The following is a 288358-nucleotide window of genomic DNA, read 5'->3' on the forward strand; positions in this document are numbered from 1 at the left end:
CATTTAACTCCCAAAACTTTGAAAGGGAGAAATTGTAAGACATGATCTTTGCTCTCAAGAGCCTTCAAGTCTTGGTTAACTAGCAGATAAAGGTTATATCCAAATACCCATGAAATAAAGTAATTATAATCATTTGCCAGAAGAGAGGTTAAGAGACTGGAGTGATGACTTGGGGAATGAAAGGAAGTTTATTGGTGGAGACCATATTTGAATTGAACATTGAAGGTTGGGTAGGATTTAGTTTCACAAAGAGGTAGGATGACGGAGGATCCAGGTGAAGGAGAGAAGAGAGGAAACAATACCTGTGAGTCATGCACTACTCAGGGGCTAAGCGAAAATCACTTATAATCAAATTTCCTTCCATTTTGCTTCTTGGGTCTAACACAAGGTGCGGTACATGGCTTGACCTTGGGGCCACGTTGCATGAAAAATACGTATCTTTAGACTCTAGATATATGTTCACTGTGGTGAGTGGCTTGAACCATCAGAGGCTGCTCAGATTAAGACCTGCTGAGGGGAGTGCAAGTTGTCCTTTCCAGTCTCGTGCCTAAGTGCACAGAGTGGGATGGCTGGCAAAGCAGCCAGCACTGTTTAACTCGTGGTCATCTCTCTGTCTAGTTATGTTGGGGCGGTGTTGAATTTCAGAGGTTAACTCCACATGGGATTTGACTCTGAAGATTGAGAGGGACCACAACACAGAGTCAAGTGCAATTGAATTATACTGTAAGTGAGTGTGTGTGTGTGTGTGTATGTGTGTGTGTGTATGGTGGTGGTGGTGGAATGTAAGGTGGGGCCAGGCCAGCCTGGCAGGGGCAGCGAGCCAGGGGCAAGAGTTTGGACAGCATTTGGTGTAGGGTTTGGTGACAGTAGGGTATAAGGAAGGGATATGGGGGAGCTCGTTTCAAAAAGGTGGAGCTATTGAATTGCAGCTGGAAAGCAGGATTGTATTCTCTGAAAAATAGTCACCCAAATTCTGCTTTGTCCCATTGCTAGAACTTGTTGAATCTGAGTAGAAGGCAAGTGCCCTTTCAAATGCAGCCCCTGTTCCTGATGGAATGTTGAGGGTCCCCCTGCTGGAGATGAAGTCAGTCAAGCCCCTGGCACGAGGCACTAGGGAGACCACAAAGATGTCTGAGAGAGTTCCTCTCCTGAGGCAGTTCCCGGGCCCGGGATATGGTCATGAGGAGGTGACCAGGAGTACACGGTGAGCCAGGTATGTTCCAGCTCAGTGAATGGCCTAAGATGTTGCTTTAGGTTCCCAGGGCTGATATAACAAAGGACAACAAACTCAGTGGCTTCAAACAACAGAAATTTATTCTTTCACAGTTCTGGAGGCTAGAAGTTCAAAATCAAGGTGTCGGCAGGGCACACCCCTGCTGAAGGCTCCAGGAAGGAGTCCCTCCTTGCCTTTTCTGGCTTCTGATAGTTGCTGGCAATCAATCCTTGGTGATCCTTGGCTTGTGACAGCCTAATTCCAACCTCTGCCTCTGTCCTCAGCTGGCCTTCTTCCCTGAGCCTCCTCTGTGTCTTCAAATCTCTCTCCATATGAGGACACCTGTCGCTAGATTTAAGGCCTGCCCTAATCCAGTCTGAGCTCATCTTAACTTGATCATAGCTTCAGAGACCCTATTCCCAAAGAAGGTCATATTCACAGGTACTTGGGGTTAGGACTTCAGCATATCTTTTTGGGAGACATGAGTCAACCCACCATAGACATCGATGTGTGGGCTGCCTGGAGGAAGGAGAGAAAGACTCTGTGGATTGGGGTGGTTAGGGATGCCATCTTGGCAATGATGGGACTTGAGCTCTTTTTCAAGGATGAATGGTGTTTGGATGGAGAAGTGGAGGGCTGGGCTCCAAGGTGGCTGGAGGGGAAATAGGGAAGAAAGATGTGGCTGGAGTCACAGAAGTTGGCATGTGTGAAGCATATCAGAGGATGGCAAGGAGACCAGCCTGGCAGGAACAGAGGCGTGCTGGGGAGTAATGGGAACTGTGGAGTGATGGAGATTGAAACTGGAGAGAGAAACTGCAGCCAGATTGTGGAACAACCCAAGCATCGTAGAAGAGCTGATGGCTAGGCTGGGACCATATTTCCCATATTCTGGAAAGCTCTGCTCAACAGCCCCAAATACTTTCAGAAGACAGAGACAGGCATGCAGGAGGGATCTCATGCTTAAATTTGCTTCAGAAGTGTATCCCATTTGAGAAAAGCTTATGGTCCACCCAGTGAAGTGCGTGCTGTGGATTTAGCCTGAAGAACTGTCAACTCTGGCAAGAGCGCCGTGAACTTAGCCAATACCTCATCAGCAAGGTGGAGCAGCGAGCAAAAGGCCCAGGTTCTTGACCCTTATTCTCTTTGGGCTGCAATTTTCCCATCGGTGAAGCAATGGCTTTGGCTGTGACACACTGCAGTTCCTTGACTCTCTATAATAGGGTGGTGTAACATATTTGAATAGATTTAAACCGAATTCATCTGTAAATATTGCTTCATTTGGTAGAGCATCTCCATAAGATGGATGTAGCAGAGGTCTTTCTACCCTATTTGGGTTGATGAGGACCTAGACTCAGAGAGAGTTCGTTGACTTGTGGAGACACTTCACTGGTTAATGTCAGAGCCAGAACATAAACACAGGTCTTCCGATCCCCAGTCCAGTGTTTTCCATTCCACATAAATGCCTGCTATATAAACAGAATCTCTGTTCATTCATTCACTCATTCATTCATTCAACATGCAAATATGTATTGAGTGTCTGCTATGGGCCAGGTACTCTGCTAGGCCTGGAGATATGTGAATACTTTAGGTAGAGTCCCTGCCCTCAAGGTGTTCACAGTCTGTTGGTCCAACTTGAGATTTTTTCATAGAGATCAGAATCCAGGTTGGGAGTCCTCCTTGCTCCAAGCCAAGGTCACCATGAGATCAAGGGTCTACTGGGCAACACTCTTGGGCCAGTTTTTTGGGTTTTTTTTTTGTAGTTTATAAACTTGGAGCTGCTACTGAAGGCACATGTGACTTCTCACATAGTTCAGTCAGTACTGACTATCACCAACACTTAATGTTCAACAGAGGGAGGATAATGAAAAGGGGAGCTCCGGAATTGTCAGCTTTACTTCTGAAATAGTAGCTAGTGCAAAAAACCCTCTCAACCCACGATCCCTTATATTTGCCTAGTGTTTCTCCATTGACAAAGTCCTTTAACATGTTATTGGCACTTTGCTAGGAGTCACAATCTGACGCAGCATCTACTTTGGGATCAGGCTGACGTAGACCCTACCACCTCGAGGTGAGTGACCTTCACAACTGCTTAGCACAGCTAACCCTCTGTTTCCTCATTTGCAAAATGAGGAGGGGTGATGATGGCACCAACTTTATTGGGTTTCTGGTAAGAGGATGTGTATGAGATGCTTGGGGCTCCGTAGGCCCTTAGGAAAGGTGAGCTTCTTCCCCCCACATCTCAGTGAATAGCTTCCTGCCCCGAGGGAACTAGCCCAGCACTCTTTGCGCCAGGCTTTGCTTTGTGTGTGTTTTAGACTCTAGGCTGGCCTTTGAGAGAAGAAGACGTAGTTTTCCTGACTCCCATCTCTTCTAAGATTCTCACCTAGTCTTCCGTATAGAAACCAGTGAGGTGGACAAATCAGTGGGTGTAACCTGAGAGACCTCTGATGATTCTACTATCTTTAGTTGCTTTTAATTTGGTCAAATTAGTGTCTGAACACAGACAATGAGATGCCCCAGGTCACAGTTGCTGCTCTTGTGACTCTAAATCCAGAGTTCTTCCCATTAAGCCAGATTTCCAAGATACAGGCCTTAGATGTGGGGACGTTCTCAATGCACAGGAGAAAGGAGATCATTGGGTCCACCAGACTCAGGCGCTACCCTTTCTCAAAGATCAGCCTGGGGGTACCCCAGACTCAGGGGCTACCCTTTCTCAAAGATCAGCCTGGGGGTACCCCAGACTCATGGGCTACCCCTTCTCAAAGATCAGCCTGGGGATACCCCAGACTCAGGGGCTACCCTCTCTCAAAGATCAGCCTGAGGGCGTGGAATGAAACACAGGACTTTGTTTCACAGCTAATATTTTAACTTCATTCATTCTGTTCAGCTTGTCTAAATTCCAGGTTGCTAATGGATAAGGATGGTCGCTCACGTGCTGGTCCCATCTACCAGTGATAAAAGTGATCTAGAAACATGTGGAAACCCCGGGAGCATTTAGGTAGATTCCTTAAAACACAATTCGCCCCCAAATTGCCTTGCTAGGGTTAGAGAGTCACGAGCATAAAAATAAGATTTAGGGCGATGAACAGTTAAAGTCTGAGAAATTGTAAGCAATAGAAGGAGGAATTTTTCATTCTTCCCAGTCCTGGCACTGTGTCCAGTGATTGCTCGCCATCTCATACATGTCTTCAGAAGAAAAAACAACCAGAATTTGCCACTGGGACACAGGCATTCTTTCCTGCGTTGGAGCCGATGGAGCTGTTGGAAACACTCTATAAATCTCGTCTCCTGTACTGTGACCTCCAGCCCTTTGGGGACAACACTCACTTTATGTGCATCCTGCAAACTGCTGTAGATGAGACTCGCGGCCAGACCCGTGGGCTCTGCGTCTGGCCTCTTTGCCAGGTGAACAAAGGGAGAGGAGCTGCCTGGGGCCCAGCTGTTGTTATAAGTTGGGCTCGGTTTTCCCAGGCAGAAATCAAGCTCTCAGTGCAGCCGCCAGAGAACAGCATCGCTCTCAGTGAGGTCACCGTGTTCTGAAGGGGGAAACAATTCTGTGCCTCCCCTCTCACACTTATTACTGTCCATATTTGATTGGGAAGCCTGTAGCATCCTTTTGTCTGCCCCGTCAAGCTCTGTCCTTTACACAATAAACTTCGGTGCAGAAAGGGGCTGAATTTGGAAGAGGGAGCCTCATATTTTATTGGCTATAAGGTAGATACCTTTTGATTTTATTTTTCCATTTAATACAAGGTATGCCTTGAGAAATGCTTATGTCAATTTGAAACAGGAGTAAAACAGTGCCAGGTACCTGTGTGGCAAGGCCTGGTCTGTCTGATGACCCTGGGCACCTGGCCTATCAATTCACACCAGGGCGTAGACCTGATATTGGCACCAGGGTGAGAGGAATCAGAGACATGCTAGGAGTTGTCTGGGTTCATGGGACTGGCATGCCTTGCTTCCCCACCAGGCAGTGTCTGAGACATACTCTCAGACAAAAGATATGAAGGGAGACGTTGCAAAGAGATTTGTAGCAGAAACAACCATCGTCTTGTCATCAGATGGGGAGCAGTGTTGAAGGAACTCAGAGGGGCTCTGGTTAAAATTCTGAACTGCATTATGCACTTCTGGGCGCAGCTCAATCCCCACCTTGTTCGTGACATCTTCCCAGGAGTCACTGCGAGGCTTCCTCTTGTCTCAGAACCGTTTATGTGCTCGGGGTCACTCTGGCACTTAACTGTCTTTAGCTATTGCCCGTGAGTTTTATTGTTTCCTCAGTGACACTGGAGATTCCTTGAGGGCCCCTTGGGAAGGTTCTTGCTCATCTCTCTGACTTTAAGCAGACTGAGACAGGAGAATTAGGCCCATGTCACAGGTCCTCCACCTATCTCCTCCACAGCTGTTTATCCTGGCCCTTTGCTAATAACTCCGCATTCTCAAGGCTAAGAGGACACCACCGAAGAGTGGTCCAAGGCCCAGAGGGAGAAGCACATCCTTTCTGTTCTTTATGCCCCCTGGCAGGACAGTGGAATGGATGAAACAGAGAAGTTTTGGGCCTCTGACTTCACAAGGACCTGGCCAGGCTCCCCGAAGACAGGGTGTCTGCCCTTTTGTCTCAACAGATGTCTTTACCTGGCTACCAGCTCTACTCTTGTCTGCTGGGAGTGACCCTCCTGCCACAGGGCGCCATTGTCTGGGAGACCCCGGCTCTACTATTAGCCACTGCAAACCCACTCTCTGATCTTGAGCTTGACTCAGTGGCTTATCTGTCCAAATTAAGTAATAACATCTCCCCTCGATGCCCCTCATGGTTGATAAGAGGGTCGGGAGATGGGAACGGATGGTGCATTGCACATACAGGAGGTAAGGCAGCCATGAGCTGCATAATAGCGTTTTGGTCACGACGGACCGCGTATACGATGGTGATCCCATAAGATGAGTACCATATAGCCTAGGTGTATATAGGCTATAACATCTGGGTTTCTGTAAGTTCACTCTATGGTGTTCACACAACCTCGAAATCTCCTAATGACACATTTCTCAGGACATAACCCTGTTGTTAAGTGACGCATGACTGTGTCGCAGAGTGGTTACCACACCACATGCACAGCGTCAGGCCACACAGTCAGGAATCCTGGTTCTACCATTTATTGGCGGCATTGTCTACCAAGTGAGTACGATTTCTGAGCCTCAGTTTTCTGACCCGTCAGCGAGCTTATAAGGGTTGTGCTGGGAATCAAGCAAGGCACGTCCAGTAGTGCTTGATGAACTGTGGACACACCAATGTCAGACCCTTCCTAGAGAAGGTGCTGGGGTACTGCGACGATCTTTAGCTCCTCTTCCTAGCATGTCGTACAGCACATATCACATTTTATCAAAGCCACTTGCCCACTTCTTTCCTTTGCTAAGCTTTGACTCCTGGGGGAGAAACCATGTCTTATTCATCTCTGTGTCCCTCAGTGTTCCGTGAACGGTGCCTGGCATAGAGAAGATGCTCGTGTGGAAGAATGTTAGTGGGCGGGTGGGCATCTCTGATGACAGTGGTGCAGCCTGGCAGCATGGAAGCCATATTCGCATCCTAGTTAGGGAGAGCCTGGGCTCTGGAGCCAGGCTGGCTGGCTCTCCTCTCCTCTCTGACCCTTACTCTCTGTGTGACCCTCAATCTCCTTATCTGTAAAAGGGGGAAAATGGAATCTAATGCATGGGGCTGTATAAGGATTAAACTAGACGATACATATAAAGCACTTCGTGTGTCGCTTGTTGTAAGCTGTCAATAAATGTTCGCTGTCATTACTGCTACCATGACAGGTCCTGTGCTGAGCATGATGTATTTTATCCCATCCAATTCTCATGACAGCCCAGGGGTAGATATGGGTAGATACCCATTTCTCAGATGAAGAACCCGAGGGGGAGTGGAGTGAAGATGCATGTCTAGTACGTGGCCCAGCCAAGATCCAATGCCAGACCTGCTGGTTCTGAGGCTGAGCTTTCCCCTGCCTTGAGCTGGAGGGGCGGAGCGGGCAGCTTCTAGCATCCGCTCCTCATGGGGGCACAGAGTAGGGTTGGCAGCTGATACCTCTGGAAGCAGCTACAGATGCATTGCCTGCTGGCTTATCTGGGATGCCTGTGTTCCAGCTCCCTGGGGAGCAGCCCATGTGAGGCGGCACAGAGGCCAAATCGCGTGAGGACAGATGGACACATCTCAGGGCTCACTTCTCAGTGGCCAGCTCCCGGCTCCTGTCCTGGCCTCTGAGGAGCCTCAGTTAGGCTTCCAGAAGCCTTCACTGAGGACCATACTATTCTACGATGAGGTGCTTTTGGGCATCTGCAAATTGTTTGAGTGAGAGTTTCCCCCTGTGTTTTCCTGGGCATACAAGCAGGCCCACTTCCCTGCAAGTTGCAGGGTTAACAGAAAAAAACCAACCAAAATCAAAAACAAACTCAGGCCCTGGCTGGCTGTTTCTCAGTTCTGCCTTCGTTACTACCACTGTCCCGGTTCTTGAGAGCCAGTGCCTCTTTCAGTTTTCTAGAAGCTTCTGAAGCAGCATAGGGTGCAGTTTTGCAGACATGGCGTATCTGTCTAGCTTCTACTCCAGTTTGCCTTCCCTCTTCTCTGACTCCTGTTCCCTCTCCTGGTTTCTAATTTAATGATTTAGGGGCGGAGTCGGGGGGTATAGGGGACAATGGGTTTGCATAAAAACAATGCTAAAAGATCTGTCTCTGGGGTCACCAGATAGTTGCTTTCTCTCAGCAATCGAGGGGGGTTTTGGGATATCCTCAGCAGCCTTTAGGCTTGCTGGGTGTTCATTGTGCTAAGGAAGATAGATTGTTCACATATTATTATTATTGTCTTTCTGGTGATTCAGACAAAATAGTAATGAAATACCATCTAGTGCTTATTAGCTGCTAGAAACTATTCACTCCTTTGATCCTCACAAGGACCCTATAAAGGGGGTGCTATTACCTCCATTTTACAGATAAGGAAATTAGGCTCAGAGAAGCTAAGTAACTTGCCCAAGGTAATGCAGCTCATAAATGATGAAGTCAGAATTGGAATCCTGGTGGACTTATTTTAGGAGTCTTTGCTTTGAGCTCTTCCCTTCTTTTAACTCTTCTAGTATTAAATTCTACTTTCACCTATGGAAAGAAAAGCGTTACAGTGGAGGATTGGGTACCTACTGATTAGAAAAAATGACACAAAACCAAATAAACAGAAACCCACCACCCGCCTCTGACCCCCAAGAAAATCAGAATAACATGGATGTTCATGGAATGAGTCAAGTTGTGGCAGGAGGGGAGGGGAGAACAAAGTTGGAGGGATCCAAGGTCTTCTCTGTGGCCACCCGTTGTCTCATCCTCAGCATTACAAGGACTGGAGGGGCTCATGCTGTCTGCCTTGGGCTGCTGGAAATACACTTCAGTTTTCTCTCTCTCCTTTATCTTGGAGACCAGCTCAGACTTGGTTGAGTTCCTTCAGGTCCTGATCCAGAAAAATGGAACCAAAGTTGGCTCCCTGTCCAATGGCTGGATAATAAACACCCCCAGGACTTGTTCCCAAGTCACCATGACATGAACGTAAATGGGGAATTGGTATAGGAAGCCACTTTGTAGGCTGTAAATGAATAAGCAAATATAAAGGTTTATTATGGCAGGCGTAGTAGGTGTTGGAGATTAGAGTGTTGGGGGTTTCAAAATGAAGGAGACTGTTGTGTTCTCCATTAGAAATATTAGGTAAGTGGCTAGAAATCGTTTTAAATAAGCCACATTTAGAGGCGTCTCTCCAAATTGGAAATTGTGCACCTACAAGCTCGGCCAACTCTGAGTAGGTGTGATGCTTGGGAAAGACATAAAGATGTGAATTATTGGAGGAATGGGAGGAAGGGAGGGGAGAAAAGCGCCTGACATCGTGTGAAAATAAAAACACAGTAAGGAAGTACGGGGCGAGATCAAGAGGAAGAGAGTTCTTGGCAGAGATGGCTTCAGTATTTATCCCAGACCCTTTAATTCCTGACAACGACCCTGGGGAGGAGACTCTCACCTTCCCCTGCCAGCACAATTGGCTGGCACGGAGGTCGTTAACTTGAGAAAATTGCCAGAGATAGTCCTGGGCAACTTCAAAAGTCCACTGTCCTTTTCCATGAGCTGGTTGTGAAAGGGCTTAAACAGAATACTAATAAGAGCTAAAGAGCTAGCTGCAGGTGGCTGTCCAATTCCAATCAAAATAATTTCCCCCCAGTCTTAGTGGATAAAGGAGGGCAGAATTAAAAAGGGACCCAAGAGTAATTTCTGGCACGGGCACCAAGTCTGTTGTGGAGGAACTATTGGTGTTGGCAGTGTGCTGTTGGGGCTTTTTCCCAGCGACAAATTCCCTCTCCCCTTGGTGGCTTGGAAGGTCTGTACACAAATACCTTTGTGTCAGTTGTACACTGCTGCACCCACCATGTGATACTTGCTTAGTTAACGATGGAGGGAGGGTGGGTTGTTGCGTTTTGAAAAATCAGAATTATTATAAACAAATATGTCGCGCCCTTTTCTAGAAGTTTCCATGCTGACTTGAAAATATTCTCTGTGAGGATTACAGACTTGACGTCATCAGAGTTGCTTTCTCAGTGGCAGTTGATGCTCAATCAATGTTCTACCGGAGTTTTCAAGACTGTGTTCCTCGATAAGGAATGTTACTTGAGTAAAAGTTTCGGTCATCAAATAAAATCACCAAATGCTAGGTTAAACAAAATTTGACAAGTATCTTTACTGCAGGACTTTCCAGAGCCTTGAATATGCAAATTTGTTTTGAATCACCTAGAGAGGGATAGACTTTTACTCCCCAAGTTATCTGACCCTTTGCTTCACAGATGCATGCTGGGAAGTACTGCTTTCTCTAAAACGGCAGGAGTGGCCCCCAGGAGGAGCAGCGGGAGCAGGCATGTCCCTAGCTCTCCCTGGTGAGGAGGCCTGAGTCAGGTGTCAGACGCAGCATGTGTGGCACATGGCGTTGGTTTTGGTGTGTGGGCGCATCTGGGCTGGCGGTTGGAACAGGGACACTAGAAAGGGGAAGGTGGAAGAAGAGAAGCGAATCTCCCCTCTCCCCTCGGGAACACCCAGGCTGATGGATTTCCTGCAGGACTCTTTCTTCCTAGGCCTCAAATGCCAGAGCCTAGTCATGGGTGGAATTGTTGTAAAAGCTTTTCCCAAGTGGCTCGGTATTTATAGCTTGTCATTGACGAAAGCAGATTTCTGGAGCTGAAAATAGTGACATCCAGTCATTTGGGCCAATTTGTGAATTTTCCTCAGGGACGTGTGGTCAGGGAAGTAATTTTATGGCAAGAAGAAAGTTGGTGGCAGTGGTGGTTTCCCTGAGCAGTTCTGTCCTCTTATTTACCCTGAAAAAGGAGACAGGACTTTTCAGATGGCCCCAGTCCACGCCCTCTCATACAGTAGGTGCGCAGTCCTCTGGCCAATGAAGTCTCTTGGGGTTGGTTATTTTGCCAGAACTCTTTCATTGTGGTCTAAAAGGGTTGGAATTCGGGAGGTTTCGGGATGCGTGAAAGCTTCCACATTTTCCAACCAAATCATTTTTGTCTCACTCGACTGCCAGGGGAAAACCACACCAGAAGGCGCACACACCTCTGTCTGTTCCTTCCAGACCACACGGGCAAACGCAGAGGAGCGTGGCAGAGCCAGGAAAGCCCGACAGATGCACATTTTGAAAAAACAATCTGGAAACAGAGGTTAAAGAAGTTTTTTCTAAGCCCCGACCATGCCAAGTGGATTCTCTTTGAGTAATTTAATAATTAAAGAAGAAAGCCCATTCCCCAAGCACTGAAGACGGCAGCTATAGCAGGTCCAAGGCCCTTCTTGCTTATTAATCCTGTAGTTACCTCTTTCCTAGGGAAACCCCAATCGTCTGCCTTCTGCAGGTTACCATTACTTTCAAACCAGCTCTGTTGGCTATTTATTTATTTAAGATATTTGGCTTGTTTGGAAATTAAACAGCTTCTCGGATTTCATCTGTTTGCGCCCATGGCAGACCTGCCGGAGGTGATCCTAAGAGGATACACTGATAGTAGCCTTAATAGGGTGGCGCACCGGGAACAGGCCGACATGAATTAGCTTGCTGTGACATGGCTAACATCATTGCGTTTATAGATGTTTCATTAAGCGGGGGCTTGACAGCTTTATGAGGAAGCAGTGGGTTTGCAATGGAGGGAGGTTCCATAACCCTGCCAAAGCCGATCGCGGCCTGTGTCATGCAGGCTCTTAATGGAATAATATTTGCGCAGTGAAAATGTCATTTTAAATGACTGGTTTGATAATCCCTTAATCTTTTAAATGATCTGCAAAGTCTGGAAACTCTCCCCCAGTGTTGAAAATTGATGGGCACGTTAATGAACGCAAACAGTAAAAGATGGTCCCCAGCTTTGTTTCCTGAGTCAGACATCGCTGACTGGGGTTTCTTTCCTTTTGTCTCGCCCGCTTTTTCTGCAAAATGAGTGTGTTCGCTCTGCAGCTGTGGAAGGCCTTCGCTGCAGGAATGGTTTTGGGGAGGGAGAGCTGAGCCTGTGGGGGGACCTGGAGTTACCAGGGTTGCTGCTAGCAGGAAGTTCTTTCCTGCAGAGTAGAAAAGGCGCTGGGAGGGAGCTTGCAGAAAGGGCCCCCTCTGGGCTGAGCAATTAGCAAAGGGCTTGCTTCTCTCCAGCTGGTCTTAGCTCCGTGAAAGCACAGAGTAGGAGGGATTTAGGCCCCCTGTAGCCCCCTCAGTGCATGTCCTGCACAACCATATGCAGGCAGCATCCCTGGTGAGGTCTATCTTGTTTTGCTCAAACCCCCTTTGGTCCCGGATATCAGCCCTCCTCTCCCCAACAAATATCCTGTGCTATATGAGATTCTGGGATTCCCCCTCCTTCCTCCCTTCAAGGACTCTGGAACAGGAGAGGAAGGCTGATGTCGAGATTGCCTTCTCCTGGACCGAGCAACACGATGCAAGGCTTGGCAAACTATAGCCTGGGGGCCAAATCTGGCCTGCTGCCTGTTTTTATAAATAAAGTTTTATTGGAACACAGTCATGCCCATTCATTGATTGTCTATGACTGCTTTCCTTTTACAATGGCAGAGTTGTATAGTCGTGATGGAGACTGTGTGGTCCACAAAACTTAAAATATTTGCTATCTGGCCCATTAAAGTCTGTGAACCCCTGCCCAGAACACTAAGCAAAATGTAGTAGAATTCTTGGCTTGAATCCTAGTACTGCTAATTCCTGTGTGTCCTTGGACAAGTTACTTAATATCTCTGTTCCTTGGTTTCCTCATAAGTAACATGGGGATGCTATTTCTGCCCCACCCACTCCACACTGCTGTTGCAAGGATTAAATGATTGAACACAAAGGAAGGTGCAGCACCCGCGTGAATTGTTGTCCATCTGAGGTCTGTCAGGGTCCAGCTGCGGGACCTGGGGAAGGCCCCTTGACGTCTCTAGAGCTGTTTCCTCATCCGTACAACAAGAGGGGTGCTCTAGATCAGCACTTCTCAAACTTTAATGCGCCCACAGTCACCTGGGGAGTTTGGCAAGATGCGGATTCTGATTCAGCAGGTCTGGCGTGGGGGCTGAAATTCTGCCCTTCTAACTAGTTCCCATGGGATGCTGTTACTGCCGCTGCTGCACTGGGGACAGCACATGGAGTAGCAAGGGGCCAGGCGGTTTTGCTGACATTCCCTGGTGGTGTGGTCAATGAGCTGCCTTGCAAACGCTGCTGTAACCATCCAGGGATGGTGCCTTTCCCAGGCACCCCTCTCCCCCAACTGCCCCCCGTAGACCCTGGCCGAGGGCTCCTGCATTTATTTGTCTGTAGCCAGACTCTGCATCTGTTGCAGGGCACTGGTGAGATGAGACGGGTATTTCCCCCTTCTTGAGAGCTCTGGCCAAACCCTTCTTCTGGCAGCCAGGTGGCTTGACAGAAGCAACCGGTGGCAGGCTGGACACTCCCTGGCTGGCCTCAAGTCGGCCTGAGCACAGCTGAACCTAGGACTGATGGAGCACCTGGAGGCGCCCCGTCTCCCTGCTTTCTGCCCCGGGCAACAAACTAGTCAGTTACACCTCTGCACGTGGCCGTTGCAGAAGTCGAATCCTTCCGCGCAGAAGTGAAGGGCCTTCTGTGCTCCACCAGGCTGCCCGCGCAACCCAGGAATTCTCTTGGGTTTTTGTTCCTGAGCACATTTTCCACAGGCCTCCCCTGTTGATCTCCGTTGCCACCTGAAGCCACTCACTGAGCTTTTTAGGAGGGGCTTGTCCTGCAGCTGGAGCCAGAGCCGGGGTCCCGCCCCAATAGGGAAGGGCAGGTGGGAGAGCAGGGAGCAGAGAATATGAGTCTGGGATGGTGGGGGAGCATGGTAGAGGAACACACTAGGGAGATTGTTCATCGATGTTGCCCATTAGGTCCGCGTCCTAGGTTAGTCCCCAGATACACTAGGGGCGGTGCCAGTGTTAGGATGTAAAAGCACGTTTTTAGGTTCAAATGGGTTCAAACCCCACCTTCGCTTTTTTCCAGGGCTGCTTGGGCAAGATTCTTAACCTCGCTGAACATCAGCTTTCTCATTGACTTGCTGTGAAAAGGAAATGAAATGATCCACGGTTCCTGGTTCCTAATCCTCCGGAGATCCCTGTGCGCCTCTCATCAGCTCCGAATGCCCTCTGAATGGATCCCGGATCCTACCTTGCTCTGTCTCTGGTGGAACAGAAGTTCAGCAAAACTTCAGCCAATGAAAACTGGGCCACGAAGACTCTACATACAAGATATTTTTACAAAGGAAAATAAAGTGACTTAAGCACCCATTTGGTCAATTGACAACATTTTAGTCCCTCTGCTCTGCTGGAGATGGGGAACCTCTAGCAAGTTCCTTAACTTGTTTGGGTCTCAGTTTCCTCGCCCGTGACAGGAGGGTAAGAGCTGGGCTTGTTTGTTGGGATCGTTGAGGGGATCATATGAAATAATGCAGTAAAGCTTTAGCGCGGCCCCAGCGCCCCGTGAACACCCGCTAGCTCTTAGCCCTTCTCGTGGTTATCATTTCAAGCTCCCCAGGTGTACTTGCTTGTGATGAAAAGATGCTGCAACGCTGCGAGTGCGGATTCCCTGCACAATGAGGGCCTTTAAGGGGCTTTAAAAACTGGTGGGGGCATCAGGACAAACGCCCTGGAGACTGCTGCTTCCCGAAACGTTAGGAGAGAAAGAGGGCAGACCTGACCCATGTTCAAGTCTAACGGGCTCTGGACTCTTCTTGCCCAGCGCATTCTCCACGGTGGCAGTTCTGGGCTTCATCGCTTGTTTCTGGAAGTCATCTCTGATGCCCTTTTCTGTACTGCCTGTGTCTCGTCTCTCGGCGGGACCCTTGATTCTTCCTCCACCGTCGTCCTCAGGTCTGGCCGTTCCTCCCCGTTTCTATCCACCTCAGCTTGCCTTGGCCTGCTCCCCCTCCCCTCTCTGACCTACTGCAAGAGATTGAGGCCCACGTTTCAACCCTGACTGCACCAAAGTCACCCGGCGAAGCTTTAAAAAGAAAATACAGTCCTGACGCGCCAAGCCCCCCGATGCTGACGCAGCTAGTCAGGGTGGAACCTCAGGCAGCTGTGTTGCAGAATCTCCCCAGATGATTCCAATTTGCCTCCCAGGGTAAGGGCTTCTGTGAGCGGCTTTCCTGCATTCAGCTCCAAAATCAGGAGGCCAACAGCTTTGATAAAGTCGCTGGAAAGTCGTCTGTCCAGCCAGGCCCAATGCAGCTGGGTCAGAAGCTTCAACTCCAGCTCAAACTCCCTTCCTCCATTAACAAACAGACAGACTGACACCTCTTTCCTTCTCTGATCATATGTTGCCTTACATTGTATTTGTCTGAGCACTTACCTTGTACCCTTCACTCGACAGTAAACTTCCTGGCAAAGGATCAACAGCTTGTTTAACTTTGGACCTCCCATAATATTTAGTACGGGGCTTCTCACGTAGTAAATATTCAATATATAATCGCTGGATTGATGGAGAGTTGTTTTGTGTGTCCCACAGAGTCTAGAAGAGTTCTGAAAGCATAGTAAACACTCAATAAATTTTCCTGATTGATTGATTAATGTCTCTACTCAAAACCTTGAGAGGAAGGGGAGGGCACGGAAGCAGTTCCTAGTCCTGTATTGACTGAATGGCTGCAGGTCGGTTCACTCTGAGTGCCTTTGCTTCTGGTGTGGGTGCATGGGAGAGCCTGTGGACACACACACACGCACACACGCACACACACGCAAGAAAATCCCCCTGCCTGTGATGCTTTTACTTCAGTTTCCTGGGCATCTAAGTCATACCTATTGTTCATTAACTCGGCTCTTCCAGGAAGTCTTCCCCCCTTCTCCATCCCATAGCCATATCACCTCGCTTTGAACCTATTAAGGCACCAGGGTAAGAAGAGGAGGGACTCTGCTGTCACACGGTAGGGTTTGAGTCCTAACTTCACAGTTGTGTGGATATGTGGGCAAGCGACTTAGTGTCTCTGTCCTTCTTCTGGTAAAACATTGAGCTAAATTTCCCTCTGGGGTCCATGCTGCCCACACTCTCAGCCCAGAGGTGGGTAGCTGTCTAGATCTAAGGCGATCAGGACATCACATTCCCCTGGCCACAGCAAGAGTCATGTGACCCAATCGGAATCAATGGGACACCAGTCTAACTTGCTAGTATTTCTAGAAAAGAGGATCTTGCTCTTTTTCACTGGATTCGAAGCTTCGCGAAGATAAAGCCTGAGGCTGCTGCAGCCATCTTACAAGCATGAGGGAGAGCCTTTCTGAGAACAGGATCAACAAAGTGGAATATAGACTTAATGACTTGAGTTTTAGCAGCCATCTTGGACCAGGGGATGTCATTGGGAATGGAAATTATGGAAGATGTGTGTGTCCCTGCCCCCAAGGAGCACCATTCCAGTGTGGACTTTCTTATTTTCTTGAAAGTGAGAAATAAGCTTCTCTTACATTTAAACCGCTGTTATTTTTTCTCTTATTCACAACTGAACTTAATCCTAACCCATAGTTTGAATCAGATTTTCTGTTTTCTTTGCTTGTTTTTTTTTTAATTTTTAAAATGTTTTAGTGAGGAAGATTGGCCCAGAGTTAACATCTGTTGCCAATCTTCCTCTTCTTTTTGCTTGAGGAAGATTGGCACTGAGCTAACATCTGTTGCCCACTGCCAGTCTTCTTGGTCCATGCCAGGGATCCGAACCTGCAAACCCTGGGCCGCTAAAGCAGAGTGTGCAAACTTAAGCACTATGCCAACTGGGCCAGCCCCTGCTTGTTTTTCTTTTTTGTTTTGATGAGGAAGATTGGCCCTGGGCTAACAACTATTGCCAATCTTCCTCTTTTTGCTTGAGGAAGATTGTCCCTGAGCTGACATCTCTGCCAATCTTCCTCCATTGTCTATGTGGGATGCCGCTACAGCATGGCTTGAGGAGTGGTGTGCAGGTCCATGCCAGGGATCTGAACCCACAAACCCTGAGCCACCAAAGCAGAGTGCACGAACTTAATCACTGCGCCACCGGGCCGACCCCTGATTGATTTTTAAACGGACGGAGTCCTATCTGACATATTCTCTCGCCTCCATGGTAGAGTAATGTTGTGAGCTGAACTGTATGCCCCCATTCAGATGTTGAAGTGCTGACCCCCATACCTCAGAATGTGACTGTATCTGGAGATAAGGTCGGGTAATTAAGTTAAAATGAGGTTGTTAGGGTGGGCTCTAATCCGACATGTCTGGTGTCCTTATAAGAAGAGGAAATCTGGACACAGATATGAGTATGCACAGAGGAGAGACCATGCAAAAACTCAGGGAGACGATGGCCACTTACAAGCCACAGTGGGAGGCCTCAGAATAAGCCAACTCTCCTGACACCTTGATCTTGGACTTCCAGCCTCCGGAGCTGTGAGCAACAAATTTCAGTGTTTTAAGCCCCCCAGTCCATGGCACTCTGTTATGGCGGCCCTAGCAAATGAATACAGATGAACGGAAATAATAATGTATATGGGGCATCTAGCCCAGTGTTTGTACCCAGGAGGCCCTCAACAAATGTTACATCCTTCTCCCCATGTGCTAACTCATACTGTCAGGAAACCCTCAAGGAGGCAATGTGTTCCATTTTCTTAACTAGATGCTTGAAGGCTCCATGGCACCTGACTCAGGACTATTAAGCACATTGGGACTCTCAATAAATGCTTATTGATTAATTAGGACTCCCCAGGCCATGCTAGGCAGGCAGAGATGGATTAAGTTGTTTAATAAGGTCTGTCCTAATGCACCAAAATCCTCTGGCAGGCTTTTCCTTTAAAGGGAGAAAAGAAGGAGAAGGCAGATTTTACGGCTGGTTGAAATATACTGGAGGAGGCTGTCAGGGGAAATAGTCGTGGAGCCGAAATTGACAGAGTGATGGCCGGGCAGCTCTTCGCTATTAGTTTCAAGCTACCGGTTACGTCTGTTTTAATCTGGAGGATGCTTTGGCAATAAAGTGAGTGTGTGAATCCCAATAATGCAAAGTTAATGTTGTTAGCATTTGTGGCCATCATGACTTCACTTCTGTCCAACAGGGAGCTCTCTTTTTAATCCTTCTCCAGAGTCTAATAGGATGGAAATATTCTTGCTTGCTGTTATTTTTGAGAACTGTAAGTGCATGTTGGCCCTCCTGCCCTTTAAATCCATAGCAACAAACCTGTTCCTTTTAAAACCTAATTTCAAAACGGTGGCCAGACCTAGAAATCTCTCCTTTTAAGCTCAGAGGTGGCATGGCAAAGGTCATAGCTTCAGTCCTGTAATTTTCCTCTGGGGGACGACTAGACATTCACTAACAAAGTATTGGTTAAATTTCACCCACTGGGAAAAAGAAAACTGACAAAAATGTGTCACATTGCCTGGGTGCAGGGCTGCAGAATATTTTTTTTTCCCCTGGTAGCTGGTAAAGATATGAAGATGGTACTTGATCTTTTGCCCTTCCCTGAGTCAAGGGGCGGATTGTGTGTTTATCTGGATAATTAAGCCAATGTGAAAAATAAACGGAAAAGCAAACAAGCAAAAAACGTATGTTGTCTGGGCATTCTGAAGCTTTACTTGAGATGAGATAAGGGAGGAAAGGGGAGCTGAAATTATTCAGATAATTGCCTCAATTCTCCAGTACACTTTGTACAGGCAGTTGGTCTCATCCCCAGAGGGTTAGCCTTTCTTCGGGGTTGTTTTTTTTCACACTGTTATCAGAATAAGCTTTTTGACAGTATCACCTGTAAAATCATGCAATCGTCTTCTAATACCACGGGAGGCCCATTAGATGAATAAGCCCTAGAAAGTACATTATAGGAATAATCTTGCATCCTCGGGGGTACTGGCTGGCCTGATACTTCTTACTTTTTTAAAATCCTTGCATCTGATTCTGCCAGAAGAAATATTCTTCTAAAAAATATGTTGATTATTAAGCATTCCATTAAATGTTTCGTGGCTGAATGATTTTTCCTTACTAATTGGCATCAGATGGCATCAGATGTAAAGGTCCTATTTCAAAAGAGATTTTTGGGAAAATTTACCATTATTTTTACATTTCGGCCTTGAATAATGTAAGGAGAATTTCACAGTTAAATGTTAGTTTTCAGATGTTTAGCTTACTTCTTTTGCCTATAGTTTACAAAGAGAGTCTGCATATGGATATGGAGGGTGCGTGTGCGTGTGTGTGTGTGTGTGTGTGTGTGCGCATGTATGTGTAGAAACAGAAGAGGAAAAGTCCTTTTTTTTGGGCCAGCCCAGTGGCGCAGCGGTTAAGTGCTCATGTTCCGCTTCGGCGGCCCGGGGTTCGCTGGTTTGGATCCTGGGTGCAGACATGGCGCCGCTTGGCAAACCATGCTGTGCTAGGCATCCCACATAGAAAGTAGAGGAAGATGGGCACGGATGTTAGCTCAGGGCTAATCTTCCTCCAAGAAAAAAGAAAAAGTCCTTTTTTGATTCTTAGAGATACCTGCAAGACCATTCATTTGCCTGTGGTCAGCAAATCCTGACGATCAGAGAGAGGTGAAGATTCCTTTCCTCCCTCCCTGTACACACAGGGCATCCTTGGGACTGACGTGCAGGTTGCCGCTGTTGTCAGCCCTCAGGCTCGGAGCCTGCCCTCGTGCCTTCTTCAGTAGAATTCTCTTTCCCCAGCATCAGCTGGTGGCTGAAAGTCAGATTGGGCAATGGCCATTGGGGGAGAGGTTGGTTAGCATGGAGGCAGCAAGCAAGGGTGGGTGATGGGAATCTTTTCCGGGGGAGATGATGAACACCATACTGAGCAGATAAGTATGTGTTACATAAATGGGCCAAAGATGGCCTCCGTAGATTGGCCCCTAGGTTGTTTATTTCTTCCCTGCAGATGAAGACCCAGTAGCTCAAAAGCCTGCTGGTGCGAAACTCAAATTTTTACACGTCCATTGTTTTTAATTGAAATATATTTGACATATAACATTGTGTAAGTTTAAGGGGTACAGTATGTTGATTTAATACATTTATACATTGCAATGTAATTGCCATTGTTGCATTAGCTAACACCTCTATCATGTCACATAATTATTATTTCCTTTTTGTGGTGGGAATAATCAAGATCTAGTCTCTTAGCAAGTTTGGTGTTTATGATACAGTGTTGTGTCTGTAATCACTATACTGTACATTAGCTCTCCAGGACTTATTTATCTACCAGTTGCAAGTTTCTCCCCTTCAACCACATCTCTTTTATTCCCCCACCCCCCAGCCCTTGGTAACCACCATTCTCTCTATGTATTTATGGGTTTGGCTTTTTCAGATTCCACATACAAGTGATATCATATAGTATTTGTCTTTCTCTGTCTGACTTATCTCACTTAGCGTAATGTCCTCAAGGTCCAACCAAGTTGTCGCAAATGGCAGGATTTCCTTCTTTCTCATGGCTGAATAATATTCCACTGTGTACATATCTATATCTCACATCTTCTTTATCCATTCACTTCTTGCTGGACACTTAGGCTGTCTCCATATCTCGGCTCTTGTGAATAATGCTGCAATAAACATGGAAGTGCATATATCGCTTCGATATTTTGTTTTCATTTCCTTCACATTCATTTCCTTAAAAAATTGTCCAAACAAACAAATTTTTAGTCATGTAGGGCCTGCCTGCTTTGGGTACCCTGTGAAACCTCCCCCAGTGTCTGCTGGCCATTCATGAGATAGAGCCCAAGCTGCCAGAACGCTTTGGAGTTCTCTGACCGGGAGACTCCCGGCCACCCTGCTGAACCTGGACATCGCCTAGTCATACAAGCCCCTCCCTGGTCCCCCATGTTCCTGGGAGTTCCATTGTCCTCCTCCTCTCCTGAGTATCAGCCCCCCCAGGACAGTCTCCTGCTGGGAGGGATGTCCCTTCTCATGCAGTCCTGTCCAAGTGCCTCCCAGTAAAGCTCGTTGGGTGTTACTGCCTCTCATGCTTGTATCTTCTTCCTTGATCCACCCTCAAATTTCTTGAACTCTACAGTGTGTTAAATCAAGACCTGGGGCTCCTGGCTCTCAGTTCCATACTCTGACGCTGAATGGAAGGGCTGCCCACAGAAAGCACGTGTTCACACTGGTTTTTTTGGTCTTTTCTTCTCTAATTGGAAGACTGCTCAGTCTTGTAAAACTTATCCGTTCTGAAACACCCACAGAAATAAGTGATCTTTCCTACTAAGAGGCAACCGTTGACTGGTAGTGTTTTTATTGCTTAAGTAGAATGGAAAGTACATAGATATTTATTTTATTATTGTTCTGTAAACTGCAGTTATATCTTAGTCTTTGTGTTTGAAGTACATAATAATGAAATGTAAAAAAAAAAGAGAGCGAAGCATTTTTTTTTTTGTAACAGAAGAGACTAGATAAAGAGTGGGGTTTGCAATGGAGAAAAAAATCAGAAGCAGAAATAGAATTAGTATCCGATTGTTTAATCCTGCTTCATGTCTTTGGCCAACCTTTCTATATCTAGATTCAAACTTTCTTTGAGACATGGATAAAATTCTTATTCCTTTATCATCTGCATCCTAGTACATAGTGGATCATTGTTTGTCCTCAATGCATATTGTTGATGAATGAAAAGATAGAGAAGAGGAAGACGGCTGGGAGAGAGGAGGGCTAGATGGAAATAAGAAGACAAGGGCTTAGATAGGAAGAGAGAAAACCACAAAAGCAAGCTTAGCCATGTGACTCAAGCAAGTCTTTGAGCTTCAGATTCCTAACCCGTAGGAGGGGCATAAGATGGCAGCTGTGACAGGATATGGAAAGGTCTGTGGAAATGGAAGGACTTTATTGGAGCTGAGGTACATTTGTGTGTTTTTATCTTCTTCTTTACCCAAAACCATGAAGGTAGCCCTCAGAAGAGTGGGTGGTAGACGGGCACCTGGAGTCGCTTGGATAATGTCAGTGAGTTAAGAGGAAGGTCCCTGGAGCCCACTGTGGAAGATAGCAGAGCAGCCTCTTTGTTTGGGGGAGTTGTTGTCTAATTAGTTGCTTTGAATTTTTAGGGTGAAGAAGGAAGAGTCCATACTCTGGGCATGGCTCCTAGAGGAAAGGGGCCCTGGGTCTCTGTTGGCAGATCCTGGTCCCATCTGCAGCTGCTCTCTGGGACCAAGTGGTACTGGATGTGGTCGTGTTGGTGAGGCAACGCGTTGAGAGCTAGATCTTGAGGGCCCAACGTGGATGCCGCCTCAGAGTTGCTGAGCACTGAGGGCCTGGGTGATGGTCCTAGCAAGAGCTGTGGTCACCTGCTTAGGAATCTCCATTTTACAGAAATGTTCTCAGCCAGCTGGGGTTAGCAAATGGTGAGAGGAGTCTCAAAAGAGAGACATTAGACTGCTTGCTAATTAGGCACATGGGGATTTGAAGGATTGATTAGAAAAACAACAGACAATGGAATTTGCACTTGACATTTAGAGAGCAGTTCTGACCAGTTATAGTACGATTAAACATGCTGCATGTCTCCCATGGATGATGAACCAAATATCTATTCCAGGGCAAGACAAGAACAACTATGAAAAGATTGAGGAAGATGCCAAGGTTATGGATATGAAAATCCATTGTTCCAAATCATGTGGCATTATTTGGGCTTTTTCCCTGGTGAAATCACATTACGGGCTATCACTTTCATACTGGTTTCTACAGCACGTGGGCAAAACCAGAGGATGTAAAAAGCCTTTATAGTTGCACATCTTGGATGGAACCCCATGCAACTGGTTTCAGAAAGTCAGAAAAAAATGGGAAGTTGAAAACATATGACTGTTCTAGATTTTAGCGCTCCCTAGGATTAATAGCCCACCATTTGCTGCACAATGGGGGAGCACGAAGTTTCTGGAATGTTGTAGGGACTCTTCCAAGGTAATTACGTCACCTTGGCTTGAATGGAGGGTCCATCTCCCCGTGGAGCCCATCTTCTCTAGCGGTATTAAACTGGTAACTTCACCCCAGGCACCAACATACATTATATCTTTTTCTCAATCCCTTTTGTTAAAAAGAAAAATCTCTTCTAATATTGGTATGAGAAACCTAGACAAACAATTTTTATTTTTTTTAACCTCTCCATTATAGAAAATTGGAAAAAAAGTCCTGAAAAGTAGAAAGAATCAAAAAGTCTCTGATAACCCTCCCCTTCTGAGACAGTCAAGCTACATTTTGGCGTGCATACATACATACATATATGATATGCATATATAATATATATAGTTGTTAAATTATTTACATAATTAAGATCATATGGGACTGAACATACGAATCCTTTTTTTGCTTTTTGGCTTAATTTTTGACATAAGCCTTTCCCCATATTACCAAAAACTCTGCATAAACATTTAAAATAAGCGAATAACATTTTCTTTTGAATGCACTGTAATCTGCTTATCCAGTCTCCCAATCTGAAGCATTTTAGTTGTTTCCAACATCTTTGTTATTATAAATAGTACTGCATTTAGCATCTTTGTGCTTGATTCTTTTCTTCCTGTTTTTAGGAGGGGTGGCTTGACTGATAGGAATATTTTTCGAGCTCCTTGTATACGTTGCCGAAAAGATTATACCAGTTACTCTCCATCCAGCAGTAAGTTCCCTTTTCATTCTACCTCATCAACACTGGGTAATCCTATTTTTAAGAAAATGATGAATTTTAGAGCTAAAAAGCTGCATCGTGTTACTTGAATTGTTGCCTATTTGTCTCTCTTTGCTTGCCACTCTGTTATTGTTTGTGGCTTTTCCATGTACTCTGTCCACTTATCTGTTGATTTATTTACCAAAACCTATTACATTTAAAGGATATTCATAACTTTTGTGTGGTACTTACTGTGTATATTTTTTGTCCTGTTTACTTTTAAATGCATAAATTAATTGTTTCCTTTTATTTTTTTCATTCATTTTGACATTTAGAGCTTAGATACTATTCACGTGTATGTTCTTATAGTTTTGTTTAATCCTTTAACTTCTTATATATAACTTTTTAATCTCTCTAGAGTTTACTTTAAAATATTTCCAAGATGAAGTTTTGAAGTGGAGTTTTTCCCCCAAATGGCTGATTGTCACAACTTTACTGTCTGAACAGATCTTCATCTTTCTACTGATTTGTGATGACTCTTTTATTAGGTAGTGAAATTTTACATGTATTAGTGTTTGGCTCAAGGCTAAACATGTGTTGTTTTATTAATTCTTTAAAACATGGCAGACCTAGGACCCTCTCATTACTTTTGTTTTTAAAAAATGTTCTTGATTATTCTCAGATGTTTATCCTTAAAGATGAGCTTTAGAATTATTTTGCCAAGGTTACAAAAAAAGTGTTGTTGGGATTTTGGTCAATATTATTGTGGAAATAAACAAAGACCAACCAAATGAAAACAATCGAAGGCTATTTGCGTTCAGAGTTGTCTATAGCGTGGGAGTCAGCCAGCATCACTTGTGTTACACACTCAAAGGCAGGCAGAGGAGTGGGGAAGCTTTCTGAAGAAAGAAGGCTGCAGGTCTAACCTGATGGGAGGCAGTTGGTCTGGGGAAGCTGGAGGCGGGCTCCCTCGCAGTGGGGCATCTCATGTGATTGGTTAGGGGTTGCATATTTGTCTTGCTCTAGTAGGTCCTAAGTTGCAAGTGGGGACAAAATTTAGGGAAGCTGTCAGTTATTAATCAAGTCCTGGCCATTTAGGGCCAATGGTTCCACAAGTTATTGTTTAGCTTCCTGGATTATTATAGAGATAATAGTCTGACTTCTTACAGTGGGGTCACAGGGGTGCAATGAGAGTCACAACACGCGTGAAATGGTGTCTACCAGGGCAGCCCATTAGGGACTCCGAGCCTAGAGTCTTTACTGGAGGCTGATCACGTAGGCAGCCTCTGCTAGGCCTGTACCACAATTCCAGACTGCCAGAGGGGAAGCTGGTCTTTAGCATAAAGCATCTTGTTTGTATAAACAGTTTAGGCCCAGTGAGCTACTCTTATTAATTAGGGGAGTGGGAAGCTTCCTGAATTCCAAGTTCCCAGTTGCCAACCAAGGGCCAACCTTGTAAGCAGGCGTTTCTAAGGGTTAGCAGTCAGACCTGCTATGTTAACTTCTCTCTGCGTACATATTTGTGTGTATGTGTATGTGTACGTGCGCCATTTTGTCAGTGTTTGATGTTGCAGTTAAGATGACTTTATGAAATTAATTGGGCAGAGTCCTATTTTTTTTTTTTTTTGTATAATGGAATGGTTTGTACAGAATGGGAATTTTCTACTCTTTGAGGATTTATAAGGATTTACCTATAAAATTACGTGACTCCAGAATTTTTTTGTTTTGTTTTGTTAGGGGTAATTAAAAATTAATTCACTTCTTCTCGAGCCAGTTTGTTATTCCTTCCCCACTCCTGCCCCTGCCAAGTTTATCCATTTCACTGAGATTTGCTAATCTATTTATGCACCTGGTGAATTTTTCACTTCTAATTTTAAAATCTTTTCTGTATCCATTCCTCTATCATCTTTCATTCCTAAATGTATTTATTTATGATTTTACTTTCTGTTTTTATTGATTAGCTTATCCAGAGATTTATTTGTTTTATTGAATTTTTAAAGAACTAGCTCTTGGTATCATCTATCAATTTTGTTTTTCTATTTTTTAATTCATTTATGTATTTATTTATCTTCATTATCTTCTTTCCTTGCTTGAGTTTCATTTTGTCATTTTTTCCTTAGTTTCTTGAGTTGAAAAAACCTCATCATCTTACTTTCTTTTAAAACAGTACCGAATATTTGAGGCTACATATTATAAAAAAGTGCAGCTTTAGCCACGTCCTGTGCATTTATGTGTATATGTGTACGTATATGCATGTCTATATCTATAGCTATATAATTATGTGCTGCTGTGCTTTTGATTTCTACCTTGACCTCACCATTATTGAGGGGAGATATTTTTCTTTTTAATTCCCAAGGGTTTGGAAAGGTTTCTTTTTGGTTTGTTTCTTTAAACATTTGTTATCAACTTCTAGTTTATTGTGTTGTGTTCAGAGCATGTGGCCTAAATGATTTCCAATTTTTAGAATGTATTAAGACTTTCAGTTCAATGCTTGAAAAGAAGGTATGTTCTCTCTAAGGTAGAGAAAACACACACACGTAGGTATATGCCAATTTAACCTTATACATTCAAAAAATCCTTTTTCTTTTGTTTTCTGATTGCTTGATCCATCACAGATTGATAATGGTGTGATAAAATCTTCCACTATAAGTGTATGTTAGAGGCAGCATGATGTATGAAGAATCTGCAATCAGAAAGACCTGTTTCCAACTCTTAGATCCATAGCTCACTAGCAATGTGACGTCTTGGATTGAGTTTCCTGGAAGCAGAGCCTGAGACAAGGATTTGAATACAAGCTGATTATTTGGGAAGTGTTGAGAATATTGGTAAGGGAGTGAAGAATGAATCAGGGAGGGGAAGACAGCAATAATTTAGTAAAAATAGGTCTCTGTAGAACTTGCTAGCTATTTATTTTTGTTTGTTTATTTACTTATTTCTCCCTTTTTAAATCAAGGTATAATACATATACTATGAAAACCATAGATCTTAAATGTACAGTTTAATGAATTTTTATAAATGTATATGTCCATGTAAGTTGCACCCTTATAAAGATATAGAACATTTCTGTCACCCCACAAAACCCCTTCCCAGTCAATCCCACCCTCCTCCGTAGGCAACCATTGTTTTGACTACTATCCCTAGAGATTAGTTTTACTCACTCTACAACTTTATATAAATGGAATCCTACAGGGTGTACTCTTTCGTGTCCAACTTCTTTCACTCAACATAATGTCCATGAGATTCATCCATGATTTTGCATGTATCAATAGTCCCTTTTTTTGTGTGCATGTGAGGAAGATTGGCCCTGAGCTAACATCTGTGCCCATCTTCCTCTATTTTATGTGGGATGCCACCACAGTGTGCCTTGACGAGTGGTGCTATGTCTGTGCCTGGGATCCGAACTCGCGAACCTGGGCTGCTGAAGCAGAGCGCATGAACTTAACCATTATGCCACCAGGCTGGCCCCTCAAGAGTCCCTTTTTATTGCCAAGTAGTATTCCTTTGCATGACTATATTACAATTTGTTTATCCATTGTTCTGTTGATGGCCATTTAAGCTTTTTCCTGGAGAATATGAATAAAGCTGCTGTGAATATTCTTGCATAGGTTTTGTTTGGGCAAATATCTTTATTTGTTTTGGGGAAATATCTAGGGAAGGAACTGCTGGGTCATAGGGCAGATGTATGTTTCATTTTACAAAAAAATTGCCAAATAGCTTCCCAAAATGGCTGTACCATGTTCCACTCCTACCAGCAACTTGTAAAAGTTCCAGTTGCTCCACAGTCTTACCAACATTTGGTGGTGTTAGTGTTTTTAATTCCAGCTCTTTGAATGGATGTGAAATGATATCTCATTGTGGTTTTTAATTTGAATTTCCCTGATGGTCAATGAAATTGAGCACTGTTCGTGTTCTAATTGGCCATTTTTTTTAAGATTGACACCTGAGCTAACAATGGTTGCCAATCTTTTTTTTTCTTCTTCTTCTTCTCCACAAAACCCCCCAGTACATAGTAGTATATTCTAGTCGTGAGTGCCTCTGGTTGTGCTTTGTGGGATGCTGCCTCAGTGTGGCCTGATGAGCGGTGACTAGGTCTGTGCCCAGGATCAGAACCAGTGAAACCCTGGGCCGCCAAAGCAGAGCACGCGAACTTAACCACTTGGCCATGGGGCTGGCCCCAAATTGGCCCTTTTTGTATCTTCCTTTTTAGAATGTCTATTCAAGTCTTGGGTTGTATACCTTTTTATTATTAAGTTGTAGGAGTTCTTTACATACTCTGCCTACAAAATAGCTTTGGGATTACCAGCAATATTTGTTAAAATATATATTCCTGGGCTGCACCAAGAGAAGATTCTTGGTCAGAGTGGGCTCTGGGAACTAGCATTTTATGCCAGCACTCCTGATGATTCTGATGCACGGTCAGGTTTAGAAACCACCGGAGTAGAAAGAGCAGTGGATTGGGCGTTGAATGACCCAGCGATGACTCCATTCACTAACTCAGCTTTGCCCTCTGGTTCTTGGCATCTCCATCTGTATAGTGAGTGAGTCTACTAGCTGGCAGCTGAAGCCCCTTCTGGATTTGAGGTATTTGGTATTGTCATCTGAGCCAAGATTCTCCAACTTAGCAAGCTGAAGACACATGGGCATGTATGGCACCAGCCAAGCCACATGTGCCTCCCCACTTCTGTATCTAACAATCAAGTTGAGGCAAGAGAACTGAGCACAGAAGCTGCAGCTCCAGCATGGGAGCAATCTCTGAAGGACCCGACGGAACAGCCGTTGGCTGGAAGTTGTCGAGTAGCAGCTGGTTGGGTCTATGAGCTTCTTGCAGCTGTTTGTGATATGTCAAATGAATTTTTGTTTTTATGTGTTAATATACTCTGAGTTATTTTACAGTGTGTTTGACATTTTACAGTATAGTAAAGTGTGTACATGCCTAATTAAAACAGATGTGCATTTGATAAAATAATTACTGGATATGTTGAAGAAAAATGGCTAATTATATATACAGAATAAACACCTAAACACGTGCTGTAAATATGTACTTGAAAAGTACTGGAAAGTAGGTATAATTGGCTGGATTCTCTTTTTGTGCTGAGACTGAGAATCATTTCTTAGATTTTCCTGGCTTTGGGATCCACTGGCATTAGAATTTTCTACCTATTTTTTTTTTACCCCCTCTACCCTTCATCTTATTCTTCTTTCCTCTCCCGGAATGAAGATGAGGAGAAATTCTCTCTCCACTGAAAAGAGGTAGAGATAATGCAACAAAAACATGAAAAATGACGATCATATTACTATGTGCTATGCACGGTGCAAGAAACTTATAACATCTGCTCTCATTTAATCTTCACGCTAGTTCCATGAGGCGCTGCTGTTCTTCCCGTTTTCCAGATGGGGAAACTGATGTTCGGAGAGGTTAACTACTTGCCCAAGATCTCTAAACTTGGGAGTGCAAGATGCAAGATCCAAACTGAGGGCTGACAACAGAGCCCATTTTCTTTAACCGCTACCCTCTACTTCCTCTGTAAGAATGTCTTTCTGTCCAGCCACTTCCGGGCTCCCAGATGGGGAAAATCACTGGTATGGGGAACTCATCTCAAACGCTTCTGCCGCCACTTTATATATTTCTGGATATCCCAGACCAGACTTCTTCAACAGAAAGTCTTTACACCCTCTTTCTCTAGGGGGTGGGTAGGGTTGATGTGTGAGTGAGTGGAAAGTCTGCTCTGGGTCCCCATGGACCTTGGGAGTTGCTGGTGCATGGAGGCCAGGCTCTGGGATGCTGCCAGATGGTTGAATGTGTTGGTGTCAAAGGCAGAGCTGGGTATCCATGCCTGCTAGAGGTGATAGGGTAAAAAGCGTTTTGCACGCAATGTCAGTGTACACAGAAAATATTGAGAAGTCCTTTAAATACCAAACAAGGGTTTGTTTTCTCAAGGTTAAGTCAAATGAACTTGGCCTTTCTGTAGACAGTCCAGCTTGCTTGAAGTATGGGGAAGACTGAAACAACCAATCAGATCTACTCATGGGAAGGCAGCTACAACCTGTCTTCTGATGTTTTGGAGAAATGGGTTATCCTGGTTGTTTATCACTCCATATAATCTACAAGGATCCTGAAGGTAATTTATATAGTGGTGATTCCAGAAGTGCCTAGGGTCCCAACAGGAGTAGCTAATGTCAGTGAGTGTAGAATGTGTGGCTAAAGGCCTGGACTCTTCCATCCACTTGCTATGTGACCTCTAGCTTAAACATGCTTCAGTTTCTTCATCTCTAACATGGCGATAACAAGAGTACTCACCTTCATAGAACTGCTCTGAGGTTTAAACGAAATAATCTGTGAAAGGTTGTGGCCAGCGCAGTGGCTGGCAAGAGCAAGCATACAACAAATGTTACCCTATTGTTCTTATTTTTGGTTTGTTAATTTAGAGCTATTTATTTTGGAGTTAAAGGGAGGTGGGTGCATGAAATCAATTGTAGACCAGATTGTAATCTTGGGGAAAGCACACCTGTCCTCTCTTGGCCATAGTGTTTTCGTCTGCAAAACAAAATAGTTGAATTAGAGGACCTTCTAGATCACTCTGGCTCTGAGGGCCTGTGACTCTGGGTTACACATTCCCTGACCTCCTTCTGCTTTCTCACTTCGCTTCTAAGCTTATGGGAACCATGTCTGCTTAGAAGGAGCCAACGTGGAGGGAAGGACTGGTATATGGTACAACAGGGAACGCCGTGCGGAACTGCGGTGGAGCAGGCTTGGTGGAAATGTCATATTCACACCTGTTTTTCTTTCTCGCCTTTGAATGATTTCTTCTTGATAGTGGCACGTGGCAGTCAGGGAGGGTGGAGGAGGGGGACCTCAGAAATCTTCTCCCCCGGGCTCTGTGGTGAGCAAAGTCTGGCCAAACAGGAGAAGGTCTGGGCTTTGTGAGCTGCCAGAGTCTGGAAGGCTTTGCTGGTTCAGTTGACAGGCTCATCAGCAAGTGTTTATCGGCAGCAACTTGATGTAAGAGCTGTTCCAAGACGGCATGGTCACAGCCCCGCTCTACTGGTAGGGGGAGGAGGGGAAGGCAGCCACTGGCACACGTGGGCTGGAGATTCCAGGGTGCTGGCCCACCCTCAGAGGGACCAAGGCTGTGGCCCTTCTTGGGTTCTGCACCTGCAAACCCTCTGGGGTGGTGTGAGCCTTGGTGCCTGGAGATGGGGTGGAGGAGAGTTTCTTCCCCACCCCCAGCCTATACCCAGAGGCAGACTTATTATTAAAGGGAATCACCATGCTTTGGACCTATTTAAGAAAAACAATATTGGGAAAACATTACTAATGACATGGTTTAAATAATTACCATGTGCAGTGAATTTTTTAAAAAAGGCAGAATCAGTGCCTCTGTGTGTTAAGATGGTGCTAGGAGCTGTAGGAATGCCGTTTCCAGATTCCCTCATTCCCTCTGCTGCTTCATCACGCTGTGAATTTGCCTTCAAGCAGACCAAGCCTTTTAGCCACAACAGGGTACACCTATGGAAATGGATTGGACTAGGTTTTTCTTCTTCCTCTGACTGCAGAGATAAAGGGAGAAAAGGTCGGCTCATGAATGGTGTAGGGGCTGGGGTCTTGGAGTATATTAAGGGTGGCAGTCGGGCAACAGTTTGGGAGTTAAAAGATCTTAGGGCTGGATATAGAGATAGATTATGGCAAAGGACTTCCAAAAGAAAATGGAGGAGGGGGCAAGCTCTAACGTGTTTATCAATATTTCTGAGTTTTGCAACTGATAAGATGACTTTGATTTCTACCAAAGGACTAATCAATAGATGTCAAGAAAAATGTCTTCGGGGAATCAATTCTAGTTGGAGTAATTAACACGTAAGTGGGTGAAATACCATGATGTTCTCATTTGCTACCCAGTCTGTTTCTTGGCCAAATCTCAGGCATTTAAATTTATATTTGGATTTAAAGTGGCATATTTTACATTGGAAAATATGCTTGTCAAAGAAATAAGCCAAGTATTGAATATCTATGAAAATGGAATATTCTCCTTATCCTAAAGATGGACACTAAAATCTAGTTTCATACAGATGTAGTTACTATCACCCATGGTTTACAGAAGAGGATGGATCCATTCCGTGTTCCTGAAAAACTCATTCATTCCATCATGGTCATAGGTCTACACCAGCAGAACTAAAATGTGAGTTCGCCAACTGAATTCCTATTCTCCAGCCAGATACAAGTACAGATTGATGTTACAGAAGGACGATGCAAATTAGTGGAGCTCAGCTGTAAACAGATTTTTGCCTCATGCCTTTTTTTTCTTTTGCTCTTCTTTTCTGATGAAAAATTAGGTTATTATATAAATTACTTCTGAAGAGACTTTGTGTTTTTGAAAAAAAAATCCAATTTATTGAGCTTGATTCTCCAACTTAAAGGCTGGAGAGCAGATGTCTGCGGATACAGTTGGAAGGAAGATGGAAAACTGGGAGGAGAGACTCTTGGGGTTTACGCCAGTTCCTAGCAGAGAATTTGGAAGGGTTATAGAGAAGTTCTCGAAGACATTTTTCAAGACTGTTAGTGATGCAGAAGATAATTGCGTAGACTGATTTTATTCTTTTCCTAAGTAAAGGGGTGACATTTTTGATGTCCTGAATATGAGTAATTTACTGCACATTAAGTAGATGGAAAGCTACATCTCATATAAAAAAAAAAAAAACCTTGACAAATGATTAAGAGTTGAACACATTTTCTACCAAAACAACGTTCTCGCTCATAAAAAAAAATATATTCCTGGTGGGTGTTTTGAATCCCACCTAAAAATAATAAGATGAAGAGAAAATTGAATGCTGTACGAGACTGAAGACATGTGTGGTGTGGTTTAACATTTGGTTCTTTTGAGAGGCAATTTTAGTGTTCTGAAGCCTTCAGCTCGTGTTTGGCCATCTGATAGTTAGTGATATACTGTGTGGGGGTGTCAGGGAAGGAACTGCTGTAACATTTCCAGATCTTTCTATTTGTGAGATGAGAGTTTTTCTTTTTTCCCTCTCTCTCCTCTAAGAAAGAGAAGGCAGATAATTAATCTGGCCTTTAACTATTCAATTTTAGTTTTGAAAGGTTTTTCTAAAGTGTGGATCTTTTTAAGGTGTGTATCTTTTCTGGTGGTGATCTTATCTTGAGACCATCACTCCAGAATCTGCATAGCTCTGGATTTACAAGTGGCTATATTGAGGGAGAAAATGCTGGAGCTTTCTGATTCTGTTATTAGGAACATACCACACAAGACCTAGTGATCAGGGGCTGGCCCAATGGCATGGTGGTTAAGTTCGCACACTCTGCTTTGGTGGCCCCAGGTTCACAGGTTTGGATCCTGGGTGTGGACCTACACTCTGCTCATCAAGCCATGCTGTGGGGGCATCCCACATACAAAATAGAGGAAGATTGGCACAGATGTTAGCTTAGCGACAATCTTCTTCAAGCAAAAAGAGTAAGATTGGCAACAGATGTTAGCTCAGGGCCAATCTTCCTCATGAAGAAAACCCCCAAAAAACCAACCAACAAAAAAACCTAGTGATCAGAATTTATCTGTCAAGCACATGCAGAAGTGCTCAATGGCATTAACCACTAGAGAAATACAAATTAAGACTGCACAATGAGATACCATTATACACCCACCAGAGTGGCTAAAATAAAAAACACTGACCATACCAAGTATTAATGAGGATATGGAGCAACTGGAATTCTCATACATGGCTGGTAGGCATGCAAAATATTACAGTCGCTTTGGAGTAAAGTTTGGAAATTTATTATAAGTCAAATAGTTACTATGTGACCCAGCAATTCCACTCCTAAGAATTTACCCAAGAGAACAGAAAACATGTGTCCATACGAAGACTTGTGCTTGCATATTCATAGCTGCTTTATTCATACTGCTCAAAACTGAAGACAACCCAAATACCTATCAGTTGTGCCACCTTCATACAATGAAATTAACAACTCAGAAATAAAAGTGAATGAACTATTGATGCACACAACAACATGGATAATCCTCAAATGCATTATGACAAATGAAAGATGCCAGACATAAAAGACTACCTGCTACATGACTGAATTTATGTGAAATTCTGGAAAAGGTAAAACAATAGTGGTTGACAATGGTTTCCTGGGGCCAGGGAGTAGGGAGACAGAGTTGAGTACAAAGGGGCAGGAAAAAACTTTCTGGATGATGACAATTTTCTATGTCGTGATTGGAGTGGTGGTTGCAATGATTGTAAGCATTTGTTACAACTCATTTAATTGTACTTTTAAAATTAGTGAATTTTATTTTATGTAAATTACAATTCCATAAAGCTGATTTAGTAAAAAGAATGAATCAGTCAACACGTGTCTGTAGAGAGGGTAAATACGCCGTTTTTCTTCGGTGCAGTGGGATGAAGCTTGGGTCCTTGTCAACAAAGAAGGAGCATGTGGTCTGATGGAGGGGAAAAGACTTTCTCTCATGTTCCATTAGAGAGCAAGACCATATCTTAAAACATAACTTCTTGCATTCATAAGTTCATTTATCCAAAGCATCTATTGAGACACTACTAAATACAAGTGCCAACCAAAAATGAAATTATCGCTGAAGATATAATTGGAGCTCAAAAAATATTGAATTGAACTGAAAATTTGGGTGTTTCATGAAAATAACATGCAAGAAACAACAAAGCAGATCCTTCTTGAATTCAATGGTTATGTTGGGTTCAAACCACTGGGTTTTGGGTGTTCGTGAAAAGGAGAAAGCACTGGCACGAACTGGACTCTTGATTCAAGTTCGAGTCTTGAGCCAGAGAAATGGAATTCTCCCCTGATTGCATTTCTCTCTCAGGCCATCCAAGGCGGTGGGCCCTCCGTGGAGGAGAACCATTCTGATCAGGAATGGGTCATTCCTGAATCAGGAGAACCATTTTGAGAGGCTGAGGTGGAGGTATTTTCCCTCTGGGTGTATTCTTAGAACTTTATGGTTGGTTTTCAATGTGATTATATAATCTCCATGCAAATGCCATCTGCCATGTTTGGCACTCACGATAAAATATTTGAGATATTTTATTCATTTTGCTTGAAAAACAGATTTTGAGACATCAGCTCTCTCCCTTCTGGAGACCACAACTCTCTAGAAGCTGTGTATGAGTCCTTCCATGCATGACTCTGGTTTCTACTTTTATCCATGGTCTGAGCTATAAACTTGATTAAAATTTTTGTTTAAGTTTTTGTTTGCCATTTTGAAACCATAAATTTAAAAATCAGCTTTAAGGTTTGCCTTCTTTTTGTTTTCTCTTTCCTATGAATTTTTACTGTTCTTTTCAGAGGCAGCTTGTACTTTTAGAATGAGATAATGAAGACTAACTTCCAGGTCTGAGTGAGTGAAATCTCAAAAAAAGACCAAACCTATTATCATCTGGGTAAAGGAGGGCCTGGTTTTCTCTAACACAATGGGTCCCTGATACATGAGCCCTCAACTTATAAACAACCTCTGTATATAAATTATCGATCCAGTCCTTTGAACAGTTGCTCCCCATCCCAATGGCTGTCCTTCCTCCTTCCTTCCGTTCTTGGATTCTTCTGAGGGAGAAAAGCAGTAACAACCAGCCTTGAACATTCTGGAGACCCCGTGAGTTCACAAGTGGAGGAGGAAATGAATAAATTCAACATGTTAGAGAACAGGACCCAGGACAGCTACCCGGCCAGGCTGACCTCTCCACGTGGTGGATTCTTTAAAGAAAAACATGGATTTCTTCTCCATTTTCCAGATAATTTTACTTCACTCCCCCCGCAACTTATTGAAATTTTGCCACTCAGGACACTTGTGACTTCCAGTGACTAATCAGGGTTCTACTGAAAACTTAAATAACTTTGGGAGGGCTTTGAGGTTTTTAAATTTTTTTAAAGATTTTATTATTTTTTCCTTTTTCTCCCCAAAGCCCCCCGGTACATAGTTGTATATTCTTCGTTGTGGGTCCTTCTAGTTGTGGCACATGGAATGCTGCCTCAGCGTGGCTTGATGAGCAGTGCCATGTCTGCACCCAGGAATCGAACCAACGAAACACTGGGCTGCCTGCAGCGGAGCACGCGAACTTAACCACTCGGCCATGGGGCCAGCCCCAGGACTTCAAGGTTTTTAGCCAATCAAATGTTAGTGTAAAATAGTTGAGTTTGTCTTTTATCTAATTGCTACCCTTGGCCAATGGGATTTTTTTTTTTTTAATTTCAACATTTTGGGGCTGGCCCTGTGGCCTAGTGGTTAAGTTTGCACGCCCCGCTGCAGCTGCCCAGGGTTTCACCAGTTTGGATCCTGGGTGCGGAAGTGGCACCACCCATCAAGCCATGCGAGGTGGCGTCCCACATGACACAACTAGAAGGACCTGTGACTAGAATATACAACTACTTACTGGGGGATTTTGAGGAGAAGAAGAAGAAGAAAAAAAAAATTTCGACATTTGGTCATGAAAATTTCCAAATATATAGAAACGTTGAAAGGATTGTGCAGTGAACAGTCATGTGTCTATGTATGAGTTTCCTGTGCTGTAACAAATGACCACAGATTTAGTGGCTTAAAACAACACAAATGTATCATCTTACAGTTCTGGTGGTCAGAGGTCTGAAATGAGTCTCAGGCTAAAATCAACGTGCTAGTGGGTATATTTCTTTCGGAAGTTGTAGGGAAGGATCCATTCCTTGCTTTTTCGGGTGGATGCACATAATTCTTGGCTTGTGGCCACACTGCTATGACCTCCGCTTCCATGGTCACATCAATTTTCTGCCTCTGACCCTCCTGCCTCGCTCTTTAAGGACTCTGAGTATATTGGACCTATCTGGATAATCCAGGATAGTCTTCCCGTCTCAAGGGTCTTAATCATATCTGCAAAGTCCCTTTTGCCGGGTGAGATAACATGTTCACAAGCTCCTGGGGTTAGGATGTGCACAGTTTGGGGGTCATTATTCAGCCTACCACAAATTACGCCCCGTATGCTAAAATGAGCATTTCGCTTTATCGCACGTCTATCCATCTGTTCATGCCTCTAGTCATCCATCAGCTCATCTCTGGGTTTTTTTTTGATGCATTTCAAAATAAGTTGAAGACACCAGTACACTGCCCACTACATACCTCAACATGACTGTCATTAACTAGAATTCTGTCTCTGTTTATGGTACAATTTATTTTGGGGGAATAAATTTATAGACAGTGAAAGGCACGAATCTTAAGCCTGCCATCAATGAGTTTTGACAAAGGCATAGACCTATATAATACAAACTCCGTTAAGAAACGTAACATTACCATCTCCCCAGAAAGTTCCTTCATTTCCTTTCTCAGACAAACCTTGTCCTACCCTAATGTTTCATTGTTTTCACTATAGTTAAATTTAGCGTCTTCTAGAACTTCACTCAGATAATGTTTTTGAGATTCCTCCCTGTCCCGTGTATCAGTATTTCCTTCCTCTTACTGGTCAGTATGTTGTCTGCATCCATTGTCTGAATATATTACAGGGTGCTTAGCTGTTGCTCTGTTAAGGCTCACCTGGGCTATTTCCAGTTTTTGGCTATTATGAATAAAGCTGCTGTGGACATTTTTGTGGGCTTCTTTCTGTGGACTTATAACTTTATTTTATTTTTTTTAATCGGAATGGGTACCATTTTGCACTTTGTGTGTGTGTGTGTGTGTGGCTGTCGTAGGGATTACAATATATATCTTTGACTTTTCACAGCCTATTTATATGGAGCAAAAATTGTACTTTTTTGCAAAAAATGTAAGGATGTTATAGATTTTTGGTCCATGTACCCTCACCCTCCAGTCTTTATGGTATAGTTATCATATATATTGCATCTACATCTTATAAACCCTACAATTTAAATAAATATTTTTATTTAAACAAATTTAAATAAATTTTTAAATAAATACAATGCTATAATTTTTGCTTTAGTCATACGTATTTTAAATAAATTAAGAAGGAAATATAATTTTTTTGCCCATATATTTACCTCTTATGGTACTATTAATTCCTTCCTGAAGATTCAGGTTTCAATTTGGTGTCATCTCCTTTCAGTCTGAATAATTTCCTTTAACATCCTTTTTTTTTCAATTTTTATTTTTTATTGCAGTAACATTGGATTATAACATTATATAGCTTTCAGATGTACATCGTAATATATTTCGAATTCTGTGTAGATTACATCATGTTCACCACCCAAAAACTAATTATAGTCCATCCCCACACATGTGAGCCTAATCTCCCCTTTTGCCCCTCCCCCCTTCCCCTCTGGTAACCACCAATCCAATCTTTGTTGCTATATGTTTGTTTGTCCTTTAACATTCTTATAGTGCAGATTTGATAGCAATAGATTCTCTTCATTTTCATATATCTGAAAATGCCTTTTTCATTTTTGCAGGATATTTTTGTTGTATAGATTCTTGAGTAGACATATTTTTCTCTGTCTGCACTTTAAAGAAATTGTGTCACTGTCTTTTGGCATCCATTCTTTTCTGATCAGAAGTAATAGTAATTCATATTATCGTTGCCCTGTGTGTAATGTGTTGTTTTTCTCTGGCTGCACTCAAGGCTTTTTCTTTATCTTTGATTTCAGCAGTGTGACTATAATGTGCTTTGGTGTGTTTTTCTTTATATTTATCCTGCTTCAGTTCACTGGGTTTCGTGAATCTGCAAATGTATGTCTTTCCCCAAGTCTGTGAAATTTTTGGTCATTATAGTTTCAAACATTTTTTCCACCTCATTTTCTCCCTCCTTTCTTTCTAAAAGTCCAATTACATGTATGTTAGACCTTTTAATATTGGCTCTTTTGTCAGTCACTTTTTTTCTCTCTGTTTTTCAGGTTGGATTATTTCTACTAATTTATCTTCAAGTTCACTGGCTCTTTATCCTATTATCTCCAGTCTTTTGTTAAACCTATTGACAAATTGAAATGGCAAGCAATAGGATATATTGGAGTATATGAGGGAGCCATTTGGTATAAACCTAATTTGGCCTGACTTTGTTTTTTCCAAAAGGGCCTGACTGTGGCCGTTGAGCACACATTGTATATCTGCTTAGACATTTCCTATGGCAAGAACAAATGGCCTTAAGATAAACGTGCAACCTCCCCCCACATTGGCATTTCCTTAGGGATAAGCATCTTTCCTTAGGCTAGGAACTGATTGCTGCACTCACCTTTGACCACCCAGCTCACCTGTGACCACCCAGCTCGAGACAACAGACCTGCCACCCTGCTGCATCCTTCGAGACAGCAGACCTACCTGCTGTTTCCATCAATCACTGGGCCGACAGAGCAGTCTCGCAACTATTGTAAAATGGACATTTCAATCATATGTGAAACATCCTGTTTGGGGGTATATAACCACTCTGTACACCTCACTTCTTTGGTGTCCTTTCTTCCTTTGGGAAAAAAGGCCCCAGGCCATGGTCCTCACATTTCAGCTCAGAATAAACTCATCCCAAATTTTCATTTATAGATTGGTTATGAATTATTTTCGTTGACACCATCTAGTGAAGTTTTTATTTTAGGTGTTGTATTTTTCAGTACTAGAATTTCCATTAAAAAAAGGTTTCTATTTCTCTACTGAAATTGCCAATTTGTTCATTCATTATAAGCCGTTTTTCCTTTCACTCATTGAGCATAATTATAGAATTGCTTTTAAATACCTATCTGCTAATTCTAACATCTGGGTCATCTTGAGGTCAGTCACTATTGATTACTTTTCTTCTGAGTATAGGTCACATTTTGCTATGTCATGACATGACTAGTAATTTCAGATTGTGCTGTGGACACATTTTGTAAGTAATATGTTTTAGAGGCTCTGAATTCGGTTATATTCCTCTGAAGAGTATTGATTTCTTGTGTTCGCAGCATTAGCTGGACTCAGACTCCAAACTCTTTCTCCCCTGAGGTAGGTAGGAGCTGAAATATCTTTTTAGTTCTTTTAGCCTTAGCTCTCGCCTTCGAGCCTGCCCTGGACATGCAGTTCAGTGGTGGGCCGGAGACACCGGCAGAGTGTGCAAAATTCAGGGCTCCTTCCTCTCCGGGATTTGCCCTGTTACCTTCCAGCTGCTGTGGTCGCCCCAAACTCTGTCTACTCATTCTTCAAGTTAGTAGGCTGCCGACTTTCTGTCCCTGGTTTATCTGCCTGGCCCAGCTCTGCCTGGGTCCTCAGGCACAAAGCTATCAAAGCACTCATGGCTCTTCTAAGTGAGACTCCCTCACCCTCCGCCATTTTCTCACTTCTTTGGTTGCTTTTTTTGTTAGTTTTCATATTTTGTCCAGAGTTTACAGTTGTTCTCTATGAGAGGTGTAGCCTGATAGGAGCTTCTCGTCTATTCCCAGTGGAGCTCTGATTTAAGCAGATAAAGGTGAGTTTTCAGCCCTTGGTGGGGAGCAGGGTAGGCCTGGGTCTTAGCTTGGGGAAGTCCTAGGAATGCAGTTCAGAAAGCGAGGCAGAGAAATGTCAAACATAAACGTTTATTATTTCAGAATTTTGTTTCTGGCCAAGCTCTCTCTCTCCCCCTCTACCTTCTGCTCCTTCGCAATGTCTACCTTCTTAACTTCTCCTTCTCCTGCTCTAGTGTCATGTGTCCCCTCCCTCCTCCTAGGACCCAGACCTTAGCAAAGCTAGTATCTATCTGTGCTACTCTTCAGGGACATTAAACATTAAATAAACACTTGTAGGCTGTCCAGGGAACATCGCCACCACCTGTGAAATTCTGATTTCTGAATATTTAGAAGTCAGACTCTGAATGAAGGCTGCCCATACTTTAAAATGCAACTTCTCCCAAGTTTTAGCCCCCTGGCAGAGTTTTATTTTGTATTCTGTCTCCTGCTTTTACCAGTAGCTCCTGAGAGATTATCTCTGCTAGGGCCTGAGGCTATAACAGCTGTAGTTCGTTGCTACCTTGTAGAATAAATTACTTTTTCAGTTCTCTTTTTAAAGGAACATTCTGTTCCAAAGTTCTGTGCCTCTGTCTATTTCTCTGCCTATGGTATGGCCAACTAGACCATTTTCAGCTCAATTAGGTTTTTCTTATGTTACTAATGGTGAAGCACAGAACAATCAGTTGGGTTCGGGACGGTCCCTGCTGGTATTTTAGCTAACCAAATCACCCCAGCCTCTCAGCAGACAGTAGCCCATCTGCCACAATGACTGAGAGAAAATTGATTATAGAAAGGCCATTTAGGGAGGATGGAGAGATGTGGTCTTAAATTCTATTACAGTCAGACATTCCTCTGAGAGGAAGGAATGACACAAATTTTGTAACTAGAAAATTGGGAGAAGAGAGAAACTTAAAACTTCTTTATCATGATTATTATTATTTCATGAGGGCAGACTTTGGGAGCTTATTACTTCTACTCGGAACACTTATTTTCTTCAACCGTCTCTGATTTACACACAACGCTCTTGGGAAGATGCACTGGAAACAGATTCCGTATTCTGTGAGAAAACCAGCTCTGCCATTGCAGCCCCCAACTCACACAACAGCTACGTTAAGAGCTCAGTGTTCACAGCACTAAAGCGATGTTTGTTTTCCAAAATGGTTCTCTGAAGTGTTCCCTAAAAATACCAAATTCCCTTAGTGCCTTTAAAACGAGAATCACATTACAAAAATCCTAGTTAGCAGGACATTTTGGGAATATACAAGGTGTGATTATAAAAGATTATGGCTGATTTTAAGAAAGATTCCAGAACTTACAAATTCAAAGGAGTGGTGTTCCCTTTAAGGTAATTACCGAGTAGGTCTTTCCACTTACCTCACCTGAAATGAGTGTGACAGTGTCTCCCTCCCAGTGTGGCTGGGAGGATTCAATGAGACAACTAAGAAAAGTGCTCCGGTGCAATAAGTACTCAAGAAATAGTTTTTGTCTCCAGCTCCAAAGAGGCCGTAATTACTCAAACCATTCGTCACTAGAACTTCAATGTGGACACTGTCCTCTAAGTCTCAGTGATGGTTGACCTGTGGTCTGTAGGGTGCATTTAAGTTAGTTATGGAGAGTAAGATGGCTCATGGAGTGCGTGTGTGTGCTGTGATTTGTTTTCTTATATATATATATATATATATATGTATTTTTTTTTTTTTTTTTTTTTGAGGAGGATTAGCCCTGAGCTAACTACTGCCAATCCTCCTCTTTTTGCTGAGGGAGACTGGCCCTGAGCTAACATCCATGCCTATCTTCCTCTACTTTATATGTGGGATGCCTACCACAGCATGGTGTGCCAAGTGGTGCCATTTCCGCACCTGGGATCAGAACCCGTGAACCCTGGGCTGCTGAGAAGCGGAACGTGCAAACTTAACCGCTGCACCACTGGGCCAGCCCCTGTTTACTTATTTTTATGAGCTCCTTAAATTACTAATCTCACAAAACTCACATATGTTTATGTATATGGTGTATGTATGTATGTGTACATATACATAATATAGATGACATATAATAATAATATATGTATTCTTTACCTATTTCATTTGGCAGGGTGGAGGGATAAAGGTAAACATGGTGTGTTTCTGTAGCTGGGGATGTCATCTCAAATGCCTATGGCAGTGGTTGTTAATCTTTGCTATATATTCAATCACCCAATGAATTTTTAAAAATCCTGCTATTTAGCCACACTCCATACCAATTAAGTCAGAACCTACAAGACGAGACATCGGTAATTTTTTTTTTTTTTTAAAGATTTTATTTTATTTTTTTCCTTTTTCTCCCCAAAGCCCCCGGTACATAGTTGTGTATTCTTCGTTGTGGGTTCCTCTAGTTGTGGCATGTGGGATGCTGCCTCAGCGTGGTCTGACGAGCAGTGCCATGTCCGCGCCCAGGATTCGAACCGACGAAACACTGGGCCGCCTGCAGCGGAGCGCTCGAACTTAACCACTCGGCCACGGGGCCAGCCCCGAGACCTCGGTAATTTTTAAGGGCCCCAGGTGATACCAGTGTGCTGCTAAGCCCGCCAACCGGAACCCTGGGCTGGTGGTCCTCAGTTCTGGGCGCACATTAGAATCACCTGGGAAGCTCTTAAAAATGACCGATGCCCAGGCCCTACCCTACAGGGATTCTGACTCCATAATCTGGGGTGGAGCCTGGGTATGGGGTAATTTTTGGAAGCTCTCCGGTTGATTGCAATGTACAGCCAAGTTTGGAAACCAGTGGCTTCAGGAACTCAGCTGGTAAGGTAGATGGGTGGAGTGGGAGAGGAGGCAGCCAAGCAAAACCGGCGAGTGTCTGCTCTGTCTGAAGGAGGCAGCTGCTGCGAGGATCCCTGTAGGAACGTGGCCCCAGTGTCACCAGATTTTCTATGTTTAAAGGACACTGGAAGTCTGGATACTTACGCAGGAACTTTCAGTGTTTTTAATTGCGGTAAAATATGCATAATAAAATTTACCATTTTAACCACTTTTAAGTATATGGTTCAGTGTCATTAAGTACATTCACATTGTTGTGCAACCATCGCCATCATCCACCCACAGAACTTTTTTCATCTTCCAAAACTGAAACTCCACACCCATTAAACACTAGCTCCTCATTGCCCTCTCTCCCCAACCCCTGGCAACCACCATTTTGCTTTCTGTGTCTATGAATTCGACCACTCTAAGGGCCTCTTCTAAGTGGAATCATACAGTACTTGTCCTCTTGTGACTGGCTTATTTCACTTCGCATAATGTCTTCAAGGTTTATCCATGTCGTAGCATATGTCAGAATTTCCTTTTTAAGGTTGAATAATATTTCATTGCATGCATATAGCACATTTTGTTTATCTGTTCATCTGTTGAGGGACACTTGGGGTGCTTCTACCTTTTGGCTATTGTGAACAATGGTCCTATGAAGCTGGGTGTACAAATATCTGTTTGAGTGACCTGCTTTCAATTTTTTGGGGTATCATAGGAAAAATGCATTACCATTGTCCTTTACTCTCACACTACTGCCACACAACACTTCGCTTCTGACATCAGTTGTGTGGGATTTTTCCCCCCACACCAAACAATTCTTTGTGACAAAAGCTGGATGTCCTATAATTCAGTTCAATTCTGGCACTCAGCGAAGTTAGTGCAGACCCGCAGGTTAGGGGCTCAGTCCCACAAGACCGCACCTCCACCTCAGACACAGTTGCAAGTACGCTGTCACCTGTGTTTCTGATTGACCAGCTATATATCAGAGGTTCCCATGAACCCCTCCCGAGTTTGGTCATTTGCTAGAACAGCTCACAGAATTCAGGGAAACACTTCCTTATGTTTACCAGTTTCTTATATGACAAAGGATATATGAAAAAGGATACAGATCAACAGCCAAGTGAAGAGATATGTTGGGCGAGGTCCAGAAGGGTCCTGAGCACAGGAACCTCTGTCCCCACGGAGTTGGGGTGCGCCAACCTCCTGGCATGTGGATGTGTTCACCAACCTGGAAACTCTCCAAATCCCATACTGTTGGGATTCTTGGAGGCTTCATCATGTAGTCATGAACAATCATCAACTCAATCTTCAGCCCCAGAGGATGGGGGTGTTGGTTAGGGCTGAAAGATCCAAGCTTCTAATCATGGCTTGGTCTTTCTGGTGACCAGCCCCCATCCAGGAGCCCACCAAGAGTCACCTTGATGAGGATTTTAGGCTGGTTAATTTTAAAACTGCAGATGAGAAGCAGGCTCCGAGGAGTGGAATTTGCTCACCCTTTGATGAAAGACAGTTGCATTTGTGAAGGAAATCTCCATGCCTCCCTCTCTGTGCCAGGAGGAAAGGGGGATGGCCTTATCTATGAAAACTCTTAATGGGGAAGGCAAGAACTTAAGTTGTTTACTGTCTGGCAACCTCATGTAACTGACCATCCCCCCCCCCCCCCCAAAATCCTCTTTTGTGTTTAGCTGAGGATAATATTTAAGCGGTGACTTCTGCCATTTACTCAATCTGGTTTGATTCTTATCTAAAAGTTGTGGGACCCCCAATGGCCGGACCCTACCGGCACTGGTACCATTTTAACTTTTTTTTTTGTCTTGTAAAGAGAGAACTCACATACCTATGCCTTAAATTTAGCCTTACTCTCCACCCAACTTTGCAGCAGAAGCGGCAGCAGCAACATGCTGGCAGCAGCTCTGCCTGCCCATGGGTTCTGTCTCCATGCCAGAGGCGGCAGCAGCAGCTCCCCAGGCCAGCAGCATCTCTGACTGCCAGTGGGTCCTGTCCCCATGGTGGCAGCAGAAGCTCTGACTGCCCATGGGTCCTGTCCTCATGCTATTCTATTCTCTAGATAAAAGAGCACTACTGCCAGATCTTAAGAGTCTAACAAGTCTTTCTTTCTATTACTCAGCTCACTGACCCCACATCATTTCTGGTGGCCCGTACAGGGACTTACTTCATCGGCTTGTGAGCTCGAGTTCTGGTAAGTGCCCCTTTTCCTTGTGCCTTTCTCTTTTTCGAGGATGGATCTAAATTCACTTCTCCATTGGAAACTTTCTTGGATGGCTGTATGAATTCATGTTTGCTGCCCATGGCTACTCTATGGGGTAAATCGTGGCATTCAGCTTGAAGAGAATCAGTACCTTAAGCCTCAGGGTGATGGAGAATGAATTAATCCATTCCTTCCTGACTCTATCTCTAATAGACAAATTTTACGTGGGCGCAGGTCTACCACTTAAGTCATTAGGATGGTCGCCAATCTCCAAGACTCCTGTGGAAGGTTTCTTTTCCTAAGGCTGGATTGGAATCCCTCCCATGGCACCTGACCATGCTCTGAACTGAGGGAAAGTCCCAATCGGGACTCCAGTTCAAGGAAAATACCAAACTCTAACCTTTGGTGGAGTATGGGAACCCCTTCTTGGGAGAATGGCTCCAGGATGCAATTGGGTAGAATGTCCCCCAGACTGGCAGAAAATTCCTCACTGTTTTTCTCTATCCTTTATCCTGGGGACCATTCACCAGGCACCTATTACTGCCAGGCATAATAGGGAAGATGTTCAAGGGATGCCCCCATCATCCCTTGCTACAGGAACCCCATTGGGGGGATTTTCAAGGTAATGGCTCCTTTTCTTTCATCTCTCTTAAAGTTTTCCTTTTCTCTCAGGGACCATTCACCAGGCACCTGTTATTGCCAGGCATAACAGGGAAGGTATACAAGGGATGCAATGCCGGGGGATGCCCCCATCACCCCTTGCTATAGGAACCCCACAGTAGGAACAATGGCAGGATGCTGCCCTAGGTTCAGGGGGGATTTTTCAAGGTAATGGACCTGTTTCTTTCATCTCTCTTAGAGTTACAATGGCCATTTTTGTCTCCTTTTGAGCTTTGCAACCGGGAAACAAAGAAATCTTTAAAGAGTCAAAGGCTCCACCCCTGGGAGCCCCAACTTTGGGTTTCTGGGCCTGACCACCCCAGCGACCCTAAGTGGGGGTGCCCTCTCTTGACGGTTAACTCATTGAGTATTTTAGTCACCTACTGAGTCAGTTATGAGGGTAGGAGACCTGTGATTTATTCTGTGAACTGTCGTGCTAGGGTAGTGTGTCCCAGCACGGGAACTGTTGTGTGACTCTTATCTTGATAACCCTCTGGAAGAGGCCATGAGGGCGAGGTCTGATCTCTTCTTTTCCTTTCTTTGTCTGTCTTCTTCATCACCTGCTTTGTTGTCACCAAGTCGAGGTTAAGTTCAGGCTGGACCTGAGCAGAACCTTGACCTTCTGTAAAATTGAAAAAATAAGCCTTTTGCCAGGGATTTAACTCTCAACCCTGACGCTGGGAGCCCCGGCCTCCAGCCAGTTCCAGACCTTTGTGTCCTGCTTCCCTACCTCAACTGTGCTGGCTCGGAGACAAAGTGCCCAGGCTGAGCGGGACTTGACTAAATCTTATAACTATGTCAACACCGGCAATCAGCCTCTGCACACCCGCAATTGGCCTCTGCACCCTTTCTCCAGCTGCTGTCAGTCAGACACAGGCTTTACTGTCACAGGGAAGGCCCCCTAAGTATCCCCAGAGACCCACCCTGCGGATGCATTCTAACTCCATCTGGGAGAAAATTTGAGGGGTTTCTCTGTGCCTTTATGATGTAGTTGGACAGGTAGATCAGCCTAGAACGTCATTCAAGTTACAATCCAGTTTCTGGGAAATCAAGAGCAACTGTCCTTAGAAAATCCTTGCAAGACTGGAAATACAGCTCTAGAGGCAGTTCAGATTCCACCTAGTTCCTTTATCACAAAAAGGATTATCATCTCCCCTCTCCAGGAACTACTATCTAGCCTATCATTAATTCCTAAGACTGAAGAAAAAAAAAAGAGGAGGGGAGAGGAAAAACGGCCATAAGCGTGCCCTTGCAGAAAGTCTAGCATCTTGAGTGTCTTCTCCGCAAATATTGGTAAAAGAAACCAAAACAATAGCTGTACAGTCTCTGTGTACGTGTGTCTATGTGTACATTATATGTGTGATATTTTACCTCCGGTTGGTATTGCCAAAATTAAGAGCTCTGTTCAATTGGCTTAAAGTAAGCGCTTACATATATTCTAAATGTAGTAGAAATTAATCCAATGTCTTTCAAGTTAACTTGATGTGAATTAACCTTTGGTAAATGAGAGCTTGTTTAAGTTTGTTGGTTTGATTGAAAATAGTCTTGTTGTCAGAGTTGTTGGTATTAGCATATGATGCAGATGTGCAGCCTGGGTTTACTAGTCAAATACGTTCACGTTGTCTGTTAAATTCGTCAGCAAAATAATAGCTTTAAATGATGACCAGTTTTGTCTAATGTCTCGTGACATTTTCGTAGGTAATCTGAACATAATTGTTGGAAACAAATGGTTTAAATAGGTAAAAGTGGGTACAATAACTTTTATGGTCTGTATACCTGGAAAAAAAAAAAAAAACAGCTTCGAAATTCTTTTTGGTAACAATCTTGAGTTTTGCCAAGTTAAGTTAAATGATAAAAATCTGAGCATCTGGGTCATTTTTGGATTAGATAGAACACTGAAACATTATTGCTAAACGTACCAAAGTTATTTACTTTTGGCTTCTTATTGTAAAGAGGCTAAAAGCCTTTGGGTCTATTAAAAAGCATACCTTGTGTTTTATTGTGAAGTGGCATGTTTCTGGAAATTATGAAGTGTTTAGAATGTTGGTATAAAAGACAATTCGTAATTGCTTACCTTTTTAGTGTTTACTATGGTCTGCTAAGGGTTAAAAGTTCTAATTAACATATATAATTAAAGCCACTGGAAATTTACAAAGGAAAGCAGCTCTGTATTCAAGGAAAGTAAAATGTATGTTTTCAGTAAAGAGGGTATAAAGAATGGAAGTATTTTTGTTTGATGGGTTAAGAACGATAAATTTGTCCTAATGTACTAGAAAGGAAAAAAGAAAGACTTTGGGACAAATTCTGAAGGCAAAAAGAAAGTTGTAGAAGGTTTGTGAAGGAGAAATTCTGAAAGGAGTTTTATACCTGGTCAAGTAGACTAAGATTAAAGCAAATCCAATTAAGTGAATGAGTTTTAATGTTAAAAATAAGCTCGTGCAGAAATTAAAATTTGGTTTTCTCTCAAAGGATAATTTTCTTGAACTTTTGGCCTGCTCTTGATAAAGAGGTTATAAAAGGTGTTCCTTTGAGTAAGTCTACCTAAAAAACAAATCTCTTTTGTTAAAATAATGACTGAGGTCACTCTTAAGATTGTTTTCTGTTGTCGCTTTAAATAGATACCTAAGCATTGTTTCACAGTGAGCGTTGTTTGAACAAGTGTTTTAAAGTCTTTTGGTATTTTTGACAAGCTTCTCGTCAAAAATATTCAAGTCCTGAATAAAGGGGTTTCTTTTGAAAATACTAAACTAATTAGGCTTATTTGGCCCATTAATTACATGGGAAGCATTGTCAAATAAGCGATGATAAACTTCCTTATGTGGTATTATGTGGGTAAATGCTATTGATATAGATGTCTTAAAATTATATAGCATTCCTAAAATTTTGATCTGTCCTGGTTATCGGTCGTGATTCCAGTTGTTATCTTGAAGTGGTGTATGTCACAGAAGTAGTCAAGTTTCTTTATCAATTGCCCTTTTGAGTCTTTTGTTCATTTACAGATAGTTGCTGTTTTACTCTGATGCTTTTTGCTTTTGCAAATATGTTTCATCTTCAGAGAAATTCCTGGAAAGGATTATGACACAAGATTCTAAACTACAGGTTTCTGATAAACTTTCAGAGTGTAAAACTGAACTGGGTAAGAAATTACAGAATTCTAACAGAAACTAAGCTCACAGATCTGCTAACAAGATTAAGCTCAAGAATTGATTATACAGGACTGTGTGAACTGATGAGGATGATTATTATAATTTTTTTAGGACTTCTGTTTGAAATATTGTTGAGTTTTGATGTGTTGTTTCGTTTTCTCATAATTAAGGAAATCTTTTTCTCTTTTCTCTTATGCTAACTATGACTTACAGCAATTTGGTGAAATTATACCTTTATGAGCAAAACTGAAACATTTATCTTTTTCTCCCTACCTGATCCCTCCGGAATTTGGAAACCCTTTGTGAGTGAGTATGGTTGTTTCGTGGCAATATTTGCATAAGTTCAATAAGAATCTGTTCTCCTTATAACAGGACACATTAGTTATGTTACCAAGGCTTTGACTGGAATGTCATATTTGAGAAACATACAGGCTCGGATATGACAGTACTGCTTTTGAGGAATAAGGTTGACTTTCTGGAAATAAAGCCACTTGGAAATATGGGCCTGGTACCTTGTTTACAGAGATTCTGGCAATCTTACCTGGTAAGTAAGGAAGCTTGCTTATCTGGCAGGTGCAAGGAACCTCAGTATATTTTGGGGGACCTCGAGAAGAGAGAAATCCACCCAAATTTGTAGGTACTGCAGGCAAAATCTGACAGCATGTCCTTGGATTGGCTTTTCTGGCCTCGAGAGGCCTTTACAGTTCAATCTGAGATTCCTCATAAAAAAATTCCAGCAAAGCAGATTTAAAAGAGCCTGAATAATCAATTGTTATTCTTGCTGCACTTATGTAAATAATTGGACCAAGTTTTATTGAAGCTACACTTATTTTGCAAACCAGTTTATCTTAATTTGGCTATCTTTTGTAAAAATGAGGGTGATTTTAGAGAGAAAAAATTATGTTTCACTACAAAGTATAGTACACATTCATGGATATTAGATTCTAGCTCTTCTCTTCTGCAAGATTCATCTGTTACGAATCATAATGTCTCTTTGTGGCCATCCATCTCTGACACCTGGAAGTTCCCTGGCCACAATCAAACCTTTTCCTTCAATACTACTGCCCAAGTACTGAGTAGATTTGCCTTGTCACAGGTAGATCATAAACAAAAAGTTCCAAAGGTAAAGTCCCCAACTTATCGATACACACAGGATGGACTGTATCAAATTTGGGACGAATATATTTGGCTTACTCCTACTAGTGGTCAACTCAGTCAAAAGGCCACTCTATGTTGGGAACAAACCAATCACATCTGTGATACGTGGCCTAATAGCACCCGACCTATGGGAAAAATTCCCCGTTATATGTGTTCTCTTATGATAGCCTTAAGAAATACTGATTGGTTTGGGACTGACTGGGATAGACGGCCTAGCATACGTTGGTTAGCCCCTAATGGCACTCACTGGTTATGTGGCTCCAATTTATGGCCTTGGCTGCCACCTGGATGGATTGGATGATGCACCCTAAGTTTCGTCTGGGTGCAAGGTAGAACTACATTTACTATATCTCCTCCTGCTAACCTACCCAACCTGCAACAGCGCTGGACCTGCTCTGTCTTCCACTGGTATGACCACCTTGCCTCAATTTTCCTTCCCCAATTAGGAATCGAAAGTGTCATCTGGCACATGGAAGCTCTAAACAAATTTACTATGAAAACATTAAATGATACACAACATAGCCTTTCGCTGCTCGATTTAGAAGTGTCCCAAATGCGTAAGGCAGTTCTCCAAAACCGAATGGCACTGGATGTCTTGACAGCAGCACAGGGGGGCACTCGTGCCATTATAAAAACTGAATGTTGTGTTTATATTCCTGACTACCATCAAAATATCTCTGGCTTCCTATCTGATATGAGCCACAAAATTAAGTCCATGTCTGACCCTACCCTATCTCTAAATGATTGGTTGAACTCTTGATCAGGACCAGGTTTCTGGACTACTATCAAAACCTTATTCATTGGGTTAATCATCTTACTTGTATTTCTTATTATAATTTGTTGTCTATTTCGTTGTTTGTCTTCCGCATGTCAACAAAGTTTCACCTCCTGGACCACCTCTCATCAAATGATTCTCTGGTCGCCAAAGGATCTGTACACCTTGTCAGCCTTGGACTCCACGGGCGCAGCCCTCCGGTCCGCTGAGCCTCCTACCTGTACCCATGGCCCCATTTAGGGACAGCTCTATGACTTGGTACAGCTGGAAGTAGTTACAGAAGTTACCATTGTCCATATCCCCAAAAGATTTCGGGGCCAAATGGGTTCGGGGGGGTTTATGATGAGGATTTTAGGCTGGTTAATTTTAAAACTGCAGATGAGAAGCAGGCTCCGAGGAGTGGAATTTGCTCGCCCTTTGATGAGAGACAGTTGCATTTGTGAAGGAAATCTCCATGCCTCCCTCTCTGCGCCAGGAGGAAGGGGGGATGACCTTATCTATGAAAACTCTTAATGGGGAAGGCAAGAACTTAAGTTGTTTACTGTCTGGCAACCTCATGTAACTGACCATCCCCCCGCCCCCCCAAAATCCTCTTTTGTGTTTAGCTGAGGATAATATTTAAGCGGTGACTTCTGCCATTTACTCAATCTGGTTTGATTCTTATCTAAAAGTTGTGGGACCCCCAATGGCCGGACCCTACCGGCACTGGTACCATTTTAACTTTTTTTTTTGTCTTGTAAAGAGAGAACTCACATACCTATGCCTTAAATTTAGCCTTACTCTCCACCCAACTTTGCAGCAGAAGCGGCAGCAGCAACATGCTGGCAGCAGCTCTGCCTGCCCATGGGTTCTGTCCCCATGCCCGCGGCGGCAGCAGCAGCTCCCCATGCCAGCAGCATCTCTGACTGACCATGGGTCCTGTCCTCATGCTATTCTATTCTCTAAATAAAAGAGCACTACTGCCAGATATTAAGAGTCTAAGAAATCTTTCTTTCGACTCCTCGGCTCACCGACCCCGCATCAACCTCATTAGAACAAAAGACACACCTATTACCTAGGACTTTCAAGGGATTCAGGAGCTTGGTATCAGGAACTGAGATCAAAGATCAAATATTAGAACAAATAATGCACCCAGTGCTCTTATCATTTAGGAAATTACAAGAGTTTTAGGAGCTCTGTGCCAGGAACCAGGGACAGAGACCAATACTTCTATTTCTATCTCACATGTATGTACCCGGAAGTGGAATTGCTGGGCCATATGGAAATTCTATGTTTAGCAACCACCATACTGAACCTCCTAATTTTTAAATGTTTGCAACTAATTCCAATTTAAAACAACAACAACTAACAACACAGCACTTCTGCTGGACTGGTGCCTTATGGGCTCAAGACTCCGGTGTAATGCAACCTTTTTTCTTGAATGGTTCATAAGACCACAAGTCAATTCTCCCTGGGTCTCAGTTTCCTCATCTCCGAAATGAGGAGATTGGGTTGAATCATTCCTGGTTCTGTGTGGCACAAACTGTCCATGATGTGGGAGTCAGTGTGATTCTAACTTGATTGCGCTTCTTTTCCTTGCTTCTGGATCTTAAATCTTAAGACCAGCATTTGGCATCCTGGTGCTCAAATCACAAAAGCCCGTGTGACCTGACCGTCTAGATAAGAGGGGGGAATCGGAGCAGACACGCTGTTTGGGTCCAATCTGACACGAGTAGAGTCTAAACCAGCCAAGATAAAACCTGTTTGCGCTAGCCACAAAGCAGTCGGTTTGCCCTTTTAGGGAAAGAATAATCTATTTTCCAGTCCCAACAAATTTCAACCACATTTGAACAGAAAAGATCACATTTCCGAGCTGAAGGTAAAGGCTCCTCTGGTGGTAACATGATTCTTCGTCTGTTTGTGACGATCTCTTAGCAGGAGCTCCTTGTTGGCTTTTTAGGGGACGACATAGCTCCAGCCTTTTGAAAGTTTGTTTCCTCCTTTTCATGAGTCTGTTAAATGACTAATCTCTCAGGACAAAGGCACATAGCAGACAACTGCTCCCAGAATCCTTTGGGTCCGCCAACTGACAGCCTTGTCTTTGTCTCTAAGGAACTTCATTTTGTGCCTTAATACTATTTAAACAGGCTCACAGCTCCCCCAAACTCCTGTTTTTCTCTCTCTTCCTACTTTTAACTTGATTCTGATTTTTTCATAAAATTCTCACCAAAAGGAAACAGATTTTCAAAGCTTCAAAAAAAAAAAATGCATCAACAACTTATTCAGTCATGTGAGGAGGGTCTCATGTCATTCAGGATTCATGCCGGCAAATGTGTTCGGCTTCTGTTGATTAGGGTGGAGGTGACTGTGGGGTGGGGAAAGCATGGGACGTGGGGCCAGGCCCGTCTAGGTCCACCAATCAGCTCTGCCATTTCCTCACTTTGTGACTTCGGATAGGTGGGGCCTTTGGTTTGGCATTTATAAAATGGGGGGTATCTATCTTCTAGGGTTGTAACGAAGATTAAATTAACAATGTGTGCATAGCTCTGGGCCGGGAGACATGGCACGTAACAAGTCCTCAATAAACGGAAGCCATTATTCATCCTCTTTAAGCCCTTTAGAGGCATTGAGAGGGAAACACAGGGAGCGTGGGAGCTGGGAGACTCGAATTGATTCTGTTACCAATTAGCCGTGTGATCTTGGGAGAGTGACAAACTCCCTGGGCGTCAAATTCTACATCATCTACTTAATAAACACATATTAGGTGCCTACCAGTAGGCAGGTCTTGCCGCAGGAAGTGAGAATAGAAAGATGAATGGGACATCCCAGCTCTTGGGAGCTCAACAGCTGGTTGAAGAAGACAGATACCCAAAGGCTGTGGCTGGGAGTCACAAGAGCTCCATGAACCTTTAGATGGGAGGAGCAGGAACCAAGAGGAGGGGTAGGCAGTTATGGCGCTCTGATGAGATTTACAGAGTTTGGTTACCTTTTTCTAACTGGCATCACCTTCTGTGTGTAGGCAACGCTCTACTAACCCCTGTGGTGAGGCAGAAGCCCCCTCTCTGGGCATCAAGGTGGAAAATAGATTTTGTGTTGTCGACGAAAATAATCCATATCCAATCTATAAATGAAAATTTGGGTGAGTTTATTCTGAGCTTAAATCTGAGGATTATAACCCGGGAGAGTCTTTCCACAAAGGAACAGAGCACTCCAAAGAGGTGGGGGGGTATACAGGGTTGTTATATACCCTCAAAGAGGATGTTTCACATATGATTGGAATGTCCCTTTACAATAGTCGCGAGACTACTCTGTCGGCACAGCCGATTGATGGAAATAGCAGGTAGGTCTTCTGTCTCGGTGAACACAGCAGGGTGGGAGTCTGTTGTCTCCAGCTGGGTGGTCACAGGTGAGCTGGGAGGTGAGTGCAGCAATCAGTTCCTAGCCTAAGGAAAAATGCTAACATGGGGGGGAAGTTGCATCTTTATCACAAGGGCCTTTGTTCTGGCCATAGGAAATGTCTAAGCAGATATGCAATGCGTGCTCAATAGCCAGTCAGGCCCTTTTGGAGGAAAAAAAGAGAAGTCAGGCCGAATTAGGTTTATACCAAATGGCTTCCTCATATACTCCAATATATCCTATTGCTTGCCATTTTTATTTGTCAGTGCAAACTCTTATATATAAACTTCTTGTTGGCTGGCTCTGGTAAGAAAACCATGGCCAGCCCCCAGTGCTTTGTTATTTGCTTTGCAGCAACTTTGCCAGCAAGAGTGACCAGTGGGGCGTCTGTGTTTCATTTCTACTCCTGGTGGAAAGAAAATCATTCTTTGTTAATGGTTGTGTTGTAATTGTGATACACCATGTTAGAGGAAGAGTTTCGAGGCAGAAATGGCCTTGAGGTCTAGTTTTCTTGTTTTTTAATTTGGAATGAAGGAAGTTCTCTCACCTGAGTTCCCCTGTAGCCTGCAGGCATTGGCATTCTAAACAGACTGCACACGGGAAAACAGATCATGTTTAAAAAGGGTCTTCTTTCTCCCACTTCGTTTACCTCTGTATCATCCAAGAGAATGTGAAAAAATGGGAATCTTCTATTTTTAAAAATGCCTTAAAAAATAACATCAAAACAGCAGTCTTTGCCATTTCCCATTGCCTGGGGAATTGGCACATGTCTTCAATGCTAAAAGAATGCTCTCTTTATGCCGCTTTGCATTGCAAATGAGCGTCGTTCTTGGGCGATCTAGCGGAGCAGGAGTGACATCTTCACCATTCGCTTCCCTGCTGCCCAAAGGGATTTGGCGATTCACTGAGTCCAGAATGGCTGCTTCATAGGATGCTAGGGGCCAGAAAGTGGTGGCTCTGGCTCTCTGATCAGTCCTGAGACCCCTCAGGACCGCTGTGCTCAGAAGACATGAAGGAAACAAGGACTCAGGAGTAGTTTTGGGACAGGGACTGCCCCATAGAGGTGTAGGCATAGAAACGACAAGATGGGCAAGTTTCCACCAGAGACAGAGACAAAACAATTTGAAATCATCTGTAGCAATTCAAACAGCAGAGAAATACATTTGTTTCTTGAATCACTTTTAAGTGATTTAGTTCCCAAATGCCACGCCTCCACAGAGCCTCTTCTGATTTCCCGCTGCGCATTCCTCCTAACTCTTGGAAGAACTTCCTGCTTTCAAGCCCTAGAACACTTGTGCTTCCTTTGAGGGGCTGCCCTCTACCTTGGGAGGAGTAGCCGGGCCCTGGGCTCCTTGTGGGGAGCTGGGCTGGGGCAGAGGACCGCCCTGTGGTTGGATGGGCAGCCTCCAGTCTTTGGCTGTCTTTGCACACATCTCCAGGTTTTGCTTTCACATTACTTCCTTTAACATTTTTTCCCCTGTTAGAGTCCTAGCAACTGTCACGTCTACACATTAACTGAAGAAAAATGTTGAAAAGGCACCCCTCTCGGAGGCAGCGCTCCAGCTCCCCTGCTTCCTCCCAGCCCTGCTCCGGCTTCCTCCACCTTATGTTACAGCCATTAGTTGTGTGTCCAGTTCCCCACCCGGCTGGCTCAGCTGCCTCTCAGCATGCCCCCAGCCCCGTCTTTCCCCATTTGCGTTCTGTGGTCCTGTCTGTCTGTCCCACTAGACCGTAAGCATCTTGAACAATGGGATCGTGCCTTTCAGCTACATAGCCCTGGCACCACCAGTGCAGCCAAGTGCACCTAGTAGGCATTCGGTGAACGCTTGCTGCGTTGGGTTGCACATATGGTTCACATTTTCTAGGATGTCTGTTTGTTCTGATTATCTGCCAGCCAAGTGTACTCTTGGGTAGAGGAAGGGAAATGGACTAAAAGATGTGGTTCAAGGAGTAGTCAATAGCCTGCTCATAATTACTAGTGGGAATGGAATAAGCATAAACTTTCTTGCATAACTAATCAATATCTCCATATATCTCCATTAGTGAGGACGTACTTTATGTTATTGATATTAAATACCTATTGTGTCAGAAAGGTTTCAGGGTAATTGTTATTGATGGTTAAAATCTCGTTGGCTGCTGAACGTGGGTTTTTTTTTTTTAAATGGATGATGATTGGCTGAGATTTATTTTTCCTGTATTGCTGTAAGCCAGATTCTCCATTAAGCTATAAAATATTATGATACACTTGAAGCAATGTAATGTGATCCAAACACACAGTTATAACTCATTTCATTATTAGTCGCATGTGCCAAGACATCAGCATAGCAGTTGACTAGTACTGGAGAGCGTGGTGCTCAGGAATATTTTTTAACAACTCAATTGCGTTACTGCTGGTTATAGTTTAATTATCCGATGGTTATAATCATATGCTTAATGATAATTGGGCAATGCAATGACTGCTGACATGGATTTTTGAGGCAGAATCTGTGTTTTAGTTCTAAACACAAAAATCCAATCTAGAGCACAGTGTTGTATCTGCCATCATTTGGTGGATTTCAGACGATGAGACGAGGATCCAGTTCACTTTAACTGCTGCTCTGTGGTTGGTAGTGCCTGAGTTGGAGGTATTTCGAGATGGATTTCTGGGCAGTCCAAATATTCTGTGCTGTTCTCATATTTCCCTGAACTGTCTCAGAGGAATGAAACCACAGCACCCAGGCTGCCATTCACACCCCAATACTAGTTCAGAAATCCAGGTCATCTGATCCGTCTGCTGTCCAGATTTTAGTTCAAAGTGCTTACCACTTCTTCCTGGAATGCTGCTGTGATAAACTGCATGAATGGCCCCGATTCTTCACCCTCCCAATGGCCACATCCTTTACAATGTGACTTTGCAGTTCCCGCCTCTACAGAGGAGTGATGTTTCCCTGCCCCTTGACTTTGGATTTGGCCATGTAACTCGCTTTGCTCATTGAGATCTTAGAAGGGGTCAAATGACTGCCCTTCACTTCCTGCTCTTCCTCACCTCGTGTTGCAGCTGTGCTAAATTCTGTGCATTCCTGGACTGCATCGTGCTCTCTTGCATTAAAGTTTCCCTAGTTCTAAAGTAGTCTCTCTTGCATACACACCCCCACCAAATCCCAAGGCTCCTTCTCTTTCTGGACAACGCTGACTCATTCTTCAGTCAACTCTCAGTAAAGAATCGTCTTCCCCAAGATGTTCCCTGCCCCTTCACCTCCCATGTTTCACGATGTCCTTCAGGGCAACCCTTTCTTCTTGTACTTGTTCCCTTGTCTTATAATTATTGGCTTTTTCTCCTATGGGTTCCTGGAGCACAAGGACATTACCCTCTCTGTATTCCCAGTGCCCAGCACAGTTCCTGGCACATAGAGGAAAGCTAACCAGTTTCATCCTTTTTCCCTTTGGTTGTCACCTGCCTCATTCCAAAATAGGACTTGAGTCATGCAAAAGAAATGGAGAAACGCAGGATACAGATTAAGCTGATGATGAAATTGAGAGAGAAAGGAAATAAGAGGAAAGTCAGATGATGAAACCAAGATTCAGATTGGACCTCCAAAATGCCAGGAGGCCCCGTAGAGTTGTTATATCTTGGCCTGTCATCGAGCTCTAAGCTTCCAAGTAGCCAAAGCAAATAGGCAACTAGGAATAGTTACTAATGTTCACAGTTTTAGATATTTCACAGAAGAAAAAGTATGAATGGCGAATAATCACTGAGAGATGCTCAACATCATTAGTTACCAGGGAAATTCAAATTAAATATGATGTCATGTCATGCCCACTAGATTAGTTTGAATTAAAAAGACTGACAATACCAAGTGTTAGTGGGGATGTAATGAAACTGAGACTCTGATACATTGCTGGTAAGAGGGTCAAAAAGTTTGGCAGGTTCTTATGAAATTAAGCAGGCACCTATCTTATGACCCAGTAATTTCACTAAGTGTTTAGCTAAGAGACTTGTCCCTGGTTTGTACACGAATGGTAGCAGCAGCTTTACTCACAATAGCTAAGAACTGGAAACAACCTAATTGTCTCTCACTGGGCAAATGGATAAACAACTTGTGGTATATTCATACAGTGAAATACTACTGAGCAATAAAAATGAAGAAGTTGCTAATGGCCACAACATGGATGTATTTCACAGACATCACATTGAGAGATAGAAGCCAGACGAGAAGGATATATTTATTATATGCTTTCATTTATATGAAGTTCCAGAGCAGGTAAATTTAATCTATAATGGTGGAAATCGGATCACTGGTTGCTTGGAATGGGTGTAGAGTGTGGAGAATTACTGCAAAGGGGCATGAGAGAATTTTCTGGTGTGATGGTAACGTTCTAAATCAGAGGTCAGCAAACTTTTTCTGTTAAGAATCAGAGTAAATCTTTAGACTTTCCCCATCATATTGTCTGGGCTACAGCTACTCAGCTCTGCCATTGTGGCATAAAAGCAGCCGTAGACAATATGTAAATGAATGAGCATGGCTGTGTTCCAAAAAAATTTTATTTATGGACAATGAAATTTGAATTTCATATATACTTCACATGTCAAGAAATGTTATTCTTTAAAACTTCTTTTTTCAACTATGTGAAAATATAAAAATCGTTCTTAGCTTGCTGGCCATACAAAAAGAGGCAATAAAAGGTCGAGTTTGGCGCCCTGGCCATAGTTTGCCAACCCTGTTCTAAATCCCTATGGGGGTAGTGGTTACACGGGGATATCCATCTGTAAAACTCATCAAACTACCTCTAAATCTTTGCGTTTATTTTATACTTAATTTTAAGTATCAAGTAAATTATATTTAAGAAAAGATTCACAGTTTCCATCAGATAAAAATCTATATCTGCCAATCAGTTGGAACCTAGCTTTTCAGGATAGAAACTTCTCCTCTGGGTCCTAAATAGGGTGACAGTTGGGTGGTTACTCTGTGGCCACCGGTGGGCTGGCGCTTGCCTGTAGATAGATTTTGCTTGGCCTTCAGAGTATTAAAAATATAATTTGACTTTGACTAGCCCTTGCCAGGCAACACTCTCCAGTTCCACAGACCCCATCTTAATCGGGTCCCTTTTTCAAGCTTTTACTTTCAACCTCTAACTATTCTTTTTTTTTTTTTATGGCTTAGGTAACACCTATTTTTATTTCTTTTATTTTAAAGATTGGCACCTGAGCTAACAACTGTTGCCAATCTTTTTTCTTTTCTTGTGCTTTTTTTCCCCGAATCCCCCCAGTACATAGTTGTATATTTTAGCTGTGGGTCCTTCTAGTTGTGACATGTGAGACACCACCTCAGCGTGGCCTGATGAGCGGTGCCATGTCCGTGTCCAGGATCTGAACCAGCGAAACCCTGGGCCGCCGAAGTGGCGTGTGCGAACTTAACCACTTGGCCATGGGGTCGGCCCCACCTCTAACTATTCTTATATTTATTTCCCCGGTAAGCAGTATATATTTGGATCTCTCACTCATTTTTGTTCGTTTGTATTGTTCTGTATTTTTCAGCATCTTTAAATCATTTGGAGAATAAAATATGAGAATGGGGACCCTGTCTGTTTTGTTGCCCGTTTCACCAGAGCCTCACATGCTGTCTGTACGTAGTAGGAGCAGAGTGAACACTGTTGGATGTATGAGTAATTCCATTGATAAATAAGGGTCCTTTGGATAATCCTCATGATGCTTATTCCTTAGAAGGGAGTTTTGATAAGTATTGAGAAGCAATGAGTCTGAGATTATATTGTCTGACAGGAAACTAGAGTGACAAAATCAATAGTTGTACCCTTTCGAGGTGTGGATGATGGAAAGCATAGACAGTAGCACGTGGTTTAGATCTGCACTGTCCAATATGGGTCACATGTGGCTATTTAAGTTTAAATTAATTAAAACAAAATTTAAAAAATTGAGTTGCTCAGTTGCACCAGCCACATTTCAAGTGCTCGATACCACATGTGACTAGTGGCTACTGTGTGAGATGGCACAGACAGAACATTTCCAGCATCAGAGAAACTTCTATTGGACAGTACTGATCTCGACACGTGCCATTTGTCCTAAAAAATGACAGAAAACAAACAAAATAGTACACAAATAATTTCTAAATCTTCAATGTCAGCTGTTAGTATATAAAAGGGATTGGAAACCTATGGCCCCCAATCCAGGCTGCTTTTGTCAATAAAGTTTTATCAGAACAGAGCCATGCTCACCTGTTTACATATTATCTGGCTGCTTTTGCAATATGATATCAGGGTTGAGTTGTGACAGAGAAGATATGATCTGCAAAGCTTAAAATATTTGCTGTTTGGCCCTTTAGAGAAAAGACTTGCCGCCTCCTGATATGAGCATGAGACTGATTTATATTCACGGCATTTATATTTGTTTCAAGTGCCTTTTGGAGTAAACTCTAAGTATAGACTGAAAAGCAAGTGGAAGAAAATAAAAATCTTATTTTCAACCCAGATATAATCACTGTTATCACTTTTGGTCTTTTTTTTTCTTTGCTTGTATTTTTTTATGCTCTAAAATATGTATTGTATAAAATGTTATGTTTTTCAAAATTGGGATTACAGGGCACAAACTTTTTGAAATTTCTCATCTACTTCTAGTACTCTCTGCATTTTCTTTCCCAAGACAAAATATTCTATGATGTGATTTTTCTTTTTTCTTTTTTTTTTTTTTTTTGAGGAAGATTAGCCCTGAGCTAACTGCTGCCAATCCTCCTCTTTTCCCTGAGGAAGACTGGCCCTGAGCTAACATCCATGCCCATCTTTCTCTACTTTTTATGTGGGGCACCTACCACAGCATGGTGTGCCAAGCAGTGCCATGTCCGCACCCTGCTGAAGAGAAACGGGCTAACTTAACCACTGCGCCACCGGGCTGGCCCCTGTTGTGATTTTTCTAATGGCTATATTTTAGTCCTTTATATGGTTCTATAATAGTAATTTATTTAATCAATATCCTGTGGATAGGCATTTGGATTTCTTACAGTAATTGCTGAATGCTAAGTTTTCATTGTTTTATCTTTTCCAGGTATGTATCCTCTTTCACATTCTATTAGTGAGTAATTTTAAGTTCTTCAAAAACATTTTTTAACTCATATTTCTCTAGTTGTAAAAATCCAGCCAAACTGGTATCTTTGAATCACTCCTAAATAAAATTAGAAATTTAGCACAATTTTTCATTCTTTTTCCTCACTTCTCCAACTCAGTTTCTATGATCTGCATTTTGAATCCCAAATGTGATCCGTTTTTTTTACATTATATAATTTTGCCTTCAAGAATATATTTTGACATTTGTATTTGGCTTATAACCAGATTTATAATTATTTAGATTTTATCTCTTTAGTTAACTTGTTTTAGTGTGTATCATCAGTTCCTTTATGTCTTGACTTCATTCTTGAAATCTTAATTTTGTTTAATCTCTTGGTTGATTGAATTACATGAAGTGACCTTTTTAAAAGGAAAGATAGATGAGTAATACATATATATATATAATATACATATATATATTGAGACTTTGTGTATCTGAGAATAATTTTATGTTGTATTTACATGTAAGAGACAAATGGGCTTTTCCCCTTAGAACTTCGTAGATCTTTCTTTATTATTTTTGGCAATTAATGTTACAGAAGAGAAATCTGAGGCTGACTCAATTTTTTTTTTCCATAGGTAATCTATTGTTTTCTATTTAAATATTTGAAGGATGTTTTCTTTATTCACGTACTTTTGAAAAATTGGAAAAATTAATCTAGGTGAAAGGTCCCTTTTCATTGATTTTTTTTCTGGTTCATGATGAATCCTTTCAAATGGAATACAGGATTTCTGTATTTCTTCAGCCTAAGATGGTTTCCATTTATCTTTTACTGTTGCTTTTGTTTTAATTATTCCAGTACTTTCTTCAGAAACACTATCCCCATCTTTACTTTTCATTCTTTATTTTTCCTCTTCCAGTTTCTCTTTTATGTTAACTCTCCTTGTTTTCATCTTCGTCCCACTGCATTCTGAGAAAGCATCTCAAGTTAATCCTGTGATTCACTGACTTTTAAAATTTTATTACTCCTGCTCTTTATCACTGTCACTGTGAATGTATTATTGTTTTTGCTTTCCTTATCTTACTCGTCTTTCTCTTCATATCGTTACGCTGTCTTTGTTGCATATTGTCTTTCTAATAAAGGCCTTGTCTTGCATCCTTTTGAGTTTCATCTTTTCTTTTCTTCTATATCTCTAGGCAAAATATTTCAGACGCACGTTCTATCTCTCAGTCTTCAAGATGCTATCCCCTCTCTCTTGTCTGGCTGCATTTTCCCATAGACCCTGTCATAATTTATTGTCTTTCCTGTTTGAATGAGGCAAGGTCTTAGACTCAGAGTTTGCCAAATGACAGTGTTAGTCGATTTACCTGCCCTTGGCCCTTTTCTCGGTCCATTTGGCAGATGGGTAACCCTCCTCGTTTCTTCAGAGATGAGGCATGCTGAAGGGCACAACTCTATCGCAAATCCCTGTATCTAGTGGGCAACTCAACTCCAGAGATTCTTTCACTTCACGGCCTGGTTCATTGGTATTTTTAAAACAATGGAGTGCATAAAGAAAACTACATTTCCCAGAATGCTCCACACGGGAGTTTCTCTTGTTTCTGCTCTCCCCTCCCACAAAGCACCACATTACCTGTGGAGACTACACTTCCCAGGATGCAACGCTCTAAAGGTACCTCTTCTGGATTATTTTGAGGGGTATGTAGAAAGTTGTTTTTGAAGGGGATTTAGAAAGCCACTGTTTCTGAAGGGAATATAGAAAGTCGTAGGAATGCTGCACTGTGCCTCTGTGTAGGAGCAGCATCAACAATTTTCTAGTTGATACACACCCTTGATTTCCGGATGTAGGGCGTGGGGGCAGGGAGGTACAAATGGTAGTATGGTCCTATACCTTTTCCAGCATCTCCTCCTTTCTAATCTCCAAAGTCTCTCATTTCATGGAGGTGGATCCTGCGTATGGCGCAAAGTGAGATTTGGGCGTCTAGTTTAGTCTAGTTTAATACACAGTGAAGCTTCTTTCTGGATTCTGGAGTGACATTGAGCTCCACGTTGGTTTTTGCTGTCGGGAATTTTCCCAGTGCCATTATAGTCTTTTACTGGGGTAGGAGAGGCTGCACCGGGTGGGTGATCACCCGCTCAATAATGTTTTTCGCTGAATGCTTGACTTACTTTTTCTAAATTAGGATTTCTCAAGCAGCTCCTTGTTTATCACTTGATCGCTCCTCCTTCCAAAGGCAATGATGAGATGCACCATGATTTCAGCTCTCCTTTTAATGGGCTTCTCCCCAGGCTTGCCTCTAACACGGCCACCCCTTTCTCTCCTCTCTGGACAATTCAAACCACATCTGAACGGAACATTTCAATGTTATAGAGTGATTTCCTCAAGTCTGCAGTCCTTGCTGAGGAAGCATAAAAGAAACTTTTGACAGTAAGTAAGAAAGTCAAATCCTTTCCCTGTGTAGTTTGGCTTGACAGAGAGATTACAAGGCTATTGTTGGTCCCATGGGCAACTCAAACTAAGAATTTTTTGTTTGTCCTGTTGAAGTTTTGAAGGACTCTGTGAATCAGAAAGGTCAGTTTTGCATTGAGGCCTTGCTATTTATTTTAGAATTTAATTACACAGTGTAGTGACGTCTTGGCCCAAGAGATCTGGGTGGGTACAGCCAATTTTGAACAAAGTGGGAAATCAGTGAAGGAGAAAAAAATGACATGAAAGCTGAATTTAAGCTGTAGCCTCTACTTCGTCGCTTTAGAGCACTTACCGGGAAATAATTTTCTTATTGGAGAATTAATGGCGGGAGATATTAACATGCGAACGCCAAGAGAGGGGTTCCATCGAGGCTTCGTATTTATGGAAACACATTATTAATGAGGAATTTGAAGTTATTCACAGATGTGTACACACGGCACCACTTTACTGAAATGCCTGAACGGTGACGTGATGTTTACTTCGAAGTTGACAATATAGGTCTCATCGGTGGATATGCTCTCTGTTTTCACTTCACCCTCGGGTTCTTCATTTTGTGGTTATGAGAGAAACAATGAAGGATTCCGTTGGAGTCTAACCCCAGCTCACGTCATCTCTCTGGGCCTTCTTTCATCACCTGTAGAAAAAGGATGTCTCGAAGGCTCCCTCCAGCCGACACTGTCTGATTCCTTGTTAAATGCACTTTGCCCACAGAAGGTGGCTTTTTTTATGAGGTGGAAAGGTTTGCTGTTGTGTGGTCAGTCCACATTAAGCAGCCTCCAAGCAGCAGGAATCTAGAATTATTGTTGTGTTTGTTCTCTAGGGCATCCTAATGAGCTACGGCAAATTGGAGCTGTTGAATCTTTCAGGCAAGTCGTGTTCCTCCAGTGATGTCCTGAGATAGCAAATTACAGAAATGAAGAAGTGTTTTCATGGACTCTATGCTATAAAATATTTATGCCCTGCCTTTGGTTATATGAAGTATTTTGCAGTGTAGGTCATCTTCTCAGCAAAATGTTCCAAGACGAGAACAGCTCCTTGAGATCCCTGTGGATCCTCAGGGTGGGTGCATAATACGGCCCTACAGAACGAGACACCGTCAGGGCTAATGCCTGAATATAAATGGATCATGCATGACTTAACCCTAAAAGAAGATTTGGCGTCAATAGAATTTCCAAGGTGTATAATTAACTCTTTTATATTAATGAGAAACGCAACCTCCAAAGATGTTAGCTGTCTCAGGGTATAGTTTACTGAAATTTAACTCTTTCCTTCCTCCATGTCGGGGAATGTTCCACTGTCCAATCTGTCTGGGTGCACAGAGGAAGGAGTGATTAGACTTGCTGCTCCCTTTGTCTTGTCCCCCTGCTCCTTCCTCAATGTACTTCTTCTGGGACAGTTTAATGTCATAACTATCTTTTGGGTCTCTACGCTCTGCTTGCCAATGTTCCGGTCACACTGTGGGAAGTCTGCAGAAATACATAACATAATCTCTGCCCATAAAAGACTGATCATTTAGTTGGTGGGTTAAGACATATCCTAAAGAAAGAAACAGGCTACAACAGCATACAGTCAGATATAATGTGTTGTGTGCAATATTGTTGGATTCTAATTTATATGTTGTCAATAGTGAGTACAATCATGATTACAAAAAGTAAGGATTAATGCCAGTTGAGGTTATTAAGGACAGCTTTTTGAGCAGGTGGTATTTTAGCTGGCCTGTGAAAGACGGCGAGGTTTTGCACAAGTAGGAAAAGGGAAGAACTTGTCTGGCTCCCTGGTGAGGAGAATTAATGGCAGCTACAAGTAGACATGAGGTCCTTGACAGCCGTTCCAGCCAGGATAGACTAGGTTTTGCTGCAGTAACATACAAGCCCAAATCTTAGTGGCTTAAATTAGCCAAAGCGTACTTTTCACTAGAGTTACAAGTTCATGGCAGATTGGCTGAGGACTCTGTTCTACATTGTCCTTTTGCACGGATGGAGGCTGACAGAGCCACCACCACCTACAATGTCTCTGATCACCTTGGTGGGGAGAGGGGAGGGCAAATCACATACTGGCTCTTACAGGCTTATGACTGGAAGTGACACATGTCTCTTCCTATATTTCGTTGGCCAAAGCACATCAGACGTGCGTGCTTAACTTCAAGGAGAAGTGCATTTGTCCCACGTGCCTGGAAGGAAGAGAACAGAAGTCAGTGAGTAGTTCTAAGAACACCAGCCACTTGTTGAGGGTGAGAGAGGCTGTGTGAAGTAGTGCACAGCACAAGGACATTGCAGACAGATGCACCTACATTTGAAAGCTCTGTCCCCTACCAGCCGAGTGACCATTGGTGAGAGACTTTGTCTGTAGAATGAGATTTATTATGCTGAGCTAGCAAGGTTGTTGTAAAGACTACATGTGTGGGTAAATATTGATTTATTTAGTTATTGCCTCCTTCTCCTGACGGCTTTCTGTTTTTCGTTCTATGCACACATGATATCTACTGTACCTCTTGCTCTTGGGTCCTAAGAAATTATACCTATAGCCTTGCAATAAATTTCCCTTTGCTTTGCTCCCTTGCTTTGGCTAGCCCAAGTAGATTTCAGCCAAGCCACTGCTGGTTCGTAGGATGCCTTTGCAAAGTAGAAAAAAGCATCCACTCCTAAGTGGGGCTGCATGGGTTCATGGACCTACAACCACTTTGTGTAAATAAAGAAAAAGGTCCCTTTGTTTTGATAACGCTATGGCAGGATGTATGGTTTGGTAGCAGAGCATGGGCCAGATTTCAGTCCCACTTCCGTCTGGTGGATGTCCTTGTGCAGTGAACAACCTGTACAACTATATATGGTGACCCTGGCTTTAGCTCCTTTTAACAGATTCCTGAGAAAGACAATAGTGCATTTATTGTCCATCTTCCCTTTGCAAGAGACAAGACAACTTTTAAATGGTGTGTCATCTATTCTTGGGAAAGTTCGCTACACCTAGATTCCCAATATATGAATTCCCAAGAAAATAACTAGGAAGCATTATGCTTTCATACACTTGGAATATCCTCCCTTATCTGCCATGTTTCGAATCAATAGTATAGTTATTTATAAGCAATTCCCAGTGATCTTAATGAGTTTAATGAATAAAGAATGAGCATAATAAGTGAGCTTAACTTCACCAAGAAATAATTTCTTATACAAAAGAAGTTTGATATTAAACTACCACCAAATATAATATAATTAAATCACATTAATTCTCTTAGGTATAATGCAATTGTCTGCGCTGTGCATAGATAAGAAGCTGAAAGGAAATTTCGAGTATGCCTTTGAGAAGAATTTGTGTAACTTTAAAAATAATGCAGAGGAAAAACAGGGCCAGTATTGAGAGGCTTTCTAAGATAGAGACGTTCTTTTCCTTTATATTACCTGCTGGACCAGTGTTGAATTTAACGGTCATGAGTCATAGGATGAGATTAGAGAGGTGAAGTTGGGAAAATATTGACCTCGGCTTTCTCCTTCTTCTGGGGCAGGAGGAGAGGGGAGGGAAATCACGCTCTTTGTGTGGACACAAGGTCTATAGGCTAAGTGGCGGCCCCTTCTCTTTTATGCACCAACACTGTGAAAGTCTGGAAGAGAGGGTGGTAGACTGAATCCGAGCCTCCCAAGATGTCTACATCTTAAGCCTGAGAACCTACGCGTATGTTACTTTACATGGCAAGAGACTTTGCAGATGTGAGTAAGTTATGGATTTTGAGATAGAGAGATTATCCCGGAATATCCAGTGGGCCCAATGGAATCAAAAGTCTTTATAAGAGGGAGGCAGGAGGGTCAGAGTCGGAGCAGGATATGTGACAAAAGAAGCAGAAATTGAGTGATGTGGCCTCAAATGACAGCAGCCTCTGGAAGCTGGAAGAATCAAGGAAAGAATTTCTCCCTGGATCCTCCAGAAGGAACTGTACCTGCTGACACCTTGATCTTAATGCAGTAAGACTCTCCTTCGACTTCTGACGGCTGGGACTGTAAGAGGATGAATTTGTGCTGTTCTAAGCCACTAGGTTGGTGGTAATTGTTACAGCAGCAATAGGAAACTTACAGGAACAAGGATGGGGGCTTCTGGAGCATTCAGCTGGGGAGGGTGAGTGTGCAGGCACAGTGTCCTTGGGTCAGTTCACAAACACCTGAGTCAGCGAACTATGGCCTGTGGGTGGCATTCAGCCTGCCACCTGTTTTTTACAGCCCATGAGCTCAGAATGGTTTTTACATTTCTTAATGATTGAAAAAAATTAAAGGAAGAATAATATTTTGTGGCATGTGAAAATAATATTAAATTCAAAATTTAGTGTCTATAAACAAAGTCTTATTGGAACACAGGCACTCTCACTGATGTACGGATTGTCTACGGCCGCTTTCACTCTGCAATGCAGATTTGAGTAATTGTGACAGAGACTGGATGGCCCACAATGCTTAAAGTATTTATTATCTGGCCTTTTACGGAAAAGGTTTGCTGATTCCTGTAGTAGAATCAGGACATCAGCTTTGAGCTTGAGGTCCTGATGTTTTCCTGTGACTTCCGTGAGACTGAGTTACCCACATCCCACACTGCCCACCCTGTTCGTTTGATCAAATCTTACACGTCACTTAATACTCCTCTGACTCCAACTCCACCTTCTCTCTGAGGCCTGCCTGCCGTGAAGAGCTTACCATGTTCCCTACACTGTGATAAATGTTGGAGATGCTAAGATGAGTACGATAAGATTTGTTCTCTCAAGGACTTCATACCCACACACCAAAACAACAACAACAACAAACATATCAAAGGCATTCAGTCACTATTAACACACCTAACAGTCATCTGAGGTCAATATTAGTAGATCAATTGTCCAGATGACAAAACTGAGGCTCAGAGATGCTAAAGAACTTACCCAGAATTAAACACTTCTGCTTAATGTCTAAGGCCAGTCTCTTTCTGTAGGATCACGTGGTGATCCCGGAGTCACGTGGTCCTCCCTCATTTCTCCCATAAACTGGAAGCTATTGTGGCTTCTGCCCTCAGCAAGCATACCTCGAAATCTCTACCTCTTTACAGAATTTAGAGTTTTCGGGCATCTAGTAGAGTTTAGGAAGGGCCCCTAGAGTTTTGTTATCAAAATGTCACAAGAGCCAGCAAATTGGGATGTTGAGAGGAAATATTAGATCAAAACTTGAAGCCAGCTCGAGGCGTGGGGGCTCCAAACCCCTTCTGGGTGAGGTAGTGAGCAAAGGGGCAGAGTCAGTCTAGCCAACGCGTCTTAAATCCGGTAAGGCAGAGGTGTGCCTGCGGTTTTGACTTTCTTCTTCTGTCTCCTTTGAGGTTAGCCGCTTGAGTGACCATCTGTGTACTTACTGGCGAGAGAAGAGTGAACTATATATTGGTCAGTTTAATTCCATCTCCCGATCGAGGTGGTAACAGCAAATGCTTACCAACTTCCAGTGCCTAAGTATGGAGCCAGAGGTATTAGAAAGAACAAAGGACTAAGGGTCAGCTTAGGTACTGTGAAGGAAAATCAGTTTTTTGACTTATTTTGATCCAGTGTTTTGCCTACTGTTCCTCATAGGGTGGTGGTAAGCAACTAATGAAAGCATGCATATGAAATATCTTGTAAATCAGAAAGTGTTATACTAATATAAGACTTGGTATTTGATTATACTAAATAGGGTGTGTTCTTATTTTCAACAAGCTTTAGTTTGTGCTTTCTGTGTTCTTAGCTCTGTGGCCAGTATGGATTCCTAGAGGGCTATGAAGAAGCATTGGCAGCTACTACAAATTCTCTCTTTTATATTAGTGTTTCTTTTTTGGTTGTATGGCAGAGAAATCATATTTTGGGTCGCTTTGATCTGACTTCATGGCTGCTGACTGCGGTTCATACATTTATGAAATGTAATCTAGTAAAGGGAGAAGCAGACATTTCTCTTCCTGGAAAGGCCTCTAGCTTTGCCACATGGCTCTGAGCAATAGTGCTGGAATTTCCAAATTCCCATCGCTGAGGGGACAACTTATTCTTGGTGGAAGGAGGGGAACCAGGTGAAAGAAATCTTGATCAAGAATATGTAAGAAAGGAGACTAAAAAAGAATACACATTCTGGGGGTCTTTTACTCCCACCTTGCTAATTTGTGCCTGAGTGGAGTGTAAGGACATTATTTCAATAACCCAGCTTTGAATCCCAGCAAACAGGATTATCCACCCAAAGCACCAGCATCTGGCTTGACCAGGGAACTGAGGCATATAAAAATAGTTCTGGGGAAGTTTTAAAGAAGAAAACAGACGCAATTTTAAAATTGGGTTGGGATCTGTTTGGTCAATGATTGTTTATATGGGTGTGGTCAAATCAGACACGCTTGAAAGGTTTGCTTTTTATAATTCACCACAACTTATTACAAATGACAGGGTTGCACCAGTATGGGTATGGTGTGCTTTAAGAAAAACTAGTATTTATAACCCCACAAACTTCTAAACAGATAGACTAAGGTATGAGTACTTCCATTACAAAAGGATTCACTCAGGGAGATCTCTTCCAGGATATTTAAAATATGACTTGATTTACAAATACGGTTTGCCCACAAGTTTTCAGAAACACATCTGAGTAAAGTATGAACACACACATGGGTTTAGATTCTTCAGTAAAGTGGGTAGATGCCACATATGTCTCAGGATGAGTGTGGCTGCTACAGGATTGTCCTTATGGCAAATAGCCAGCTCATTTAACAATCAAGAACTCCTTATTGCTGGGAGAGAGGAAACTGCCATGGACTCTGAGCATCCCTGTGCTTTTTGCTGGATTTGCCAAGAATGCAAAGCTCTGACTGTTCTTTACCTGGACCATTTCTCAGGGTTGTGTTTACTGGGAGCAGACTTGAGGGGTACAGTGATGTCTTTCTTTGGGATAAAGAACTGGTTTGCTTACTGCTTACTGGAAACCATGGTCCTTAACCTCAGGGTTCCTCATCTGTGTTTCAAACCCACTGGGTGCACAGTATCCATCTGGGCCCACCACATTACTCCACTGGGACTTGAGGACAAGGGGAACAAACACACATGCTGTAGCTCATGCTTCTTGCTGTGCCATGAGTAATAAAGCCCTTTGTCTCTGACCCAGAAGTCTCATGTCTTTTGCCAGTGCCATGAAACAGCAACCAGCCAGCTTATTCACTTGTATGTAGGGTAAAATCAAACCCCAGACCTTACAGTTATTTCAATTTGATTGTGCTGTTTCTAGATCTGTGGATTTGGGGTTATCTGGGCACTTTGTTGACTTGATGTAAAAAGCATCTACTACTTTATTTTCCCATCTTTTATTTGCTTAGGACTGTAGTTACTATTTTATTGTCATAGGTCTAAGCTGCAGCAGCCGGTGTTTGGCTTAGATTTTTGGTATCGTTGTTTTCTTTTATATTTAGTAAGGGAAAACCTTTGGTACTATTAAATTGACATCATATTCTCCAACTGCATCTCTCGATTATACACAGAAGGGATAAACTAATGATTACTAAGGAAACTGCACATTGGGACTGAACTTGGATGTGGAGTTTATGAATGGATTGCATATATGGGATGTGTATTTTAAAGATATCTTTAAAACTCTCCATGTGTGGTTACGTGTGCTGTGAGTATGGAGTACGTACGCTTCTAGGATGTATCTACCTGGACCACATGACGGATGGTGCCTTGTGTTCTGAGGGTTGGAATTCAGCCTCCAGGAATAGGTTTTTCTTTTGCTCCTTTGAGCAAGGGTCAAGTGTCTCATCTTTTAAATGGACCTCTCTTCTACCAGAACATTTGGGAAGCAAAAGACACTACCTTTGGGGGAGAATATATGTGTGGCTATCTGTATGGGTGAATTTGTAGATCTGATTTGTTGCATATACTTGTGAATGGACATGGCAAGGAACTGGCTTTGTTTTAAGTGAGTATATAGAAATTGTCCAAATGAATGTCGTTCCCTTCAAATTATCACTTGAGAATCTATATGCTATTCCCAAGTTATTGCCAAGAATTTAGCTCAGCCTTTCCTATAACTCCCTTTTTTGGGGGTGTATTCAGAGTCTGAAGTCCAGTGGTAATCCCCTTTTGTGCTCTTCTTTTCAATTGCCAAAAATCATTTAGAGCCAATTCTGATTAAAATGGGTGATCAAATGGGGTAAAAAAAACCTAAGACATAAAATTGATTTTCTTGAATGTTTTGCAAATGGAACCCAAAGGCTATTGTCAAGAGAACTTCCAGAAATTCTTTAGGTGATGGCAGTCTCTCAGAAATAAGTGTATGGCTTTCCAAAGTGTCAGCAATGAAGGGTCTAATGAACGTGTCTGTGTTAGTCAGCTGGGGCTGCTGTGACAAAATACCACAGACTGGGGGGCTTAAACAATGGACGTTTATTTCTCACAGTTCTGGAGGCTGAGAAGTCCAAGATCAAGGTGCCGACTGAGTCGGTTCCTGGTGAGGGTTCTCTTCCTGGCTTGCAGATGGTTATCTTGCTGTGTCCTCGAATGGCAGAGAGAGAGGGGGCTCTGGTGTCTCTTCCTGAAAGGGTACTAATCCCATCACTGGGGCTTCTTTATTGCCATCTAAACCTAATGACCTCCCAAATGCCCTATCTCCTAATACCATTGCATTGGAAGTTAGGGCCTCAACATGTAAATTTTGGGGAGACGCAAACATTCAGTCCATAACAATGTTCATCCTAATACATTAACTTCATGGCTGAACCATCCTGACCTGTCAGGACCACCATGGATCTGTCTGGGCTGGTGGACGACTATATGCTTCATGGCCAACGGCGCAACCTAATTAGAATTAGTCCCAACCAGTTGATCTTTACTATTCAATTAATTGCTGCAAGCTCTGTGAAAAGCCAAGTCCTTTAATACCAGTGAGGTTATTTTAATGACTGGTGACTTGTTGGTCTCAAAATTCTGCTGTGTTTCTGGAGACATGGCTTTTTTTCCTTCTTTCATGATTTCCTTCCCTCTCCCCCCCTTCCTTCCTCCCTCCTCCTTCCTTCTTTCTCCCTCCCCCACTCCTTTCCTTCCTTCTCCCCAAAGCCCCCTGGTCCATAGTTGTATACTCTTGTTGTGAACGCCTCTGCTTGTGCTATATGGGACGCCACCTCAACACGACCTGATGAGTGATGCCGCATCCATGCCCAGGATCCTAACCCGTGAAACCCCGGGCCGCCGAAGTGGAGCGCGTGACCTTAACCACTTGGCAACAGAGCCGGTCCCCCTACTTTCATGATTTTAGAGCAGATTCAGGGAACTTGGACATCATCTGGTCCAGTGTCTCCCAAATTGCAGTCATTTTGTGTCATGATTTTGCAATATATATGTGCCAACCATGTTATTATTTACTTATTTTCTTGGAAATAATCGCTTGGGAAAATCATAAATTTATTTAAAAAGGAGACTTGTATTACTACTATAAATGAAAACCCACTTGACATGAATACTGGATAACCATAAAGTAAACACAGAGAAAATAAAATAATGTTAAATTCTGACTAGATACTGATGCTCTGAACCTAGGTTCTAGTTTTTGTTTGCTAACGAGAGAGGTTAGCAAGTGCTGGCAAGATGTTAGAGACTTGTTAAGCCTGTGATGGATTATTGCACCTGAATTTGTTTATGCCTCCCTGTGTCTATACCCTTGGGTAGTCCCCTCCCACACTGGTTGTGGTCATGTGATTTGCTTTGGCCATTGGACAATAGCAAATGTCATGCCACCAGTGACTTGAAAAGCGCTTGCACACTGGGGCTTTCCCTCTCTTGCTGTTCTTGGAAGCTTTGACCAGCACATGAACAAGCCCAGTTTAGCCTGCTGGGTGACGAGAGTCACACGACCCAGTCACCCCATCACCGTGGCCAACAGCCGACTAATCACCAGACATGTGACCTGCTAACCCCAGTCGATCTCCTGGCTCCAACTGAATAGTGAACTCAGCCAAGGTCAGCTGAGCTTGGCGCGGGTCAGCAGAATAGACCCATAGACGTGGGAGCACCGATGAATGACTGCTGTCTTGTGCCACTGAAACATTTTGGGCTGGTTTGTTATTCAGCAAAAGTTCACTTAGACCCCAAAACAAAGTACAAAATTTTCCAGTACAATTTCTTCCGTGTTGAATTTGAGTACAACCACCTGGTCCACAACTAACGATACCCGTCCCATACTTTGAGAAATTCTGATCCAGTCCAAGTTCCGTCTTTTAGATTTAACAACTGAAGGCCCAGAGAGGTGAAGGGACTTAACCCAGACTCCATAGTTAGCTAGTGACAAAGATGATACTAGACCTCAGGTCTCACGGGTATAGTTGATTTCCAGAGCATTTTGCTCCCTTCTTCACAATTGTTGTGTTTAATCATAAGAAAGTGTTGAGTAGGGTTTTAGGGAGATGTGTCATCAGCGTGTTTTATCTGTATCCTCTCATGAAAGGAGCAGATGTGAATTGAAAAAAAATCATTACAATTTTTTTTTTTTTGATTATCTTGGTTCTGGATTGAATTGTTCCCCCTCTACCCCCAAAGATATATTAAACTTCTAACCCCAGTACCTGTGAATGTGACCTTATTTGGAAATAGGGTCTTTGCAGATGTAATCAAGTTAACATGAGGCCACAGTGGATTAGGGTGGGCCCTAAATCCAATGATTAGTGTCCTTATAGGAGAGAGAGATTTTGACCCAGAGACACACACAGAGCGAAGTTGGCAATATGAAGATGGAGGCAGAAATTAGAATTATGTTGCCACAAGCCAAGGAATGCCAAGGATTGCCAGCAACCTCCAGAAACCAGGAAGAGGCAAGAAAGGATTCTTCCTAAGAGCCTTCAAAGAGAATATGGCCCTGCCTTGATTTCTGATTTCTAGCCTTTGGAACTGTGAGAGGATAAGGGTGTCTTATTTTCAGCCATCCAGTTCTTGGGCCTTTGTTATAATAGACCTAAGAAATGAATGCATCTTGCTTGTTCACTTCTGTTTGGAATAATATTCTACCTATGTTACACACCAAATGAGACGGGAAGTAGAGAAACTGATAGAATAGGAAGGCCAGGGGTTCAAAAGCATCCTCTTCCATCCCCTGAAAATAAGCCACCGAACAGAAACACCCGTGTAGCTAACTGAGCACGGAGTGTGTGCGGATGTTAGAAGGGCATCCTGGTCTGCGGTTTCTCTCCATCCACAAAGGAGGCAATAGGGCCTCTGCATTCCCTTCGGGCTGCTCTGGCTCAGATCTGGTGCAGCAGAACAATTCTATCAGGCAGGATCTTTTCCAGTGTTCATAAAAAGTGTAGAAATTCTGTCTTTGTGGGGACGTTAGCATTCACCAAGGAATCCTCTGTAAGTTCATTTTATTTGGGACCTGACAAACATCTCTATGTTCTGTCAGTGAAACTGTCTTCTTGGAACAAAGACAGATACCCCGGAGCTGACATTCCCTCCCTTCTTCCTCCTAGTGACACGGTGACCCTGATGCTGGTTTTCCTATGCGGGAGTAAGTGATGTCGGTGCCCAGCGAATTCTTGCCTTCTGCTCTCTCAGCAGGCAGAGCAGCACTTCCTCTTCTTGGCTGCGTCAGTCATTATCCATTTACAGTCATCTGCATTTTGAAATCCTTATCCCGCTGCATCAAAGTATTAATGGGGGGTGCAGGGCAGCTGACCCAAGGCAGTCTGCTTGGCTTCTGAAAACCTCCTCCAGAAAATCCAGAAAAATCTGTCCCTATGGGGCCCCCAACTGGTCTGATTACCTTTTTCCAACAGATGCTAGGGTCAGATCCTTAGACTTTTATTTTTGTTGCTTTCATTTGGTTAATTTTATTAGTGGCTTAATCCGAACATGAAAGTCATCTGCTGTTAAAAACAAATGTCGTTTCAAAAGGGAACTCCCAAGGCCTCCTTTCCTTCTGATCCCTGTCAACAGCCGAGTCTGGAGGTTCAGATCTAACGTGCTGCTCTGCATTAATTGTCTCTGTATCTCTTTACTATTTGGGAAATGATGCTCAGAGTGGGGAAGAAAAAGAGGTCATGATTATCACTGGGTGTTGGATGAATTTGAAGGTGTCCCTCGGACTGGATCTGGATGGCACAACCAAGCCTCGTGCCAACCCTGAACATCTGGTTGGTGAGTTTGTCATTGACTTCCAGTTGACCAGGAGTAACGTTTCACCCCTTCTTCCTCAAGTGTAATTTATTGGGGCCACCAATGTGCTCATCTACAAAGCCGCATTTCCTCATTTCTTAGTTTCCCTGTAGCCAGTGGCCATGTGACACAGTTCTGGCCAATGGCATGTAAGTAGAAGTGTGCTGGGGATTGCTGTGAAAATTTTGCTTTCTCGATATAGGCATTGTTCCTCCCTCCTTCCGGCCCCATTCTCTTCTCTTCTGCCCGGAAAGCCTATGGAATGTCTTGAGCTGGAGCAGCCATCTTGTGACCATGTAAGAAAGACCAAGAAAATTGCAGACTTTGCCTTGATGCACTTAGCCACCAAACCAGTGCCAGGAACCTTCTACCTCTCGGCTTCTTCTGTCATGAGGAAAAGTAACCCCCCTTTTATGCACATCACTGTTAAGTGGGCTTTCTGTTATGTGCAGCCAAAATTGATCCCTGGGTGATCCAGTGGGGTTTCCAAGAGCCCACTGGGCTCCTGATGTCTGAGGTTGAAGAGTTACCTGGAGCTGGAAGGAAACATGAGCCAGGGCTGAGAGGGAAGCCCAGCAGAGCAGAGAGCCCCAGCGTTGCGCGTGCATGTCAGGCTGGGCATCTTCTCATATTCTCAGTTCACTCTGTGGCCTGGGGCTTCGCTCGTGTTCTGGATAACTTGTCAGAGGGATTCCCGGGTTTCCATGCCCTTTTGGGAAATTGCATTTAATGAATAACTGCTTTGTTCATTTCCTCACTAATTTCCCATTGCTTGAGAGAAAAAGGAAGCTCTGACTGAGATAATGATATCCTGGTGCCCATTAGGAGAGGACTGTGTACCTCTCAGTGAATTGGCCGAGAGGGAAGGATATATTTTTGTGAATTGAAAATGTCGTTTTGTATACAAGAAATTATTCTGAATAAGGACAAAAACTCTTACAAAAACCAGAAATGTGGCTGGACTGGATTGTTTCTTTTCCTGGCAGACTTTTAAAAAATTTGTTTCAGAATGTTCAAGTCATCATTTAGCACTGCAGTATAAGATTGAGAGTCTACTGGGGTCTTTTGAACTAATTCTGCCTGGATGTGGGGGTCAGAGTTTCAGTGGGGGCCTAGGCATGCTACCGCATGGTGGGGAGCTCTGTGCTTACCCCTGGCTTTGGGGGACCCCTGTGGAACACCCTCATGGCCTTGACCCACACTGAGAGTACGACAGCTGGTGGGGCGGGACTCCCGGGGTACGGAGGGACGAACTTCCTCATGGGGAGAGCAGAGCACAGCTCTCCAGATTCACTCTCAGCATTTCTTTGGTTTGGCCCAGAGACATCTTGTTTACTTTTTATTGGTCTGGCTATTCTCTTCACACAGACTGACACAAAATACACTTCCTTAGACTGCAAGTAGGAGGCAGGACAGTGTAATTTTCCAGAACCTGGTTTTTATTCATCTGGAAGATCTGGATTCTGTCCTAGCTTTGCCATTTATGTGCTAGCTGACCTCAGGTGAGTTACGTAGCCTTTCTGAGCCTTGATTTCCCCATCTATAAAGTTAATTATTCATGGTATCTACTATTGTTGGATAATAAACAACCACAAAATCTCAGTGACAGCCAACAATCAGCATTTATTTCTCACTCGCATATGCTGGTCAACTGGGGTGGTGCTTCTCCAGATTGCTGAAGAGTGAGCCCTGGACCCAGGTTGTGGTCTGCTCCATATGGGTTATTCTGGGGCCTAGGCTGGAGGACAGTGGCTACCAGGAGCATGTTCTTCTCCTGGTGGAGTTCCGAAGCTTCCAGGCGAGTGTGCAGGAACCTGCCATCCTCCTTTGGCTTGCGTCTCATGCCCTGTCACTTCTGCCATCATTCCATTGGCCAAAGCAAGTTACATGGCCAAGCCCCACATCTTTAGAGTGGGAAATAGGTTCCTGCTGTGGAGGGAGGTGGGAAGTGAATATTTACAAATAATGTTCTAATTACCATTCCCAGCTTAAACAGATGTTTTGAACACTTAATGAGATAATGATGAGAGGTGTTTAGCATGGAGCCGTGCACGCTAGGACCGCATTCAATGTTAGCTGCTCTTTCTGCTCCTGTCTTTGCTGCCATGTCTATTAATGCTGGACTTCTCTCCTCAGTGTGAAGAGATGGGCGCTCTGGAAAGGAATGCATCGAACAGACTGTGCACTGTTCAAGACGTTGCTGGCGAGAGAATCAAAGCTTCATCTCCTCTACCACACATGCAGTGTTGTCCCCTTTGACCTCAAACAGGCCTATGGAAGCTTCTGAAAACTTTGGGTTGTTGCAATGCTCAGCTACTCTTGTATGTCCTATTACATTTAAAGCATGGTCATGCCTGTTCTCATTTGACCCTCTTGATTACCTTGTGAAGTAAACTGGGAAGCCATTGCCATTGTCATTTTATGGAGAAGGGAACAAGTTGGGTTGATCGTTTGTGACATCAGTCCCTTTGGTCTTCTAGTCTAGAGCTTGGATAGCAAAGAGTCATTTTAATGATAGGGGCATTAGTTGAAGTTTGTAGGAATTAACCATAAAGATTTGGAACTTGAGCATTTATTTCTTCATTCATTCATTCACTGATTGGCTCATTTAACATGCAGACTCACTAGGTCCAACTAAACCCCTCTTTGAGGCTGCATTGGAGCACTTCAGGGACCCCAGAGGGGTCTCAGAGACATCTCCTGTTCCCTAGGACCACAAACTGACCTACTTGGAGATGCAGATAGCCCGTCACTCTAACAAGCATCCTGTGATGATGGGTCAGCAAGGTCCAATACCTCGAGTCAGGGGCCAGGCATCTGGGTTGCTGCACTGACTCTGTGGCCAACTGGGAGCTTGGGAGGCTCTCTAACCACACCTCCTTCCTGCTCCCTTTCCATTTTCCTGTCTCTGAGATGGGACTTGCAATACATTGGTTAGAGGTGGTCTTGACTAATTAATTCCTTCTTCTCAAACCTTAGCTAACTCTCACAACAATTTAAACGTATGAGGTCAATAGAGACTATTTATTTCCATTTTACAGATGAAGAAACAGGCTCAGAGGGGGTAAATGGCTTATCCACTGTTCTGCAGGGACCCCAGCTGACCTCACCGATCCTTTCTAGTCTTCGGATTCCATAATAATTTCAGTTCACATTCACTCACTTTGTGTTGCAACTTGAGGTGCCCTGAGCTTGCCAATTCTTACCTGTCAGTGGTGTTGTGAGGAGGGGCGAACAAGGAATGAGAGTCTTCCTCTTTCCCTCCCAGGGGAGCCCTTCCCCCAACCCCCTGGATTTTGCAGGGGAAGGAAGGACCCATCTGTTGGAGCCCATCATGTCCTGGATGGACCTTGATTCAACACAGCATGGCCACTCTCTGCTGGTGGGTACCCTTGCCTCTCCGCTGGTCCTGACCTCTTGGCCTTCGGTCATCTTTGGCCTTGGCCTGCTGTGGACCTGAGGCCTCTGGGTTGCTTTGTTGGTCTCCCTCCTGTCCTCTCATTGAAGGTCTTGACTTCAGAGCTTCGAGACCTTTTGCCATTAATAAAGGCATCTGGGCTGTCTGGAGTGTGAACTCAATGCCAAAAGTCTACTAAGTGCTTTATAGCTGCCATTTGCTCGGAGTGAATTTAATCCCTGCTCCCGTGATGTACGTGGTGTTCTCGTCATTCTATAGACAAGAAAACTGTGAAGCTCAGAGGTTATTTATCTTTATGAGGATTACACAGCTGGTACATGAAGCTTACTTTTTCCATCACATAATTCTGTCTTGTCAATAATAGCCTCTGATAGGGGCTTTTTATACATTATTTGCAATCCTTATAACAACTCTGCCTTCTCATCCCCTTTATTTGCCAGGTGATGGAATAGGCCACAGAGAAGTTAAATAACTTCCCTAGATCACACAGCTAATAAATCCTAGTTATAAGGCTCAAGCCTGGGGCTGTCAGACTCCCAAACTCCTCTTTTATTCCCTTTCTCACTGAGAAAGACCTCATGAACTTCCCCATGATCTCACTGAGCCCCTCTCAGACACCTGTCTATGGTAGAAGGCTCATTAAAAGAATATAAAGAACGGAGGTGATGGGGAAAACATCCCTCATTTAAAAAGCTCGTGTGTGTTGTGTAGAGGGAGATGGTGGGGCGTGAAACCCCATCCCCAGTCTAGTGGTTGGTGGGCTGATTGTAAGAGCCGCACACCCTCTTTCTGAGCATCTCCTGTTGGCACCGCCTCCTTCTCCAGCCTTTGACTTCCTCAGTCTGATTGACAGCCATCTAAGGACTGGCTCTCCTCTGGCTGGGCCCTACTGACCTATAATCCCCATCCTGCAAAACCATTTGAGGTCTGCCTTCGCGAAGCAAGCCAGGCACACCCAACGAGAGAATAGCACCAGCACAGGCAGCTCCCACCACCAGGAGTGAACCAGGGTGTTGCCTGGACCCCAGCCCAAGCCTAGAATGTGCAGCCAAAGGAGATCACTAGGAAAGCGTATTAGCTCATTGTAACCTTTAGCACCATTTGTGGTTTCTCTCCCGCCTTGGAAAAACCTGCCTGTTTTTCCTGTCTACTCCCTAGCTCCCCTATGTAAACCCAGATGCTCACTGCCAAAGCGGATCAGAGCAGGGCACACCCGGCTCACCCTGGGCTGGGAGAATTGCTAGACTTTGAGCATCTTCTAATCTGATTACATTTCCAGTCCAAACCATCCTCATTTCTCACCTCCTAATTGATTTCCCTGCTTCCGCCCCTACAATTTATTCTTTACTCAGCAGTCACCCGGATCCTTCTAAATTGGGAGTCTGATCATGTCACTCCTCTGCTGCAGGTCCCCCAGTGGATTCTCACCGTCCTCAGAGAAAAGCCAACGTCCTTACAGTGGCCTCTAATGATGGAGGGCAGGGGCTGGTCCCCTTTTTCTGGAAAGGGCCAGATGGTAAACGTTTTGGCTCGGTGGGCCGTTGGTCTCTGTGGGCAGCTACTGGCCTCTGCTGCAGCATGAAAGCAGCCACAGACGGGATGTAACTGAATGGGCGTGGCTGGGTTTCAACAAAACTTTATTTACAAAAACAGGCAAGAGATTGCATTTGGCCCATGGTGGCAGCTTGCTGACCTCTGCTCCAGGTGGTTTGTCACTGGTCCCTCTGGGCCCTTATTACCTCCTGCTCTTACCCCCTGCTTCAGCCCCACTGATCTCTGCAATCACTCCAAGCCCTTGCTTGGACCCTTGCATTAGCCGTTCTATCCAGAACATTCTTCCCCTATTTATGTGAATGGTTCATTTTCTCGCTTCCTTCTGGTTTCTGCTTAGATTTCATGACCAGAGAGCCCTTCTTGACCACTCGCTCCGAAATAGCAAGACTTCTCATTTTCTTAGACCCCCCCCCCCACCCTCTTTACTCTGCTTTATTTCCCTCAATAGCCCTTGCTACCACCTGGCATATTTATTTATTAAATGAATAAATGATTTCTTCAGCAAATGTGACTGAGTGCCTCCTTAATGCCAGGCAACACTCTGGGTCCTGGATGTCCATAAAGAACAAAACAGACAAAGGCTTTGCTGTCATTGGACTTAAAGCCTAGCTGGGGAAGACTGACAATAAAAGTAGGAAAAATAAATATAAATGTGGCAGGTGGAGATAAGTCTCTATGGAGGAAATTAGTCTGGGCAAGGGGCAGGTTGTGGGGGACTCACCTCTTTGTTTCTCTCTCAGTATTTGTCTTCTGCCTGGCATCATTGCTGAGCTTTCCCGAGTCACAGCAATCGTGACATTAACTCCCTTGGCTCGGCTTAGAGCTTCATGTTACAGAGCTGGTGTGGCTGACAAAATCCCAGTGCCAATAGGGGGCGCCACAGACTGTGCAGAACTGACTACGCAGAGGCGTGATCAAGACGGCGGCAGCCAAGCTTCTGCACAGGATGGAAGGGAGGTAAAGGCTGCAGCGGAGGCATGGGGAAGTCAGAAGTTGCGGGATGTAACAGGATCTGAACACAACTGCCTGCACCACAAGTGTTTTTCATGGAGCGCTGCCTAAACTACGAAGCATCACGGAACAATGCACTTCTAAGTCGGATGCTTAATAAATCAGCCAGGCGTGCATTATTATGCCGCGAAGGACCCCTTGTTGCCTCTTAATGCTCAATTATACAGCGCAGAATCTGGGTCGGGCTTTCTATCATCTCGGATGTGTGGTGGGAAGGGCCCAGCTCTAATCGCTCCACGTGGGAATGGATTCATCTGTGTCTTGGAGGAGTAACTCACTTTGATTGACATTTAGACGGAAGGGGCCTTACTAGAATCACAGGCTCAGAGAACTCTAGACCTTGACAGAGACCTTAGAAGTAGTCCTGGTCCAATCTGCTCATGCTACAGGTGGGAAAATTGAGGCTCAGAGAGAGGAAGTTACTTGCCCAAGGTCATAAAGTAAGTGGCAACTGGGCCGTCGAGTCAGGTCACTGATTCTGAATCCAGCAGTTGCTTTCCAGCCACCACTGCCTTTCCTGTGTCTACAGCAGATGCCACGGACAGGGACGTCCTCCTGCCATCTGACTCTGAAGCTAAAGACCTTCCGGAAGAAGCTGTGCCTTGTTTGGTTGAATAAAAATGGACAACGGGTTAAAAGAACAGCAAACTTCCATATGTTATGGATCCCTAGGGACTCAGTGAACTCATGCTCCCAGATTAAAGGGAAGGGGAAAACCATGCCCTCTTGCTGAACGATGCTGCCTGCTGGGTCCCCAGCACCCCAGCGGTCTCCGGAATGGAGATCGTCATGCATGACAGCTGGAGAGCATTATCGCTTGAAGGTTTGCGTTCTGGCTTTTATATCTGATTTACATAGATCTGCATACTCTATGCTCTGGGTAGTTGTTTTCTGTTTCAGTCCATCTTTGTACCCTCTCTTCTCTAAGATCAGTGATATTTTGGCTTCTTCAGCTCTGTTGGGTGACACGGGCACTTGGGTAGAGTTTTGATCTGGAGAAACATTTGGAAATTCCACCTTGAGGGAGAGGCTCTGGACGGAGAGTGGCTGCTAAGTCGGTGATATGTTGGCGTCCTGTGGTCATCAGTTCCCTTCAGGTCCCATGGTCGAGATCTGCTTATTGCAGTCTGTGTCTGTTTCCTGTATCCAGGGCCATCTGTATGTGTAAATGCCCAGAGGGTAGCCCCTGTGATCAGAGAGGCTCTCCATGTGTCAGGGGCAAAGTGGCACCTTCCAGATGCCATGGAGAGAGACCACTCTTTTGGGCACCTAGATCAGTCCTAGAGGTGAAATAGTCTAGGGGAGAAATGCAAATTAAACCACAGTGAGGTACTACTGCCCGCCCACTAGGATGGCTAAACTTAAAAAGACTGATAATACCAAGAGTTGACAAGGATGTGGGTCAAGTAGAACTCTCATATGAAGCTGATAGAAGTGTGAACTGGTACGTTTCCTTTAGAAAGTCACTTGACAAACTTTGTGGAGGTGAACATATGCCTCTCCTGTGACCCAGCTATTCCACTCCCAGGCTTTTCACCAAGGGAGGTGAGTGCACGTGTCCACCAAAACATGTGTACAAGAATGTCCATAGCAGCTCCATTCCAACAGCAAAATATTGGAAACTACTCAAATGGAGAAGGTAAATTGGATATGCTCGTACTGTGGAGTAGTGCATGGCAACCAAAAGAATGGACTACTTGTACACAGCAGTGTGGATGAATCTCACAAAAGTAATGTGCACCCAAAGAAAACAGACACCGAAGAATCTATACTGTGGGATTCTATTTATGTGAAGTTCAGGAACAGCACAGCTAGCATATGGTGACAGCAGTCAGAATCGTGGTTACTTCTGGGGAAGGGAGATGACTAGGAAGGGGCATCGGGGAGGTTTCTGGGCTGATGGGAATGTTACATATGCAAAATTCAGTCATTCACTTAAGGTTTCTGCACTTTACTGTGTGTCTCTTCTACTTCAGTAAAACTGAAGGAGGGGGCCAGCCCAGAGGGGAAGCAGTTAAGTTCACACGTTCCTCTTTGGTGGCCCAGGGTTCGCTGGTTTGGATCCCAGGTGCCAACATGGCACCACTTGGCAAGCCGTGCTGTGGTAGACGTCCCACATATAAAGTAGAAGAAGATGGGCACGGATGTTAGCTCAGGGCCAGTCTTCCTCTGCAAAAAAGAGGAGGATTGGCAGCAGATGTTAGCTCAGGGCTAATCTTCCTCAAAAAAAAACCCAAAAAAAACCACTGAAGGGGGGAAGAAAAGGACTCCAGTGAGAAGGCCTCCAGGGCTGTTCTTCTGGTGATGTCCCATGACTCTGACGTCCTGGACTTGACCTCTGTTTCCAGATCCCTGATACCACTTGGCTTTGTGGACTGTGCTCTTCAGCGTTTCCTGGTATCAGTCTTGGTACCTGCCTACAGGCTTGCTGAGCACACACGCCCTCCACCTGCATTTGTTCGACCTATGCGCACCTTCAGGTTTGCCCAGTGCCAAGTTGAGCTGATGGTGTCAGAGTTTGCCTGCACCAAAAGAGCTCTCTCATGGCTGGTCTTCCTCACCCCCTCAGCCCACATCAGAAGTCAGGATGAGATGGCCCTAGAAGCTCCCCACACCACATCCTCCATCAGCTGCCCACTGCTGCCACAATTTCCAAGGGGCATCTGGTCATGTGTATTCTGTTCCTAGCTAGATAATAAACCCTGGGTAGTCTCAGTGAGCAGGACTGCATAGACCCATCTGGACTCCTTTGGGTTTAGCTAGAGGCCAGCTGAAGGCCTAGAATAAAAACAGACCCCCTCTCCTTGGGCCCTCCCTCTAGGACAGAGATGGCAAATACTTCACGCATGGGCCAACCCATCCTCCCCTGGCTCCTTCCTAGGCCATGGCAGACATTAATAATCAATTATTGCACTTTTCTAATAAGCCTGGATGGAGAAGCGCTCCAAGGAAACACAAGAGACAAAGTGTGTGCTCAAGTCTCTGGAGAAGAGCTGCCTTCTTATGGCCTAGGCAGGGCAGTGGCTCCTCTGCAACAGAAACTAACCCAAGGCCTGTCCTACCACACCAGCCGCAAAAGGGATAACAGAGATGGAAGTTCTGGGTCTGGTTCTTAGAAGCAGATGCTGAGAGAGGGATTTGCCTGCAAGAGACTTGCTGAGGTAGTGCTCCCATGTCACAGAAGGGGATGAAGGCAAGCAAGGTGCCATCTCAGGCAGAAGGCCCCCGGAGGTGGCTTCACTCTGCTTGGCAGGGGCATTCTGGAGCGTAAGTTACTCTAGGCATTGTCAAGGGAGCTGGCTTTGCATCCCTTCGCTCCTGTCCACCGTTGGTCAAAGGCCTCCCCCTCACCCAGAGGTGAACTCCCAGGCACTCCTGGCTCTCTGTGTGTGGGGAGTGCTCCGGGGGCCCGAGGGCAGCCCTTCAAAGCTGAACCTCAGGTGTGGGCATGGGAAGTAAAGGCGCACCTGAACCAGGGCGCACAGCAAGACACAACACCCTGCTCTGCTAAAGTGATCAGAAAGAAAACCACCGAGAAAGGCTTTGTGCCCAGCAGCATGCTCTTTAATCCTTCCCCTCTCTGGGGAGGAGGGAGCTGGGAGGAAGGTCATTGAGCGCCTCATGGTCAATGCCAACCCGACCCCGACCATAGTTGTCCCTAATAGTAGGACAAGGGAGGAAGGGGCTGCTCTAGATGCAACCATTTACAGAGGCACAACGGGGTCTCCCCGGGAGAGGCTGCCAGCCCCTAACCCTCATGCAAAATCCATTTGAATCCCGACCACTTCTGTTTTCATAGCACCGCCCAGTGTCGGAGCGTTTTCACGGGCATGGCTGTGTTTTCATACCCCGAGAAGTGGGCAGGGACCTGTATTTCCATCAGTCACGTAATATAAAGCATTGATGCTCTTCCCAGTACACTCGTGTGCTGCTTCTCCCATTAGTTTGTATTTTTGTCTAGAGCTGGCCCCAGTTGTGCACATCCACAGCTGAGCCAGGGGGAAGGGATTCTGTGTTAATTCTCCACTTTCAGACACTCCTCTCCTTACTCTAAGTGATAGAATGATTTTTTTTCTTTTGTGCCAAAAGATCAGGACTCTGGACACCTGGCCCATTTGCAGGCTCAGCCCACCTGCCAGCTGTTAAAATTCTTTATCCTCTCCGGGCCTCAGTTTCCTTGTTTGTGGTGTAAAGAGGTTGGCCTAGATTACAACTCCAGCCCTTGTTCTAACATTACGTGCACACGTGGCTCCAGGTTATGGGAATTGTGTTCCTTTGTTCCTTAGGAACAAAGAGCAGGACTCAGATTTGAGATGTTGCTACTCTGTTTTGGCTCCAATAACTTAATTTTTGGGTAACATTTTTCTTTAAGTGGAGGGAGCTGGCTGATGTAAGGGGATCTGTTTTTTTCTCTTCTTTCTTTTAAACATTAAAGCCCCTGTCTTCAGGGAAGAAGAGGCTGTTGGATGTGTTTTGAATGTTTCAAATCAAAGCTTGCCAAGGGCTGGAGAGCTATAGGTTTCAATAAGCACCTTCTTTCAGTAATTTTAAGAACGTCACTTATGAGGATAATGAAATCTTTAGAAACCCTTGGAGACATACCAGGAAAAAATAGGATTCATCAGTGGAATTTCCCTCATCTCGCTCCCTACTCCATTTGTCCATTAGGAGGTTCTCCTTTGCAGAGTCTGAAGTTATCTGCACCCTAATTGGATATTGGGGAACTTGAGAACATCGGAAGCTTGCGACCCCACTCCAGCTCTCTAACAGGCCTCCAGGCCCGCTGTTGACCTCCCTGGCCTGCGTTGTCTTCATGTGTTGATATGTTACCACCGGAAGCCCAGGCCACGCATAGCAAATGCATATTCTTTTGCATCCTGCTTCTCACAGTGTTGTTTTAACATAAACGAAGGTGCAAATACACTATTTGTAGACTGCTTTTAGCTGTGGAATCTGCACCCTACCTGGGGTGTGTGGGCCTCAGCCGGGTGTTAAGTGCCCTCGGGTCTGTGTCTGTGTGTGTGCAGGCCCTGACAGAGAGAAGGTGTCTTGCTCCAAGTGGGGAGAGAAATGGGTAGAGCTGACTTCCCCCCTTTTATGAGTTTTCTTGACATTTTGCCAAAACTCCTCCCTAGCCATTTAAAGATTAAGAAAAGAAATGCATTTTTGAGAACTTAATTTGATGTAATTTCAGGCAAAAAAAAAAAGCATACATTTAGAAAAGGCAATGTAAAATCCTAAAAGACCCAGTTGAAAGGACGAGTTGATGTTTAATTAAAAGCAGTGGGCAGAGATGGATTCGGTACATTACTGAGGATCAAGTCACCTGGAAAGAAAGAAAAATTATGGGATGGGTATAATATAAACAAAAAGCAGAGTTCAAATGAGGACTTTAAGAAATTAGAATCAAAAGGAACTCTTCAAAAAGAGTGTCCATCTTGGGTATTAACCTCCAACATTGAAATGAAAACAATTTTGAAAAGCTTTAAAAAAAAAAGGCAATCCACATTTGGGCGTGCCTCAGATCTCTTGGCTTCCAGCTTTCCGTGGGAAGCTATGGTTTCCCATCCTTTGCTTGCTGGGTCTAGCGTTTATTCTCTGCAATATGCATCTGGGATTTCTTACCAGCTAGGCAAAACCAGGCTGACTTAATAGAAGAGGATATTTGGGGCTCTTGGATGTGAGGCCCTCACGGTATGTGACTCCAGTGTGATGGAGAAACCAGAGCAGAAACCGAGAGACTGAGGTTGTTGGTCCTGTTTCTGTTTTGGGGGAAATTACTTTCTTTTGCGGAGACTTAATTCTCTTGCTATAAAATGAGACCCTTTTCAACGTTGTCCAAAAGGACTTTCTGTAACGATGGAAATGTTCTCTATCTGCATCATCCAACAACATAGCTGCTAGCCACGTGTGCTTTTGTGTGTCAGAAAAGGTGCTAGTGTGGCTGAGGAACACACGTTTTAATTTTATTTAATTTCAATTAATTTGAATTGCCGCCCATAGGTATTGGCTAACGTATTGGGCAGAGCCACATTATGGTCCCTGAAATCCCTTCCAGTTGTAAAATTCTACGATTCCACACTCTGGTGCTCCAGCTTGCATTGCTAATCAATCGCAAACATTCATCACACCATTATTTGGGACCTTGCCTGATTCAGGCGCACTTTTAATTCCCAGGGAAGCAAAGATGAGTAAGGCAGAGTCCACATTCCTTTAAGAGCTCACAGGCTCATGGGAAAGAATCATAAACTTTTAGAAACTGTAGACTGTTAAGGCTTGGGACTCCTGGGAAAATGAAAAGTATAGGCAGCCTTCGTCAATATTCGTTATGCGTGGGTCTTTAACATTTGCTGAGCAAAGAGGCAACTCAGGCAGTTTGCTGCATCTGAGTCTGGCCCACTTTTCTCCCTAACCTTAGAAGCTAAAAGTAACCTGGACATTTTCCAGCTGCTGAGTCAAAAGTTGGTTATTTTTAGCTTTGGGACCTTGAAACCTAGTTAGGGTAAATGACCTAAAAGAATGGGACTGAGAAATTCATTGTTTCATTCAGCAAGTAAGTGCTGTGTGCATTTTGAGGGTCAGACATTGGGCGAGGCATGGGGGTATGGCCACACAGGAGATAGACATGTGCCTTCCTCCTGGGGAGCTGGCACGGCGTTCCAGGGGAGGAGGCGGACATCCCGTGAGCAAATAGACATGATGATTTTAGACAGTGTTAAGAAGAAAAGACAAGGTTGGCAACTAATAAAAATGATAATAATTAAAAAAGTCATTTGGGACAGCCCAAGTAAATCTGCTGGTGTCTAGCCCGCGGTCTCTGGGTAGCTGTTGGGTGATTGCAGTCTTGGATTACAAAAAATGAGTTCCATGCCTGGCTGTACTGTTCACTTTGGTGTGACCTTGGGGAAGCACAGCTTGTTCTGGGCATGGAATAATATAATGTGTGTGAAAGGGCTACGTAGTCAGCTCAGCACTCTACGACAGGAAGGTTCCATTGTTGTTGCTTAGGTTGCAAAATCTCCTTGAAGATGGTGATTGACTAGTTGAAGACTCCTGGTTCAGCACACGGAGGGGGAGACCCCGGAGAGGGACTGAGAACATCTCGAGGCACATCTGAGGGATGCTGCAAGGCAGGTGTCCTCACCCAGTGTTCTGCAGAGCCCTTGGCTTCCGGTGAGAGGCCTCTGCTGCTGGCTAGGCTAAGAGCCCAGCGCAGTGGGTCCGACCCTTAGCTAGAACTACCTGATCTGAACTATTCTATGTGTTGGATGGATGTGTAAAGTGTTATTAGCAGTATCTCTTTGCAAAAAAAATTTTTGAAACTGGGTAGATGTTGAGAGTGGACGCTTGTGGAGCCCCGAAGGAGCCCAGGCCAGCTTCCCCCCATTTGGGATTCCGCTTCTTCTTAGGACCAAATGAGTGTGAAGCTAAGTGACCAGTGGAAACTGGGAGAATCCTTGGGAGGCGATGAGAAAGGAGCAGTGGCTTCACCAGGCACCTGCACCTTATTTACAGCGCACCTGCAACTCGCACCGTGTTGGCCAACTCATGCAATTCATGTTGCGTCCAAGAACAAATAAGTAGTAACACGTTGTAGCTATTAATCTATATTGAATGTATAGTCTAGGCGCTGGGCTGCATTGCCTCATGGAATTCTTGGTGCTCAGTAGCGTCCACTTGCCCCTACAGAGTCACTCTCCACTCTTCTCCACCCTGCTTCAAGCCCCATGTGGAATGCATTAAGGGGCTCCCTGCCCTTCAGTCTCTTTTGGTTTCGGCCAATGGGAAGAATGGAAACCCTGAGGTAGGGATGGGGGAGGTGGCTGCATTTATTCACGCAGCTCCTTCCCTGTGGGGTTGCTACTGGCTGGCTGCATGCCTGCATTGAAGGTCCTAACTCACATCAGGCCCCCCTCTTCACAGAGCGCCCCCTTTCTTTGGGTACAGATACCCACGTTTGTCCTGGCGCCCTTCAGACCTTGGCATGATAAGGGCACCCACTGTGGCTAGCCTCGAGGCACTGCGCCCTCCCTTGTGGCCCTGCTCTGCCCTCTGTGCTGCTTCCTAAGCAGTTCTTTGGTGAAATCCTCCCTGGGTTACCCCAGTTGAGTGCACGGTTTCCTCCTGGGGTTCTAATGGATGCATCACCCCTGAGGTATGTACAGTTATTACCCCCATTTTACAGATGAGGAAATTAGGAAACAGAAAGGTTAGGATATGTACCCAAGGTCACACAGCTAATAAGTGAGCCCATAGGATTAAAGACCAGACGGTTTGATTCCAGAAGCTATGCCCTTGAGCAATGCGTTACAGCGCTGCTTTGAACAGGGAGGTTGGTCCAGAGCTCGACTTCCATCACAGGGGGCTTCCTGCTCTCTGTTCAAAGTGCTTTTGAGATCTAGCCTTCCTCATTAGCCCCTCTTGTCTATCAGCCCAGCCAGGGCCATCAAGTGCCCGGCAGGTCCCCTGTAAGAGGTGACAGTGTGGTGAGATCCAGGAAAGAGCGGACAACAAAGTTAGTTTCTGTGGCTGGAAAAAACAAAACAAAACAAGACAACCCCTAATTAATGAAAGGAGCAGAAAATCGCCTCCTGGATGTGGCAGGGGCTGACAGCTTCCCCTCGATGATTCCATTTGGTGGTGATGGTTTTGTCAATACGACATGCTGCCCGGAACCACACACAGTGTCTTATTCTGTCTGGGAACATTTTTTTCCCCTCTGAGTTGCAGAGGCTCTGGCTGGGAGTGACAGAAGCCAGCCTATAACTTCGCTGACCTACTTCTCCGAGAGCTCTCCAGCCTGCAGCCCACGCATCATCCATTTTAACCAGCTTTTCAAGGTCAGGACTTTTCAATGCAGAGGCTGGCTTTTGCTTGACACAAAGCCAGGTACCATCAATTGTCCTGTTTACTAAATTTTCAGTGTTCCCTTTGTTTAGCTGAGTGAAAAGTATGGGTTGGGCTCCTGTTTAGGACAGATAACAAATACAGTTGCTTTGAGCCGAAATTGCCCAGTTGGTCTATACTTCAGGTGCTTAAAAAGCGGGTTTTCCACTATTATGGAGTACCTGGGCCAGACCAAATGGAAACGGTGAAGGATTTAGGCCGTCCCAGTAGACGATCATACACTCTTTTTTTGTGACGCAGACAAATGTATGCTCCACATAAACACAATGTCTTCTTTTTCATTTTTATGAAAGGATCATATGAAACCAGCTCTTCACAGATAAAAAGCAACTGTTTTGTGTATCTATTACGGCACCTTTCATCTCCCAAGGCTTTGTGAGAAACTTCCAGCTGGAGCTACATTCTTTTCTGGTTTGATAAAGATAAATTGTGCTGCGTGAGAGAGAAAGGGAAAACATTTTCTTGATTATTCTCTAAATAAAAAGTCGGGAGAAATGTGATTTTTTTTTTCCCCTGCTAAAGAAGTTAGTCTCCCTTCAAAATGACCCCAAATTTTCTGTGCTGCTCAGCGCCCTAAAACTGTTTGATCTTAAGAGAAGCTTGTTATCTTTCGGGTCCTGGGAGCTCATTAGAGAATAGAGAGGTTGCACAGCTTTCTCTACTAATATCTGTTAATTACCAACAGTTGGGTGCAGGTGACACGCAGTGGTTGATGGCATGGGTGCTAGAGTTTGAATCTCCGCTTTTCCCCTTGCTGAGTCTATGACTTTTGGTAAATTACTTAAGTTGCCTGTGCCTCAGTTTCTTCATCTGGGGCATTAGAGGGAATGATAGCAAATAGCACTCTCACCAGTTGTCGTGAGAGGTAAATGAAATAAAATGTGGAAGGTGTTCAAAATGTGCTTGGCACGTAGTTAGCTTTTAATAAATGTTAACAATTATTATCCACCACAGGGAGGATGGAAAGGTGGGAAGACACCTAATCAGGTGTGTACGTGTGTATCTGATCGTGCGTGTGTGTGCGCGCGTGCGCGTGCCCATGCTCATGAATAAGTTTGGCATAGAGTCGCTGGGGGAAAGGAGGCTGAAGAAACAGGGAGCAAAGGCAGAGGGGGATGGGGGGTTGGGGCGGAGTGGCGGGTTCTTTATAAAGGGCTAAGTGAGATCTTCAGGGCCGAATCTCTTTCTCTGTTGGCTTTCAACACAGGAAGGAAGACAAGAAGAGACCTACTGCCTCTTGGGTTGCTGTCCTTGTCTGGGCACTGCAACCCAGAGCTCTGAGTGAAGTGCTCTGCTCTGAGCAGAGCTGCGTGTTGGGGCTACAATCTCCAGAGGCCAGTGGGAAAGGGGCGTGGTGTAGTTGACTTCTGATGCTCAAATATCACAATGACCTTTTGTCCTCCAAGAAGTCCTCCTTCACCACAGTCCAGCGAGCTGCTGGAATGGGCCAAGCAGGCTGCAGGTACTTAGGACCTCATGGTTTTGGGGTCCAGAATATTTTGACCATCCTGTTTTACTCGAAGGACATGGTGAATACAAGAATTTTCGTAGAATCTTACTGATACTGTTTTTGTCAAAAAGGTATTTTCTTAGGCAAATTTCATGAATTCAGCTTAATTTCTTAATATTCTAGCTAGCACAGTAAATACTTTTCATTTTTCTACTTTTAATAAAATTGTTTTCATTCGGATCAGATTCAAAGAGAGACAAAGAGGAGGACAAGGAAGAGAGATTAAGAAAGGGAGATAGAGCGGAAGGCAGAGAGAGAAGCAGAGGAACAGAGAAATATATGCACAAACATATATACACAAAGACACAAAGGAAAATACAGGGACAAAGACAGACGTAGAGAAATTGAGGCGGTCACACAAAGAGAGAGAGGGAGACAGAGAAACATGGAAAGAGAAATACACCACATACAGATGAAAAGAGAGAGAGCAACATAGAGAAATTGTTCAGATATGCGCACGCAGGCACATACATGCTCATGCACACACCCCCCCACACACGTGATAACCGAGGAGATTACAGCTGTCCTGGTGTACTGATTCCCAAACTTTTGGATGGAGCAGGATCAAAATACTGTCGTGGTCCAACAGTGGGGTTGAACTATCTTCACGATCCAAATGGCAGAATTAAGATCAGATATGTCAAGTTCTTAACAGAGTGCTTGATAAATAGAAGTTATCAATTTTAATAGAATCTTCTTTTAGACTAGGTCCCTACAGAAGAAACCCCTTTCCTGGTTGGAGGACCACTTTTATGTGACCTCACAGATCTTTTCCTTTCTGGGCTGGGAGCATCCCCATCCATTGGTTCCGGAACCTCCTCATCCATTGACATATCCCCACTCCCTTCTGTTCTGCTCCTGAGATTCATGGTGGGCAGACGAGATACAGCTATTACTCCCTCCTCTGTAGGAAGCTGGCAAACCTTGCAAGGATTGGAGAGATGGGGGCCGGTGGGCAATAGAATTTCGTAGGAGAACAGACTGAAATAAAATGGCTGTGACTAGGGCACCAAATACCACGAGACTCATACTGAGCAGTGTTTTATATGGCTGTTTCAAGATCTCAAAATCCTTATGGTTTTTTAAATCCCAAGGAAATGGGCCCGAAGACACAGAGAATGTAAACTAGATCTTTGAAATTCCCTCCGGTTATTCTCTAGAAACTTATTTCTGCAGAAGTGCTTTCTGATTGACAAAAGCTCACTTTTGTATTCACAATCTTACCCTGTCAAGGTCTAGTCTAAAATCACCCTCAGAGAATATTGTGCAGTAACTTCTAAAAAACCCCAATCCTTTCGATTTACGCATTTAATTTATTGTTTTTCTCTTTCAGAGCTTTCCTTTGTACATAACTAAATCCCAATTTCGAGTGCCTGTTGCCCACCGCTAAGCCATGATGTTGGAAGGCATTTTTTAGATTTAAAGCTTGAAATTCCTTTAGTTTACTTTCAAGTCCCTTGTCCTTTGGAAATTTATATGAAATTTACCACCCCCTCCCAACCTCCTACTTTCTGCTCCCTTTGGAAGCAGTTAATTAATTTCATTTCTCAAAGATGCTTTGTTTCCTTAAGTAGTTCAGTCTGGCTGGTCTTCCACTGGGTATCACTTTTCGCCAGCACTTTAGGCAAACTCGTTCAGAAATAGCTCATTGTGGGCCACTTGTCTGCGTTTGATGGGACAATTGCTTATGAGGTCAAGTCCATATGCATCACTCAGTCATTCAACAGTCATTCATTAGTCGCTGGTATGGGCCATGCACTGAGGATAAAAAGGCCTGACCTTTGTGAATCCCTGTACCTACCCCATAAAGGCCCTAGTGACTGAGCTGGGAGGGGTCCTCACAGGCACTTTTGGGGGATTTATACTGAAAGTAGAAAATGTGAGCTGGTGAGCAGGACCAAGCCCGTGCCTTTGACAGGGAGCTGAGAGACCAGGAGAATGAATGCATTTGTCAGGCCAACAGGACGATAAATGGGAGATAGAACCAGGAGGCAGCAAGCAGACAAACAGCCGATTAGAAAGGGATTAGGTTGAGTCGGTTCCGGGAGGACTGCTGTGAGCTCTGTTGGGGTGTTGAAAGCTCAGATTTATGGTCCTGAAGGTGCACAGAGTGTGGTGTTTCTGGCCGGATTAAAGGTCACGAGATCTGGAGGGGATCTGTCCCCCATCCTCCCTCCCTCAGGCCTTCCATGCCATATTTACCGGAACAGGGCAGCCCCCATTTCACTCAGTGAAAGAACAGAGGTGTATTCTGGGACGTGGGCACTAAAGTCCTGATTCCTTTGACTTCTCTTCTGGGTCATCTCCTTTGCGTGGTTCTTGGTGTTGGAGCTGGAAAAGGTGTCTGATAATCTGGTGTTTCTCTTATTGCCTGCTCTGGCTTCCTGTCTTGGGCTAGAGGCTGGGACACAGAGGTGTAGGGGAGAGCACAGGTGCAGGCAGGTCGGGATGGCAAGGAGTGGTGGTAGATAAGGTGAATGTGCATAGAGGGGGGAACTTGGGACAAAAATCAACGTGGTCATTTGTATGACTAGGGGTGAGTCTGAGAAGTGTCTGTGACTTTGGGGGAGGGGCAGATGGTAAAGACTAAGATGTCGAGAATGAGTGGATTGATGGAAGCGGACAGAGGTCCAGTGTAGGAGAAGTTTATTATTTTGGTGGATGCACCTACCATGATCAGAATCACCTGGTGGCCTTGGAAGAATGGTAGCTCTATTATAAAATCTAAAAGGATGATTTTTCAAGGAGTTTTCAGGGCTGAGAGTGAGGGAGCTTACACCTAGGTGTGTTATTTGGTGAGAATTGTATTGGATTCAACACGGGGTTTGGGCCTGAGGGAGTTCCCTGCTTTTGCTCACTCCTCCCGCCCCTTGCCCCTTCCGTGCCCTGCTCCCCTGTGCACATGGAGCCAGAGGTTTGGGTAGAGCCAGGCCTTTTGGAAGAAGAGACCCACTTACACTCAGTCCACTTAGGGGATGCCCAGAATGTCTCAAGCCATGCCAGACATGATTGGACAGAGGCGACCTCTGCCTTTTAAACTCAATTACCTTAATTCATTCCACCTGTAGCTGGACCGAGGCACCGTTTTCTAGGCAGAGAAGTCCTCAGAGAGGGATGTTTTGCTGTTGCCTTGTGGGATGAGAAATATGCTTAGCCGTTTGAATGTGAAACATTAAAAATTCCGTCTCATCTGCAAGTTCAGAAATAAGAAACTTGACATTCTGCCACAGGCCAACATGGGGCACAGATGACACAGTTGATGATGACAGATGAGGGGTGAGGTGCTTTGCCAGTAGAACGTGGCAGAAACGACAGTGCTGGACCCAAGCTTTAAAAAGGCAAGATCGTTTCCCCTTTGGGGAGTCCCGAGTTGCCGTGTAATAAGTGAGAAGAGAGGCATAGCAGTGGGGACTTAGATCTCTGAGTGGGCCAACTGTGTCCAGCCTTCTGGTCAACCCTGGCAAGCTGCCAGAGACGTGAGTGAGCCATCTTGAGTCTTCAAGCCCAGTTGATACCCCAGATGCCTGAGGAGGCAGCCAACTTCACACGCAACAGAAGAATCACCCGTCTGAGCCCAGTTGATGCACAGAATTCTGAGAGATAATAAAATAATTGTTTTTTTAAGCCACTAAGATTTGGGGTGGTATGTTGTACAGCTAGAGGTAACCAAAACAAGAGACATATCCTTATAGTTTTATTTATTACTGAAGCCGGCAGATTATGAGTCATGGACCAAATCTGGCCCACCACCTCATTTTGTAAATAAATCTTTATCGGAACATAGCTATGTCCATTTGTCTACATATTGCCTGTGGCTGCTTTTGCACTACAGTGGCAGAATTGCGTAGCCTGCAAAGCCAAAAGTATTTACTCTCAGATCGGTTATAGACAGTGTGTGGTTTGCTGACCCATGATCTATTACACTGATCTGCCAAAAGGTGAAAGATGAGCAGACTGATCTCTTTTAAAACAGAGTGCAAAACCCAGTGGTTTATGGGAAATGGCTTATCTCGATATGGAAATAGTTTATAATATTCCTCCAATGTATCCTCCTACTAGTATAGACAGCCGTAGAGTGGGTCTGTGGTGGATTATGTTACTTCGTAGCAAAAATTCCCTCTCCCTTCCCCACGTGCAGGGGGCCGTATACTTCCCTTCCCCTGTGATGTACTTGGCTGTGAGGCTTGTTTGATGGATGGAAGGTGAGTGAATGTGACGTGATCAGAGGTTTTAAATTCATTTGTGAGGTTTGGCTTAACTTCTTGAGCCCATGCTGTCTGCCTTGAGAAAAACACGGTCCAGGTAGCTGTAGTTGATTTTGCTCGGGTCTCAGAATGAGTGACACATAGAGCAGAACTAAACCTGCCCTGCAGTCTTGATGGTAAGCTGCTCCAAATCCAGCTGAGTCCAGCAGAGTACAGCAAATCTCGCAGACCCATGAAAAAGAAATGTTTTCTTTTTTTCTTTTTCTCTGCCATCTGCAATAGCAGCCCTGTTGTTGTTAGTCACTGAAATTTTTGGGATTGTTTGTTACATAGCATCTTTGCAGCTGTGGCAAACTAATACAAAGCCCAAGAAGCACAGAAAGAAAGGGGATTCTCCTTATACTGGGATGCTATTAGCCCATACAGCATCTTTGTGAAAATTAGAAAAATGTGGCCCTCTATTTCCACCTGTCAGGAAAATGCTATATGAAGATTATGTTATTACAAGATACTTGATTGTTAACATCAGATATAGTTATACTAGATAAGTGAAGTGACAAGATCCTCGATGAGAAGGTCACCCAATCACGTGTCACCTGTATGCAGTGCACAACACACACAACCAAAAGCAGCAATGAGTATACTGTGAGAGAACTCAGTGAGTTGGGGTCTCCTGAATTAACCCTGGTTACGTTAGAGGCAGGTATAAGGATGGGTGTCATTCAAGACATCAGCTTGCTGCATAATATTATTTCTCAGTGGCAGAAGTTGTAAGTTATTTTGCATATGTCTTTGCTTTCCTTCATGGATAAATTCTCATCTCCCTTCTTGCATATGGTTACAAAGGTGGACCAGGGTAAACGTGTGTACTCAGAAAGAGAGAAAAGAAAAGCCCATTAAAAATGTTAAAATATTGCCACGATTACGCTTCTCGTCCTTCCACCTGGACAAATGCAAGAACAAAGTCTGTCCTTCGTCCGCTTTCTGTCCTTTATGTCCCTCTAGGGCAAAGAGGGATAAATTGACCCTAGTTTCCTGGCCAGCCAGGGCTGACCTCGGTGAGATTGGATTAGTTCTTCCGAATGATTTATCTAAATTAGTTCAGGCCGAGGTGTGTAACTTTTCAAACTGCTTCTGTTATCCAGCTTAAGTCTGTACGTCCTCAGGCCCCGGCGGCCACCCCTTACACAGTAATGGAAAAAACCTAGGTTTTACAGTCTAAAAAAGATATGCTTTGGATTCTGGCCCCTCAACTTATTAGAGACCTGAGTTGCAGGTTTCTCATTTATAAAATGGTGAAATGAATTCCTTCTTCAAAGGGTTGTTCAGAGGATGAAATGAGATAACGTACAAGAATAATCTAGAAGAGTATACTCCGTAGGAAGCATTTGCTGTTGGTAGCCTTTCCATTCTCTGTAGGCCAAAGGAAGAAAATGCAAAATGAAAAGCGTGTATTTTAGTGTCTTCTCATCTGTTGTCTTTACTCATCTTTGGTGTCTTTTCATCCACCATTTCTCTATGTCCTACTTTCTTGCTGCCATCTTGTGAGTGTCCAGGTTTACGTAGACTGGTAGAAGCAAATATGTGATGGTAGCATATGCACTCCTTGCTTAGTGAGACCAAGGCCAGCCTCCAGCATGTCTGCATCTCTCACTAGATTATAAACTTCCTGAAGCTGGGTGCTGTGGATCTTATTCGGACGGTATGCACAGGGCCCGGCCAGCACCAAGCACGCTGTGAGCAAGCGGGTGATGCTTCCTGAATTAAGGTCGTATAAGTGAAATTGGAACCATACCACAGTGTGATGATTCTTTCATCCATTCATTTAACAAATATTTGTCACTTGTTCACTGTCTGTGTGTCTGAATTGTACAGCTACAAGTAGAAATGTTGATATTGTTGGAGATGTAACTTTGAAAGCACACACTTCCCAGGGCTCCTCTTTGAGCTTCTGTGTCAGTTTAAGCTATCCTGGAAAAAAGCTAAATAGAAGTGAAAATTGTCCACCAATGCCAGTATGAGACTTTAGAGCAAGTAAGCTCTGAAAACTTATTTTAGAATTTTGTGTTACTCGGCACTACCTTTCAAAAATCTTATTGATTGCTTTTTCCACAAACGGCCAGCTATTAAATATTTTCGACTTTGCAGACCATATGGTCTCTGATGCAATTAGTCAACTGGGCTGTTGCAGCAGGAAAGCAGCCACAGACAGGAAGTAAAGGAATGAGTCTGACAGTGTTCCAATAAAACTTTATTTACAAAAGCAGGCAGTGGGTGTGGTTTGGCCCACGGGCTGTAGTTGGCCAACCTCTGCTCTAGAGAAGAGACGATGGGCTTTGTAATTCATAGACTTGGGTGGGTCACTTGTTCTCTCTCATCTTTAGTGCTTTCATCTGAAAAGAAAGCTAATAAAACCTATCTTGCCAGGTATTGAGAAGGTTAAATAAGATAGGATATAAAAACACTTAGCATTGCCATACTTTTCTTTCTTGATTTTTCTTTCCCAAACAGCCAATGTTGCAATTCATTCCTTCTTTTTTCTTGCCCTGATCAGAACAGTGGCATTTCTTTGGTGCAGCTACTTGAGCTAGCTATTGCTATGACTTAATACTCACACAAAAAAAGAAATAACACTTAACACTCCCAGGTGAGCTTGTGTTAGAAACAGGAATTTACTAGCTGAACTAGCACTTCAGGGAGAGGATTCTGGAGCCAGGGCTCTCTCTCCATTCTCCCTTAATGTCCGTACTTTGGGTGTGAGTTATTTCTTCGTCATTGATCACTACATGAGCACACCCACCCCAATTAATTAGTCTTCCAAGTAGTCAAACAACATGGACTCAGATTTGCTTTGTGCCTGGCAGAGTCTAAGGGTCCGCCCCTGTCCTCGTCTACAGAGCAGGAAGTTTGCACCCCAGGGCTCAGTGGGCATAATTTTGGTGCTCAATTAAAAAGGACCTTGAACTGATGTAACTAGAGTATTGGAGGCAGACAGACCAGGGATTGAATTCTGACTCCTGTCCTCTTAGTGATGTGATCTTGGGCAAAATAAATAACATCTCTGAGCCTTCATTCCTTCATATAAAAAAAGGTGGTAATAATACCTACCTCACAGTGTTGTGGAATTGAACTATATGAAATGTATAAAAAAAAATTTAGACTAGGGACTGGTCTGGGGGAATCTGTGTTTCTCATCACTGCCTATCCCCAAAAGCTAGGATTGTGTCTGATACATAAATATTGTTGAATAAACAAATGATAATCATTATCATCATTATTTTTATCATGACATGTTGAGACATTAATGGAAACTGAGATGTTAGTGGAAATTCGTATTAATCTCTATTATCAGCACCATTTGCTGTTGTCAATCTCTCTATTTTATATTACTACCATCCCTAGAAACAAGTTATGCATAATTTTTAAAAAATGCTTTGCCATTTTGAATCCTAGTTACAACTCTCAAGATTTTCAGACTGTCTGAAGCTGAGGGACTGAGCCCTGAGTAAACGACGGCTCCTTTCATTAGCTGGAAGTGTGTGAACTCTTACAGTCTAAGCGAAAGGGAGTTCATACAAATGAACTTACAGGGAAATTGGGAGGATTAAGTACATAGTAGTGGCTCACTATCAATCAATCAATCAATCAACCAGTCAGTAAGTTAAGTAGTGGCTTAATAAAAATTGGTGGTCATACCTCTTCTCATTGTCTTCTAGGCAAAATATAGAAACAGGCTAAGTCTATGTTTGGTGCTCCCAGAAACTGTCCCTCATCTTCCAAACTGGGTCTCCTTTGGGCCATCAGAGTATAACCCCTGTCATTCACACGTACCAGGTGTGAAGGGCTATGGACATCTTGAGGTGTGGTCACTCAGGATGGGGAAGTAGAGTGGATGGGGTGCTGGTGGTCACTGTAACCTGTGTTTAGGCCATTATTGCAAACTCTCATGGCCCCAGGGACCAGACAGGAAACTTAAACTAGTGATGCCGGCTGGATGCTCACTTCTAATTTCTTAAAACATGTCACCCTCTGAGAGTATCTCATTTTCTTGCTTTTCATACAGAAATGGACACGGAGAAATATTTCTCTACTCCAGCAGTTCTCACATGTGATCTGGAGGTTCCTGTGAGTGCTTCAGACCTTTTCAGTTGGTCTATGAAGTCAAAACTATTTTCACAAAATACAAGATACTTGCCTTTTTCAACTGCATTGATATTTTCTCTGTGGTGCAAAAGTAGTGGTGACTCAGCAAGAATCAAAGCAGTGTCACCAAACCATTCTTGTAGTTATTGTATTCTTTACTGCCATGCACCCACATTTTAAAAAAAATACCAGTTTCACTTAAAAGTGTCCTTGATGAAAATTGTTGATTTTATTAAATCTCAACCCTCGTTCAGTACACATCTTTTAAAAATTCTGTTTGAAAAGACTGGAAGTACACATAAAGCCTTTATGCACCATAAACTATGATGGCTGTCACAAGGAAAAGCACTTGTGCAGTTGTTTGAGTTGCTAGCTGAACTAGCCACTTTTGTTTCTTTTCTATGGGACACCATTTTTCAAACTGTGGTTATTCACTTGAGTATCCAGCAGACATTTTCTCAAGAATGAGTGACGTTAGCCTGTCACTTCAAGAAAAACTGTCAAGATTTGTTGCCAATGTTGAAGTTTGATCATTCAAGCAATATTGCAATTTAGGAAAACTTGTGTCCCCTAATGTGAGCTTGATGGCGTCCTAATACTTTAAAGACTTTTCTGATGAGATCATGTTGAAAACAAATGTGATTTTCTGATGTTCAACAATGAAGTGTGTCAACATTTGGGGGAAGATCTGCATAACTCAGGGAATGACTATTTTCCAGCTGAGGAATGCATGATGTTATAGAAAATCTTACATGGGTAGAAGATACTTTCAAAGTGTAAGATAGCCCAATGGATTTTAATGTAACAGAGTATGAATTACTTGATATGGTTTCAGATTCCACGTTGCAACCAACCTTTAAGAAATTACCACTCGCTGAGTTTTAGTGTAGTATTGAAGAATCATATCTGTAATTATAAGAAAATGCTATGAAAACACTTCTCCATTTTCCATCTACTTAGACAACTGTGTGAAGCTGAGTTTTCTTCATTTGTTTTAACCAAAGCAACATGTCATAATAGACTAAATGGATAAACATCTGTGAGAATCAGCTGATTCCATTAAGCCAGACATTAAAGATTTTCAAAAATATGAAACAATGCCATTCTTATCATAGTCATTTTTTGTTTTGGAAAAATAATTTTTCATAAAAATATGTTATTGATGTTAACATTCATATTTTGTATATTATATAAATATATAAATATTTATACTTCTATAAATATTTATTTTTATATAAATATTTTATATATTAATTTATACATGATATATAAAAATATTTATATTTATAATTTATGTTTAAATATTTAAATTTAAATTTTGTGTTAAGTAAATATATAAAATATATTTTATATATTATATATTGATGTTAATATATTTCTATTAATGCATATTATATTTTAACACTTTCTCAGTCTTAATTTTTAATATGGCAAATATTTATAGACATAACACACAGAAACAGAAGCTCTTTCAGTGCTTAATGACTTTTAAGAGTATAAGAAGGTCCCGAAACCAAATATTCGAGAACCCTGCTTTACTATAAGAGGTACAAGAGTTCAAGAAGGATGATAAGTGGCAGCTAAAGCTGGCTTTGCTATCAGGCAGTGATGCGGGAGGGGTGGGGCCTGGGGCAGCCTGCAGAATGTGTGCTCTCTCTGAGCGGGGCAGCTGTTCCTCAGCGTCTGCTGGTTGTTGCTATGGGAGAGGGCAGGCCCAGAATTGCCAGATGTTTTGGTTTTTTAAAAAAAGCCAGAATTCTAAACCATAATGTGAAATCTCTCAATTTTAATATTGGCAGTACATTCAAGAATTTTTTTAACGCCCTGTGTGGGCTGGAAGAAATCCACCTGGGGACAGGACACTGCCTGTGGAGCACTCAGTGTAGCCTCTGGTCCAGGCTTGTAGGTGACAAAACTCTGTACCAGAGGGGAGCAACATATGATTATCATGATAATATAGTAAAGATTTAATAATAGTAAGAATTTAAAGAGTTAGTAAGGATTTTAGAGTTCTGTGTATCTGCTAACAAATTCTTTTAAAAAATCAGAAACAGCACAAGTTGCTAGAAACTTACCAGACGATTGTGTTCTACTTGCAGACATTGTGTTCAATCCATTGGGGAGCCTGGAAGAAGGAGTGAGGGCTTTTCTTTTCTTTCCCTTAATTCCTTTTCTGGAAATGAGTGCTTTTTGTTTCTACCCCTCATTGTAAAGAATAGCAACTCCAAACGACATAATAGCTCTTTGTTTCATTATAGTGTGGCTACGTTCTTCTGTTCTCAACGGTTTGCCTCCTTATGAATTGGCCAAAAAAGTGAAGCGATGCTGGATTCCTTCAATTTCAGCAGCTTGTAGCTCCATTTGTAACAAAAACGAAAAGCAGCTCAAAAGTAGCACCATTGGAAAATTCGTCAAGATTGTCTAAATAAAGATGCTTTAAGTTTAACATAACAGACTAATTTCAGGAGCAAACCAATTCATATAAAATGTGCTTTGATTCCTAAATCAAATGATTCTAGATTTGTAAAGGGTATGAAATAACAAGTATTGCATATATTAAATTTTCTTTAACTTTTTTGATTTTCTGTTTACTTAAAACAAACACCTAAACACACAAATAAAACAAGCCCATCAGTTATTATTTACATATGGCACTTTATGAATTTATGGCAGCCTTTTCTTTTTAGCCCTGACATAATCCATCGAGAACAGAATCAGTTTTTGAGGTCCATGGTATAATGGAAAGAAGTAGAGTGGAGTCAGAGAGTCATGGATTTGAATTTTCTTTCTATCATTCACACCAGCTGTGTGAGAAGATTGTGAGCAAATTTTGAAGCTCTGTGAACCTTATTTTGTCTTTTGTGACATGGGAATGATAAGGCTGGTTATGAGAACTGAATGAGATGCGAGCGCTCAGCACTGAGCTGGCAGATGAGCATAACGACGACAACAATGTAATACGAGCTAACCTTTCCTGAGAGTTTATCACCATGTGCTAGGCATTGATCTAAATGCTATGGGAATTAACTCATTGAATACGGTGGCTTCATGAAAGAAGTGCTATAATTTTTCCCAGAAGTGTAGTAATTTACCCGAGATTTTATAGTTAGAAAATGGAGGAGCCAGGATTTGAATGCTGGCAGTAGCAGTTTAATAAATTATGCCTTCCTCCTTTTCTTCACTCTCTCTGCTTTAGATGCTCCCATTTGTAAGGATACTGGGTCTGTGATGCATATGAGTAACAAAGAAAAGAGAGCTGGTGGGTGGAGCATGTCTATGATGCCAGCAGCACAGCATGGCCCTACCAAAAGCAGCAAGTGCTGGTTGGTGCAAAGAGCTCCAACCACTTATATCAGACTCCAACCCCATTGTGATGATCAATCTGAGTTTAATAAATCTTTTAGAGATCAATTTTTGGAGACTTGCTTTAAGAAAAAGAATACACATGCTATGGCAGGCGTCCCGTGTATAAAGTAGAGGAAGATGGGCACAGTTGTTAGCTCAGGGCCAATCTTCCTCAGCAAAAACGGGGGAAGATTAGTGGTGGATGTTAGCTCAGGGCTAATCTTCCTCAAAAAAAAAAGAAAGAAAGAAAGAAAGAAAAAGAATGCAAAATTTGCTCAAAGTTGAATAGTTATTTAGAATGAGAGAAGAAATCATCTATTTTTAAAAAGCTGATAAATCTCACAAGCACTACAAAATTCAGAAAAATATAATGTGTGTCTCATATGACAGTGATTTGATAATAGCATTGTCCATAACGAGAACATAAAGATAATTCAGTTTGTTGGCATTTTAAAAAATTATAAATAGTTTAGAAAAGTTCCTTTGAACTTCATAATTTGTTCTTGGTAATGTCATCTACATTCAGGTTGGCTGTCAGATTTGAGAAAGCGGCTTGCGAGTTTCGTTCATAATTGAGCTGTTACAGATGCTATACTCAGTTTGTGGTTCTGCTATGGGTTTTCCCCAATAGATCCAGGAATTCCGATAAATTTATTTCACATGCGTCTCATCAAAAAACAAGTCAATGGTGCATTTATAATTGTATATGCTGCGTTATTGAGTATATTTCCTCAATAAGAAAGAGCTTCTGTTCTTATTAGGCATTAATGGGAACCAAGTCTTCTACTTACAATTTTAAATCTCTCATGATTGCAAGAATTTTCCACAGGCTGGCTTCTGGTTCCACACATTTCAAATTATGTTTCTCCTCCAGTCTCCACATAGTTCCATTCTGGGTGCCATAGGACCTGTGGGTATCTCGATAGGACCTCTGGCCCTGGTCCTGGGGCCAGATGAGTTGGCACAGTGGGCAACAGGGATGTTCCTAAAAGCTGCTCCTACACCGGGACAGCTCACAGTATCTTCACCATGCGCTGTGTGACTGAGCCACCGAAATGTGTTCCCCTGGACTCATACTAATGTGTCCAACTCAACTTCCTCTCAGCCAGAAATGCCTGTGGCCACTCCAACACCTGGCACAAGAGGAAAGCTCAATGGAGAGTAAGTTAGAACAGAATGGCATAGTGGTCTTAGCACATTGCAGTTAAAATATCTTACTTTTGCAAATTTTACAAACCTGTTGACCGTTGTGAACTGTTGCTAAGGATCCTCAGCTGAGTTTTGTGGCAAACACACCAGGCAACTGGAGAAAGATAATGTCACTGACTGGTAAAGAACAGCTTGAGAAGGACACATTTTCTTGAAATGACTTTGATTAGTACTAGCTAATCATCTTAGTCAACAGGTGAAAAAAAAAACGGCAAAAGATTTAACGCAATTTAGTAATCAATCCTTTAAAGATTTTTAAAATTTTTTCCTTTTTCTCCCCAAAGACCCCCGAACACAGTTGTGCATTTTCACTTGTGGGTCCTTCTAGCTGTGGCATGTGGGATGCCTCCTCAGCATGGCCTGATGAGCGGTGCCATGTCTGTGCCCAGGATTTGAACTGGCGAAACCCTGGGCCGCCGAAGCAGAGCGCACGAACTTAACCTGTGGCCACGGGACCGGCCCCCAGTAATCAATCCTAAGGTTAGGGTCTCATAATTACAAGTACTGGCTGTCACTATAAACCAGACTTTTAAAGAATCTTTGAAAAAAGCAATAGAAGTTACATTATGAGGAGGATGATGAATGAAAAAAGCCAAAATATAACCTGTTCGACTGTTATGAGACTGGGCACTTATGTATTGGAATGAAGTTTCCAGTGCAAAATTGAATAGTTCAATTCCTGACACAACTTAGATGGAAATGAGGATGGTGTTCTCTGGAAAACTGTGTGACACAAAGACACTGCTGTCTAAGTGGCTTGTCAACATTTAAGACAATTGTTTCATGAAGTGTGAGAATGGAAACAGTAGAGTCCTTGTATTATTTTATATGTCTTAAAGTGTATTTGCATAACCAAATTAATAAATTAAATATTATAATTAGATCTGATGATTTCAACTATGTCCCTGTTTAGCAAGCAGCTGTAAAATCTCAGTGGGATAAATAACAAGCATGTATTTATCACCCCCGTGTGTGCAGGCTGCCTGGGGTGGAGCTGAGCCGGTGCGAGCTCTCTCGGCAGAGCTCCAGGCTGTGGCCTCTGTTCCAGTTGGTGCCTGGGGCTCTCATTCTCCTGAGACCAGCAGGATGCCCAGGGCACGTTCTTCCGTGGCCATGGCGGAAGCAGAAGAAGACAAGCCCACCCATGAAGCACATCTCAGGCTTCTGCTTGCCGCATATGCACCAACATACTATTGGCCAGACCAAGTCATGAGGCTGAGTCCAAAGTCGGGGGCAGAAGTGCACTTCCCATTCACCTTGAGGTGACAGCAAGTCTCACAGCCATGCCCTGCATCAATGGGCAGGGACATATTCCATTCCTAGGGGAGGAAGTGAATAGGTACTGAATTAGTTTCTTGTGGCTGCAGTAACAGATGGCCACCAACTCGGTGCCTTAAAACAACAGCAATTTATACCCTCACAGTTATGGAGTCCAGAAGTTCAAAATCAGTATCAGTGATAAGTGCTGATAGGGTTGTGCTCTCTCCAGAGCCTCGAGGGCCTCCATTTCTTGCCTCCTCCAGCTTCCGGTGGCTGCTGGCAGTCCTTGGCTTGTGGCCACATCCCTCTAATCTTCACAGCCAGCATCTTCAAATCTTTTTCTGCCCTTCACCCCATTGTCTTCTCCTCTGCATGTGTGTCAAATCTCTTTCTGTCTTATAGGAACACCTGTGAGGACATTTAACACCCACCCAGACAATCCAGATAGTCATGCCCATGTCGAGGTCCTTAATCACATCTGCAAAGTCTTCACCATATAACGTAATATTTACACATTTTAGGGATCAAGACCTGATATTTCTGGTGGCCACTATTCTGCCTGCACAACCACAATTCCTGCAAAGGTATATATTCATGTTGACTGCGAATTTTAAACCAACTTTTATTGGGAACTGTGGATTGCTGTGCATTTGGAGTGACTTTATATATGGTCATTTAAGTGGTTATGTGGGACTGAAAGATTGGGAATTAGGGCTAAGCCTTTCATTTAGGTGTTCAAGGCTAAAATCTTTACCAGTTCACCTGCAGTCTTAGCTTGGGCTGCTATAGCAAAATTTCACAGACAAGGTGGCTTAGACAACAGAAATTAACTTCTCACCATTCTGGAGGCTGGAAGTCCAGGATTGAGATGCCGGCTGACTTGGTTCCTGGTGGGAGGCCTCTTCCTGGTCTGCAGATGGCCGCCTACTTGCTGTGTCTTTCCATGGTGGGACCAAAGAGACAGAGCTCTGCTCTCTTCATCTTCTTATAAGGGCACTAATCCCATCATGGGGGCTCCTCCCTCAGGACCTCATCCAGACCTAATTACCTCCCAAAGGCCCCATCTCCAAATACCATCAAATTGGGCATTAGGGCTTCACCATATGAATCTGGGGGAGACACAAACGTTGAGTTCATAGTACCTGGACAGCCTCACTGAAACTCCCTACCTGCCTTCAAGTCCCTGCCTCCTGAACGTTGACATTCCCTTTCTGGTAAGATAGAGAAAAAGGGATGATGCGAGATTGATTTCACAGTGGTCCTTTGGGGCTACGGTATAGACAAAGAGGCAATAAAATATGTATCTTCTTGGTGTTTAGTCCAGAATCCTGCTAGGACATCCCTGCCTGGGGGAGGGAGGCTGAGTGGTACACTAGGAATGCTGAGCACGTGGTGGCTTTCTAAAGAGGAGATCCTAGAGCTACAGGGTCCACACACCGTTCTCCGGCCTTGACGATGTCTGAACGAAGAAGGCATGGAAATGTCCCAAAGGTGAGAGGCTCTTGTGACTGATTTCATCAAGACCACTGGAGGCCCGCTTTGGAGAAAAGGAAACTGTAGCTTAGAGTTTTCAAGCATGTGGCGCCTGAAGGATGTGCCAGCGAAGAGGATGAAGCTGTGTTTTTATTAAATATAAAGGAATCATACAAGTGGAAAGAATAGGGTAAGTGTAATCCAATTGCTTAATTTTATAAATAAAGTAGCTGAAGCCCTAATTGATTAAGCTTTGCCTAGAGCATATAATTAGCACCAGAGCAGGGACTGGCACCCAGGTCTTCAGAGGCCAGGCTTAGTGGTTTTCCCTCTGCAGTGACACAGTAGATGCTGTTTGGTTGGACTTCCAGGCTTACAAGGATTTCTCTTTCTCTGGGGCTGGCTTGGGATCCATGAGGTTGTTCCTGTGGGCCATGCTTGTATAGTGGGGACATGCCTTCCTGATGGGTGGAGGCCGGGGCGTCTCCCTCTCATGAATGTGAAATCTGAAACAGGACATACGGAGAATGGCAGTTGATGGAGCTGAGTCACCTTGTGGCCGTGCTCTAGAAAGACGGCAGCATGCAATAGGAGTGTGGTCTTGGCTGTTCCACTCATTAGCTCGGCGACTTTGGGCAAGTTACTTAACTTTTCTCTGCCTAGTTTCTTCATCTTTCAAATGGAGATATGGTCCCTACCTCATAACATTGTTTTGAAGACTAAATGAGAAAACACCTTTAAAATATGTAGAACGGAGCCACACACAAGTAAATATTCAACATATATCAGTTATTTATCTCCTGCTGAGGGCCAGGAGATGCCGTGGCTCCTTTGCTTTCTGAGTTCTGGCTATTCAATTCTCCTTTTGATTCTGAGTGATAACCTGGGGTCCTTCCAATGAATGTTTTTTCTCCCTTCCTTTACTCAATAAGCCAGAGTCAGCTTCTGTTTCTTGAAACAAAAATAACTTAAAAAAATTGATGTTCATGCATATCAGCTCTGACATTATTAGGCAAATTACATATAAACGTGATGGCTCTCAGCTAGATGTGTGTGTGTGTATCCTGGTAGCACAAAATGAGAGCACACGTTCTGTTTGACAAAAAAATTAAAAATCAATATTTGAGGGAAGCAGTGCTAAAAAGTAATGTGTACTGATGGTGCTTTACATCTGTGGATGGAAGTTGAGCCAGTTGGATCTATATAAAGAGGGGAGAGACAAATTGATCTGGATCATGATGTATAGTGAAATGGATCATCACTAATATATTCAAGAGCTGGTTATCAGTGCTTAAATTACCAAAATATTGACTTCAGCAACTTTATCTGCCAATACTAGTAGGGAAAATTGCTACATTCCACCATATTTATTGACTTACATAGATCCTAATATATATAATATGCAATTATAAATAAAGTTCAGCTATTACATTTAGGAAGAGAAAGATCATTTTGATAGCCTATATTCCATAACATTCTAGGGAGTGAGTCGTAATATTATGCACCAAATATACATCGGTTTAACAGCTTGCTGTCTTTGTGCTTTCCATAAATTAGATACATAGCAGCAGGTTCAATTAACTCTACAGAGTAAAAATAGCAATTTCTAAAAGCAACTTCAGGACATTTCTGTGTAATTCTACAAGATGCCTTCATGCCATTCAATGAATGTAATAAAGATGCTGGTAAAAATAGCATTTGCATTGAACTTGGAGTGGGAAATATAATGAGTGGGGATATTAATAAATACTAAATCTCTAAATGAATCTCCAAGTCTATTAAGAGTTTTAATGCTGCATTTGAAGCTCGTAACTCCAGGCAATTCCCTGTCTAACTTAGCTTTGGCAAATGTTTATTTTGAGAAATGCTCAGTCATCTGTTTTACAAGCTGATGCTCTTTACACTTGAAACTTTTCATAAGAAAGTTGTCGGCATAAAAATCGACTTCGTTTTTTGGAAGAGTTGAGCCCATCTTTTTTGGGTTTGAGGACACACAAAGAATATTGACTATTTGATGTGGAAGGAATCCGAGAGGCTGTCATAGATAGTCTTTCATTTATAGATTGTAAATTGAGGCACAGAATGAAGTCCCTGTGCAAGATCATGCAGGAATCTGGCAGAGCCAGGATCATGCCCACTCCCCATCCAGGACTCTACCCCATCCACCTTAACTCTCATTTTACGTTTGAAGAGGCTGCACACTGAAGAGCTTAAGTGGCTCACTAAGAAGGTCAACTGGCTAGGTAATGGCTGATGGTGACCAGCAGGCCTCTTGATACTTGTTAGTTGGTTTCCACCTAAATCTCTAAGGATATGATCCCAGGGGCCTGAGAAATGTCCTGTGTTCTAAAGATTACTTCTCCTGTGTCTACTCAGGTATTCCAAGTTTTATCTTAGTGAGGAAGAAAGTGCTTTTGTTCATAATTAGACATTAGGCTGAAAATGAAAATACCCTTGGGAAAGGTATTGGCTCAGATTTGTGCCAAAGTACACTGGATTTGCCCAGACCTCACCAGCCAGTGGGTACAGACAAGATTACAGTAACATTAGGAACCACGTTTTTCTGCCTCATGGCCCCCAGTGACCACTGACAGAGACAGAAGCAGACGGGGAGTCCTAGCTTAGGCTCTGCTGAGATGGCCAGCCACACAGGGGTATAAATGATGAATTGGAACAGGAAGCACAGATACCAGAATCACGCTTTGCCTGTCATACCCTTTTCCCTTTGGACAGTCCTGCATACACACAGGGGAATTTTGACAACCTGGCAATTGATTTACATAACCCTGTTGCTCATTAATATCCATGACTAATTTTTCTTTGTCTATCCAACTTGTCATTTCTCTCCTCCAATTTGTTCATTCAACAAATTTTTATTGAGCTCCTTATCTACTCTGTTTCAGGAACTGGGGAAACTGTAATGAATAGACAGATGTGGTTCCTGGCCTAATGGAGCTTATATCCTGGAGGGAGACACAGGCAATAAATAAGTAAACGAACAAATATGCCAAAGATTTACAGATTATGATAAGTGCTAGGTAGGAAATATACAAGATGCTATAGAAAAGAATAACGGTGGACGTGAGAGCAAGCCTAATTTATGTAAGGTGGTCAGGGAGGCCTCTGGGGAGATGACATTTTAACTGAGACCCGACAGATAAGGAGGGGCCAGTCATGTGAGGACCCAAGGAAAGAGATATTCTATGTAGAGGCAACAACAGGTATGTTCTAAGAGTTGACATGAGACCAATATGGCTGAGGGGTGTTGATAAGTTTCCAGTTCCTATGGCTTTCTAAAAGAACCTTAGGACATTTTTACTGCTTTTGGGTATATGTGGTGTCCATATGTAATAGATGCTGTAGTGTTGTGTCCAGATCCTTGTTTCAGGCCATGGCCTGGGCTGTGTTGGGACATCTCTAAGTAAAGGAAAACTTATTGTGACTTGCCAAGAAAGAAGCACAATGCTTCAGGTTCTGGAGGCAGCATATTTTGTACTTTGGAATGCTGCCCCTCCCATTAACAGGGGGTCATGGAAGGCTGTCTGCTTTGAGTGGGGCCCAGAGAAAGAAAAAACTCTATAGCAGGCCCAGGCTGTGATGGAAGCAGTTCAGCTGCTTGGGCCGCATGGCCTGGCCACCCCTATGGCACTAGAAGTATTGGTGGTGGAAAAAAACACTGTGTTATTTATGGGAAGAACCAATAGGAAAATCTCAAAGTAGATTCCTAGGGTCCTAGAACCAGGCCATTCCGTCTACAGCAGAGAAGTGTATACTATTCAAAAGGCAGCACCTGGCATACTTGGGATCCTGGTAGAGATTGAGCATCTGACCGTGGGACATCAAGTGACCATGCAGCCCATGATGAGCAGGCTGTTTCAGATCCTAAAAGTCACAAGGCAAGGTGGGCCCACAAATGATCTGTTGTAAAATGGGAGAGGTACACTCATAAAGTGGCCCCCGCAGGACCAGAGGGCACAAGCAAGCTGCCTGAGCAGGTGCTCCAGACCCCGTGGTGCCTACCAGTGTTGCACCAGCACTGCTCCTGCGCTTGCATCTGTGGCCAAGCAGCAGTCTCTTAGAACCAACCAGCCAGCAGAGAGGGAAAATGCCTGAGCTGGGTTCATGGATTCATCAGCTTGGTATTTGGATATAAGCCAAAGACAGTGTGGGTGTACTCTAGGCCCACTGGGGGTATCTCTGGAAGACACTTGAGAGGGAGAAGGTCCTTCAATGGCGGAGTTCCAGGTGGTGCACTTGGTCATCCACTATGTGTGGAAAGTGAAGGGCCCTGTGTAGGAATATACATAGACTCATGGCCTTGCTGCTTAGTCAGAGGCTTGGAAGGGAAAAGATGAAAAGATCAGGGACAAGGAAGTCTAGATGGGTCTATGGGGATGGGCATGAATTTTGTATTACATGTAAGTGATCATAGAGAGTTTCTACCACAAAAGAGGCACAAAATAACAAAGTAGTAAAATGACTCAGCCTGGCGACATCAGTCCGTCTCTGTCATGGCCCATCTCAGTGCTGGAACAATGAGTGAATGAAAAGAATAAGCACGGTGTCAGGATCAGGGCGAGGCGTAGGCCCAGTAGCATGATCACCAAGGCTGATATCACTACTTCCGCTGCCAAATGTCCAGCTGACCAGCAACAGAGACCAGTACTGGGCTCCTAAGGCACCATCTGTTGAGGAGACCAACCAGCCACTTTGTGGCAAGTGGACTATATTGAACACCTTCTATCCTGAAAGAGGCAACAATTCATCTGGACTGGAGTTGATGCATACTCCAGCTATGAGTTTGCCTTTCCTTCTTGCAGACCTCAGCAAGCACTACTACCTGATAACTTATAGAGCATTTGATCTACTGACATGAGACCCCGTATAGCATTGCCTTGGACAAAGAGACTCAATTGATAGCAAAAAGAGATGTGCCAGTGGGCACATGGCTATGGGATTCATTGCTCTTATCATTTACTGCACAGAAGCCACAAGAATGATAGAGTAGTGGCATGGTCTATTAAAGAAGTCACTTAGATGCCAGCTTGAAGATGATATACTACAAAGATGGGGCACCACCCCCCACTTAAGGTATGTGCCTTAAATCCATAACCATTTGATTGTATTTTTTAATAATTTTTTAATACATGGGTCTGGGAACCAAGGAGATAGAATTAGGAGTGCCTCCTTAGCATCATTTTCAGTGACCCACTTGGGAATTGCTACTTCCTTTTCCCACAACTCTGGGTTCTGTGAGTCTAGATTCTAGTTCCCAGAGGGAGAATGCTCCCACAAGGGGGCACAGTAAGCGTCCCATGGAGCTATGGCTGCCATCTGATCACTTTGGGTTTCTTGTACCAAGAGACCAACAATCAAGAAAGGGAGTTACATATTTTTATGAGCAATTGATAACACCTTCGTTATTAGGAAGACATAAGGAGTCCTGCTACAGAAAGAGAGCAGGGGAGAAAATGTTTGACTCCTAGGTGATCCAGTGGGACATCTAATCCAGTTTTAGTGGAAAATGGGAAAGTGCAACAGCCACTGTCTGAGACTGACACCGGAGCCAGGAGCTCAGAGCCCTCAGAGATAAAGGTCTGGGGCCTGCTACCGGATATGCCATTTAGACCAGCAGAGGTTCTAGCCAAGAGTGAAGGGAATCTAGAATAAATGTGGTAGAGAAGGAGAATGATGATTATGAGCTACAGCCTTGAGATCACCTGTAGCAGCTAGAATTACTCTTGGTACAAGTTTTTGTCTTTTAAGTTTCTTTTGTTAACAAGGTCAACCAAAATTGTGGAAAAACTGTTTCTTTGATGGATGGGGTGGACTTACTATCAAAACAAGTGCAGGAGGGGTGGGCTATCATGCTCCCTCCAGATCCCTCTTTAGAATCAGTGCATTGATCCCTAACTCCTGGGAATGTTAGCTGCTAATGGCTCATGGCTTTGCCACGTCATGGGAATTGCTTTCAACCACAGAGAACAGCCTCACCCTGGGTACACACGCCCTCCTAGGGGACAACCTATGGCCAATAACTGGCTGATGAGGGATTGAAAGGCCTGGCCTCTTCTCTCAATTTGGGGTAACTCTTACTGACCGTCTTAGCTTTAGAGCTCCTCTTTGGATTTCCTGAATTCTCTGTTGCAACCACGTTGTAGGTCACTCTCTCTCTGCCCAATCCTGCTTTCTTTTGTTCCCTGTATCCTGAGAGCACACCCCAGTAACCATAATAAACACAGTAAAGCATCAGCAGGCAACTTTCCGTCTCATTCTATTTGCAAGGATCCCAATTTAAGACACCATAGGAGTGGAAAGAAATTCACACCAATCCTTTGGTGCTTAGCTATGCAGCCAAGGCCTAGAACCTTGATTGGATGGAATGTATCTGTTCTCTTGGGAAAAGGGTATACAGAAATTTTAACCATTTTGCTCTGAGCTATTTGCATCTGGAGCACTGGCCTCGGTGGGGGTTTAAATTCATGAGCCATTATTGCTCTACACCTAAGGGAAAATGTGTTGGTTTTAGGAACAGGGGAAGTAGAGTTGGGGGATGTGGAGAGAACTTCTGGGCTTCCTGTAAAGGAAAGTACAGTTGGTAACATGGGGGCCCGGGTGTAAGGGACTCAAAGTAAAAGAGAGGGAGAAAGAGGAAGAGGGGTTTCCTGTCAACGATCTCCAGGACTGCCTTTATTGTAGGTTTTATTTTTAACAAGGGTTCCATGCTAATGTATTCAGTTAGCTGAACCATTGTTGGAGAAATACATCTCGGGGAACGATGCCTTCCTGAATCTCAGAAAACACACACCCCTTTCCTTCTGAGCTGTGAGGTATGGCCTTTCCGCTTTTTGCCAGCCCTGACGGGAGGGGCACCTTTCTCAGCTCATCCACCAGACTCTCCCGACTGTGGTCAAGTTGGATAAACAAGGCCCCTGGGGGTGGGAGGCGTGGGGGGATATTCAGGGCAACTTTATTAAGCTAGCTTGGGAACTCCTTTCAGAGAAGGAGGCTTGTGTGTGTGGAGGGGCCTTGGGGTCCGCTTCACTTCTTGGTGGGCTGTGAGTGGCCAGCTGCCATGGCCTGGGGCTGGAGCTGCAGCTGAGCACTCTCCCGTGCTTCATTCCAGCCCTCGTGGGTGGTACCCTGCCCCTGCGGCCATGGGGACCAGTCCAGCTTGTGCCAAAATGGGTTCCACGCTCATGTCTTTAGACGGATTGCCAGGCAGAAAAATGTGGTCTGCAGCAGGCCCTGCCAGCTGCAGCTTGTGTGTTGGGGGTTGGGTGGAGAGGGGCTTGCTGGATAGGCAGGAGGCTGTCATTTTGAGACTGAAACTAATATGAAATCTGGATTTTCTCAGTTGTAAAAACTCTTCCTCCTCTTCCCTTTCCCTTTCCACAAGGTAATTGCAAAAGTCTAGAGCTCTGGGGTTATTTCATGTTCTCTGTTGATGGCCTAAAGTGAATTAGAAGTTGGAAAACGTTGTGCCTTGGAAACACTGTATGTGTATGGTGGGGTACATCTTAAACTAAATGTTACATGAGAACAAATGCTTCAAGGGAGTTGGAGCACACAAAAGAGGTTGGCAATCATTTTAAGCCCAACATTTGGCCCAAATTAACAATTTTCAAATATTCGTGTTTATATTTGAATACCAAGATTTCTTATTTCAAACTGGTTGCTGCTGATCAGTAGCATAACTTCGAATTTGTCACAGCCTACAGGAACGGGGAGGCGGGGAGGGCCAGCGTGAAACAGAAGCTTTGGACTTGAATTTAGAAGACCTTGGTTCTCAGTTCTTCCATTTATTAGCCGCATGAGCTTGGGTAACTTATTTAACTTCTCTTCCCCTCGGTTTACTCATCAATAAAAGGAGAATAATAATTTTTTACCTCCTAGGGAGATGGGGAGGATCAAGAGAAATAATAAAAGGGAAGGTATTTTGAAAACCATAAATTCTATACAAATGCTAATTATTATTAGTGTATGGAGGTGGTGCCAGAGTTTACTAGGATTTAGGTGGCTTTCTGGAAAGGGTCAGATAGGAGTCACAAACAGGGATATATTTCGCTCTAGGAAGCATGGCTGTCATTGAATCCGATTCCTAGTTCCACTGAGTATTTTTCCACGAGTCCTGCATCCTAACAAATGACATTCCTTTCCCCCCACATTCTGTGATTTTTATGCAGTTATTCCTGGCTTTGACCATGAGATACTTCTGCTCCATGGTCTGCTTCCCTTGGAAATCATTGCTGTAGCTTCTAGGTCTATGTCTTAGGTCTTTTTCAGCCTCTGGGTCTTCAAGCTATGCCAATTTTGCTTTAAAAAAAAGATTCATGCCCGCTTCTACAACAGGCCAACGTCACAGACTACTTTACTAAGGCCATCACAAACATTGTGTTTAGTTGCCACGTTGAGAGTTTAATGCAAACTAAGCACATCTACCTGTAGATTTTCTCATCATATCACAGACAATGCTGACAGCAATCAGTCTGTGTCTTAGGACAAGTAAAGGAGAGAGTCCTGCGACCAAGTTAAACCCATGTTCCAAAACCTTACACATTTGCTAAACTTTCCTATTTGCTATAGGAATCTTGTATCTATTAGGATGTTTTCGGCTGCAAGTAACAGAAGAGTCGCCATTCAATCTGGAATAACCATAGGAAAATTTATTATCTCACCTAAGAGGGGTCTAGAGGTAGGGAAGCCTCAAGTTCAGTTCGTCGAGGCCTCGGCTTCACCTCCCCCTTCTCTCTGACTCTTTTGGCCCTGCCCTCCTTTGCATATTGATTTCATCTTCATGTTGTTAGTAAGATGGCTGTAGCAGTCCTAGGTACCAAAATGGGACAGGGAAGTCTCCTAAGGAAGAAGAGGGCTACCTCTTCCAGGGTCTCCTTCTTAGAAGTGAGAAAATGTTTCTTTGAAGCCCCAAGTAGACTTCCTCTCATGTCTCTTTGGCCAGAATTGGGTACATTCCCATTTCTAGACTAACACTTGGCAAGGAAAATAGAATTACCATGTTTGGATAAGAACAAATCAGGGTCTACCCCTGGAGCTGGGGATGGAATCACCTTTCTTTGAGTCACGTTGACACCTGAGCAAATTTGGGTTCTGATAGGATGGAAAAGGGGCGGAAATGGGTTAGGTAGGCAACCCAATGTATCCACTACCCATCTCTTTCAGAACAGATCTTACTGTGCAACTTAAAAAGTTGAAGATCACTAGCCTATTGCTGAGATAAGTCCCACTGTATGCACAATGCTTTAAATAAGAGCCCAGATGGAAAAGAAACCAAATGGGTGAAGATGGAGAGGAGGTGAAAGTGAGATGAGGTGCGAGAGTGGTCTTCCTGCTCCTTTTTAAGAGTGAAACTGGAAAACACGTCCTTCAGACAGAAATATCCCCATGAAAGCTTGGTAGTGACTTAGGACACAACTTTCTTGTTCCCGTTTCACTTAAACTATGCAGAAGAAAAGTGGAACTCTGAGAAAACGTGGCTCAAAGTTGTGAGAAGTTATTTCGAAATTAAGTTGTCAAATAGGAAAATCACGGTTTCCTAGGCTGAAACAACCACAGCTGGCAGTTGGGAAGAGCAGTAGAGGTTTTTGATTCTAAGTTGGCTCAAAGTCCGAATCAATCCCAAGGAGGGTTTGGCTCAGAAGTAATTATAATTCTGGGTGATTTGGAAAGAATTCTAAACAAATCCCAAGAATAGGTTAAATTAAAAAAAGAAGTTGTGATTGATAAGATAGATATTATTTACTCTTTTTATATGCACTTAAATGTGGCTTGTCTAAAAGCTTGCTCCATAAAAATCAGTGACTTTGTTGGTTACTGCTGTTCAGGTGGAGACTTCATGTTATACACTTGAAAAAGTTTGCTAGAAGGACCCCAATTGCAATAGCATCCCAGAGGAAAAGCATCCTTCTGTCTGGTGCTGAGACCGGATTTCTACAACTGGGAAGTGAGGCAGGCATCCGAGGGATGGGCTGACACCACAGGCTTCTCAGATTCTCCAGGTGTTCCTGCCCTTGGATTGGGGTGTGTGATACTTCTGCAGTACAGGTGGTCTGCTTCTCCTTAAGAAGGGTGACCTCCCCACCAACACTCCCCGACCCAGCCTCATTACTACATCTGCCTCCCTGAAGATGACAGCCGTGGAACTTTGAAGCATCTCTTCTTCCTATCTCCAATCACAGGCACCTCATAAATTGTCTGTTCATTATCTTCCTGGGGGAGGCCCTGGGATCCCTCCACCTTGTGTATGTCTTCCCAGGCGAGGGTGCTTTCCCACTTAGCCCCATTTTGTTTCCGTCTGTAAGACAGACCTCTCTCCAAGACGTGTTGTTGGTGAGCCAGTCTTGTCACATCCTGTCATCAGGCCCTACTCATGAAACTTCTCAAGAAGACAGATGGGTCTGTCAGATCCAGCCATGGGCTGGCAGAAGACGTGGCCATTCGTATGGCGGATTCTGAAGGTCCCGAGAGGACTTTGTGCCCCTACAAGTATCAGGTGATTCTCAGGTTTTAATACTGAAGGAATAAGTGCAGATAAACTCTAGCAGTCCCTAAGCAGTGAAATTTGTAGAGATGCATGCTTGCATTCTAAGATGCAGAGTCCTATTCCTAACCAGTTGTGACTAAAAGAAAGTTCCCTGGCAGTGTTACAGGCTTTGGAGTGGGGAGTGCTGGGGAGAAGGTCAGAGTTCAAGGCACCATTGCGGTGACCCACGGCCAACCCTGGGCCAGGCAGACGAAGATGCCGCACACGAGGGAGTGGAGGAACCAGATGAGTTTAATAAGGGAGCACTAAAGGGGAAGTTGGCTGAATTTAAGTTTTGCTAGTGATGGCCAGCAGGGTTATGTCTTCTTGTGGGTTTTTGCACACAAGCTCTATGGGTCTTCAAAGAGGTTTGCTGATGGAGGCTGCACATTTTTTGTCTGTCTCCTAATGATGATACAGGTATTTGTAGATTAGTTCACTTTTTCATCCTCAGTGAGAACTCTGTTGGGCAAATTTCATGTCACTTTAATGTGAGGTTTCCTTAGGGAGGTTGGTTATATCAGAGCCCAGCTCTTTCATAAGTTCTAAACGTCTTTACTCTCCTAGATGAGTATTCATTTACTTTTGATAATAATAATAATAGCATCATTGATTGATTTTCCTCTATTTTGAGCTAACTGTACTTTACGTGTTGAGATCTACTTACATCTTTTTAACAGTCTCAAAAAGTCTACAAGACCTTATTGTTCCCATTTTATGACTGAGGAGGTTGAGGCTCAGAGACTTGACTAAGGTCATACAGTGAACGGTGGAGGTAGGAAGGGAACCCAGACCTGTGGTTCTTCAAAGGCCCAAGCTACCCCAAACACCATGCCAGCTCTTCTGAACCGTGAGGCAGAATGAGCGTTGGATTCCTTTCCACCCAGCTCCAAGGTGACTTAAAGGATAGTGGATGATGGTTATGTAGATTGGTCTTCCACAATTTAAGGATTCCCATATAACCCCATAAATGGCTCATAATTGGATTCATTTCATGTAATGATCCTACTGCTTTAAGACATCAACATTTCTGTATGAGAAATACTGTTTCTCTCCAAGCCTTGTGGCTGAGGGGAAGTCAAATCAACATTTCCTAAGTTCTATTTTAAAGTAGTGATTAGATGCGACCCTGTACAGAACAAAAGGAAGTGAATTTAGAGTTAGGATTGATAGGTACCATATGGCCTGAAAAGGGGAAAAAAAAGGTAACTTTCAGCAGGAGGAGGTTAAGCTTGAGTGTCATCTGAAGTTGTACAAACCAAAATTTTAGTCTTGACCGCTCTCTCGTGCACATTGCTCTCTTCCTCCTACCCTGTAATTAATTAGAGCTTGGGCTGAGAGAATGGAGGGGGGAATATCCACGAGCAGACAGATGAAAAGTCGAGTGGAGGCCTCGTTGAGGTTTGAGTGAAAATTTGGCTCGAAGTTTCTTTACATTATTTGTGTTTTGTTTCAGACTTCATGGTACTGGAGTTAAAAACTCTGTACGTGTGTGGCGTTAATGCGTTTAACAGCGTGATTGATTTAACAGATACTCAGTGAGGCTGATTAGAGGGCCCCTCTCTCAATAGCGGAACGTCAGACTGGAGGCACGGGTTTTGTTTCTAGTAGCCAGGGTGTAAGTAAGACCACATCTTCCCTGGCCTTGCTTCTGTGCCCCCCGACCCCTCATTGATGAGCTGCGCATGATGCCCGGCAGTGGCGCCATTACGAGAGAGGGTGGCTAGGAAACCGGCAGCACCGTTACATGTATTACTCTAAATTGAAGTGCTGGAAATATAAATAAAAGATTGTCATGGCTTTCTTAGTTTTGGAAGAAATAAGCTTTTCAACGGCAATGTTATTCAATTCAGCTCCTGCTTTTTCTGCCAGCAGCTTGTTGGGGAGAATGGGCCTTGAAAGGGAGTGGGGTGGAAGCGGTGCAGCCAGTGGAGTCTTATTAGTCAGCAACTGGAATCATCTGGGGTCAATATGCGGCGTCCCCACACCGCGTCTATGGTGCAGCAGGAATGGTTGAGGCTTCCAAATGCATATCGAACCCCCCAGCTATCTCCAGAGGAATGACTTGAAAAGCCATTTTCAATGCACAGAAAAAGCCTTTTCTCTCCTTTAGTGCAAAGGGGATGTTGCTTTGGTTCAGGAGGAGCCACAGTCACAGCTCTCCGCTTAGAAAGTGAGATAATCAGAATCATTCAGCTAAATCTTCCCGAAATCTAAAGTATATTTCTTTAGGCAGAAGCTGGCAGGATGAATCGCGAGTCCCTTAGGACACTCAGCCTCTACTTGGCTTCCATTCTGCGCGGGTCTGGGGTGTCCTGGGCAGTGGGGCCGGGAGCTGGGCTGGAGCAGTGTTGGCTTGGATGTTGCGGAAGAGCTAATGGCTCCCAGTGGCCTGAGCCAGTCTCTGCATTACCAGCTGGCCGGGAACCTAAACTTATCATCCATGCTGTCGGCAGAGCTGTGCCCACTAGTAAATCTTGGGATGTGAAAGCTGGAAAGGACTTTGGAGGTTATTTTAAAGCATTTTTTTCCTTTTGTAGTGGAGGAAGCAGGCCCAGGGAGGGTGAATGCCCAGTCTAAGACCACAGGGCTCTTACTGTGGAACCAGGCGCTGGCCTCGCTTTCCAGGCTCTGTCCACTGTGCCATTCCTTCTGGGTCTCCTGGGGGCTTCCTCCTGGAGTGCTTACTGGGCCGGGACCCCGGGATTTGCGGCATCCTGACAGTGCCCCAGCAGGAACTGGCTGAGGGCGAGGGGGTCCTCAGGAAGCAGCTGCCATCCAGGGACCCCCGCTTTGAGCAGGGGACAAGCTTGTTTAGCACCTTCCAGGAGGTAAAAGAAAATGGAGCCAATTACGTGTCCAGAATGCTGGAACCTTCTTTTCCACACTCAATTCTCTGGTCTCCCATGGCGTATGAGTTGCTTGTTAAATTAATGTTCGCCTGTCTGGAGTGCCAGAGGAATAGACATTATAGGCCAATTAGAGATAAAAATCAAACCAGCCAGAGTTGTCCTTTTAAAAATTAAAAGTCCTTTTTATGTGCTGTGGAGGTGTCGGCATTATCATAAAGACTAATTAGGACATTTTACAACATCCTGGTAACGGGAGGAAACAATATTGTTGGTAACTTTAAAGATTATTAAGCATCTTTAGCACTTCAGGTCAGATATTTGAGACGCTTTCTGTGCTCACCTGCTGTTGCTGCAGGAAGTAGTTTATCGTCTCAGAAGAAGAAATGAGCATTTTGAAGGCGTAAATGCCTGACTGGAATCCACGATCCTTCACTTTGCAAAGCCCTAAAACAGGGTCTCCAGGAAGAGCTGGCTGTGAGTGGAGATGAGATTTGTCCCACAGTCACATCAGTCAGCACTAAAGGCAGTTCCCATCTTGGCCACCTGGAGGAAAGGAATCTCCTGGAAGGCAGACATTGCGAGGAGAGTTCGTTCTGGCATTGGCAGCCGGACAAGGAAACCAGACAGTGCTTGTTCCCTTGAAAAATGCTGCTTTTCACTTGTGGGCAAGATGATGCTTCTCCATTCTAGCAGACAAGTTCAAAACACTGAAGGAAATAAAGGTGGGGGAGGGGGGCAGGTGGGGGTCCATGGAGCGTTTTGGACCCCCTGTTTGTGATTTGCCAGTTCCTCATAGAAATCACTGTGAATTGGAACACATTCTTTGGAACTTGATTGAAGACAAAAGGCTGGTGGCAGATGCGAGTTGGATGCTTAAATTGCATGCCACTGTCATTTAAAGAATTGCGTATTGTCTTGAAATTCAAATGTCCTTTAACAAATAGGGAAACCGTATCAAGGTCAGACAAAGCGCGAGGGTAAATTTCAGTGTCACAAAAGTATCTTAAGCTCTTAAGATCTATGTGCAGAGATTTCCAGAAAGCTAAAGAAATCTTAGAGTTTCCAGTCGAAGGCTATGTGCCTTTAAGGCGTTATTTATCTCTGAGAACGTTAGAAAGGCTTTCACATTTTCAGCCATTTTAATTGAGACTAAAACCACACAATTAGGCTTCACTTAGTTATCAGTGAGAACCTTAGCTATTTACTTTATAGTCTTAATGATATAACAAGTGTAAAGAAAACACAGGGCAGAGTTAAAACTTAATTCTCTGCTTTCTGCTCTGGGATTTTGCCACGTGAACTATTCCCGTTAATCGGGGTTTTTATAGCAAAATTTCAGAATATGGTTCCAGAACTTTACCATTTCCCGCTGACTGGTCTGCCACACTCCAATTTTCAAACAATGATTTCTCTTTTTAAAAGGCTATTTCTCACTGTGAATATGGTGCACTCTTACTAAACAGATCTGAAAAAATCACCAACCTATACCACCACACATTGTTAATGCCTTTGTGTGTTTCTTTTGACATTTCCCCCCCTTATGAATCATTTTATTTAAGATTTACGTAATTGTAACCACAGTATTTACACAATTTTATATCCTGCCTTTTTCACTTAATATATCGTAACGTTTATCCATGTTATTTTTATGGTGTTTGTAAACATAATGTTTAATGGCCTCATAATCTGTTTTAAGTGAATATATTATAGTTTGCTTAACCAGTCCCCTGTTTTAGACCTATAGCTGTTTCCAGCTTTTTGGAGAGGTCACACAGCTAGCAAGAGGAGAAATTTGGTTTGAAACTTTTATCTAAATTTGTGTTTTTCTGCCATTCCAGACTGCAAATATGCAACGTATGAAAGAGTATTTCATACTCTCTACGCAGCACGAGCCTTACCTCGTATTTGAAAACCTTTTGCTAGTTTGATGGATCACAAATGGCGTTTTGCCTTTTGCATGCCTTTTGATTACTACTCAAACTTTTCCATACTCTGTCAGCTAGTTGTACTTTCTTAATCATGCAAATTTATTTCTCAGTTTACCTCTTTATTTCAGTTACTTTATCTTATCCTTTTCAGAGGTTTAAAATTTTTATGCAATTAAATCTGCCTAGCTTCTCTTTGTGGCTTTTTCTAAGCCTTTAAGCTCAGAAATTCCTCTTCACTCCAGAGGTTTGACAAATATTCAATTCAATTGACTTTTAGTTTCTTTCTACGGCTTAATTCTTTTCTGTTTTACTCTTTATGCATCTGGTATTTATTTTGGTGTATGGTGTGAGATATGGATATAAATTTTGTTTCTAAATTGCAGATCTATTTTGCTGACTGGATTCCTCTTCTTTTTTGATATATGATATCTTCGTTGTCATATGTCAAATTTTTTTTGCAGGTTTTATGTATTTTTCATAAGAAATATGCCAAAAGCCATCGGGATTAGTCACTTTCATTTATGTATTTATTTTTGGATTGGGGTAGGTTATTTTGACTAGACAATTATGTCACTTGCATTGGAGTCAAAGAAATGGGGTAACAGTGGACAGCAGACTGTGTTGTGTGGGGAACCCTGTGAAGATCCAGAAAGAACAGAATCTACAGCCCCCTGTCTGAATTAGGGGTGCTTATTAGAATCACCCATGGAACTTAAAAATATATATACCACCTTGGGCTCCACCACCGGAAATTTTCATTCTGTAGGTCTGAGGTGGGGCCTCTCTGTTTTGAAAAAGTTGCACAGATGGTTCTGATATGTTCCACCAATCGAGGACCATGGTCAGAGCAGAGGTCAGCAGACTATGGACCCCATGCCAGATCCAGCCTGCCATCTGTTTTTGTATGGCCCTTGAGCCATGAATGGTTTTTACATTTTTAAATGGTTGGAAATTTTTTTTTTAAAAAAGAATAATATTTCATGACGTGAAAATAATAGGAATTCAAATTCCAGTGTCCAAAAATAAAGTTCTATTGGAATACACCCATGCTCGTGTGTTGAGGTATTCTCTGTGGCTGTTTTCCCCCTACATTGACAGAATTGAGTAGTTGTGACAGACTTTGGTGCAAAGCCAAAAATATTTACCATCTGGCATGTTACAGGGCAAGTTTGTGACCTTGGCCTAGACTCCTGACATGAGAAGCAGAGTTCCTTGGTTCTAGGATATTCCTGAAGTGCTGTCCCAGAGCGTTTAGTTGTTGTTCATCTCAGAAGCAGTATTCCTATAGTTATATCAAGGTTCTAATGGCAAGAAACAGAGATGAAGGAGATTTTAACATGCAGCTCTTCCATCTCTTGCAATAATGTGAATCCAACGTCCTGAAATCCTCTTATAAAATAGCCACTCATGCTGCGTGAAACAGAAATAAACCGCTCTTTGAATGTGTGACTGAACTGGAAAGAAAATAAGGGTAATTTTCAGATGCATTAAACAAGGTAGAAAAATAAACCCAGGTAGCTGAGAGTGGCAGCTGCCCTAAGGAATCTTCTGATCCCTGGTGACCTCTTCGGGGAACAGGACACAAGCCTTGGGCGGATGCAAAGTAGGGAGTTGAACTGTACTCCCAACCCCCAACCTTGGGATCTTGGAGGACAACCTCCTTACTAAGAGGGTGACCTAGAGAGAAAAGGCACAGAAAAGAGACAACAAAGAAACTTACTGTCTCAGTCTTTGGTTCAGGGTAAGGAAGAAATTCTCCCCTGAGGATTCATAATAAATCTATCTCTCCTGCAGTTTTGGGGCCTGGACTCACACAATATGCAAGGTGTGAAGATCCAAGAATTCAGTTTTGAGCAGTTTCAAGTTGGTGGTGCCCCCAGGCACCTGGCAGCCGCAAGTCTAGATCCCCTCTGGAGGAATAAACCGCTCAACACGTGCCTTGTGTAATTCCCACACATAAAGTTCCAATGGGCAGGAACTCACACACAGATAGACACACAAATAAAAAACCCATGAGGAACTGAGGCACCATGAGTGAGAGTCAGAACCAATGGCAAATAGCAGAAGCCGTCCCACAAAAACTTCAGATCGAGGGACTAGTAGACACAGAATATAAAGTAGCTGTGTTTTATCAGTTTAAAGAAATAAAAGAGTAAATCAAAAGGATGAGTAAGGAACAAGAGACTATTGAAAACGACTAGCAGATTGGGAGAAGAATGAAGTAGAACATCTAGAAATAAAACATAGAATAATGAAAATAGTATACAATGTCCATTTAACCCCCTGTCTGACCTCTCAGGAGAATGATCGACCACCCTCAGTGGTGGTGTAGGTGGAGAGAGGATAGTTTTGGAAGGAACTGTGGAAAGCTCTGAACACAGGCTGAAGAGCTGGGAACTTAGGCTGTGTGCTATGAGGAACCTCTGACCTCTTTTGAGTGGGAATGGTGATCATGGCGGGGGAGTCCGGGTCCCATCATATGTAACCCCAAGCCTACCATCCTTCAGAGCACACAGGTATGTACCTTTTTGAGAGACTCAGGAAGGGAAATATTGCAACTAAGTTTCAGGGTGAAAATAAGGGGCCATGTGGGTCACGGGGCAAGTCCAGTCTCTCAGCAAAGGGACAAAGTAACAAATTAATGCACGTGTTATTGATGCAAGCATGGCCACTGGGAGGGAGGAAAAGAAAGAGCAAAAACCCAAGAGAGAGACATGGTGGGCTAAGATAGCCCAGAACTTTTGTAGGCAAATGGGGGTTGTGGCAGGGTGAATAGGGAGTAAGTTAATAATGGATGCAGATGAAGGTGGGAGGGAAAATAGTTCAGAGTGAAGACGTGAAAAGGGAAGTGGTTGCTGACGGACCCTAAGGACACATAGGATCAGCAGCAGAAAGTTACCAGTGTTCTGTGGATCCCGGAACCTAACTGGCTGGGAGGGAGAGAATTTTCTGTCATTCATGCTCTTAATTCTGAAGATCAAAGTCTTGATTTTATGATCATTCCTACACTCCTTGGTTAGCATTATTTCTCTAACATCGTATCTTTCAAAGGCCCTTATGAACTCTTTTTTTGTATATTCAGTGTTTTTTTTTTTTTTTTTTTTTGAGGAAGATGAGCCCTGAGCTAACTACTGCCAATCCTCCTCTTTTTGCTGAGGAAGACTGGCCCTGAGCTAACATCCGTGACCATCTGCCTCTACTTTATACGTGGGACGCCTACCACAGCATGGCTTTTGCCAAGAGGTGCCATGTCCACACCCGGGATCCAAACCAGCGAACCCCGGGCCACTGAGAAACGGAATTTGCGAACTTAACCTCTGCGCCACTGGGCTGGCCCCTACATTCAGTGTTTTAACTGACGTTATACTATTTTGACACTGCAGCTCCCCTGCCCCTGACACTCTGCCCTCACCTTCCGAAGCCTAATTTTTTTGAAAATTTGCACAGCCAGCTCCAAGGATATTCTTGGATTCTGCTTACATCCCATGTTTTCTGTCTCATCTTTACAGGTTAATTCCATTGTGAAATGGCATGCAATTAATGAGACTTATTATGTTAATGAACACACAAGTTATTATTTAATGATTATGTTAGCGATGAAAACAGTTATGGGTTAATTGTTACGATTACTATTAAAATAACAAGCTGAAGGTTGAATTTATGTCTATAGTTCAATTAAAAAGAAGTTTAAACATAGAATTGTGAGCAAATGACTGGTATGGAGAGACAAAGAGTGTGTTTATACATGTAAAAGTTAACAACTGTCAACCTCACCTGTAAAAGCGGTACAAGAAAGATATTTGACACAAAGGGACTTTGTGCAGAGTGATCTTAGACATCTTTTAAGAAAAGCAAAACTGTGAAAAAAACATCCCAGGTTGGAAGGACACCAACGGATAAGATATTGGGGCCCTGGGGTAGATTCTAATGTCAAGGGCAAGAAGGCATCAACATTGAACAAAAGCCATAAGAGGATCAGGTGTCTTGCCTTCTTGGTCACTAAATAACCATTGACTTTGGCAATTTATTTTACCTTCTTACCATGTCAATTTCCTCATCCAGCAAAAGAAGCTTTAAAATCCTACGTAAGTGGATGTTTGTAGAGGCATTGCCTCCCACACGTAGCAGCGACCAAGGCTGTTGCCCTTCGCTAGCCTCTCTAAATATCAATGAAGCGTGCGTGTGTGTGTATGTGTGTGTGCATGCCTGTGCGTGCTTGCACACAGACACATGCGGACATGAGACCTGGCAAAATTCTATAAGGAGTCTCTTTGCAATGAGAAATCTTTGTCTGTAAATGATTTGTCTTAAAATTTCCACCTTAAAACAATGTCTTGCAAAAATTGTTCCTTGTTAATGGCAAAGCTGACTCTGAGGGCATGTCTGGGTTCTGGGAAGAAGTGTCCTGATCAATAAACTATGTCTGCCATGGCCAGCCCTTACAGTCACTACTGACTTTTTGCATTCTCTTTATTATTATTATTTTTAAATTAGCCTTATTATTATTTTTTTTTACATAGCCATTTTACTTTGAATAGCTTTCTTCTCTTTGTTTGGTTTGGACTCACAGGCTCTCCTACTGGGTGAGATCCTAGTGCTTATCTAGTCCTGCTGTCTCATTTTACAGATGAGAAAACTGAGGACCAGAGAGGAGAAGTCATTTGTCCGAATGCACAGGGATGATTTACAGCAGATTTGGAACTAGAATTCCAGCCTTTGGCTCCTTGTTAGATGCTTTCTCTGCACTGAGTTTTCCAGGACTCATCCCAAGGTAAGTCACAAATAATATATCATTTAATATTGGTAAAGCATTTTGTAATTTTCAGAACATTTTCATATCCATCATCTCACTGAACCCTTGTTACACCCAATACGATCGACTCAGGCATTTTTGTCTGCATTTTAGCTAGATGAGAATCCTGAAATTCACTTGCCCAAGGTCACATGATTGATAAGTGTTAGAAGTGTTACTAGAAGCCATCTTTCCAGCTCTGGTTTGCTTACTGCTCTTGCGTTGCTCCGTGATGTAGGAACATCTGGGATGAAATAATAGTGATTTATTTCAAAAACGCAAAAGCGACTTTAAATTTACCTTGTAAATATTTTTCCAAAATATCCCCATCCATCACATCTGAAGAATTTCCCTTTGGCGTATTTTGCACTGACCCTACATGATCTGCGCGGCAGCGAGGAGGAGCAGACCCAGCAGCTGAGTTGCGAACAGCACAACTCTATAAGAACTGTTTCAGGTGCTGTTCAGGGATCAGAAATGTCGGCCTTGTGATGCTAAGTGGTGCTGTTACTGAAGCTGAAATCCCTAAGGCCTGGATAGGTGTTAAAAGAAAAGTGAAAAAGGTAAGAATTTAGAAGAAGAATGGAAAAAGTGACCTAGGAGACAGAGGTAACAGAGGACAGAAAGGTGGAGGGGGGTGTTGTGCCACCAGCCATGGCCTTAAGGGGTCATGGAGTGTGGGGGCTGGGAGATACCAGGGTCAGAGGCTCAAAGTTATTTAGAATTACCTCCTTTCCCAGCTCTTTATTGACCTATGTCCTTGCTCCATTTGGGGTGGCCCAGGGTAGTAGCCAAAAAGAGTGAACTTTCATTCAGGTTCATCCAGGTACCAATGAACATGGCCAAAATTAGTAAGAATAGCTAATAGTTTATAATGACAAAGCTAACATTTATTGAGAGTTTACAGTCACATGTTGCTTAATGATGGGGCTACGTTCTGAGAAACGCATTGCTAAGAGATTTCATTGTTGTGCGAACATGGTAGAGTGATTACGCAAACCTAGATGCTATGCCTACTACACACCTAGGCTATATGGCAGTAATCTTCTGGGACCACTGTCGTATACACAGTCCGTCATTGACCAAAACATCGTTATGCGGTGCATGACTATACCAAGTGCTAGGCACTGTTCTGAATACTCTCTGGGTATAAACCCATTGAATTCTCCCAACTCCATGAAGTAGTTTCCTTTGACAGATAAGAAAATTGATTCGCAAGTAAGTGAAGTATCTTGCTCAAGGTCACGCAGCTAATAAGTGGTAGAGTCGGGATTCAAACCAGAGTCCTTGGTGTTAGTCACCAGGCTACACAGGGAAAGGTTGAGTAAATTTTAAATGGTACCTGCAAGGACTTGTTGCTTGGCGCCTCCCGCGCTGTTATAGCTTGCTGGGCACACTGCTGCGTTCCTTGCTTGAGGTGCAAACTGTGTGCCCAAGGGCAAAGTCACTAGCGGAAGGCTGACTTTGTGCCGACAGGCCACTCCACACCCAATATGTCAGTTTCCCGTGTGGCTGTGAAAACCACTTAGCCGAAGGCTGTGCAGATCACAGCCTCACCATCAAGCAGTTCTCTACACGAATTAGGATATGCCAATTTCAACGGAAGTGTGCAGAGTAGTGTGGGTGTGGCATTTTCAAGCCCTCTTTCACTGCTGGGTTCCGGGGATATACAGTATGATGCCCTTTCGAAGGTAGATGGAGAATCAGTCCCGAAAGGTGTCAGAATCAGGCTAAGGTTATTGGCAGCTTTCAGTGAGGGAGGAAAAGGGATTAGGAACAAGAGTAATTCTCTGCCTTCATTGATTTCCCAGGCTGTTTACTTGCAAGTGTTTCTGCAACTTTCCTTCTCCTTTTCAACAAATTTACAGTGGAGGGAAGAGATTTGCTCAATGGTGACTCCAGGAGAGTCCTGCAGAGCTCGGAGCTGCCAAGGTCAGGAAATGGAACACGTGCCTTCCGCCCAGGCAATCTTTTTTCTCATCAGATCAGCGGTCGTGCAGGGAAAAGGGCCATCGACAAGTCCAGAGGCAAGTTTAGTGGTGAGAAAATAGCCACAGCCTCCAATGTGTTGTACCTTGTGATCAGAGCAGCTTGAAACAGTGTGTTTCATTAAAACAGGGGCCTGCCTTGGAGTGTCGGCTTCTGAGTCCCTGGCTGGAGGAAGGTCAAGCAGAATCTATGTCATTGCTTTTGCTGCAGCTGTTGTAAGCCATTGTAGGAATCATGAATTCAATTAAAGCAGAGCAATGGGATTGAAAACAAGTAGAAATCATCTACCTTCAGAGTTAGAACATGCAAGATTTCCTGCGTTTTCCCAAGAAGATTCACCATTTTATAGATTCCAGGTCTGTGATGATGCTGACTATTATTTGAACCTATCCAGCTGCCCAGCTCTTTCGGGAGACATCTGGGGAGGAAATGTTCTTTTATGCATCCCCGTGAAGCTTCTCCCAATTAAAAACCAACCAGTGAAGGAAACAACCCCGTAGACCAACATTCAAAGAATCTGCACATCACTATCAGTAAAATCCCAATTTGTGGGAGCGTGCTTTTGGAAATACATGTTTTTCAAATCCAAAAGGAGTAGAAGGTATGAATGCTATCTGGAAAATCCAGGGCATTGTTATTAGCTGTAAATATTTAAAGCATTTAATAAGTTTACTTTCCTCTTTGAGTACAGCTAGGCATAAAGGGGCAGAAGGCCTGCCCACCCTGCCCCGGGGTCCTGATTTTGAGTGACTTCAGTAAAGAAGGTGCCCTTGCTGCCAAAGCCTAATGGGCTCTGGGGAGGGGGTTGCTCTGCGGCGTGCAAGTCAGCTGGATGGTGGCTCCCATGCTGGGGCAGGGTCTCCACTTGCTTATGGCCCCTGGCTCTTCCTTTGATGTGCTCCCTTTGGGATGTGCTAATAAGAGCCATTACAACCACTAGGGTGAGGGTGGGGCCTTGGAGGGGATGGGACAATCTAAGCATCTGTGTGGCAGCTCAGTGCTTAAAAAGAAATGGAAACATAACTTGTGCTGGACAAGGACCGGTAGTCACTGCTGACTGTGGGAACTCCAGAGTTAGATGTGCTGCTCTTGAGTGAAGTTGTCTACCCTGCGCTAAAGGCAGATGCCACCATTAGGGGAAGAGAGAGTCTGAAGATTAGACTGCCTGTGATAGATCCAGTGCAAGGGACGTTTCTCCAGGAGGATTGTGGAACAGACCGTCGTAGTGTTATTAGTATTTGATAGTGTCTGCATGGAGAGATTGACTTTCTGTAACTTTGGATGCTGGAGTATTGTTCAGGGACATCCGGGCACGAAAACGGCTTTCTTTGTTCTGACAAGGATAAGGCATAAGACCCTGGCTGACGCTGAGTCTGGTCTAAGGATTGGGAGGGGCTGAGGTTCCGAGGCATTCCTGGGATGGGAGCTCACAGAGTGCTCGTGTCTTGGTGATATAACCCTGAGCAGAAATGGCAAGAATTTGTGTTCTCTCCCAACCCTGGCAGAGGGCGAAGCTGGGGCAGAGTCTTCCTGGCCCTGCTCCTGGGCCGGGAGCCTTCTTCCTGCCTTCTCTGGGTCCCTGGCTACACTGTCCAGAAACCTATGGCTGTGCGTGAACGTGGCCTCTTCTTACCATTTGTCATGCTGCAAATAATGTCTCCATTTTAGCTCTGTTTATTTTAATATCTGGGGGAAAATGCTTAAATCAAACCAAATATAGAAACTAAGTCTACTAATTTTCTGAAAATTGAATTCAACCGAAGTGTTATATAATGGCTAAACTGTAAATGAACCACATTTAGAAAAAATCGAATGAATTAATTAGAGTCAGGACTAAGGTACTACTGTTTTTAACTTTTTATTTTGACATAATTGCAGACTTACGGCAAAGTTGCAAGAATAGTACAAAAGTCTTCTCTTTAGGTACCTTTCATCTAGCGTCCCCAGATATTACCATTTTACCACTTTTGTGTTCTCTCTCCTTTCTCTCTTTTTTGACTGTTGAAGAAAAAGTCGCAGGCGTGATTCCTCTTTACCAGTAAATTCTTCAGGGTGTGTTTCCTAAAAATAAGGACGTTCCCTTCCATAACTTTAGTTTAGTTATCAAAATCAGAAAATTGATATTAACCCAATACCATTATTTGATCTATAAACCGTACTCATATTTTGCTGGTTGTCTTTTTAGTAAAATAAAATCCCAAATCATGTGTTGCATTCAGTTGTTGTGTCTCCTTAGTCCCCTTTACTTTGGGACAGTTTCCTGGTTTCTTTCTTCAAAGCGATCCATATTTAAAAGCAGCTAGAGTAGAGTAGATTAAGGGAGAGAATCAAACTGTTGCGCAGCCTGCCAGTTTTCCTTTAATCTTTGTAATGGAATTATACAGTAATAGAGTTTTAGCTGGATACATGGTCACCCACTTAAAGACTACATTTCCCAGATGACCTCTGGATGACCATGTGACTAAAATCTTGAGCAATGGGAAGTGAGTGGAAGTGATGTGTACAATGGCTAGGTCAATCCCTTAAAGGGAAAGGATGTGTCTTACTTTTCTTCCTTTTTTTTTTTTTGCAATGTGGGATAAAGATATGATGGCCATAGGAGTGCTCTCTTAGACCATGAGCCTGATGAACAAGATATCCCTGATAATTGCGGACACCATACCAGCCCTTGGCTAGCCCCCTGATCGCCCTCATTCCTCTCAAAAATTTAAGGATTAAAAAAATACCCCACCATGCTGATATCACACCTAAGAAAGTGAACAAGAATTACGTAATATTATCAAATGTCTGTACCCTGGTTTTTTACATGAGAAAAAAAATTTCTCTCTCATATGAGTCATTTTTATTTTGCATTTCTTTCTTACAGCAGCTGTACCAGTAACCTGACCAATGTGATTGTCTAAACTGCTATTTAAGGAATTGTTCAAATCTCTGAAATATTTCTGCCAAAGGAGAGAAAAAAAGCACAAAGTTTTACATTCTAACAGTGTAACAATGAGGTGAACTTGTGTAGAAATTTTTCATTGGTAATTTTATTGAGACTGGAAAATTTTGTCCCCTTACACCTGTATTTAGTTTCATTTAGTCATTACATTTTCTTATTTGCATTGGTGTCAGTCAAAGCTGAATCCTCTGTGAAATTAGAAAACTGTCTTTGTTATGCAAATTTAGCCTCAACACTTAGAGGAATTTTAGGTTGAAAGAGCTGCCCCTGCAATTTCCACATGTTGACGTGAGGTGGCAGTAGAGTTATACATGTTCCGAGCAGCCTGCGTTACAGGCGTTTTCTGATGATGAGTTCCTGGGCTAAAACATTGGACAAAAACATGATCTACCTACGTCAAAAAAAAAAAAAAAAAAAAAGGAAAGCCATATGAACGGAAGAAAATTAGCTTCATAGAAAGTACAAACTGAAATCTCACATACATTTTTCTTGTGTTCTTTAACATGACCAAGCTAAAAACATGGTCTTGATATTGAACCTGCAAAAGAATTTATTCCACATTTTCTGCTTCCCACAGGACCGCTCATTACCACCTCGTTCTCTTAATTGCCTTCTTCAAGTAAAGGAGTTCTCTCTCTCTCTCTCTCTCTCTCTCTCTCTCTCTCTCGTAAGCTGGACAAAAGGGTAGCCTTTCTGGTCAACTAAAATGACCTAAAATTAAACTTTTCTCTTTAGCTTCTTGCTAAAATGCCTCTCTGATTCCTAAATATTTAGGAAGAAGAAAGAAATTGTAAACAGTAGCTCTTTAAGCCTATTAGAGCTTTCGTCACAGGTTAAACTACACGTGGTATTTTGCCAGTTAGAATTCTTTCCAAATCTTCCTCTCCGAAGTTAACACAGCTTGGGGACACCTTTGACCTAACCTGCATGCAATAGTTTTCAAACCTCATTAACAGTCTTGTTTACTACCTGGCTTAGGAAGGAAGGCAGAAAATCGAACCAAAGTGAACAAGATTTGGATAAGTTTCTGTTACTTGTAGAAAGATACATGATCTCATGTGATTCCTCTTTCCCACCAACAGGGGCTACAGGAGAGCATGAGAAAGGAATCTTCTTCATCTCCCAGCAAAGATGTGAAGAAGTCTGGAGTGTCTTGGTTATAAGGGGAGGCTAATTCTGGTGTAATGATGATGCTCCATCTCCGTCCTGTGGCTGGTACATCATAGGAGATGGGATTAGGGTCATTTGCTCCCTGATGCATTTTACTTGGAATTACCAGTGTCACTTGGACTAGAAATATTTATAAATGTTAGGTGCGCAATTCATGAGTTTGGATTCTGCAGGACATTAGAAAATAAAATTTGCTAAAATGTGCATCTCTTTGTCCTACTCAGGAGCAAAAATGTCCCTGGAAGGCTGCTTTTGGTTAGAAGTAGATTTGGATCTACAGCTCTGTCCACAACCTCCGTCATGATCCCTTTTGATCCTTTTTTTCGCTCTATGTAGACTTCAATAAAATGGAGAGGAATTAACACACACGTGCACGCACTTATACGTGTATGTATGCATCAATGTAATGCATAGCTTTATTTACATCAAGGAAATATATAAAGTATGTGACCCAAAATAAAATGAGCTATTCATTCATGAAATATTTATTGAGCACCCACTGTGTGTCTGATATTGCATTGGGTGATGTGCTGTCAGAGATAAAAAAGATACAGTTTCTATTTCCGTGGGGTTCACAGTCTCCTCCATGCAATACCTATTTAAAAACGTAGAGAGTAGCCCAATGAGAGACTCAAAATATTATCGAGGCTGCCAGTTTTCCTTTAATTCTCATTTTTTAACGGTCTGAATCACTGAGATGTGTAAGAACTGCTTAGTCTTTGTTTGAATTTCTCTTTAATACAAAAAAAGTTAAGGGAAAAACCTTTCAAACACAGGACTGAGACTCTGTTACAATGTGGCTCAGGCCCCAAAAGGGGCAACTTTCTGGAAAAGGGAAGTCCACGTATCATAAGAAGCAGTTTTTCTAGGACATTTTTGCACCCGGGGTAGGACAAATTTTGCAGAATTTCCTCATTCTCAGTTTTTTCCCTAAATTCTTTTCTATATATTAATACATTTAGACCTCACAGCAATGCTACTAAGTATCATTTCCATCCTCATTTTATAGATGAGAAAACTCATGGGCAGTGTGGATTAATAACCCGTCCCAAGGTTACACAGCTAGTAAGTGCCAGCCAGGCTCCAAACACAGACAGCGGGGCTCCAAAATCTGTGCTTTTATTTTTATTTTTTTTGAAGATTTTATTTTTTCCTTTTTCTCTCCAAAGCCCCCCAGTACACAGTTGTATATTCTTCATTGTGGGTCCTTCTAGTTGTGACATGTGGGACGCTGCCTCAGCGTGGTCTGATGAACAGTGCCATGTCCACACCCAGGATTCGAACCAACGAAACACTGGGCCGCCTGCAGCGGAGTGTGCGAACTTAACCACTCGACCACAGGGCCAGCCCCCAAAATCTGTGCTTTTAACCACTTCTCTGTGCATTTATGGTCTTAAGTGAGGGGTGGGGCATCCATGACAAGGAACACATCCATCTTAGCTCAATTAAAAAAAAAACAGAAAGAGCAATCTGACTACTACCTTGAAAACAAAAAAGAAACACATCCCTCATTTGGGAATTTCACTTCAATTCAACTAACATTAATTGAGAAATCAGCTTAACCAGGTGGTGGTTTAGGCACCAGGGACTCAGAATTCTCATGAATTTACTATGGAGTAGGGGAGACACATCTGCAGACAGCTATAATGAAAGGCAGAAAGCAGCCAGCGCTGTAAGGAGCTGAGAGAACGCTCTGTCTGCACGAAGGAAGCAAGAGAGATTTTGTCCTGATTGTCCTGATTGGAAAACATCACCTGGAGATAATTGTTGTCTCTGTCTGTGTTAGGTAGAATTTTTGTTGACCCTATTATTTGGGGTGAGCAATTTTTTTTTTTAATAATCACATGGCTTTCTTTTTAAGATTGGCACGTGCGGTAGTATCTGTTGCCAATCTTCTTCTTTTTTTTCTCTTCTTCTTCTCCTCCCTAAAGCCCCCCAATACACAGTTGTATATTCTAGTTGTGAGTGCCTCTGGCTGTGCTTTGTGGGACGCCGCATCAGCATGGCTTGATGAGCGGTGCCATATCTGCACCCAGGATCCGAACTGGTGAAACCCTGGGCCGCGGAAGCAGAGCATGCGAACTCGGCCACAGGGCCTGCCCCAGGAAGGAGCAATTCTTGGTTCTATCTTTGTTGGATAGACATTTTTTTGGCCTCTATTATTTAGGGTTAATGTCTATCAACAATCAGCAAATTTATAGATTTGTGCTTGGGTTGATGTTTCAGTCCTCAACCTAATGGCTACCACTTTATTCAACCATCATCGTTTGACTCAGAGCTTCAGGGCGCTCATCTCATCATTGGGTACCTGTGAACCGGCTTATACGATTTACCCACTGAGCTCCGGTTCTTCTTGGGTAGAGGGAGAGGCTTTTGGCTGGAGGCTCCAGACTAGCCTGGGGCCGGGCACTCACATAGCAGATACTCAAAAGCAAATGGGATGAATGAAAAGCAAACCATTAACCCTGGGAAAGAGGAAAACCACCCCCACCTGTTTATCATATTGCCCAGTCCAATACACTTTTGACATCCTACCCTCTTAATGAGGACAGAAGCTGTTCATTAAATAAATTAACCATTAAGTTGAGAACACGAATGTCAATATAGACACAGGCTGTTAATTTGCTGGTCACTGATGCATCCAGTGCCCGGAGGACCTCAGACACTGCACGTATGTTAAACAGCAGGCGACTGAAACATGGCTGGGACAGACTAGGCCACACGCAGCTCACACAATTCAATAGAATTGTCCCGAATGAGATAACTCTTCCCCCTTGAAAAATGGATGCTCCTTGGCATCAAACTTTGAAACTATCTAAGTGATCAGGCCTATCCTTTCCCTTTTGACTGTTTTATTTCCATTTTAAAATAGATTGTACTATTTCTTACTTGTAATTTGGCCTAATGTTGCCTTGAAATAAGACGGTGATAAAGAAAGGGAGAAAAAAAGTCTTTGATCGTTTGTCATCCTGTGGAAAAATCTGACAGTGGCTTCAATTAACAGATGAGACCCCAGAGAATTTCAAGGCCTGATCTTCCCCCAGTGCTCTGCCTAACTGAGTAGAAGAAAACAGCCTTAGTGGGGACCTGGACAGCTGCCAAATGAAGCCATCGCTGTTTCAGAGATGCTAAAATCTCTGCCACGCTCTGGGCTTTTTTTTGCATGTTGCTCTTGCAGGCTGCTGCTGAAGCATGGCAGTCAAAGGATGATGGTGTTAGTGAGACGCGGTGGAAAAAGCACTGGAATGGAACCTGGGAGGCTCAAGGTCCAGATGGTTCTGCTGCAACTAGCCTTGAGAACTTGGAGGGGCTGCTTCCTCCCCACTCTGGGCCTCAGTTTCCATGTCTGTAACAGGCATGGATCGGAGTAGATGGTCTCCTGGGTCTTGCTCAATTCTGACATTTAGGAAGTCCTTCTTTCCACGGAGAAAAAGAGAAAAGGAGCTTAAAAGGATACGTTTGAAAAATCCGTGGTTGGCGCATACACTGTTATCCTGGAAATGGAATTTTTAAAAGTGTGTTTGGCAAATAGGAAGGCAGGGTGAGGCCAGTGGGGAGAAGGGAATATGAGGATGTCTTTGGAAATGATTTGGGAAGCTCGTCATCTTCCTTCCCCCTCCCATGCCTATCCATACAGCTGCTACAGGGATATGCCTAAAACACTAACTCATTAATGCATTTTTCTTTTCTTCTGAACCATAAATGCAGCAAGGGCAGGGACCACAGCTGTCTTGTCCAATGATGTGTCTCTAATTCTGTCCCAGCACAATGCATTGCCCAGGGTCGGTGCTCTATTAATATTTGTTGAATGAATGCATGCTTGCATGAGACAAACTTTTCTTTTTTTGTTGTTTTTAAAGATTGGCACCTGGGCTAACAACTGTTGCCAATCTTTTTTTTTTTTCTGCTTTAGCTCCCCAACCTCCCCCCCTTGCCGTACACAGTTGTATATCTTAGTTGCATGTCAAGACAAACTTTTCAATGTTTAACCATAGATTTCAGTTTCCAAGTTAAAACCTAGTACTTTCATCCATAAATTCTTTCATGTTTTGTCCCAGTTACCTCTTTATCCTCATCTATATACGATGCTCCTGGATGTATTCTTCCCTTCAAATACACTATTTTATCTGTAATTCTCCCAGGATGTCATAAAGTTGGACATTTCTGTGCCTTCGTACATGTTACATTTACCATGGATGCTTTTCTTGTAGTGTTCTTCTCTTAACTGGTTCATCAAAACTCACATCAATCCCCAGTTACACCAGGAAGCCTTTTCTCGTCTCGCTCCTCCTTTATGACTCAAATGTCTCTTCCCTGGGTTCCCATCGCATCCAGTGCATACTTGTGTCGGACTGTTTATCACGCTACTGTGCACACTATCTAGGATATAGTAGATGCTCATTTAATGTTTCCTTGAATGATTCAGTGAGTTAAACTCTCAGCTCCCATTTCAGGCTCATGTTGCTTCCACATTTTCTCCTCTTCCTTCATGCACGAAGTTGCCTCAGGCTGCTTCCTTGTCTTGGGGTTCTTCCACCCCTCAAAACTTGGCTATAGAGTAGAAGTCTGTTTTCTCAGTTCAGTCTTTTTTGTCCTCTCAGTGAAAAGTCCACAGGCCCTTTTTTATGTGTTGATCACTTCGTGGAAATAGAAGATAACAGAAATAATGAGCTGGTTCCAGAAGCTCATAGAGTTCTCACACTGGCTTTCTCCCACTGCCCTCTCTATCCCTTTCTGTGATGATAACTGGCATCTCAGCTAGACTTTTGCCCTGTGATTCATGCTTAGAGTTGGAGCTCCCCAATCCTTTTCATTCCATTGACCTCATCTTTAGATGTCTTATGAACCCCCTTCTTTATAGTGGATCCCTCTTGGGTCTGAGGATATGGTTATGGAAATCTATTGCTGCACAGCAAATTAACCCAAATCTTAGCATCTTGAAATAACAGACATTTATGATCTCACACAGTTTCTGAGGGCTATCAATCCAGAATTGGCTTAGGTCTGTGGTTTTGGCTCAGGGCCTCTCATGTGCTGCCAAGCTATTGGCTGGGGATATGGTCTCATCTGAAAGCTTGACTGAGGGAGGGTCCTCTTCAGGATCATGCACATGGTTGTTGGCAGGTCTCAGTTCTTTGCAGACTGCTAGATGGAGGTCCTCATTTCTTCACTGGTTGGTGGCTGAAGACCTGCCTCAGTCCCTTACTGTGTGGATCTCTCCATAGGGCAGCTCACAACACGGCGGCTAGCTTCCTCAGAAGTGACAAATGCTCACTTCTGCCATATTCTGTTGGTCATACAGACCCAGCCCTGTACAATGTGTGAGGGGACGACAGGAAGGTGTGAATGTTGGGAGGTGGGGGTCTTTGAGAGCCCTCTTGCAGGCTGACTGCCACAGGCAGAATTGAGGCCTTTTGTCTCCAGTGGAAAATAGCATTTTTGAGAACTTCCCCAAATGGGGAAACGGATGGGTGCTGAGTTCAGATGGCCTCTGGAGTACTTGGGAATGGTTTTCTCTGTGCATTTCTTTCTTGATGTTTTAGAATTTTAAGCCAAACGCTTTTTACAATTTTAGATACATCATTTTAGCTGATGCAGCTTTTGACTATTTGGAAGAAAGATGAGCAGCCCATACAATTAGGAGTATAGAATGCAATCTTGGCCTTAAGCCATCATATTTCCTAGACTCCAAATGGCAAATTAGAATAAAAGTTTCTAATTTTTGCTTTATAAGCATGGCATTATTTTCAGCACACTGAAGGTGGGTGTCAGGAGGGCAGAGAAGTGCCTAAGGCATGCTGAAATGGTAGACTTTTTTTTTAATAAAATCACCTGTTTTGTGGTTGCTTCCGCTGCTTATACATTATACTTATGTATTATTCACGTAAGTGATTTTCTAATTAGTTCGAATAGAAGTCATCAAGGAAAGACAGTCAATGCTGTTGCTCCTCAGAACCTAGTACATAAATTAACATGACAGAACCATTTCTAGGGGAGTACATTTTGGGGTCAAAGGGTCAGATCGTGTTGTCATGAAGTGGATCAGCATATGAGCATTCGAGGTGTCCTGGTCCACACGGTTTTGCTCTTTTCACAGCTCAGCTACTGGACAGTGGTTTTCAAAGGAACATTTGCAGAGTCCTAGGGGGAGGGTGGGATGGGGAGAGGTGGTGATGGTTAAGGCTGGCCCTGCACAGGGAAGGTTCCAGCCCCTCCTTTCTATGCTTTCTGCAAGCGGAGCAACTCTGCAATTGTTTTTTTATATTGGCTTCCACATAACCACAATTTCATTTTGAGAAAAGATTTATCAGCTTCAAAAAGAAAGGAGGCTGAAAACCTACAGCCTGGGGCAGAGCGTAATTGAAGCCTCTGGAGAACATCGCCAGCGCGTGCGACTGTTTTTGGTAATGGCCCGAGTGAGCAGAGAGGTCAAATGGGTGGTTCCTCTTCAAAAGTCTCCTTTGGAGAAAGCAAGTCTTTTTCTAAGGATGTTGCTTTTGTTCAAAATGCTAACTGTTAAAATTACCATCGGAAGCCTCAGGATATTCTTCCTAATAACACCCAGTCTTCCGAGGGAGGATTTGGCACCCCAGAGTCCCTTGGAGCTCAGTCAGGTGCAAGGTTTCTGAGTCTTGACACTATTGACATTTTTCTCTGGATAATTTTTTGTCATGGGGGCTGCCCTGTGCTTTGTAGGGTGTTCAGCAGCATCCCTGGCCTCTACTCACGAGATGCCAGTAGCACCCTCCCCACCACTGTGACAATCACATATGTCTCCAGACATTGACTAAGGTTCCCAGGGAGGCAAAATCATGCCCAGTTGGGGACCACTAGTCTTGTATGTACAATGGACAAGCAAGGTGACAATGCCATTTTTGGTCCCACATGGAGGTTGACTCTGAAACACTGTCCCTGCTTTTCCTGTGGTTGGTTCAGAAACTGCCTCTGAAGGCATTCTCCCCAGAGGAGTGCCAAGATATTTTGAATCAAGTTCTGGCGTTGCTGGAATAAACGTTTCGTCTCCCGCTGTAACTTCCTGGAAGGTAGCAGACTCGTTCAGTTGTACCAGTTCTGGTGTGTTTGTTATAAACCAGGCCTGGTTCATTACAGGTTTGTCCTATTCCCCACCAAGATGTCTCTGTCATCCAAGGAAAACCAAAGTGGAAAAAAAAAGTGTGCTGTCCTCCGGGTAGTTTTTTTAGTAAAATTTAGGAGGGAAATGTGGGGGCGGGGTGGAACTCGGTTTTGCAGTGTGGCATTAAAGATCATAGCAAATATTTGTGATGCAGCCTAGATTTCTACCTCAGCTTCCTCTGGAAGTTCCCTGGATGTCCCATTCTTCTTGGATATAAATGTAGGCTCTGATGGTCATTTAATCAGAAAACATACTTCGCTTACCTGACACTTTTAATAAGTTTGCATTTTCCCCCTGCGTGTCTCCAGGCACGAGAAGAACAGCAACAAAGGAAAAGCTTTCTTTGAAAAGAATTTGTCCCTAATCGATCACAGCTGTAATGGGGGACACCACCAATTAAAAAGCCTGGGCTTTGGCTCGGCCCAAATGAAGAGGCCACGTGCTGACCTTATGATCGGTCACCTTGGGGGCACCGAGGGTCGAGGGGCATCTGTTTGAAATTTCCTGTCGCAAGAGTGCTGTTTGCAGAAATGGCCAGGGAGCAAAGGAGGGTGGTGTGGGTTTTCTCCATCAGAGGTCTCCTTGATAGTTTTTGGAGACAGGCCCTAGGAAAGGGACTCCATTAGGAATGAAACCCCCAAATAGTATGTGGTCCTGGGGCTGCGCTGTCCTTGGAGGAGAGGCCTGTGTTTCCTCAGTGGGGACCAAAGGCAAGAGCAGAAACTCCAACAGAAAAATGCAAGTCAAGAGACCCATTGGAGACCCCAGTTGTAAAGGTGGGAGAAATAAATGGGCAGAAAAGCAGAATTTGTATGGGGTAGATGCTGCCAGTGGAAAAGGCTATATAGGTGTCTGGAGTAATAAACTGAATTTATTTTTAGGTTAAAAAAACGGGGTTAATAATGATACCTGCCTGATACGAAACAGAATGAAATAAGCTATGGAAGTAACCCGAGCTTGGTGCCTAATAAATGGTGGATAAAATTATAAAAATAACAATCATCTTTATCATTACCTGCACAGGGCCTGTTACATATCCCAGGTAAAGGAGAGAACCAAGGTAAATGTGGAGATGATTTAGGTTTTCGAGCTAATTGTGGCCTCAGTTACCTATTTCAGGCAGGCTTTTCATTATCTAGATAATTCTCCCTGCTCTTGCATTCGTTTCTTGTGGCCGCTGTAAAAAAATACCACCAATTGGGTGGTTTAAAACAACAGAAATTCATTCTCTCAGTTCTGGAGGCCAGAAGGCTAAAATCAGGTGTTGACAGGGCCATGCGCCCTCCCCTTGGCCCCCAGAGCAAATCTTATAGCGATGGCCTGTGTCCTTGAGAGCACAAGAGAAGTGTGTTGGGAGGTAGTGAAGGCTGGGGCTAGGGGGTAATACGGGGCAAGAGATCCTAACACCAGCATTACTTTCTACCGTTGAGACTTAAGATACTCTTCCCTTTGGAAGAGAAGGGGTGAATTGAGAGGCTCGGAGTGGAGATGACAGGGCTTGGTCACAGGTTGCACATAGGGGCTGGAGGCCAGAGAGGGCTTGATGATGACTGATTTCTTGCTTGAGAAACCGGTGGTGTTACTGACAGATGTGAGGAAGCTGGGAAGGTAACCCATGCTGGGAAGGCAGCTGGTGAATTTGCTTTTAAAGAGTGGATTCTGGCCTCATGAAAGTGTGGAAAGCTCCTTCCTCATCTATAGAGTCACCGTGACTTGCCACCATCAAGGCCAGTGGTACATTGTGGCTTTCCTATTCCACGGTGTGTGTGTGTGAGGGAGAGCGGGTCACGTGTCAGACTTTCACATCTCCGGGATGTCAGTAGTTGGAAAAGAAAAGCTCCTTGAAGCCTCTGTTTTTCACAGCCTGCAGTGCAATTTTTACCAACTCTTGAGCGGGACGTGTGGTGCTTCGAATGATTTATTATTTTCAAAGCTAGGAAAATATACAACTTCTTATGCTTGGTCAATAATTAGTGAATAATAAACCCCACCAAAGAACTTGTGTAATTTTTCAAGGACCTACCTAATGTTTTACTTCTCAAGTATCTGCTTTTCTCAGTCATTGACTGCTGTCCAACCATTTAACTGGTTAATATGAGCACCCAAGATAAATAAATGGAGACCTTTGAACCTGGGGACTTTGACTGACAGCTTGCACTAAACCATCAGTCTTCTACCCAAAGAAAACACAAAAGCGGCCCTTACCGAAGTTAGATGCAGACTTATTCGGAAGGTCAGGAAATTTATTTTTTTGAGGGAGAGGAAGGGTCAAGAATTAAATTTTATTAATTACATGTATATTTTCAGTACCATTTAGTTTGCAATACTGAAGAACCGCATAGAATGACTCAAATAATTACAAATTACAAAAGACGTCTAGACATGGTGGGTTTTCTAAATTAAAGTTATTGCTCTCTACCTCCTGGGTCTTTGTGTCCTGTCACAAAAAATGCTTTTCTCTATAATGATTTTGTATAATTTCAGTACTTTGAATCAGATGTAAACACTTAAAAAATATATATGCAGTTTTTTTCACTTTCTCAGCATAATTTAGCCTTGAAATGGAAACCGTGCCATAAGAATTCATGGTTAGAACAGTCCAGGAAAATGGGGTGCTCGAATGTCCTCCTGGAGGTTCAGCTTTGCAGATACAAACATGCATGCCCACATGTATGTTCACACATGCACATACATGATATCTGAGAGACGATGTCCAGCAGCAAGGCAGAGGAGTAGAAGTAGAATGAAAATGACAGATACGCTGAAGGAAGCTTCCGGAAGCAGGTTACCTCATCAGTAAAATGCTGTCTTGTCCTGTCCTCAGTTCAGCCTTGAATGGCTCCGCTGGCCTTGTGGGATTATAAATTAATTCCATAGACACTTCTATCAGAAACTTTCCTCCCCAGTCATGCGGAGGTAGGGTGTGAGTCCAGCCTTGGTTGTGTTGAAGAGTCAGTCACGAAGGGATGTGAAAGGCTCTTCGTGCTGAAAGGAGACGCCTCTCCAGGAAGGAAAGAGGAGGGGTGGGTTAAAATGAGGGGGTGTGCCTGGTTTGCCAGTTTGCTCCCTGGCATTGCCTCAAAAGAGACTCTCACTCAGAAGAGTCCAATTAAGGGTCTGGCCCCCTGGGCAACGGCTCAGAGTGTGAAGACATCACTGGAAAAATTGGAAATAGCATGCCAGTTACTTCAGGTTATTCCAGGAAACCGGAGAAGTAGCCAGCACCTCCAAACGGAACTTTCAAAATAGAACACCTCTTCCCAATGCCTCCTCTGCCCCACTAACTAGATCCTGGACTTAAACGCTCCAGACGTTGGGCCGCCTGCTGTGTCCACGTGTCTAGATACAACTCTGACCAGGCCCACTCAGCGTTTCCACTCGCTTTTCTGACCATGGCCCGTCACAGGCCACAGCAGCCCAAGTGGGCCCAGAGTGGGATACATGGCAGGGAGCACTTGTCATCTGTGTCCAAAATGAACCCTTGGCCCTAGCCCCCACCTCCCAGAAGCGTCAGTCCAGTCTATTTTAAATTATTTTCCCTTTAATAGCAACGACTATTGTTATTTTCTCCAAATCTGTTTCATTGTTTCTGCCTGGAATAACTGATGATAATTTCCTGCCTCACACAGTCATGTTCTGTGTTCATGATGCCGACCTGACCCCCAGCTTCTCTCTCACCCACGTCTGTCAACCCCATCCTTCTGCCCTCCAGCCCGGCCCCGCAGGTCTCTCCCTCCTGCGCTCACTCACACTGCGCTGCCCATCGCCAGCTTCCACGGACGCCCTGCCTGTGCAGAGGATGAGCTGGGCTGTGGAACCGAGCTTGGCTGACAGACGTTAATGGGGTTTACATTTTAAAAGCACTATATCCAGATTTTGATAAGAAGCTGCTAGAGTAAAAGTGTTAGTTGTAAATCTTTGTCTACATGGCTGTCGAACTCTGTGGAATTCTATACAAACTATGAACAGATATTTCCATTGTCAAAGAAACTTAAAAAAGAAACTGTCCCCAATTGGTCACAGTAGGAAAAAAAAAAACAATGATGCGTTATATGTGATTATAGACCCGGTAGTGGATGACAGGTAAGTTTGACCTGCTCTGGAAAACTTGAAAGGGCCTGCCGTCCACTGAGTGAGGTGGATGCCTCTGTTCCAGGACCTCGTCCTCTCTCAGCTTCAAGCTAGGTTTCAAAGCAAGCGTCATATCCCAGATCAGAGTGATTTAAAGATGTAAATGGTCAGAACTGTTCCAAAAATGCTGCCTGATAATAAGTTTAAGGGGTTAGCCCCAGTCTGTACATTTAAATATTCCTAGAAAACACTTGCTGGCGTGTAGCAGACCCGTGAATGGAAAGGAATGAACATTATTGAACTTTTATGACTCAGGAGTTTTATATATATTATTTTGTTTAATCCTTATCGAAAGCTTATATGTATGGGCAAATATTAGTTAGGATTAGCATTAAACTGCTGTAACAAATAACCCCCCAAATTTAAGTGGCTTAACACAATAGGTTATTTCTCCTTTACAAAAACAGTCCAATTTGTTTCCAGGACGATGGTATCAGGAATGGGGGTGAGTGAGATGGAGGGGTCCTCTGCTCCACACAGATGCAGGGGCCCAGGCTGACGGCAGCTCCGCCTGCTACAGCAAGTAGCTCCCGCCTTTGCCTGTAATGCCAATATCCAAAGGGAGGGAGTAAAAGGAGCATGGAGAAGTGAGGGTGGGAAGTTTCTATGATTCCGGCTTAGAAGTTACACATGATCATTTCTGTACCCATTTCATTGATTAGCACTGAGTCTCATGGGCATCTGTGACCTCAAGGATGGCTGACAAGTGCGTCCTGGTGGAGTACCAAGAAAGAAGAGGAAATGGAGCCTTTGTGAATGGCTGGTGGCCTTTGACACAAGCTCTAAATGGTAGAAATTATTCTTCCCATTTCACAGGTAAGGCAGCTTCAGCTTATCCCAGATCACTCAGCTAGTAAGCAACTGAGAAAGGATTTGAGGGTACAGAGCATCCTGGCACCTCCAAAAATCCCTGATTAAAGCGCTACAGTAATTATGATGGTCATTTATTGGGCATTTCATTTCACAATGATACCAAGACAGAGATTTTATTCTCCCACAAGTGCCAGGCGGGGGAATTGCGGTTCAGAGCTGTTCTGTCACATGTCCAGCTGGCACGAGGCAGGACTGGGATGCAAAGTCCTTTCTTCCAGGATCCACAGCCTATCTCTGGCCGCCCTCCATCATGCTTCTTCCCTGGACTCCTGTGAGGATCAGCCCTGGATTCTTAACGGCAACCGGATGGAGGTTGGGGGGAGTTGGGTCAACTGGGTTAGCTATACACTCTCCTTGAGTCCATTTTGCCCTTGACTAAGTACGACTTTGTTCTACTCCTGCTGTTTTAAAAACCAACCCTCTCATCCATCCATGCAGCTTTGCCTGAAAGTCTAAGTGGCAAAATAGGGCTTTACACTGAATATTATTTACAGAACTACTTTACCCCACATATTCATAGATGTTATTCTGCAAAAAAAGAGGGGGTGGGGATTACTATCATAAACAAGTGTTTATTGAGTACCTTATTACAGTGGAACTCATGATGCTGGGAAATGAGGACGTATACCATAGGGTCCCTGTCCTCTCTGGGCTTGTAGATGGGCTAAGGAGATGGAAAATGGCTGTATAAAAAGATAAATGACAACCCAGGGTGGAGTTTGCTGGGAGCCAAAGGACCAGTGCCAAGAATAAGTGCTACAGGATGGCTGGGAGATGGTTTTTGAGAAGTCACTAAGGTGCTGGCCTGAGAACTAGGTGATCCATGTGCTATTGCATTAATTCAGTGGTGGGAGTAATTGCTGTGGACTGGAATGGCCAGAAAGTCTTGAGAGAAGAGTTAAGACTTGAGCTGGGTTGAATTATATGGTGATATTTCTCAACAGTAATGAAAGCTGGCTGAGCTGAAACCCAGAGCATAATTTCTCACTGGCTGGCTGCTCCAGATAGTAATAGCTTCAGTGCCCTTCAGAATGGAATTTTTCTGAGATTGTGAAGCTGGGTGAGGTGTGCCTGGCAGGTAAGCATTCTTCCATTTGCCTTCCACCCGTTGCTTTAATTAAACACACTTTTCGTCACTTGGCTCGTTCTTCCAAGCCTCCCGATGTTCTGGAACATCGCTGCAGCCACTGAAATGGCGGTTCACAGAGTGGAAATTAGACAGAGAGGGAAAGAAGATCTTTTAAGTCCTTTTTCACGTTGGGGGTGGGGATTGGCGGCAAAGGGAGGGTGGGGTCTGGCTGAAGTACGAAGGGAAAGAATAATTCTAGGGGAGATTTCCTCGTGTTTCTCAGTCCCTTTTCTGATGTTATTTCTGCGGCTTACATAGAATTCAATTGGGTTCATACAGAAGGCTCCTAGATTTACGCTCTTCTTCAGGAGTTAGGAAATTATAGTAAACACAGCTAACATTTATTGAGCTTACATTATTTACTGTAAGTTTAAACTCTCCATGTGACTTATTTTATTTAATCCTTACAGTAATGTAGGTCTGTTTTACAGATGAGGAAACTGATGTTTAGAGAGGTTAAGCAAGTTGCTCAAGGTTACACAGCTAATAAGAGGGAGACACAGGAATTGGAACCTCGATCATTCTTTTAAACTTTTTTTTATGTAACAGTTTTATTAAGATATAACTTGTGGGCCTGGCCTGGTGGTGCAGCAGTTAAGCGTGCACGTTCCACTTTGGTGGCCCGGGGTTTGCTGGTTTGGATCCCGGGTGTGGACATGGCAGTGCTTGGCATGCCATGCTGTGGTAGGCGTCCCACATATAAAGTAGAGGAAGATGGGCACGGATGTTAGCTCAGGGCCAGTCCTCCTCAGCAAAAAGGGGAGGATTGGCCACAGATGTTAGCTCAGGGCTAATCTTCCTCAGCAAAAAAAAAAAAAAAAAAAAAAAAGAAAGAAAGAAAAAGAAAAAAGATATAACTTGCATACCTTATAATTCACCCACTTAAAGTGTACAGTTCAACGGTTTTTAGTTTATTCAGATGTGCAACCATCACTAGAATCAGTTTTGGAACATTTTCATCTCTTGAAAAAGAAACCCTGTCCCCATTAGCAGTCACCTCCTATTTCTTCTCAACCCTCCTCTCCCCCCAGGCAACCACTGATCTACTTTCTGTAGATTTTTTTATTTCATAGGAATGGAATCATACACTATGTCGTCTTTTGTGACTGCCTTCTTCCACTGAGCGTAATGTTTTCAAGGTTCATCCACGTTGTAGCATGTGCCAGTACTTCATTCCTTTTTGTGACTGAATAATGTTCCATTGTATGGTTATACTATACTGTATTTATTGATTCATCAGTTGAGGGACGTTTGGGTTTGTTTCCACTTTTTGGCTATTAAGCATAATGCTGCTGTGAGTATTTACGTACAAGTTTTTGTGTGGGTGTATATTTTCATTTTTCTTGAGTATATACCTAGGAGGGGATTGCTGGATCACGTGGGAACTCTCTGATTAACCTTTTGGAGAACTGCTGGATTATTTTTCAAAGCGACGGCACCATTTTCCATTTCTACCAGCATGAAATCCGCAGCATTAACCACTAACAAGATAATTTACCTCTGGGTCACTTATTTGCACAAAAAATATCCATACAACTTAGCAAAGCTCTAATAAAACCAATTAGAAACCGGAGAGTTTTCTTAATGAGAAATCTTAAAGCTGAACTCCCGGTTTGGAGGCTTTGGTGCTTTTTGATTTGAAGATGTCAGTGGAGCCAAGCGCCGAAGAGGTAAATGCTGAGAACGGCCATATTTGTATTTCCTGTTATTCCCTGAGGCCTTAGGGGGATTTTCAGCTTATTTCTAAGACTGAGTAGTTTCCAGAAGTACATGTGCAGGTGCTGCGAGAGCCCAGGATTGTCTATTATTCTGAAAAGCCATTGACGTTTGCTGAAAGACAGCACACAAAAGAAGACATGCATAATATCTGTGCATATGTCATGCTGGTCTCTTGAAAAGTTAGGTACCCAGGCCATCAAGTTCACTGCCGCTTGATTGCAAGTGACATAAACCTCAAGGCCATTTTTTAAGAGAATGATATAGAAAAAAAAGAGAATCACAGAAAGTCATTCTTTTTTTTCCTGCCCTTGCAACAGATTTTTGAAAGGGGCCCAAAAGGTGATTTTCAACAAGGTATACTTGAATGAGTCTTGAGGCCTGCTGTGGGAATGGAAGAGCATTTGTTGAGTGCTTACTCTGAGTGCACTGGGCGGATACAGGAAGAACATAAGCCATAGTCTCTGCCCTCTGGGAGTTTCTATCCTGTATTATTACAGAATCACTCAATGCTAAACCGTGACCCTAAGTGCTACAGGGGTGGAGAGAAGGGAGAGGCAGCGTGTGCTAGAGTGGCGTCTAAGAGAGCTTATGCAGGAAGTGGGAATGGCCTTAAAGAAAGCCAAGCTAGGACTTATTAAACTGGAAGGAATGGCATGGCTATTCCAGATGGGGACAGTGGCGCCAACATGACAAAAGCCAGAATGTGTTTAGGGGTCAGTGGACAGATGGGCATAGCTGGAGAAGAAGGTGGGTGTGCAAGTGGGAGCGAGAAAAGGTAGGAAAGCAGCAGAGCATCATGGGAAGAGCATTTGGACAGGGAATCTGGACAAGGATTCTGCTTTCAGTTCTGCCACTAACTATTTTTTTTTTCTTTTCCTGAGAAGGATTAGCCCTGATCTAACATCTGTTGCTAATCTTCCTCTTTTTTGGCTTGAGGAAGATTAGCCCTGAGCTGACATCGGGGCCCGTCTTCCTCCACTTTATATGTGGGTCGGTGCCACAGCATGGCTGACAAGTGTTGTAGGTCTGTGCCTGGGATCTGAACCCGCGAACCCAGGCCGCTGAAGCGGAGTGCCACCAAACTTAACCACTATGCCCCAGGGCTGGCCCCCGCCACCAACTACTTTTTGATGTAGGCTCTGTGATTTAGCAATGTGGGGCTTCTGTTTCTTAATCTGTAGACTATGAAAGTTGGACTAGTACTGTTCTCAAACCTAGTTTCACATTACAATCTCCTGAGTGTTTATTTAAAATACGAATTCCTAGATCCCATCCCTGGAGATCATATTTCCATAGTTATGAGGTGCAGCCCACATTAGAATCCCCCCAGGAACTTTTAAAACTAGTGATGCCTTGGTTCTACCCCCCAGATTCTGATTCAGTGGGTCTTGGGTGCAGTGGGGCTTTGGGAGTTTTCAAAGCTCCCCAGGTAATTCTAATGGGCAGGCAGGCTGAGAAGCACGATCTCTGGTGGATTCTGAAGTACTGGAGGGCTGGCTAAGACTCCAGTGGAATGAAAGGATTCTAAATCCTTCTTAACTCCAAAGGACTTTGATTCTGTGAAAAGTATGTTGGGATCAGGTGGTAGAGGGCCTTAAATATGGGACTAAGGGATTTGTACTTTGTTTTATAGGTAGCAGGAGACACATAAGATGTTCCAGCAGAGGAATAATTTAAGACCTCTCACCTATGTACATTTCCTTGCTTTGAAGCGTGATCGCCACCATCAGGGAAAGAAAGAAAAAAAGCAAACTGCCTCTTCATTCACGCTTTTAGCTGGAAAGGGGTGACCATTGCCAATTCCATTCTGTGACAGGATCTAGTGTCTGCACAGCACAAACAAACAGCCGAGGGGGAGAAGTGGCAAGAGTTTGGATACAGCCTCAGGAGCGGGGCAGCGGGGCATGGCCTTAAACACAGAATGGGCCCCGCTGGTCGGCCAGAGACAGCAGTAGGTGGGGTGGATTTTTAATTACATCCCCTCTTCAATTCTCCTTTTAATTTCCCCTTTCGACAAAGAGAGAGCAGGCCCCAGGCTTAGAGCCCCAGGCAGCCGATGTATCTAGCTGGAGTTTAGCAGTGTCTGCCCTTATCTAAATCCATCTGGTCCCTGAGTTTCAGGCAGTTGAGACTGTGGGGTTGGGATCTTCTTTTTCTAGCAACTGACATTGATCTTCCATTTACGGCACTGACTCCAAGTTTGCTTCTTGAATAAATTTGAGGAAAAACCTGAGTTGATTTAAAGAGAAATGTTAATAATGGCACAGATGGAAAGGTAAGGAAAGGAAATAAAATTGTGAAGTAGGATACAAATGAAGGACCTTCAGGAAATGCTGGTGGGTTCTTTCCAGAACCTGGACTGGGAGGAGGAAGCCCCAATCTGGGTTCTTAGTGCTAGCAGGGCTCCTCATGTCTCTAGTCTATAGTAGCTGACTCCACTGGATAATTGTTCCAGGTCTGAAACCCTATGTTTCCATGACAGTATCTCTAAAATATGGTTCCTTCCCCAGGAGACTGATCACACCTGGTCGATCACCAGTGATCATGGCACCACCCTGTCTCCCATTGGGTGCTTGTGGGCAGCTCCCTGGGATGAACCCTGGCATCATTCCTGTGGGACCACCAGCCCCAGATTGCCTCAGAAATTGCAAGGCAAGGACATTTTAATGAATGTGGGCCCTGCAGGCGAAAACATCAAAATCTTTCAAGGGGAAAAAACCCAAACCAAAACAAACAAAACAAAACTAAACAAGAAACTAATGAAAACCCAAACAAACCAAGTAGCCTCACAGTAAACAAGAGAATTTCTCCCCACTTGCAATTTTTTTGCAGGGAGGGGCATACTGTTTCTTTTTCTTCCCTAAAAATGTTGTCAGGGAACAGATGAATCCCACTTAAAATGTATTTGTTGCCATTATATCTATGCTTCATTGGACCAACATGGACAATACCTCTCTAATCTCCCCCAAACCCCTCCCTGCCAAAGTTAGTGCCAACAGATATTGTCCCATAGGTCATTTGAAAGGAGTTTTGTGGTTCTCTAAGTTTGTGGTTCGCAAATGTTAGTGTATATAGGAATCACCTGGGAGCTTACTGACCCTGCTGGTCCTGGGGTCTCAGCCTCAGCAGTCTGAGCAGACGTAGGGGAGGGCCCAGGAGCGAAGAGCTTCAACGAGCTTCCCGGTGATTTTGATGCTGATGGTCCGCAGACCACCCATCCAGAAGTCCTGTGTTAAGGGAAGCTGCGCGATGAATGCAGCAACTTCTCTCTTACCGAATGTTCTCAAAGTCTCTACGCAGGGCCATCCTGAGTGTCCTGGTGTGACCCCACCCCCCAACTCTCCCTCTGATCTTTACTCAGATTTTAAATGAATATCAAGGGCAACCCAGATGTGATCAATATCTCAACAACAGGGGAAGGATAATGTAATGGTTTAAGGGCGTAAGTTCTGGCAGTTCGAGTCTGCCTTCAAATCCTTATTTTCTAGCTTTGTGATCTCGCTGGTTGTTAACCCTCTGGTGTCAATTTCCTCATCATTAAAATGCGGATCATAGTAGGGTAAGTTGAGTTAACCCATATAAAGCCCCTGCTCGAGGTAAGAATTCAATGAAGGTTAGCTGTTATTAGTATGGTTATTAGTTGTCAGTAAACAAAAGGAAAGAGGCCAGAAGAGCAGGATGTGGGAGGTGTGAAAGTGGAGCTTGAGTCCTAAGTGCTGTGTGTGACCAGGGAGAGGGAGGGAGTTCCTTCTAGTAAGGGATGTGTAGCATCTCATCCTGTCCCATGCAAAGTTCTGTGGCTCCCTGGTGCCCTGAGTGGCAGCAAAAGTCAAGTGTAATGTGGGGATGGAGCAGGAGAGAGCTGGCATGCTGTCTTCAGGATTCTATACAGTGGGCCTCAACTTGGCACTCACACCACAGAGATCACTCATTGTCAAGTGTCTTGTCTTTAGAGGGTCCTCAGTGATGTCTTGGAGCTCCCAGGGTAGTGCCCCATCTATAAGTCTACCATACCCATGTCCTGGGCTGTTCTCAATGCACCATCCCCTGGGCAGCCTCCAGAGCTCTGGGGTGTTGGCTAACACCTCCTAGAAATGGTTTTATGGGAATGACTCAGCAAACAAGGGGTGGTTGCTTCCAGAAAGCTAGTGGGGCTTTGATAGCACATTACTCAGGGGTCTGACACATACTCTGTGGTTTTGTCAGGTGCCTGCCAAAGTTTGTGCACACATAGTTCAAGGCGTGAGTTACGTGAAACAAATTCTCTTGATCCTTCTCGTGTGTGTGAAAGTACTGTACCTTGACTTTGACAGAGGAGGCAAACCTTTCTCCCCAGGGTGTGTCTGAGTCTCAGAGCGTGAATTGAGCCTATTTGAGCTCTTACAATGTTTTGTTTGAGTGATAAAGTCTGCTGACAAGGAAATATGATAAATCTAAAGAGTAAGACGAGGGGAATTTTCATGTACAGAGGACAGAAAATGCAAGGTAGCCAGCCTGGCCGCTGCTGCCTCTCGGCATTGGTGGCCGAGAGGAGGGAGCAAGCTGGCTCCTTATACTTACCTACTCTCCCTTCCTATGCATCCTTTGTACCTCTTTTCTCCAACCACTCAGTTCCAGGAGAGGATAAGGAGGGAGGGAACAAACACAAAAGCAGAGAAGGAGTTGCCGTTTTTGTATAAGTCTCTGATTTTTATCACATTTAGAATTTCTAAAGTCACCTTCTAGTCTTGGAATCCAACTTTATGAATATCTCCCAAATAGTAGGAACGATTATTCTGACTTTCAAAGTGGGATGCTAATTGAAACACCAATAATGATGACTTTTACTGAAGGTATGAATTGTTAAAAGGCTCAGATAAACCAGGAAGGCACACCTTCCAAAGCCTGGAGCCACACCCTCCTCCCTCTGTCACTTTCCTCTCTGGCCACCAGGATACACTCTTTTCCTGCCTTGCAGCAGCTCCAGCCATTTTTTTCTCCCAGTGTCAGCCCGGTATGAATCCAATAAGGGGCCTCCCTCTGTGTCACCAAACCAACCCTGACTCCTGATGCGGGGGAAAGATGCAGAGCCCTGGCCCCAGCCAATCAAAACAATGTTAGAACATGTTCGCGATTTGCCTCTGAGGCGCAAGGCTTGCTTTCTCCACCTGTCTTCAATTTTTGTTCTTACCACAAGCCGATAGAGATATGCATCAAAGACTTATCAGATGAGTGCGCACAATAGGACTGAAATGCTCAGTCCTTCTCATTTAGCAAATTCTAAATAGCTACCTTCAACTAAGTTCAAAGAATATCATTGTTCCTGTGTTCCTTTTTTTAAAAAAACAACCTCCTTTGGCTAACTGAATCAAGACGAGCCGCGGAGACCATGACGCAAGGTATTAAAAAAAAAAAGGAAAATACGAAAAAATGGAAAGTTAACAGAAGGTTTTCAAGCAGTAATTTAAGTTTTCACAAAGGCTTAGGGTTGGTCCGTATTGTGATGTCACTGAAATATCCCTGATTTAAACATAAGTACTTTAATAACTAGTTAGGGAAAGAAAAACTTTCTTTCCCAGGCAGGCAGCAATAGAAACCTTTCTGCTAGATTCCTTTGATTACAATAGTTCTTTGTTAACAGATTGTAACTTTGCCCCAGGATTGGTGATAAGCTCCTAGAATGAAGACCTGTCTTTCCTGTGAAGAGACGGTTCACCTTGAAGACGTATTGAAAAGCAAATAAATGTCTAGCACTTAAACTTTGTTCTTATTTGTCTCCATGCGTCTCTTTGCCTGAGAAGTCTGACAAAATCAACATCGGTGTGGAAGTCATGGAAAGCCACAGCACGCTGAATGGAAAAGATTATTCACACCTGTTGTTTGGAAATCCTTCTCAAATGAGAAAATATCGTCCTCTTTAGGTGTGTCTCTGCCGCTCAAAGCAGAAGTTGGACAATTATTGTATTCATTTGATGAAGTGGGCTATCGAGAGAAAAATATCCACTCTGGAAGGTCTATATTATCCAGGCTGATTTTACAATGATCAAATTCCACAGGAACCAAATCAGTAACTCAGTTGGAGGAGTCTTTGGGTCTCACCTATGAGTCGCTTCATCAGAGAGTGGACCAATTATTTGTAATACTATTATTTTGTAATACTATTATTTTGTAATACTATTATTTTGTAATACTATTTCCAGCTACAGAAACTCTAGGATTCAAAAATGGGAAGGGACTTGAAAGACGGTTCCTAAGCACTACTAATTCCTTTCTAATTTCTAAGGAGCTACTAATTCCTTTCTGGCCCCTCCCACTGCCTTGTTATTTGATGAGTAGAGTCTTGCTGGGAGGAAAAAGTACCTGAGACGTTCTGTTCTCCCTCTCTGGGTACCCTCTCATTTGTGTCTCCTTCCATCCATTGGTTATAGTGGTCAAGGGGAAAAGGCATAGAGGAGGAAAGACAGATGTAGAAAGAGAAGGATTAAGAAAGGTTTGGACAAAAATACTATTGCAGGAGTCCAAGAAGTGGCCGGGTGAGATGCGGTGCGTTCCCCTCCACCTAAACAGGGGAGGAGGGCCCGGCTCCACTTCCCCACCCCCACCCCTACGCCAGCACTGCTTGCTAAGCATTTCTTCCACACTTCATCTCCATTTCCCCCTCCAGTAGATGAGTGTTTTCATTCCTGTTATGCCTGAGGAAGTTCCAAAAACACACAGAGAAGGTCTGGTTGTATGGTATTTAAAATTGGCTCCAGAACAGAAACTACTTTGAAAAGGATCTTGTTTGCAGTGTCTGTTTGTTTGCCAGGATCCAGCATCGTCGTGTAGGCTTGGAGTTTGAAATAAGCATTTGCGTATTCGTGCTTTGTTCCAGCCAGTCTTAAGCATCTGGGTTTTTCTCCTTGCCTGGGCCAGTTTTAATCGTACTACAGTTAGGAGTCCGGGACTTTTAATCAGGCAGACAGGAGTCGAATCCTTGCTGGACCCCTATTTTACTGTGGGCAAATTTCTCAATTCCTGTAGGCCCCAGTTTTCTCACCTGCTATGGGAATAATAATATACACCTCCTGGGGTTAATGAGGAGTAAATAAGACAATGTTAATGCGGGGGTGACCACAGTGTGTGGCATGGAGTCAAAGCTCAGGAGGTGGTGATTGGTGTCACCATCATCATCATCCTCATCATCCTCATCATTATCAACTCATAGCCGTGCACCAGGGCTTGACAGGTATCTGTGCTTAACAGAATGTTAACCCCAATCACAGTCTTTCATAGAATAATCTAGACTCTTCTCTCTATTTTGTTGAGGGAATAGCTATAAGTATTGGGTGCATATAAGTTTAATTGCCCTTAGACGCGTATTTTTGAAAAATTTGGGCAGAAACAGAGCTGAGGGGCGTGCCAGACCTGTACCTGCTGGGAGTGAACTGGCTTCAGGTTTAAAACGTAATCTGAGAGGTGGAGCAGTAGGTGCGAGCAGAGAAGAGTCAGTCACTCAGCTCACACTGAGGTTCTGAGACAGGTTCTGGGTAAAGTCAGAACCTGGAGGTCTCTGTGGAACCTGGTGACGATTGGAAAGGATGTCTTCATCATCTGTGACAGGGACCACTCCAAGTGTAAAACTACTTCTGTCTGGGGAATCTTGAAAAGCTCATCTCCTGACACCCATGCGTGGCATGGTTATAAGGTTCATGGGTCTCTTTCCTGCTGATAATTCTCACTCTAATTTGATGTACAGAGAGAATGTAACTTCCTAAGTGGTGTCATCAGGGATTTCTGGGAATGTCTACTTCACTATGCCTGTAATAAGACCTGAAATTACACCCTGTTTTGGATTCAAATCCTGGTGCCACCACTAACTAGTTGTGAACCTTGGCAACGTACTTAATCTCCTTGGACTCCATTGAGAATGCTGTAGTGGGAGTTGCTTTATCAGATTACCTGCCTGTGTGAAAGCTGGCAGAAGAGGTGGGCGGGAGGCGAGCATGAGCATAATGAGATCCTTTTGATAGGTATTGATGGTGTTGGTGTTGACATCGGGCAGGCAAGGGATCCCAAGGCAGAGGAGAGGTACAGCTGGGAGAGTTGCATAGCCAGAGTTCCTGGAATTGCTCAGGATCTCGAATTTTGGAAGAAAGCCAGAGCCAGGCAGGTCTTCTAGCAGCTTTTCAAAAGAGTGATAAGTGGGCCCCAAATACAGGCTGGACTAGGTGTTTGGGTCTGTGAGTCATCATGACATGAGACAAATTCCTTGACTTCTCTGATCCTCAGCGTTCTTGTGTGTAAAATCGGAATGGTAACTACTTGCTTGCTTGTCCTGCAATGTGTTTCGAGACTCAAGGTCATTACGTGAATATGCTTTGTAAAGTTGATATGTAATTGAAACATACTCGTAATTTTTCTTCCCAAAGGAGATGACTGAGTAATGCACATCTCCCTTCCTTCTACTACCCTTTTCAATACTCGCTTTTTCGTTCTCCTCATCTTTCCTTGCTTGGGGAGGAGGCACTGTGCTCCTCAGTGCAATGTAAGGAAACCAGTTGCCATGATGTGGTATTGAGAAGACTCATCAACATGCAAGAGAAAAATGGTTCCTATTGTAATTAAACCAGACAAAAGGTCAATGAATGATTGAATTGAGTTTGCGTTTGCTGTCAGAAGAGGGCTTTACTTTTTGCTAATAACCCTAAAACAAAAGACTTGAAAAATTAGCTGATTTCGTGGGTTATGGGACGGATTTGGGGTTAGGGAGGGGGAGGCTATGGAGACCTGGAATTGAAAAATCAACTGGAGAGATTAAAGTCTGGAAAATGCCTACAGAACGTAGTCAGATCTGCAAAGGAAATTTCCACATCAGAACAGCCCACTTGACCATGTGCGTTATAGCTGTGCTGCCCCTGGTTTAACTTTTATTAGGTTATTCCAGCTGGCTCCTGGTCACCATTAGAAAGCATTAAATGTGAGGAATCTCTGAGGTTTGAGTTCACAGGGAATTTTGATATTTCCACTTATCTTTATTGGGCTGCTTGTAAAGAGATTGAAGCTCCTTAACCAAATGCTGTCTCTAAGTCCATACGGAGAGAAGATGACGGGTAAGTGATTAAGTTGTTAAAATGGAGAAAATGCAGGACCCATTAATGGTCAGAAGGAAGGCATCAGGTGGTGCACTGAGCTATTTGGTGGCTTGTATGGGCTACTTAATGAGTGTGGGATCTGTGTGTGTGTGTGTGCCCCATATCCACCTTGGGTAAAATTGTGATTGGGGCTAAGATATTTCTTCTCATTGCTCCCTCCTCTTTTTCGTTTGTTCTCACTGCTTCTCTCCACTGGCCCGATACTTTATTCCTCTATCCCTCTCTGCTTTAACCTTTCTCTTCAGAGTCTTCCGGCACTTCTTTGCTTTTCCACGTACCAGGGCTAACTGATCATTAACAGCTTCCAGTGCTGTTAATAGGGGTGTGGGAGGCATTTGCCTTTTCAACTTTTTTCTTCAAAGAAACCCTTGGGCTACAAAGGGTGGAAATGTTGACCAGGAAATCAGGGGCAGAAGTCTAGTGCTTGCAGGAGTCACTTCATTCAAGGGCCCTATGATATTTTACCTGGAGGAGAGTTTTCGAGAGAGAAGTGAGAGCTGTCCTGGAGAGGAATCACAGAGACCAGGGGGAGTTTTCGGCTCTGGCTCACTGCAGTGTGTGGCCCAGGGGCAGTGGGGGCAACCTCTGGGGAGAGTGATTTCATCTTAGCTCTCAGGGTGAAGGGCCCACCATGGGACGGAGTAAGCTCTGCATTCCTGGCACGGCTGGAGGGCATTCCCGCAATGAGTGAGAGGCAGGGAGGGGACACACGAAGGCCCCTTCCACTCTAAGTACTGTGGTTTGACCATCTCCTTTGACTACTTCTAGGAAGATGTCAGCCCCTAGTCAAAGGCAACCTGTATTTTCACTCGAAAATGCATTTTTCCTCCTGCCCTTTCTTCTTGAGCCAGCCCTGTGGTCCAGTGGGTAAGATTCGTGCTCTCACTGCTGCGGCCCAGGTTCATTTGTTTCCCCATCAGGGAACCACATCACCCGTCTGTCGGTTGTCATACTGTGGCGGCTGCATATTGCTGTGATTCTGAAAGCTGTGCCACTGGGATTTCAAATATCAGTGGGGTCACCCATGGCGGACAGGTTTCAGCAGAGCTTCCAGACTAAGACAGACTAGGAAGAAGGACCTGGCCACCAACTTCCGAAAACACTGGCCATGAAAACCATGTGAGTAGCAGCAGAGCATTGTCTGATAGAGCGCTGGAAGGGCAGAGGATGGCGCAGAAAGAGCAGCAGGGTTCCGCTCTGCGGTGCACAGGGTCGCTAGGAGTCAGAATCGACTAGACAGCACTCACCACAACTCTCACGTTGTGAAAGTAGTATAAGGCTGTTAAGAAGCTTTGGCCTGTGTCCCCTTTTCCTGGCAAATGTTAGCATTTGCTTTTTCCTCAGTGTTTTGTTCTATATTTTTCAAGGGGTGCTTGGGTAGCTCAAATTTGCTAATTTAGACTTTCACAATTTCCTGGATTGTGAATAAATTCCCGACTTGCGATTCTCAAGTGCAAGGTCGTTCAGATGACATGAGATACAGCGGAAAATGGCATCATTCTCATTTTCAATCAACATCTCCAATTAGCATTCATTTGAGATATTAACAATGCTGAGAGTAAACAGCAGGGTTTTATTCCCTCCTCTAAATGGGCATTAGCTCAAGGTATGTCCCCTCTGTTTTGTCATGATTCATAAATCACCCGCCTGTAAAAATCCAAGGCTGAGAATGTTTGGTTACCTGTGGCAATGATGGACTTTCTATCAGTGACATTTGCCTTCCTGCCCTGAGTTCTCCTTAAGTACTGGAGCCTTTCTCCCCCCACCTTTGACCTGCACTTCCCGTCCCAGCGTAAACATCTCGTCTCTTTTATTCTGACAGATGCCTGTGGAAGAGCAGTGAAACGTTACGAGACTTGGGTTTGTTTGTGTTTATTTGGTTCCTCTGCAAAGTGGTCTGGCTGGATGTAATCACTGTCGTCCCTCTGCTTCGTTCAGTGGGCTTCGAGTAATGAGGTGCAGATGGCAAAATGACATGTGTGGGCACCAGGTAGTTTAATTCTAGTCTTATTTGCACCTCGTGACTTGGTGTCATTAGGGGCTTTGTCTCCAAGAAGCCAGCTCAGAGAGAAAACCAGCCACTGCTCAGCGCCCTTTAAATGCGGATATACGCTATAAAAAGGCTGGGGCACGCACTTAGCAGTCCGTTCCGAGTAGGAGCACTTAAGAACTGAGCTAAATCATTGGGGCCTTTCTTTCCTTTATTTTTTGTTTCTTTTCTTCAATGGCAGTTATGGGTCTGTCCCTCATTCACACCATTTGATGTCGGGGGTTCAGAAGGTTGGGTTGGTTAAGGAGACCATTTCAAAGGGTCTTGAGGCCAGGAGCTTGGACTGAAGCTCAGCCTGTAAATACGTTGTTAACATTCCGATTATGGAGTCTCAGGGGTGGGAGGTCGGTATGTTCCTCCCTCAGTGACCCCCTGGTGTTAAGCGTCTTTACTACAAACAAGAGTCTTTCCTTGTCTTCAGATGTCCTACACTGGAAATGAATCCTGATGGAATTATTCGTATGAATCAATGTTTTTTGTTTGTTTTAATGTGGCAAAATATACATAACACAAAATTTGCCATTTTAACCATTTTTAAGTATACGGTTCAGTGGCATTAAGTACATTCTCATTGTTCTGTGGCCATCACCACCATCCGTTTCTAGAACTTTTTCATCTTCCCAAACTCTGTACCCATTAAGCATTAACTCTCCATTCTCTCTTCCCAGCAGCCCCAGGTAACCACTATTCTACTTTGTTTCTATAAATCTGACTATTCCAGGGCCCTCATAAAGCTAGGAAACCCTGAATGCTTTCCTTTCATCCCCACATAATCACTACTTCTCTCCACAATGATGTCCACTGCCAGGAGTGTGATATGTCCTTCCAGTTTCCTTTCTATGCATTTAAATGCTTACACACATTCCTATACACATGTGTCTTAAAAAAAATCAATTCTAACTGTTCTGCAATTTGCTCTTTTCATGTAACAACATGTCTTGAAAATCATTTAGTCTTTAATTCTTTCACTGGCTTCACAGTATTCCATAATGTGGATATGCTATAATTCATTTAAATTGCTCCCCAATTGATGGACATTTGTTTCCAGTTTTTCACTATCATCCATGATGAATAGCCATACACAACTTTTGACATTCTCCTTTTGTGCATATGAACAAGTGTTTTTTAAAGCATGATTCCTGGAAGTGGAATTGCTCAGTCAAAAGGCATGTGCAGTTAAAATGGTGATAGATGCTGCCAAATTGTTTTTCAAAAAGTCATTGCTAAGTTACACATTCCCTAAATGAAGGGTGATATTACATTTCCTGGCATCCACTCCAGCAGTTGATAGTATTAGTCTTTTAAACTTCTGCCAATCTGATCAGAGAAACCTTCAAATTTGCTCTTCACATTTATCTACGCTAGTAGGAGAAGATCCTAAAGAAGGAATAGGAAAGAGCAGAGGAGCAGAGGGGAAAAAGGGAAGGGAAGATGAGAGGAATGTTCTGGAAGTGCTGTACTCTTTCTGGAATGGGCAGGGGCTGGATTAAGTGCAGTGAGAACAGATATTCCCAAAGACATTTGACTGGCTCACTTTTGCATCTACAAGCCATGGGGCCTCTTGCTGCATGGCCAGGTAGCGACCCAAGGCTGTCTGCCCTCATGAGTTGGCCACAGTTGCCTCCATCCATGCTAGAGGCCAACATACGCATGGTCTGAGAAGCACCAATGCTGTTAGCCGTCCTGAGGCTTAACGGACCTGCTTCACCCACAGTGCTCTCTCTGCCTAGAGCACTCTCTCCCCAACTCATCTGCCCAACTGGCTCATCTTTAAGTCAATTTGAATGTCACTTCTTTAGAAAGACCTTCCTGAGGTCCCACTGGTCCAGTACTTTTCCTTCAAATCACTTGTAACAATTGTAGGTAAATGTTTGTATGGTGATTGTCGGTGATTGTTGATAATTGTCGATAAAGTCCGTCTCTCTCTCTAAAGTATAGGCTCAATGAATGTTGGAAACAGGTGCATTATAGTTACCACTGTGTCCTTGTGGCTGTCACACAGTAGGCAGTCAATAAATATTTGTTGGATGAATCAAGGAAAGCCAGGCACTTGCAGTGTAGAACACTGTTGCTCTTGAGTTACAAATGAGAAGGCTAAGGTCTAGAGAGGTTCAAACACTCATGTGTGTGGAGCCCTTGCTGTGGGCCAGGCATGGTTTCAGGACTCTACTCAGTGCTCAGAGCAGTGTCTGGGGCTTGTCTGAATCGCTTCACCTCAAAGCAACCCCATGAGGCAGTTAGTCTCTTTGCCCCCATTTTGCAGATGGGAACATCAAAACACAGCGCTCTTCCTGGGAGTGAGATGAGAGGCTCTACTTGCCTCCTTGCGAGGGTTGGCCCCTGGCAACTTTGTAAGGAAGGGGAGGCCAGTTATGCTTCTGCTCCCTTCCCTTGGAAGAGGCTCCACACCCTGAACTTGCTTGCCTTGATCTACTTCCCTTAAGTAGGTGATTGGCTAAGTGCTCTCGAATAAACCAAATGAGCTAAGGTATTCATGATCGCATCATCCTACTAGGGTCCAACGCATTTTATAAGAAGATTCCTAGGGGAAACAGCTTAGCTGAAAGGAACGGTTCTCCTAGGGTGGAGATTCCAGGGTCTGCTGCAGGCTGGAGAAAGATCTGCAGGGTGACCTCACCCCTCTTGATGTCACATCGGAGAGGGCCTAGCCCCCAAATCTCCCAGGTGAAGACGTCTCGTCTTGCATGTGGCTCTCCATATCACTCACCATCTAAGCTACAAACGTTCTTACAGGGGAAATCGAATTGCTTCGTGGAGATGGATGAAAGGCCTTAGGACTTTTAGTTTTCTCTCTCTCCTGAGGTCTAGGAGGCATTTAAGAATCACATTCCTGGTCTCAAAATAGAGATAAAAACCTAGTTTAGTTCATTTAATTTCCTTTTTCACATCCCAGATTTTCCAACAAGAGAGTAAGCCAGAACCTAGTCTTGACAGCTTTGAGGCCTCATGGGAGAATCCACAGAGCGTGGGCTCTGAGACCAGACTGGCTCGAGTTTGAACCCCAGCTGTACTGCTTATTGTGTTTTAAGCTTCCTGATCTGAAATGTTCCTTTCTATAAAAAGGGGATGATGATACCTACTGTGTATGGTGAGCAGGAAGATTGGAATAATGTCTGTCAAGTGCCTATCCTAGAGCCTGGCAGCTCTGAGACAAGCATCGAATGGTAGCCACAATTTTCAGATTTAAAGGAATTTACAAAGTCAAGTTTTTGGTCCAGTAAAATCTCCTAAATTCTGCCTTTATTAAATTTATTAGGTTTTCTAAGACTTTTGGAAGCATTAGTGTGTATCTGATATATGTGCTTTATTTCGACTTCCTCTTAATTCAGTTTATATTACAACATTATGAAAAAATGTGTGTGATTCATCTAATAGTCACATTAGTCCTGGGGAATGACTTTTAAAATTGGTATGTATCTTTCAATTATTTATATATCTTAAAATCCTTACCTGCATTTCCTCTCTTTAGCTACCCATAAAACCATAAAGAATTTATTGAGAGTCGTTTTCCTGGGACCATAATCAGGATACATCTCTGAAAGCATGACAATCGCCTTTTAAACTTTTAATGATGTAGAATGATTTTTATTTCTAACATTAAGATTTTCAAATAATATATGTGCAATGAATGTAAATAGCCATGTTAAATAAGTATCATATAGTTTGAAAAATCTCAGCGGCTGTTTATATCCAGGCCAAATAGATTGAAGATTGAGTATAATGGGAACAGGGAATATGGTTCAATAAGACAACTCAGCCTGCAGAAAGATTGGTCTGACACCTGCCTATCTGATTTATCTTTGCGTTCTCAGGATCTAGCACACAGTAGGTGCTAAATAAGTGTTTACTGAGTAAATTCATGGATAGGAATCATTTCTATATCTCCAAGTCATGTTGACCTGTGTGGTTACCATAAATCTTAAGACCTTTGCTAAACTCTTCATTCATTCTTCAAAGTTTTATTGAGTGCCTACTAAATGCCAGGCACTGAGTTTGGGGATAAATTGATGGGAAAACCAGACAAAATTCTTCATCATTCTCTTGGAGCTTACATTCTTAGAAGGGCCAAGCATCACCTGGATAAAAATAAAATTACAACTGCTAAGAGACTGGTGGAGTCCAAGTAAGGGGGAAACCCAGAGTGGCAGAGGATAGAGGTAAGGGACTAGTTAGTGGTGCATGAAAGATCTAGAGAGATGGGTAGAGGACAGACAAAGCAAGGCCATGGTTATGGGCTGAATGGTGTTCCCCGAATTCATATTTGAAGCCCCAACTCCCAATGTGACTGTATTTGGAGACAGGGCCTTTAAGAAGATAACTAAGGTTAAATGAAGTCATAAGGGTGGGCCCTAATCCAATAGGACCCGTGTCCTTATAGGAAGAGAGAGAGACACCAGGGATGCACATTCACAGAGGAAAGGCCGTGTGAGGACACATGGAGAAGTCAGCTGTCTGCAAGCCAAGGTGAAGTCAACCTTGTTGGCACCTTGATCTTGGACATCCAGCATCCAGAACCGTGAGAAAGTACATTTCTCTTGTTTAAACCCCCCAGTCTGTAGTATTTTCTTATAGCAGCTGGAGGAGACTAACGTAGCTGTATACACCATTTAAGGAGCCTGGTTGATACTCCAAAAGCAATGGAAAGCAGTGGAAGATTTTTAAACAGGGCTTAGCATGATAGCTTTGCATTTTGGAAAGGTTATTCCGGCTGCAATGAGAAAACCAAATGGGGGAAATATGAGTAGATGTGGGTCCCTTGGGGGGAAAAAAATCCCAGCAGTCTTAATTTAGAGTCTAATTCTCTGTCCATTATGCTCTTCAGAGTTGGTCTCAAACACAGAGTTCTATCCAGGGTAGATTCTGGGAAGAATAACCAAAAAGCCTCACAGTTTGGTCACCAATAATGGCTGTTATAGTTCATGGAAATCCCTTCTTTGACTCTCTGAAACCAGCTGACCAGAAAGAGTCCTGCAGGAAGACAGGGGACGTTGGTGGGGACCTGACTCATCTCCTGTGCTCCTGCTAGGCCTGGCTCCTTTCCCTCTGCCTCTAAGGTTATTTTTGTTTGAATTCACAGGCCAATGGGAGAAGGGGAGGAAAGTAAATGAACTTCAAAGAGAAATGCTGCAAGATACTTCCCGTCCAGCCCTCCTGCCCTCTTCCAAATTATCTTGATGTCTGTTTCAGCCCTAAGTCAACATTTCTGGGACCCTAAGAGCAACTTTGATGAAAAAAGTCTCCAGAAAATTTGGGACACTCTTGTAATCACTGGTCAAAATAAACAGAAAATTGATGAGAATGTGTAAGTGGCAGTTTTGAACAGCAACCATTTTTTTTTAGTTCACGATTTGCATGTTGGCCATCTGGGCTGGGCTCAGTGAGTGGTTCTGCTGATCTAGACATGGGGATTGGCTAGCCTGGTCTGGGGCTCAAGTCATGTGTCTGCAGTCAGCAGCTGGGTCAGTTAGGGGCTGCCTGGCCATCAGCTGGGTGCCTTGGTTCTACTTCTTGTGGTCTTTCATCCTTCAGCAGGGCACCCCGGGCAAAAGGGGGAACCCCAAAGAGCATGCACTTTTTAAGCTTCTGCTTACGGCATGTTAGCTAATGTCCCATTGGCCGGAGCAAACCCCAAGGCCGGCCAGAATCAAGGGGTAGAGAAATAGACTCTATCTACCTCTTCATGGGAGTTCCTGCAAGGAGACGTTGTATAGGAATGTGGAAACAGGGAGGGGAAGACTTTGTGGCCAGTTTTAAAGTCAAGTTCCCCTCCTATTTCAACCGTTCGCTGAACAGCGCTTACAACTTTTGTCATGTTTACATACCGTCCTTGTTAGTTTTCTTTAAATCAACTTCAACTTAAACAAAATACCTATTTTAGCCTCTTCCCAAACAATCTTATCTTTGAAATCACAGACCTGCTATGTTAGTTATTGTTATGGGTTGAATTGTCACCCTCCAAAATTCATATGTTGAGGTCCTAACTCCAGTCCCTCAGAATGTGGCTTTATGAGTTAAGATGAGTTAAGTAATCACTAATGAGTTAAGATGAGGTCATACTGGAGTAGGGTGGGCCTCTAATCTAATATGACCAGTGTCCTTACAAGAAGAAGTCCTTGTGAAGACAGAGACACTGGGAGAATACCACGTGATGACAAAGGCAGCTACAAGCCAAGGAATGCCAAAGATTGCCATCAAATGCAGGAAGCTTAGGAGGAAGCCAGGAGCGTGGCCAGCAGGGAGCATGGCCCTGCTCATGCCTGGATTTGGAATTTCTAGCATTCAGAACTGTGAGACAGTCAATGTTGATTGTTTTAAACCAACCAGTTTGTGATACTTTGCTATGGCGGCCCTAGGAAACTAATACGGTTATTTTTAAAAATAAAACATTAGCTTAAACCCTATGAAATTGACACCTTTGCATCTTTTAAATATAAAATGGTTGAAAAACAGCAATTTCACATTAAATTAAATATCTGGCTATTGAAAAAAGTTCGTGGGCTATCTAAAAGTATCTTGTATATGATCACTGGTACATTGCTACACTTTTGAAGATGTTGATTTAAAATGTTCTATTAAAAAATAAAACATTTAAGTTGTGGTGGAAGGGTCAGGCTCCAGTTAATGTTTCTCCCCCACAGTATTGTCTTTCCTGGTTTTACACACTTGCAGAAGCCTTAGAATGAAAAGCTGTATAATTAATTTGCAAATGCTCTAAATCTGACTAAAAAGTTTCTTGGTACTGAACTTGATTTTTTAAATAGACATAAATTAGTCTCTAACCTTAGCATATTAAAAAATCAAGAAGTAGATTTTCTAGAATAGACAAAATGTGCCATTTGGCTTCCAAATAAGATGTGTGGATTGAATCAAGTTTCCTTCAGCGAGAAGGTCCAAATTAACTTGTAACTACTTTGGTAAAATTGAATTTCAGTTACTTTTGCATGGAAATAATAATAAAAAATGTAATGAAATCTAAAATTTCTGACTCTTGCAAATGCGGGCTAATTAAGAGACTTTATCTGTCATGATTATTTTAAGCAACTGATCATTTCCATCAATCAACCCAAGCGACCCTGATAAGGCAATCATTTTTTAATCGATGTGGAGCCACTGAAAAGTTGCCATAGATACCAAATTCTACAGCCATCACAACAGAAAGTCAGGTTCGAATTGGAAGTGACAGGTGTATTCATCGCGTAGTTAACAAGCCTTTGAAGGGAAAGAGAGAGTTTGTCAGAGTCCTTAGGCTGGGTATAAAAGATTGCAAAGAACATTCAAACAATTCCCAAAGAGCACTTCAAAAGCCAGGAGAAGGATCCGTTTTTCATTAGAAATGCAGGAAGATGTTTGCTTGAAATTCAAGCTGTAAGTAGCAAGTTCCTTGAAGTTTCGCTTGGCTGTCATTTACCAGGGGTCACCAGTAAGTTATCTTAAGAGCAAAGAGTTTCCGTTTTTTTCTTTTTTTTTCCTCCTTTCTACATCAGAAGTAATAAGGATGGTTGAAAGCATGGGCCAATGATTACTGTAAAGAGCCGTCCTGATTGCACTGTTTACAAATGTGAATGTATATATATTTATATACGTGTGTATATATATTTACCAGTTGTCAATACTGTGAGAATGAAAGAGTAGAACCAAGAAATGTATTTTGAGAGTTGTTGTACAGAAACCAGTATCTATTACTAGTAAAAGCATTGGATGTTCTGAATTTTGGAGAATAGATGAAAAAAGCAAGAGGGTTTCAATTGAAAAAATAAATATATTTTTCAGACGTAGCATACCTTCCAGTCTTTTGGGGTGCCTGAGGCAAACCCAGTTTCACCTCTTGATGTGCTGGTCTTCTTCGTGCACGTCAGCAGTTGCACTGTGCTGAAAACAATGACGACCTCAGCCCTCAGGAATGCACACTGGAGAGGGAGTCAGGAGAAAGGAGTGCTGACCCCGGCTCTGCCATTGACTCAGTGTGAACGCAAGGTTCTCCAGGACTGTACCACCCAGCAGGGGAGGAGAGTCTGCCTCATTGCTGAGTTTCATGTAGCTCTAACATTCTTTGGGTCCTGGGGGTTATTTTTGTCCACACTGTGCAGCTAGCTGTGGCTTGTGGGGACTTCTGTCTGACTTGTCCACCCTGTCTTCAAGTCGGCTCTCATCTGGTTCCTAATGTGTGTCGCAGGAGTTCTGCTGCACCACTTTGATTTCATGCTCCTGAAATGCTAGGTTTGGGACTCAGAGAAGCAAAAGGGTTGAAACGATTTGATAAGGAAAGGAAAGGAAGTTCCCAAAGGTACAGAACCAGGGCGGGCACTTTAGTGTGTGTGGAACTGCACAGGAAGAGACTCTGTTCACCTGTAAGGAGCGTCATTTCCCTAGTTTGCTCCCTCTGGGCTGCAGAATCTTGACTTCCGTGCCCAACTGGTCTGAGCATCTGCATTTCTCCCCTTTACAGTGTCTGATGGGGGGACTTTATTTGGAACTTTATCATTACAACCAAAAGGTCAGTGGAGAAGAAGTGAATCCATATCAGGGAACATGCAATTTACTAAACAATTAATTGATCTGTGTGTATATATATATATATATATATATATATACACACAAAAAATATAACCCAGTGTCGGTCGGGGACCTCTAATTTCCCCTCTTCTTTTTTCCTGTGTCTCAGTTCATGGCTACAGTTGTAACTGGTCCACTGCAACTTTTTTCTCGTTTGCTTGCTTTATGCATGTTGTTGCTTTTGTTCCAACACCTCACTCCCTTGCCTTCCTCAACCTAGTCAATGATTTTAATGCCTTACAAAATGTATTAATGCCTCTCATGCCTGTATTTCTCATCTACATAAATGGAATTTTGTTATAGATCCCATTCTGTTCCTTGCATATTTTATTCACCAGGCACTATACCTTTCAGACCCATCCCTGTTGCTGTGTGTCCTCGTCTCTTTAATTGGATATTCCTTCAGCAAAAATATTCATTGAGAACATACTACGTGCCAGGAACAGTTGTCAGCTGGCAGATATGCAGTGATGACGTCTGCAGATGAGATCTATTTCCTTCCTGTCCTCCCCATAAAGTTTAATGGTAATGGAGAAATGGCTGACTCCCTTCTTCTCTGTGTTTCCCAAAAGGGAAACTCTTCCTCATCATTATCTTCTCCTTCTTGCTCGTTGCTCAAGCTTTGCAATCTGTCAAAGGCTATTCAGAAGGATCTTATTTAGTTTAGTTTTTTGCTAGAGCAGTTAGAAGTAAATACATTAATACAATTATATTTGCTGAAAAGCAAAATGGAAAATCCAGCTGGGTTTCATAACATTAAGATGTGCCAATCACGTTCCCAATAAACAAAAGTGTATGTTGGAAGAAGTATGTTTGTGCTTTATTGGCACGGAGGACAGTACCTAATGAATGCAAACAGTGCCTTCTCTCAGAACAGGCTGGTCTAAACATTCACCTGGAAGAGAGCTGTTTAGAAGGCGGTGCACTTCCCCGTGGACAGAGGGTTCCTGTAGAGTTATGTCTCTAACTGCCAAACACTGGTTCACCCATAATATGCTTAATAGGTTGTCCAAATTGTCCCATTGTCCTATAAAATCTAGCCAGCCGTTAACACTGTCCAAAGGCGTTCTCCCCGCCCCGTTCCCACAGCCGTTGTTTTGGCTCACGGTCTTCTCTCTCTCCCCTGAATCACCCCGGTAACTTCCTCCCTGGTCTGTTTCTCTGTCGCCATGTTCATCATCCGTATTGCAGGGGTGAGGTTTCTAAAATGCAAAGCTGACCGCAGCCCTCCCCTGTAACTCAGCAGCGGTTCCACTGCTGCGGAATAAGGACGTCTCACCGGGAGTCCGAGGCTCCCACGGCCTCTCTCGCTTACCTTCAAGCTCTCCTCTTGATGTGTCCCTTCTGCAGCTCCTCAGGGGCAGCTCTCTTCGTCAGGCCTTTGTCTCCTTACTCATGATGTTTCTCTGCTTGGAATGCCCTTCCGCTCCTTGTCTACTTGGAAAATTCCTGCTCCTTTTTCAGGATTAAGATCAGGAGTTCTCTCTTCCCTGATCACTGTCTTCCCACTCCTGGGAGTCATCTGTTTTGTAATTGTTTACACATTCCTCCCACTGGATGTTGAGTTCCTTGAGCTCAGGAACTAGGTCTTGTCCATTTGTGTCTCTAGAACTTGGCACAGCACACATGGTTAACAAATATTTGCAGAGATGAATGTGTTTATAGCAGTGAGGCTGGGCCAGGACGTAAGGGCCAGGAAGGGGGCCCCCCACACTCATCTCAGGGGTGAAGACCTGAGGTGGGCTCTGGGATGAGGAGCATGGTGATGGCTTAGGATGGGCTGGGCTCCCAATGGTCAGTCGTTAATGTGCGTTTGTTAGTTCTTGTAGGCTGAACTGTAGGGTTTATGTAGGGGAGTTAAGGGAAATCAGCCTGGAAAGTCAGGTTGAGGTCTTGAAGGCCAGACTAAGGCATTTTTACTACTCTCTCTGCAAAAGAGAAGGCCAAGTGTCATTTGATCTTGGAAATGGCGTAATCCAAAAGACACTGGGAATGACAAAATCTAAAAGGTGCTTTGGGACACTAATCGGCCTCTTTTGGCTGGGCTGATATGGGAGAGTGAGACCAGTTTGAGGATTACTGGGATAGACTGGATATGAGCTGATAGGAATCTACAGTGAGGAAGAGTCAGTTGGAATGAAAGATAAAGCCCAACAAAGTTTGTCTTGATTATCAGGCTGTATTTAACATTGACTCTGTTAAACATTTGACATACCTTAAGACATTTGATCAGTGCTCATGTCCTTGGACTGCTTTAGCGCTCCACTGGGGTGACTCTGTGACTTCCGGCTCTCCAAAGTCAAGAAGAGTCAGGAATGAGGAGAATTGAACTGAAGTTTGCACCAGAGAATACCATGACCTATCTGTGGGTGGCCGGTCATTCCTCCCAATTTGAAATGAGATCTGTTTTTCCTGTTGTGGCTGACAAGAATTTCCTGATCAACAGAGCTTCTTCACTCAAATTCTTATCTCGTTGGGTTTGAAGAGAACAGCTACAATTAGGCTTGACTTACAGACTTTGTTTGTCCAAATAAGGATGGTGTAAGCTCGTGCCATCCCCACATGAAACCATGATGTCATCCTTCCCCTGACTGAGTGGTTCTTGGGGCTCTACCTCTCAACCTTGAGGATTCCAGCACCTTGATGACATACTGACATCAAATCTATACCCAAATGCAGAGTAGGGACAACCTGAGGTCAGAGACTCTGAGAGGTCTCCTTTATCTGCTAAATACATTCAAGACCTGATGGCTGATGAATAAGTTGATGTCAATGATCAACAAAGAAAGCAAAAATGTTTGGGAGAAGTAACACATTAACTTACATTTCCATTGAGGTGTGAAGGACAGCATTGGGCATCTCTCATGTCCTGGCTCACATCCTCTCTGTCCCCCTTGTGCAGCTGTAGCACCTGCTTCATGCAAGTGTGCCCTGAGAGGACCTTGCCCAGCCACACTGTGTGTTCCTGACTTGCTTCTCTGGGGCTTCTCTGATGATGAGGTATGGGACACTGCAGGTGACCCCCTAGCACTCAGGCACGTATTGCCTGGAAGAGCAAGCAAGTTATTGTCTACTATGCTGTAAGTATTTGTGTTCCCCCCAAATTGGTGTATTGAATCCTAACTCCCAAGGTGATGATATTAGGAGGTGAGGCTTTTGGGAGGTGATTAGGTCATGAGATGGAGCCCTGATGAATAAGATTAGTGCCTTTATAAAAGAGACCCCAGAGATATCCCTCACCCCTTCCGCCATGTGAGGACACAGTGAGAAGATGGCTGTCCGTGAACCAGGAAGTACACCCTCAGCAGACGCCAAATCCACCAGTACCTTGATCTTGGACTTTCCAGCCTCCAGAATGTGAGAAACAAATTTCTGTTGTTTGTAAGCCACCCAGTCTATGGTATTTTGTTACAGCAGCCTGAACAGATTAAGACGTTGTCAGATGGGGATATCCTTGCCAATGGGGGACAGGATCTGGTGGATAAGTACTGTCCTCTTCTGTCCCTCAAGGGGACAACTTTGAGACGTTTTCTGCACAGAGTGAGCCCCAGCTTCTTTCCTCTTCCTCCTCCTCTTCCTCCTCCTTCCTCTGGCTAGGAACTCAGAGCCCTGGGCATCTCTGACCCTCTGAGAAAGTCAGTGCCTGACCTCATATCGTGGATTGTGGCTCCTGTTCATCCTCTACTGCCTTCCACCACGTGGCCAGCATGTGTGCTTTGTGCTCTGTCTTCCCCTCCTGGCTTCTCTGTCCTGAGCGTCCTCTACCTCCCTCCATCTCCAATCTCTCGTGTTAGAGATAAGACAGATATAAACATCGTCTTGCCCTCCACTACCATCCAGCTCACTTTCCCATTCGGGGTTCTTGGCTGCCAGCTGAGTATCTCTGCCAAAGGAAGAATTTCCCAAACATTTCTAAGCAGAGAGTGAAAAGGAATATGAATCCACATACAGTAGAGCTAAGACACAATCTTCGTGGACAAGTCTCAGCAGGAGTCCGACCGCTATCTACACTAGGCTGGCACTTTAGAAGCTCCCCTGCCAGGCACCCTCCTGGAGGATAAGCACCCAGTTGTGGTTATCCTCATTAGCTCAGAGAAGGACTCCTAATCTGGCCTCTTATCCTCTGCTCCAAACCCTAGATGCATCCTGCCAACTTATGCCTGGAATCCCCCTCTAAGTCCAGCCCCTGTGGATGGTGACTCATTTGGACGATGAGTGTGACACTCTCACTGGCAGGGGTACTCCCTCTCAGGGGACACCTCCTCTGGTGGCTACCAACCTTCCCTGAGCCCAGTTGCCAAGTGGATGAAGAAGCACTTGGAGATGGGGCAGTGGGAGCAAGCATTGGACTACCAGCTCTGTAGCTCTCATTGCTGTCTCCAGGGCTGCTCTGGAGGTACTAGTGAAACCAAAGACCTTCCCCAGCTACTGCTGAACTTGCTCTAATCTAGGTGGACGTTGAATCCTGGCTTAGTTTGGGCAGCTGCTCAGTCACCTTTAGGAGAAAGAATCACACAGATGGGATGAACATGGATTTCAAGTGATTAGGAGAAACTACATGTCCAGAGGCTGGACTATTCTTAGTTATTAGCACAGAGGTTAACATAGGCCATGGAAGAAGACAGAGCTAGTCATCGTTCCTGGTCAAGCAGGTGAAGATTTCACAATTAAGAGGTCACAGGCCTCCAATCCACCAAGGCCTCCTTGCCCACTGCCCAAGAGCCATGCCTCCAGCACCAGGATTTCTTCTCATGCCATCTCCTGACTCCCAAGCCATTACTTTTGAGCACAAGGCCTGTAGAATCCATCCTGCTCATTGGCTCAGGTTGCCGACCTTCAGTACTGATGCTGGGCATGGCAACGATGGGTGGAGATATTAATTCCCTTTGTCCTTCTATTCTTTTATTAACTCCTTAAGGAGTATCTGATATGTTTATGTATTGTTACTGTTTCCTTTCTTTCTAATTATGACCATGGTTGGGATATAGATTGACTAGTTCCTTTCTCAGATGTCTTTGACTTAGTTCTCAGAGGCTGAGCAGGCCTACTGGGATTAACTCTTACGACTCTACAAACTAAGGAGTTCCTATTTTACCTATTGATGGTTTTGTGCAACGTTCACTGAGTATGACGTTCTCTGGAGATGAAGATCTTTCCTTTGGCTCACCCACAAGTGGAGAGGGCAGCCAACACAACCCAACCCAAAGATTTTCTGCTGGTCCCTAGACACACCTGGGTCTTGAATCCTGAAAGCTGCCAGTAGCAACAGGCCTGCCTTGGCAACAATTGAGCGGCTTGGGAGAAGATCAAAGGTAGAGAAGAAGACGAATTATGTGAGAAGTGCTCTCATCATTATGAAGCAAACTAACAGATTAGAACAGTAGTCCTTACAGTGTGGGCCCCAGACTGTCAGCAGCAGCATCATCTGGGAACATGTTAGAAATACAGTTTGGGGCCTCACCCCATAGCTACTTAGTTAGAAACTCTGGGGTGAAATCTAGCAATCATGGTCTCATGAGTCCTCCAAGTGGCTCTGATGCTTGATCAAGGTTGAGAGCCACTGTATTAGAGGGACTAGAGCAGTGATTCTCAAAGTTGGGTGCTCAGTGGAATTCCCTTAAGTGGGACTGGCTTTTAGGAATCCCAATGCTCAGGTGGCACCGCAGAGCAATTAGATCAAAATCTCTGAGGATGGGATCCAGGAATCAATATTTCCCTAAAGCTTCCTGCATGATTCCAGTGTGCAGCCAAAGTTGGGAATGACTGGGTTAGTTCCTAGGGAAAAAGAGCATTAATGAGCTGCAGGTATCTACACGGGACCATGTCCTTCCCTCTTCCTCCTCTGTCTCTCCAAACTCAAGGACTGCTTAAAAGGACTTCAAAAATGCCTCCACTGTTGAATAATATATTTAGATGTATGTCTGTATATGTATTTGTTTTATCACAGACTAAATATGCGGATGTTAATAACTCGTCACCATTTCTTCTTTTCCGGAAGCGTATATTTCTGGCTAGTAGACACAGGCTGGGTGGGGCATTTCTCGACTAGCTCTGCCCTGGCTCTTGGAAGCTGAACATATCCTGCAGGGGCCCTTGGATTAGGTGTTTCCATCCCACAAACTAAGAAACTCCCAAAATACTCTTTGAAGGAGTTTGAAAGTTTTCTGAAAATATCTGGACTTAATCTGAGATGGTCCTGGGAGTCACTTTATAAAATGGGGTTCTGCCCAGGAGAACATCACTATATGACATGGGCCTCTTTGGGATCCCTCTCCATTCTGTAACTGGGGATATAGACAAAGAAACAGGGAGAATTTGAAAATGATTTTCTTTCTACATTTGAAAATGACTAGGTCCTGAGCACACGTTCTAAAGGGGAACTCCCCTTGAGGAAGCTTTCAAAATCGCAGGCTGTCAGTGCATGAAGGGACCTTGAGAGCATCCTTTCAGACGCCTTCATTTTAGAGATCTGGCGACCAAGGCCCGTGGAGGGTTAATCCTAGCCCCAAATCACACAGCGAATTAGTGGCAGAATTAATACCAGAAACCAGATCTGATAAGTTCCACTTTGGTGTCCCCACCTTGCTACATCATGCTGTCTCTTAGATTTTAGATTTGTTTTTTTTGCTACCATGGGCTTCCTTCCATTCCCCCCCTTACCCTAAGGATTTTTATTAAGGAAAGATCTGTTTTATTTTGAAGTGGCTGATAGGACTCATCAATTAGGTCATTGAGATGGTTCTGAGAATGCATTAAGTCATTTTTGCATATGATGGAAAATGCGGCCGTGAAAGTATAATGGAGGGTAATGAGATGTCAAAAGTCGGGGAAATGAGAGGATCAGAGTAAAATCGTAGAGACTCTGAAATAAGCTTTGGAATTTTCCAGGATTTTTGGAGCCCTTTCATTGTTTATGTTTTATTGGTTGTATAATAGTTGATGTGAAAAACCCAAATAGCCACATTTTTCCATTTGGGCCCATGACTCAGAACACTGAAGATCTTTTCAGAGGATTTTAACCATTTACCACACCTTCAATGGGGCAAGAAAAGGTTCAGAAATGTCTTTATTTACTTTTTTTCACATGTTTTATATTTTCTGGATTTCTTAGTGGCAGCTGTAAAAAGGGCTTTTCATGTGATCATTTCATTCAGTAATTTGTCTAAACCGAGGCCTTTTCCCTTTTTTCTAATGCCTGCCCAGCTGTCACTGTTGCCTGCTAAAGCGATTTTTCTCTATTATGTTGTCACTTTACACTCCCACAGGGTCCAATCCTGCAGGCCTTACATGCATGGAACTCACATTAAAGTCGTTGGAAGCTTTAACATGGAAGAATGTGGGTCTGGGGCCCAGAGGAAGGGCCTATTTTTAAACGCAGGCTCTGAGCACCGATCCACAAGGCAATTAAAATGTTAGGATTCGGCCTTATCTCCCATCTCAACTAGATTGTTGATGCTCAAGTGGCTGATATGGCCAATCGTTGGAGGACTGTGGGGGACAGATTCTGCAGCCATGCGGAGAGTAGGCGTTCTAGAGTTCTATATTCCAAGGCGTCGCCCCTCCACCCTGACTCTGTCATTCAAAGCTGGTATCAAAAGCAGGAAAGTGAGGGACCACTAGGGAAATAAGAATGTATTATCTCAGATTTAGTGTTTTCTTTGGCATATTCTGAGAGGAGAGGCTTTGCCCGGTCAGGAAATGGATTCAACTAATATGAGGGGAAACGGAATTGCACTGAGAGAAGGAAAATATCCTGGGCGAGGGGGGAAAGCTGGTCAGAATGGGAAGGATCCAATAGTTAAGGTTTTTTTCTCCTGAATTAGGTGGCTTTGTTCTACCTGCTCACAGCTGAGAGGGCCTTAGGGTATGGGCTTTATTGTTTTCTTGTGAACATATCAGGATCAAGTGATTCTTGGGCCTGAGATGTTCTGTTTTATCTTTATGACTGAGTCTTACTTCTTTAAGAATCAAAAGTACCACCTATACCTGGAAGCCCTCCAGGAATACTCTGGCCTCCCTATCTTGGCTTTCTCACACCTCTCAAGAGCAGGCGTGGCAGGAAGGGTAGCTTCAGTTCGGGTTGTAGATCTGGTGGGTCAGTGACCCGTGTCTGTTGACATGAGTTATTATCAGGGCGGGCAGGCATTGAGCTCAAAGGGGAAGAAGGAATTTTCTCATCTAGAGGGAGTTCTCTGAGCGATGAGAAGACTGGCTATCTCTCTACCTGGGCTGAGTTGAGGGTTCCTGAAGACTTTTTGAGACCCTGGGCATCCACACAGGGTCAATCTAGGAGCCAGGTGACAGAAGGACACAGAACTGGGGACAAGACTCCCTTCTCCCCACCTCTCACAGGTCTCAATGTAGCTCTGGCATTGAGGGTCCCCTAGTGGGTAGCAGATTGGCCCCTGGAGAAGTGGCTGAGCACAGCAGAAACCCCCTGAGGGTGCTGGGCCACAGGCTGAGGTCCAGACCCTGCCTAGGGGGCTGGAGATGAAGAAACTCCACCGACTTGTTCAGGAACACAAGGCACCCCCAAGGTCTCCCTGAAATAACCCAGGGAGGTAAAGAGGGAAGCCTGCAGTGCTGTGAGGACAGATGTGGGCTCAAGCCCTACTCACAGGACATTAATACTCACATGGACGTCATTTGCACTCACACTTCCTTTAGAGAGAGGACCGCAGGAATGTGACTTCTTTAGAATGAAGGATAGACCTGGGTGTAGCCAGTGGGAAGATGGAGTTTGGATGAGGGGCCCAAAGGAAGACCCCTCCCCCCATGCACATGCACCTCCTCTCACCCTGAACCCAAGGTCAGTCCTGAGATGCTGTGTTCCCATGCCTACACACTCTTGCACACCTCTAACCACTCTTGATGCTAAGCACCTTGCCACAGGGAAAATTCCTTCGTTGTTTTAAATATTTATCCGTATTGCCATAGTTACTGACCCTGAGCTTCCTGCTCCCGAGGGATCTATATCAATCTGGGTTTGTTTCCATGCTGTTTTATTGTAGACATTTTGTTGTGGACTGTCCAGTGACACCATAGAACAAGTGCCACCAGTGCACTTAGGTACATGTGCCTCATTTAGATGAGCCATAGGATGATTGTTTGAGAGCTCTTAATATGCCTTGGGCTAGTACATGAAAAAGTGAAGAATCGTGGGGGGCAAGAGCACTGGTCTTGAAGTCAGAAAACCAAGTTGAATGGCTCTGTCATTTCTAGCTATATGTTTTGGAACAAGTCACTTGAACTGAATCTCAATTTCGTCCATCTACCTTCCAAAGTCTGTGTGAGAGTCAAGTATTTTACATACATATTTTATATACAAATATATAATATATAACATACATGTATCTTACTTATATATTACACTATATATGTCTGTATATTTATATATTATATTCATGTCTATAATATTTATGTACATATGTAAAAATCTCTTACGTGTAATTTAGAAAACCCTAAAGCATTGAACTGCATGTGTATTTGGGATTATTATTTTTGAAATGATGTGGTTCTCACAATCCCTGTTATGTTGAGTTCTGCTGGAGCACGTTTTCAATGACGTTTGAATTTTAAACAAGAAGCACTGTGATATAACAGCTCGGTTGTTTTAAATGGACTGCCCCTTCTCCTCTTGGGGAAAATGAAAGTAACAACAGAAAACCATTGAGTATGCTCCTCTGTCTCCAACTTCAATTTACTGCGTAGGCACAGGAACAAAGAGACGTGTAAGGCGATCAGCTGTAAAGGGAATGGTGACCTTCATTCATTTTTCCTCTCTCTTTTTTTGTGACTGAGGAACAGTAATAATAAATTCTCTTAGCCCTTGCCTATTTCAAGACAGAGGGATCTTAAGGGTGTTTTATGACTTCGGCTTGTCCCAGGGCAATTCCCTTGGCTAGTGACGATGAAATAACCCTTGATGCCCATTAACATAAGTGAACGTTACTTTGTTAACTCTGATGGGGTCCTGATCGGCCCTGATTCTCCCTTTGGTGTTGCCTGTTGGAGGGTGCAGCCAGGTGCTCTCCCAGATGTGAACGGGAGAGACTGCCCTCCCTTCCTCCCCACTGCCACCCCAGAACCTTCAGCGGCACACTGGTTCATGCCTGACTGAGAACCACTCAAGTGTTCCTTGAGCCACGCACTCTGCTGCATCTAATAAAAATCTCTCCCTCCACAGTCCTTCTCTAGGAAAACAGACACAACTGCCAGCTGAGAGAGCCTGTTTGTGGCCCAGGATGTGCAAAAGATGCTGGCGACTGTGTTCCCTGGTGTCTCTGCCAAGAGAGAGCAGATCCTGCAGCTCGGGGTCGGTCGCCATTGACAAAGCTTCAGCACAAATGTTCAGTGGTTCGATCCTCTTCTCCTCCCCCTACAGAGGGGGTCCTTGCACTGTGTAGGTTAGCTCTTTCCCTGGCAGGGTGTGGGCTACTGAATGAGTGTGTTCGCCAGCATGTCTGTGTATGTTGGGTGGGGAGAGAAAGAGGGAGAAACAAAGACTGAGATGCTAAACCGCGGAGAGATACAAACTGCCCTGGTTCTGCACTTACCTCTGCAGGGGACAACACAGGGTGGAGAAGCAGCATCCAGGAGTTAGGAGACCTGAGATGCAACTCTTAACTGGAGTGTCCCCTGGAAATTCCTTAACCATTCTAAGTCTCAGAGTCTTGATCTGTAGAACGGAAAAGGATGCTTGTCCGACATCCCTTTCAGGGTTGCTTGAAGCTTCCAATGACAGCTCTCCTTTGTACAGAATTGCTTCATTTAAGTGCATTCTTTACAAGATGGACTTAAAAGTGGTAAGGTGAGCTGTAGTATCTTTCAAAGCATGGGCCACTGATCGCCCGAGTCAGAATTAACCACGAGCCTCCTCTAATGGACCCCCAAGCTTGGGCAAACGACCCAAGGTAAACCAACAGGATGTCCTGTCCTGGGAATTTACGTTGGTTCATGAGCCACACGAGGGCAGATTACATGAACAAGAGCTAGGTCATCCCCAGGGAACTGCTCCAAAGAGACTGCCTCTGAGCAAATGTTCTTCCTGAGATCTGGTTCCATTTTCCTTCGGTTCTGTAAGTCTCTCAGTATTCTAATATGTTCCCTTTTGGCTTAAGTTAGCCCCAAATCCCAGCTGACAGAGCTCCCAAGATTTCTCAGCCAGAAAGGTTCTACCCTGCGCACCTTGTGACTTGGCCTGCATGGAGGAAGTTTTCCCTGTGGCCCTGGGTTTGGTCTCACTTTGGGCTTAGTGGGAAGGATGCCTCCCTCTTTCAGCAAAAGAGAGGAGACACAGTGGAGGTCTCTGGAGAAGACCTTAGTATCAGGGTGTAACATTTCTGGGACATTTAGAAAATAGTCACAGAAAGATGCAGCAGCCATCTTGGAGCTTCTTGACCGGCAGGACGAAGAAGTAGTTGAGATCGCAGGTTCTGGAACCACTTTACCTGGCTTCACATGCTGGCTGTGGTGCTTACTAGCTATGTGACCTCTGAGGCCACTGTGTCTCAGTTTTTACATCTGTAAAATGGGGACAATTATTGTACTACCTCATACGCTGTTAGAAAGCTCAGAATTAAGACATGTAACATGCTCAGAATGGTACCTGGCACAAAGTAAATACTCAATAAATGTTCGCTATTATTGTTATTATCCTGATGCTGATTGCTCTCCTGTTAGTACCAAGGGAGCAAACCTGTAGGAGAAAACCTAAAGCTGGGTTTACAGAAAAATCAAAGCTTTTTTTTAAAAACCAAAGAATGAAAAGAAGAAACTGGTACTTGCTAGTGTCTAGAGAGATGTGCTAATGGCAGAGTTCTCTTTGCTGGAGGAAAGATTTCTTCATAATGTTGACTCCAAAGTGGACTGCTCCATCTAACGGAGTAGAGGTTTCTAGCCAGGCTTCCCCTCAGCTCTTAGAGAAGCAGCTACGGTGGAGCTAACAGGGCTGAAGGCAGAGATTGCACCGTGAGATTTTTGCTCACCTGGGTCTGAGGAGCTGGCTTTGAGCACTCAGGGGTCTCCTGTTTGTAAGAGAAATGGACTAATGCTAAGAGCTTCAGGACACCTTAGAGGGCATGAGGATTGATGACAAATGGCATGCGTGCACCACAACATCTATGTAATACATGTCTACTTGCCCAACAATGACAAACTACTCACCTTGGCAAAACAGGCATGATATTCATTTGGAGGCTTGCTTCTAAGAAAGATAAATTCTGCTGTCACTGCACAAAGAGATAAGAAAGACCAGATGACAGTTTTTCATTGATAAAAGATTCTGTCTGTATTTTAAAAGAATTTACTTTCTTCCCCTCTGCTGATACCCACATGAGTTAAGCCAGAGATACACGATCTTTCATGTTTTTGTCAGAATGTGTTATTACTACGGGTGGCAGTGACTCAATTGCTTCATTTAGTGATCTGACTCAAGTGGAAAGTCGCCTGTCCATGAGCTGCAGGACCCAAACGATGTACAACCTCCAGAATTAAGAAGCAAGACAGGAAGCATTCCCAGCTGGAAGGAAGATTAACAAGAGTTAACCGCAGAGGTTAGCTGTATGTGAAATCTTCCTAGAAATTAATCTTCCCTAAGAGAAGTTTAAAAAATTTGCTGCTGACTAGGGTATTTCTGAAAACCTCATTGGGGAGACACTATTGCAGAATAATTAATATAAGATAAGCCATAATCGAATTAATTGCCACATGAGATGGTGTTGCAACAACAAGGTTGAAAGAAAAGAAGAGAATGAGAGAGTATCCATTTGTCAGTGTCCTGTCTACAGAGTGTGGGGCCAAGATGAAAGTTCTTTTCCTCCTGGTGGGTCTAAATCTGCGTGAGCAAGCACAGTCATTACAGACAATCCTGAGCAAAGAATCTTCTGAGCTTAATTTGGTTTCCCAGCTACACTTTTCTATAGGAAGAGAATGTACTGACCAGTTGACATGAATATTCCAGTCTGTTTATCACGTTTACTTATTAACAATAAGTCAATCCTCATAACAACCCAAAGAGGTAGGAACTTTCATTAATCTCATTTTAAAGCTTAAGAAATTAAGACCCCAATATGTTGACTTATCTTTGTAGGCTCTGGAGTAGAAGATTTTGTTGTGTCTATTTGACAGATGAAAACACTGCAACTCAGCACGTAGTGGATATGAATGGGTCCTGGAGTCAAAATCTTGAATCCTAAGCTCCATCACTGACTTGCCTAGTGGCCTTAGGAAGGTAGTTGTGGCAGAATGTATTGTCCAATAAGAGCCACAGCAATATTTCTGGTCCCACTTGCTCTTCAAGTGCCATTGCTTATCAAGAAGTGGAGACTATCTTCTCCCCTTTTGAACCGAGATAAGACTTTAGGACTCTCTCTGTGAGTCCAGTGCGGGGGAAGTGATGGTGCATGGCTTCTGAGGGTCCAGCTTCCACCAGGCCCTCCCTCCCTGGGGACCTTGCCCCTGGATACCTCACAGAGAGGCCACATGGAGAGACTCTGTGGAGAGGACCGAGGTTCCCAGCTGCCAGCCAGCATCAAATGCCAGATGCTGTGCAAATGACACCTCAGACCATCCCAGCTCCCAGCCTTGGAGTCCTCCAGCGGAGGCCCCAGATGTTGTGGAGCAGACACAAACAGTCCTTGCTGTGCTCTGTCCACACCTTGAGCAACAGAATCCACAGGCTAATAAATGGCTTCTTTATCTTACAAGTTTGGGATAATTTTCTACAGTATGGTAGAAGTATAGTAATTGGAGCAGTACTGTAACCCTCCAACTGTTAGTTTTCTCATCTGCAAAATGGGGGTAAAAGCAGTACCCATCTCAACGTGTGTGAATTGCTCTGTATGCTTCCTGGAGCACAATAATAGCTAATGCTTATGGCTAATAATAATAGCTAATGGCAATTTCTGTGTCCTAGGCGCTTTTCATACATTAACTTTAAACCCTTACGATAAGCTTATGATGCAGGCGCTGCTTTAAAAAAGTGTATTTTATTGAGGTGAAATGGACATAGCCTAAAATTAACCGTTTCAAAGTGAACAATTCAATGGCATTTAGTACCTTCCCAATGTTGCATAACCACCACCTCTATCCAAAACATTTTCGTCACCCCCAAAGGCGACATGGGTGCTATTTTTAAACCTAGTTTATAGATGAGGAAACTCAGGCAAAGAGAGGTTATGTAACTTGCCCATGGTCAGACGGGTAATAATGCAGATCTGGGATTAGGACTCACTCGGAATCCAGGGTCTGTGGTCTTTGCTGCAACTCTACACTGCTTAGAACCGTGGATGTTAACCGCTTGAATGAAGTGACTTGCCCAAAGCTGCACAACTATCCAATGACTTCGCCCAGGCTGCTCTGTTCTCCCAGCTTGTGCTTTTTCTGCTGAGATAAAACTTACAACGGGTTTAGCAATCTAGTTCCTGGAATAGCTGCCATATGGACATACTGAGTCAACATTCAGAGCCTGGTCACCCTATAAACTCAGCATGCTGAGGGTCAGACCCTGAGCCCCCTAAACACCCCCCACCCTCCCCCACAAGGTCTAGACACCCACTGAGGTCACACTTGAAATGGCCTGCTCCGCTAAACATCTTAATTGCAACATGGATCTATCTGGAGTGGGAAATTTGTGCTCCCACTCTGCAGTAAACTGGCCATTTGGCAGAGAAAGGAATCTCTGGTCCAAAACTCATAATTCTTCGACTCTGTGGCCTACCAAAATATTTGGGTAACTACTCTAGGTAGGGCCATCCAAGCTGAGGCGTCCGGACCCACAGTGGTTTCTCTGTAGCTGCGTGTGCTCTGCATGCATACAGAGAGATTTACGGTCCTTGGCGCTGGGGACTGAAGTGTGTGCTGCCCTCATAAGAATAGAGTTCTATGCTCTGCGGGCTCGGGGTGGGTTTGATTGCCTTTCCTTTCTTTCACTGTGTCAACACTCTCTAATGGACAGAGTCCTATATGTTACAGCCACGTGACTTGAGGCTCAAGTATTAGGCAGATTCAAGGAGCTGGGAAATGCTATGGGGTAGTAGGCAGGCCTGGTTAGGAGACAGAAAGCTTACCAGTTGTGCAGAAGAGATTAAAGCCTGTGCTGACTGGTCTGGGTGGGGTGGGTGGAAGCTGTTTACGTAGGCCTGGGAGCCCACCTAGAGCCCACCAAGAATTGAGGGGAATGTGCAAGTGGGACCCGACTATTAAGTGTCAGACCAGCGAAAGACAATGGCTGCTCCTGATATCTGGGCCCGACAGGGCAGTGGAGTGGAGGCTTTGCCGCTTTGTGACCTTGGGCCTTGTACATGGACTGTGTACACCACACATGACAGGGAAAAGGACGTCTGGGGTCCTAAGGGCAGGCACTCAGTGTGCTAAGAATAACCATGATGTATGTTCCACAGGGAGACGCCACTATTAATCCATCACCAGCAGAGCGTGTGCTTCGAGTAGGTTTTGCTTTTTCCAGCAGGCGTGGGTCTGCTCTGTGCCATCCAACGCCAGCTGGACAGACAGGAGAGAACAGAGATTTGGGATTCAGTCAGATCCTGGTTTGAGTCCTGGCCATGTCATTTATTAGTTGTGTCACTAGGTCACTGTCTTCCTGAGTTTGGTCTCAATTTCCTCATAGAGATCCTAGGGCTCATCCTCCTGATTGTGACTTTTTTTTTGAAAAGCAACTCACAGAATGACTGTAAAGTGGTCTGCATACAGCAGGTGCTCAACATGTGTCATGTGGCATGCATATACAAGAAAGTGGAAGCTCCTTGACCGCGAGCTGAGCACATGAATTAGGCCACACATTGAAAGTTAATCTTGACCTTCACAACACCAGTTTTAATGCACTGAGCCAGGCATACTCACACTGACGATGCTGAGTGTATACAAACTTTTGGTTCAGAGATGTGAATCGCCATCATATGTTTTATTTTGGTAGCGGTTAGCAACCCCTCAGTTGCTTTGTAAATCCAGTTTGCCTTTGCCATGTTGAGACAGAGCTGGCATCACCAGGCTTAATTCTGGCAGGTAACTGTTGTAGTCGCCCAGTGGAGCTGCAATTCAGTAATGGAAAAGTGTTTCATTTTAACTATGAAATTTAACACAAAGACTACAGCTGCTCAACCAGGCAGTGACAGTGTATGTTAATTTGATTTATATACACGCAATGTACCGTGCCTAATGTTGCACGCTGGAAGACTCCAGCAAGGCCGATACCAGCATCGTAAATGAGACTCCCATTATGGACCGACTGCACGTGTGTCAGCACACCTTCCTGGAGTAAAGAAAGCTGCGAGAGCCAGTCTGTGCGAGAGAAACAAGAGGGAGTGTTGTCCTCCATGGCATGGGTGAGGGCTGGGCTTTCCCAAACAAAGCATGTGGCTTTTCTGGAGGTTTCCATCACCATTCTCACCAGGCATCGGATCTATTGGCAGGTCCAGGGTGTTGCTCTCTGTAAATGGAGTCTGTGGAGCGGGGACTGGTTTAGAGCTCTCATGTGGCTCATGGTACGCTGTGCCTCAAGAGCAAACTTCAGTCCCCTGGGAGGGCAGAAGAGAGCCACCTCCACTGCCCAGCTAACCGGAAACCCTGAGAACAAAGCCTTTCATCAACTACTTTTGATACGATGTGAAATGCACATGGAAAGAGAAGCACATGAGTGTGCCCCTGTGTGTGTGTGTGTGTGTGCGGTATGTGTATGATGCATGCATGGTATGTGTGTGTTGTGTGTGTATGGTGTGTGTCCTGTGTATTTGGTATGTGTGTGGTGTGCATGGTGTGTAGTGAGTGAGTCGCGTGTGTGTTGAGTGTGGTGTATCTGCGGGCTACGTGTGGATGGTGTATGTGGTACATGGATGTGTTGTGTTATGGTATGTGGGTGTGTTGTGTGCATGGCGTGTGTGTTCCTGTTGTGTGTGTGGGGGATCTGGTTCTCACACTCACTCTGGACCAACACTGTGTGGTGACCTAGGTTCACCACTGACACCTCAGTTCACAGCCAGCCCCCTTTCCTTCCTTTCCTTTGACATCATTGTAAAACCAGCCTATCAACTGACAGGAGATGTACAGAGTAGAGAGAGGGAGAAGAGCACCCATGACCCCCAGCGTTAGGACTGCTGCTGATTCAGATCTTCTCTTCGACTGTTTATCCACCTGAATAAAGAGCGTATTTATCATCGTCAGTAGATGTTGTACATTACGATAACTTTCCGTATTGCTATTTAGTCTTCATAAGCACCGTTCTTCATGGCTGTATACTATTCCATCCTGTGCTGTACCATTACTTAGATACACACAGTTCTGTTTAGGTGGCTTTCAAGCTTCCAGTATAATAAATAGCACCATCCTGAACGTTCTCTATTCCACCAGGCCTGGCCCCCATCACCACCTTGTACTCTGAGCTTAGCACGAGCCGCCATAGCTGTGGCTGGAGAGCTCATCTCTACAGGTTCATCTCTCCGACAGGCTCTGCAGAGATGAGGGGCAGATGTCACACCGAGCAGCTCTTCCTCTGTTGGGACCTGGGGTGGGCAGCAGCCGATGGGCACCCAGTTAAACCTACCACCAGCCATCTTCATCCCCACCTCCCCAGCAGTGCGCTGCTGAGCCCCCTGCCCCACATGCTGGCGCTGCTGCCGGTCCTTCCAGGCACAGTGTGCAGCGTCTGTCTGCTCTTGTTTCTCTTCTTCTCCCTGAGTCTCTGATTCCCAGGGGCATGGTTCGTTATTATCTTGAGATGGGCAGGGCTTCCCAGAGTGCTGAGAGCTCTCTGGAACAATTTATTTTTCAGACCGAGGAACAGGGGGAGACCTCCTAAAGGACTGTGGCATGCTCTGTGTTTGGGACCTGGCCCCCTTGGGACCTGTGGCTCTCAGGAATTTGCACAGCTTCTGCGCCACTGGAATCTTGCTGTCCCCCGGCTCCTGTCACACCATTGTTTGTCAGCTCTGCACATGTATGCTGCATTTCCCCTGGGACTTCCCTACAGCATCCTTTGTACTTCCTACGAAGCCTCTCTTCCATGTCACTTTTCTAGAGCCAGTCTCGCCGACAACCCTGCAGGCTGCCCTCAACTGACCCCGAGCTTGCACCTCCTCACCCGTCACCCCCTTCCCTACCTCTTATTCCAAGGTCATTGGTCCCCCAAATCATCGAATTGTGTGGGGATTAAATCATTTTATAGTATGGAATCAACTGTCACAGGGTAGGCCCATGGACACCGGAGCAAGAGGAAAATTCGAGGAGGAGGGGCACCGGGGAATTGACTCCTTCCCCCCGCTGCCAGTGTCCTGCCTTCTCTTATCATCAGAATCTGGTGGAGTCGCCCTGACTGGGAACACCAACTGTCTTCCTGTGCTGGACGTCTTCCCCTTTCCTCTCAGAGCAAATCTGGCTCTGTCTCCTTCTCACTGGCTCAGAAAGTAAATAACTTGGATTTATACCCTCAGCGTCTTCTGTCTCCACTTCTCTCCTCTCTCTAATTGGCCTTTGCCAACACCCAGGGTCCTTTCCTCCAGGAAATGCTGCTCTCAGGAAAGAGCACAGCAGAAGTTGTCTACCCCTTCCTGTGAAGTGAAAGGACTTCGTCACCTTCCGCTGGGCAGGTGCTGCAGCGGCTAAATGTTGTCTGGTCACGTGGAGCTGAGTTCAAATCCTTACTCTGCAACTCACTGGTTTTTTGTCTTCACTTTCCTGAACCTTAGTTTTCCTATCTGTAAAAATGAGAATAACATCTACCTCCGATGACATAAAGCGTGTAAAATATTTGGCAAAGATCCTCACACGTAACTACTGCTTATTGATATGGGTTTTTAAAATTGGAACCTTAGCTCTATTTGGAGGAAGAAAATATTTAAAGAGGTTTTTAAGCTTCAGCAGCAGATTCTGAAGTGTGTGCATGTGTGTGTGCCTGTGTGCGTGTGTGTGTATGCATATGCACACGTGTCTCCATGGACACAAGGGCAGTAATTTGGAGGAAGCTAGGAAATCTCTAAAATCATGTGAAGAAAGAGTTTTCTCATTCTCCTAGTGTACTCTCCTCCTGCTCATTTCATGGAGATGCCTGTTCTCCTTGTTTGTCTTCTTTTAGTCTTTAACCAGCTAGTTGTGTATTTCTTCTAAGCGTGATGCTCGCCGTGACCATACCTCTTGCTTCCCAATGTCCCCATCCCTGCTTCCAAAGACCACCGCCCTCTGCCCCCCAGGCAGAGCACCGTTAGGCCGGGATCCCCGGGGAAACCAGAGTGCAGAGTCCTGTTTAGTGAACAGGCCAAAGATGCTGGCAGAGCAGGAACATTTTGGAGAAAGAAGCCTTTGGAAGGTAATCTGGTAATAACTATAGAAATTAAAATTGTATTTACCTGATTATTCCAGCTCCAGAAATCCACCCTAAAGTAAATTTGCATAATATGTATAAAGAGACACGTCTAGAAATGCCACTATAGCATTTTTTCAGCCAGGGTGGAAAATTGGATGCACCTTAAATATTTACCAATATGGGGATGGTTAAATAAATCGTACATGTGATGGAATACTACATAGCCATGAAAAAGAGTGAGGTTGATTTATATGTCTTGCCACAGAAATCACTGAGATGATTCCATTTAAGGAAAAAGGAGGAAAAAAAGCAGAGAGATGTGTGGGTCTGTACCTTTGTATAGAGAAAGGACTGAAGCCTATCATACTGTGACAACTGTGTCAGTCAGTTATCAGGGAAGCGAAAACACAGAGAATCATGGAATAAGAAATTTATTCTAGGAATTAGTCCTTACACAACTGTGGGAGGAGCTGAGCCAAAGAGGGGAGTGGAAGGTTCTGGAAGCCTGTGTAGCTGCTGGAGTGGGGCTGCAGAGGGGGACGGTGGCAGGCTGTTGACTCATTGTGCCTCCGTAGCTGTGACTTTTCAGTGAAGCATCTGGAGCTTCCCTGGAGCGACTGCTGCTCAGTGGACTGGCAGATGGGAAGGTGGGCTGGAGATGAGGAGGATAGAACGGTGACAAGCTGGAGCTGGCTAGCGCCTCGAATCTGTCTCCTGATGCCTTTGACCAACGCAGCCTGCAGAACAGAATGGCTCCTCCTGAATCTTCACTTTTGGCTGACTCTCACCCAGATCCATACGGGGAAGGGGATTCCAGGATTTAGGGTTCCCAGAGTAACCAAGTTGACAGTAGAATAATCCAGCACAACCTCTGAGGCAGGAAGCGTGGGAGCCAAGAGGGCCAAGGCTACTTGAATGCCACGCTCTGTACAGAAGCCTGCTGCCCTGAATCCCTCACGAGAAAAATGTGCTCGTGGAGGGCTGGTCTATGAAAACAAACCAAAACCAAGCCAAACAAAAATAAAGAGGAAACTGGAGGCTCTGAAGTTTTTTGCAAACTCCTAGCGGGCTTCCTCATGTCTTTCTATGTAATTCCTTCCTGCTGCCCTCATGGTGTGATACCCCTCCCACCCCCCCCAGGAGATTGCCAATGATTTCACTTGTTACAAATAAAAACCTAAGAGGTTCATGGATATGCAAAACGTTTGTGCACGTGTGTGAGTGTGCATGTGCACGTGTGTATACATGAGCACGTGTGTGCATGTGTGTGTGTGTGAGCCCTCGGCCTGATTTACTCCTGGCCCCTTTCCCTCTAAGGAAGGGTCCTGACCTACACCAAAGACACCCAGGGGACAGGAGAGCCCAGAAGGGGGCTTGGTGAGAGATGAAAGCTCCCTGGGAGCTGAAACTCATGCAGCACCCAGGGGGCTTTGTTCCATTAATTTTTATTGGGAGAGGCGCGCCCCCCCGCTGCTTTAGCCTGCCTCTCCCTCGGGCACAGAGCCAGCTGTGTGTGCTCCTGCAGCCGCCTCTTTCGCAAATAACTTGGGAAAGACGAGGCGAGGTTGAGACAGCTGCATCCGGCGGGGAAGAGACAGTGGAAGACCCTGGCTTGCTCCTGGGGGGCCTGCGGGAGTGGGGAGAAATGAGGTGGGCTGGGAATGAGCTGCTGGCAGCCCATCGGCGGTGGGGGGGTGCACAGTCCCCCTTCAGATCCTGCCCAGGGGTGATGCGTAGGAGTTAGCAGACTGACATCATAAAGGCAAACTTGCGCTCGTGGCCTCTTGTTCTCCTGAGCCAGACCCTGTGTCATCCATGCTTGACCAATCTGAGCATCTACTGAAGAACAGGGGAAACGACCTGAGGTGAATGTTCCCCTTTCTTAGTGGGTCACTAGTGGGTCCCTTAGTGGGTCCGTGGACAGGAGAGTTCACCATTTCCTGGTGATGGCTGTGGTGGGGTGTTGGCATAGAGAGCATCTGAGATGCTGAGCAATCTGTCCGTGAAAGAAGAACGAGGACCTGGACCGCTGACCCCCTCATTCATTATAGACTAGTCCTGAATAAGGCTGAGAATTTAGGTATGCTCTCTCAGAGCCCTTTGTCCCTCTCTTCTGGGATCAGACCCCCCTGGCGAGTTGCTGGCCATGGACCGAGCGGCTGGCATGGAGTAGAGCTCCCTCCACATTCATCAAGTGCCTCAGCTCCACCCTCCCACCCGTCTGAACTAACTTCCTCCTTTCCACTCTCTCACCTTGCTCCTGTCATGATGGTCTCCCCTTGCTGATGTTCGAATGCACCAGGCATACTCAGAGTGCCAGCCCTTCCACTGGCTGTTCTCTGCACCTGGAATGCTCTTCCCCATAGCTGCACGGCTGACCACTCACTGTTGCCCATATTTCACTTCTCAACCGGGATGCCCCGTATAAATGGCAACCTGCCTTCACTCTGACACACAGGTCGGCACCAGGCCCTTTGCCCACATTTCCCTTCACAGCATTTATCAGCTTTTAACGTACCGTGGAATTTACGTTTTTATGATTTTTTTTATTTGTTTATTGCTTTTATTCCTCCCTCCCCCATTTTAAAAAAACAAGCCTTTGGAGGGCAGGGATCCTGGTCTGTTTTATTCACTGATGTCTTCTAAAGGTACATAGTGGGTTTAAATCAATATTTGTTGTCATTTGTCAGAATTGAGGGACAATCTTTACAACGAAATGGCTTGGCCGTGTCTCCCGTTTTTGGAGAAGTGCGCAGAGAGGACTTCCGGTCAAGACAGCACTAGAATGCAAGAAGACTAGTCTTTCCGTGTGTCCTCAAATCCCTTCTGTGGAGTGTGGCTACCACAGAGATGGGATGCTGGAATGACAACAGCAGTGCCCACAGACAGCAGTAAACTCATTCCTAACCATCGTAGCGTGCTTTCCGGGTGTCACAGGCCTTGTATTTGAGCTCACAGTGATGCGTCGAGAAAGGCAAGCGGACGGTATTGCTCTCATTCTGCAGGTGAATAAACAGCCTCATAAAGCTTAAGTGTTGGCTCCGGGTCTCACAGCCAGTGAGTGACACAGGTGGGGCTCCAACCCGGGTGTTCTGATCGCTGGCCCCTTCTTTTTCTCTCTTTCACAAGGACTGACTTCCAGATACATGTTGTTCTTGGGAGGCACGTGGACGTTCCAGCCAGAGTGGCTGGGGTGAGGAGCAGAGGCTGGGAACAGAAGGCTGACCTCGTGCTGGGGGTTTACCAGAGGGCACACCGTCAGCTGGAGCTTTCCATCTCCAGAGGCAGGATTTCAGAATGGAGCAGGGTGGGGTTGTCCGTGGAGGGTCTGGTACTTTTTAAGTTGCATGACCAGCATAGTTTACGCAGGGAGTGTTAACCGAAGCATCGCTGTGGAGGCTGGGCGATGCTGCATTCAGTCAGTCTGGTTTGTCTGGGGCATTTTAATGGGGGGAGCATTCTTTGAGTAGTGGTTCTCAATGGGGGCAATTTTGGGGACATTTGGGAATGTCGGGAAACATTTTTCATTGTCACAGCTGTGGAGAGGGGTGCTGCTGGCATCTTGTGGGTACAGGCCAGGGATGAAACATCCTGCAATGCACAAGGCAGCCCCACAACAGAGGCCCCAAATGTCAACGGTTGAGAAAGCTTGCTTTGGAAAGAGGTGGGAGTGACTCTTCCTGGTCCCCATCTTGCCCTTGCTTTTCTGAATCTCTAATTCTTTCCCCCCAGAAGGAGTGGAGTGAGGGATGGAAATCTTTCTTTAAAATGGTTCCTGCTTGAGAGTTAATTGGCAGAGGGAAAAAGGAGATAGAACCTCCCACGGTCATCAGCTCGCCACCTGCTGCCTCATCAATCGTGCTCCTGCCTACGCCAAGCCTGGAGGTGGAGAGCTGCCACGCCGGACTGTCTGTGTGGGTCTGTAGACCTCAGACACCCTCCCTGAACCAGGAGGAGCCGGTGCACAGCCAGGTGGGAGGGTAAACACTCCGTGTTGTCTGTTGCCTAGAAGCCCAGGGCATTGCATAACCCAGATGAACTCCTGGGCCTAATCTGGGACTCTGACAATCCTCTGGTACTGCTAGAATGCCTGGGGATGTTTGCTCTAACTCATCTAATTGGTATTGAAATACTTTCCAAATGAACGATAACACTGTCAACTACTACTCTGGAAATTAGCATATGCCCACCAGTGTTTACTTCCCTTACCAAGAAAGTCAAGTTACAGTCTCTCTAAAACACACAGTGCTCTGCATTTCTTGGAGAACAATATTGGATAATGGCTTTTTACTCATATGCACATATTTCGCATATATATATATATATCTTTTTTTCCCAAGGAAGATGTGCCCTGAGCTAACTTCTGTTGCCAATCTTCCTCTTTTATTTGCTTGTGGAAAATTAGCCCTGAGCTAACATCTGTGCCATTCTTCCTCCTCTTTATATGTGGGTCACTGCCACAGCATAGCTGACGAGCTATGAACCCAGGCTGTGAACCCAGGCTGCCCAAGTGGAGTGTACAGAACTTAACCACTACGCCATGTGGCTGGCCCCTCACATACATAATTTTTAATAGAATGTGAATCTTGCAAAAATTAAAGATTATTTTTTCCTACACTATTACTTAATAAATGAGGGAACAGAGACCCTTAAGCAATTTAAATTATTTTTTGAGATTCCAAAGTTAATTAATAGCAGACCAGGACTGGAACAATGGTCTAGCAATCTTCTAGCAGTGCACTACCTCTGCTAGTTGAAGATTTTAAATAGACTATTAGAGTTAATGGGATAGGGGTATCCCTTGTTTGCATGAAACTCATTTTGCAGACTGTTATGTTTACTGATCTTATATCCAAACTCAGTGGGTTCGTTTCTTGGTGAGTGTGGAGCTGAAAAGCGTGACCAAGGCAGAAGTAGGTGAGGAAAGGTTTATTACTTGCACAAGCAATGGGGAACACTGGGGATTTTTTCCCAAAGCAGTGCCTCCTCCAACAGGGCCTTGAGGGGTCCTTCTGTTGTCAGGTGAGAGTATAGCACATGAATATTCAGTTAAGGAAAAGGTGGGAGATTGGGGTTTATTGCCTAACAGCCATCTTCTTTTAAGCACATGCACATGCTACCACATACACCACATCATCTAAAAATGGCTGCTTTGTCCCTCCCAGAGGAGGAGGGTTTAAAATGTTAATGAGGGCAGGTCACTTCAGTGAAGTTAGACCTGGTTTTAGCTGGAATGGAGTAGCTGTCTGGTAGGTAATCTCTGAGGTTGTGTTCTTCCTGTTTCTCTGGAGCCTCATCTGAAAAACCTCTGGCTGTTTCTGTTAGCTGTTAACCAGATCCTCGGTAACCCTTCTGTGGCCCAAGTCCTTGCTTACAACCTGAGTAAGCTGGGCATCCTTCATGGCACAGAGATGTGAGACTTGGCTGCTCTTCTTGCTTGGGAACTGCCATGTCTTTGACAAAAGGACTTTGTACTGTTTGGCTTTCCTCTTAGCTCTAGGGAAGCTGATTTTAGTCTCCTTTGCACACTCTTGTCGCTCTGGCGGTCCTTAAAGTCTGGGCTTCCTTGGGGTTAGTTCAGAGTTCCTCTCCTTTGCACTTATTCATTCTCTGTAGATGATCTCAGCCCCTTCCTTGCAGTCAGTTGCTGCCCAGCACATGTCTCTTTGCTGATGTGAGCCCAAACTATCTCCAGCCCAAGGTGTATGTGTTGGGGGGAGTCTGAGCTCTGTCGGGAAAGATGAGAATGTTGGGAAAGGTGGGGATGGGGCTAGGATGCTGATGATGGGCTTTCTGGGTTGGATGTCTCTTTGGGTGAGAGTCTGATTTCCCCCACTGGACCCTAAGCTCCACTGGGTTCCTCATTTCCCCAGAGTCGAGCACAGTGCCCAAAAAATAAATACATAATTAATAAGTGAATGAATGCATAAATGAATGCATAAGGGGAATTCAGAGTTGCTGAATTGTTGTGAAAAGCTGCCACTACTAGTAGACTGTGGATTTGCCTACCTTCTCTAGTTATTTATCACCCAGTGAAGGGGTTCTCAGTCTTGGCTGTATATTAGAATAATCTAGAGGACTCTTTTGCGGCTAAAGAGACTTAGTCTGTTTGGTCTGCTATAACAAAAATACCATAGACTGAGTGCCTTATAAACAACAGAAATTTGTTTCTCTCTTCTGGAGGCAGGAAAGTCCAAGATCAAGGTGTTGGCAGATTCGGTGTCTGGTGAGGACCCACCTCCCTATTCATAGTTGGCCGTCTTCCTCATTGTGTTCTCACATGGTGGAAGGGACAAGGAAGCTCTCTGGGGTCTTTCTTATAAGAGCACTAATCCATTCTTGAGGGCTCCACCCTCATGACCTAATCACTTACACAGCCCCCACCTCCCAATACCATCACATTGGGGATTACGTTAAAACATATAAATTTTGGAGGGACACAGATATTCAGTCTATAGCAGATGCTATAGACTCCGGGCCTCCTGAGTTAGAATCTTGGGATGTGGAGTCTGGGCATTGGTGGTCGTAGGAAGCTCTGCTGATGATTTTGTTCTCTGCTTGGGTGAAGAACCAACAACTCACAAATTATCTACTGGCTGCTTTGTTTTTCTGTGAGAACACATCTTTAGTATTCAGTAGGAAAATAGGGGCCTCTTTGTAGTCATTATTCCGGCAACACATCTGTGGTAGGTGTCTGCTTTATGACCCAGTGTAATCATCCTTTACCCAAATGACATAAACTCTTGCTGCCACTGTAGTGTGTGTCTGAGTGTTGCATTTTTGCTGATCCGCTAATGTATGGGAGCCATGGGTATCCACCTTATTCATTATTAAAATTACATGACTAATTCATTTAATTGCTTTAGGTGCAGGGATCACAGTAATGAAAACACAGACAAACATCTCTGCCCTCACAGAACTTATATTCCTCGTGGGAGACAGTCAGTAAACAAGATAGTAAAATACAATATATAATATGGGTAGATGGTGATAAGCGCTTTATTAGTTGTCTATTGTTGTGTAACAAATTACCCCAAAACTTAGAGACTTAAAGCAACAAAATTTATTTTCTTAGTTACTGTGGGTCAGGAATCTGGAACCAGCATAGCTGGGTGTTTCTGGCTCAGGATCTCTCATGAGATTGCAGTCAAGATATTGACTGGGGTTGCAGTAAGTTGAAGGCTTGACTGGGGCAGGAGGACCTGCTTCTATGTGGTTCAGTCCTGTGGCTGTTGGCAGGAAGCCTCAGTTCCTCTCCATATGGACCTCTCCGTAGAGTTGCTTGAGCATCCTCGTGACATTGCAGCTGACTTCCAAACTCTGGACAAGTGAACCAAGAGCAAGAGAGTGCACAAGGAGAAGCCACATGTCTTTTTATGACCCAGTCTTAGAAGCAACCTCCCATCACTTCCACCACATTCTTTTTGTCAAAAGCGAGTCACTAGGTAAAGCCCATACGCAAGAGGAGAGGAATTAGCATCCACCTTTTGAAGGGAAGAATATTAAAGAATTTATCATATTTTTTAAAACCACTGCAAAGGCTAAGGGAAAAAAACAAAGTGGAGAAGGGAGATATGGAGTGCTGGTCGAGGGTGGGTTGTCATCTGAGACAACACACTGACTGGGGAAGGCCTCACTGAGAAGGTAAGATGAGTGAATACCTGGAGGAGACCGGTGTGATTGGAGCAGAGTGTGCAGGAGGGAGAGCAGCAGAAGATAAGACCAGGGAGGTGATGGGTGTGGTGGAGCAGATGGGGAAGGGCTTCTTAGACCATTGTAAGGCCTTTGGCTTTGAGTGAAATGTGGTGTTAATGGAAGCCTCTGAGCATGATGATTTTTCTGTTCTATGGAGAATAGGACATAGGGAGGTAAAAATAGAAGCAGGGAGACCCAGTAGAAGCTTCTGCAATAATCTAGATGAGGGACAATCACGGCTCAGCCTTGGAGAGGATCGGGGGTGTGTGTGAGCACGAACAGCAGAAGACGTGCTGAGGAGTGGGTGCTTTCTGGATTTATTTTGCAGTTAGTGCTCCAAGATCTGATAGACTGGATATGGGGTATGAGCAAAACAAAAAATAAAATTAAGGATCACTGTAAGGGTTTTGGCTTGTGCAGCTGAAGGAATGGAGTTGGCATATGTTAAGATGTTAAGGAATTAACACAAGTCTCAACCAGCTTGATGTACAAAGCTAATTCAAATTTTTTCAATGAAGATGAACATTTTTCCTTAGGCAATTTAAAACCAGCACGAAGACTCAAACGCAAACAATGATTATCGGATCCTCTCGTATCTCTTTTTTCAATTAATATCCAAAAAGTTTAGAAAAGAACATGGACTTGATTATTTTTATTAACCATCATTGTCGGTAATCTAAAAGAGTATGGAAGATGGTTATTCACAGTGTCTACAAAGGCTCAAAGCTCCTGAGCACGAGTTAACATGACTTCAACGACTGGCTGAAATGAGATACCCTGGATAGAAAAGCAATCACTATAGATGAGAAAAAGAAACTCACACAAAGAGACTGCTCTACATGCAAAATAAACTAGAATGCACTTGTTCGTTCAGTTAAACTGTCTCATTTGAAATATTTGAAAATTCATTTGTTCATTCACCCATTCTACAAGTATTTATGGATTGCCTAATTTGCAGTTGGTGCTGTTCGAGGTTCTGATTTAAGCAGAAGATTTTGGTTGGACCCTATGAAGTTGGTCTCCCAGAACGGCAAGTTCATATTGCTCAAGATATTATTTTGTGGAAAAAATGCTGATATATATGTTGATTTCTCTAATTAATGGGTCATTTTACTGTACATGTGTATGTTGACATTCAGTATTTTAATGTTCATTTCTCTTCCACTCTCCTTGTGCCACCTAATAATGTTTTCCTTCTTTAATAACTCTGTTGTCCTCATTACTGCCTTTTTATACCTGTCGCACCTGCCTGTTGTAATTTAAACTTCATTCTCTCTTTTCCTGTCCTCTGTGTAAATGGAGCACAGCTGTTTCCTGTCACCTGCGTGTGCAGTGTCCTTTCATGTACTTGCACGTATCTGAAAGGTCGTATTATGAAGTATTACCAGGCCTGAGGATGTACCTTGTAACTAAGCACATCACATCTCAGCCGTTGTGGTATCCGTTTAGAGTATTAAAGACCAGTTTCAGCCAGTTATAGCTGACTCTGAGCCCCAGCTGTGTGGCTCTTGCCTGGTTATGCCATCTTGCGTGTAACATTTGTGACAAGCTTAAGCTGCTGGTAATAGTGTCTCCGCCTTGAGGGCAGGTATAGCCAATGCTAGTTTATGGTGATGATCATCATTTGATAATGCTCTTGAATTTCTTACTTCAGGCTGAATGTCTGAGAACAAAACCAGAACTGTTGCTAGGGACACAGGCAATTTTATTTAAGATTGCAATAAGAAGTGGTTATGTTTCTCACTTTCCTTGGATTCACCTGCATTTTTATTCCAATACAGCATATGCTCAGCTCTGCACATCTCAGAAATGCAACATCTTATCACTCTATTGGGAAGTTCTTCTCTTCCTATTATGTGGCTTCTCTGGGGCTCTCCTTCATTTTCTATTGTCTCTTTCTAGACAACAACATTCTCAGAGGTTTTCCTGAGTGAAGTAATACAATTACATTAGAATAGCTGCAGGATGTGTCCAGACTGTAACATGATGATGGTGCTTCGTGAAATGAGGATGCTGTTATTTTTGCCTGTCTTAATTAGTATTACACACAGCATGACTTGGGCCCTATCCATACCCAGTTTATTGGGGAGTAACACCATGAGGTGGAAAGAATGTCAGTAGATATTGAGAAAAGGGATTTCTTTGTGGTACATAAACTGCTGGATGAATGGAGAGAGCATTACCCCGCACCTGCATTCTCGGAGACTCATCTGATTGCCTTGAAACCCATTATACTGTTTTTCTCCCCTTTCTTTATCACATCTGGCCACAGGCACAGCGGCTGTCTCCTACAATGTCTATTGTTTGATTGCATCCGTTGCCTTTAAAAATCTAGGTCTGCAAGCCCAGTTCTGACTTCAAATGGAATTGGTGCAAAGGGATGAGAATGGAGACAGCGGATCCTTGCCAGGCATGGAATGATGACTCCATTCCAATCACATTTCCCTTTAATGAGGGTCCTGACGCGGCTCTCATTCCTCTGCGAGAGCATACTGCATCCGGTGTAATGGCTGCACTTGATGGATAATTTATGCAAACAGAACACAAACAAGAAGTCATTAAGCCACCCAACGAGGGTCCTTGACTTTTGCAAAACCAAACAGTTATTCTGATCCTGATGAGTTTAATTTGACTTTTGGTTGAGTACCGATGAATACATTATATTTAAAATAAATACTATATTATCAATATTCATGATCAAACTGAATGTCATTTGGTGTTTAATACTCGTTTTGTTTTTAAAAGAGTGATATACAAGCTTGATTTCCATAAAGTCACAAAGTATTCATATTTAGACCTTTAATCCTATCTTAAGTTGGCTTCTAATGGACTCCAAACATAGCTGGCTGTAAAAAGAAGGAGGAGAAGAATTTATTATTTGGATATTTGTAAACATTTTTACTTTTCATTCAGGTAGCCCTTGTTTTGTGTTTGCAGTTCTAGAATGTATGTAAATGTGAATTTGAGAATTTGACTCAAAGAAACCTTAAACCACTGGACAATATAAAGGAAATTGATATTGAATATGATTTGGCTACCTAGTGATTAAAATCCACTTACAGGGATATTAAAATTTAAAAAATAAGGTTTTTGTATGCATCGTGGCTTTGTTGTAACTCAAGGGCCATGTAGGTGTACAATATTTGGATGTCAGTTTATATAATATGTTGTGTCCTCAGTGCTTTCCAGATGCCTGGCAGTTTATTTTAGTAATTTTAATTTTATTAGAACAGCGTCCTGTGACTCGGGTGCTGTATGGCGTCTCTTGGAGTGCTCACGTGAAAATCATTAAAGTCTAAATGGTCCTGGCAGGTCATCTCACCGTCTTTTCGTCTTTCATCTCCGGGAAGGTGGCCCCTGTAGATTGTTTAAAGGAAAAGAAACACTGTTATACCAGGCACAAATAACAAGGCTGCACCCAGATTTCTCCCCTGTGGAGGGGAAGAGTGGGAGGCTGTAAATCTATGGAGTGGAATCCTGCAGGCTTTACCTGTGGGAGGACCTGCGAGAATATTTGCCTCCCAGGATCAGGTGCAACACGCCAGCAGCCCTCAGGGCCCTTCAGCCCCAGTCAATCCCAGAGGGGACCGAGCCCCCAGCACCTGTGATGGGCAAGCCTCCCAGACCCACAGCTGGAGCAGCTGTATCTCTGACAGCCACTTCCTCTGCCACTTCAGAGTGAGAGAGGAAACAAGAGGAGCTGGCAGCTTGGGGGCCCCCAGCTTTAGGAGAGGGGTTCTCCTGGGGAGTTCAGTGTGAGGCAAAAATGAGAGAGAAGTATGAAGAAGGCAAGCAAGCTTTCTGAACTATCAGGTCCCTGTCTTTTTCCCCAGGGAAGAAGGAAATGGAAAAGAGAACTGTAATTACCTATACCAGAGATGGAACAGATCCCAAAGAACGGCCCTGGGCAGTGGGTAGGACTCCTTGTGGATTATCAGACAGAGCGATGCTCCCTTGGCAGCCATAGATATCCCGCCATTACAGGGCATTGTCAGCTCACCTGGAAAGAAATACTGGCAGCCACATCCTGACTTTCTTGTTGATGCCAAGGATTTCCTTGTTCAGGAGCCCTTATTCCCAAAATATCTTGGAAACTCTACCTAAAATGCAATACTCAAGTTCTATCTCTAGATTTTCGGATTCTATGGGTTTAGCATAGAGTCTTGAGATTAGATTTTTAACAAGTCTCAAAATGGTTCTGATGTAGATAGCCAGGAGTCTGGTTTGGGAGTCATTGTCTTAAGCTCTGAAGTCAGGGATCCTGTAGCTACGAAAAAATCTCCAGTCTATAGCTTTAAAGACATCTCCATTTAACATACGGGTCTCTGAGGAGAGCTAATCATCCCAGGCCCCCCTCTCTGGTAATTTCCTTTTCCTCTCAAGGTCTTAAACCTTCACACAAGAGTTGGAGTGATCTGGACAGGAGGTTATTTTTAGTTTGGCTTCAGTACAAAATTTCATCAAGATTTCTGTATATAAATCTCTGCTCCTTGACCAGGAGTCTAGAGTCAAGAGACTCAGGCATGAAGGAAAGGTCTTCTCCTGCTAAATTTGGGAGAGGGAAGGCATTTTTGTATGTTAATAGGAATAAACTAATGAATTAGGTAGAAAAAATTGGGCATATCCTTAGGATATGGATGTAGTCTTTTGTTTTACCTTATGGCCTGAAACAGTATCTATATTTATCTACTTATCTATCTATATATTATTTTGTCTGTGCCTGTCATTGCTTACAATTCTGCAACTGTGTTTCTCAGGCTCTCTTGCTGACTGGCTTCTGAGCAGGGTTGGTCAACGGAGACATTGGTAGAAGACTGAAAGTAGAGGAGAGGGGAGAAGCCAGGGTATTTTTCCCTCTCTGCCTTCATTTCTCATCAGTGGTTGCATCACTTCCATGGTTCTAGCTCTTCCCAGGTAGCCTCTGAAATGGTTCTGGGAATATCACCTCCTCCTTGTGTTCTTTCAGTCCAAGGATGATAGCAACTTTCTGTTGTTACTCATCCCTGAGTTGCTGCATGTGTTTTGTTCCTTAGCTCTTCAGTTATCTGTGTAACTAATTCCCTAATTAAATTTACTCTGTTTAAATGAAAATTGACCATTCTTTTTCACCATTCACCAAAGTAAACTCAAAATGGATTAAAGACCTAAAGGTGAGACCTGAAACCATAGGCTTCTGGAAGAAAACATAGGCAGTACACTCTTTGACATCAGTATTAAAAGGATCTTTTCAGACACCATGCCTTCTCAGAGAAGGGAAACAATAGAAAGAATAAACAAATGGGACTTCATCAGATTAAAGAGCTTCTTCAAGGCAAATGAAAACAGGATTGAAACAAAAAACAACCCACTAACTGGGAAAAAATATTTGCAAGTCATATATCTGACAAAGGCTTAATATCCTTAATATATAAAGAACTCTCACAACTCAATCACAAAACATCAAACAACCCAATCAAAAAATGGGCTGGAGACATGAACAGACATTTCTCCAAAGAAGATATACTGATGGCCAATAGGCACATGAAAAGATGCTCATCATCACTGATCATCAGGGAAATGCAAATCAAAACTACACTAAGATATCACCTTACACCCGTTAGAATGACAAAAATATCTAAAACTAATAGCAACAAATGTTGGAGAGGTTGCGGAGAAAAAGGAACCCTCATACACTGCTGGTGGGAAGGCAAACTGGTGCAGCCACTATGGAAAACAGTACGGAGATTCCTCAAAAAACTAAAAATAGAACTACCATACGATCCAGCCATCCCACTACTGGGTATTTATCCAAAGAGCCTGAAGTCAGCAATCCCAAAAGTCCTGTGCACCCCAATGTTTATTGCACCACTGTTTACAATAGCCAAGATGTGGAAGCAACCTAAGTGCCCATCAACAGACGAATGGATAAACAAGATGTGGTACATATATACAATGGAATACTACTCAGCTGCAAAACAGAACAAAATCATTCCATTTGCAATAACATGGATGGACCTTGAGAGAATTATGTTAAGTGAAATAAGCCAGCAAGAGAAAGATAATCTGTGTATGACTCCACTCATATGAGGAATTTAAAACTATGGACCAAGAACAGTTTAGTGGATACCAGGGGAAAGGTGGGGTGGGGGGTGGGCACAAAGGGTGAAGTGGTGCACCTACAACATGACTGACAAACATTAATGTACAATTGAAATTTCACAAGATTGTAACCTATCAATAACTCAATAAAAAAAAAAATTTACTCTGTTTAAAATACCTAGAGAGGAGAGGTTCCTACTTCCTGGCTAGATCCTGCCTGATTCACTTACCACAGGTAGACACTCATTTCATAGAGCTCTCTAGAACGTAAGGAGGGTGGTATGGTGTAGTATGTTGGATCTGGACTCAGAGTACTGGGGTTCAAGTTTTGACTATAGGCAAATAATTTCATCTCTTTGGTCCTCTGTTACTTTGGCTGTGAAACCCCAGTGGGTAGACTCCAAAATTCTCTTTCATCCTCGCAATAACTCTCCCACAAAGGGAGTAGGATTTAGACTTTAATAGGCTTATTGAGAGCTATAGAAATATCATGTATGATATGCCTTGTGTTATAACTTATTATAATTACTCATTATAAATGTTCACTATATATAAATACTCATTATAAATACTCATTATAAACATAAGCACCTTTTATGCTGAGCCCAGGCATACCTTCACCGATGCTTTTCAACATAATGATCCTGGCAAAGGATAAGATTTGGCAAGCAGGTTGAAACCCATTTTCCACCCGTGATTCCAAGTCTTTACTTCTTTTTTAGACTCAGAGACTGAGGCTGAGAGAGGGCTAAACATATGTCAGATGCAAGGGAAAATCTATTTTTATTTTAAAATTATCTTGACATGTCAGCACAGTGTACCTCTCTCTCTCTCTCTCAAGATATATACACATACATATATATATGTATACACACATATATTTTACATATATATACTGTGTGTGTGTGCACGCGTGAGTGTGTATTTAAAATCATAGAATTTATTTGAAGGAGATCTTCGATTCCACACTTTCATTTTATGGATGGGGAAAATGAAGCTCACTGTGAAAATAGTGATATGTGCCTAAGTTCTATGGGGAAATTGAAGGAAAACAATTAAAATGAGGAGCGTTTGGTTTTCCTTTTAAGCGGTCAGTAGCTCCTTTCTTGGTGGGCAATTGCCACTCCACCACCGGACGTGCTACAATTTTTGTATCTTTATTTTGATGATTAACACACGTATTAACTTTGTATTTTTCAGTTGTGGAATTCAGGGAATGGAAAAGTTCATCTGCCAATTGTCACAGAAAATAGAAGGAATGAGAAACCCATAAATGGCTTTTAATTTCTCATAGAAATGCCGTACCTCAAGTCTGGTGAAGTCAGCTTGTGTGAAATCCCACTGGAGTTCTGTCCTCAGCGTCCCATGTAGGGGTAAGAAAACAAAAGGTGGCAGACAAAAATATCAAACTTCTGGGATTTATTTTAGCAGCTCATTTTTGGCAGAGACGATAAGGTTGCAGAATATACGAAACTCTTTTTTATTTTTGATAATCTGTCTACCTGCTGATTTTTTAATCGTAAATGGTGTAACAGTGATTGCCGTAGATTTCCCGTTCATTGTAAAAACAAAAGTGTTTGAAATAAAGAGCAGAGCAGCTGATTTGTTTGGTTACATTTCACAGGGACAGTCCACTCCCGGTGTATGTGCTCCAGATGTGGGTGAGCAATAAGGTAGAGCTTTCCAGAAACCTAAGGTGGAGACTTTTCCGTGCAGTTTTGTCCGGTTCATTATTTGTATGCCTATGCTCTCTCAACTTCACCCCTCTGCTATATCAATTAAAGCCTGTGGCTTTTTGTTGTTGTTGTTATTAAACGTGATTGTCTCTATCTCGAAGCATTTTCATTTAAATGTTTATTGTTCACAGTGCACAGTGCCTGCGCCCTCCCCACTGGAGGGAGGTAGGAGAAACAGGATATCAATCTTACCAGCCGGGTTTACAGCTTCATTGTCTGATCTGATTTTATGAGAAGAAAGCACATGGTGGTGGAAGAGAGAAATTGCTAGGGGGTAAATGTGTCCTTTGAAATGCCACTCCTGGCTTCCTGACAAAGTGGAAAGGAGAAGCCTATGTGGATTTGTTAAAGGACGGTGATGGAAAAGAAGCCAGGGCAGACTTTTGGCAAGGAGCTGAGTTTTCCTTTCTCACATAGAGGTTAACTTTCACAGAAGACATGCGTTTCCACAGGAGCATTAAGGAACATCATAATGTATCTGCTCAGCTAGATAGACGACTTAATTGTTAGTGGTGCCACCTCAGAGAGGGTTAGCCAGCCCACAGAGACAGTCAGAGAAGCTCAGGGGCTTCTGTTGGATCTCATTGGCCAACTGGCTTGATTCATCATTAGCTCTACATCCTGAATATCAGCCATGTTCGTCCTCTGTTTATTGATAGTGGTCTCAACCATCAACCACCTCAACACTGACCTGCCTGAGGGAGGAGGCATGGACAGTATTGCGTGGCTAAATAAAATACACTCTGAATTCAGGTTGCCTGTGTTCAAATGTTACCTCTGTCGTCTACCAGCTCTGTGAGTTGAGCAATTTTCTTCATTTCTTTAAACCTCAGTTTTCCCCTCTGCAAAATGAGAACAAAGATGGCGCTTCAAGAAGATCATTTTTGTACAGATTCGCAGTGTTTGACCCATATTGAGTACTCAATAAATGTTGGCTTTTATTTTTTTAAGAGCTCTTGACATGCATTAAGGACATCATATATGCCTCAAAGACGTGACCGGGCAACTCAGACCATCCTGCAAACTCCAGGACTGAGGGAGGTTACGCTGTGAACACAGAGGGGAAATCTCTGCTGAGATGCCAGAAGTTGGCTTTTCCCTTGATGTTCTGTTTCCTTTATGAACCAGGAAGTGTGTACTCCCTGCTCACAATGGTGAAATGGAGTCTGGGCTCTTCTCCTTGAGAGAAACCTTTGGCTCTGGGAGGCTGAGCAGGTCCTGGCATAAGGAGGCACATTTTGGTCTGCTTAGGGCTGGCTCAGACTGGACCTGCAGGCTGAGAGGGATGAAGGGAACCCTGGGGTTTCCGGCCCATCTTGTCCATCTCAGAAGAAGTGGAGCAGGAGCCCTGTCAGGACTGTCTCAAAGCCAATGGGAGTATTACTTTTGTCTTATATCTTAGAGATAGTGTTGTAGTGGTAGAATTGTAGATGGGTGTCAAGATCAAATCTAACCACATGATGTAGAATTTGGTTATTTTCTGATAAATATGGCCTATTAATACCAAACTAGAAGATTTAGCCCAGTTTTCCTACCCAAATTTCCTTAGTGTTCCTTAAAAGTCCATTGCTCTCTGGGCCGCCCCGTGGCCGAGTGGTTAAGTTTGCGCACTCCGCTTTGGAGGCCCAGGGTTTCACCAGTTTGGATCTTGGGCGTGGACACTGCACCGCTCGTCAGGCCACACTGAGGCAGTGTCCCACATGCCACAACTAGAAGGACCCACAACTAAAAATACACAACTATGTGCCGGGGGGCTTTGGGAAGAAAAAAGGAAAAATAAAATCTTTAAAAAAAAAAAAGAGTCCATCCCTCTGAGGGCATACACATGTTTTGCTGAGGGACAAACTTGAGTATGGAGTCTTATTAGACACATTTGTTAATTAACTTAATAAATGTGTATTGCCTATATGTTATGTGTCATGAAATGTAACAGGCATTGCGGTGTGAAGCAGTTAGCCAGATAGATACGGGCTTTGCCATCATAGACCTCCCGGCCTAATCATCTCCTCATGGGCAAGCTCTGTGTGGTAGCTTGACTACAAGATAACTTGCATCACTTCCTTCCCTCCCTTTACTCAGATGTCAATGCTTTGACCAACAGAATATGGTGAAAGTGATGCTTTCACAGTTCAGGATCTGGCCTTCATGAGGACTGACAGGTTTGCTTTCCCTCTTTCTCTGTTTCTCTGGATCCACAGCTGCTCTTGTAAGAAACCGTGAGGCCACCATGCTGAGAAAGTTGTTTGAACAGAGGAATCCAATGGATAGCCAGAACTGATGCCACACGCGTGTGGTCCTTGTCCCCCCGATGTTTGAACCACTCCTTTGTGTGAATTCTTGACCCACAGAACCATGAGCACAATAGAATGGTGGTGGCTGTGTGCCACACTTTGTAGGGTGGTTTGTAAGGCAGCCATAAGTGGTTGGGACTCTCAGTGTCTAGTCCATCTTTGATTCCTGGAGCCAAGCCCATGACTTGCACATAGTCAGTGCTCAATAAAAGTGCATTGGACTTTGATAAACGGTGTCTCACTTTTTCCCTACATTTGTACCCCTGAGTTTGAGGACTGCCATATTTATCGGGAGGAAGAGTCAGACCCAAACTTCCCAGAGAAAAAGTGATACAGAGGTGGAAATTAGGGTGTAAGCTAAGGAAGGTTTGGACTGACTTCACAGGGTCTGATTTCTCAGGACGCCTCAAAGACAATCTCCCTCTCTCTTCACCTCCCTGTCTACTACAAACACTCTGAACGAGTTTCAAAATCAGCTTGGCCTTCACACGTGGCTTCTTAAAGCCTCAGAGCATGAGACTGAGGATGCCTTGCCTCTGTCCTATGGAAGCTCTGTGTCCTCTATCAGAACACTACTTCCCGTGGAGACGTGACTGATTCTTCAAAGCAACCCCATGGACCCACTTTGGGCCTGATCCTTGGCCCTGAACTTGGCTGACTCTCAACTCTTCAACTCTGACTCTCAGCTAATCTCTTGTGATGACCTTCACGAGACCCATGTTGAGCCAATTGACGGTCCAGCATCTTCCAGTTCCTCTAAGTCAACCCGCCCTAGTTCTTGAGCTGTTAGTTCTTAGTCTTCCTCATGTTCTGTACAGAGTCTTGGTGCTCCCGTGAACTCCAGTGTAGCTTCCCAAAGGACATTTTCTACATTTAGAAGGACTCGATTCAGTGGAATCTTGCCTTATTTTTCACCCTCCCCCTCCTCCTCCCTACAAGTGGGGAGGATGTTTCTGCACCCCCTTCTCCACAGAATCAGGCATATCTCTGACTGCCTCATATACTGCCCGACATGGACATCCTGTGGGCCCTCAAACCCAGTGTGAACAACAAATGATCCCCTCTCTCCTAATCACCTGAGCTTTACACCTTGGCCTGACCTTTCTACATTTTCCCCTTCTTACCCTTGTGTTCAATCAGACCTCTGGCCTTGTAGAATCTTCTTTCTGAGATGTTGCTCATACTTGCCTCCACCATTCCATTACTGCTGCCATTACCTTAGAGGCTGGCTTCATTACCACTTGCCTGTTCTATTGTATTGCCTCTCTCTTGTTCATGCCATCCCACTCACCAGTGTCAGATTTATTCCCCAAATATACAGCCTCCAAAGCTTCTACTCCCCTGGGCAAGACCCTTCAGTGAATCTCCACTGTCCACTGTTCACTCAGTGAAGACAAACACTTCACCTGGCATTCTCAGCCATCTTCAATTTGTCTGTTCGCCTGTGTGTCTCCTTCTCTTTACTACAGCAAAACTGGACTATTTGTTTTCAGGTAAATACAACTGTTTTCTGCAATTGGAACTAGGTTTGTGAAGTTCTTTTTCTCTAGAGCTCTCATTCCTTCTCTAAGAGCCTGCTGTGTCCAAAGACCATCCGAAGTCTACCTGCTCAATCCCGCCTCGCTTGACGCGGGTCCCCTGCCCCAGCCCATCCAGGGGAAGCCCTGCCTTTGGCTGAGTTCAAAAAGCACTTGGTTGCTCTTTATGACAGTAATTACTGGGCTGTGCATTGTCGATATCTGAATGCAGCCCTGAGTCCTGCTAGCAGCTCTAAGCTCACTGAGCATCGGGGCTATGCACACAAGAAGAGCTGTCTCAAGATTTGGGAGACTGAACTGACCTGAGTTCAGCTGAAGCTCAGACTCTCCGTTGGTCAAGATGGGTCAAATCTCTCTTAACAGATCTCTCTTCTGCTGTTTTCCTTCCTGCTCCTCTCTGTCTCCCGAGGAGCCCAGCACTCCCAGACATCCTGCCTTGGAAGGCATACAATTCTCCACCTACATTGTGAAGCACGGTACCTGGCTCCCAAGCTTTCCCTTCTTCTTTCCTTCCTCCAGACTCACCTGTCCTGGGCTTTTGTCCCTCAAGGTCTCACTCCACACAGAAACTAATCTTATAAACTGGTGTGTGAGGAGGTGAAAATCAACAGAACCAGAACCAGAAAGGATTTACCATTGAGAGTTCATTGACTGCGAATTGGCTCAATGTTTTTGTTTTTTCCTGCTGACCCATCCTAGTTCAGGCTATCGCCATGATCCCCCATTTGTGTCATCACAGGTCCCAGTGTGTTGTCTCCTTTTGTGCAGTCTCTCAGCCTTGGAATCCTGCTTGTTGCTTCCTGACTAGTGTCAACACAAAGCTCTGCTCGTTTTTGCTCAGTGGACTCTCCATGACCCGCTGCATTTCAACATCTCCCTCCATCTCAGGTCTTTCATACTCTCACTCCCAGCCACCTTGCTTTCCTCTCTTCTCATATGGCACGCCTCTTGCTTACGCCCTTGGCTTTGGTAGACTCACTCCCACACTCGTGGGCTCCACCCCTAAATATGCTCGGGGATTTCTTGTTTTCGTGATTTGGATCATGTTCCGCCCTCTTCCTGGCACACCCCTCTGCTCCTCCCTGCTTATCAAGAGCCACCCCATCCTCAATGCAGGTTCTCTTTTCTCCTTGAAGTAGTCCTGGATCATTCCCCCCACAGCCATCTCTCTGGCCTTTGGGTGGCTCTAATCGTGTGCATCGCCGTTTGGCAATTAATCACACCCCGCCTTGTGACATTTCTTGTACAGCATTGAGCTGTTACTTATCTCTTGTATATTCATTTGCTTTCCTTGCATTTATGTCTTATCTCTTCGAGTTCCCTGAGAGGGTACAGCATATCTTTGGTGTTCTTTTTCAGCCCCCTCAGTGCCTTGCTTGCTTGTCAGAGCTGCCATATAAATATTTCTGGAATATCAAGGTTTAACCTTCCTCAGGTGACAGTGGTCTCTGAGGCCTTCAGCTAGACGGTAAATGTGGTGGGACTTTCTCTGACTAGTGGGGAGGCCATGGGGGGTTCACATTGTCACCTAGAGGGTTTGGATGCCCTTTAAGTCATCGCCCAACAACAGTGACTGACTCATCCTGAAGGGCGCCAGGGGCCAGGCTCCGTGCTAAGTCCTCAAATACATTAGTTCTATTTAATCCTTGCAATAGTCCTACGGGGTAATTATTACTATGATTCCAGTTTTCCGTATTGGGAAATTGAGGTGTAGAGAAATTAAATAGTTGCCTGGACTCTCGTAGCTTGTATGTGTGCTGTGCCAGGATTTCAAACCCTGTGGTCTGACTTCAGAGTGTGAAATTTTAGCCATTGTTGATAGCACACCCTGACCACATATGCAAAAAAATCAGCCCTTTCATTTGTACGTCGTTACCCCATTTACGAACTACTTTTATACATAGAATCTTATTTAATGGACTCAACAGCCCTTTGAAGATATTGGCACCCTCCTATTTTATCCCTATTCTTATTAGTTGTGTTTTGGTTCCCAACCTCTTCCGTAATCTCAGGCATTTATGCTGCTGCTCATTCCTCCTCTCTCTTGTAAAATCGACTTCCCTAGCTTGACTCTGCTTAGTGTTTCATAGGCACTTGTGTTGATTAGGAATGCATTTAGCTGTTACTAACAAAAAACTCGGCTTACAGTGGCTTAAGCTAATAGGGTTTATATTTCTTAATAAAACAAGAATTCTGAAGGTAGGCAGCTGTTGCTGTTGATTTAGTGGCTCAACATCTGGCCTGGCCTCTCTGCAATTCTCTTAGCCTCACTCTGATACTTGACACCTCATGTTGGCAAGATGGCTGCTGCAGTTCCAGACATCCTGTCCCTTCAAGGCAGTGAGAGGAGGAACCGCCCCCTCCTCTCTCTCCCAGCACTTCCATTCCTGTCTCTTTGGCTAGAATGTCCCCTGGCTATTTGGAGGAAGGTGGGGAAAGCGAAAGTTCGGCTTGGAACATTGCATCCCTGAAAACCTGGGCCTGTTAGCAAGGAGCAAGGGAAGAACAGATAGTGGACGAGCAACTCACTTTCTGCCACAGCACTGGCTGAATCTTGGGTGAATAAATAAATCAACAAATGAATGAAGCAAGTTAAGCTTATTTATTTTTATGTTATGCAAGTATTATGTAAGTCTGTTCATACTGTAAAAATAAAAAATCCAGAGTGCCAAAAAAAACACAGGATAAAGAGAAGATTCCCCTCTTTAATCCACCCCAATCATAGTCTTCTCCCTGGAGATAATTACTGTTATCACTATGATGAGCATCCTTTCAGACATATCACCAAGTGTGGACAGGGATGTCAGCCATACATATATGTGTATATATGCAAACACACGTTCATAGATTCACATATCTTTATACATAAATGTGATGAGTTTATAGCTTGCTTTTCTGCGTGGAATAATATGCCGTGTTTTAATAAAATGGGAATAGCTTGTAGGTTTCAGTTCTGTGATTTGCTCTTTTTCTTTTTACGGTATATCATTGTGTCTCAGAAACCATGCCAGCACCAAAGAGCTCCCTCACTCTTCATCCTGACTCCAGAGGATTCCATATATTGGATGTACCGTGACTTAATTAACGTTTCCCCTGTTTTTCAGAGTTGGGGTTGTCTTGCCGGGACGAATCACCCCACTGTTGAATAAAGAAAGTGTAGTTCCGGAGAATCAGTGACTTTCATTGGTCACACACCCCGTGAGGTGGAGCACTTCAGAGCCAGGTGTCAGGACTCTCCCGCCGCATCCATTTCCCTCAGCTGCCATACGACTGAGGAAGGCTGTGGGTGAAGCTGCTCTGTGGGGCTCCACGAGGAACCCGAAATTGGCTGAAATGATTCCTGCCAACTTCTGACAGCTGCCGGAGACTTGAATGTGGTCTTATCAAAAAAACTACCTCAGAAGTTTTCTTCCTGAAATGATGTATTACAAGCGTCCGTGATTCCTCAGAAGGAAGTGATTTCGATTCTGTTCCGGAGTCTGTTTCCTAGGTAAAAGGATGACAACAGAGCTGAATTCCTTGGGCTTTCCTCCCTTCTGAAGATCACAGTGGAAACTATCATGCCACATTAGGGCAGGTCCAGAGAATCATCAAAGTGTTTTTTTCCCCTTGTCTTGGAGGTTCGGGTGGATTTGAAAAGTGCTCGTGTTTGAAAGTGTAACACATACATTAACACGTGTAAAAGGCAGCACGATCACATAATGGGGCATTAAAACGTCGGCAAGATCAAATAGAAGCTCAGCGTATCTGTATTTTCTGGGGGTTGGCAGGGAAAGAACCACCTGCCGGGGCGCACTCATTGTGTGGCGGTTCTCATTGTGTATCTGCTCAACGTGAATGCAAAGCCACAGTGCATTGTGCAGAAATGCTCTCTGCTTTCCTTCAGGGATGGGTAAGACGTGGGCGGCCAAAGCATGATCTGTCTGCTGTTGCAGACATTAATCAAGGTCGAGGGAAGGTGAGCGTTGGAAGCCAGGAGAAGATTTTCCCTTGATCTCAGCTGATGCATACAAACCAGAAGGAGGAAATTCTGTGGCAGGCAAGGAAAAGCATCATTTTCCCTTCTGTTTCTTTCAAAGGCAAGGCTTATTTACACAGACCAAAAATGTTAATTTTCTCAGAAATCAAAGCCACTGGCAGACCATTAAGTAAAACTCATCTGTGTATGATTAATATTAGATGCCCTCTTGCACTGGTAAAACCTATGTTTTTGCAAAACATATGGAACTCATTCATGCTTGCATTACACGTATCGATGTCTTCATATAGATGTTTGACTCTGTTCAGTGAAATGTCATAATTTCTTTTACAACAGATTTGGAAGAGAAAATGCTGCTTAGAGCAGAACATTATAAATGAAAAAGGGAATGGAAGTGTGTATGAGTGAACTGAGGATCATGAAAGTGACCTGTGTATCAAGGATGCAATTTTCATCTGGGATAGAAGACTTTTCAGAAAAATGAGGGGGCAAGGAGCAAATTTTAGAAATAGGATTTCGCCATTGATTGTGTGATATTCTCTGGATTGGGGCTGCCATCTGAAGTCCTGCTGATGAAAGTTAACTTTTATATCGGCATTTAATATAGTTCCACGTGTGCTTAGGATCTACTGGCCTTGTTAGTTCATTGACTTGCAGATGTAATCAAAGAGGGTAAGTTTGGTTTGAGAAGGCTCAAGCATCAGTTTGTCTCAGGCTCCCAGCAGAAAAAAAAAGAAAAGAGTCCTTTTATGGGTGATTTTCAATGGCTAATTCTAGGAAATTACATGAAATGTATCAGAATTTTCAGAAATGTGATTATTTTCATGGTAACTGCCCTGATATCAAAAATAAATAAAATTATTCCTACTTTTAGGGAATTCTCTGATTACAGAGAGTGTGCAATTAAATAATTCAGGCAATGAAGCTTTCTTATTAACTCAATAAAAGCATTCTGATGTTGGAGTAATTCAGTGCCCACTGGTAATGAACTGCCCCGGGAGTTCAGACAGTCACAGCTGCACCGAGGCCCAGGCCTTGACCAGCAGCACTGGGCAGCTGGAAAACCCGGGCTGTGAGAACAAAGGAGTGGTCTGGGAAGTGGGAGCAAATTCCCTGATCGCCACATTGCTAAAATCAACGCCCGCTTCTGGTTCTTACTTTTCTGGTCATTCCATCTCAGTCTCTTTTGCTGATTCCTTCTCAGGTTTCTGACCTCTAAATACTGGAGGGCCCATGGAGCATCCCTGGACCATTTCTCTTCTCTATTCACACTTACCTCCTGGCTAATCTTAGCCAGTCACATGGCTTTAATACCATCTGTCTGCTGATGGCTTCCACATATATCCTTCAGCTTGGACCTCTCCCCTGAACTACAGACCCACATATCCAACTATCTACTTGACAACTCCACTTGGTCCAATGAGCACCTCAAACTTGACATTCCCACATCTGAGCTTCTAATAATGTCCTGTAACCAGCTCTACCAGCAACCACCTCATCTTGTTAATGCAACTTCATTCTTCTAAAATCTTGGCAGTCTCCTTGACTCTCTCTTTCTTTCACAGCTTTCCACACATCTATCCTTTCCATTCCATCCACACAGCCTGATGGCTCCTCCTTCTCCACTGCCACCATCTTGGTCCAAATCACCATCATCTTTTGCCTCCTAACTGGCCTTCTTGCTTTTGCCCTTCCCCTCTGCAGTCTCTTCTCGACCCGCCAGCCAGTGTGATCTTGTTAAGACGTGTCACATGGTTTTCTATCTCCATCAGAGTAAAAGCCACAGTCCTTGCTGGACTATAAAGCCTGACAAGATCTTGCTCGATGTTACCTCTCAAACTTCATCTCCTACTCCTCTCCTCATTGCTCTCCTCTCCACTCCAGCCACAGTGATCTCCTTGGGTTTCTAGAACTTGCCAGGCACATTCTTGCTTCAGGGAATTTGCACTTACTGTGCCCTCTTCCCAGAGTGCTCTGCCCTAGATAACCACATGGTTCATTCTCACTTCATTGAGATCTTCTAGTCCCTTACCTAAAATTTTACCCCTCCTCTGACATCGCTTATCACACTGTCTCAGTTTGAATCTTTGCCCCTCCACTTAGTAGCTGTGTGACCCTGGGCAAGAAATTAAGATGCTTTAGTTTCCCCATCTCTTAAATAGTCATAATAATAATGGTATTAGGTTGAACCATGAGATTTCCATGTCTGTAGGTGAAAATGTGGAATATTGGTAAATTTCTTATGGTTCAACCTAAAACCTATGTCATGAGGATCTGATAAGGACCAGACGAGGTAACGCATGTGAAGTGCATTGTGGAGGCCTGGTCCACTGTCAACCTTAAATATTGTAGGCTGTTAATATTGCTAAATGAAGTCCCCAGTGTTTCACACAAGGCCTTCCAAAATCTGGCCCCTGTGGCTGGTCTACCCTCATCTTCTTTTGTGCTTCACACCCCTCATACCACACTTGACAGGGAGGAACTTACCGCAATTTCCTAAACCCAGCTCACTCTCTCATGTCCTTTTGGCTTTGGTCGTACCAGTCCCTCTTTCTGGAATCCTCCCTCTCCATCTCTGGTCCTCAGGATGTCACACATTTATCCCCGTCTCCTCTACCCCTGTGTAGACGTCTCTGTTCCTCCCAAGTTCACCTTCCTCTGTGCTATTTCTGATCTTTGAACAACTCATTGCGTGCATTACAATGATTGACTTACATATCTGTTCACTTTATTTGACCCTGACTTCCTCAAGTACAAGGGTGGTATCTTATTCATTTGTATCTTCAACATCTTGCATGGTCCGAAACCTAATAGCTCCTGATAAATCTGTGGAGAATGAATGGACAAGCTGATGGAGATCCCATTTTAAGATAGCTTTCATATACCAGTGGTCAAGGATAAGCTAAAAGTTCAGAAGATGTGCAAACCACGGAGGCATAATGAAATGAACACATTTCAAAACTCAAGGTAAATAGGACTTAGGAATACAACAGGGCAGGGAGAGAAAGCAGCACTGGGAAGCAGAGATACTGAAATGAATTTGATCTGAGAGGATGGCTGCTTGCCTTTTGGCCTCTTTATGGTTCCTGATGGTGTGGCTGGCGCTTGTCCCACAGATGACATTAGGAAGCAATTTCCTGCCAGAGGGTGAGCTGGAGGCCTGCGGGGCTGTACCCTCATTCTGAGCGATGTGGTGCGGAAACCCTGGGATGGTGAGCGGGTTCTTACAGCTGTCCTTTTAGAGGCTCCAGGCTACACTGGCTCAGAAACAGAATCTCAAATGATTTTTAATTCAAGTGAAATAATGGAGGAAAATTCCCCTGCACAATGAAACATTCTGGCCTGGCATCAATGCCTTTAGATCTTTACACACACCTGGGTTCTCAGACAAATAGAGGCTATCGGCTTGGGGTTGAGGGTGAGCAGAAGGTCCTGCTGTGGCTTGTTGAAATGATACAACCCGGGTCATTTCCCTGTGGACCACTGACTTTCTATCTGGATATGAAAAGGGCTGGTCTGGAGAGAAACCAGCTTGCACAATAGCTGAATTTTTTTCTAGTCCTTGGGAATGAAGTGAAGTGATAATTCTAGGAAAGATGAAGTTAAAGGATGCTAATATCCTGCTCGGTTAGATGCTTTACCCTGCTAGGATGTTTCATGACCACAGCACATAGGTGTAGATCATATTCAAACTATCTTATTGGTCTACGTTTCTTCTGGTGCCTAGTATAGCACTTTGCAAATGGCCAGTGTCCAGTGAATCATGCTACTAAGGCTGGATCTTTCCAACTATAGGGGAACTGGCCAAGGATTGAGGAATTCAGCTGGTCCAGTTTTCTGGGATTCATCTAAGCCAACAAGACTGAAAGGGCAGGATAGCTTACAATTCTGTTTTATGGCTTGTCTGCTGAAGCGGGACCACCCAAGATTTTCCAGTCAGGTCTGATTTGGTGACCCTTAAAATAAGTGTTATCACTCTCAAGGGGAGGAGAGTGACTTTGCAGCATACTGGCAGTTAAGGGAAATGGTTGAGTGCGTGGAATTTTGGAGTCAGACTCCCCGCCTTCAAGTCTTGTCTCTGAAACATACTAGCCAAATAATAGAGTTCTATTTTGTGCCTCACTTCCTTGTTTGCTGGATGGGTATAATAGTAGTAACTGTTGTTCAAGAAAAAAATTATTCTGACTCTTTTAAAATGGGAAGGAAGATATTTCCAGACTTTTGCAATAAGGGTATTGCAATAGAGGAGAGAGATGGGGCTCAACTCTGAATACAGCAAAGACAGCTGGGGATTTATAGCCAGAGCGCAGGGTGTGGTGATTGGATGGAAATTACTAAGAGGAGATGTCAAAGGTTGGGTAAACCAACTTAACAGATTCTTGTTGAAGGCAAGCCAGGTGATTAGATATCAAGGATGGAGGATGATGCATTTGATCAGATGTGAAAGGTGGGGAATCTTCTCTAAACTGACTTAGCAGAAGTCTCGCTAAAACCGGACTCAGCATAGATGGACATGGGAGCCCAAGGTTGATGCCTAGTCTAGAAGAGAGCTTAGAGGAGCCTGACTAAAGTTCAGTTAAAGAGAGAGTATTTGTCACTATGTCTTTGGATTAAATAGTTAACGTATGTAAAATTTTGGGCACAATATTTGAGGATTGGTCTTCTCTCTGAATCTGGCCTCTGGGGTGACATAATGGGCAATTTGCTGGTGGGCAATGGGAAGGGGGCAGAGGGACTGGCAGGATTTTCTTTCTCTAGAGAGTCTGCCAGGCTTCGTGGGGATGTGCTTGATCTTTTCCAAGTGCCTATAACACCGATTTCTTTATATATACGGGACTTTACAACCCTGTGTGAGGAGCTTCCCAAAGTGACATTTGGCTCCCCATTGTCCAGGGAGGAAGGGGGTCTTCACTCCAACAGAAAAGGGAAGACAGTTAGTGTTCTAGGAGCCGTGGAGACACCAAGGGGGGATGACCTTGGGGTTTACGTCTGAGGTCCCGCCATGCTGTGGGATCCCTAAGCCCTGATTACCACAGGGGCTGTCCACGATAGGTCCACCCATGCAACATGCTGGCAGCTAAGGTCATTTCCCAGGGGAAAATGGGGAGAATAAAGTCAACGTCTCCTATATCATTGACGATGTTCGACTCTTGGCTTCTGACATAAAAGGTTCCTGGGACCTTAGCTCGATGTTTCTGAATCTAATTACCAGTTCTCCCATTGTGGCCCCAAGGTGTGAAAGAGACTGGGGAGTGGGGATGGGAAGAGAGGAGCTCAGCCAGTCTACCGTATCACCGTCTAGAAGGGGAAGAAGTGAGGAGAAAGAGGATTGAAAGTGCAGAGGGGCTGAGCTTGTGTGTATTGAAGGAGCTGCCAGCCACAGACACTCCTTAATGGTTCCAGCATTAGTGGTGACTGTGGAAGGTCTCACTATGAACTCTCAATCCCCATGGAAAAGAATCGAGGGTATCAATAGGCTCACAAGATATTATTATTTATTGGAGTGACCTTTGTTGCTAAGTAACAGCATGATTTTCAGACTGTATTAAAAAATTATAATTGGCACGAGCTTAAAATAATGTGCACCAGCATTGGAGACATTAAGCCTCATGGCGGGGATGTAAATTAGCCAGAAAGGTTCGGGGAGGGGGGTCAGCGCAATTGTCAGATAATGCCGAACCAAGTCAAATTAATTTCTAATAATTTGTAGAAGGTAGGCAGCAGAGAACCACCAAGCTCCAGGAAGCCATAGGAACTGCAAAGCTTGGGTGTCAGGCTAGAAATATGGGGCCTCATCCATGCCAAAAAGCATTAAAACCATCAGTTGGGATTCAAGGACCGACATTTTCTAAATTCAGGCTTAATTTCCTTACAACTCTTATTTTCTTGACTTGGCTGGGCAGAAAATTCAGTAATGACAGAGGGCCAGAGAGTGTGTCTTACCCCCAGGCTGCCAGCCTAAATGCTGTCCCTGAATTTTAACCAGGGTTAGAACACATTCAAATGTCAGCAACAGGTTAAGTGCTGAGCTGATCATTAAGCTAGGTGCAATTCCTTCTCAGCAGGCTGAAAATCTAAATAAGCTAGGTAGGCAGAACACCAGGTAAATTAAGATACATCTTCTCCTTTCACCCCACTGTGAAATGGAATCTTAATGTACAGAGGCCCTTGTCGGGAGAGAAGTAAACTCTGGCTGTGGAGTTGGAGTTGGGGGTGAGCGTGAGAAGCAAGAATGAGAGCTGGGTTGACTGGGCATTGTTGCCGTGCCCCAGGATGTAGATGCTGTGAGGGCAGAAAACATATCTACTGATTAACTCTTGTGAACTCCTGAAACTATGAGAGACGAAACAGAGAATTCTGTGGCTGAGGCTCTTCGAGAAGCTTTAATGTCTTGTTTTGTAATCCACAGGCCGTGGCAAGTGAAGACCAGCATCATCGTGGGGCCATTCTGTAACGATGCTAGGAACAGAATAAGGGAAGTAAGTGGAGGATAAACTGGGTCCATTGCTGGACCATTCTACGAACCTCTGCTGCTTCTGCCACCTAGGGACGCGCTCTGGGACTGGTGACAGAGGAAGGAAGAGCCACTTTTCTTGTCTGTGACAGACACTGCTAATGCTCTCTGATACCTGTGTTGTCCTCTTCTTGGGCCCTCAGGCAGATCACATTTTTCAGCATCAAGGAGCAGCATCTCACACTGGGCAAGGGAGCTACACAATAGGATGATGTCCTGGAGGCAGGATTTTGAGCAGCATAACAGCCCAGTGGGAAACATTATTATTGAGTCCTAGTAAGTACTACTGATTTATTATTCTGTGACTTTCTCAAATAAGCGTGGCAATCTCCCCATCTAATTAATAAGCTCTGAGAGACTGTGTTTTGTGGTCAGACAAATCTGCATTCATGTCCCAGTCTGCCACTTACTTAGTTATTTGATCTTGGGCAAGTTACTTAAATTCTTTGGGACTCCAAGTCTTTCTGTATAAGACAGAGCTGGTAATAGCTTTGCCCCAGAAGCTTGTTGTAAGGATAGAATGAGATGCGTATAAAAGCGTGCTGCTCAGTGCCTGGCATGTAATCGGTGCTCAATAAATCTTTTTCTGCATAATCATTAGTATTCATAATGGGAGAATCTTTGAAGGGACCTTGAAGTCAGAAAACTCCTCATTCTGGAGCTGAGGATTTGATGAGCGGAACACCAGACTAGGACTTGTTCTTTCGTGCTCCCTGGAATTTCTAGATCTTTATTGTTAGCTCAGGATGCCCAAGAAATGCGTGAGAAAAATCTGCTGGAGTACAGTTCCTAGGAGTCTTCATGGTCAAGGAGAGGCTGTTGAGTAAGACAGGGCTCCTGGGAGAACAGCAGCCCCTCCTGGGGAGATGGCTTATCTCCTTGGAACAGCATTGACTTTGGAATCAGTCTGGTTCAAAGCCCAGCTCTGCCACTTACCAGCAGCGTGACCTTGTGTAGGTGATAAATTTCTCTAAGCCTATGTCATCTGGTCTATAGAAGGAGGTGAAGACTCTGTTGTCACGGGATTGTTACATTATGGAGATACATTATAGGACAAACAAACACCCAACTTTGAGCTCTCCTGAGAATACCCAACATCTAATTTGATATCTGTAGAGTATTATGTGATTTTTCTTCTTCCAGTTTTTCTTTGTGTTGAGTGTTAGCTAGAGCCAAGGATATTTAACATTTTATTCTTCAGAATTTGTAAGGATTTAAGATAATCTGCTTTAAATCACATACGTATTTTTTTCAGGTTCTAATGATAATACGTGTTCATTATAGAACATTTGGAAAAATAGAGAAACACGCAATGAAGAAAATGGAAACAACAATGAGAACAACAAGCTAATTCTATAACCCAGACAGAAATAATACCCAGAGAGGTTTATATTTCTGTGTCTTTCCTTCCAGCCTTTCTTTTTTTTTCCCAAGCATATTTAGAATCATACTATGTGTGTAGTTCCTTTTTTTTAATCTGGCTTCTTTGAGTTTTTATTATATCATGAGCAAACTTTCTGTTTTTATCCTTTGACAGTGAAAATGATTTTTTTTTTGTAGAATTTAGTGTGCTTTATCATAGGTATAGTTTTATTAAAAATTATTTAGGAAACAGAATTATTTACATGATATACTTTCAGTTTTGATGCAATATGCAAACATACACAATTTTCCAAGACAGAAAAATATTTATATGCATATTTTAAGGAATAGGGACAATGCATCATAATGCTGATAATTATCTCTGAGTAGTATGTTAATGAAATTTTTAATATTTTTTCTATGTAAATTGCTATATTTTCCAAATTCTTTGAAATGAACCTTTACTGCTTTATGATCAGGAAGAAAGAAAAGTTGTTTTTAAGTTGTATAAGAAAGTTCTTTTTCTGAATGAAAATGATTTTTAGTGGCTGTACAAATATTCTACTGTTTGTATGAACCATGATATACTTCACTATTTTTCAAATGTTGGACGTGTAGATTGGTTTTTAATTATCAACAACACTTTGAAGATGTCTTCCATTCGATTCATTTCTTACCTTTTCTAACCTGCTCTCTGCTCTAGGAGGCTCAGATGCATGGTTAACTCAATTGTCCTTTTGCCCTCTGACTTCCAGTAGGTTTTGGCCAATTAGGGACCCAGGCGATTGGACTGTCTACTTCTCTAAGTCACTGCCTACTTTGACTGAAGGTCACAGTACGTCTCAAGGTGAGTTCTCTCCAGGTTCCACTTCCTCTCTGTACCCCCTCAGCCTAGGAATGTAACAACCCCCCTTCTCCTAATCCTGGAGCACTGATCTGTCCCCGGTGTACTTTCTATACCCGTCTTTCACTATTTTAAATAGCCCCTTATTAAACCTCTTAAAATTATTCTCTTTTGAGTTTGCTATTTAATTCCTGCTAGAACCCTGATCGATGTAACATTCTTATATGTTGTCAACACAGTTGTGTGTTGTAGCGGTTTTTATATACATAGCTGATCATTCTTTCTAGCAGATTTCTTCAAGCCAGTTTAAAATTTCTGATCCTTAGTTTCCTCACCTGTAAAGGGAGACTAATAATAATACCCAGAGGCAGAGGGTTGTTGGGAGGATAAATGTGATAATGTATGAAAATTCTTTATAACCTATAAATTGCTTTACACATGTAAGACACAGGTTATTATCACCACTTACTTAACCCCGAGGGAGACCTGAGGAGCTTTGGTCTGATTCCAGGCTGAGCTTTTGCAATATTAATCTTTGAAATGTTTTGAAAACCCACAAGCAGTCATGGCTAACAGGTTCCCTTGCCTTGCCACCATAAACTTCACATTCTTGGCTTCTCTCCTCCAAGAAGAAGTGACCTGAGAAATTGTTCTGTTTTGTCTACACACTTGGCAGGCCATTCTTTCTGCATGGAACTTAAGAAGGAGGTGCAGGTATGGTCTCCCTTGGGTGGCATATCCAATACGTGGTTTGAAGTACAGCTGACCTGGCAGAATTCACTTTCCTCCTGAAAGTGAGCAGCCTCCTTTGAGCTCCGGGGCTGGTCTCGTCCATTGCATTCAACAAGGATCTGTTTAAAAAAAACCCATTCAAGCACGTAAGGTAAAAATTGCCTTATTGGCTTTTTGTCTGAAATTTTGGCAGCACATAGACAGATTTCAGCATTTATTGCCCTTTGAGTGATTTCCAGCTTTGTTCCAGTAAAAATACAATTAATCTCGCAGTAGCCGCTGTATCAATCCATATGAAGGGCCAGTTGTTTCAGAGACCACGTGGGGTCTCTGACTCCTTCAGCTGCGCTCATCTTTTTGGCTGAGGGTGAGTGTAGTGCACACCAGGGGAAGCCCCTTGCCTCCATTTGTGTAATTGTTTGCAAAGCCCCCAAGACTTGCACAAGGTGGGGACTCCGTGCATTTGACCGTGCTCCATCAGCCAGGGAAACACATCTGTGAAAGTAGGTGTGAGGCGCCCCCATGAGTGGACAGGGAGGGGTGGAGGTACAGGATGTGTCGTGAAGGAGTGTGAGCAAGGTCTCATTGACTTGTGTTTGTCCTGGACATGATGTGGTTTGGCTCTGTGGCTGGGGGGAAGGAGGAGGGCGGTAGTCCTCGTATTTTGAGACAGTGCCATTGGATCCCTTCTTTGCACGAGATTTGTGGGTGGAGGGAGGTGATGCTGGTGCCAGTGGAGCCTGTAATCTGTCCCTCTGATTGATGGGCACTGGTCGGGATCAGGCAGAGCGATATGCAGAGTAGAATTTGACACGGGAATCATTAGTTGTGGTTGCAGACATGAACGAAGAAGATAACAGGTTTTCTTTTTTCTCCTGCTGCAGGGGAGTTTAGACATCAACCAGCCCAACATTTCCCCCGTCTCCCTACTTGGCAGCATCTCTGGGAAGTGACTAAAATACAGATTCCCAGGTCCAATGCACAAATTCTAATTCCACAGGTCTGTGGAAATCCTACAGTGGGATTTAGACCTCTTCTTTATTAACTAGGGATCCTCGGGGATTCAGATGCTCAGCCAGATTTGAGAACCACTGACCTAGAACCCAACTCCCTAATTTTATTGCATCTTCATTACAACGGCTTTGAATGCCACATCAACATGGAGCTACTCATACAGGTTTTCGTTTTGTTTTCTCTCGTTATGAAAGCTTACATCGTTTATTTTCATACCACGTTTAATTTTTCACTGTGTTCTCACTGCTCTTGTCTTATTTGATTCTCATAAAAGATCTTTAAGGTCAGTGGAACTGCCACCGTCACCCTCGGTAGCCAATATGGATAGGGAGGAGCCCAGTGGCCAAGGGAGGACTTGCTGAAGGTCCTGCAACCTGTGAGTGACACCACTGGGTCTACAATCTCGACACTTGCTTTCCTCTCTGGGAGATGCCCACCTTCAATTCTAGAATGCCACACACCTCATTTCGTATTTTGTAATATTTAACTTCTGTATTAAACATTTGCAATTAGCCTTAAAAGAAATGATTGATGGCCTTTCCTCATTTTTAAAAAGAGTGCTTTGCAGATACATAAAGGTAAGAAGCTGTTAGGGGAGGTTTTATGGCAGATGGTTCTTGGCAGCCATCGCTTTTCTTTTATGGCAGTCTGGAAATTTTCCTGGGTAATAACTTGCTTTTCTTTTAACAGGCATAAAAAAGAGGTTCTAGATAGTTGGCTCATTATCAAATGATTTTCCAAAGACAACCATAAATTGTCAACACCATTTAGGCAAAAACAAGAGGTGTCCACATCTGGAAATCTAATGCATAAATTTTCAAATGTTCTCCTTTTGTTGGGAAATGCTATTTGGCGATCCACACTGTTATTCCTTAAATGGCAATTAGACTGGGGAGCTGGGAGAGAGAAGCCTGGGGGAAAGGTATTCATGCAACTTCCCCAAATGGTAATATTTCTCTTGCGAACAGAGAAATGTGCATTTCGTCTCACTCTCCCCAAAGATTGGAAACAAAGTGAGCTTCAGTTTAAGCTGAAGAGGCAGAAAATTTTCGCTATGAAAATTAGCACTGGGAGAAATTGATGGGACTGAAAACAAAGCAAGCTACTTGCTTTCATTATTTCACTCAACCAATATTTTGAACCTCGACTATAGGATTATATGGCAGGCTTGGTGCCAGGCACTGGAGATGAAGGTGGCAAAGAAGGAAATGTGAATTACGGCCTCAAGGAGAATGGCATTGGATGGACACCTTGTACTTCACGATGTAAAGAAATCATGAAAGTCATTCCTGCTAATTTATTGAGTGCTTACTTTATGCCAGGCGGTGTGCTTCATAAACATTAACTCACTTTGTAACAGCCCTGAGACATAGATATGATTATTAATTTCATTTTATCAGTGAGAAAAGTGAGGCACAGGGAGGCTAAGGGACTCACCCAAAGTCACACAGATAGTAGGCAGTGGCACTAGGATTTAAACGCATCATTCCGACTTCTAAACCCATGCTCTCAACAGGGTATGCCCTCCTTCAATAGATTCTTACTGCATGAATGAATGAAAGGACAAATTAATGCATAAATAAAATAAGTGCAAGTGTGAAGAGACTTTTCAAAGGGGAAACATGATATAGAAAGGGATTTAAACTAGTCTACGTCTGAGAGGGTCACTCTGAGAGGGGCATTTCAGCTGAGTCCTAGGGACAGGTCTGGTAGATGGACAGTGGATGGAGTGGTAGAATGAGAAGGTCAGGAAGTCAACAGAGAACTTGAACCAGAAGAAACCTTAAAGACCATCTAGTACGGTCCTCTGGTTTTATAGACCAGAGGATGAAGGTGTAGATGGGGCAGTAGAGAGCTGGGATGACTAACTAGATTTCCTGGCTTCAGGAAACATCCACAAGTGGTTAACTGTAGTAAAAATAGAGATTTTTTTTTTTGAGGAAGATTAGCCCTGAGCTAACATCCGCTGCCAATCCTCCTCTTTGCTGAGGAAGATTGACCCTGAGCTAACATCTGTGCCATCTTCCTCTATTTTGTATGTGGGACCCTGCCACAGCATGGCTTGATTAGCAATGCATAGGTCTACACCTGGGATCCAACTGGTGAACCCTGGGCCACCAAAGTGGAGCATATGAGCTTAACCACTATGCCACTGGGCCAGCCCCTAAAAATAGAGATTTTTTAAAAGGCCGCTTACCCTGTTAGACCATTAGGCTACAGCACGGCTTCCTAACCTTTTTCACATCATGGCACATGTAGAAAGTCACATTTGGATGGTAAAAGTCGGTTAAGTGGAGACAGCTGCAAGGGCTGTGGGTGCTTCAGGCCCCACCTGGACAGCTGAGCACATCTGTGACCATTCCAGCGCTTTCCATTCGGGAGAAAACCTGACCTTCAAGACTCACCATGGAGGCATCGTGACTGGTTCCCCCTGGCACTACCCATTCCATGCGTCCCCCTTAGACTTCGCCATCCCCTCCCTTCCCAGTCGGATCCCTTGTGCCTTCAGTGTATAGGTGCATACAGGTCCAACCTCACAGCTGCCTCTGAAAGTCTGGAGTCCATACTTGAAAGTCCCCTCCCAACCCTAGAAGTGGGTAGAGCTCCCCACTGACCTTTTTTTCCCAACCCAACCAAATGGCCATTCTTTCATCATCAACCCTTTTCTATTGGACAGAAATAATCTAATTACACTTATATTAAGTTGTGAATGACTACCATGCTCTTCACTCTCCTAAGAGGATAAGAGAATTTACGTTGTAAAAGAGGAATTAGTTAACTAAAGGGAGTGAATCCTACAGATCCAAGAGCAACAGTGATGTTGCCTGGGAAGGAGCCAGCCTCCCTCCACTGGTGACGTGACATACCTGGGGACAGAGGCCCTTTCTCTGACAATGTCGGCAACATACTGCTTCTCCTTCAGCTCTAACGTATGACACATTTCCATCAACCTGGACTGGGAAACTTCCCAGGATTATGGCTTGTGTTCTTCTGTCTGGGAATCTGGGTGCTATCAGTGGCAACTAGGTTCTCTTAGTTGCTGGATTGTTGCGTAGGGAATGTTCAATGGGACAAGGGGAAGAGATGTTGGCAATGTGAAATGGATCTGGTACCCTAGCTCTATCTGCATATGGGTGAGAGTCCGATTGAGAGTGTAGCCTGTTTGTTTTTTATCAGTTCCAGGCTGGGCAGAATATTAGAGGTTACCTCTTGTGTGGGAGGGAGAGAACTTGGAGGGGTCTGAGCATCAGGGAAATCAAACCGAAGGACTCAGAAGCAGGTAGTGAATTCAGTGGTGGACAGGTGGAGGTTTCCCGCCTGCTTTCAAATTGTCCTCTGTGCATGTCTGTGTGCATGTGCTGTACACTGGGCCAGACGCCCATCCCACCACCACCCTCAACCTTCTCATCCCTCCCAATTACCACTGTGATGGGGTGGTGCCAATTTCTGACTGATAAAGACACGTCTGACCTTGTCTCTGTCTGTGCTTGGATTTGTCAAATGGGGCACACGCAACTCTTCCTGTTGGAGCTTTCTCTAGGCAATTAAATGCTCAGGTGACAGCCGCTTAGCAGAAGTACGATTTCTCTTAGGAGGGTGGACCTGGCCAACAGTTATCTCATCGGCAATTTGGGTGGTAAGGCCTTAGGTGGAGGGCAGGGCAGGTTATTAATTAGTCAAGGATTCAGGCCGACTGTACTTGCATAATGTAAAATGTGAGGAGTCTCTGCTGTGCCTGTCAAGCCTGAGCACGGAGGGCGCTGCAGCCTCAGTGATCCACCGATTGCAGTCTGAGGTCATAACTCAAATTCTGGGGGGGAAGCCTCCGGGAAGATGCTCAGCGGTTGTTCCTTTAAGGAGACTTCTGTGAAGGCCTGGAAGAAAAGGAGGAATTGGAGCTTCATTTAGCAGACGTCACTGTTCTAGCTTCTAGGGGACCACTTCCGCGGGACATTCAGATAGATATTTAGTCTAGATCGTCTCATACAAAGGAGTTATCTGGATTATTTAAAGTGAGGTGTCCTCTCCATCAATTTTAACTAATGCCTCAGTTATCTACCGGGGTGTGTCCTTTCAAGTCATACAACGACCTCGATAGAGGAGGGTTCTCTCTCTCTCCCTCCCTCCCTTCTGTTCTTCCTTCCCTCTCACTCTTTGTTTCTTCCTTCCTTCCTTCCTTCCCCCCTCCCTCCCTTCGTTTCTCTCTCTCTCTCTCTCCCTCTTTCCTTCATCTATCTTTCAATGTATCATCTCAGCATCCTTGAGTGCAGCCGTGTTAGTTTTCTGGAGTGAGAAACGTACGGGCATTTAATCCTCGTAGCGCCTCGGAGGAAGGTAATGGCTAGTACTAGCTTTTCTTGACAGATGGGGGAAGGGAAGCATTGACAGAGAAATGTTTTCCGCATCACTTGAAATATGTTAGGATGAAACCTCTTGTTTGCTGAATTTCTGAGCTGATCTAGAAGATCTTTCTGGCTACTGCTGTGTAATAAGCCATCCTAAAACTCAGGGGATAAAGACAACAGCTCTTATTATGTTATTAGCATAGCTATGATGTAAAATATAGTAGTTATTATTACTATAGCATCATTAATCCTCAAGGCCCTGTGGATCAGCTGTGGGTCAGCTGGGCTTGGCTGGGGTGCTTCTGCTGATCCTGGCTGACTTGCTAGGTTGTTCTAGTGTGAACTGGAACAGATTTGTTCTGCACTATGCATTGCTCATCCTCCTCTTGGGCCAGCAGGCTAGCCTGGGCAGGTTCTTCACGTGGCGGCAGCAGGGGTGCCAGAGGGCAAGAAGAAACTTGCAAGGCATCTTAAGGCCCAGGCTTGGACCTGGCACACTTTCATGTCTACTTCACTCTATGGGCCAACTGGTCACGTGACTGAACACAAGTCAAGAGTGCAAGGAGGAGTGAAGAACTGGGCCAGTAAAGCAACCCAGCATACCTAGTGGACAACAAATTCACAAACGGAGGTGCATTTTTTTCGTGGTAGAAGTGCCAGCCAGCCCTGGTGGTCTAGTGGTTAGGATTAGGCGCTCTCACCACTGTGGCCTGGGTTCGTTTTCCAGTCAGGGAACCACACCACTTGTCTGTCGGCATGTTGCTGTGGTGCTGAACGCTGTGCCACTGGGATTTCAAATACCAGCAGAGTCACCCCTGGTGGACAGGTTTCCACAGAGCTTCTAGACAAGGACAGACTAGCAAGAAAGACCTGGCCACCCACTGCCGAAAAAATTGGCCGTGAAAACCCGGTGCATAGCAGTGGAACATTGTCTGATAGAGGGCCAGAAGGGGAGAGTTGATGCGAAAAGACCAGGCAGGGTTCCATTCTGCTGTACACGGGGTCTCTAGGAGTCGGAATCAAGTCAATGGCACCAATCAAAAAAAGCGCTAAGGAATGAATATGGAGGCTAGGCAAAACAAATGTGCTTCCAAGGCCTACACTACACTTCCTTTTGTGTGCAACACACATGCACACACACAATTAAATGACAAGGAGATACAAACATTTAAAAAAGAAAACAAACAAATCTTCCTACTCTTGTACTGAACGCCTCTATCCTCCATTCTCCCACATTTTGTCTTTATAGTCCCACTTTAATTTTATGCTTTAATTCTTACCTTCACTTATTTACTCAATTAACAAAGAGATTCAACCGTGGAAAACTCCATCACTCATCATTTAGTAAGATTTGCTCTGGGAAGGGGTGCATATAATTTGGCAGGCTCATTAACCATTCATTTTTTTAAATTGCATACTCTGGATGCTGTTGGTTTATGTAAATGCTTCTTTGCTGTTACATGTGACCTTGTTTATTACCTCCTAGTCTAAGAGAAACTACTGTTTATTAAAAAATAAGAAGACAGGTCACCTCCGCCTTAAGAGGTTTTCAGAAATGTTTGTCACTAGATGAACTAGAAAGATATGATTCAATACGACTGATCTTTTAGGTTGTGGAAGGGACATTTATTTAAATGAATGTTTACAGGGAGAGGCCCTTGCTCTAAATACAATGATATAAGTATTAACCTACAGGCAAATTTGAAAAAAAAAAAACCAAGTCTAGTGAAGGGGAGGGTTAAGTGAAATTCCTTAAACAGATTTTTAAGACTGCTGCGAACTCCTTTTGTCCGCCTTGAGTAAGTATGTTACTCTTTAATGAGATTATTTTGATGTTTTCACCAGGTTTGAGTGCAATATATAACAAAGCTTTCTTTCTATTCCCCCTTCCTCCCAAGGAAATGTCTTTCTGTCGCGCTAACAGTTGATAGCCGAATTATTATACCCAATTGTTCTGATTTATACATTCCAGGTCTGCCTGTAGGATTTTATATTGTGGCTGCCTCTGGGCTATGTCGACACTAGGTAACCGGATCCACTGCCTTTTTTCTTTTGCCGTCTCTAGCAAGCTAGTGGCCTGAACTCTGTGGTAATTCTCCATCTTTCTACTCTCCCTCGCCTGTCTCTGAGGTGTGGGAAAATGTCCACCTTGCTCCAGAGAGAGCAGTCCTGGGTTTGGCTCCCTGAGGAACAGGCCATGATCTTGGGAGAAGCACTTTCATTCCCACAGTCTCAGTTTCTCATTGTAAAACAAGAGCACTAGATGAATAATCTCTTTTCCAGCTCTCACACGCTTGGGTGTCTAGTGTCCTCCAGACTCGCTCTGACCCTCTGATGCCAGTTGAGCGGTTCAGGGAGGTTAGCAGACTTGTGGTACCCAGAGCTGGTGGGAAGCAGCAGACGCATGGAATCTGCACCACTACAGCCCGGAGCCCGCCCACCCCCTCACCCTACCTCCCACCCAGGGCCTCCCTCCACAAACCTTCCCTCTGCTAGACCCCCAGTGCACAAAGTGTCTGTCCTCTGCGCTCGGGCACACGTCTCATTTCCTAACTTCAGCCATCATTTCCTGAAGTGCTTGTGAGCTCCTTGCAGGTGGCACTATGGCTTTTCCTTCTTATTTTCAGCAGAAAGTAGTTTAGTCAACGTGAGCACCTTCCATGCGCCAGACACTGTGCTATGTGCTGGGGACACGGTGGTGATCGGCAAAGACACGGACCTGTGTCATGGCAGGGGATGGAGGCAGGTTTGGTTTCGAGAATGGGCAAAAACTTTGCCTTAGACCTGGTTAAGGTTACTCTTGCTTTGGTTTCCTTTAGAACCAACACGTTAGACTAGAAGAGATGAGTGAGACAGAGACACAGGTTGGTGACAAGACTCCCCAGTGCTCCCGTGGTATTATAGGGACATGCATCTGAGGTTTAGTGTTCTTGGCAATCCATGTGAAGGTGAACAAGCTTTACGTTATAACTCCAGGTACTTTAAAATCCATAAGCTATCTATCTATATGTATGTATACATGTGTATGTATATACGTATGTGCGTATGTGCACATATAGATGTGCAGACATACGCATGCATATGTAGATATGTGCACATGCATACAGCATATAGGTGTACAAGCATACATGTATATACATGTATCTGTACATATGTATATGCATGTATATATGTGTGCATGTATATTTGTATATGTATGTGTGTATGTATGTGTGTATGTATACATATATATATCTCAATAATTTTGACACTCAATGAAGCATGTCATCCAGGCTTAATACATAATGCTCAGATTCTAGTCCCAGAAGAATCATGCTGAGCCAGCACAAAGACAATCTCTCTTTATCTCAGCCTGATTTTAAGACCACAGTGTTTACAATTTACCTCCTCAGAGAATCCTCCCATAGTCCCTGCCCTCAGGGAGCTCCCATTCTCAAGGATCAGTCATCATTTGGCATACGGCTTCACAATGACCACAGGAAAAAAGAAAAATTCCCAATTCATCATTTGTTGCCCTTTCCCTCTAAATGGCCATTTTTTTTTTAAAGATTTTATTTTTTTTTCCTTTTTCTCCCCAAAGCACCCCCGTACATGGTTGTATATTCTTCGTTGTGGGTCCTTCTAGTTGTGGCATGTGGGACGCTGCCTCAGCGTGGTCTGATGAGCAGTGCCATGTCCGCACCCAGGATTCGAACCAACGAAACACTGGGCCGCCTGCAGCGGAGCGCGCGAACTTAACCACTCGGCCACGGGGCCAGCCCCTCTAAATGGCCATTTTATAGCCTTTAGATAATTTGCTGGTATTATTTAGTTTTATGCTATGAAACTTGTCTACAGTTTGGCCAGATTCCAGCAGAAAGCATGCACTCTTTGTCGTGTAGTCAACTCCCCACTTCCCACTGGCGGCTTTTCTCACAGGAGGAGGTGCTCATCTTTGCTCTCACTTGTGATGATTTTTCTGTGGCGTTTCTACTTCCTATGTTGATTTGTGGGAGGTTGTGGGGTTTGCTTCCCTTTGTTTGTAGTTGAAATTTTTATAATTAATTAGATAACTGTTATTTTTTAATCTCCAAGATAACGATAATAGTCCCAATGGCATAAGATTCTTGCAAACCTTTAATGAAATGATGCCTGTGAAAAAATTTATCTCTATACGAGAGACACAATGAATGCTCAACAAACATTTGTCGTATTTGATTTAATTATAAAGATCTTAAAAGATTTCCTGTACAAAGATGAGAAAATCTAATTGTCCCATTCTCTAATATGACTCATATTTTCACAATAATGGCACAACAAGTCTTGAGGACTTAGAGGTTAAAATACTCGAGCTCTGTCACTTACCTAGTTGGACAGCTTACTTTAGCTCTTTGTGGCTTAGTTTCCTCATCTGTAACATGGCGTTAATACTACTCCTCACCTCATAAGGTTCTTGTGAGGGTGTGCTCATTTGTATAAAACACTCAGAACAATACTGATGTGCCGTGAGCATGTGGTGTTGGCTACTCTCCTTATTCCTTTAGGTTTTTCCGCTTCCACATGCATGTTTATTTCATTGTAATCTTAATGTCTGTACAATTTTGTCTCCTGAGATTTTAATTTAAACAAATTTGCACAGAAGCTTAATTTTAGTTAGTTTTAATGATTTTATGTGTCAATCAAACTGTGTCAATCAATACACTGTCCACCACTATTGGACATTTAGGTTGCTCCCTCCCTCCCCCCCTTTTTAAAAAACAATATAGATATATCTACAATGCACAGATTGATACATTTGATTTTCTTCGTGTGTGTGTTGAATGGTAGCCTTACAATCATTCTCAGAAGTGAATTATTGCAGTAAGGGGTATAAGCATTGTATGGATCATTGTCTATTGCTATATTACGTTTCAAATGGATTGCACCTGTAGACATGGATGTTTCAGAGGTTTGACAATGTGGAGAAGGGTTTGGACAATTCAGCCACCAGGTCTGGGCTTTCAAACAATCAGCCAGGAAATTAAAGAGTGATGTCTGCTTTGTCCCTCTCCTTATTGGCTGTTCCCCCACCCACGACCACCCTGCAGGAAACACATGAGACAGCTGTTGCTGGGCAATTGCCCTGGACTCATGTATGTATCCAATTGCCTTCCCATTGGCCATTCTGTAGTTCCCTCTTATTTGCTCACTCTCCATTCATAACTGAGTACCTGCCCAGGCTGTTCTCGCACCTTGGAGGCCTGGTTTTGGCTTCCTGACCCATTTCTTTTCACTCCACCCTTTCCATCCCCTTTCTCTGATCAAATCCTCACTCATTTGTCACCAGGAGGCTCTTGAAGCCCAACGTAAGCTAGACTCTCAGCTCTGAAGAATTCTTATCTGCTTTCTAGGGGAGCGCGTGAGCTCTTGATTTGTTGCTGGCATTGTGCACCTGCCCGGCAGGTAATAAAAACAGTCTCCCCTGAGCACAAAGAGGGGAGCTGAGCTACGAGTTCAGGTCCTAGAATCGGCTTCTTGGATCCCTCAGAGTCAGGCCTCCACAAATGAACTGCTGTTTCTCTAGAAGAGCATCTTCTTTAAAAACACATGCTGAGGAGGAGAACCATTTGGAAAGATCTATCAAAGTTGAATATACACATAGGCTATGACCTAGCAATCCCACTCCTAGGTGTAAACTCAACAGAGAAGAGTGTATGTGTCAGCCAAATGACATATGCTAGAATGTTCATAGCAACATTATTTGTAATATCACAAACTGGAAACAACAGAGATGTCTCTTTAGGGAGGATGAATAAATAAGTTGTAAAGTATTCATACAAAGTAGTACCATTCAGAAGTAAGGATCAACAAACTGAAGTTACATGCAACCACGTGGATGAAACTCACAACTACAATCATGAATGAAAGAAGCCAATCACACAAGAGTGGGTACTGTATAATCTATTCCAAGTCAAGCCAGTGGTTCCCAGTGATGGAGAGTGGTTGAGAGGGAGCACAAGAGGCTGCTGGTGTTCTGGTAATGTTCTATTTCTTGATCTAGATGCTGGATGTGCAGATTCATTGAGCTCTACACTTATGATTGGCACATTTCTCTGTAAATGTAATTGCCAAAGACTGTTCTAAAACCCAACCTAAGTGATGTCTTTATTACTCACTATTTGGAATTATATTTTAGGATATCTGCATCATCATTACTTGGAAGGAGCAACAGAAGGAATAAAATGGAAGGAATAAAATGGAAGGAGATGAGGAGCAATGACATCTCTGTGATTCTTCAGTCTTGGCATTGTGTTGTGGGTGCAGCATCCTGTCTAATGCATCTCTACCTCCAGTGCTTGGCATAGAGAAAGCGATCAATATGTTTAGATAAACTATTTGCCGAGGGGGGCAAAAAATCTTTCCCAGATTTAAGTAACTAAGGATTTTATCCAAATAATTGTAGCAAAAAAGAAAATCAGAAATTGCTTAGCAATCTGGTGAGTGCTGAGCAGCCCTAGGAGAGCAAGTTCTCTGGAAACAGACCAACTGTTTTCACCACAGTCATAATGAGGATGAGTAAATCAGAAGGGCTGGGTGCCTCTGTCATGCCTGTCAGGCTGTGAGGAGGGAGAAGCTGAGAGAGGTTTGCACTTGAACCCATGAAGCTGGTGAAGCAAATCTGGTTGTTGGAAGAGGTCGAGGTGGGCCACAGGGGATGCAGTGCTGGGACGGCAGGCCACAGCAGCAGCAGGACGTCTGGCCATCAGTGACTGAGGCCAAGCCACGGCATGGGAAGTGGAAAGTTGAAGTGTGGAAGCCGTCAAGATTTGGAGGTTAATATAAGCAGAGGTCTCTGAAGCCCAAGGAATCCAAAGTAAGAATATGACATTAATAAGTAAAATTCTGAAACATGTTTGATTGGAGGATCAAGGGTGACTTAAGCATTTTACCATCTGTCAGGCACTGTGCTAAGTAAGTTAATCCCCATAACAATCTAATGAGATAAATATTATTGTACCCATTTTACAGATGAGGAACTGAGGTTTATTGAGGTACAACTTATTCACAATAGTATAGTTAAGTGAAAGAATCTGGGTTTAACTGGACTTTTCTGATTAAAAAGTCTTGCTTCTTAACCACGCAGTTTTAGTCCCAAGACTCAAGAGCAGAATTCTCGTTTCCAGGTGGAAGTAAGGAGGGAAGTCAGACCCGGGAGGCAGGGTACAGGTTTGGTAGGGACTAGAATACTTGGACAGGTTGTTAGGGCAGGGGTGGCATCACATAGAAAGAAGACAGGACCTTGTGCTGGAAAAGCATCAACCATGAGGCAATTCTTTGAACAGGTCCTGTGCTGGACACCAGGGAAGCCAAGATGATGGAGGCGTGGTCCCTGGGTCTCAGGTCCTCAGGAACAACGTAGAGCCCAGTTACTAGAGTCAGGTGCAAGGGCTGAGTGGGACTTGAGGCAAGACTGAATTCATACTGATTTTCTGAATTGTTCAACTGGGCCCCTTTCAAAGCTTAGGGTGAGGTTAGCCTTCAGGTGGGGGATTAAGTGGCGTTAGCCATGAGAAAAGTCCCCTTTGGAATATGGGAGGAATAAAGGGTAGGATAGGGCTATTCTGCTTGCCCAGAATCCATTCTCTGTTCTTCTAGAAAAGTCATCTGGGTTGGCTTTGGGAAACTGCTTCTCCTCCACTGGAAACAATCTTGGTGACTCTGTCAGTCAACATACCCCATCCTTACCTGGTAAAGGGGTGAATATGTGATACCATATAGACTAATTAAAATCCAAAGTGGTGTGACAAAAGCTGCAAATAGTCAGAGAACATTCACCTAGAATGCAGCCACCTGAAAGATCCAGACATTTTTCTTACAACCCAGAAACCCATGAGGGATCTGGCCCCTGTCCTTTCTGAGATCTGTTCTTTGCTTTGTCCTTAGAATCACTGAGTTGTCCATCATCATTCTCAAGATTTCCATACTTGTAGGTGAGCTAGAGAAGGTTTCTGTTGCTTACAATCCCCAAACCCTGACTGATACAAAGGCGATATATATGAGGATAGTGAAGTGTCTTTGCTAGATTGAGTGCCTTGCAAGAAGGAACACTTTCTTCTTTATCATTGAATTCAAAGGTCCTAGTCCAATGCTTTGCATTTGGAATTACTCAGTAAATGTTGGATGAATGAATGAATAAATGAGTGAACACAAAGTTTATCTTACATCATTCAGCCCACTATGCTTAAGTACCCATGACTTAGAACTGGTGACAAATCAGTTGAAGAGGCAGCATTTTCAAGCCTTCTTGCCAATCATTTTCATCCAGCCAGGAATGCTTCCTGTTTTGCAAGTGAAACAAAGCACGTCTTCATTTTTACAGCAGCCACCATCTCTCTCAAGAGAAATGGTGTTATTGTAATTCCAGCTCAGTTGAAATATGTAAGGCTTACTCATCCTGTGCATAAAATTGATAACTTGTGCATCTGGGACTATTTCTTTCCTATTAATTCATTTTAGACTTTATAAGTCAACTGAGCATCCAGCTTTTGAAAAGTGATTTTGGAAAATTATTTTGCATAAGTAGTAGTAAATACTGGCATGTGTTCTTGGCAGGGGATGGAAATATTTCATTTAGTCTCTGGTGGCCCCATGAGCAGAAATAGTGGCTGGGGAATTGGCTGAGTTTGAATGGCAGTGAAACACGTGCTGGTCACTTGTACTTTCTGAGTTTCTTTCCGCCAAACGAGGATGATTTATTTTCAAACTTCACAAGGGAGGATCAGGCAGGCTAGAGAAATGCACACACACACACAATTAGAATGACTAGCAGTGGGCAAAGTGTTGGCTTTCTTCTTTGGGTTCCTGTATGTGGCCAACTGGAAGATTCTAATAATGTCAGTAAGTTTATTTTTGTTAGACCTTAAGCATGGCCAAGCTGTTAATCTTTTTATAAATTGTAAGCAACAGGATTTTTAAAGCTATAGGATGACATGGCTATTGGCAACTTCAGCCTGTTTAATTCTATCGTTGGCCATCTCTTCGTGTTGAAGGAAAGGAAATTGTGGCTCTTTGGAAAGTGCCTAACTTTTTATGGACTTGAGAGATATTCAAATCTTTCTAAGCTAACCGGGTCCTGTTGTTTAGAAAGAGGGTGGTAGGCTAATAGATCAGCTGTGTTTGCTCCTGTATGTGGATCCAGCTTTAAACTAGCTCTATACCAACGTGGTAAATGGAGGATTAACACAATTAATCCAACAACTAAAGTTAAAAAAATTTGCCTTCATATGTTTTGTGGCTAAGACTTATTTTAAGATCCAATTTTAAAAATTGCTACAGCTTTCCATTTATATGTTTGTTACTATAAACTTGAACTAATTGAATTATTTGGTCTTTGAGGAAATTAATTTATTTCTCATAATTGGCCCCTCCACTGGTCTAAATTATTTTATTTACTGCCCTGTTATAAAGTTGGTTAATTTTTCCTGCTTCTCAAAACGAGTTTGAGAAACTATGGTAAATGTATATGGATGCCTAAAGCTGTGTGAGAATTGCTTGGTGGGCCAGGGAGGGGCTGGACCTTAGTGAGAACTTAGGTGTAGTGGCCAGCACAGAGCTGGGGACCTGGTGCTGAGGACAGGTCTGGGTTAGTCTCTGAAACTACAAGTCTTAGCCTCAAAGACTGGGTAGTCAGACAAATGCCAAAGGATCAATAAAGTTTTTCAGGTTAGGGCCAGTGAGTAGAAGTCTGTTCTGTCAACCAAGAAGAAGAGAAACACAGAAAGGAGGAACTGGGGGACAGAGAGGTAGAGTCTTGGGGAAGGTTTTACAATCAGCGAGTCAGGAGCAAGGCAAGGAGGTTGAGGCCCAGATGAAGGAAGAGTTTGACGTTAGAGTCCTGTTATAGGCTGAATTGTGTCCCCCAAAAGATATATTGAAGTCCTAACCCTCAGTATCATGACTGCGACCTTATTTGGAGACAGGGTCTAGTTTATGGTACTTTATAATGGCAACCCCAGAACACTAATGCAGTTCTCCTTGTGTATTTCCTATTGTACTGGTCTTACACCATGGATGGGCCTAATTAGTTCCCCAGATGGTGGCAAGTTGGGACCCCTGACAGAAGTGGAAAATAGGGAGAGTGGTGAGGAGCAAGGCACTTCTTATCTATATCAACTGATCATAAGCTCGAGGATTGACCCATCTTTCCTCTGCCCATGTGGTGATTCTTGGGAGGGCAAAACACCCGTAATCTCCCAGTAGGAATAGGAGAGGTCTGGTGTAACAACAGATTCTATAATCAGCTCGATTGACCTCTCATTACATTGTTGCCCGATCATTTTGTGTTATCCATATGGCAAAGGAGAGAGGTAGAGAGCTCAATATTTGAGTCCAGAAACACTATGGGATGTTCCTAGAAATCAACGCGAAGACTTCAGGGAGTCCACATGGCAGCAGAGAAATCCACAGAATCCATCCTTTAGCGTCTAGTTGAGGAAGCAAACACCAACTGGGCACAATGAGAATTGAAGCTAGCTGGGCACAATGAAGTTAGAAGCATTGGGAATGGTGGTAAATTAGGAAACATTCAAATAGGATCTTCTTCTTTGAACATGACCTCTTCCTCCCCTTTATCCTTTCTCCCTTCCTCCCTTACACACATACACACACACACAAACTCACACTTACACACACAGATCTGCTGCCTGAATTCTGTGAGACCACCAGTGTCCTGATGCAGATATTCTCAAGGTCTCTGAACCAGGGCCATATCTCAGTTCCTGAACTTATATCCATCATGGCACTGTAGGAAACCCTGTTGTTTTCACCCCTCCCATAGGTTTCAGCACGTGGCTGTGCTGATCAAAGTACCAGAGCTGTCCCCGAACTGACCAGGGGCTGGCATAGGCACCTGCCAGGGCATTCCAAGGGGCCTCGTCTTCAGTCCTGGGCCATGTCCTTCTGGAGACTTCTTCCTCCTCCAAGGCCCCAGGTGCTGCCTGCTTGCCTCTCTTCTCCACAGCTGCCAACACATACTTGTCCTTCTGGGGTTCTCATTTCCCCAGACCAGCTGCAAAGAGGTATGGACACGCTGGGCTCCCTTCTTCCTAGCTCCTTCCTGAGCCTTCCCTTCAAGTTTTACCTCCACCCCACAGGCAGGAATTTCTTTTCCTCTCTATTTTATTTTTCCTGCTAACGGTCACTGGGGAAAGAGAAGGGTTCAAAGAGAAAAATCATGAACAAAGTTACAAAAACTCCCAAAAGGCTGTAGGACTAAAAATTACTATTCCTTTTGGTGCCTTCCTATTGGGACTCTGACCGCACTTGCTGACTTCCTAGGCGGTTTCAGAAGACGACTCCCACCAATTGTCTCCCTTCCATCCTTGAGATGGAGTTTATCAATTTCCTCCACAAAGGAAAGACCAAATGATATGATCTTGATAATTTGTTTGCCAAAATGTTACAGATTCATTAGCACTATTACTACCGAGTGCGTAAACCAGGTATTAAAAAAAATAATCACCTTTTCAAAGTGAGTCACGTGGCAAGACTGTATAACCTCATTGTAGACACCGGAGAATGCTCCTCATTTTGAAGGAAATAAAGGTCAAGTGCACCAAGAATGGGAAATGGGGAAAGGAGGAATATTGTATGATTCCACTTATACGAGGTACCTAGCGTAGTCAAATTCAGAGACAGAAAGTAGCACAGTGGTTACTAGGGCCTGAGGGGGAGGGGACGGGGAGTCGTTGGTTAATAGATACAGAGTTTTGTGTGGGATGATGGAAAATTTTGGAGCTGGGTAGTGGTGACGGTTGCACAACAATGTGAATGTGCTCAATGCCACTGGACTGTACACTTAAAAATGCTTAAAATGGTAAATTGTATGTTGCATATATTTTACCCTCTGCCCCCTATATACACACGGAATGTGGAATGCATGGCCCAAAGGAAAAATAAAAGGCAGGAGAGTATAAGGTGCCCAGGGCAGCTCTGGCGAGGAGGCTCTTCCTGGACCTGCGTGTGGCAGCCATTTGTCTTCACTGAAGTCACCAAAAAACAGATGACTCGGAGATGGTGTGTTTTGGTGAAAATGATATTCCACAGAACTCTTAACAAGCATTCTATAGCTGCAAATCTGCACCGTGAAATCTGTGGGCTTCTCACATTAAAAGGAAAAAAAAAATGGTAACACAATCCCACTCGCCAAATAATGCAAAATGAACATTCTTGTTTTCTCTGGCTTCTGACAACCAGCAAAACAGTTCTTAATGCAAATACAAGAAAACAGAGAGTATTCTTGAGTCCCTTTCGAAATTTTCTTTTGAAACGACCATTTTCCTAAAGAAATTTATTAAATTCTTAGAAACTGCCAAGCAGCTACTTCTCATATAATAGAATCTTGCCTCAATGAAGATTCTTACATACTTTGGCTTTTGAGAATTATCTGTGAAAAAAAATATGAATATACTTTCTCCCATTAACATTGAGGTCCATGTCACATGAGAGTACTTTCTGAGAATATTAACATTACAATATCATCTTGAAGTTTTTCATTAAGAAAAAGTCATTCTTCATATACCTACAGTGATTAATTATTAAACACTGCAATAAGCTATTCCAACCTTATTCAAATAAGCTCTGAAAATGCCAACCTAACGTTAACTTATTCTGGAAAGAGTTCCCCAGGATTTCAGAGAATGTGCAAGCTCTTTAGAATCGTGGTTTAGAAAGTCAGACATAGTTAGAGTCAGAAAGAATTGGTTTATAACCTTGTCCTATGACTTATTAACTTATATGACTTTGGACAACTCACTTAGTTTTCGTGAGCCTCAGTTTTCTAATCTATAAAATGGGACTGATGATAATTCATATCCAATAGAATTGGTAAGAGAATTAAATGAGTTTGATATCGCAAAGGGGAAGAAGTAGCTGGGTACTGACCTCTATTTCCTTTGGCCTTTTTGCTTAAGTTTTGATTTCTGGGTCAAATATAGAGTTTCTTATGAGGCTTTACCTGAACAAAAAATGAATTTTTTGAAAATCACTCTGATGTATGAAAAGAACTTGGTACAGTGCTTGGCACATATAAGACCACCAGTATTGTTGGCTTCATTCATTCATAGCCAATTCATTCAGTAATCCATCCATTTATTCGTTTATTAAAACAAACATTTATTGAAAACCCCTCTATGCCAGGAGCTCTTCCAGTGGCTGTGAATGAGAGAGACAACAGTTTTGCCCTCATGAAGCCCCCATTTTAATTGGGGGAGATAGATGATAGAAGGAAGCAAAAAAATTCAGAGAGTTATCAGTGCTGGGAAGCAAATAATCGTGGTGATGGGGTAGAGAACGATGGAGGGAGAAGTCAGGCTGTTCTTCTCCAGTTATTCAGAGTAGTTAGGGAATTCCTTTCTGAGGATTTGACATGTGAGTGGAGACCAGAAGTGATGAGAAGTCAGGCGTGTGAAGATGCGGGAGAATGGTGTTCCAGGTACTTACAAATCCAATTGGAATGAATCTGGAAATCTAGAATTTCAGGGAGAATTTTACGAATTAAAGCTGTGGTGAATTCTGCCTGCCCAGTTCTTTAGATTCTACTCAAAGGCCTCAATGCTGGCTGTGGGCTGTGTGCTCATGAGCCCGCCATCCCTAAAGGATTGACCAAGTTGCCAGCTCCTGGCTCAGCTCTTGCACCAAGAGCAAGATCTATGTAGTAACCATTTTGAGGGCAGCTGGAATGAGTCTTTGAGCTTTGGGAGGTAAGTAGCTCCCAGCTACATACAAGACACGGCTCTTGAAATAAGAACATTAAATGGTGCTGTGATTGACATCAGCATAGAGAACCCTGCTTTTTCTATATCTCTTTCTAGCCAGACAGGATGCTGAGGCTTTGGTGCACTAGAAACAACAATAAGAGGAGGGACCAAAATCAACAAATGAGCAGACAATGTTAGCAAAACCAAGGGCCAAGGCAGAACGGGAGAATTGGTGCAGCAGGTCAGAAATAGAAAAAGCAGGCAATGGAGGGGAGTTCAAAGATGGGGTGAGGGATGGTTAAGAGGTTGGATGAATTCTTAGAGCCAGGGTAACATAGCCACACATCCTCTAAAGAGGGCGTCTGCTGCCTTAGTCTTGGGTGGGGAAGTTGCTGGTTCAGTCACTGAAGGGAGCTGTTTGTGAGGGAAGTCTTGGGTTTCTACCAAGTTAGATTCTGAATCATCACAAGGAAGGAGGATGATGGGGTGAAATTGTTTACTTGCTGGGTGTGTGGAGGCTCTGGGAAATAGTTCAAGCAATTCAGAGAGTATTGACTGAATGTGTCCTATTTGCTCCAGATCATGCTAGACATTACTGGGGGCACATTTTGGAGTAGTGTATTGAAGTAACGGAATCCCATCATTTCAGAGCCCTAGAAGGCCGTGTGGTGAAACCAGTTCTTGGAATCCCTTGCTAGAAGGATTCTAGACTAGATTCCACCACTTACTAGTAATGTAAACCAAGAGGATATTACTCGACTCCTCAGAAATGATTTATTCCTCTGAAAATGGACTAATCCCCGTCCTGTCTGATACTATGTATGTATATACCTTATAAACCATCAGAGGCTTAACAAATGCAAGGCTTTGTTTGGTCCAATTAAGAGAGGATGAAAAGATACTGTGGGAGTAATAGGTAACAGTGGATGGTACAGCATGACTGTGGCCACGAGGGCAGGGTCTTTACCAGTAACAGGATCTTGATGAGGTTGAATCCTCACTCATATTTGGAAATTTGGAGGCATCAGGTTGAGTTTCGTCATTGAGTTCAGAATGATCAGGCCCTGGGGTCAATTGACCCATGATGCTTAAATTCACAAGACACTGATGTGACCAGATTACCAAGGGTTTATACAAATGCTCTTCAACAGTTAACATGCTAAAATCTTTTGATTTTGTGATAATCCTCATTCTGTGATCGAATGCCTTTTACCTAGAGCCTATTTTTGGATTAATTTACCTTTTGTAATTTTTAGGCTTGGGAACTTAAGCTCACCTCCTCTTTTTGATTTTGGGGAAAAAAGACAAACACAGGTTAAATAACTCCCTGAGTACAGGATGTCTCAGGGATGTGGAGCAGAGAGCACGGTGGAGACCTCCCATGTGCTTGGTTTTACCACTTCTTGGGGAGGCCTGTATAAGAAACTAATTTTAGACCTCATTTACTAGTCATTCTTCTCCCATTAAGTAGCATCAGAAAAAATGCCCTTACACAGCCTTGATTCAGATGTTTATAAGGTGTGGGTACATTTTTTTTTAGAATACAATTGAAGGAATAAATTTGGCTTGCCCATTAATACTAATATTAGACTCTTGGTGTTCTAATTTGTATAAACTCCTTCATCTACCCTTGTTGCCATTTGAATGCCTACCTGCCCACCCCACTTTCTCCATAGATCAAGAGGGAAAAATAAAATCTAAAAATTTACCAATTACCTCTTTACTAGAGAAAATGTGCGTAGGAATCCCCAGAGAAAAAGAAGTGTTATAACTACTAAAATGTTATAAACATAAAGCTAGATTTTCCTTCCTTTGCCCCAGGAAACACAAGGGAGTCTTTCGTGTGCTAATTTAATAATATGCTGGAGGTCTGCGTCTATGTGCATATCCAGAGACTCATTGAATTTTCAGAGGGAAAAACCAGCTGAACTGGTTTCTGATAAGATATTTAAGAGAATAGTAGGTGCCAGGAGAGTGACCTGCATAGATCTCTTCAAACCAAGAATGTCATTCCCAATGGGGTTTGAAGGATCAAGTTGGCAATGTCAGTTCCCCTATAGTGGCTTTGATGATCACCCCATGTTATCCTCTTTCCCACCCTGACCACAACTGTTATTAACAACAGCCATGTTGTACAGCACTAATAGTCTGTAATAGCCTATGAAACACCCTCACATTTAAAAAGAGTCTTATTTAATTCCTTGAAGATTCTGGAAATTAGAAATGATCATTATCCTCCCTTTATGAATAAGAAAACTGAGATCCAGAGAGGTCCAGAATTTTTCCAAGGTTACCTGGCAGATCAGAAAAAGAACTAGATGAAAACCCAGGTGAAGACGCAGGTCTCCTGACTATGGACCTTCTTTTCTTGACCACATTTCACCTGTTGGGGGGAGGGTGAAAACGCACTTTGTAACATACATTGTCCTTAAAGGAAACCTAACCCAAATTCACAGCAAAGATAAATTAAAGTATTACTCACTTTACAAAAAGATTCACAACAAAGTTCTTTAAACTATCAGGATCTCCAATGTACTTAAAATCTGATCTAATTTACAAGCCACTGTTCACATCACTTTAGCAAAGACAACTCCGGCATGAAGATCTGTTCACACAAGGCATCTGAGAATGACAGAGGGAAGCCATTTTTGTATTCTTTAATGGCAGAAAACTGGCAGATCTCTAAATAACCTTTAGGTGGCATCATTTGACCAATCCCCTTCCTGGGAGGGTGTGGTCTACGTTCAAGACAAAAAAATATTTAATTGCTCAGATGCTGAGAACTTCAATCCTCCTGGGAGTTGTTTATCTTGTTTGAGGAATGATGGGAAAATTCAGCAAGGATCTGAGCCTTTATATTGTTGCTGCTGCTAATGATACCTTTTGAATGATGATGAAAGAAAGCATTTCAATTGCTCAAGTTGGATTGGATCAGAGAAGACATTTAAAAAAAAAACCAGGCAAAATCATTCTGTTAACAAGATTAGTCCAGAGGTTGATGACTAAAGAAAACAGGGAAAATCTAAAAGAAAAGACCAAGAACACTTTCATTAGAGTGAGCCCATCTTATTAAAAGCTCAACCCTGTGGTCTTGCTTACATCGTCACGTCAGTGGAATTGGCCACGTGAAGGGTGTGATTAAAGGTATGCTTACACAATAGCAGAATACCAAGGTGAAAAGGGAAAGATTCAATTAATAAACTCTTTTGTTTTTTTCTAAAAGATGCTGAACAACAGGTTTTGTAGCATTTTCTTCATCAAACTGACTGAACCAACCAGTTGGTCTGGTACTACCGGGATCAGGTCCATGAAATCTTTCTGAAGGTTTCTTCTCTTTGCTCCTAAGTATTCATTTGTTGATTTTTTTTTTCCTTCTCAGCCTTTACCTGGAGTTCTAAAACAATCTCTAAGACTTATGAAAATACCGTCCAAAGGTTTCCATGGATTTCACGGCAGCTTAATTATACATACTCCAAGTATCCTGAAATAACTTTATTCCATGATTATCACAACTTCTTAATTTCCCAATTTTTGCTTAAACTGATCCCATCTGTGCATTTGAGGATCAATGTGGGTGGGAAATCCAATTACATCAATATTTTATTTTCAGAAAAATGGCAGGCAGGAGGGTCCATGGAGACGCATTACGTTTTCCGATTTCAGTACAATTGAGCGCTGTTAAAGAAACCAGTGGCATGTAATCAACTGCTATTTATTTTAGTGCAGTGATCTGTTACAGTAGATGGAATCCATTCAATACCATCGACAAACAGATAGTTCATAGCCTTAAATTAGTTAGCCTATTTTTGTAATGAATAGAGACTTAATTTGAGTTTCCTCATCCTGGGAACATGAAACAAAATTATATCATACAGTGAGTAACGGTTTGAAAAATTTTAATTTAGTTTGGCACCCGGGTTCTTCTAATTACTGCTGACTCTTCACACAGCAGAGACAGTGACCCCGAGCCCAGGAGCAAAACAGCTGCTTCTCTCCTGCAGACTCATTATCCAACTAATTATTCTTCAAATAGCTTTATAATATTCACACTGAACCCTATTCCGGACCTATAAAAACAGGTTTAAGTCATTTACAGTGTGTTCTCCTGCTTATTCCTGTCTGTCCCCCACCCCAACGCAGCCTATGTCGTACAACTTACATACCTCAGCTACCTGGAAGGGAAATTTCTATTGTTTTCTGTCTTGGATATGAATTAGCATTCTGAACCCATGTTTCCAAACCGAGTGTGGCCAGTTTTGCTTGTGGCCCAGAGAGTGTTTATTAAAACCTTGAGTCAGTTGTCAGTATCTGGAAATTGGAGATTTTGCATAAGAATCAGGATTCCTGCCTTATCCTAGAAATTGGACTCTCTGGCAATGCTGAACTTCCTTTTCCAAGAGACAACAACTAGTTAGAGCTAGGCAGTCAGTTCCCGTCTCAGAAAGGGCACGTGCTTGCCACATCTCCATATCCAACGTGGGGTCCAGGCATCGGCTGCTTATCATCATTCTATATCTGTCTCCATTCATTTCATTTACTGCCTGGATCTAAGGATTTTAAGAATTTCATAAGCTCTCTTACTTTTAGAGGTCCCATTTCACATCCTATCAAACATATTTAACCCATATGCCACAGTAAATACAGATTTATTTTTTTGGCCATAAAGGGTTTGGCAAAGATTTTATGATTTAAAAAAAATTTCAGTTTTTCTGTTTTCATAGTTTGGAACACATTTTTTACATATTCCAGTTCTCAGACATTATCATAGACCCTTTAAAAGTGCATAGGCCCCATACCCTGTGCCTGAATTACCGCAGGAATCCACTGGTCCTCCAGCTCCCTATCGGCATTTGAGGTTGTGACCTCTGGCTAGGCTCCAATTGGCGTTTTAGCGAGATTAGAGGAGACTGGCCAGTGTCCCAAGGGATGGGGGAGGCAGAGTCCACTGAGATTGGGGTGAGAGCAAGGGTGTGGCTTCCCAGATCTTTGCGTTTTTGAGTTTTGAGAGGCATTTCAAGATGTTGTGGTCCCGGGGCACGTTCTCTTTTGGTGGCATCATTTTACATTCCATTTAATTAATTCATTTTGAGTGACAGTTGACTAATTTACCACATTTTACATTTGTAGACTTTTAATTAAACCACACATTAATTTTAGATTTTGCAGCTTCCTTTCTATCGTTTGGAGCCAATGTGTTTATTTTCTTCAGTGTCCCAACTCTTTAATGTGACCCTGGCATTCTCTTATGCCTGGAGCATATGTGTTTCCCGGTTTACAAGGACGGCACCTCCTCTGTAAACAGGGCCACGGTGTCTCTGAGGTCTGTGGGATTTCTGGATGGATGGTCGATGCCTCCCACTGACTTTCTATGGCTCCTCCTCGCAGAAGATATCCAGCAAGAGCTGCTTTGAATGTGGCTCTCTTGAAAGGTCCCTCAACCCCAGTCTGTGATAGCATTGTAGGCCCCTTGACGGGATGGGGGGAAACTTAGCAAGAGGAAAAAGACTTCCAATACTGCTTATATGTCACTCCGTAAGTCCCTCTTTCTCCCAGTGTTGACCTCAGTGCTACAACAGGTGGAAGCGCTTGGGGAGCTTGTGAAAAAGGCAGATTCCCAGCTCCACCTGATACTTACTGGCGTTTTAAGCTGGGAAGGAATGCAGAGTGACTTTCAACTTGACAGTTAAAAAAAAAAACTTCTCTTTCTCTAATCTCTAATTGGAAGATAGCGTTTAATTCAATAATGATGATAAGCAACAAAGCACAATAGTATTAGCAATGCCTGTGACTTGTCACCAATGGAAATCACAGATATTTTCACATCACATTACGGTGTTTGTGGTATCTTTAACATCTTTTATTCTCCTTACTACTTCAAATCATGATAGTTATGAGACCAACAACTAGATCTTATTACTTAATACAAGAATAAAGAAGCTGATGTGTTTTGTCAACTGTTTCTTTAATATTTTGATAACTGCAACTTGATGTCAGTTTTCTTTGTAATTTTATATATTTATATTTTGTATATATTTTACATTTTTAAATATATTTTTATATAACTATATATATATATATATATATAGTTTTATATATTTAAAAACCTTACTCTGAGAAGATGTCCGTAGACTTTACTAGACTGACAAAGAGACCGATGTGGCAAACAAGATGAGGAAGTCTGCACTGGAGCTGAGATCTGCCTGATAAGCAGATCCACCCTTCAGCGATCAGGAGAAAGGAGATTCCAGCCTCAGGGAAGAGCTGGAGCAAAAGCCGTGGATGGGAAAGGGCCTGGGGATTTTTAAGAACTCAGGTTAGCCGTGGAGGATATGGGAAAAGCAGAGGAGGATGGGGCTGGTGAAGCTGGCGAGGGCACGGCAGGAATGGATCTTACTCTGCGTGGCTGGAAGCAATTGGAGGGTTTCAGCAGAGAAGTGATATGATGACGGCTGCAGAGTACAAAGTGGATTCGAGGAAAGGTGTTTGTACGTGCAAAAAAATCCCACAGAATTCTAGGCATAAGTGGAATTACAAAAGATAACAATGATATTAGAACACAGTTATCAAAATATATTTTAAAATTGTTATATAAAAATATGTGTGCTTTATTAACATATTAAATAACAAGATCTAGTGGTGTATATAACAATTACTGTGGTGCAGCAAGGATAGAAACAGAAAATAGAAGGACACAGTGGGAAACTCACTCCTCCTAACTTCAAAACACGCTACAAAGCTACAATAATTAAGACAGTGGGGTCAGGAACAAGGATAGACATAGAGATTAATGAATAGGATTTGGAGTCTAGAAGTAAACCCTCATATTTGTTGTTAACAGAGTTTCAACAACGGTGTCAAAATAATTCAAGGGGGAAGAAAGTCCATTTTAACAAATGGTGCTGGGGCTATTGCATATCCATATGCAAAAAAGTGAACTTGGACCCCTTCCTCATACCATACACAAAAATTAGCTCAAAATGGATCAGAGACCTTATTATAAGAGCTAAAACTGTGAAACTCTTAGAAGAAAGCATAGGAATAAATATTCATGATTTAGGGTTAGGCAATGATTTCTTAGATATGACACTGAAAACACACAAGTGACAAAAGAAAAAATAGATAAGTTAGACTTCATCACAATTAAAAACTTTTATGCTGCAAATGATGCCATTAAGAAAATGAAAAAGCAACTCACGGAATGAAAGAAAATATTTGCAAATCATATATCTAATAAAGATGAGCATCCAAAATATAGAAAGATCGCTTAAAACTCAGTATCAAAAAGACAACGCAGTTAAAAAATGGGCAAAGGAACTGAATAGATCCTTCTCCAAAGAAGGACTATAAATGACCAATAAGCACATGAGAAGATGGTCAATATCACTAGCCATAAGGAAAATGCAAGTCAAAATCACAATCAGATACTATTTCACCTTAGGATGGTTATGATCAAAACAACAGAGAATAAGTGTCAGTGAAAATGCAGAGAAATTGGAACCTCATATATTGTTGATTGATAATGTAAAATGGTGTGGTCACATTGGAAAAATAGCCTGGCAGTTCCTCAAAATGTTAAAGATAGAGTTGCCATATGATTTAGCAATTCCACTTCTAGATATCTACCCGAGATAAAGGAAAACATATGTCTACACAACAACTTGTACGCAGATGTTCATAGCAACATTATTCATAATAGCCCCAAAGTGGAAACAACCTAAATGTCTGTCAACTTGTGAATAAACAACATGTGGCACATCCATACAATAGAACGCCATTGGACAATACCAAGTACAGGTGCATGCTACAACTTGGATGAACCAAGAAAACACTAAGCTGCGGTAAAGAATCCAGTCACAAAAGATCTCATGCTGTATGATTCCATAGGTAGTCAAAGACAGAAAGTAGATTAGTGCTTACCTTGGACTGGGAGGGTTAGAGTGAAATGGGGAGTGACTTCTAATGAGTATAGGGGTTCTTTTGGAAGTGATGAAAATGTTATAAAATTAGATTGTGGTCATGGTTGCAGAACTCTCTAAATATACTAAATTATACACCGTAAATGGGTGAATTTTATGGAATGTGAATTGCATCTCAACAAAGCTGTTAAAAAGAAAAAGAATAGAACCAGAAAGACTGTAAGATAGAAGTTTCTACAATAGTTCAAGAGAGAGGTGATAATGGCTTGGATTAAAAGGCAGTTATGAAGATGGAGAAAAGTGAATGGATTTGGGACCTTTATACTTTGGTAGTTAAGATGTGCTGGTAGAGTGGATCACGATAGTGGGGGAAAGAGAAATCTTAGAGGTGGATCAGGTATGGCTTTCCTCATGTGGTCCTGTCCTGCTCTATTCATCTGTTATTCCATAGCTCAGTGGTCTATGAAAATATCCAACTGGGTTATTTTGGCTTTAGCTGGCTGGTTCATGGCATGGGGAATTTATCAGATCAAACTATGGTTATATGGTTGTATGTAGTATATACTTTGCTAGAAAACAAAAGAAAGTGTCCAGGATTCAGTAAGAATGATGTCTCTGAATTTTCTGTTCAATTCTAGAAAAGTTGGCTATTTGCAGGGCTCTTGAAAAGTTATCATCACTTTAGCCCAAAATGTTCCTATGTAGGTCAAAATCAGCTTTCTTCCTCATAAGCATTTCCTCTGAGTGTCGAGGGTCTGCTTTCAACTTTAAAGCAGCTTTTTAGTGGTATCATCTCTTTTAAAACCAGATCAGAAGGTGAATGTTCTGGAGAAACTAAAATCACCTGGGTAACCATTACAAAAGACACACACGCATTTAAAGACCACGGTGCTACTGAGATATGAAACATTCAGTGTAAATTCAGCTCAAGCTGAGAACATTTATCTCCCCCCTCCCCGGGTTTTCCTGATGAGAACTAAGAACAGATATTTGAAGAGAAGGAAATTTCATATCCAAAGGGATTTTTTTCATCAGAATCCAGCCCGAACATTATTACCAAGAGACTTGTGAAATGCGTGGCCACCCTCAAAGAAGGTGCTGGCTTTGCTAAAATGATGAATTACCAACCAGCATTCTTGTTTTATATCAGAAAACTTATGGGCACTGTGCATAGTCAGGGGACCTGCAGACAGAACAAATTGTGGGTTCGTGTAAGAGAAAGCAAATCTGCTTGGCCTACTGAAGTCTTTTTAGTCTCAAGGTAGAGGACCATTGGCCAAGTATGAGAGCAAAAGTCCATCGAAGATGGGCTGTCACCAGGACAGAATGCAGTATTTGACTGACAATGAGGGTAGCTAGAAGGGAGGAAGAAAAGTACAATCCTCCTTTATAAACCAGGACGCCCAGTCGCTTAATCAGTGAAAGGCAGTGTTGCCAACTGGTTATGACTAGCTCTTTGTCCAGACTGCCTAAATTTAAATACTAAGTTCTTTGCTTACTAAATTCTTTGCTGTACGTCATATGGCAAATTACATAACTGTTCTGTGCTGTAGATTGCACACCCTACAATGCGGACAGTACTACCTAATTCATAGGGTTGCTTTGAGGCTGAAATGAGTTTATGTGTGTGTAAAATGCTTAGAACAATGCCTTTCACCTGGATTATGCTCAATAAATGTTAGCTATTATCATTTATTCAGAGCCTGTTATGTACCAGGGAAGGTACTAGATGGTGGGGATGCAGTCATAGACTCTCATACTTACAAAGCTTAGATTTGATTGGAGTCTTATTTGCACAAATATCCTCATGGCAAATGTGATCCAGAGGCAAGAGATACTGTTCCAGGGCTGTCCCAACTTCTACTTCCCCTGTGATGATAAGAGTTTATTTATGACAAAGGTGTGGAGTCAATGCATGTGCATAAAAGTCAGAAAGCGATCCTCAAATGCGGGCAGAATCGTGGCTGCTGGAATGAATCTCTGTTACTGATGGGAGTCGTTAGGAGTGGAAATAAGTCTGTAAATCACTGGCTCTAACCTCAGGAGGTACTGAGTGTGCCAAGGTCTTTGTTCCTGGCTTGGGAGTGGTTATCCTAGGAAAGGGAAACAGTGAGTTCACAGACAAGTTTTCCAAAGGGAATTATAATTGTGGCCATATTGGGTTTTCTGTCTCCCCTTGGTCTCATTGTTGCTTTGTCCTTTCCCCCGTACTGGGAGTGGGGAGTTAGCATCACAATTCTTTATTAGTGTTTTGTCGTGAGAGGGATCAGTATTAATAAGAAGGAGGTTTAATGATGTGGAAAACCAGGAAGACCTAAGCCTCCTCCTGTGAAGGGCGGAGTTACTACTAGTGGGGAAGAATCCATTCATCTCCTTCCAGTGTGAAGACCAGAGTGCCAGTTTCCATGATCTTGACCAACAGCCCTCTGCTTCAGGGACTGAAAGGTGTCTCGATAGAAGAAGTAATTATTTTCTGCCATCCTCTAGACTCCATGTATATTCTTCATCAAATACTGGCATGATTACTTTCTTTAGGATAATATCCTGTATCTTCCCACTCCTGTTATGTTGGGGAAGGATAGAAAGATTAATTCAAATCTTGATTAAAACTCTACTGCTGCAACTTACTATCTTCTGCCAGTCCCAATCCAAAAAAGTTGAGTCAATGATCTACGATAATTCTCAACTCCCTAAGGAACTAGAATCTGCCTTGAGAGGAGTAGTTAAAACAAAAGAAAACAACAAGCCCATGCCTGGTATAGGGTATGCATTGATTTGGAAGTAGTCCAATGTATGTGTATATGGGAGTCCCTATGTTGTTTCTGTAGCTACTGAAAATTCTACTTTCTGGGACATCAATTCTTCCTGTCACATAATGGGAAGCAGAAAATTATCTTATTAAGTTCAGTAGTCAGGAGACTGCTGGGTTCAATTTTTACTCATTATGTGACCTTGGACATATTCTATCACCTTCTAAGACTCAGTTTCCTCATCTGAAAAACAGAGATTCTAATACCTAACACATCAGATTTTTATGCGAATCATGAGACATGTTTAAAAGTACTGGGTAAACTTTGAAGGACCACATAAAAGTGAGGGATTGTGTATGTCCCACACAATTTCACGCCCCTTTTGCTCCCAGCACTGTGGCTGGTACCCAGGGATTCCATGCTGGTAGGTTGAATTGAATTATTAGCACTCTCTGGCTCAAATAATGCTTTTTGTTTCTTTCCCCTATCTCGCCTCTTTTAGAGCTACCATTTACTACAGTGGGGCCCAAGTGATCCATCTAAATTATAAATGGTAGATGTGACCATGCTGTGCCACTGATTTAAAAATTATCAATTACTCTTAATTGTGCAGTGAAGAGAATTCAAGCCCCTTGCCTGCCTTGTGTCTCTGACTGCCTTTCCTATCCTCTGACCTCATACCCGAGGTCTAGACACCACCTGCTTCCAGTCTGTACCTGCCCCGTCTTTCCCCACCCTGACACCAACCCCAGAACCACAGGGCCTTCAATTTAATGCGTTGGTGCAGTTACTCATGCTATTCCCTCTGTCTGAAAGGCCCTTCCAGCATCTTTCCACCTGGCTAACCCTCATCCCTCAAGGTTTAGCTCTACCATCATCTCCTCTAGGAGGCCTTCCCTGAGCCTCAGATCCAGCTAAGGAGCTAGTCTCAGTGTTTCCAGAGCCCCAGAGCCTCAGCTCTGTTGTAATGCTGGCCACGTAATCTTGAAATGATCTGTTCACTAGACTAGACTCAGACCTCCTCAGAGTCAGATACGATAGCTCATGCATCATAGTCTCCCTGGCGTGTAGCACAATGCTTGGCAAATGGTAGGTGCGCCCTGTGAACTCAACTGAATTCTCCTTGCACACTCTCTGTCTCCATTAGTATACAACCGAAAAAAGCAGAAGGTACTCTGATTATGGAAAATAGAGGAATTTTAATACAGGGAATTCATTGCACAGAAGATGGAAGAGCTGAGAAGCTGAACAGGGGACAATGAGGCGCAGCAGAGAACAGCAACAGGAGGAAGTTGCTACCACCCTGGGGAGGAGGTGGAGGTGCCAGGACTACAGGGTTAGGCCCTCCAGGTAGACACTGGACCCAAAGAGGAGAGAGAATTGAAGAGAGCTGAAACCTCGACTATCAATGATGATGCCCAAAGCAGAGACGGGGAGAGCAATGCCGTGGTTTCTCCCTGCCATCTGCCCTGCATTCTCCTGCCATTTGCTCTCATTGGCTGCATCCAGCTGGAAGTCAGCCTAGTGGTGCCACCCGTGCAGGGCAACCTGCCCGTGACACAGAGCTAAGCAGGAGAAGAGTGACGAAGGGATCTGAAGGAGAACAGGCCTGGGAGACCACTTCCCTCTGGAAAGAAGTACGCGGTAGAAAGAAAAACTACCCAAAGTACCGTGTGTGTAATCATTTCTTCCTTCAATCAGTATTTACTTCGTGCAGTTGTTCATGACAGTTTCTTGGCTGCGACATACATAGAAGATGATGGCGACTTGCAGATCACACCCCCATGAATGTCACAAATGTGCTTGGGGTTCTAAGTCACTGCCAGCGCATACCTCTTCTCCTTTCCATGACTCCAGAAGGACATTGGGATTCACAGGAGACAGAGTGGCATCGTTATGGGAGAAAGAGGAGAGGAAGTCAGTGCAGATAAATTCCCTATGACAGACACCCATTTCATAACCAACCCACTGTCCCAGTGTGCTGCCACGAAGGGACTGAGGGCCACAAGGTGTGGTTAGAATATTCTTACATCATGTATAAATGGGGCAAGGCGATGTCTAAAACTAGTGTGAAAAATTGAAGGAGGATTCTGGAGAATTCATGTGAGAAGGAATTTTGCGTTGACTGTTTATGTGTCTCAGCTTAAAGGATTCTTTTTTATGGACAATTGCCTTAAATATGAACTTCAACTTGTCTTTAAAACCATGATCTATGTCATCCTACCAAGAAGAAAAATTTCCAGGAGAAGAAAATGTCTTGCAGACCTTATGTTCCATGAATGGCTCAACCTACACAGATATAGTATGTTATTTCTGTGATTTTGATGTGTCCTGGCACTATTTTTTTCACATAACGACTAGTTTTTAAAAAATATAGAATAATCCCTTTTTTTTTTTAGCATTAGGCAATCTACTTTTTTTTTTTTTGGTTAATCTGGGCTATTGTGGAACTCCACAATCATTATTTTAAAAGAATTGAATCTTTTAAAATTATTGAATTGTGAACAGTACCCATCCCTCTTCAGAACTGCTATTTTATTTTTAAAATTCGGGGAAGAGAAAGTATAAAAGAAAGAGAAATCTTGCTTACCTTGGTGATTATTTAATGCCATGGCTGCTGAGTACATGAAATAGCTCCTGTTGTTAAAGTCCCTATTTGCCATTTAAAAATACACGGATTCAAGAGTGCTCTATTTTATCATCAGCATGCCGTATACCAGAACTTAAAAAGTACTTATTTATTTGCTTACATGCCTGTTGGGATTCTCCACCCTCTGGGGTGGGGGTGGGGGGTCCTCCTGTCTTGTGCTCTGCTCTATCCCCAGTGCCTGGAACAGTGCCTGGCACACAAAAGTGGCTCTATAAATATTTGTTAGTGACTCACCACTTTCCTTTTTGCATGACTCTGGAATGTAACTGACAAGGAGGAAGAAGTGGTTGACCTTCCTGGCAAACGCTTTCCTGAGAAGATGTTATCTAGACCTTGCTTGCCTCTTCTAGGCTGGGCCAAGCCTGGAACAACCACTTCTGTAGGCAGGCACCGAAAGAAGAGGGAGTCTGTTAATTGCAAGCTGTTTTTCAGTGTTGCCAAAAGGTCACCACTATCAATTATGACATATATTTGAAGAGAAGGAAGTCCTGTCTATACGGCAATATATTCCATAGTGTCTAATTTGTTTGCTGTAATAAGGCCAGGCTCAGTTATTGATGAATCAATCATCTGTGTCTTGTGTGCTGATGACACCACCTAAGTCTCTCTCTCAAGATAATGGTATTGCATAGAGAGATGGGTGCTGGGCTGTATATCATTAAACTCCATAAACATGCTGAACATTAATTGCTACTGCTGTGCAAGAAAACACTTTTTTTCCTTTTTGTGGTGGAGAGTTAAGTAATTTATATAGGATGACTCAAGCCATGTCTCTAGGCAGCGGTGAAAAGCTGCTAAATCAACCCATATGGTCGGCCTCTGCGAGAGAATCAATTGTATGACCTGCATGGATGAATGATACAGGGTGTCTCAGCCACGCTGACTTCTTTCTGCTGTCATTGGACTAGCCCTCGAGGTTAGGTCTCCGCATACCTCATGGAGAAAAAAGCAGAAACAATTACAGGGTCAATTTAAACAAAAAATAAATGCTCATCTCAATTAATTCAAATGAGTAGAACTTTTCCTAGATTTTTCTTTCCTGCGTGTGTTCTCCCTCCAATATCCAGATAATGGTCTTAATGCTCCATTTCCCTTTTCCGGCACCAACATAGGCTTGGTTCAGAGGAATAAATAGCTTCTTATAAAGGCAGGGGGTGAAGTCTGGGGCCAGGCCTGAGACAGGACGCCTGAGCTGTCGGTTCCCCAGAGAACCAGACATAAAGTTGATGCCATACTTTCTTTCTGTGTCTTAGGCTCTTCCTTTAATTCTTTGACTTTAATTTATTTTCATTATGGTCTTACAACTAATTTATGACCTTTAAAGTTGTTTCAAAAGGCAACTTATGAAGAATGTGATGGAAGGAAGCAGCTGCTCTCTGCCGCCCTCTCTGTCCCCCAAAACCCAGCTTTGCCTCCGGCTTGGTTTGTTTGTAATGCACCGGGGAGTGATAATGATTATAGGGGCTCAGCTATGTTTTCTAAACAAAAGATGCATCTTAAATGGTAGATTCAGAGTTTAGCTTTTGCTATGCAACCACGAATGACATTTACTTAGAGTTGTAGACTAGAGAATAATCTGATTTACGTAGATTTATCAAAATTTGGCAACTCTTAGTTTTCAACAGAAGCTAATTGGGCAATATCTTGGATTTTCTTTAATGGGCAGTGAAAAAAAATGGATCATATAGAATGCAGTGCAGGCTCAAGCCACATGAGTTTTTTGCTCCTTGATTTTTCCATTGCCAAGACTGAATTGGAAATCAGGATGACCCATGTTTTGACTGTGCTTTGTAGAGGATGCTTGTTGTTTTTCTCTGAATTCCTTTAGTCAACTCTAATTCCGATATCATTACTCCCTCCTTTAATGGGGAGGGAGTTGCCATTACATCATTTTACTTGATTCTGGTTGGGTAGATAGCTACAGTAACCACAGCACGAGAGGTGGTCATGTGACCTAGCCCTGATTAATCATAGTATCCCATCCCCTTGGTATGGTGATTGGCCCAGATGTGGGTTTGAGACTCTAACCGAGTCAATGAGAATGTTTCCATGGAATTTTATATGTGGACACACTCTTTCCTCTCTCAGGTTGCTGGTTGAGATGGTGTAAGCCTGGGGTTGTCTAACTGTGCCTTTCCCAGCACTCTCCGGGCCCGCCCTCACTCATGGAGGAAATGTGCAGTAAAGGAGAACGAGGACAACACATGACGAGAAGCAGCGGTGGGGTGGGAGAGAGAGAGAGAGAAGGGGACAGAGAGAGAGCGAGAGAATGAGCTAACGGAAATGTTTAAGTGCTCATGTTCCTTGGCTCCTTGCAGCCAGGTCCTCCTCTGGACTCCTGTGTCATGTGTGCCCATTACATGTCAGCTGGCTTTCAGTCACTTTTCTGTCACTTGCAACCAAACAGGTTCAGACTAACATATACCGACATGAAGCTCCAATCACTGCTTTATTCGCCTGTGAGGTACCATGAAGTCCCAGATTCACAGGAGAGCCAGGACTTCAGGGAAAATAGGGAAACTCTGGGGTGTACCCTGCCTGCAGGGAATCCTAGGCAGCTGTGGAGCAAACAGCGAGGAGGAGGGGGCAGGAAGTGGCATTTACACCTCAACCTTGGGCACAAGTAACTTGTCATCTCAGCAGACACCCTCATATTCTTCTGTCGTGCCCTCAGTCTTTTAGGACTTGACTTTTCTTTCCCTCAATTCCTTTTTATCTCCTTCTTTCCATATGCAGCTGTCAACAGCTGCTTCTTAGCTTTCTTGCTCGTGTCTCTTGTTTCTGTGTCCCATATTTTGCGAGATATATGAATGAATGCTAATTATTACCAAGACATCTTGGCTATTACCTTTGAGATACTGGGTAAAGAGCAGTGGAAAATATGTCTCCCCAACCTCTCGAGGAATGTGGGGAGCTAGTCAGCCATGATCACTTGAAAATTTAGTGATCAAAATCTTTGTTTTATCCCCTGGTCTCTGACTTCTATAGATTTATGACTAGGCTTTGGGAAGATTAGCTGCATTCTCTGCAGAAGTTTCAGGATCTGCCCTAAGGCTTGTGGTGTGGCCTTGGAAATGTGAGTCACAGCTGAGGGGACTCAAGAGGCGCGGAGGGGTGTGGCTTCTCCTCACTCCACCTCCGCAGCTCTATCATCATCTTTCAGATGGTTCAGGGTCCTGCTCTGTTGTGTGCTGGCTCATTTTTTGGATATGTGGCTTTTTTGAGAGCTAGTGATAAGGAATGCAGACGAGAGAGCCCTTCGAGGTGATTTAAAGCCTGAGGTCTCCCACTTATCACCCTTGTTGCCAGAAGTACAGTTTCATTATAATATTTACTCAGAAGAAGAGTGGTGGAGAGCGGAAAGAGTGCCAGGCTCCAAGTCAGAGAGACTGAGATGGAACATCAGCTTTGCACTAATCAGCTCTGAGGCCCTGGGCACGTCCCATATGTTTTCCAATTCTCATTGTATGTGAAATGAAGGAGACAGCAGTACCTGCTTCATGCAGTTGTGTGAATCAAAATAAAAATGAGGTAATAAATAGGAAAGTAGTCTGTGGATGCAAGCGAGGGGCTCACATACAAGGCATTGTTCTTATTAAGATGTCATACTTTAGAAACATCACCTTCTAGGCGTGCGGCACAATAAAAATCAACTCTGCTTAGTGGACGATGTTTATTTGGAAAAAAAATTTGTGTGTGTGAGGAAGATTGGCATTGAGCTAACATCTGTTGCCAATCTTTCCCTTTTGCCTGAGGAGGATTGTCCCTGAGCTAACATCTGTGCCAATATTCCTCTATTTTGTATGTGGGACACTGCCATGGCATGGCTTGACGAGCAGGTGTGTGGGTCCATGCCCAGGATCCAAACCCACAAAGCCCGCACAGCTGAAGTGGAGCACATGAACTTAATCACTATACCACTGGGCCGGCCCCAGGAAAAACATCTTTTTTACTAGGAAATAGCAGGTTGAGGAGGTAAAGAATGCTACATGGATCATCTTTGTATAGTTTTAAAAGGAAAAACTATATGTCTCTATCAGTGGGACAGTGGAAAACTGTAGGTTGAACTAGCACATGGATTCATTGTAAGAAGTAATCATTTCACTTAAAATTTCTCGATATGTATTTCCTAGTTTGATGGTAGTCAAGCTCAGTGTTGACATGTACACACTTGCAATTCCACTGGTTATCATGGCCATGCTTAAAAGCTTTCCCCCGGAGGAATTGGGATATTGGTTTTTTTCTTTGCAGCATGTGGATGCTTACACCACATATGCACACACACGCACACACTGTTGACAAATGACTAGAGTATTGAAGTTTCTGTGATATGAATTAGGGTCATTATGAATCCTCTCAGAATTTGCTTACCCTGGAGTTTGCCCTTGCCTGTGCCACAAAGTCAGACGATGCAGTCTGCCTTGGGGTCTATAACTAGACACCTCCAAATCCCCAGGGACCATGAGGCCAGGAAAGGGTTGCACCGTTCAGGTTCAAAACTTCACAGGACAGAGACGTGCTGCCTCTCACAGTACTGCTGATGTATCACAGAATTGCTCTGATGTCACGAATACGTGAGGAAATGACCCCTGTGATACCCTAGGATTCTCTACCTCTTTTCATGGATGATTTTGAACAATGGCTCCAGAACAGTTAATTAAAAAAGAAATTCTCCATGCCAGAAGAGTTCTGGGAACAAAAATAATGTCTTTTTACTCAGCTTCTTTCCAGATAAGTCAAAAGTCAGGAGATCATTGCCAGAGAGCAAAGTTACAAAGGAAAGTCAGAGGATATTTTAGAAATAGAGCTCACCCATTTTTTCACATGTGTAAAGGATGATTCTAGCAACACAGGGAGTCCTGGATATTCATTAATGCAGATGAGTTTTAACCAGCCAATTACTGAGAATTCTGTGGAATCTTTTGGCAAAAATAAACAGATAAATACAAGGTAGGCAACAACAAATAATTAAATGTGCACGGCCTCAGGAGATCCTTTAAGTACTTCCCTAAGAAAGGAAAACAGCAACAAAGTATATGATCCACGAGCTGAATCTGGTTAAGAAGGAATAAACAAGAGAATTCCACGAAGGCGAATGCTCCTGTAGCAAATTATTTTGTTTTCCAAGCATTTAATTCTGATTAATGCCGCCTAGGCTTAAGACGTAGGCTCATCAGCTCCTTGGGGGAGAAAAGGGAAAGAGGAAGGAGCAACTGGAGAAGAGTTGGAGAGAAGGGCCACAGAAGGAGAGGAAAAGAAGACAAGGGGAAAAGGTGGAGGGAATACTGAGGAGAAGGTGGGAGAGGGAGTGAGAGGGAACTGCAGGAGCCTGACTGAGGGAGTGGGGGCCACAAGGAAGGACCCCTGGGGAAGCCTGCGTGTCATCCCAGAGAAAATGTAAACCTTCTCCTTGCGGACTGGGACTGTTGGTGAGTTGATGTTCTGGTAAGTTTAGCCTGTTTCCTCCCAGAGTGTACATCTCCCTCTTAAGCTTCCTACAGACGCCCTGGCCTCACATGGAAACACGTAAACTTCCCTCAAATCTCTGCCTTGCAGGCTTTTGCTGAGGAGGGATGCTCCCCTTGTAATGGCTGAGGATGCGGAGACTCTGAAGGGGAGGGCTTCATCTTGACCCACTCTGTCTTGCACGAGGTCCTTCAGAACATTTTCCCTGAGCAAGAAACACCAGAGATCTAGATTACAGGTCTGAGCCTAGTAGAAATCTAGAGAAGCAGCAAATATACATGTTTTGTCGCGAAGACTTTCTCGCTGTAAAGCACCCAGAGGCAAGGAGCCTAAGGTGTAGGCTCCAGTCAGTTTCCTCAGCTGTCTCCAAAACAGTAGACTAAGTGAGGTTCACGAACTCAAAAGTGCTTTATAAGAATGTGGTGCTTCTGAAATGCAAGTTGCTATTATTGCTGTTTTGTATGGAAGATGTTGTCCTTCTATTTTCAGCTGGTCTAATCCAGGGCATGTCTCATCTGATTTGATTATCTGACTTTTAGGCCCATAAACAGGTTCCTATAAACCATTCACGGGAGATGTGGAAACTCCTATTCTTTCCACTCTCCTGTTTCATCATGGGATATTAGGACTCAGAAATGGACACTTGTTCTCGGTGGTCCTAACTGAAGACACTGAGTTTGGAACTCAGCGACTGAAGTCCAGAGAAACTAAGCAACCTGCCCAAGCCTGGACTCTGCACGGGTCTCCTGACTCTCTGCCAAGTGTTCCCTACGCTGTACCATTGTGCTGCACCAGAGTGATGTTCGGGTGCATAAGACTCTGCACTTTGCAATGCTCACCCCCTGCACCCTATCTCTGCCCTGTTGTCTTCAAGATGGGTCTCCAATGAGTGGCCCATTTCAACAACTTAGCGCTCTTTGAGAGGACATGCTGTGAACAACAGATTCCTAAGGGATTTGGGAAAATGAGTTGAGCCAACTTCTACATCATCCCAAAGAGTTAAAGTTCCAGCTGAAAGACAAGTGTTGATGTCATTGACGGTGTCCACAGGCAGGTGGCTGTGGAGGGGAGCTCTCGACAGCCCACAGTGACCGTGGGGCTGAGTGGCTGGTTCTGTACCTGTGGGAGCGGAGAGGTTCCTAAAGTCGTGTAACCAGGAACCTGGAGGAATGTTCCATGAAGAGATGGAAAACCTGGAAAAAAGCTTAATCAAGGGCTGGAAATGAGGCCTGCAGGAATTTGGAGCAGCAGTAATAGTCTTGAGTTCCCACAGTATTCAGTATTCAAACTTCCAGGCATAGAATGTAAGGATGGCCTTGTGGAAACCCAAAACCCTTTCGAACCCTCATCTGCAGGTTTCCCAACAGCTGCCACATGCCCAAAGCTTCTGGTGTGTTCAAGAACCACAGGCAGCAGCCACGTGGCTGTCAGCTAGAGGACGCGCGATGATTCCGCCTCAGCCTGGCATGGCTGGTGGTCTCCTTTGTTTCAGAGGTAGCTTTTCCAAACAGAACTGTGGTTTTAGTTGGATGAGGAAGAATGCATACTACCAATCTCGTTTATAAAGCCCCGGGAAAGCAGAGACAGAGAAAGAGTTTACTTTATGGAAACCGTCATGATATTTCTTTGGCAGATTGCATATGCAGACTAGGATTTCCACACAACTGCAATCTTTTAATATCTCCCCAGGTCACTTACTGTCACTGGCATAGGGACAGGGGTCTTTCTTAGTCTCCTTCTGCATCGTACGTGCCATGTTCTCCTTCCCTTTCTCCTGTCAGGCTCTGAAGAGGAACAGGTACTTGCTGTGACGCATCTCAGTCTCACTGAGGACACTGGTCTATGGGCCACTGGCTGGCAGTTCTGTCTCCGTGGGCCGTGGAGTCTGGACCCGTGACATCTCCTGTGGCATCAGGACCACAGTGCAGCCCTGTAGCTGCATCCTCCTTGAGTGTTTCCCCCGAGTTATTGAGTCTGTGTTGCTCTTTCCTCGGCACATGCTGGTTCTTAGAGACAACCTTCCTCACAGACCATTTGCTACCTCTTTTGCTATTCCCTTCTATCCTCAGTTTCCTTCCTGAAGGAAAAATTAAAGTTAGCCATGGTCCCTAGAAACAAAATGTCCTCCTGCTTCTTTGGGGGTTCTCTCATTCTAGGATGTGTTAATGTCCAGCTGAAGGTCCACAAATGAGAAAGCTTCCTCTTAACAATTCCCATGAGCTACCCATGGCCAGACTAAAAACTGGGAGGGGAGGTCTGGACACGTGCTGTTCTGTTTACAGTCCCATCTTGTACATCTGTATCCAGTTCCCTTTTATTTTGAGGGAGTAGTGAGCCTGGAACTATGCCTTGGAGGTTCCTTTTCCTCTTTTCCTTCTCCTCACTGCTTCATAACCCAGTGAGGCCATTCCTTGTACACGTCCCTTGATGGAATAAGAGCAGATTTCTGAAACCTGAGGCTGTCTCCTAAGGTGACCTGGACACATTCCAAGAGCCAATTCCATTTCATGTTTACTGTCCTCCACAACTGGGGAGTTTGAGATCAAGAAAGGTTAGGAAGACTAAGGATTTTTGAATTAGTGAATTAAACAGAGACTGTGGTAGGTATTTTAAACAGGAGGACATTTAATAGAGGGGATAAGGTGCTTACAAAGTCCCCCAAGCAGGTACTACTGGGCTGGATTCTCAGGGATGACTCCCAGAAAAATATGGAACTGACCCACTAGGGAGCTCTCCTCTCTGTAGCTACTACTTTCGGAATATTCAAGAGCACACCCAAAACTTATGATCCAGGAATCAGTTGCTGGACTCTAGGAGCCGTCATCGCTGCTGCCATTGTGCAACTGCCTCCCGATGATCCCCGGGAAGCTGGAAGATGGACCCTGGAATGCTGGGGCAGAAAAGACTCACGTTTTCTGGACCATGTGTGCAAGATGGAAAGCAGCCGAGAGGAGCAGGCAAGTGGTGGCCACATCCCTCCTGTCTTGGAAACCTTACAGGAATGTGTCTATGCTCCATGCAGAACCCTCACTGCAGGAGAGTCTGGGAACATAATTTTCAACCTCCCTAACTAAAAGGATGGTGGCCTAGAGGTCTATGAGCTAATTCACGGCAACCATCACAACTGTTGATGGGCTATCACCTGCTGCATACATTTTCGAAGTTGCACTGTCATTGCAGCGAAATATATTACAGAAAGAGACTTTGGCAATGGTATATATAATAATCTCATTTTACAGGTGGACAAACTGAGCAGAGAAGTAAAGCGACTCCTCTAAAAGCCACACAACGCGTTCTTGGCAGAGTCGGCACTGATGGCAGCCTCTCGGTTCTAGGTTATCTCCAATTCAGTGCTTTGCACATCAGAGTCCATGGGCCTGCAGGGAACACATGGGGTTGTGCTACGATATGAGAAATCAGGGCCAAATGAGGATAACTCAGTATTAATTTTACTTAGAGATTATGAGGGAAGAGTATTATTTGTGTTAAAACAAAGAGTTATGTTATGCGTATGCATTTGTGTTATAAACACGGGATTCACCGCAAGGCTGAGATGGAGGCAGGCGGCGTCAGGACTTTCTTCTAGTGCCCCCTCTCTCCCTCTGATGTTGGGGACAATCCCAGAAAAGAGTTTGGGGAGCTCTGCAGCACCCCGTGCTGCCTCTGTTTTCTCAGATATTGTCCTAATATACTTTTATTGAGTGACAAGTCAAAATTAGTTTCATTTCCATTCAAATGATACTTCTAAGTCTTCTCTTACTCCCCCTGTTGTAATTAACTGTTCCTTTATCTGCACTCCTAAAGCCCCATATTAATTGCTTTATTAGAGTACAAATCATGGTGTGCATTGTTTTATGGTAAAGAGTATCATTCCCATCTCCTCTATAAGGACACGATCCCATTATGGCATGGACTGGGTCTAATTTAACCTCAAATCCTGGCACCCAGCACAGAGCCTATGCATATGGAATGACGTACTGGCAGAGATGGCAGTACTCCCTCTGGTTCTTCCCTCCTCCTCAGGTAGTGTAAGAGGAGACTTCCCTGCCCTTTGCAGGTAGGTAGGGCCGTGTGACTTGGTCCTGCCGATAAAATGAAGTAAAGTGACATGTGTCACTTCTAGGCTGATCCAATGAAAAGATCTGTGTGGCCCTCCAGCTCGCTCTTCTCTGCTTTGTTGACTGTGGAGGTGTTGAGATGGCAGTGCCACAAGAAGAAAACAGGGTAGGAAGGAAAAGAAGGAGAAAAGAGTTGGCCAGAGAGTTGCTCCAACCGGAAGAGAACTTTGCATAAGTAGAAAGTAAACTTCGCTGCATTCCGTCACTGAGACTTTAGAGTTGCTTTGTTTCCCCGACTAGGCTAGTCTTTCCTAACTGATACAGATGGTCAATAATTCATGGAATTGAATGGAGAGTCCAAGCATCTGCAAATGCAGCTCCTAGAATGATACAATTTTTTTGCACCTTCCATTTTCTTTCTTGATATAACCTCACTTAAACCTTGAGAATACTGAAGGAGAAGCTACAACAAACTCTACAGGGATCATGGAAACAACTGGGCAGAAGACATCACCCGGCTCAGTTCTGCTGTTACCTAGCTTAGAGAGGACCGAGGCCGTGTGGAAAGTAATGAATATGCCCAGCAGACGGGAAGGTACCATATCTCACCCACAAGTTGCTGTACCTTTGACATCTTAGGAAATTTACAACCCCTGGTGGCTCACCTTCTCCACCTTGACACATGCTAATTTTACTTAATTGGGCTGTATGGGCTCTGTGAACACAGGGAGAGGCCAGTTTAGTCAATGACTTTTCACCCTCTATGTACCAATTTCACTTTGTTTACGTGTGATTGGCAGCTTAGTGTACTTATTACAGCTGTGCGTTTATTTTGTATACACATACTGATCATATATATGCAACATTTGCAGATTATTTCCAGGAACTTAAAAAAAAAGATAGCATTGGAAGACAAGAGATATTTCTAACTGAACTTATCTTTCACTGCCATAATCTCTGAGAATATTTTGTCATCATTAACAGGGATTTTTTTTCTGGCTAAATCTAAGGCAAGATAGTCCTCCTTTCCTCATATCCATTTCCTTCTCTGGAAAGAGGGGATAATATTTACTCTTCCAGTTGTGTGGGGATTGGAGAAAGTGTTTGTAAAGGATCTAGCTCACCACTTGGCAATTTAATAAACAATAATTTATGATATACTATACTCCTGCAGAACTTTACTGTTTAAAAATACTTTATATTTTTAAAAGTTTCAATTCACCCTCACAATGGCTTTTTGGGGTAGGTTTTATGATGTCGATTTTGTAGCAGAAGAAAGTGTGGCTCAGAGAGTGCACTGTGGATTGCACAAAGTCACAGACCAGGAGGTGGCCAAGTTCCTGACTCTCATCCTTGTGCTATAACTGGGAGATACCTTGAAGCAGTGGTTATGAGCAGAGCTGGAAGGAAAACAGTCTGGGGTCAATAGCACAGCGCCTGGAAGAAAGCAGGAATTCAACAAGTGGCCACTGTTATTGTATGATAGGTGCCAAAGACCATTAATTCTGTCTCTAAGTTTATCTGTTTGAAAGTGATTCATCAGAGACCCATTGGCCTCATCCAATTGACTTCTGTAAATAAAGCTGTTAAGCTATTTGGACTACGCTATGTAAGCCACTAAGAACAATTAAAGCATTGGGACAAAAGGACAAAATACTGAAAACTATCCTGTTGTATACACTTAGTTTGTGTATAGTCACTCACTGGACCAGAAGCCCACTCTCTGTACATTAAAATGTTAGAAATGAAATATGGCCCTTCTCTGGGGTGTAATAAGAGAACCAAAGGTTTGCTCCTTGAAGTTAAGATGCATCACGTCTCATATGCCTCTGCTCCTCCGAGATGCCGGAGAACCAGGATGCTACTCGGTTCAGGATGGAGAATAATTGCGCGTGTTAATATTTATCCCATCCCAACACTCAAATTAGCTCCTCTGATAATCAAGCTGAAAATCACACCCTCCTTGTAGCCTGCTCTCCCGCATACAGCATTCTTCTGACATAGTTATTCATTTCAATTAATGCAAAAGCAGAGGGGTTTGAGCTGCCCATCCATTTGGCAAGGGATTTGGGAATAGGATCAAAGTTGGTTTTATTTCAATAGGGTCCCTAGTGAGTTGTTAATTACTTGGGTTTCAAATCAGATGGCATTTGAAATAGAATATTGAATTACACCTGTGTTTGGGGGTCAGTTTATCTTCTGATACGAAGGTAGATTTGTGGCAGGAAGGAACAGGAGGAAATGAAGTTAGTTCTCTTCCTGTGTTTGACGGGGGAAGGTCTTTGTTGCTGAAATATTCCTCAGGGCTTTGCACACTGGGTTAAACCAATAGGGAAAATCATGTTTCAGGAAGTTCGAGCAAGAGCAGACCTCCAATTATCCCTCAAGCAGATTAAAAACTGTAATCTTAAGATTTGTTAATATGAAATATGACTTGCATACTTATATATATATGTATATATTTGGTTTTGAGCACTTGAGGTGAATTGAAAACCAGTTTGGTAGGAAAATGAGTAGTGGAATGAATGTTTCTGACCTCAGTATTCCAGTATTTATCTCAAACATTAAGATTTTAAATTTTTTGAAAATAAACATTTTGTTTGTTTACCAATTTACACTCGTCAGAGGACAATATCTTATTTTGGAATATTTCACTTGCTCACTAACCTCCAAACACGCCTGCCTCCTTTCTGTTCCTTGAGCACCCCAGCCTTTCCCTGCCTCCGGGTGCTTGCTGTCTCCACTCCATCTGTCTGTGGTGCTCATTCCTGGCTCTGTGTGTCTTACCTTTCAAGTTTCAACTTCAATTTCACTTCCTTCCAGTGACTTCCCCTCCCATTGACTCTACCTCATCACCCTATCTATTCCTTCAAAGCATTGGTCACAGTTGGCATGTGTCTTATTTATTTGTCACACATTTATGGTCTTCTTGCCCCTGAGAACAGGCAGAGGCTTGTGTTCTCCCCCACACCCCCGTATCTTCAGTATTTAGCATCATACCTGGCCCATTGTGAGTTGAGTGTCTCACATTTATTTAGTGAATGAATGAACAAACGGATGACTGATCAAACCATGGCCAAACCTCTCCTGTTCACAGAGCGTTGGTCAAACCATTAGGCGAGTATGATATTCAGGTTTAGTCTTTATAATTTAAAATATAATTTTAGGAATCTAGACAGGAACCGAAAACCTGTAATAAAGCTGTGTGTACAGATTCTGCCATTTTGGCTGGAGAACATTTTGAACCTCATGCATTTGGAAGCTGAGCTGTTAATACCATAAAACTGCTGTAGCTTCTCTCTTGGTTTCCCTCAGTGAGGATGTCTGTTTCTACCTCCTTGTGGGTCTCTCCTCTTGTCCTCTGTCTCCCTCTTTTTTATATCCTGCTTTTGCCTTTTTTTCTTTCTCACCAAAACTGCTGACAATTTTCTCATGGGTTAGCTGAGAAATAAACATGAGGCTATCTTTCTTTTATCAAATTCATAATGGCTATTACTAATAGAATTGATCACAACAAAATAAAACTGACAACGACTAAAATGGCTCATGGTAGAATTTGTTATTGGCTACAAAATTGATGGCAAAATTAAATCTTCTTGACAAAATTTAGATGTGCAAAATTTGATCTGGGAAAATTGAACTTTGTGGGAAGAAACAAAACTCAAAATGGCAGAAGCCGTAACTGTTAAAATTGGATATGGCTGAAAAAAACCTGATTTAAAAAATATTTTTATAAAATTTCTAGGGAAAGGGATTGATGCTGACCAAATAATATCAGTAAAATAAAAATAATGACAAGATAAAAGCATTTACATGATTTAATCAAGGGAAGATATGGCTGGAGGAACTCAATCAATAAATCTTGAAATACAGGAGAAGTGATTTATTACACTGAGGAACGGACAGCTGTTCTCCCTTTCCACTGATAAAAAAGAAAGATCTGAGAATGGAGAAGGGAGTTTAGAAAGAACTTCCTGTGCAATGGGGCTGGGAGGCCTAGGAATGTACTATCAGGAAGGCAGGGTGGTAAGAGGGAGGGTGACAAGAGGGTAGAGTGTAGGGGTGTGTATACATGTGTGTGGTGGGGGTTGGGGAGCCCTCTCTGAAGTTTCTAGAAGAAGGTATAGTAGAGAGCTATCATTCTGAAGTGGTTTAAGTACATTCCTTTCTGACTGAAGACATGAAGATGAATTAGGAGTTTTTGCTCTCTGGAATACTCCTTTAGGCCCATATTTCTCTGATTCTGTGACATTTTTAAACCCTATTTTGCTCTGTGGTAAGAAAGTGAAAATACGCTGTTTGGAAAATGGAATGATAAGGCCTGTTGAGAAGTCACTTTATATCTCAGTAAAAACTTTTAGTTTCGTTTAAGTGTTTTAAAAATTGTTGTGTTCTTATGACCTAGGTTTGTAGCTCCAATATCTTTTGGGTATTAGTTTTTTTGGGAATGCATGTGGAATTCTGTGAATAAAATGGCTCATGGTGATGACTATTAAGGATCATTGGTGTGAATTTGGAATAATAGAAGTTTTCAGTCCAGCAGGGAAAGAATCTGAGGACTGAGAAAGTGAAAATGATCCATTGTGATAGAAAAATGTAACTGTTGGTTTTTTGAGAGAAAACATATAGGCCATGTAGGGGAAGACTCTTTGATGAGAGTCGTATATGTGATAAAAGAAAGATGCAGAAAATTATATGACTGATTGTGCTTGCTTGGGCTACAAGTCTGTAGTAAAGAGATGTACCATAAAGGCGGAGTGGGAGACCGAGTGGGAAGGAAGTTCCCTTGGAGCACCTCAGAGGACAGGAAATGACGCTAATCAGAACAGTAAAAGGCATTAATGTGAATGGAAACAAGATGGCGGCTGTCAACAGTGGGTTGAGGTTACCCTTCCTGGGTGAATTGGAGAGTTACTCTGACTTCTCTGCTCCTAGTGTGTGGGCATCGTGTGAGAAGCAGTAACTGTAAGGGAGGTACCATGGTATCCAAGAAGAAAGAAGCCAAGATATCTAGTAAGTGGAAGGCTGCTGTTGATGAAAGAGAACTTGAAAGGGAATTGGAGGTTGCTTCCAAGTCACCGAGTTCATCGAAATCCTGAGAAATGCCAGGATACTGACTATAGCGCTGAGTGCACCCCAAGCTAAGCTCTCAGAAAAGTAATAATAAACCATCAGTCGTTGTGGGTGATGTTAATGGATTTTTCAGACTGAAGCACCAGAAATTCTAAGCTTCTGTTGGCCAACTATTGGCCTAATGTTAAGTACAGATGATATAGCATATTTCTTGCTTCCTCTCTCTCTCTTTTGTTTTTTACCATACATAGTTGTCAAATTTTTTTCATGTGATGAGAGTTTTTAAGAGCCACTCTCTTAGAAACTTTCAAATATGCAACATAGCATAGTTGCCATACTGAACATTAGATCCCCATGACTCACCCATTTTGTAGCAGGAAATTTGCACCCCTTGATCTGTCTCACCCACTTTGCCCACCCCCACCCCCTGCCTCTGGTAAGCACCAATCTGTTCTCTGTCTCTATGAACTTGGTTTTTAAAACATTATTATTATTATTTATTAGATTCCACATACTAGTGAGATCATACAGTATTTGTCTTTCTCTGACTTATTTTACTTAGCACAATGCCCTCAAGTTACATCCATGTTGTCACAAATGACGAGGTTTCATTCTTTTTTATGGCTGAATAATATTCCTTGTATATATATATATATATGCATATATTACACATACATACTGCATTTTTTTTTATCCCTCATCTCTCAATGGACATTTAGGTTGTTCCTGTATCTTGGCTATTGTAAATACTGCTGCAATGAACATAGAGGGAGATGCATATATCTTTCTGAGTTAGGGTTTTTGTTTTCTTCAAATAAATACCCAGAAATAGAATTGCTGTATTATATTGTAGTTCCATTTTTATTTTTTTGATACTGTTTTCCATAATAGCTATACCAACTTACATTCCTATCAACAGTGCACAATAGTTCCCTTTTCTCCACATCCTCACTGGCATTTGTTATTCTTTGTCTTGTTCTTTTTGAGGAATATTAGCCCTGAGCTAACATCTGTCTTTTCCTCTTTGTCTTTTTGATAACAGCCATCCTAACAAGTGTGAGATGATATTTCATTGTGGTCTTTGTTCGCATTTCCCTGATAATCAGTGATATTGAGCATCTTTCCATGTACCTGTTGGCCATCCGTGTATCTATTCAGATCCTCTGCCCATTTTTCAATCAGATGGTTTGTTTTTTCGCTATTGAGTTGTATGGGTTCTTTATATTTTTGGGATAGTAGCCCCTTATCAGATATAAGATTCGCAATTATTTTCTCCCATTCAGTAGGTTACCTTTTCATTTTGCTGATGGTTTCCTTTGCTGTACAGAAGCTTTTCAGTTTGATGTAGTCCCACTTGCTCATTTTTGCTTTTGTAGCCTTTGCTTTTGCTTTCAAATCCAAAAAATCCTTGCTAAGACTTATGTCGAGGAACTTACCTATGTTTTCTTCTAGGAGTTTTATAATTTTGGGTCTTATATTCACGTCTCATATTCAAGTCCATTTTGAGTTAATTTTTGTGTATGGTATAAGATAGTGGTCCAGTTTCATTCTTCATATTTCTTTAATATAATTTTGTGGTAAGAATATTTGGCTTGTATTTCCAACACAAGGAGTGAAGGAGAATGGCATATATGCCACCTGTCGATATTCTATGAAACAGCTGACCTGGGGACATCATGAAGCTTTGCACAAGTTACGGTACCATACCAGGAAGGCAATGAATATTTTTCTCTTTTCTTAGCTTAGAAAATAGTCACATATCTTATTTAAAAAATAACAATTATTAGGGCCCGCATGGTTGCATAGTGATTAAGTTTGCACACTCAGCTTTGGTAGCCAGGGGTTTGCAGGTTCAGATCCCAGGCGCAGACCTACGCACCACTCATCAAGCCATGCTGTGGCAGGCATCCCACATATAAGACAGAGGAAGAAGGGCACAGATATTAGCTCAGGGCCAATCTTGCTCAGCAAAAAGAGGAGGATTGGCAGCAGATGTTAGCTCAGGGCTAATCTTCCCCACCATAAAACAAAACAATTATTGTGGTGATGATGCTGGTAGACAAGGAAATCTACTTGGACTGGATTAAGCTATTAGTGCTATTTGTTAAGGATGAGGAATTACTAAAGGAACCATAGATATACATATGATGAATGTATATATGTATTTTCTTTCCGTGTAGTTCTACAGAGTTTCCTATAATGATTAGTAATGAAGTTGAGTATTTACATAGTTTTTAATATAAAGGATGGTGACAATGAAAATGATTATATTTTTAAAGGCAAAATTGAGTAAATTAGGCTATTTATTTGATAGCATTGCTACTTAGACCTCAAGGTCATAACCATGACCTCATCCATCTGGTGGTGACACCCTTATTTCAGGCAAAGTAACAGCATTGCAGCTCCCAGTTTCTAGTGACAGTTTATGCCATGGAACTTGGTTTTTTCAGTACTCTTTGAATAATTAGTGTTTGATCTGGAGGAAAAAATAGAGAATTGACCTTAAACAAGATGCTTTAGTACTATATACTCTTATGTTAATTATGTGCCTAGCAGAAGCCTGGCTCATCAAGATAGTTGGCACATTTGGAAAGTGGGCTGCTAAAAGTTTAGTTTATTATAGACACCTAAACTAGAGGTGAATTTCCAAGCTATTTATATTGGTTAGATTAAATTGCCTTATCTGTAGTTCTTACTGAATAGATTTTTTTCTTATCTTCATTTGTAAATTGTTTGAGGATAGTTTTTTTCTTTTTTTAGCATCTGAAAAACAATGTTGAAAAGTTACTCTAATATGGGTAAGATTATAGCCTATGAATATTTTTGACAACTAAGCACCCTTATATGGATTTCCTGTTGTCTCCTGAAACGCTCTACTCTTTGGGAAATTTCAGCATGGAGGGAAGAAGTTTCACCACCAGTTTTGTGCCTGAAACACAAGAGAAGATGAACAGACGTCTGCTGCATTAAAAAGGACATAGGCATGCCTTAAATCCCTTATGTCTTCCTTTCTAATGATGCAATTGTGAATTACGTTCTCGTTGCATTTGTAATTAGAGGCTGCAGCAGATGGTGGAGACTTATTTTAAAGTGATGTGTCTATTAAAATAAGCCACACTGCCAAATGATTGTTCCCTGTAACAGCATCTTTACACTCCTCCAACATTCCGATTCTTTGTTGATGCGCAGTTGATTACCATAGCTGATTACATATGTGCAGATATTTGCTCGGAAATGCATCTGGGATATTTGATAGGTGCAATACTTTATTTCAAAGTGTGTGTTATCACAATTATAGATAATGAAGCCTTCAATGAATTATTCAGTCACCCCATGTACAAAGGGAATGTCCTGATTTCCCTTTTCAATAAAATTAGGCATGAATCTTTCTAAACTATTGGGGCTAATTCTCCTTAACAGTGGGAAAAGCCCACTGTTGAAAGGAGAGTGGGGAATTTCCGATGTTGAAAGATTCTTTTATACACATTGTTATAAAGAGCAGTTTTGTTTGGGGGTGAATTCAGTCCGTGGATAGCAGTGGTATCTCTGGCTAAGGGATGGAATGGAGAGAGGTAGGCACTGTGTCAGGGCCAGATAAAAATGGAGGAGAGTAGGTAGTCAGATGGATGGTGTGTATTAGAATAGGTTTGGCTGTGATAACAAGCAACACCTGAATCTCAGCTTCCAATAACAAAGATTCATGACTCTCTCTGGCTTCATGTCCATTATGGATGATGAAAGGGACATTGCTCTTCACAGTCTGTAAGGGGCCAAGCTGTTGGAGGCTGTCTCAACAATGGCTTCCACGATCACCTCACTAATGGGAAAAGGATGTGGTGGCTTACAGACTAGCTTTTAAAACTTGTTTCTGGAAGAGTCGTATGACACTTGCACTCATATTTAATTGGCCAGAGCAAATCATGTGACTATATCTAACATTAAGAGGGTAGAGAAATACAGTCCTACTATGTGCCTGAAATATTGGGTGAACAGCAGTCGTGACGACCTCATGGTGTAATTTTTTGCAAGACTCTGTTCTCCTGAGATAGTTCCTCTACCCGTCTACTATGATTACTCCATTTTTCATTCTGGTCCTGAAATATCATCTGATTGACTCTTTTATGCCCAACAGTGTGTGAAAAGACTTGTAGAAAAGGATGTCTGTTACCTGGAGGGGCAGAGAAGTCCTCCAGTTTAACATTTCCCAAACTATGTTCTCTTAAGACGTGTGACTATGGAAATAAGAATGTAGAAATAAGAATGGTCACTGAGTCTGGGAATCTTTGGGTAAGCAAGGTTATAGAGATTCCTTTACTTCTCAGAGCCTTAAATAGGTTAATATGAATATCTATGAGGCCACAACAGCACCCAGCATTTCTCAATTCTATAGAATCTCATTTTCAGGGAGTTTCCCATGGGATAGCATTTTGTGGGGAGACATTTTGGGCAGAGCTGCTCAGGTCTTTCCCTTCGATGCCTGAGTGTATGTTTGCTCTTCATTTTGGCTTCTGAGTTGGTGAACACTTCAAGGTGCTGGGAGGGTGGCATGCCCAGAAAGGACAGACATGGAAGCTCCATGCTACCCCACTCCCAGACTTTGCTCTAATCATCGCCTCCATTTGACTATTTCCTGAGTTGTACCAGCAAATGTAAGTGAAGTATTTTCCTGTGTTTTGTGACCTAATCTAGCAAATTATCAAACCTGAGGAGGGGGTTGTGGGGAACCTCTGATTTAGAGTTGATGGATCAGAAGTACGGGTGGCCCAGGACTTTCGATTGGCATCTGAAGTGGGGGCAGCCTTGTGGGACTGAGCCCCTTTAACCTGTGTGATCTGATGCGAACTCCAGGTAGACGGTGTCAGAATTGAATTGAATTGTTGGACCCCCCAGTCAGTGTCTGTCTGGAGAAGCAGAGAATTGGCTGTTGGTGTTTGAAAACACTGCAGAATTGGTGGTGGTTATCTCCTGGAAGGTGTAGAGAGCTTCCATAGCTGCACTTTCTCCCCCAGCTCTCACCCTCTCTCTAGCCCAGAAAGAGACAATTATAATCCTTTCTGCTGTTAAAGTATATACATATGTATATAAAATATGTATGTATATAATAGATATAAACACACCTAGAACCAGGCATGTGGTAAGCATGATGCAAGTGCTTTTTTATTATTATTAGGCTACTACAATAATAACAATGATAAAAATAGCTGACAATTTTAAATACTTTATAAGTATTTCTAAGCATGGTGCTGGGCTTATAGATTATCTCATTTTGTCCTTAAAAACCCTGTGAAAAGTGGCTGCTATAATTATTCCCATTATATAGATGATGAGGATGCTCAGGTTCAGATAGCTAAAGATATTCATCCAAGGACATCCAGCAAATGAGGAGCAAAGGTAGGATTAGATGACCCCAGGCAGTGTGACCATGTTCTTAATCATCTGCCATCATATCAATTATTCCTTGCATTTGTTAGTGTTTTATGATATTTAAAGCAGTTTTGTATAGACCATGCCGTTTGTCCTTCATAACAACACTGTTAGTCCCGTGCCATGTTCTCTATTTTTAAAGATTAAAAAATTGAGTCTCAAAGAGTTAGTTGAATTTTCTATTAAAAACAGGCAACTTGGGGCTTGCCTGGTGGCATAGTGGTTAGGTTTGTATGTTCCGCTTCAGCGACCCAGGGTTCACAAGTTCAGGTCCCGTACTCAGACCTAGAACTGCTTGTCAAGCCATGTTGTGGCGCCATCCCACATAAAATAGAGGGAGATCAGCACAGATGTTAGCTCAGGGCCAATCCTCCTCAAAAAACAAAAACAAAAACAAAACAGGCATCTTGATGAGGCTGGCCCTGTTGCCTGGTGGTTAAGATTGGCATGCCCTGCTTCAGCAGCCTGGGTTTGGTTCCTGGGTACAGACCTACACCACTCATTAGCAGCCATGCTGTGGAAGCGACCCACATACAAAATAGAGGAAAACTGGCACAGATCGGAAGATGGCTCAGGACAAATCTTCCTCAGCAAAAAACAAACAAACAAACAAACAAACAAAAACAGTCAGGAAACTTGAATTCTAGTCCATTCTTTTCCTATCATATGTCTTGTTTCTTGTTTCTTCCCATTTTTATTTTCTCTAACTCTATTCCTTTTCTTGGATTGTCTTCCACCTTATTCCTCCAGCCTACAATCTGGGTTTGCAGCATGTGAGCAACCAGGAAATAATTTTTTTAGAAGTCACAAAAAGTTTCAGAGAAGTATTAATATAAACTGTAAATGATGTATCTGATCACCTTAGCCCCACAGAAATTAATGTAAATCCCACTGCATTCCATTTAATTTAATAAGTCTTCACCCAATACATTCTGTGGGTCAGGTCCTTGGGACAGTCAAAGAATGTCCAACACATGCATAAACACACACACACACACACACACACACACACACACAGCCTCCCCAACAAAAGATCCAGTGGTCTAGGTGACACCAACTCCATCAGATGAGCATTATGGAGGGCTTGAACAGCCATGGTCATTGTACCCATATCCCTTCTGGTCTCCATCATAACTTCCCCCTCATCACTCCTCTTCTAGGAAATAGAAACAGAGGAGAAGACAGGGCTACAAGTAAACAGGACTGGGAGAAGGGAACCAGAGACCACGGAGAAGTGTGAAAAAGCGGGCTGTTGACTCTCATGAAGGAGGTTCACTGAGTGCGATTTCAGCTCTCCTTCACCTATGCAGGCTGAATGCTAGTGCATGCTGGGGGGAACCGCAGGAAGCCATATGGGAATGACTTAGCCACATTCTCCATGTAGATGAAGGGTATCTTGAATGTAATAGTGAGCAGCTGTCTTGTTGCTCAAATGACAACATGAAAGGGAGAGCCCTGGAATTTCAGCATTTGCCACCGACGTTTAAAGCAGGGTTAAGTGACAGCTGTTCCTCGTTCTGGGTCAGGAAATACGTGTGGGGAGCAGGGCAGCGCCAGTGAGCATAGGAAAGCTGGAACATTCAAGAAACTGAAGAGCTTGACTGCTTTACAGCTCTGCTTCTTCAGAGTGCATCCTTTCCCTTGAATAATGAAATTGTTATTTTGTAATAGACCGAATTACCTAAACGTTGAAAAATTATTTTAGAAATGTTGCACCCGGAGTCCACAAACCATCAGATGACTTTGAAGATGTGTTCTGTTTGGGTTGATCAATGTTTGTAAAAAATTGATTTTGAATGGCTAATTTAGCTTGCGTGCATTCTCCAGGTAGCTTCTTGGTCCAGGGGACACTTGGTGTAAGCCAATAGCTCCCTAAAAGTTTGTGAGGGGTTTCTGGGGGGGGTCAATAGGTGGGTTCTTTGATAATATTAGTGTTTAGAATACTGGTGAATCTACTTATGTTCTTGGCAGAAATGAATAATTTCAAATATTAAAAGACACCTGTGCCTTCATGAATAGAAATAGTCAAACCATTAATCTAACTGGGAATATTGAGGTTGGTGGGGCTTTTGTAAGACGGAGGTAGCCTTCAGCCAGCCTGGATGCTTTAAGTCAGCGGCCATTGTGTTTTCCTGAGAGAAGATGCTCCAGGATGCTTCCCAGCTAAGAGGAGGAAGGCAGCAGGAGAGAGCTGAGTATGTATGTTGAATCTGACGATCTTAAATTTAATTCTGGCTTTGCAAATTACACTGTCATCTTGCGAAAATTGCTGATTATCTCTGATTTTGTTTCCTCATCTGGAAAACGCGGAAGTTGGTGGGGTGATCTCTGATGCCCCGTCTAGCTTTAAAATTCTGTGATGCCAGAAATATGGTTTGCCCATCGGTGAAGAGTCACTGAGCCGACTTCAGAAATTGCTTCATGCCAATTGATCTCTTTTTTCCCTTTAGTAGAAAATAATCAGAATAATGGTTTTATATTATAACTCATGAATATGTTTCCTTGGAACCCCTACTCCAGTGCCTTATAAAAACCAAGTGGCCTAAATGCATTTGTGTCTGACACAGGTGTTAAAAACAACTGCTTTCACGGTTAACTCTTGACATGGAGGTTGCTGTATGAGGAACCTGCTCGGTAATTTATGACCAAGAGGCTCGGGAGCACAAAGAAGAGGTCGGTGTGAGAACCTTTTTCACTTTTTTGATGCTTTTCAAAGCAGCCCTAGTGGGAAATCACTTTGATCAACACGAAAAAAGGATCCTTTTGGGCTATTCTTATATTGTAAAACCCCCAATGGTATTCTGCTATCTGTGAGAATGAGAGCTGGGCACAACCTCTGTCTGAGTTATCCTTGACTTCCTTTCTCCTTCCCGTCCCCAACACTATCCCCTCCCCCTCCACCAGCTCTCTCCCCCTTCTTTTTCATTCATTGAAACTCTGAACTCGGTTCTGGTTGTTCCTTAGCTGGCTCTGGTCCACTGTCAGATGATTTTTTTATGTTAGTTTTGATGAGATGCCAGAAATTCATTCCAAGACTCGAATGCTTCCATGTTTTTCTTCCATGGCAAAGGGGTTGGGTTAGAGACACAGAACAAACAAATCTATGAGTACGTCATCCACTAATCTCAGAATCCTACTTACCCTTCACAGTCTTATCTTTTAGATGACCAGGGCTTCTAGCGCTGAAAGAATTACAGGAATTAAACAAGATTTCTTTGTTCTAACAGTGGTGATCACATGTTCTTGATTTTCCTAAATTATCAAATTAACGTAACTTTTATTCTTGTCTCAAAAGATGATAGATGATTTGCTTAACGTAAAAATAAACAGAACTTAATTTTATATCATTAGGATGCTTTTTGTAGTGTGAAGTTACAAATAGGAAAAATTCTCTTGTCAGATTGTGCCACTACATTCTGATTTTAGAAATTGGGATTCCTTTGATTATAGGCCTGTGTCTCAACAGCACAGAAAGAAGATTCCAGTGGAGTTAAAAGAAAGTCAGGAAGTGGTGTGGTATAACGACAGGGGTGGTCTATCTCCATCGGAACAAAACCAAGAACAATAGTGGAAACTCAGTCCCTTGGGTTCGCTCTGTACACGTGAATGAGTGGCTGAAATTAGATAATGATCTTTATTGTGTGTTGAGCTTGTTATTAATTGGATTAACTTGTTTCTTTGTGTCCCAGATCTACCCACTTAGGCCCAGACAGACAGGCCGGGCATTTATAGGTTTATAGTGAGCCGTCAGTGTTGGAGACTGAGAACATTTAGTGCACAGTAAAGAGATGGGCTCTGCCTTCGTGGGGTGTCTGGCAGGGATGCCTCATGATGAGGCACACGACAATCACTAATAGAGACACAGTAAAACAGCACAACCCAACCCAGAGTCAGATGAATGGGCAGCCACTCAGGGGAGTCCGTTAAAGTTACTACAGTAGAGTGTGGTAGAAATTTCTGGAAAAGCTTCTTTGTGGAGGTGAGCTTCAAGCAGGCTTTGGAAGAAGAGGAAAGGTTGCATAGCAGAGCCCCAGGGGTGGGTTTGGGGAGAGAAAGGGGAATCCTAGACAGGAATCGCCAGCCATTCTGAAGGTGAGGGCATTCAGGGACAGTTTGGAAGAGGAGATGAAGATGATAAAATCCTGTGAAGCAGGCATTCTTGAGGAGCCAAAATTTAAGATCAGGATAAGGACTGGCTAAATTACTTTCTCGGCTGAAAAGATGGAGGAAGAGTTTGGAAGATAGGCAAAATATCTTCTAGCCCTGAGGAAAGTCAGACAAACCTGATAAAATTGGACTCCCATTAGGACTTTCCCTTCGCTTGCTTCTGTATGGACTTTAGTGTAGGGTCATAATCTCTAATACTAAAATCCCAATTCCTCTCTTCTTTCTTCACTTCCTTTACTAAACCCTGCTTAGGGATTAGACAGCAGCCAGAGCCGGTCCTCACAAGGGGGATTGTGTGGCAGGTCAGGAGTGGTGGCAGTGGGTTCTCCCCCGGCCTTTGTTTCTGTATGAGGATTATCCAGACATCGGCAGACAGATTAGCTTTGTGTTCCCAGGGGCACATCTGCCTGCACTGACTTCTTGGGAAGACTCCCCTGGGGCCAACACACCAGTTCCCATCCCTGAACCCAGACCCTCCCCCAAAGGGTGTTTTTCACTTGTACTGACACAGGGAATGTGATTCTTGTCCTGTTGAGTAAACAGTTTTGCACGGTTGAGGGAGGGGCCAGATTAAAAAACAAAAGCCTGGGATTAGGTTGTTTCTCTGGCACCTGCCTCCCCCAGGTGAGCTCACTGCACATAATGACACCCTTCCGGGCCAGGCTGGCTCAGCTTCTTAGGAATTCTGGGTAGCGCTTAACATCCTCTCTGCTTTGTTGAAGGTGGGAATTCACCTCTTTTCATGCCGGTTAGAATCAGATGGAATGCCTTTAAGATCCCCAGATAAAACATGTGTAGATCTGTCAGTCGTTAACCTGCATTCGATTGATGCACGATTTTCATTTCTAATTAGACCTGTTTGCTCAAGAAGTGCAGATAAAACCAATGCGTGTTCCTAATGCGGTTGGCGCTGGTGGCGACGTAGACTCCATTTCCTACTTTATAGTTAGTTTTAAAATTCAAACTATAAATGTGAATTACTTTTCTGTCTGTCTCCGCTGGTGGAGCTTATCGTTATGCTAATTCAGGTGTATGTCTTCCCGGACCTTATAAGTACGTAAATCTTGTGTTCTTTTGAACAAATTGGGTGGTTAATCCTTTAATCAGTTATTGAGAGATTGCTACAAGCACAGAGCAAAGGCCGGACCTCTAAGCTTAGCAGTTTGAAGGTCGTCATTGTTATGCATTTGGTGTTTCTCCTTTGTTTTTTCTTCTGTGAAGTTGGAAAGTTAGCCTAATCCCGCAGCCAGCACTTTCCTTCAAAGTGAAAAGATGGAACCACAGGAGGAGGAAGAAGTGCTAAAGATCCAAACAATAGGCGATGCTGTGATGGGAGCAGTCTCCCGCCCTCCCTCTTTCTTTCTCTCTCAGATATTTTCTATCTCCAGCAGCAGGCTGACTGTATTTGTCGTTTAGCTTTTTTTTATTCTTTTCTTTTGAGGAAGATTAGCCCTGAGCTAACATCTGCTGCCAATCCTCCTCTTTTTGCTGAGGAAGACTGGCCCTGAGCTAACATCCCTGCCCATCTTCCTCTACTTATATGTGGGATGGCTGCCACAGCATGGCTTGCCATGCGGTACCATGTCCGCACCTGGGATCCGAACCAGTGAACCTTGGGCCACCCAGAAGCGGAACGTGTGCACTTTGCTGTGCCACCAGGCCGGCCCTGTAATTTAGCTTTTCTGTTTTCTTACAAAATATGTATATGTATTCTGTGGATAACCTTTTGTTACATAAGCAGCTGTTTTTCCTTGATCTGTCCCTGAAAATATTAGTCGAGACTCCATCAATTGCTCAGAAATAGTAGTCAGGTTTGTCGAAGAAAATAATCCATAACCAATCTATAAATGAAAATTTGGGTGAGTTTATTCTGAGCTGAAATCTGAGGACCATGGCCAGGGGCCTTTCCTCCCGAAGGAAGAAAGGGCACCAAGGAAGTGAGGTGTACAGAGTGGTCATATACCCCCATACAGGACGTTTCACGTATGATTGAAATGTCCCTCCCACAATAGTCACAAGGTTGCCCTGTCTGCACAGCGCTTGATGGACACAGCAGGTAGTGGGTCTGCTGTCTCAGACGGCGTAGCCGGAGGCAAGTCTATCGTCTCAAGCTGGGTGGTCACAGGTGAGCGCAGCAATCACTTCCTAGCCTAAGGAAAGATGCTTAATCCTTAAGGGAATGCCAACATTGGGAGGGGGAGGGAAGTTGCACCCTTATCTCAAGGGCCTTTGTTCTTGCCATAGGGAATGTCTAAAGCAGATATACAATGCATGCTCAACAGCCACAGTCAGGCCCTTTGGAAAGACAAGGTCAGGCCGAATTAGGTTTACACAAAATGGCTTCCTCATATACTCCAATGTATCCTATTGCTTGCCATTTTTATTTGTCAGGTTAAATTCAAACCCATTATCATCCATTGGCAGCTGTTTGTGACTGTGATCAGGGGAGAGGGTAACGCACATGAGTGGTTAACACCCACAAGAGAAGCACGGTGAGATGGATCTGCCATGAGGTCCTCCTCTTGTGGAGGCCCTGGCTTGAACCCTGCCCTACCTGGTCGATACGGCCCTATGGCTAGTCTTGCCCCTGGACACTTGGGCTACCTCATTTCTACAGGATGAGCACTGAATTGATGTATGTTTCTAAGGACCGTGTCTACCTTTCTGCTCCTCCTCCTGACCACAGCGCGTCGTTTCATAGTCTCTCTTCTACGCAGGCCTCATTCAGTAGAGCCCAGGGAAGACATTTTTGGGGTTTTTGTGCAGTGAGAGTCTCACATGAAAATGCCATCGGGGGGTGCAATTGCTAGTGTCCACCTGGACAAATGGAAACAAGGTGCGGAAATTGGAGGGAGTGATAGAAATTGAGATCCTGACCCAAAGCAGAAAAAATTCCCTGTAAACCTTCTCCCATGGAGTCGGGTCAGGATCCATGGCCAGAATCTGAAGGCCGATGGAAGTTACAGACAAATGATGTTGCAAATCTTTGTGGTCCTGCGGGGTTTTTTTTGCGGAAGATCAGCCCTGAGCTAACATATGCTGCCAATCCTCCTCTTTTCGCTGAGGAAGACTGGCCCTGAGCTAACATCCGAGCCCATCTTCCTCTACTTTATACGTGGGATGCCTGCCACAGCATGGCTTGCCAAGCAGTGCCATGTCCGCACCCGGGATCCAAACCAGCGAACCCCAGGGTGCCGAAGTGGAACGTGCACACTTAACTGCTGTGCCCCACGAGTGTTTTTAATTTTTGTTCTTTTTTTTTTTTTTTGAGGAAGATTAGCCCTGAGCTAACATCTGCTACCAATCCTCCTCTTTTTGCTGAGGAAGACTGGCCCTGAGCTAATATTCGTGCCCATCTTCCTCTACTTTATATGTGGGATGCCTGCAACAGCATGGCTTGATGAGTAGTACATAGGTCTTCATCCGGGATCCAAACTGGCGAACACCAGGCTGCTGAAGCAGAACGTGCGAACTTATCCGCTATGCCACAGGGCCAGCCCAATTTTTCTTCTTTTTTAGAAGTTGTTACCTGAAATCTGTCTAAAATCTAAGTTGCCATGCTTGGTGTTCTTCCAGTGGCCCTTGTCACTCACACTAGCGTGACAACAGCCCTTTCTTTCCAAGGTTTATGTTTATAGTGTTGGGCTTCACAAACGTGTAACCAAGGATGGAATTGCTTAGAAAAGGAAGAAAGATTGCTAAGAAAAAAATAGAAGTTCCCCATATTGAAAAATTAAATCAACTCCTTTAGCAATACAGACCCCCTAATGATGATAATTGTACTTACCAATTAGTGAGCATTCACTGCATTTACTAGTGGGAACAGGGCACCCCGTCTGCCCTTTTACAGAGGAGAACACTGAGGCGCACACCAGTTAAGCAAGCTAGCAATAGTGGAGTGAGGATTCAAGTCTAGGTCTGTCGGCCACAGCAATTGATTCAGAGATGGTCACATGACCCAAGCCAGGCCAATGGAAGTTTTTAGGATTAACTGGTGGGAGAAACTTTCTTCAGAGATTCCTGAAAAGTTAATGTAAGCCTAAACATTCTGTGATAAACTCCTAAAGGGAACTTGTCTAAGAATGAAGCCAGAGCAGAGGAAATCATAGGAAATGGAGAAAATTGTCTCTCTCAGGATGTGATTTCAACACCTGGATATAGCTATGCCTGAAGCCAACTATCTCTGGATTGTTTACTTACAAGAAACAATATATTTCTTTTTTTGGTTTAAGTCTTTTTGTTGGGAAAGGTGATCTCATGAGCTCATGCAGCAGTCTTGCGACCCCCGCTTGGCTGATAAGAATGGACCTTGAGCCTAGAACATTTCCTTGCCAAGAGATAGAGTCCTCACAGCCTGTGCTGGCCTTATCAGCTTGTGTGGGGATATCTTTCCCTGTTTCAGATTTAGCCAGTGCTCCTTTGTTCTGCTTAAGCATATGCGTCATATGGCACCTGGCCAACCCTACTGCTGTCTCTGTCCTTTTCAGGGAGGGGACCAAGTCCTTCTACTCCAGCATCAGAGGGGTGCATGCAGGTCAATTGCCCTGTGTCTGCTGCCAGGAGGGACCTTCTAGCCCTGGGGGACCGGTGCCCACTGTTGCAGCTGATCTTGCTCTTTCCCTTCCCTGTGTGAGTAAAGCATTGTTCCAGCCCGCGCTTGACTGAATTGTGTTGTCCTGGCAACTCTTATACCAAGACTCAGTGAACAGAAGTGTTTGGATTTCTTCTCCTGGTGATAGGCAACAGATGTCACTTGCTTGACACTCTTTGAAATAATTTTCTGCCTTGAAACTGAAAACTGAAAGGATCTCTTGCCTATGCTACCTCCATTGCCAAATTTTCTCAGTTCCCCAGGTAAGCGCGGTAATTTCTCCTGCTCTCCTCTCACATCTGAATCTCCCACCATTACTGTATCATCGCAATGGACGGTGGTCACTTTTTTAACATTTCTGTTCTTCTCTAGGCTGCGAAATCCTGCAGAACAGGAATAATACCTGTGTGTGTGTGTGTGTGTTTCATTGTTGCTTCTAGACCCAAATTGACTCCAAAAATGCAGAGCAATCTTTAATATTTAAACAGGAATTCTTTAGCTACCCTTATGCATCAAGGTCCAAGTTCCTGACCTCTCCTCAGTATAATATAATAACCCCTTCCATGCTTCTCAAACGTTAACATGCAAACAAATTGTCTGAGGGTCTTGTCAAAATGTAGGCTCTGTTTCAAAAGGTCCAGGGTGGGGCCAGAGATCCTCATTCCTGATAAACCCTTCAGTACTTTGAGAAGCAAAGCATTGGGTATGTGTCATTAGTTCCCTCCAGGAAGATGTCAGGTCAGAGCACGTGGGAACATCCTGATAAATCTCTGACTTGTTAGGTGGTGAAGGTATATTTTTTTCAAGAGCTAAACTCAAATTCCAACTTTTTTCCAACAGAGATTAACTTACTGAAATACAACTGGAGGCACACAGAGCCATTATTTTCTTAGTCAACCAACAAGTACTTTTTGAGCATGCTTTGAGCCTAGCTCATGGCTGAATATAATGACACATAAAAGAAATATGGGACTAGTTCCATGGAACCAATTTTAGACTTGGAGAGGAATGAGAGTTGCTGATTAGGGGTGCTACCCAAGTTTGTCAGACCCCCAAATAGCTTTTCTTTCCTGACCACCATGACAGTCTTGGCCTCACATTGCAGCAAGGTTCTGCAGCTCATTGCCCATCACGGCTTGACATGAATTAGTTTTCTCTGCTTTTCTTTCTCTCACCCAAAAAAGATCCACCAAATAAGGGAGTGGGATTGTGCTCTGGTGGCCAAGCCAATCCAAGAACAAGGGGATAATTCTAAGGGAAGACAGTGGGGATCCTTGAAGGGTAGAGTTCTTATGGCTAAATTTGCTTAAGAGGACGCTGTGTAAGGCCCCAACCCAACCATGTTGCTCAGTAGAAATGGCACCAAAGATCAGATGAAGTCTACTTATTTTGAAATTTTATGTCTGGACCATAAGAATTGCTGAACGTTAGTGACCTCAGGGAACTCAGCGATTGCTTGTTCCAATCCTATCACTTCATAAAGAAGGAAACCATAACCCTGTGTGAAGCTCATCTTGCCCCAAACACATGTCTAGTGCAGTGTGGGGCCCATTCCTCCCAGTCAGGGTTCTTTTTATAGCACAAGAAGCAGTGCGGCCGTGGTGGCTAAGAGCCCATGCTCTCCTCTGCTGTCAGGCTGTCTGAGAGTGACTTTTACGTCCTCAGTCACTAGTGGGCTTTGAGTGAGTTATTTTATATCTCTCTGTGTCTCAGTTTCTTCCTTTATAAAATGAGGATGACGGTAGTAACTACCCCAACATGCTGTTTTGAAGGTTGAATGAGTTGATACAGGTAAGGCAGTTAGAACATTGCCTGCTCATAGCAAAGGCCCAGTAAACATAGGTGGCCACTACTGCCTCATCACTATGTGCCTTCCGTGATGTGATTTCAAGGCTACCAATAAGGAACCTTTTGCTATTCTAGCTCTTAACCCTAGAACTTCCCCTACCTGCTTGCCACTGCCTCATACTCTGTTATGGAAGTTGACTGTGCCCTCCACCCCCCAGAAAGACTCACATTACACAGCCGACAGTGTAGCTTAAAATGCCAATATGCCTGAGAGAGAGGAATCATGGTAATTTACTTCCACCCTACACTAGGAAGAGCCAGCGTCGGATCCTTTCCCAGGAACAGGTGTGCACAGAAGAAAGACATGGGGATAACTACACATCCAATCTTTGATCCCCTTAGCCCACAAAACTCTGAAAGGCCATTGAAAATTTCTCCCCATTGCGTAGGGGGATAGGCAATGCATGGTTGCCAGGCCCAGGGCAGCCCAGGGACGGACTGGCTTAGGCCAGAGTTTCATGACTTTGTTGCTATTGACACGTGGGGCGGGATAATTTTTGTTGTGAGGACTTGTCCTGTACATCGTGGGATGTTTAGCAGCATCCTTGCCCTCTACTCACCAGGTGCTCATAATGTTCCTCCCCACCAGGTTGTGACAACCTAAAATATCTCCAGATGTTGCCAACTGTTCCCTAGGAAGCAAATTCCTCCCATTTGCGAACGCTTGGCTTAGAGTTTCCTAAGACCTGGTGATTATTCTCTCCTGGTCACGGCCAGACTGGACTCAGGTAACAGTGGTCAAGGGCTTCTTGCCTTTTACTCTCCACATGGAGATTCTCTTCCACTCCCCCAAGCTTCCTCTGGTTAAAATCTACTTGGGCCTCAATTTACCTGCTATAGTCACTCACCAGTCATAGCACCACTGGGATAGAAGGATGTTTTCTCCAGGTAGAGGTAGCAAGCTGAGGACACAGCAGCCTGTCCTAGGTTGGGGGACAGAGTGACACTTGATGCTCACTACCCTCTAGTCAGCTAGGGGCACTAAGATTTTGACAACCAGATAGGAGTTGGTTGTCAACTCCTACTTCCCCAGACAGGGGAAGCACTCTTCCCTCACAGAGGTATGCCCTTCACCCCATCCCGTATTTCTGCAAATCCCCGGAGCCTCCATATTTTTTCTGGGGTCCTATGTCCAAGTGAACTTTCCCCAGGCTGCACAGACCAGGTCACAAAGTTAGCACCGTTTTTTATGTCCTGCCAAAGGGTTCACTTGTGTAACATTTGTGAACTATATAGGCTTTTCTGAAGCTTCCTCAAGGCAGAGAGAGGAACGGGTTATAGAACAAAGCTCACCAAAAAAATGACTTAAAAACATAAATTACATATATCTCTTCCCCAAACTCCCTTTAGCTATTCCACCACTTGCTGGGGGTTGGGGGTGGGTGGGTATGTTTTCTCTTAAGATCTTCCCCCAGATTCTGTTATTTTTGACTCTCTCCCAGATTTCTCTCTGAAACACATTGTTTTTCTCTATCTCGTTTTAAAGCAGCAATTCTCAAAGTGTGCTCTTACAGACACCTTAGTCACTAAGAACCTTTCATGGAGTCTTTGAGGTCAAACCTGTTGTCGTAATAATACGAAGTGACTACTTATCTTTTTCACTCTCCCACTCGCACAATTGTGCAGTGGAATATCCCAGAGTCACAAGATGCAAGATGCTATTCTATAATGAAATGTTTCAACATCTGTTTGAAACAGTATTTTGCAAATGTGAAGGTTTCCTTCAAAGTACAAGAGACTTCAAGAAGGAAGTTTATTTATATAGTTTTAGATTCTTCATTGCAGCTGGCCTTTAAGAAACGACCACTTGTAGCGTTTTGATGTTGCATTGAAGAAGACTGTCCACAATTGTCTGGAAAGACTAATAACCCACTCCTCTCTCTTCCAACTACAGTCTGTGCGAGGCTGGGTTCTCTTCATCTACTTTAATGAAAATGACCCGTCACAACTGATGAAACGTAGAGGCAGACATTGGGAATCGAGCTAATTCTGTTAAAGCAGACAATAAAGAGCTTTGCAAAAATGTAAAACAATGTAACTCTTCCCACCAAGTTATTTCATTTGGAAAAATAGTTATTTTTCATGAAAATATGTTATACAAACATATAATGGATTTCCTATCATTATTTTTAAATGAATTAGTTTATAAATATTTAAGAGTGTTTTCAGTTTTAATTTCTAGTATGGCAAATATTGACAGGCATAATCTACATAAACAAATACTCTTAGGGGTTCTCAATTTTTAAGAGTATAAGGGATCTTGAGACCAAAACTTTTTAGAACCGCTACTTTATTGCACTTCAGCTCTGGTTCCTATCCCAAAACTGCCACACAAATGTGTGAAGTTGCTCAAGCATTGACTGAATTCCAGGTACTTTGTTAAAGTGTTTTACATGGAGTTTAATTATTGTTGATCCTGGGAGGTAGGTATAATTATTATTCACATTCACAGTCAAAGAAACCGACGTTTAGATACTCGCCCAGCACCACACAGTTAGAAAGTGGTAAAGTAGAAATTTAAATTTAGGTATCTGACTCCAGAAATCTCACTCTTATCAGCTTTACAACCCAACCCAGCTGAAAAAAAAAACAAAATTAAAAACCCCAGAAAAATAAATTCCTTTTCACAAACATACTCTAATTCCTTAGGGAGCGGTGGGTGTTGGAGCTTCATTTTACAAACTTTATTGTTGTTTTGGTTAGAATCCTTTCTCTGCTCCGTCAGTCCACCTTGAGGAGCAGAAGCTCCCCTGACCCGGGGCTGCAGCTCCGGCCTTGTCATGAAGATCCCCCAGGTTGTGCTCCTTAGTCCTTAATTCACAGGCATCCATCAGCGGTGCTCCACAATTTCCTGGAGGCCTTCTTCTGTGCTGCTCTCTCCGTACAGTCTTCGAGTCTCTTCGAAATGTGTATTTCTCAGTTCTCCAGGGGATCCAAGGTTATCATCAGTCCACGGCTCAGCCTGAATAAGCACCTGGAGTCCATGACTGGATCGAGTGTGCATTTGGCAGTAAAGCCAGGCTGGGAGTGGGCTCATGATGCTGTACATCTCACAGCCCAGAAACTCAGGCAGGAGGTGCTCTCCTCTGGGCGTTTCAGAGCCCACGGTCACACTCACGTGGGCGCGTGAACAGGAGTCCCTGTGTCATGCGATAACCGATCCCCTTCTCACAACTGTTTTAAGTTGCGAACATAAAGTCTGAGATGCCTTCACTGGGGGCTCGGTTTGTGTGAAAGCAATCGGCGTTTCAAGACAAGGCACCTGGAAAATTTTCTCATAATAGGAATACTGTAAATATTTATTTAAGCTTCCTCCACCCTCCACTGTCATTTCAGAAGCAAGAAAATTCAAGAGGCCAGATTTTTATACATGATATTCGTAAAGTATACTACGGACACTGGAAGTGTAAACATGTCTGCTCTGCAATTTAGCTCTCAGTAGAAATTACTTCTTTGTGACTGAGATGGTATTTCAGATTAGAGATGGAGAGTTATGGCATTTACCTACTTTGCCCAAAGTCACACAGTTAGCAAATGATTTTGGAATCAGACAGAACTTGGTTTAAACCTCAACCCTGATTAGTAGTTTTTTGTGCAATTGCCGCATGTTGCCCAACGTCTCTAAGGCTCTATTTCTCCGTCTGTAATATGAGGATGGTTCTTATGATGATTCATTGAAATAAGGAACATCCAGTTCTCAGCAGAGTGTCTGGGACATAACAGGGGCTCAATAAATTCAGCTGTAATGATAATTATATGGTTACCTAGATTATCGTTTTACAGCTCTTATCTGTTCTTGTGACCATTCCTTTACTTAATGGCACCAATGGACAGTGAGCTGCATTGAGTCAACACCTAGCACAATACTTGATATTTGGGGTATTGAATAAGTGCATGAGTGAATGAATGAATGAACAATGAGATCATGCCACAGGAGATTTTCATTGACCAGTATATTTCTAAGTTGAAATGCTGGGAAAACTCATTGAAAATACTTGAGGCTCAGCAGTGACTACTGAGTGCAAACAGTGATGAAGATGGTTGAAGAAGGTCCTTGGGTAGGAAGGAAGCCGGAGGGCGGAGTCTGTGACCCATGCGGTCACCTGGACACAAGAGAGAGACTGATGGCAAACCCTTGCTGGAGGTCTATTAAAAAAGGCCTATATGAAGGAAATTTTTATTTTTTTATCTTTTTGGTGAGGAAGATTAGCCATGAGCAAACATCCGTTACCAGTCTTCCTCTTTTTGCTGAGAAAGATCGGCCCTGAGGTAACATCTGTGCCCATCATCCTCTATTTTGTACCTGGGACCTTGCCGTAGCATGGCTTGATAAGTGGTCCCGGCAAATCCCTGGCCACTGAAGCAGAGTGCAGGAACTTAACCACTACACCAGCTGGCCCCTACGTGGAGGTAACTTTTAAACAAGATAATTTGGAGGCAATTGCAAAATTTCTTTCACCCTCCAAAATCTTCCTCAAGTTGTCTGAGTTTCTGTTATTAGAGAATGACTCCTTTGGATTAAGTAGTCTTTGGGGTGGTATAACTGCAGTTATTAACAAAAAAAGAGAGAGAAAGTCCTAAACATGTGTATTTAATAGTAGGGCAAATATGTGCACGGGGGGTGGCCCACTTCCATGAAGTCATCCGGGGACCTAGTTGATGGAGATTTGTCAAATCACCATGGGATTATCTCCCTTCCAGTGGGCTGACTGGGGAAAGGAGCATGAAGAAGAGCTGGGTGGGAGGTGTTCAGGGACCCAAGCACTTAACACTTCTGTCTCTATTTCATTGGACTCAGTCGCCTGGCCACACTTGACTGCAAGGGAGTCTGGGAAATGGAGTACCTGGCTGAGCGACTGC

The 288358-nt window shown here is 43.6% G+C and overlaps 3 long non-coding RNA genes across 5 annotated transcripts; all 3 read left to right on the forward strand.

Annotated features, from left to right (window-relative positions):
* The first annotated feature begins 23222 nt into the window (after nt 1–23222).
* Nucleotides 23223–77831, forward strand: LOC139083240 (uncharacterized). The gene is made up of 3 exons (XR_011539797.1): nt 23223–23310; nt 44597–44668; nt 77562–77831. It is a non-coding gene; the product is annotated as an uncharacterized lncRNA (long non-coding RNA).
* Nucleotides 77832–81307: 3476 nt separating this feature from the next.
* On the forward strand, nt 81308–166247 carry LOC139083238 (uncharacterized). The gene is made up of 5 exons (XR_011539795.1): nt 81308–82231; nt 127408–127551; nt 145604–145757; nt 146759–146892; nt 164924–166247. It is a non-coding gene; the product is annotated as an uncharacterized lncRNA (long non-coding RNA).
* Nucleotides 166248–189457: 23210 nt separating this feature from the next.
* Nucleotides 189458–210785, forward strand: LOC139083237 (uncharacterized). 3 transcript variants are annotated; one of them, XR_011539793.1, is made up of 6 exons: nt 189483–189576; nt 190402–190716; nt 190841–190995; nt 191447–191683; nt 202685–202857; nt 210154–210785. It is a non-coding gene; the product is annotated as an uncharacterized lncRNA (long non-coding RNA). The 3 variants fall into 3 exon arrangements; XR_011539794.1 differs by lacking the exon at nt 190841–190995 and having other exon boundaries at nt 189458–189576; XR_011539792.1 differs by lacking the exon at nt 190841–190995 and having other exon boundaries at nt 191444–191683.
* The last annotated feature ends 77573 nt before the right edge of the window (nt 210786–288358 follow it).

This window comes from Equus przewalskii, chromosome 5 (assembly GCF_037783145.1).
Source record: "Equus przewalskii isolate Varuska chromosome 5, EquPr2, whole genome shotgun sequence".
Taxonomy (NCBI): Eukaryota; Metazoa; Chordata; class Mammalia; order Perissodactyla; family Equidae; genus Equus; species Equus przewalskii.